The 287401-nt window shown below is 41.4% G+C and overlaps 19 protein-coding genes and 1 pseudogene across 34 annotated transcripts; 9 read left to right on the top strand and 11 right to left on the bottom strand.

Moving 5' to 3' along the window:
- Positions 1-6179: 6179 nt before the first annotated feature.
- On the bottom strand, positions 6180-40546 carry ano3 (anoctamin 3). 4 transcript variants are annotated; one of them, XM_070971722.1, is made up of 25 exons: positions 40437-40546; positions 27758-27964; positions 25101-25228; positions 24822-24977; positions 24635-24735; positions 24471-24515; positions 21315-21449; positions 20615-20721; positions 19370-19425; positions 19146-19267; positions 17310-17444; positions 17112-17208; positions 16386-16446; positions 14319-14401; positions 14028-14168; positions 13498-13662; positions 13233-13269; positions 13000-13111; positions 12639-12696; positions 12266-12363; positions 11811-11974; positions 11520-11672; positions 10473-10623; positions 10201-10387; positions 6180-9711 (listed from the first exon to the last, which is right to left on the bottom strand). In XM_070971722.1, exons 2-25 carry the CDS (start codon positions 27960-27962, stop codon positions 9529-9531), a joined length of 2880 nt encoding a protein of 959 aa, XP_070827823.1. In that variant the 5' UTR covers positions 27963-27964; positions 40437-40546; the 3' UTR covers positions 6180-9528. The 4 variants fall into 4 exon arrangements, with proteins under 4 accessions (XP_070827823.1, XP_070827822.1, XP_070827821.1 ...); XM_070971721.1 differs by lacking the exon at positions 40437-40546 and adding an exon at positions 36894-37429 and having other exon boundaries at positions 25101-25225; XM_070971720.1 differs by lacking the exon at positions 40437-40546 and adding an exon at positions 36894-37374.
- A 5146-nt stretch (positions 40547-45692) lies between these two features.
- svip (small VCP interacting protein) lies at positions 45693-49192 on the top strand. 2 transcript variants are annotated; one of them, XM_070971732.1, is made up of 5 exons: positions 45693-45873; positions 46177-46240; positions 46528-46578; positions 47456-47569; positions 47880-49192. In XM_070971732.1, the coding sequence occupies exons 1-5, from the start codon at positions 45710-45712 to the stop codon at positions 47892-47894; spliced, it is 408 nt and encodes a 135-aa protein (XP_070827833.1). In that variant the 5' UTR covers positions 45693-45709; the 3' UTR covers positions 47895-49192. The 2 variants fall into 2 exon arrangements, with proteins under 2 accessions (XP_070827833.1, XP_070827834.1); XM_070971733.1 differs by lacking the exon at positions 45693-45873 and having other exon boundaries at positions 45976-46240.
- On the bottom strand, positions 49148-67029 carry LOC139337226 (growth arrest-specific protein 2). Of its 2 annotated transcripts, none has more exons than XM_070971730.1 (8): positions 66806-67029; positions 62959-63120; positions 60419-60549; positions 56660-56801; positions 55303-55366; positions 54934-55156; positions 54736-54843; positions 49148-50911 (listed from the first exon to the last, which is right to left on the bottom strand). In XM_070971730.1, exons 2-8 carry the CDS (start codon positions 63101-63103, stop codon positions 50699-50701), a joined length of 1026 nt encoding a protein of 341 aa, XP_070827831.1. In that variant the 5' UTR covers positions 63104-63120; positions 66806-67029; the 3' UTR covers positions 49148-50698. The 2 variants fall into 2 exon arrangements, with proteins under 2 accessions (XP_070827831.1, XP_070827830.1); XM_070971729.1 differs by having other exon boundaries at positions 56660-56804; positions 66806-66942.
- Positions 67030-67681: 652 nt separating this feature from the next.
- Positions 67682-69574, top strand: fancf (FA complementation group F). Its single transcript, XM_070971731.1, has 2 exons — positions 67682-67720; positions 68002-69574. Exon 2 carries the CDS (start codon positions 68056-68058, stop codon positions 69076-69078), a length of 1023 nt encoding a protein of 340 aa, XP_070827832.1. The 5' UTR covers positions 67682-67720; positions 68002-68055; the 3' UTR covers positions 69079-69574.
- Positions 69575-76080: 6506 nt separating this feature from the next.
- slc17a6a (solute carrier family 17 member 6a) lies at positions 76081-87818 on the bottom strand. 2 transcript variants are annotated; one of them, XM_070971728.1, is made up of 13 exons: positions 87060-87818; positions 85340-85595; positions 84776-84894; positions 83611-83725; positions 82517-82604; positions 82209-82295; positions 81559-81701; positions 81326-81475; positions 79288-79420; positions 79095-79205; positions 78883-79010; positions 77513-77856; positions 76081-77317 (listed from the first exon to the last, which is right to left on the bottom strand). In XM_070971728.1, exons 1-12 carry the CDS (start codon positions 87143-87145, stop codon positions 77527-77529), a joined length of 1746 nt encoding a protein of 581 aa, XP_070827829.1. In that variant the 5' UTR covers positions 87146-87818; the 3' UTR covers positions 76081-77317; positions 77513-77526. The 2 variants fall into 2 exon arrangements, with proteins under 2 accessions (XP_070827829.1, XP_070827828.1); XM_070971727.1 differs by having other exon boundaries at positions 76081-77856; positions 87060-87809.
- Positions 87819-88195: 377 nt separating this feature from the next.
- On the bottom strand, positions 88196-89054 carry LOC139337342 (proteinase-activated receptor 4-like; annotated as a pseudogene).
- Positions 89055-89587: 533 nt separating this feature from the next.
- Positions 89588-109701, bottom strand: ano5a (anoctamin 5a). 3 transcript variants are annotated; one of them, XM_070971725.1, is made up of 20 exons: positions 109472-109701; positions 105901-105968; positions 100435-100542; positions 99041-99109; positions 97840-98124; positions 97589-97708; positions 97328-97443; positions 97098-97232; positions 96904-97009; positions 96708-96768; positions 96271-96422; positions 95370-95444; positions 94228-94456; positions 93887-94065; positions 93674-93771; positions 93417-93547; positions 92839-93044; positions 92541-92740; positions 91822-91927; positions 89588-91627 (listed from the first exon to the last, which is right to left on the bottom strand). In XM_070971725.1, exons 1-20 carry the CDS (start codon positions 109539-109541, stop codon positions 91397-91399), a joined length of 2745 nt encoding a protein of 914 aa, XP_070827826.1. In that variant the 5' UTR covers positions 109542-109701; the 3' UTR covers positions 89588-91396. The 3 variants fall into 3 exon arrangements, with proteins under 3 accessions (XP_070827826.1, XP_070827825.1, XP_070827827.1); XM_070971724.1 differs by lacking the exon at positions 95370-95444 and adding an exon at positions 95819-95899; XM_070971726.1 differs by lacking the exons at positions 95370-95444; positions 105901-105968; positions 109472-109701 and adding exons at positions 95819-95899; positions 101488-101693.
- Positions 109702-112265: 2564 nt separating this feature from the next.
- On the top strand, positions 112266-125904 carry LOC139337498 (anoctamin-9). Its single transcript, XM_070972100.1, has 25 exons — positions 112266-112478; positions 112669-112710; positions 113438-113512; positions 113631-113753; positions 113874-114010; positions 114137-114186; positions 114601-114659; positions 115358-115437; positions 116794-116928; positions 117012-117105; positions 117185-117245; positions 118439-118521; positions 118639-118743; positions 119492-119656; positions 119738-119774; positions 121350-121461; positions 121645-121702; positions 121812-121909; positions 122004-122200; positions 122294-122446; positions 122565-122712; positions 122803-122925; positions 123244-123337; positions 123598-123710; positions 124967-125904. The coding sequence occupies exons 2-25, from the start codon at positions 112690-112692 to the stop codon at positions 124980-124982; spliced, it is 2337 nt and encodes a 778-aa protein (XP_070828201.1). The 5' UTR covers positions 112266-112478; positions 112669-112689; the 3' UTR covers positions 124983-125904.
- A 472-nt stretch (positions 125905-126376) lies between these two features.
- On the top strand, positions 126377-132291 carry sigirr (single immunoglobulin and toll-interleukin 1 receptor (TIR) domain). Its single transcript, XM_070972587.1, has 10 exons — positions 126377-126585; positions 127637-127915; positions 128190-128397; positions 128492-128619; positions 129134-129274; positions 129368-129511; positions 129708-129810; positions 130004-130154; positions 130715-130892; positions 132021-132291. Exons 1-10 carry the CDS (start codon positions 126516-126518, stop codon positions 132191-132193), a joined length of 1575 nt encoding a protein of 524 aa, XP_070828688.1. The 5' UTR covers positions 126377-126515; the 3' UTR covers positions 132194-132291.
- Positions 132292-132994: 703 nt separating this feature from the next.
- Positions 132995-152829, bottom strand: pkp3a (plakophilin 3a). 2 transcript variants are annotated; one of them, XM_070972205.1, is made up of 14 exons: positions 152738-152829; positions 149522-149699; positions 143740-143831; positions 142411-143207; positions 141064-141187; positions 139774-139978; positions 138059-138233; positions 137447-137564; positions 137139-137303; positions 136860-137042; positions 136620-136773; positions 136169-136364; positions 135901-135988; positions 132995-134282 (listed from the first exon to the last, which is right to left on the bottom strand). In XM_070972205.1, the coding sequence occupies exons 1-14, from the start codon at positions 152744-152746 to the stop codon at positions 134241-134243; spliced, it is 2526 nt and encodes an 841-aa protein (XP_070828306.1). In that variant the 5' UTR covers positions 152747-152829; the 3' UTR covers positions 132995-134240. The 2 variants fall into 2 exon arrangements, with proteins under 2 accessions (XP_070828306.1, XP_070828305.1); XM_070972204.1 differs by lacking the exon at positions 152738-152829 and having other exon boundaries at positions 149522-149994.
- A 2507-nt stretch (positions 152830-155336) lies between these two features.
- On the bottom strand, positions 155337-166861 carry LOC139337741 (CD81 antigen-like). Its single transcript, XM_070972475.1, has 8 exons — positions 166531-166861; positions 164648-164762; positions 158936-159033; positions 158756-158830; positions 158483-158596; positions 158270-158368; positions 157140-157223; positions 155337-156985 (listed from the first exon to the last, which is right to left on the bottom strand). The coding sequence occupies exons 1-8, from the start codon at positions 166594-166596 to the stop codon at positions 156920-156922; spliced, it is 717 nt and encodes a 238-aa protein (XP_070828576.1). The 5' UTR covers positions 166597-166861; the 3' UTR covers positions 155337-156919.
- A 207-nt stretch (positions 166862-167068) lies between these two features.
- kcnc1b (potassium voltage-gated channel, Shaw-related subfamily, member 1b) lies at positions 167069-183698 on the top strand. 4 transcript variants are annotated; one of them, XM_070972478.1, is made up of 4 exons: positions 167069-169209; positions 172813-173728; positions 174363-174536; positions 182173-183698. In XM_070972478.1, the coding sequence occupies exons 1-4, from the start codon at positions 168646-168648 to the stop codon at positions 182229-182231; spliced, it is 1713 nt and encodes a 570-aa protein (XP_070828579.1). In that variant the 5' UTR covers positions 167069-168645; the 3' UTR covers positions 182232-183698. The 4 variants fall into 4 exon arrangements, with proteins under 4 accessions (XP_070828579.1, XP_070828578.1, XP_070828577.1 ...); XM_070972477.1 differs by lacking the exon at positions 182173-183698 and adding an exon at positions 178365-179963; XM_070972476.1 differs by lacking the exon at positions 182173-183698 and adding an exon at positions 175705-177867.
- On the bottom strand, positions 179972-189114 carry sergef (secretion regulating guanine nucleotide exchange factor). Its single transcript, XM_070972481.1, has 11 exons — positions 189038-189114; positions 188624-188762; positions 187695-187847; positions 186382-186476; positions 186169-186229; positions 185979-186092; positions 185795-185857; positions 185237-185395; positions 184969-185135; positions 183510-183546; positions 179972-181122 (listed from the first exon to the last, which is right to left on the bottom strand). Exons 1-11 carry the CDS (start codon positions 189077-189079, stop codon positions 180941-180943), a joined length of 1212 nt encoding a protein of 403 aa, XP_070828582.1. The 5' UTR covers positions 189080-189114; the 3' UTR covers positions 179972-180940.
- Positions 189115-189626: 512 nt separating this feature from the next.
- Positions 189627-195118, bottom strand: tph1a (tryptophan hydroxylase 1 (tryptophan 5-monooxygenase) a). Of its 4 annotated transcripts, none has more exons than XM_070972484.1 (11): positions 194926-195118; positions 192692-192802; positions 192314-192497; positions 192126-192226; positions 191961-192028; positions 191676-191872; positions 191429-191564; positions 191213-191339; positions 191010-191105; positions 190692-190825; positions 189627-190574 (listed from the first exon to the last, which is right to left on the bottom strand). In XM_070972484.1, exons 1-11 carry the CDS (start codon positions 195013-195015, stop codon positions 190400-190402), a joined length of 1419 nt encoding a protein of 472 aa, XP_070828585.1. In that variant the 5' UTR covers positions 195016-195118; the 3' UTR covers positions 189627-190399. The 4 variants fall into 4 exon arrangements, with proteins under 4 accessions (XP_070828585.1, XP_070828583.1, XP_070828584.1 ...); XM_070972482.1 differs by having other exon boundaries at positions 192668-192802; XM_070972483.1 differs by lacking the exon at positions 194926-195118 and adding an exon at positions 193688-193815 and having other exon boundaries at positions 192668-192802.
- Positions 195119-202591: 7473 nt separating this feature from the next.
- On the bottom strand, positions 202592-209631 carry saal1 (serum amyloid A-like 1). Its single transcript, XM_070972821.1, has 13 exons — positions 209464-209631; positions 208917-209116; positions 208461-208562; positions 207959-208042; positions 207770-207849; positions 207617-207676; positions 207420-207535; positions 207175-207337; positions 206487-206569; positions 206167-206352; positions 205814-205971; positions 205613-205705; positions 202592-202952 (listed from the first exon to the last, which is right to left on the bottom strand). Exons 1-13 carry the CDS (start codon positions 209465-209467, stop codon positions 202875-202877), a joined length of 1407 nt encoding a protein of 468 aa, XP_070828922.1. The 5' UTR covers positions 209468-209631; the 3' UTR covers positions 202592-202874.
- A 12310-nt stretch (positions 209632-221941) lies between these two features.
- LOC139337343 (protein saal1-like) lies at positions 221942-224448 on the bottom strand. Its single transcript, XM_070971888.1, is given in 9 exon segments — positions 221942-222065; positions 222067-222136; positions 222219-222334; positions 222416-222475; positions 222569-222648; positions 222758-222841; positions 223256-223357; positions 223712-223833; positions 224442-224448. Coding segments are annotated over 9 exon segments (765 nt in total).
- A 3258-nt stretch (positions 224449-227706) lies between these two features.
- LOC139337346 (mucin-2-like) lies at positions 227707-252139 on the top strand. Its single transcript, XM_070971889.1, has 45 exons — positions 227707-227773; positions 227939-228194; positions 228294-228408; positions 230952-231042; positions 231130-231257; positions 231368-231584; positions 231906-232031; positions 232147-232261; positions 232434-232584; positions 232693-232806; positions 232888-232957; positions 233059-233196; positions 235075-235239; positions 235408-235502; positions 235589-235715; positions 235844-236099; positions 236270-236322; positions 236412-236515; positions 236648-236799; positions 236916-237054; positions 237762-237872; positions 237981-238160; positions 238453-238692; positions 238786-238942; positions 241865-241993; positions 242227-242322; positions 242649-242829; positions 242977-243096; positions 243157-243276; positions 244498-244617; positions 245065-245127; positions 245395-245510; positions 245575-245901; positions 247066-247181; positions 247394-247512; positions 247960-248139; positions 248467-248525; positions 248797-248976; positions 249123-249243; positions 250045-250224; positions 250372-250491; positions 250759-250878; positions 251026-251265; positions 251533-251652; positions 251920-252139. Exons 1-45 carry the CDS (start codon positions 227707-227709, stop codon positions 252137-252139), a joined length of 6414 nt encoding a protein of 2137 aa, XP_070827990.1.
- A 596-nt stretch (positions 252140-252735) lies between these two features.
- On the top strand, positions 252736-257228 carry LOC139337454 (intestinal mucin-like protein). The gene is made up of 18 exons (XM_070972032.1): positions 252736-252825; positions 252994-253168; positions 253268-253515; positions 253679-253862; positions 253957-254164; positions 254268-254443; positions 254622-254691; positions 254886-254986; positions 255076-255107; positions 255202-255379; positions 255494-255598; positions 255696-255736; positions 255883-256005; positions 256129-256227; positions 256423-256551; positions 256642-256681; positions 256758-256881; positions 257018-257228. The coding sequence occupies exons 1-18, from the start codon at positions 252751-252753 to the stop codon at positions 257226-257228; spliced, it is 2319 nt and encodes a 772-aa protein (XP_070828133.1). The 5' UTR covers positions 252736-252750.
- Positions 257229-259550: 2322 nt separating this feature from the next.
- On the top strand, positions 259551-277186 carry LOC139337347 (mucin-2-like). The gene is made up of 31 exons (XM_070971890.1): positions 259551-259655; positions 259971-260211; positions 260312-260426; positions 261267-261357; positions 261447-261559; positions 261644-261857; positions 261953-262078; positions 262496-262613; positions 262700-262838; positions 262948-263043; positions 263166-263235; positions 263354-263491; positions 263593-263757; positions 263850-263944; positions 264061-264187; positions 264276-264519; positions 265210-265259; positions 265371-265465; positions 265565-265716; positions 265829-265967; positions 266045-266152; positions 266228-266407; positions 266490-266729; positions 266852-267008; positions 267612-267740; positions 267864-268014; positions 268697-268728; positions 269179-271634; positions 273243-274295; positions 274587-276956; positions 277031-277186. Exons 1-31 carry the CDS (start codon positions 259571-259573, stop codon positions 277184-277186), a joined length of 9645 nt encoding a protein of 3214 aa, XP_070827991.1. The 5' UTR covers positions 259551-259570.
- Positions 277131-286556, top strand: LOC139337453 (intestinal mucin-like protein). The gene is made up of 19 exons (XM_070972031.1): positions 277131-277278; positions 277871-278109; positions 278967-279138; positions 279222-279466; positions 279579-279762; positions 279934-280141; positions 280236-280414; positions 280522-280591; positions 281873-282003; positions 282091-282122; positions 282205-282373; positions 282983-283084; positions 283198-283238; positions 283453-283575; positions 284239-284340; positions 284453-284581; positions 284824-284863; positions 285375-285498; positions 285655-286556. Exons 1-19 carry the CDS (start codon positions 277257-277259, stop codon positions 285833-285835), a joined length of 2493 nt encoding a protein of 830 aa, XP_070828132.1. The 5' UTR covers positions 277131-277256; the 3' UTR covers positions 285836-286556.
- The last annotated feature ends 845 nt before the right edge of the window (positions 286557-287401 follow it).

Raw genomic sequence — 287401 nt, forward strand, 5'->3', positions numbered from 1 at the left:
TGTTGGCATGACTGCCATATTCCATCTCGTACAATTTTGCATTGAAATTGTGCAAAATTCACCAAATTCCTGAGCTCAACTTAAGAATCTTAAGCTCTTTCCAGAAGCTTGCTGAGCCGTTGCAACCCCATGACTGCCTTAAATCTTTGGGACTCCATATTTGACACAGTTTGCTCCTTCTGTTGCATTTATTTTTAAAGTCTGAGTCATGACCCAACAGTAGCTCACAAGAGATCTGGAGAAGTTGGGTCAGTTGCACCACAGTCGTGCAGTCATAACATTCAGTAAGACGTTGTGGAAATCTTTTGCAATTGCACTTAAGACCATGTTTGGGAAAACTTGTAAATGCACAGGTTTTGTGTTTCTCGTCGACTTTAACTTTGGCTCACCAGAGTGTAGCTTTGCATTTGTTTGGAAAACCGCTGTTGTACTGCTGAGCACACTGTTAAATGAAGGATACAACCAAAGACAGCTTGAGGCTTCCCAGCATGCAGGCTGTCTCGGTTTCCTCTTGAGCAAACACCTGAATAAATACAGCGTCACTCAACATAAACACTGATAGAGTAAACTGACCAGCGCTCCAAAGCAGAGCGGGGTACTGCAGGGCAAAGCTGCCTGAAAGCAGATGTAGCAACAGATGCAAGATCAAATATAATTTAGTGGAGCTGGGAGAGATGTTGATCCTTTTCTGTATGATGTGTGTGTGTGAGTGTGTGCGTACGGAGGGCTGAAGGCTGCAGTTTGGACAGATGCCTTTCAGATGATGATGATGGGTTTCCTCTCAGTGCAGCCTGCAGGCTGTGTGGGAGGCTGCAGCGGCAGGCAGCTGATTCACAGTCTCACAGTGAATCTTAATGACCTCATGCTCATCACAGCATAAAAAACATGATTTAGATTTGATCATTCTTTTCAGTTTTGAGTTTTCAGTCATTAATCAGCAGTGAGGAAAGGTTTCTTTTTTCAGCTCTTCAGTGACAAGGTCTGAGTGGAATTTAAGACCTCCACCTCCGACTGTTGTTCTACACAATCCTCTCATTCTTTTTTCAGTTGAATGATTAATATTTTTGTATTTTTTGGAGAACTGTTGCTGAAAAGAGCCACTTATGAGCACAATGCAAAAATATGGAGGCCTGCATGATGCTGACATGCCCATGTGCTCTTAAATTGTGCTGCAATTATAGAACATATTCAAGAGATGTGCCACTTTAGTCAATGTATCTGTTTAGCAGCCACACACAGAAAAATACCATAGAATTTATTTTAAAAAAGCAACAACGCAATGATTCCCTTTTTCAATGCTCATTCCAATATATGCTGTGTTATATTTGGTGAAGATGGGTAAAATTTTGAGATGTGATAAGTCAGTGAATTTGAAATGGGGGAATCTGCTAAGGCAGAAATAGACTGGTTCTATGGTTCAGAAGTAAAGAGCACCGATGTTCAGCAATCACTCAGGAGAAAATCCATTGAAGCGGAGGAGGTAATTTCTCCACCGTCAGAAACCTTTAATGCAGCGCGGCCTCAAGACATATCATTTTGGGCCATCGTTCACCTACTGTAGCATTATAATCACAGTCAGAGCAATTTGTCTCTCTCTTTCTGCATGTACAAAAAACAGCTGAATGACGACGCTTTCACAAGCTCACTCACTCGCTGCTGTTTAAAAGCAATAAGGTCACGAACCTTCTGGAAAGTGGGAGCACTAAAATTGGATCCACTGGAAATGAACCCTCTGAAGATTGCAAATAGAGTGTATTCAAGAGTCCAAAAGAGAGTGGATGTTTCAAGTCATCATGCCCCTGATAATGTTATTAAATGGAACAGTGTCGATGCTAATGAAACCTCTGCTCGCAACTTTGACACACAACACGTGGAAGCATCTACATCTACAGCATCTACACTATGTTTTCAGCCAGCCAATAATCCAGAGATGCAGCTCATACCAGGCTTAGACTCTGCTCCTTCACTCACTATAGATATATACAGGACTGTCTTTTTTTTTTTTTTATGAAAAACTGTGCTTATTCTAAGTTGAAGAGGATCACTTCTCATTGATGCATCAGGTACTCTGATGTCCCATCTGTTCATCAGACTGTTTTGTGCTACTATGCAGTCTGATGTTTATCTCATGCCTCAGCTGGTCTTTCAATTTCAAAGGAAGTTTCCAGAATTTCAGGACTGTTTGTAGTTTTCAGCAGATTTCTGCACCATTCGTATATTTAAACTGAGGATGTTATTCAGCAAGCAACCCGGCACTGTGGCTGTTAGCCTGACAACAGTGACCTGTCGGGACTTTGTGGTGTGTCAGCACCTGCACTAACAAACATTTGTGTCAACACAAAACCTGCTTGATGCTATTTACAGATAAACCCGCACCGCAGAGCACAAACATAGAAGAGCAAGATGCAATGTATCACAGTTTTTGAACACGTGAGGAGAAGATGGTGGATTGACTTGCAGGTGTTTACGCTGGAGCTGCCTACACATTAGTGGCGCTGATTGCATCCTTGTTATACTTGGGAGGAGACACTGTAAACTCAGAGGTCAAAAATTAAAATCATTATGGCTGACAAAGGCACAGATGTGCATAAATCATTCATATCTCACACAAGTGATTAATTTTTCCTGCAATATTAATTTCCAACATATGGCAGCTCAAGTATACTATTAAGTACACCATTACTCCTAAATAACAAAAGCGATGATTATTACAGTTTTATGAGCACACTGTGACTAGTCTGTGTCGAGTGACTCAAACTGACTCTGCTCAGTTAATCCTGGTGCTGCAGCAGGTTTGATGGCAGGTTTTTGCCTTGACCTTCTGTGCAGGTGTCAGTTCCATCATCCATCCAGTTCTGCAAAGTAATTTGAGGCTGCTGCTTCTCAGTGCAGGAGGCTTTACTCAGGTCAACTCATCTGTCACTGCTGTTACTCGTGCCTCCTATCTGAATCTCACCCCTCTTTCACCCAGCCAGGCGTCTTACCACCATGCCTGCTGCACTGTTAGCTTCACCAGCTGCTGTGCAAAACGCGTTACATAAAAATGAATTTTGATAGATTTACTTGTTGCTTGAAAATCTCAAAAATGTCTTTATTTGGTGTGCATTGATCTCAAAATAACCAGATTTACCCACATCAACAATTTATGATGTAAGTAACAAGTGTCAGATTTTAAACAAGGCTTTTCCAGGTGTGCTGTCAGCTCAAATGCTGAAAACTCATCTTAGAGGGACCTCAGCTCTGAATATGAGGAGCCAGTAAAGACTCAGATCCAATGAACTGATAAGAAATGCAGTGACAGCCTGTGAGCAGGGAGGCATTTTTTTGAAATGTATTAACTTAACAGGACTTGACAAGTCTGTGGCCATGCTAGTGTCTCTGTGAGCTTTTAAATGGGACGGTTAAATGGCATCATCAGCATGCTAACATTAAGTGACAATAATAAGCACTAAACTTCAAATCTCAGTCAAAACAATAACAAAACAAATAGTTTGATGATGTCATGAAGTATTGTTAAGCAACCACCATTGCAGATGAAAATCTATCTGATGTGGCTCTGGCAGAAATCTTGCTCATGGACGAGTTAATGTATTATTCAGGTTTTGTTTTACTTACTTATGGTTATGTTTACTCATGTTCTCCACCTTCCTTCCTTCTTGACAGGTGACCAAATCAAACATACCTTTACCTTGAATAAATGATTGAACATTGTTGGAAACATTTGGATTAATGTAAGTACACACAACTCAACAAAACATATAACATAGATCTGGTTGTTTTGAGACATTTTGATGCGTGGATTAGACAGAAAATTATTATAACTCACTTAAAATTTCATGACAATCCAACCACTTTTCATCGAAATGTTTCTCATCAAATGTCAACCTCAGGAGGAAAAGGGCATTGACAAAGTCAGCGGGGTTCAGCCTCCAGGGACCATGAATGTCCGAGCACAACCATATTTTAGTCTGGACTCACCAGCCGACCCCTGTGCCCAGTCCTGGAGCCACACAGCACAAAAAACTGAGCTCTTTAAACAAAATCAGTGGAAAGTATTTTCACTCAGCATATTTTCTCAGGCATGTTTGTCATAACAGATCACATGCAATGCAGGTTTTGGAGCAGTGAACGTCCCCCTCTGTGATGTTGGAAGCGGTTTCTTGCACTCAGCCAGCTGAGCTGTCTGATGATTTGTGGATGTCAGTGCTGTGACTCTTTTGTCCCCTGCTGGTCATCCTTGGCTCCCTGTCCTGTTCACATCTCAGTGCTGTTGGATTTATGGTACAGTCTCAGTGGGCCCTCTGATTACCTTCCTAACCTGCACTGTAAATACGTGCTGTATCAATCTGTCTCCTGCAGATAGAGACCAAGAGCTAATGTCTACGGACTGTGCGAGATGGAGAGTGGCTAACACTGATATATGAGGAATATTATTACTACTCTGGAAAACTGTTCTGCGAATAACACTGCTTCTGTTCACTGAGCTGGAGAATACATTTTGTGTTGATCCAAAGCATCTTTCTTTTCACAGGGAGCAGATACAGTATGCAGCTGCTTCCCTTTTTCCAAACAGTAAGTTTTTTGTGTTAAATTATTAAAGGTACCCTGTGGAAATTTTTGACCACTTGCAGCTGGAGCAACATTTTCAGGTGTTTATGTTTGTTCATCATCAGTTTGTTTACATGCCAGCAGAAGCAGTAATGAGGAGGACTGTTAGCATGCAGTGTAAACAATGCTGGCTCTGCTCTACAGATGTTTTAAGCGACATGGATTCAAGACATTTGTTAGATCTCAATGACACGTTTTGATGAGTGACACTGAAGAATAACAGAAACTCATTTTGTTCATATGGAAACTCCACATGGACTTAATCTGTTAATTTATCAGTCATACGAATAACAGAACACAAATTTAAGATGACTGCTTTTAGTAGCTGCACCAGAGCAGACTGTTGGATCCAATTAGGTGCAGCTGAGAAGGCAAACAGCCAATCACTGCTTTGGAGTAAAAGAGAGCAGAGGTGGAAATAAACAGTACGTTTACTCATTATTAGTATTTAAATTCAACCATTAAGATTGTAAAACACAGTCTACTGTTGAAGAGTGAACCAGTAAAGGCTCTTTGGCTTGTGACCCTTTACAAAAAAAGACATGTCAAAGAATAATTTCTCCTGCAAATTCCTCACGAAGAGGTGAAATGATCAAATGTGACCAAAAAAGAGAAGTAATATATGATATCAGTCACAGTGGCTCTTTTTTCTGCAGGTCAAGTACTTTTCTTTTGACACCTGGGTACATTTTGCTGTCGATACTTTAACTTCAAGAGACAGCATTGAGTGATTTTTCCACCACTGTTGGAAAATAAGTGACACCTTGATGTGACGCTGCAGGTTTTAGCTGATGCATTGTTTTTATTCTATTTTCTGCAACTTTAGGTTGTTAAATTCCATCTTTTTTTTGCTGACAGATATACTTCTTCAGCATCCCCAGCATGCTGACCTTTTATGATGTAAGGTGTCCTGGGGTGGCATGACAAGCGCCATTATATAAAACATCTTCTTCTTCTTTTTCTCCTTCTTCCCTTTTACGGCATGGCAGCACAACAAGATAGAAAAGCAGAAATCCATCTCTGAAACCACAGCTTTTTATGCCAGTATGTGACGTCTGTTGGTCAAAGAGGTGAAAGGAAATATCTTGGTGTGGGCATCCAACAGTGAGACATGATAATAATAATATAAGTATTAAACATCTGTCATCAGAGCGCAAAGCACACCAAACCTTTGCGTGTTTCTTCGGCTGTGTTTAGATTTCACTGTATAAAATGACGTCCAGTGTTAACTGACATGGCATGAATGGAAAAGCAGTTAGAAGCGAAGGCTGTGCAGCAGTGGCCGTCATGACGTCATAACATAGTGGGAAAATCATACAGTGCTCAAAAAGTGGGTTTATGAAAGAAACAATCTTTTTAACAATATGCTATATGACCGCTTTTTGGCAAGAAGATCTGTGGTTTGAGATAATAGCAGGGATAAAAAGAGAAAACAGTCTCTGTGCTCCGCTCCGCTCTGGCTTGTTCCATAAACAGATTCAGTAAAACTCGAATAGTCCTGATGACTCTAGATAGCTAGAGGCCGTTTCTCTATTTCATATCATGACAGTAAGAAAAACAAAGAGAGGAGATTTGATTTAAAAGATACAATCCATGATTTATTACAGAAAAGAGTGATATCCAAATTATTTTATGTTACATTATTTTTATACATTTCAACATGTTTTTACATGTAAACAGGAAGGAAGTAAACAATGTTATTGATACACTTCATGTCACGACTGATACCATCCTATTGTACAGTTGCATCTATGGTCTAATGTCACTGTGCTTCCATGTCAAGTACACTGCTTGCTTGAGCACAATCCTATTAGGAGGCATAGCAGAGAACAGAAGGCTTAATCCCCCTTTAGACTGCTATGTTTTCAGAGATGTGCAAGGTCATGCCATTATTACTTATTATGCTATACCCATATTGTGCTATTGCCAACAGTAGAAGGCATGAGAAACACCTTTCCACCACTGTGCAGCATTTGTATTAGTGAGAAGGTGAACCGATGCTCTTAGGGAGGAGAAAACAGCAGGGAAAAGATCCATCTGGACATGATTAGTAGCAGGGCAAGTCAAACGTATAAGGTCACGCAGTTTTTCATTTATTTCAAATACCCAATAAGTGAAACACTTCAGCTCTTTGATGGTAAACGTAATCCTTATTCCCAGCTGAGTGTTCAAACAGAGCAAATCTGAGGATTCACGTATTTAGTTTAATCAGATTCTCCATGAAATTCCATCCAGGCCACATTATACAAATCATTCTGGAGTCCAAGTTATTATTTAGAAAATACTCTTCCAGTATAAAATTCTGCCACATCAACAAACATAATGTTCCATCTGGACCGCCAAAAATGATCAACACAGGAAAAGTGATATGTTTCAGACGCTGCTGACAACTTTACAGAAGGTCGCTCTGCTCAGAGCAGGTGTTAGGTCATGCATACTCTACAGTACGACTGTACCAGTACGTTTACATCTGCATCTGTTCAAAATAAATGTAGCACTCAAGGATAACAACATGCATAGATTCTCAATGTTCACATAGCAGGGAAGATAATCTGAAGACCTGGACTAGTTTCCTAAGTATTGGAACATGATTTAAAAACAAATATGTCTCTCTTGTGAATTTTGATTACGACCTGAAAGCATCATTACCTCTTAACCAACATTCTGCATCATATGTCCCCATTATGAATGGCGTGGTTATGTTCCATGATTTCCGATCTGCTCTAATATAGTACTTACTGTGATTATGCAAAGAAATCAGACATGCTTTCAACTGTGAGTGTGCATTACAGTCATGCAAATGCACTGCAGTGCAAAAATATATATCTAAAAAAGCAGGATACCTTTGACCGCATCTTAGAAAATATGATAAAAAGTTGATCATCTGCAAACATTCAGAGGACACCTGAGAAATGTGGACGTTACTTTGTCAACTGGAGGAGGAAAACAGGTGAATTCATAGTCATAGCACGAAATAAAAAGTATAAAACCGTTACATACATCATAACATGTATATACACAGAACAGCGAAGTAAATGAATAAACAAAGTGAACTAATGTACACTTAAAATAACAAATCTGTTCATCAGTGTTGTGCAATGCATTCAGGGTAGCCATATTCTTTATCTTCAGCCGTTAGACTGGTGTAACCTTCATGTTTACTCTGCATAATGTGGCTCTAAATCTTATTTACCATCATATGATCAACATGAGCTGCACTGAAGCTCTCTGCACCGTGAAAGCTCTCATCACCAAGAAAATACAAAACCCCTCGTTAACTCCACTCCACGACTCTCCATCTCGACATGAATGAAACAGGAAATGCTTACAGTTCTGACTCAGCCACACAGATGGATGTGTCGCTCATGCTGCCTGTTTTCCTGAGTTCTCCAATCCATGACATCAGAACTCACCACAACACAAGGCAATGTCAAGACTCCATTTAACAAAATCTAATTTTTCAGTTTCAAATCAATACAGGTCAGAAAGAAACCGCATCTGGCCATGTGCTTAGCAAAGGGCTAGAATTGAAAATGTTGATGTACTTTGTAAGTGAGAATCAGTGGATGGATGTTCTTTGCAAACTGAACATCCAAGCCACAGGTATGTCTAAGTGATCCAACTTTCAACCACGCTTCAGGGCTTCCAGCAGCAAATGAAAAACAGGCTGCGAGCGCAGAACACAAGAGCGGATCTGCGGCTCCTGCATGCGAGTGTATACATTGTTCATGATGAGAGTCACATTACATCGTATACCGTCGGCGTGTTTCAGAGCCATTAGCTGAGACCCGAGTAGGTACTGTGGTGTGACTCACATCCAAAGCAAATCCTTACAGGAGAGTTCAGAGAGTTTACAGAAGATCAGACAACAGGGCGAGGAGAGAGAAGATTTCTTGCACTTGAAAAAAGCACGTGCAGCACAAACAGGCACACGTGATGTTGGTGACACAATTGTAGTGAGCACAACTGTAGGCACAATCAAATCGCACTAAGTTCACATTTCCTCGACTCGAGACAGTCAAGCTCAGCAGTAGCACAGACGGAGATTAACAGCTCACACTGAGTACAGACACACGTGAACCAGGCATCAAGACGGGGACTTTGTCTATCAAAAGGTACAAAACAGTATTACCATGCACTTTATATGACTTCATAGAGAATTCTTTGTCAAATGTACTGAATAGATGTTAACATCCTTCACGATGAGTGCTGTTGTTTTCATTTTTGTTCTTTTTTTCTTTGCATTTAACGAAATGGCCGCAAATATTAATCAGCATGCTTGAAGGGCAAATATACAGTCGCTTTGCAAGAACAGTGTCCATTGTATTTGGTAGCCACATCACCAGAATCACTTTTGCAACAAGAAACGCTAAGTGCCACAGTAGGTCTGTCACATGACCAGCAGAGCGACGGCTCCGCTGATGCTCACGGGAGAAAAACACGGGCATGCTGCGAGCTGCACCAAACTGCAGCGTCAAAGCGGGGGTGCTAGCTGCCACATAGAGAGAGAGACTGCAGGATGGGTGCCAAAAGTGAACAGTGGTGATCTGCAGCCCTTGATCTGCATAGTAGACATTACAATTGCACAGGTTATTCCAGTTAAGCCATGACACGCACAGACAAGGGCAACCTGCCGGATGAAGCCAGGTGAGGGATCATGGTGGGGCGAAAGAGGCTGGAGCTAGGAACCAAGGGCAGCGCTCACACTGGACGTGGAGCAGATGGCAAGGGAATGGCCCGGGTCGGAGCCTGGAGCCAGACAGGTTTTCGGGGAGGATCTGGTTACTAAAGAGGGTGTCTTTGGTGTACAGAATCAGCCAAGTGAAGCTGGGCTCTCAAAGCTAAAATAAGCAGGCAGGGGAGGTTTTGTGCCTGTGAGTTGAGGGCTGTGCGGCGTGTAGCGGAGACGTGGGGGTGAAGCTAAGGCCACTCGTGGTGATAACGCCGTCCGTTCTTCTTTCTCTCCTTCTGGAGGTGCTCCAGTTCTGCTTCGTACATCATCTCCTGCATCAGGTACTTTTCCCTCCTCATTCGATCGCAGAGATCCTTCGGCATGTCCGGAATGAGGTACGCTATGAAGGACTTGATCCCAAACACCAGGTGCTGAGGGAGGCATTAATCATTTACGAGTTACCTTCCACAGAACTCAAACACTTCAGTTGCCAGTATTTGTTGCATAATTCAACAAGCAGGCAAAGGTTAACGTTGTGTGCACCACAGTAAAGAAGTTTATGTGCCCGTTATCTTTTATAGACGCATGTCATGCCAGTTTTTCTGCATAAGGCAGCATTGTCAGGGGAAATTGTCAAGGAGAGAAAAAGAAGCATGTAATTTGGGATTTATTTTGTGGGTTTTGAGAGAAATTTTTTGAAACCTACTGTAGTAGCAAGATTCAATTAAAGCAGCAGAATCACCTAAATTGGCCTTGTGACGTTTTCACTTAACAATGACAGCGCATGAAGTAATGAACGAAATTATGAAACCACAAAAAGAATTCTGTCATTTAGCAGACTTGAGAAGGACATAAAGGGGATTTAGTTATAGCTGCTTGCTTTGCTTGCAAACACACACAAAAAAGAAACACTGACACACCTCAAAGACGATGATGAAGGCCAGCCTGGCAGCCAAGACGTGCCAAAACTGCAGGGTGAATTCGTACGGCACTGAGCTCCAGGGCGGTGCTCGGTAGTCTCTGTACCTGCAGTATTTGGTCTGGCTGCTGTTCGCCTCCTTCATTTCAAACACGGACAGGCTGCTGTTCATGTAGCCTCGTAAACACCTGAGGGCGAAGGGAGACACCATCAGACCATAACACGAGCCACTCTGCCGGATCCGTTTTAAAAGCTTACACATTTAACGCTTACTCATTCTCGTGGTGGTGTCCCTTGTCCACACACGGGCCATATTTGAAGGCGTAAACAAAGCGGGGGATGTAGTCTGAGGTGATGGCAATGACGAAGGCGTTGGTGATGACTGCCAGCACGCCGATACCTTCGAGAATCCCATGCCAGATGCCTGGAAGTCAAACCGGATGAGAAAAGAAAAACACTTGAGTATTCAGAAAGATGATTTATAAATCTTCAGTCCTTTGTCTACAAGACATAATTACTTAAGTTCTGTGTGGCTAACAGTGCTGGGCCTTTTACTGGTGAAACATATAAGTGCGTCAGGCAGAAGATAATGACGGACAACTGAGAAGGAAAATTCTACCCTTTGATTATGTCACGAAATCACTCATTTGTGACATTTATGCACATTCCAGGAATTATGTTGCGACAAAGTGTCTCCTTCATGTTCTCTTCCATTAATAATCTAGCAGAGTGAGTTTCAACAGTCTCAAGATGGTGCAAGGACGTATTGTTTATATATTCACATATACAGCTCTGCAGCCAAATAATTACAACAGCATGTTTTTTTGGCTGCTTTACAAAAAAAAGTCTACAGAGGCCACTTTACGGTCAGTGGAGCAAGATCATTTCTCTGCCTTTTCTGCGTCAGATTTGTTTCTGTATAATCGCTAAAAGTCAGCTTAAACTTAAAAAGAGGCTTTGCTCTTCGATTCTGTGTGACTAAAACATAATGTGTTCATTACAGCTGTCTAAATGTGTCTGGGTGAATTCCTCCTTTAATTACAGGGCAACATGCCACAAGAAGCATTTGGTCATATATTATAAGGCAGTTGGAGGGTGGTGTTTGTAGTCATATGCGGAGGTGGGCTGGTGGGAGGGGAGATGCAGCATATGGCGGTGCAGAAACAGAGGATATGGGAACATATCTATCTCCATAGGGTGGAAAACGTTTGTTCTCCACAACATTTCAGTGTCGGAAAAAGCAGCTCTGATCTACAAATAAAACAGACACTGCGTGAGAGACGCAGAGGAGGTGTGGGGGCAGTCACAGATCGCACTGACCTATGTCTGTGGCTCGGGCAGGCATGGGTCTCCTCCACTGAGTGACAAACTTGTAGGCGTCAAGGCGAATCTCAATGATGTTGTTGAGCAGCGCCAGGAGAGGAGCCAGCGGGAACGCTGCTACAAAGATGGTGGTGAAGCCAAACTGCAGAACTGCAGAGGAAAGAACCGTTTGGATGAACTTCAGAGGATGCCCGTCTCAACTCTGGCAGTGTCAATAGCTGTAATTTTTATTTTTTCTTCCTTCTGTCCTCAGACAAATATAACACTTCAAAGGGTATAATGATTTACCCATTTCAAGGTATTCGTCCACCAGTCCATGGGCATTCATTGGCTGCAGATTCCAGTCTTTGTCCCACTGTGGAAGCTGGGCTTTATTCTCTACATTCTGCCCTCCACCACCTCCACCACCTCCTTTCTTCATCTTCCTACGAGACCACCAGTTCTGCAGCAAACTGAAAATGTAGCAAGTAGCTAACTTGTCAACTCAAAGCAATTATTTCTGACAATGCGCTGAGCACTGCAGGAACCATTTTACTAAGCCCCACACAAGAGGATTTTATGTGTTTTTGCAGGAGAAAATCCTTTTCATATGCTAATGAACCAAAGGACAAAAAAAGGGACCATAATATAACACAAGGTTTGTAAAATGCCAATCACTTGAAATTACAGCTCAGAGGATTAAAATGACATTTCTAACGGTTCAAACAGAAAGAACCACCTGATTATTATAACACATTACTTACGGATAACCGAGCTCCATGAAGTTGTTCCAGATTTGTTTGAAGAACATGATGACTCCCATTTGCAGGCACAGATCAATCAAACAGCCGCTCGGGTGACACTGAGAATAATACATTTAAAACAAAAAAAAACTGTGACATTTATATTTCATGCCCGATAATTCAAAGCCATGAGCAGATCCTGGGACACACTTCATCCCATTCTGCCTTTTGATCATTAAAATTTTAAATCCCAGTAATTATGTAGGAGATTAATGGTTCTCATAGTCATACACAAATGGATCATTACAAAGATGAATTACATGAAAATTCTAAATATATCCTAAAACAGAAGGCAATGATCAGCCCACTTATGGTGATGCCTAATTGCACTCACCTCCTCCAGTCTCCATCGATTAAAGAGTTTATTGTATTTTCCAGGCCTGCCAGCAAACCTGAACAGATTGAGATTGGCAACATTAGCCACGAAATTCAATCAGAGGAAAACTAATAAACTCTGAGAAGGGACAAAAAAAGAGACTTAAAGGTGCTTATTATGTCAGACAGAGTTCACAGCTTGGCTACATTTCTAGTCAGGGCAAGTATTTTGCAAATGAGGAAACATGAGGTCCAAAATGGACTGAAAGGATGGGAGACTTGCCAGTCAAGACCTGGGATTTTAAAAGAAAACATCTCAAAGAATCTCTCATTAAGTTCACTGTAAACAGGAACTGTACAGTTCATGGCAGCCGGCCTACCTTCCGAGAAAGAAAGCGATGTAAAATGTGGAGCTGTTCAAATTGACAAACTGGAACAGGAACATCTTCAGAGCAAAGCTGTTCTCCCACTCAGACTCCGTCCGTGGGTGCTCTGAGTGGGGAGAAACAGGGGGTTGTGGGGTGGACGAGGGAGAAAATAAATGCTTGCCAGCCATCTGGGATGCAAGAGATAATGAAGGTATAAATGCATGCAGTATGAGGACTACGCTCACCTAAATTTGTCAGCAGATAGGCCACCTTTTCATACACCTGGAAAGATGATGGTACTCATAAGCATCAACAGGGAAAAGGTTGAGGAGGGTAATGATCATGAGAAAGAGAGGCAAAGGGGAATCTCGGCCAGAAAAACAACAACTAAAAGTCTTTCTGGCTGTGGACGTGACAGTTCCTGGAACATTGCGCTGAATAAATGTTTGATGAAACATTCGCTGGGCAGTACATGTAAACGGGCCAGATGATGCCCGTCATGACACCCACCACATTCAGAGACATGATGATCATAAAGTTGATGCAGACACCAGTGCCAGAGGTGGCAAACTGCCAGTTCTTCTTCACAAAATACCAGTTGAGGGAAGCGAACTTCTCCATCGCTATGAGACGGAAAACCACCACAGCAAACACGGCTGTCAGGACGAGGGAAATCTAAGCAGGGAGATGATGGAGAGAGGGAAGAATAGAGGAGGGGGTGATATGTTTGTTAAAAAAGTGTGATAAGCACAGATAAACTCTGCAGGTTAGATTCCAGAGGTTTTAACTATGCAGAATAGAAAGAACAGCCTGTTGATTAAGAAACAATGAAACGTTCAGATAAACAAAACATCCATCATTCAAATATAATCAGTATGTGGGAGAAATTAGGCCATCAGAAAATCCAAGTCCAATATTTCATTACATGTTTGGTCCAGCAGGGGGCGATGTTACACCATGAGGCGGGACACAAAATGACGTGATCCCACTCTAAGACTCAATCCCAAAAGAGCAGATTATTCAAAGATCAAAGGGTTTACCATGAAGAATATTCCGGACACAGACACCATGAGCCGGCTGAGTTTGTCTGAAAAGGGCTGGAAAGGCTCGGGCTTGCCAGAGATGGGGTTGACTCTCTCCATCCTGGAGTACTTGGCTTCAAACTGAGGCCTCAGCTCCTCCTGAATCACAACACACATTCCAGCATGAACTATTGAACTGTCTCTGCCTGATGAAGCAACAACCCTTCTTTTCATGTCACATTTAGCATGAACTTAATCTACGAGGTAATCAAACCATATCTGATCTATTTGGGGATGATGCTGAGGTACCTCTTCCTCCTCCCAATCAATGAGATCCCAGTCATAAGTCAGTTCTGCCCTCCTCCTTTTCCAGAACTCCAGGAATACAGTGGCTGCAGAGGGGATGAGGAATCAGTCGCATTATTGATCAACTTTGATATGCAGCACACAGTATGATTGATAAGCATGTGACTGCAGAGGCCCATTAACACCACATCATAGTCAGACATCCTGAGTGAAACACAGGCTGCAGTGGCATGCATGGCCCATTATGGAAACTGATTACAGCCATCAGTTCCCAGACTCCCGTGGTGAAGTGAAGGAAATGTGGCAACAGCAAACAGGCTTTCCTTGTGCAATGTTTCACCCCCAAATCATTTCATTGTCAGACGAGATCCATTCTATGTCGAAAGACTTCAGAAGTAAAGCTCTCTGTGGGCAGAATTTAGTCTGGAGGCATTGTTTCCTTTGTGTCGGACTCTATTGTGACTTGAGCTGCACACAACACCAGAAATTCGTGCTCGTAATCTTTTCTGTCAAGACTTTTCATATATGCTGATTCATTACAGATACATAACACCAGAAAAAAGGACATTGTAAAGGCTGTATGGCACGCACGCTTCAGAATCCACACTTACATGGTTCAATAAATGTGGAAAAATGTGCCACAACAGCATTACTGCAAATACAGTGACAGACGAGTGGAAAAGACCGTTGCAATAATTTGTGATCTATGATGGGCAGCACGCTGTAACTACTGATTCAGCCCTTTTGTCCGTTTTCATTAGACATAAACATTGTATACGTGTGTTTTTGGAGCAGGTGGACGAATGTCTCACGAAAACTGAGTATTTGATCAGCCCTGTGCAGCCTTAACACAGCTTTTCTTTGTGCATCATCAACTTATTGCACGTGTTTGGAGCTGAAACAACTATTAACTGATTCATCAATTAGTCAATCAACAGAAGAGAAATCAGCTATTTCAGTAATTGAGTCAAACAATTCTCAGTAAACTGAATATTTTAAGGTTTTAGTCTGTTGCTCAGACAAAACATAGTAATACCGTCATATTATTTTGGGCTTTGTGATGAATATCTTTTACTATTTTGAAAAAAAAAAATAACAGCAGTTACTCGACAATAATGGTTAGTTGCAGCCCCATGCACTATTTTTAACATGCATTTAAAGTAAAGCAAAATGATTGCAGTGATGAAGATAAATTTGGGACACAAAGGGATTGTGGCCTTAAAAAGCACCAGAATGTGAATCCTCAGTCAGAACAACTTTCGGTGCTGTTATAGATGCTGAAGTTTAATATAGCTTGACCCACTTTTGTTTAAAGAGAGAGAAAAGCAGCCTTCTCAGATGCCTACATTCGGTCCCTTGGGCCAACCAATTTTTCATCTCTATCTCGCACATGCACTCTCACACACAGCAGAGCTGGAGAGCATTCGCTCAGTGGCGCAGTACTGCTGCTTTGGTCCACATTGCCAAAAGCCGTCATGGAGGATTCGGAGGTACAGACCTCAGTCTGCGAGGCTGGCTGGACCTCCCTCGGCTCTCCAGCTCTCCTTGGCCTTCATTTAGCCAAAACTCAGAACACAATGTGCCAAGTGTTCCCTCCGGGCACAGGTGATTATTCACCACGCTGGCAGATATATGGATCTGAGCAGAGTGCTGCACAGTAACACTCACACTGTACATTACAAAACATATTATAGCTGTGGGAACCGTAGCTGCAATATACCAATATGACTGATACAGCCTCCTCTGGAGAAATGTTTAATTATCCGACTAATTACATCAGGACAGCAGTGGAAGCGCACACACTCAGTCAGAGAAACCTGAGCGTGACTTCTTCGCTGACAAATGTGTTCAGAGTGAAGATCTCCAGTATTTGGACGGCAGAGTGTTTGCCGTGTGGAATTCTCAGCTGAAAAGCTTCATGTGTTTGGAGGAGCCGAGTGCAGAGTGGAAGCGTGAGCACTGACACACTATTGTATAAATAGATTTGAATTCCAGAAGGGCTCGTATCAAGCGAGGAACATATAATACAACAAGTGTTCACAAATTCAGGGACAAACAGAAGCAGCCTACCCCAAATAGCCATGAAGATAGCAAAGAACACAGTGCCGCCATTATCAAACAGATGGGTCACCTAGAAAAACAAACACATGGAGAGCTGCTCTGAGACGTGCTTCCTGAAATAGTGACTTTACAATTCTGACTTCAATAGAGTTTGAATTTCAACAGCTTTTCTTTTGTCAAATACATGTCAGGACTTTCTCATGACAACAACGTACTTCGGAGTTTCTCATCCTTGAGTTTGCGGCCTCATGTGAGAGATTTCTTAAAGAATACCACTGCAACGTCTGTACTGTGAATATGAAGCTGCAGCCTGGAGCAAGACAGGTTAGCTTAGCATAAAGACTGGAAAGAAGGCTAACCAGTTCTCCTTCTTTCCAGTCTTTGTGTTAAATTAAGCTAAGCGGCTGCTGGTTGTAGCTTTAATTTTCAAATGTAGATTCAATGGACAGATGCGAGAGTGGGGTTGATCTTCTTAATTAAGTCTTGGCAAGAAAGTCATTAAGTATATTTCCAAAAATGTCAAACCAAATCTTTAAAATATTGATTTTTGTTTCAAATCTTCAATAAGAATGAAATAAAATAGGTTTCAAAAACATCACAATTCCTTCAGTAAATACTCCAGTTTGTGAGGTCATGAGAGTTTTTGGACCTTAAAATTTTGTTGCCAGAGGATATCGAGGGACTCTGACACACTGAAATGCTGTGACTACGGAAAAACATCAGAGCTGCACTGACCTTCGCGTAGACACAGCTGTCGCTCAGTGTCCATGGATCACAGGTGTCCTCGCACATCGGACACATGATGGTCGTATTGGCTTCACAAATCTCTTTACTGATGAGACAATGAATCAGGAAATGACAGCAACAATCAAGAATATACATGTTTTAAATGACACATTCTACATTAATGGTATGCAGGTTGTGTGGACTGACCTGACTTGGCTTGAATCCATCGTGAAGAGACCATAGAGGAAGACAAAAACACCAACCAGGGCAGCAGGGATCAACATGCCGGTGTACCAGCCCAACCACGCAAAGTAAAGCCCGATTTTCTCACCAAAATACCTCCTGGGTGAGAGACACAGAGACGGAGCGATAAAAACTCACCAATAAAGTGTGTTGACTGTTAAATTAAACATGGCCACGTGCAGTGAAGCTGTGGGTGTAGTTAGTGTACTGTGAGGACGTCCTGGTAGTGTAATGGACAGGGAGGCTGCTGGGCTGAAAGGTCACACAGTGTAATGCTGTGGTGGGAAATGAATCAGTAACTGCATCTGCTTCCCAAACCACAGCTGTCAAGGTGCCCTTGAGCAAGACGCTTATTTCACATCTGCTCCAGCAAAGCAGCTCAGTGGAAATTAGCTGTATCAGGCAACTCTCCAGCATGTATGCAGCGCTGCATTAACAATGAGGAAGGCTGACTGAGACAAAGAGTGTCAACAAACCCTCCCCGAGGTTGTTTATATGCACACTAGCATTAGGTTTCTGTCACCAAGATGTACTGTAGGAGTAGGTGATATGGATAAAATCTTCAATCACAGTACAGTAGATATAATTTTATTTATATATTATCATTAATTTGGAGTCATGTTTCCGTCCACCTGATGAATGTAAGTCACTCTCTTTTAGCTCTGTTTTTGATCCCTACCAACTCCTGAGGGAAATTTCAGGCTGATTAGCTGCTAAATGCTCTACTATGTTCACCAGCTAATTGCAAACGGTGTCTGTTTGTCATTTTGGTGCTAGCAGGTAGTGTGCAGTGGATTTTTTTGGATTTTTCACTGTAGTCAGGTGCCTAACAGCGCTATCAGAGAGATGAGAGTGAAGTGAGCAAAGCCAAGGGGAGCTGAAGATTCAGATGATAATTATAATAGATTATTATTGTACAATGTGTTATTGGAAAAATATCCATAATAGCCACTTTGAATCCAACATTGCCATAAAACAGATCTGCTTATTGATTTGTAAAATTTCCACAATACAACTGGGGATGCTGAAGGGATAGCTCCCTTTTAACAGCTTTCACTGACGATTGACAAATTTATGTCATCTCAAGCGACAATCAGCCAATCTTAGCACAGGAACTAGAAGCAGGAGGAAACAGCTAGCCTGGCTCTGTCCACACTTTAAAGAATCTGCCTACCAGCACCTCCAAAGCTCAATAAATAACATGTTATATCATGTTTGTTTAATCTGCACCAGCAATATAAATGGAAATTTGTGGTTTCAGATGGAGTTATGTAGAGTGTATTTTCCCCTGTTTCTAATCTTTATGCAAAGCTAAGCTTACCGCATCCCAGCTCGAGCTCTGTAATTAACACATGAGAGTGCTATTGATCTAACTCTAGTGCTATTCATCTAACTCTGGGCAAGAAAGTGAAGAAGTGCATCTCACAAAGAGTCAAACTTTTCCTTGTCACTCCTTCTACTCTTCCTCTACTGGTGATAAGACAGAAAAGACATTGCACTATCCAGTCATAAACCAGCCATTTAGTTTAAGCCATAAACTAAAGTGGGTCCTTTACTGATAAAGTAACTGCATCAGTTCAGAAATACCAGACTGTCCTGGGATGTGAGGGAGTCCGTCCAGACAGCAGACTGTTTAGAAACCTAGATATCCTTATAATCATGTACTTTATACAGGGAAATGAGCAACTGGGTCACTATTTATTCTATTTAGACAACACAGCCTGAATTCGACCAAAGACAGAACAAGGCTCAAGAACAGCTCATGATCCTGTGCCTCCTGCTTCAGAGCCGCATGCCTACCTGATGAGGTCCAGAGGCTGGTACTTGTACCAGATTCCCCAGCGGGCCCAGCGCTCATACAGAAGATGCCTGTGATTCTGGGCACCGTGAGTCTTAATTGGATGTCTGCTCTTATAACCACCCTGATGAGACAGAGCAAAGTCTGCATCACAGAAGGAATTTCACCATTTGACAATGTGTGAGCCTCTCCAGATTTTCAGCACAAATATAAAAAAATCTCTCACCTCATGAGGAGGAAAGGCAGCCTCATATGTGTTGTTGCCCAATAAGCGGTTGATACCTACAGCAGAATAAATGATGTCATGTCAAAGGACGCCAACACACCAGGCAGGAAAGCAAAAGGACACCACATTAAAAATTCAGCGCCGGTCATAACTGAGAGAGGGGTCCAGTGAGAGATTCATTTAAACCCACACTTCCAGAGTCATAACAATTTACTACATTATGTAACTGACAGGCTGCATTAGACAAGCACATGAGAGGCTTAAAACACTCAGGTTAGAATTTCAAATAGCTGTCAGCACTTCAAAATAACCTTTATCATTTTTGCTGGACCATAATTACATGGTGTAAAATATGGTCTCACTCACAATAAACAAAGTGAATTGTCTGCAGGTACTGGTACTGGAGTGTATGTTATTATTCACAGGACAGAAGCACGTTCCTTTGTATTGTCATCCCCTGACTGAAACCATAGATAGTGAGAGCAGGAGCAGGGAGGGGTGGATTTGGAAAGGATTTTCCACTCTTGTGGCGGAGCTGATCTTATTTGTTGGAAAGTAGAGTGGTCAACAGCATTAAAATATTAATGCAAAATCCGTTCCAGCCCTTCAAGGCCAAACTTTAATCAGCAAAACATGTCGGTAGCAGTCGGACAAGATAGTAGTGTGGGAGTGGACAGACAGTTCGGTAACAGCTGATATCGAAAAATAAATAAATAAAAATAAACCAACAGCCAGAAGGAGAGGAGGGATCAGCCACAAGTTGGAGGATACCGACAGCTCAGCGCACATTTTAATCACCCACAGCAAAACAACACAGGCATAATTCTCCCCACCACCGTGATATCGCCCTCTAAAGTCAAATTAAGAGCAAAATCGAGTATCTTTCACTGGTGCCCCTGATGGCAGGCCACAATAAACACAGAGAGGAATAAAGGCTAAATTATTGTGTTTTATTGAATTTATTGTTTGTATTTTGCTCCTTCGACACCAAAGCGCATTAATTATTTAGGGCTCATTCTGTAAAGTGTAACACTAAAGTTGCTGTTGAGTAAAGCTACAAAACAGCCGCAGAAACAAACAGAAAAACAAGTTATTTTTTTGAGTAGTTGTCTTAAATATGATGATACATGGACATCATTATATGCCAATGGACATGGGAGTCCCCTGCCACTAATGTGTCACTATTATAAACATTGTTTGGTGGCAGAGGAGCAAGAAGAGAAAGAAGCATGTGCAGTGCCTTACCCATCTTCGATTTTCCATCCTCATACTTGGTGCGCTGCAGAACATGATGGACTATTCTGCTTCTGGTGGAATTGGAAAAGAAGGTCTCTCTATTGTTGATAGTGAAGCTGGGACAGAAATAACAGGACACCCCTTCAGATCATGTAGCAGTATATCAGTATCACCCCTTTAATGAGAGCTGAGCATGAGAATAATAATTCATTCATTAAAACTCGAATCGTGATGTAAAGTTCGTGTTCATTATTTCCCCCCCCCCCAAAAAAAGCTGTCAATGCTGACAAGCGCAGGAAAAGTGGAAACGATTCACTGACAAATGAGATTAGCTGATGTCTTTGATCAAAGAGATGCTTTGAAAATGGAAAAAAAAAAAGAGGAATGGGGAGAAATCTGATCATTTCTTGGACATCTGCTGCTATATTTCGATATCTTATTTATCATCAACTCGTCTTCATCGTTCTGAGTTCTGGCTCAAAAACAGAAAGTATACAAGACTTCATTATGCACATTTCATCTGCTGGTTTGTAAGCTCCACAGTCACAGCTCAGAACATGAATGGATGAGAGGGAAACGAGGGATGCAGAGCAGGACAGACATCAGCTAACACTACTGATGCAGACACTGCCGTTACAGCGTGTAACACTCTGATCAAGTGTGTGAGTTTGAGTGCTGGCATTCATGACTGTGTATGTGTCCTCCTCACTGATGCATGCGTGCTCTGCTGAAGGGAGCGGTGTAGCAGTCGGTTTCCTCCAGGTCAGGCAAGGCCTCTTTGTCCAGCTTCATGGGATTTCTGGGAAGCCAGCTCTTTATCTGACGACATCTCAGATGAAACCTGCTGCACAGACACACAGAGGAACGGGATTAACGGCACAGATTAACATGAAGATTGTTTTCTTTGACATGGAACAGTGGCTCCTAACCTTTTCTCCCTCATACAATGAGCTCGCACCACCTCACACCCGCTAAAAACACTTTCTCACACACGCACATGTACACCCTGCTGACTTTTTTTTTTTTTTTTTTTCATTTTCATGCTGCTCATGACTCATGAAGCCTGGGAGTCACTGATCCAGAATAACAGCTTGCTAAATCCAATTTGAAGGATAATTCTGCTTTTTCATATTAGTCAAGATTTAAGGACCAGGTCAAGTCTGAGGACATGCATTGATTTCCTAAGTTTTATCTCCTTTTAATGCAAAAATAACTTAAAAAAATAGAAACAAGACTGAGTCCATAGCCATGCTAGCAGCTCTGTGAGGCTGTACACACAGATGCTTTGAGCTAAATGCATTAAGGCTCTTATTGAGGGGAATGTGCAATATCTTGGTGTAAGGCATAATGCAATATTTTGATATATGGTATCTGTGCAATATCCTAGTATAGGGAATAATGCAATATTTCAATATATGGTATCTGTGCAATATCTTGTTTTAGGGCATCATGCAGTATTCTTGTGCACAGTTTGTTCTGGTATTTTAAGATCTGGGTGTAAAACTGTGTGTTAACTGTAGTTTGATTGTAAATATGTGCCGCCACATCATCTGTGTCTCCAGTGACCAATGCAAATTCCTCCAAAGGGAGACAATAAAGGCTGATCTAATCTAATCTAATCTAATGCTTCTCCAGATTTGCTGGACGGGTCTCTGTCTAATTTGTCAGGCTCTGCTCTGATATGACTTGAATGAATATAAATGAGACTTGCAGAGGTAAACACACTGCTGCACACAGACGCAGCACGATCAGTGAGACAGTTTTTTTTCTTTTTTGTTGTTGCTCAAATCAATATTTCCCTAAATCCAACTCTCAGTATTGAATTAGATTTGAGCTAAATACGAATCCAAGCTATCCAAATGTGGGCGCAAGCTTGAGAGCAACACCTTGATGCTGTTGAACAGATCGTGCATTGATGCTGAAGAGGGCCAATCATGTTTCCTTCATCCCTGAATCTGTATGAATCTGAGGCTCTGCTCTGATACGGCTCGAATGAATATAAATGAGACTTCGAGAGGTAAACACACTGCTGCCACAGAGCATTTTATAAATGTTGTTGTGAAGGGGACAGTTACTGTACAGAAAGTAATGTCATCAAGCCAGCAAGATGTCAGCACCTGCACACGGCCCATTTGTTCAGTTTTTCAGGGAGGCGAGTTCATGACAGACCATTAGTAAACACATAAGCCCATGGATCTTTCTTTTCAGAGCAGCTTTAAGTGAAAGACTGCAGGAACTCTGAGGAAAACATAATGGTGGCCATTGTTCACAATGACTAAGATCACTCTCACACAAGATTTAAAAGCGCTTTGTTCTCACTTGGACAGGTGGGCGAGTGATACTTGTCTGTGTGATTTTTGTCTGCGCAGTGTGTGAACAGTATGTGTGCGTGTCGTCAGAGCATGACCGTTAAAACATACAGGGTAGTTAAATGGTGAAATATCATGAAACACTAAAACAGGCATATTTATTGCTGCACCAATCTTGGTTAACAGTGACAATAAGCTCTGTCCCAGATGGAGTCAAACGGTGGAAGCACTGAGTCACATCATGTTTGCAGTTTACTGGACAGAAACCAGCAGTCCTTCAAGACCAGTAATATCACACCTCACTAACTGTTGCCTATTCAAAGATTTAGAAAGGCTCATTCAAAGCTTACATATAAGCTTCTGCCATCATTGCTGCTGTTCCAGTTACTTCTCATCACTGGAGTGAAAAACAATGCTGTGAAATGTATGAACTGGTTTTAAATCCGACATGTTTCTCTATGTAACTCAGCTAATCTGCTTTATCAGGACTGAAGAGGTGTGATGTGATCAGATTTGACTGACAGTGGTGACATGTTGCTAAATCCTGATTGCTGCGTGGAAATATGTGACATCTCCTTTTTACAACTGAGCTTCACCCACTTCAAACTAGTGAGAGGAGCAAAAGCAAAACAAAAAATATGCAAATTTCTCACATGAAATATCCAAAACTGCTCAAAGTTTTGACAGAAAATACTGAGCTCACGCAGGGCCATGCCGATCACGTATAGTCAGTAATCTTAAATGAGAAAACAGGTCTTTAAAGTAGAAGAGGGTTTGCAGACTTTACAGAATTAAAATGTAGATGCAGTATGTTCACCAAAGCTTTTCAAAACAAAAAACGCTGCAGTGAACCTCTTTCAGTGATTTGTTGATCCTATCTGTGTTCCAGCGAGATGAAGAGGTGGAAATTCAGAGTCCAGTGCAGAGCCTGGACAACACTTGAATATCACATCAAAGCGCAAGAGTGTCTCTCTAAAAATAGTATGCAAATAAGCCTGTGCGGCTGCATTTATTTGACTGAAATAAATGGAACTGCACGAGTATTTTATAGAAATACCTGTCAAGTATCTTATAGAAAAGCACAGTCAGTGTGGGCGAGTTATAGTATCGTACTCATAACAATTTCCCTGACGTGCAGGAGACCGTGGTTTTTGAAAAGGTTAGAAAGTTTAATTAAGCACATTCATTTAAACAAACATAACAGCGCTTCTGGCAAAATCAGCTGCACTCAACCACTGATTGCACTTTGCAACCACTTGAATTCATCCCTGACTTTGTAAATACTGTATATTTACTCCCAGTCTGAGTAAAGGGTTGATCAAACCTGGACTAATTAATGCTCACTCAGTGGCTGGGTGGACTAAAACTTCCTGTGTTTCTGTTTTCTCCTGAGGTGAATGATAACCTCAATCGTAAAACACCATCCGCAGCTCACATTACCACTGAAGCCTTGCAGCTGTGCCACTCATGAATTTCATTAGATACACTGAGGCATCCAGCTTTCTGCCCCCGGAGAGCAACGGAGGAAAATAATCCTATACCTTAAATCTACTTACCTGCCCAAGGTTTTGCTCTTCCAGTCTGTAAAGTAACATTTTTTCCTTGAAGAAGAACAAAAAAAAAAAAGTTAGAGAGATAGGATGAAGCTGCCAGCCACTGATACAGCTGACCTCAACACTTTCAACAGTTAAAGGTACAATCTGTTTCCTCTAATTGTTACCTGAAAGGCATTCGGATGTTCATCTGCTCTGCGTATTTGCAAAGCGTATCCCAAGGAGCGTGAACCTTCACGAACATGATGTCGTTGTTCGTCAGGGAGGGCTTTCAAATTAAAACAGAAACACAGCAGCTTTAGAAATAAGTTGAGAAATCAAGCGGAGGTCTTAAACCAAATCCAAACGGTTTACCTCCTTCTCCAGCATTAGACCCTCGGCCCGTAAATTCTTCTCAAAGGTGCACCTCTTTTCCACCTGTGGACTGGACTTCTTGTAAACCAGGATGTAGTCAATGCGCTTCTTCCCATCTCGGAAAAACAGCCCAGAGGAAGCAGCTGGACTCTTTCCCTGCAGCGACAATGTTTAACCTCTGAGTTTTACTAAACACAGGACTGCTAATGCTTGAAACTTCTCAGTGGTTCAGTGACAAAATCACTGCATTCGTGGCAATAACTGTGGATTAGCGGGTACCTGAAGTGAATCTGCGCGGGCCTCTAATTTAGCACGGGTGACAGGCTTCTGCAGCAGGAACGACTCGTCTGCCCTTGTTTCACACGTAGTCTCTGACTCCTCCACGTAGTGATCCTTGCCATGCTCTGCTGCACACAGACGCAGCACGATCAGTGAGACAGTGATTCTTACCTGCGTTAACTCTTTTGTTGTTGCTCAAGTCAATATTCCCACAAATCCACCTGTCAATATTGAATTCCATTCGAGCTAAATACAAATCCAAGTTATTCAAATGTGGGCGCAAGCTTGAGAGCAACACCTTGATGCCGTCGAACAGATCGTGCACTGATGTTGAAAGAGGGCCAATCGTGTTTCCTTCATCCCTGAATCTGTATGCATCCCACTGATGTGCTCAAACAAAATTAAGCAAACCCACGCTGTGAGGCAAGAGAGACAATTCAGATTGTACCAAGGATTTTCTAACTGCTTTAGAGGCTCTGTGTTTTGAAACCTTATCAGATTCCCTTTTTTGACAAAGTCTGTCTGACGAACAACTCGTTTCTGACCCAGCATGTGGAAGCCTTTCCATTTTCAATAGTATGTGGTGCTTTTATGAGGGGCTTAACTAATGACTGATTGTCTAAATTTCATCATACTTGCAGCTCTAATTGCATGACATGGACACAAAGTTTACATCCTATAGCGACAGGAAGACAAGTACAGCACAGCACAGGTTAGGGTTACGGTTAGGTTATGTCTTCTCCAACACGTGTGACAGCTTGGCTCATGTCTCCAGACCAATGTGTTTATTACCACCAGATGAGCTCGGTGTTAACTGAGGACAAAAAAAAAGTTGCATTTGTTCATCTTGTTTTCTCTAAGCTCATAAATCACTGTGGCAAACAGTTTCATTACGGAGCTGAAGTTGTGTTTGGTGTTTTAGTGTGTGTTAGCATTATTGGGCCGTGACTTTTAATGTTTTAATGCAAAATCACTAGCTGTGACAGGTTTATTCTTCTTTTTCTTGGTTTTATTTTAATCAGCGCCTTCCCTCATCCAGGCTGGGATTGGAGACAAAACTGTCCTTCTGCCTTCTGTCTATTTTAAGATCACAACTGAGCAGTGTGATCATCTTTAGAATCACCACATCTCTTCAGAAAAGTGAAAAATGGTATTCATTTCATTCAATAACAAAGAGGACTAATATATCAATGACCAACGAGAAACAATCAAAAACATCAGACTGAAAGGCATTAAAACTGATTGATTGCTGCAATGTTTCTTCTTCAATGTTTCTTCCCCCCCCCCCCCCCCCCCCCCCCCCCCACACACACACACACACACACACACACACACTGAAAGCCAACACAGTCCATTTGGATTTGGAGATAAAAATGTCAAATGTGCTGAAAAATGACTCAGACCTTTGGGCAACATGGGGTGCTGTAAAGAATCCAAACGCAGTCTGAATTAACGCTGCTGGAACATGCTGTTTTTTCACACATCAAGGAGTCATGTGATGTGAAGCGTTTCAGTGAAGTGCTTCAGTACGTAACCGATCAGCTTTCAGTGTGTGGGAGCTGTCATTACTTACAATAACATCAAGTTTTCGGAGTAAAATTGATCAGTAAAATGAGCACAATAACAGTAAAATGGTGTGTCACTCCGGGTTTGTCCCCTTGCTGCGGTGCATCCAGCTATGACCTCTCCAACACGTCTGTCAGTGTTAACAGGTGGGAAGCTGCTGATGGGTCGTGTCCTTGTCTCGTGACCCCACACTGGCTGGCCTGTTCTCACTCTCTCCTTCTGTCTACATCCTCCTCAGGCCAAGAGAGAACAGACCTCTTCCTCAGACGTCTATTTTCAGCACAACATCCAAAAACACCTCCACCTCTCTCATCTGCTTGAAACTGCACCCCTCCTCCCAGTTTCGCACACTGCACTTCCTGCACCCAGTGAAATACCAAAGGGTCAGGCAAATGGTGTTTTCAAGGTCAGGCAAATGCCAACTTGTTGTTGCTGCTTCACTTTGTACTATGGCAAAAATAGAGCCCTCACTGTCAGTCTCCTCTGAATATTCTTGAAGATGTTATTAAGACCCCCCCCCCCCAAAAAAAACAGGCGTTTCCATCTTACCAGCTCATATGGAGATGTATTGTTTGTCCTTGCAACAGCATGTCGCTCAGACTCACTCACACCTCACTGCCACCAGCACCATCATGGTGGTGTTTTCTAAATCCCTTGCAACAATAACACAATCTACTCAATCAATAGCATGCACACGCCTGAAATGTCAACATTTTGAAAATGTGTGTAGTGTGTGTGTGTGTGTGTGTGTGTGTGTGTGTGTGTGTGTGTGTGTGTGTGTGTGATGTATCAACTCCTTTCCTCTTGAGCATAACATTCAATACAGTCGATGTGGAGTGTGGAGAGAATAATTTTACACACAATACAGATAATAAAAGCTGTCACCAGTAACACAACACATGCTGCCAGATCCACAAATGTAAGCTTCATTACAATTGAATAATTTGGCAGAAAAATACTAATTGATTGCTGCACAGAGACAGCAATCGATTAGTATGCTCTTTCATGACTGATGCATCTTATCCACTAAAGGGTTCAGCAAGATGTCTGTAAGTTTGACTTTGAAAGTGCCGTCCTGTCAGCAGACTGACCTGTCTGTGGGGGGAGGAGGCTGCAGGAGGTGCTGATGCTCTGACTCAGACCCTCGACTTCTGGTTTGGGCTCCGGGCTCAGTGGCACAGACAGGAAGTGGTTGAGGTTGATTGGATGAGTCTGACTCTGGGCCAGGCAGGGCAGGCTGCGGCGAGACGGCTTCAGGCTCTTCTCCTTCAGGATCTCGCTGATGCTGGTGTGCATGCCTGCGGAGGAGAGGGACAGTGGAGGTCTATTTGTCAGTCTCTTTAATAAAATACGTAAAATATCCATATATATTTATACATTTATGTCATGCTTGTATCATGTAGATGTGCTTACACTGATGAATAAAATGTGTTCTAGTCAGAGACACTTCAGAGATAATGAACCTCCGCTGGGAACGGATGCACGACTGCAGTCAACACTGAAGTCAACACGATAAAAATGTTTTACATAAGGTGGAGGTTGAAGTTGCCAATGCAGCATGAAGGTACCAGCCGAGGGAGGAGCGTCAGGTCATTACATCCGCAGGAGTATGACTGCTTCTCGTCAGCTGGTAGCCAAACAGCTGATTGACGAGCTCCAGTGATAGAAAGTGTGAAAGAGGCACTCCTACTTTATGAAAGTGCACTACTAAATCACTGGAGTGCCCCTCGGAGTCTAATGTAAGCTAATGTAGGTGCAACTTCAGCACTTCAATGCAACAGTCCATTCACTCATATTTATGTATTTATCTTTTATTGCTCTATTCTGGCATTTTTGTTGCTTGTTTATCATTTAAACAGTCACTTAAAAAATGCATAAATGTCAATTAACAAAAAGAAACAGACAAATAAAATCCAGGAAACTTTATCTAAAATACATTTATGTGAGTGGAAAAATGGAGGGAGAGAGAAATCACTTCACTCATCAACTGGTCCATTATTTTATGGGCTACAGTGGTTGTGATAATGTCTGCCCTTCATAGCAGAGTGCATTAAAACCCTGCGCACTCCCCCTCCATCAAATCACACACAGCAGCATGATGGTGCACCACAAAACGAAATTACCTCAATGCGCTTGTTAGTGCTTAAACCAGTTTCAGATAGAAACATGGAAGAACAGCATTCACTTGTGCTGTTACGTAGCTTTCTCATTAGCATGTCATTGTTTTATTAATGCCGGCAGAGGTCATTTTCAAGGTGATTTCAGCGATAAAAGAGCAATGTGGTGATTGTGGGGCTGACAGATTGTTGAATGGGTGGCTCAACAACAGTGTAATTCTAAATTGTAAAGAGAGGCTCAGAGGTTAATAACGATAATGAATGTCCAGCGATGAAAGCAGGACATCGTACCCGACCTTCACACCAGGCAGCAGCTCCAGCGCTGCAGCTCCTCACATATTAATTCATGAAATGAGGCGGTCTCTTTCAAATGGGAACATGACTTCTTTTCACCTCTAGTTAGGGATCATTTCAGTGACCTTCCTGAAATGTTCAGCAGCCTTGATAATTCACTCTCTGTAACCTGGGGGTCCATGCTGCGAGCTGCGCAATAACTCATTCTCCCGACATTGATCTCAATGGGATTTCCCAGTGCTGTTGGGTGAGAATGGAGCCAGTTAAATATGTGAGCTTGGGGACCCAAGGGAACCACTAATCACGCTGTTTATTTCCTGTGCAGCCCCACAGATATGAAATGAATGAAAGCTGCAAGCTCCTGCTAAAAGCTACGAAATGAATAATTGAGAAAGTGAAATGTGTAGAAACTGCGTTGAAAATATGCATTGAAACTGCTTGCAGCTGGATTTCACTCTACTCAGGGGATAGATTTTTGTAAAAAATGTTTGATATGAAACTCTTTTAAGTGCAAAAGCATGAAACCATGAGTAAACTTTAAATAGAACTATTTGTCCATGTCAGAAAGATCATTTGTCTTTAGGCTAACAACAATGCTTGACTTATAGTGCTTTAATAATTTCTATGGTATACAGGCATTCAGTTCTGCTTCGTTGTTTTTCATATTTCATCAATTCCATTAAATCCAATACATAAAATCAATACTGAGCTGCAGATTGCTGACCTATTAGTCTGTAAAGAGTGACGTTGCCCCAAATACATTTGCAATGACATTTCAGAAACCAAAGATTTTATGGACCAGTGAGCAAGAGGGTTTGTTTCTGTCAGCAACAACATGCTTTATGACTGGCTGGTAAAGCAGTGCAAGCTGTGAGCTTCCATTCAAGAGGCCAGAAGCCTAAAGTGCCATATTTTTAATATGACCTGTTAGAAGAACCTGCCTACTTTCACTCCATTATGCTGATCAATACATAGAGAATGGTTGCTGCTATGTATTGCCAATAAGGTACATTTACTGGACAGCAGGTGGTCTAGATAATCCCAGCACACATTGGCAAGGCTCAACATGTTGGAGACAATATATCAGAGCAGAGCAAGTTAATGGGCCTGTAGAGGCGAGGCCTGGTGGTCCCAAAGGACTGTCGAAGTTTAAAATAGACCCACAAATTGGACGGAGTTGGTGTTGTGTGAAATTGCTTCCATGGAAATTTCAGAGCACGTGGATATGGACAGAAACTAACTGTTCAAATCTCTCAGCCTCTGCGGATATATAGGATATAATAATGATTATCTGACAATCGTTGCCCAGTTCGGAGCTTTGGCTTCATTTTCACGTGCAGGCAGACTCGGTGAACTCGGTCCCACGGTCAGAGCAGTTGTTCTGAAGACAGTGCATTGTGTAAGTCTATATAAATATATAAAGGGTTCATCTAATGTGAAATCCTGAGTTTAATCTTGCTGTGCGCTGGCTGAAACTGGTTTATCAGGAAAAAGTTAATCCTGTGTGTGTGTATGTGTGTGTGTGTGTGTGTGTGTGTGTGTGTGTGTGTGTGTGTGTGTGTGTGTGTGTGTGCATGGACTGCATGTGCATGTGTGTGTGTCAGTTGATATGGGAGTCTGTGGGCTGTCAATGGGTTCCAGTCCTGCACAGGAAGGAGGAGGAGGAGGAGGAGGGACGCAGGAGAGACGGATAAAAAAGAAAACAGATAAAGGCCCAGGGAGTGGACACGGTGAGGTGCGATGGGAAAAAACACCTCCGAATTTCCTCTGCATCAGCGTGACACGGGGCCTTGACGACAAACCTGTGTGTGCTTTCACAAACACCCACTCAGGCTCATCTGAGGGGGAGCTGGACCAGCTTCAGGGAAGGGCGTGATCCAGGATTTGGATCTCTCCTGTGCAGCTTGTCCATGACAGTCTAGTGATGTGAGATTAAAAGGATTTGGTTTTGATTTTTTGTGTGTGTAGGTATGATATTGTATATACTTATATACACACACACACACACACACACACACACACACACACACACACACACACACACATATATACACATATATATAGTGAATATAGTGTGTACTGTATATCTACAAGCGAGCATATCCCTGGCACAGCACTCCGTGTGTTTCTGTGCTGCTGTCACCAATCTACTCTGAGCCAGCTGGAAGAACAAACATTTAATTTGAAAAACGTCAAGGATTTTATGATCAATTACAAGCTGTCAGATAGCAGAGGAAGCAAAACAATGAGATAAAACCGCCCAATACGTGGAAGAAGAAACATTACTTTTGCTTTTAGTCAGGTTCGTCCACAATCGCCGTGAGAGACACGAGCAGAAATGAAAGCATTGAGACATTATCTGCAAGGATGTCGCACAACAGAGAATTCAGGTCAGTGGGCTGTTTCCCATCATGCCTCTGTGTTTCCTCGTTCCATACCTTCAATTATTCATCCATGTTCAGCCCATAGCACTTTGGGCATCACAGTTTTCAACTGAGGAACATTCTGCATCAGGACCTTTTAAAGCACAACAGAGTGCATTTCAGGGATCTCTGCTATTTAAAATGGGCTAAGAAGAAAAAATAACATACACACAGAAAAATACTGCTGTGGTGTGTTTATAAAAATTATCACGTGGAGGCAGGACTGAGGCGAGGCCAGGAGCACCTCCTGCAGAAACGTTCGGCAGGCAATTTAAGTGTGTTTCATCCTCCGCCTGGCGTCCCATCAAAGAACACATAGACGGAGCCGAGTTCACAAGGAGTATTTAGAACCACATCATTAGCAGCCACTGAATATTCAGCTCATATCTTCCCTTACATGGTTGGTACTTGAGGCACACCAGTGATTCTTGCTGACCAAGGATGAATAACGATGACTGATCTATGCTTTGGGTTGCATCGTGTTTAAACTAGATACTGACATTTACAGATATTTCAATTCAATGCACGGTACAAATGTGAAAATGAAGTTCAAAATGTTGAAATTCAAATACATTTTTGTTCTCGCAGGTTCATCCTGCGTAGGCTGAAACAGACCGGGAGTTAAATATACATTCAGCATCATAAAAGCGTACTTTAAAAAATTACTTTACAGGAAGTTTACTAGTAAAGGTATTTTTATGCTGCAGTTTAAGTTACAGTTACATTTACTTTGCAGTTGATCACCATCAAACTATCAAACGAATAACTGCTGCACCACTAGCTCTGTGACTGCAGGTTTGCAGCTTCAGATTTCATGGAGAATATAAAGTATAATTGTATTTTCTACTGAGAACAGGGAGAAATCAAATACTTAAATTCTCCCATGCGATTTGTGATTTACCACAACAGTAATGTATCTATTCAATTGGATATTCATCAGCTTAATTATAATATCATATCATATATATCATGGTTAACTATTCAGATCTGATATTACTGACACAAGCTATTGACCTAAAGCCACAACAAGGAACTTTGATTTTGTGCTGATTTTGGCGGCCCCTGTGGACAAAAGTGGCAGTGTAGCAGAAGAGAGCCATCTCAGTTCTCTTCATCTGATGAATGACCGACCAAAGTTGACTCATGTACTCTCCCCTGCTCTATCACCGTCCCTTTAGGATGCTTTTTTTGGTTTGTTTTTTGTTTTTGTTTTTCAGTCAATTCTTTTCTTTTTCTCTTTGCTGCCACTGTATCAGTCATACTAGCAAATGTGTGATGAAAGCATGAAGCATCTGGTTACAGGCACAGACCATAACACCGTTTCATGACTTTAAAAAGTGTTCACCCCCTTGGATGTTTTCATATTTTATTTTTTTAGCAATACTGAATCATAGTGGGTGTCATAAGGATTCGGGATGCTGAAGAAAAACTTTAATATCAAAGTAAAAACAGTCTAAATCGGTTAATAATGTGCTCCATGGACAGTGTTGGCAGCTTTGGTCTGTCAATCACGTGCAGCAGAGCCAGGCAGCCCGATCGTGAGCACACCTCAGAGCAGATGGCAATTTTTACCCATGGTTTAAACGGTTCAGGACCTCATTATATAATCCTGGCACAACCTCTGGGTTGCATCATTTGAGCAGATTAAACATCTTCTTTCTCTCTCAATCTCTATTTTCCCCCGATCCTTTAACGTCACACTATCTTCTTATGCGCCCTGATTGCTTGTGATTTCTACTACGTCACAGGATTTTCTGCAAAGCCGTTGCTGCGTCCATCCGTACGCACCTCATCAGGGAAAGCATGAGAGCTGCAGTGTCTTCAGTGAACACATCTTCGTTCCATGGTGCCACCGAGTCACCAAAATCTGTATGATCTGCAGACGTGATTGAACTGTAGAATAAGTTTGAGCTGCAGCTGAACTTCTGCCTGTATTGTTCTTATAACCTAGCAACAAAACAAACGCTGACTATTTAAAGACTGTGAAAGTGTTACTGCCAGACCATACACACCCATACAGAACAAAACAGCCTCTTTGTTCTGCGATTCTGTAAACTCTTTGTCTACCTGGCATGCTACACAAAAGGCACGTTTGCCTCAAAGGCCTAAATAAAGCTGATGTTGGCCTAATATTCAACAGTAAAGTCACAGATGATGCTGTATATGCGCTCTCCCCAAATATGTCCTGAATTTAATGTCTGTATCTATAAAACCATCTGCCTGCTTGCATAAGAGGACAGGTGGCCTGCTTAGTACTGTGCAACCAAAGGTTTACACATGAACTGACACACACACACACACACACACACACACACACACACACACACACACACACACACACACACACACACACACACACGGTTAACACACTTTGGCTGTATATGCACACATACAAAGTTAAAAAGTGTAGTTTAACAGAGGACTGTCAGTCCTTCAGCAGCCACTGATCCCACCCACCGACAAACAGAGCACAAACACACACATGCACGCGTGCGCATATACAAAACATATATACCGATATACAAAATCAATTCTTTAGAAACTATAAGGGAAGTTGCTTGTTCGTTCTTGGCTGATGTTTGCTGATAATATGAGGCTGGAAAAACATTATTTTCATCAGAAAACAGTAAAAAAAAAGAAAGAAAAAAAAGGCCCACAGCACACGGTGATGTCATTAAAACATCAAACCCCCCAAAGTATTCAATTTACTCTCATGTTACATAAAGGAAAGCAGCATTTTTGCTTGAAAAATGACTTCATTGATTTTATTAATTGTTGCAGATTAACTTTTCTTTTTCAATTGACTGATCAACTGATCAGTTAATCCATTGGTTCTCAGTCTTTTCTGTCTGACCTGCCCCGCAGCCCCTGTGTTGTGTGTTTATCATTACAATCTTTTATTAATACAATTAAACTGTTAGTGTTAAGTGTACAAGTACCCCTGGCTGAGAAGCACTGTCATCGATTGATCGACTGATCGCTGCAGCTCCAGAATAACACACAGCCCGTACAGGCATGAACAAAGCTTTATGAAAGACTAACACTAAGCATTCGATTGTAGCACCAGGTTGCATTTAAATCCCGATATGCTTAAAGCACACACTGTCAGGCTGAGCGTTCAGTGTGTCATTAAGTTTCAGCGACTTTCATCGACATGTTGATGATGAATCTGAGTTTATGATTAATCTGCCAAAGAACATTTGAAACTCACTCAAATCCTGGGATATAACATCAGATGGCTGTGACTCATTTTTGTCTTGAAGTCCAAATGAGGCTGCTTTTTTTCTAGATTTACCAACTGAATTATACATTTGATCAGGAACAAAAAAAAATTACATCTATACGCACATCTAGTGCTTATTTTCATAATCAGCCCATTTTCAAACTCTGTTCTTTCTTCAAATAAAAAAATCGTTTGAATATTAAAAAACACTAATCTGCTGCTCGGCAGCTTTAAAGATAAACTTGAGAGAGATTTATCTCCTTTACGTCTTCTATACAGATTTTACTGATTACCTATCGAGCAATAACGGCTTGGCTCGAGCAACAAAGCTCTTTGCCCTCAGTGTCCATAAAACACAGAGCTTCGGCCTTTAAATGGTGAAAAAGCATTTTCAGCTCCAAGCCTTTTAATGCTCTCATAGGGTGCTGTTGATTGTCTTTGAGGAAGTCATTTCTGAATTTTGCCCGAGCAGGACTTTGTGAGCCAACATTCACCTCTTTTGCCTTCGATTTAATGGTGCACTTAGCAGGCACTGAAATATTGAGTGGACCCTCAAGCCCATACTCAGATTTTTACATAAATCTGATATCATGTTTTGCTATGTGTTTCCTGTTGGCTGGGCTGAAGCCAGGAAGGGGTTCACTCCATTATGTTTAATATTATAAGCTAGGATTTCCTCTGAAATAGCAGCACAGAAAAAATAAATGCTGTATGGAACACAGTGCAAACACAACATGTCTGTTTGGATGATCGTAAAAGCCCCAAACAAAGCTGTTCTGGATTCATGTGGTACAGTCCATATTGTGCATGTCGGTCATGGCAGAAGGAAAAAAAAGTTTCTTGTCTCCCTCTGTGAGTTTCTCAAAATAGAAATGGGCTACAGCAGATAAGTTTACAGGCCCTTCAGGAGGGCATCCCTCAGCCATGAGGTTTCTACTGCAGCTGCTCAGCTCAGCGTCCTCTCATCACAAGCCAGGGGAAAGACCCTTTCATCCCCCTCAGCCAGATACATGAACAAAAACAGGTCACGGCTCCCCATTTGGGAGCCCGTGTCGGCGAGAAAATGAGACGTTTTTCACCATTCTTCTAAATTTAGACAGCCAGCACATTAATAATTAACACTAAGTAGTAAAGAATCACTAATGTTGTCTGAAGAGCCCTACTTATCAGGGTTTAAAATCAATACTGGAGCAGCAGTGTAATCTATCTGTAATGGAAGACACAGATGGATGACTTCATGGGTATTTAGTTACTGATTTGAGGAAATTTGCTCCAATATGTGAGATCAATTATCTTTCTTCTACAGTTTGCTGCATAATCTCTGTTATTGCCGGTCCAAATGGACACCAACATGGACAAAATGAGTCTGATGTCTCAAATTGCTTTTCCAATTTCTTGCTGAGTGGAGATGTATTTTCCCTTTCACTGCATGACAGCAACTCTGAACAGCCTCAAATCATTTTTTTTTTTTTTTATCACTGTCAAAACCTCAAAGTCTGAGTGCAGCTGTTCCAGACAGTTGCGGGGCACACGCAGTCAATCTGCTTCACCTTTAGCACCACACATTTGTGTGGAACGCTTTGTATCTTTCCTCAAAGCACATGCATGATAAGCTTCTATTATTACACCAGCCTACTTGTACTGTTGTGAGTGTTTAGGCAGATCCCTGAAAGCTGATGCGCACGGACATGACTGTGAGTTCAAACGCTTCTAAAACAACCTTTCCAAGATCTGCAGTGCCTGAATCGTGAGGAAAGGTCATCCAGTCATGCAACCATCCACTGTATGGTAACCAAGGTGGCTTAAATAGCTTGTCATGTTTCTACATTTGAACAATTCCTGATCAGTTTAGTTAAAATTAAGGTGGCACTTAGAAATATTTGCTTTAATTGGAATGTGCGAAGCCTACTCCTCAACATTTACGACTTTCAATGCAACATGAACTAACATAACAAAGCGCACTGGATTCAGGAGCAGGCTTCATCCCAAGAGGAGGAGGCTGCAAGACCCCCAACTCTGCGTCACGCTTACGGCAAGTAGAGAGCCCGATGGATCAGAGTATCGTGCCGCACCACAAACTATTTAACTGGAGTAGAAAAGTCAGCACACATCGCACCCAGCTCAAATGCAAACCATCAGCGGACGCGAAAGCATCACATTAGCGACCAACCTTTCTGCTGCTTGAAGGACTGGATGGAGCCCGAGTGGTGCACCATTGCGACGTTCAGTGGCTTTCCGGCGTTAATTGAATTCCGTATTTGAAAAAGCAAAATTGCAGAATGCATGGGAAGCTATGGAGGGGTTGCGTAGGTGTTCTCGCAGCTCCCATCCTGCCAACAGATCTCACGGGCGATGCGCAAACCCCAGCAACACCTGTCTCAGCTCCGCATGCTCCCCCCCTCCGCTCCCCAACCACCACCGTCCACGGCTGTTGTCATGGTGACGGGCGGTAGGGGAGGTCCTGCGATGGACACGTCCTCCTCCGTCCTGATTTACCGACTCCGAAACAAGATGCGGGAAATTACCAGGGGCAGCAGATCTCAAATGGACCGACAAGGACGTGTATTGATCCGGCCATCAATCACCCTCTTTTGCCCGCGCTGAGAGCGGCTTGTACCCTGAGGCACCGCGTGGTTTGATGAGCTGAGACTGAAATGGAACAGCGCTGGTTCAAAAAATGGACCTCCAAACATTATGTAACAGCTCGCCCAGTAAGGACGCTGTTTTCATTCTTATTTCTGAGGTCGACGTAATTCAAGCACTATGTGCGCCGTTATTATGTTTGCATTAGGTCATTTTCCAGCCTTGAAGTAAAGACTGAAACTTTACTCATTAAAAATCGTAGTCTTGAGACAGACCACCGACCCTCACCACAGAGAGGACGTCACAAACACCAGAGCCATCAGATTGTCTAAATCCACCGGACGGCATGTGCTCTTCATCAAAACACACTCATCATGTCCAGCATGGTGACAGAAGCCACTGTTGGCCCACAGCCACAACCAGACTTAACTGTGAATTGACCCCCCCCCCAACAAAAAAACAAACAAACAAAAAAAAACCCCTTACAATCAAAACAAAGCATCAATAAAAGGAATGTGGACAGTTTGACTTTTTCTTGGCTGAACCGTTTGCTTTGGCAGGAGAGTGTGAGAAAAACTCACAACAATCAATACTATAGCTTTACTACAGAGCTGAGAGCTGCTGACACACCGCCGCTGGGAGATCCTCTCTGTTCTATCACACATGAAAACTGAGCAGGGTGTTAAAAATGGCTGCAGCGCAGTTTGATAACCTGCATATTATGATAACTTATAATGTGATCATACTGGCTTTATTGGGCAAATGGGACTCAGATGGTTGTATTTAGTTACTGAGGGTCATTACAAATGTGGGGCTGTTTTTTTTTTACTGAATTAAGAAATTTTCTGCTTCTACTGCTTTCTTTTTTAATATTTCATTGATGTAAACGATGCCTGGTGTGCATCTGTTATCACCTGCACATTTCACCGATGTTTATGGCAGCTTTAACATGTAAACACGACATGGAAAAATGGAATAGGAAGCATTTCATTATCAATCACACGCAATTCATGTGGCACCTCAGTGAGAGTATGTAGGCAAAACGCACAATATTGTCTCCTCATCACTTAGCCTCGGGTCTTCAGTTGCACCAAACAGAGATCTTATCATGGTTTATCTGCAAGGTCACTGGTCTTATCTCAATGTCAACCACACAGAGTTACTGATCAGCAGACCTCCAGTCAGGATCCGAGGCTCATGTTGTTCAGGTTGTTGACTGCTGTGATCTGGTCTTCACCGGGTCATGATAACACCCTTTGCTCTGTGGTCCTACTTTTGTGTGTCAATCTCTGTATGTGCTAGTATTCTGGAGAGTAGTCTGGCATCTGTCATAGATGCAAATACCATCTGCTTTCTTGCAGCTCAGCACGCCTCTCCTCCTCCCACTGTTCTGAGGTTTACTGAGGACTGGTGGCAGGGCTGTGCGTGCCGACCCCTATAACATGTCATTGAGCCATTGAGGAAAAATGCATGTCTTGCACTGGGCTGATAAATAAATAAATTACTTCTATGGTCAGTCCATTTAAAATTTTTATCTCCTCCATTCCTGCCTGTTAGTTTGGAGATGTAGGTCAGATGACTGAGCTGCAGCGTGAGCAAGGTTTTAGATAAACAAAATGCTGCCACCTTGTGGTTAAAATGTGACTGACTGAGCCGTCAACGTTGAGCTCCAACTAAGACAAACAAAGAGGTTTTTGCATTATTCACCTCAACATGTGTGTGCAAATATGCAGTCATGAACTACTTTTGGGAAGATTCACATATTGAATGATTCTCTCTGCAGCCTCCAACAAAAGGGTTAGCTTTGTAAAACCTTTGTGTCAAATGGCAAACAATCAAATCCTCAAGATCTGTGCTGCAAGGGGCTTTCCATTAGAGGATGCAAACTTAATTTTCAGTGTTTTTATGGCTGTAAACCAAAAAATGCAAAACAGAAAAATAGCTGCAGTCACGCAGGTGTAGGGAGACATATCTAATTACATTCAGAAACAATCAAAGCCACCTTCCCATAATTTTCAGCACATGTCCGGTTGCATAAAGAGGTTCTGTGTTTGCACACTATGGAAAGAATCAAAGAACTCTCCATTTGCACAAGAGGCTCCTGAATGAGAAAGATCTCTAACATCACGTGCAGCCAGATTACTGCCTTGCACTATGGATTAGCAGCTGGGGATCTGCTGATGAAGTTATTTTAAAAGCTCAGAGAAAACAGTTCAACTGAGGGTATAAACCTTTCCAGAACAACCCTGCAATGTATTACTTTCATGATCAATTAGTCTTTTTTTTTTTTTTTTTTTAAATAATCTAATCATTTATCTATAACACTGCAGAAAATAGGTCAAAAACACCCATTTCCCCAGTGTCAATGTCTTTAAATTTCTTGTTTTGCCCCCCAAAATGCCCAGAACCCAAAGATTCATTTCATTATGGTGATATAATACAGAGAAAAGTGGTGGATCTTCACATTTGAGAAGATAGAACAGGAGAATATTTAGTGTTTTTCTTGATAAATGACTTCAGTGATCAATTGATGGTCAAATTTTATGCAAATATGTTCTCTATCAATTGAGTATTGGCTAAATCTACAGCATTTGAGGGCCTCATTAACACAATGGCAGGCAGCATGGTCCATACTTAAGGAATTAGCTTCAACCTGTCAACCTTATTCTCTACACATTAGATGTGCAGCAATATGCCCAACATGCAAGGACTGATGTTATATAGAAGTAATGCAGGTAAAATAAAAAAACAAAAACAAAAACAAAATCAGATAAGGTATACGTATTTATCATTAACTGGTTTTTATTATCATGCATCGTAGTAGCATATTGGTTTTTCATTTGTCATTATAAAGCACTTATTAATGCATCATTGTGGGGTTTATTAAAGGTTAGGTTTATAGATCATAATTAATGCACAACAACTTGCTTACTTACTATCAATAAGCAGTAATTAGGAGGTTATTGAGGGAAAACTCGTAGTTAATGGTCTGGTTTTGTAGAATATGATCAAGCAGAACAAGATGCCACTAATATGCATGCTAATAAGCAACGAGTTAATGGTGAATATGTCTATTTCAGTATAGTGTATTTTAGTATCCAATGTGACCAAAAACTTGGTTCAGACTCACCAGAGTGTTGGTCTGTCTCTGTGGCTCCAGACTGGAAGGTGTTGGAAAGCGAGGAGCTCCAGGACACTGAGTGGCTGACGGCCGAATTGATGGGAACATGTCTGTCGGCTCCAGAGGAGCTGGAGGCCTGACTGTCCAGCAGGGGCAGGAACATACAGTTGTCCTGATGACATGATCCTGAAAACACACATCAATAAGAGACAAAGTGACGTGAGTGTAGAAGTGATATCATTTTATTAAAGTATCCTTGTAGTTGCTTTGATCCTGAAGGGCATCCTCAGACCACAGTACCAAAATTGCTTAATGGAAGGAAACTGTACTAGCTCATGTGATCAGATCGGTAAAATTTGTAGGTGATCACAGCTGTCCAGCTCTCCACTTATTCCTCTCGTGTTACTGCCTTCATACATTTTTTACACGTCTTTAAAATCCTTTTTACCCTCTGATACTTGATACTGATGGAAAACAATGAGGCCTCTGGCTTTTCCAAACCAGCTCATCTGAGCAGCTTAGATTTTTGATTAAAACCAGCAAACCGCTAATGTGTAATGTAATGTTAATGCCAAACGTGTACTAACAACACGCACGATCTCACTAGATTTAACTGTTGAGGGATGGATTTGAATGACTTCAGAGGTAAAATAATGAAAGTTGGCTTCCAGACTTCACTGACATGGTGTAAATGGTGGACCTACTGTAAACCTTCATGTATGTTACCTTTTTCAGCTACAAATGTAGGACAATTAATTAATGTGGATGAGCTTATATTTACACAGGAAACTGTCACACAACACAGAATTACATGGTAAATGCTGCTCTGACAATGTGGATGTATAGAAGGGTAAATAATCTGCACAGTAAGAGGAAACATGGTTTAATGCACATTATAAATTAAACCTTTTTACATACAGCCACAGAGCCCTTACATTGTTGTAATTGCTTTATTATATAACGTAGAGGCTACTATTCTGAATCCTAAACAGGTCACTGCCAAGATTAACCAAGTTAGCATACAGTAATGCATTTTAATTTGTGCACAATGGAAAAAAAAACATCTACAGTCAGAGATTTGCATTCAGTGTGTGCTGATGTGTGCTCCCTGCCTCATGTGTGCATTCGGCTTCACTAAGACCAACAGGAAGAGCCGCGGGGCTGCGCTCAGAGTCCAAACAACATGACTCACAGACATTCAGAGGTGCTTTACGTCTCAGAAATGATTCTCCGCAGGTTCAACAGCGACATTTCCCTTCAGCAGCTTTCCTCAGTGAAGCTCACAAGAAAACAACACATGGCTGCCAGACACGCTGGTGCACAAGGGACATTATTGAACTGCTAAATCTTGAATGTGCACAGTTCAGTTTGTGACAGCAGCGTGAATTACTACCAGAGGGCTGTGCACCCTTGAAAGAATGGAGGGGTTGTAAGACAACTGATCACTAAAGCAAGATGTTTGAGTGAATCAAAAGTAGAGTTAACCAGCTCAGTTCACTGCTTCACTGACAAACACCATTAACAGAGATAATTGCATATGAAGGTCAAAGGAATAATAGTGACTTGGAGAGTGCTGTGTCTAAGTTACCAAGGCTCTGGACAACTGGTCTGGAAAAAAAATCACTTCCCCTGAAATGTGCTTTGTCCATTACAGCTGTGCAGTCTAAGTGCAGCAATATAGTGTCCTAAAGATTTCGGAACTGCACAGACACTGGGGAGATCGATTGATGAGCAGGTGCTTTCTGCATGAACTTCCTGGCAAATTGATTATTTATTTAAACAAATACATTTCAAAGCTCCAGGTGACTAAATTCCTTTATGCAGTAGCCGTGAGTCTACGATGAGAGGATGAGGACAGTGTGATTCCATTAACTATGTTCAGGTATCGTTTATCCAACGTACACTGAGCGCCACAGCCACACTGTCTGGCAAATACGATTACCATGACTGTGACTAAATTACTCCTTTTCTAGAAATGTCACGACATTAACAATGATTCCAAAAAACAAACAAACAAAAAATAAATAAATAGAATGCAATCATTTGCAAACAGTGTTTATTGTGTAGTAACATCCTTCATACAATCATGTGTTCACAAAGTGGTGAACTTCGCTCCATCCTCGCTTGTGACTGACTGAGCGTTTCCAGGATGCCCCTTTCATCCCCAATCATGATGCTATCACCTGTTACCAATCAACCTGTTTACCTGTGGAATGATCCAAACAGGTGTTTTGGGGGCATTCCACTACTTTCTGTCTTTAGCTGCTCCTGTCCCAACGTGTTTGAAATGTGTTGCTGCATCAAATTCAGAATAAGCAGATATTTACAAAATCAATGAAGCTGATGAGGTCAAACATTAAATATATTTTCTTTGTACTGTTTTCAAGTGAGTAAATGTTAGAAAGGATTAGCAAAGTTTCACATTCTGTTGCATTTGTTTCACACAGCGTCACAACTTTCTTGGAGTCGAGGTTGTATAATAGAATGAACGTATGCGCAGAAACACTTTACAGTATGGAACTGTCAGCAGCTGATAAAGAAAATGCAATTTAGTTTGAGTGCAGCGAGGTGAACATCTTCTCCAGCAACTCGCCAATTGAATAAAAAGGGCATAAGTGTTTATCACCTTAATACATATCAGCTAAAGGCGGTGTATATCCAGTCTGCAGGGCCTTTATACTGCAGGATTTCCATTACATGATGGCTGCATCTTGCTTAAATTCATCAGCAATGATTACTAAAGGCCACATAAATGTCTCCATAAAATAATAACACGCTTTCCTCCTTAAATGTTGAGTTTTATGAGAGGAAAACAATGCAGAGTTTTGGCATTAAGAAGCTAACATAAGAGCCTCCAAACACAATTAGAAAAGACAAGCACAATCATTGTAAAACAGCATGCAAACTCTCAGAAAGCTGTGATGTCATGAGAGGATCTTGACTTGCAGGAGACTGGTGCAGATTCACCCCAAAACGCCACAAGGAGCTTTGACTGTCACTGACAGAAGAGTGAAATTTGTGGCAGCGACTTAGTACAACTGTTAGAGCGCATCTTCTGTGGTTAGAAAATATTGTCTTCCTAATGAAGCCTCTAACGTGTTTTCATTAGATGAGTAGTGAGAAAGAAGAAGACGAAGTTGTTTTAAAGATCGAGCTTCCTGCATGCAGCTCCTGTATCAGTCCAGGGGAAGACACCATCTTTGACATCTCTGCTTTCTGCACACATAACATCTAGTGAGCAGTGACCAAAAACATGGGGTGAGGGGGCACACACTTAAGGATCTACATGGGATTCATAAGCCTCATGATTTGTACTCTGGTAAACACTTCACCTCGCTTCCAGCAGAGCCACCACGTCACAGTTTGCCCCCATGTCCATCTCAGAGTCTCTGCACACCAATGAACATTATCCACATGGCTCAACACAGATGAAAACACTGTCCTATTAGCTATCAGGACATAACCGCAGTTTTTTTTTTTTTTTTTTTTTTGCCAATTTCATCTTTGCCTGAGGCAGTGATGATTTAGAACATCTAATAAAAGCCACAGCGGTCATGCATTAGAGAGCTCATTAAACTGAGTGATGCCGGACATGTTTGCTGGATTTCCCTAGAAAACAGAAACAGTCACGCTCTCCTTTTTGGCAAAAGATTGCACTGAGCTTTCCTGGGCGCTGTGCAAACATGTCAACAACAACATGAGCGCCACACACCAAAAAGACGCATGAAGTGACCTGTGTGATTTTGATTCTAGTGAATATGCAGGCATGGCAGCTTGATCCATTTCTCATTTACAGAAAACGACATGAAGGCAGCACCTTTGTGTGCTCTTTTTCAAAAGCTCTCATTGACTAATGTAGCTTCATTAACTTGCCTGATCATTAATTCATTCAATATGTCACTTCATAAATAAATAAATTCTAAAGGATCAGTTTTCATCCAGGCGATGAAGTTTTATACTGTATACTGAGTGCTTCTGCACTTGTCTCTTACAGGTTTTTACATTATTTTTGCAATGGTTTTGAGCATTACAATGGACAATTGTTAACTAAAAGTGTACTTTTACTCCAGTAATATGGAGTGAAACAACATGTTTGTTAAATATTCTACAACATGCTACAAGAACAGCCTTAAACATTATGAATATTCTTTTTAAATAAACTGACCCCATAAACATTTAATAACAAGCACATATCATTTATAGCTAGGGTGAAAAACAGCATAGTAAATCCGGATAACAGATCAAATTCAGTAGCTATTGAATCATTTTAGTTTCACAGCTGTAGCTGCAGTTTTACTGTCACTCCTTGGTCCACTAACACAGTGTGCCTCCTTCAAAGTGAGTCAAACCTACCTGATGAGCTGGAGAGAGCCTGTGACACCTTGACTTCCATCGCACGTACTTACGCCTTCAGCACAAATCCCCCCATCAATAAGTTTCTGAGTGACAACTTGTAGAACTACAAAAGCTGCGCAGTCTCATGAACCTGCCATTCATCCCCACGGTGCAGCACGTTGAGCTGTGAAGTGGCCCAGGCAGTGCAGCGGTGAAAGAGGGATGGGTGGAGTTTAAAGTGTTGTCTGGTGAAGCGGAGTACGACATTAAACTCTCAGGCTATTGATTGTAGGATATTGATTGGACGGAACTGCTGTAAGGAGCATCACTCATTTCGCATGGAGCTTCCTCATTACTGACTGACAACGACGTGGAACAAGAGAAGAGTCTGTCCACTCTTGTAAACGTAGGTTTGACTTGCATTTGCTGGATTGTATAGGCATAATCTGTTTGCATGTAGGTTAATTACACTGGTGACACTCAGCTTATAGAATCGGTTACTCTAGGAATTGTATTGATATTGTATTTTTAGTTTTCCTATCTCTTTTATCTTCAGTCTATCCCATTAAAGGTTAATGGATTCAGGGTATCTCTTCAACGATCTATGTTTTGATCCCCTGTCTGCATTTATTGTGCCGTTCGTGAGTGATTTGCAGCACATCGTTATGTAGTGACCTCCGTGGAAACTATTACGCCCTTCTTGTTCTTAACCACAGGGTGGCGCTGTTGGACCAGCTATCAGAAGACTAGCGTGAAGTATCCGCCCACCTCTGTCACACTGAGCTGCGTTCAAAATCGTGTTACACAGACTATTCTACAGTGAACACATTTTAACACAACGAGGTCAAGGCTACAACGGCTTATGGTCCATTGACTATGTAGAACAATAATAATGTTCGTAGTTTTTGGTTGTTGACATGACAGTTAGGTTACTTTTGTGCGATAGCATGCTAGCTGAAAATTCTAACTTAAGGTTATTGAACATAACTTACCTTGGCCTGTTAGTCAGCCAGTTGAACTACAACCAAAACAAACTCACAGGGAAAAAATTGCCCAAGACGCCCGACTTTCAAACGGATCTTTTCCAAATGCCGACGCGATTAAACAAGAGGTGTGAGGAGAAATAACTTAATAGGTGTTTAGGAGACGTAGTGGTAGCCTAACCGAGCTGCTAGCTAGAATGCTAACGTTACCGTAGCTAACAGAAGCAGATAGCTAACGGTAACGTTATGCCAAACGACCCATCAAGAGCCGTTTGGAGTAGAAGCTGCTGCTTCTGTAGCCTTAACTGCCAGCCCAGCCATTTGAAACTCACCATCGAGCATAGTGAGCTAGCTAGCTAGCTAGCTAGGCTAAATCGAGACACTGATAACTTAATTTTACGTTGCTTTTCTGTCTGGAATAACAACTGAAGTATGGGGATGTGCTTACCGTGCCTTGGTGGAGCAGCCGACGACGTTGTTGTCACTCCAGATCCAGTAAGTGAATTTCTTAAAACTTTTATTACCAGCTGTGTCACTAGATAACATTAAGTCAGAATGTTGTATTTTACAATACGTAATATCAATTGTCATTGAAGCTATCGCCATGTTTGATTCATCATGTGTCGAACACTATAAGGCCCTAATAGGTAATGCTCGGGAGGCGTTGTCTGTGTTTAGCCTCTGCAAACGCTGGCATGTTAAGTATGCTCCAGGCCCAGCACAGTCAGCTTGCTTGCTTTGAGTTGTAGCTTATAAGTTTTTCATGTGTTTTTTTCTTTCAGGAGACAAGAAGACGACAATTAGCAGAGGCCGCTGAGAAAAGACAAAAAGAGGTGGGTTATTTTAGATCCGGTTGCATCTGTTTATCAATGTGTGAAGAGCTAAAAACTCTCAGAGCAGTGCATTGATGCACTTGGTTATTAGGCACATCGAGCTAAAAGACAACAGCCCTGGAATAAATCCTGTCATCATGAAGGTGGCATTTGTTGTTTGTAATGAATTGTCTTGCGTGTCCTACATTTCCTCTAAACTCATCAGAAACACTTCTCATTGTCACACACTGCAGTTCAACAGCAAAACACTTCTCCTGAACTGTGTCCTCAAAAACAAAACATTATAACCTTTACAAAGATATGATTTACTGCAGGGTTGGTCAGACTGCTTTTGTTTTAGCCAGATGTACCTAATAATGTGGTAACTGAGTATAGTATAACTTTGTACCCTTTGTTGAATATAATACATCCCATGCAAGGCAGATGCCCTTGATATTGTAGTGAGTGATTTTTCTGTTGTACAGAAAAGACACTTGCAAACCCGTAAGAGCCATGCTAAAGTTGTATCAAGGTGAGTAGACACGGGCCAGAATGAAAACTCTTGGCCGGGTCAGTCTTTTGGATTGGCTCATCTACCACGCGTTTCTGCTCCAAGTCACTGTTTCCATCTTTGAACCTCTTGGCACCCTGATAATTCACACTTCTACTACCACAGATGAAAGCATTGAGCTCTATGCCTCACCTGAATCGCCTCATTTGGCAGTTGAATGCCCTTTTGCTATTGTGTTTTAACATGCTTTGTTTTTTAAAAGGTTGTGGTAAAATAATAATACTTCTTTGCTTGTATGTATTTTCTAACATGTAAACAAGATATGAACATTTTTTTAATAAAGCCGTGGCCTGTTAGTGCTTAATCGTATTCCACTGTCTTTCTCAGACAACATACAGGGGTGTTAAAAATCCAGAGGCAGTCGAAAGGAAAAGGAAAAAACAGGAAGAGATTGAGAAACAGGCGGTGACCACCTCTGTGTCGGGTGGCGGTGGGTTGAAGGTTAGTTCTGTATTTACCCTCAAGCTGTGGGATTTCTCGGGCAGCAGGAGCATCATTAGTGTCATTCCTGAGGTCCAGTCCAATCAGTATCATTGATCACTGCTAAACAGATAGAAGGGACAGGTCGATACATTCGGTGTTACCATAACACAGTAAAATCATGTTTTTTTAATGTATTACTCAGCTGTATTCTTAAACTGTAATATAGTAACCTTAAACCCAGTAAGTAAGATAAGTAAGTAAGGTAATGTCAAAGTATTAACCCAAATTTTTGAGATTGTTCTCAAGGTTCTCCCTCTTTGTTCTCTAGTGGCAGGTGGGCTGAAATTCTACATGGTAAAACCTGAAGTCTTAAACTCAGAAGTCTGAAACAACGTGAAGTATTGCTGCAAGATGACCTGAAAGAAGTTTGAACTGCTGTCCATTTTTAAAAATACATTTCTTTGCCTCTTTTATGATGTTATGAGACAAACGGCCACTGTTGTCACGCTTCATGCAAAACAGTCTGAAGTGATTACAGACAGGACAGCAGGACTTGCTCCCTCGTTGCCAAGTTACAGAAGCCGGTTTGGACCTTTGGACGAGTCAGGGATGACTCAGAAACGTGCAAGCAAACGCACATCCTGCTGTAACAGTTTGATTTAATTTGCTTTGACATTAGCTAACACAAAAGAATATGATTGTGAAGTCCAGCAGTGTCTCAACACTAAAGCTTTTTCACTGCACTGTTTTTGGTTTTCATGATCGAGGATCAATATTCACTGTAAATCCACATTAGCCACCTTACGTTTTGTATGACCTCTCCAAGAATCCATTATTCAGATGACACATTTCACAAATCAAACAGTTTATGTTTACAATGAAGTTTAAGTGTGCTTAATGTTGGATGACTATACATTAATTTCACCTTGTTAAGGGCTCTATTTGTTGGCAACACAAAGACTAGTGCAAACAGTACCATGACTTCGTTGATATGTCCTGAGCTAGTAAGGCCCGTTCTTGGGGTATTTTCACAACCAGCACATCAACATGGGAGTCCTTGTTAATGAATGAAGGCAATGTAAGTTGATGTTATTTTAAAGCACAGCCTACATACATGAAAAATGTGCAGCAGCTGCAGAATACTAACACTGAAATATTCTCCAACCTTTGAAAATGAAAAGGAGGCGCCCTCAGTGACCCTACAGCACTCTGCACTGGTCTCTGCTCCTTCAATAGAGCCCCTCTTGTTTTTTTTTTCTCTGCACATTTTGAGTTTATTGAATTATGCTGTATGCAAAACACTGATGTGATGCCTGCTTAATTTAAACGAGACATAGAATGTGTTTGTGTGAATTGCCATATGACAAACAGAAGCTTCCGTTAAACATTTATTTGCACAGTTTGTCAACATTTGGTGAACAGCAAATATGCTTGCTCACACACTACAATGAAGAAACAGAAGGAAAAGAAGAAGTGGAGTGTGTACAGTGCGTAGTGAAGTATTTACTTTGACTTGCTTATCTGAGTGCATTTCTTACAGCCTTCACTTGATCCTCAAATGCTTCCGGTGCTCTTGACGTTTTGTAGAACAGGAAATTCAGCCAATGCTATTTGCTACAATAAATCACATTTCTGCTACTCTTGTGTGGGTTTCATGAGTAAAGTTTCACAGTAAAATGATTCAAGTTCATAGAAGGTTTAGATTTAGTTAATGTGATCAGTGATACAGTATGAAACATGCTGCAGCTGAGACATTTACTCATCCCCCAAAATGTATGCGTAAGTTACAGACTTTTTAAGTTTACAGTTGATCCCACTGAACACTTGCTGATATTTTTCAGTCTCCATATATCATATTTAAATGAGGGTTTAATTCCAGTGAAGTTTAATGTCTTTATTGAAAATTTACATCTAAAAACAGAAAATGGACATATGTACTTTATTTGGGTTATTGGGATTCCAAACCAAACCCACATTCATTTTACAGGGAAAAAAGAACAATAATGTGAATTATATCTATTAAATGTTAAGACTATACACCTCGGAAAGATTATTATTCAAGTTTCAATGATTGCACTACCTCTAGGGGTCAGTAACACAACAAATTGAATATTATTATCAATCACAAATCAATGAGGTTCCAATTAACTACATGCTGCATCTTGTACAGGTGATTGTCCATGTTCTTACAATAGAAATTATACAAAACAGGAGTCATAATAATAATTATTAAAATGATTAATAGCATAAAAATGCATTGCATAGTTATTCAACATGTAAACAATCTAAGCATTGCTTTATTTTCTCAGTGTAAAAAAAAAAAAAAAAAAGATTATAAAGAAAAAGCCATAACATTTTATGACCCATTTTTGGTTTCTAGAAGAGAGTACAGAGGGCAATAATTAAAAGATTTGGTAAATAACATTTCTTTGGGCAGTAAGGTTTCCACTATTAATTCTAATGTCCCAGATTAGATTAAATTAAATTAGAGCCACCCTTGTATTGAATGTACTACAGAACATTTAGGTAATAATATCCGTCAAACAGCTTTCTATCACATGCCAGGTTGCCAAAGAATACTGTCTTCTTAGATGTCCTGAAACTTTCACCACTTACTTAATGTGATTCAGAAAAAGTTCTTACTTTAGCATGTACAACAAATACAGACAGGCACCATAGGCCTGATTGACTATATGAAAGGAGCAGGTGTGCTACAACCTGTAAAGTTTCTACTGACTATAAGTGATATATATATATTGCTTAAAACACAGTGAGGGATTGAAAATGTACAGCCTCACTTTAACCCAGTGAACTCATTAGGCTTTGTTGCAATGACTGACACATCTCTCAGAGCTTTTTCCTGGAATGTAAAACTTAATAAAACAAATTGTTGAGGCCCCACTGGTGTGACTCCAGGCTTCACCTGCTCACAAACATCCTTTTTAATGAATTCTCATAGACAGAGAAAACAAAACCAAAGCACTACTATGAAAAAAGTGTGTTTTCCAGGAATGCAGTGGTGTCTGTAGCCATAATATGTACCAGAACAGGCACATGTTACCTAGCCTCATCCATTAGGCAGTAAACAATGGCAAGAAGTCATCCTTTGTGTTAGATTTGTTAATGGCACTTTTCAGTCTCATGTCTTCACTTTTTGCTGCGGTAGTGGGCTGCCACCACTAGGTAGCTGTCAGGGGTGAGGTCCTTGATGTTGGGGGACTTGCTGCTGCTGATGGGGGACGTCTTGCCCTCCACCCGGGAGAACTGGAGCATGCGGCATGGGTCGTGTTTCAGCAGGTAGCTCTCAAAGGTCTCCCAGCCTCCGCCAACACGCACCATCACATGCTTGTTGTGCAGCATCTGTAGAGAGAAATGGGATTATAGAGCCACTTCTAATGTCAGTGTGTCAAAGCTGAGCCCCTCCTTCCATAGGACTAATGCCATTTCACTGATTGAGGCTTTGGTTCCCAGGCAGAAGAAACAGTTAAGCACGGCTTTAATGCATGAGGTTGTTGATTGATGTTCGGGGCCTCGGACTGGTTGATGTCCCTGGAGGGAAACTTCTCCATCTCTTACCAGCCTAATGCCGTGTTGAGCAGGCTACGGCCAAGTACAGAATGATTGATTCATCTCACTGATGTCTGGAATTACATAATAAACAAGAGTAAGAGTCCACAGCGTGCTGGCAGATCTGTGAGACTTTGGCACAACAGTGCTTTGAGCTAAATGCTAATGTCAGCATGCTAACATGGTCAGAATGACAATTTTAACAAGCTAATGCTTCCTAACCATCTTAGTTTAGCATGATATTATGCTAACATTTGCTAACTAGCATTAGACGCAGCTGATTGCCATTACTTTTGCAAGTAGGCTTGAGTCGTAAACTAACATATTGGAATGATAATGACACTAGATTAAAGGCAGGAATTCACCATTTCATTCAAAACCAAAAAGGCAAACTTCAAGGTGGTGCTAGGAGAAAGAGGGGAGCCCTAAAGGCATTAGGATTCTTCATCAGGGAACCATGAACACCTGCACAAAGTTTTGTGCCATTCCATCTTGTAGATGTTGAGATATTTCACTGGACAATTGAAAACTCTGATGGTGGCACTACAGGGAAAGTCAGAGGATCACCAAAGTCAGTAGGATTCATCTTCTGGGGACCATGAATGTCTGAACAAATTTTCACGGTTATCAGGTCGTGAGCATGGCTGCATAAATATGCAGCAGTGTTTTTCGTCGTTTCATCTGCAACATTTGCTTCCAAATGATGCCGCCTGCCTGGTCAGGGCACATTCTCAAGGTTGGGTACCATGGTGATATCGACCATTATAATAAAGAGAAGAAGAAATAAAAGCTTCTGATATACTGGATGCTCAGATGCTCACATTCCCCAGATGCTGAGGACATAAAACATGTCTGCTTCACTATGGAGCATTAACCCCCCTACCTCATTAACATGCCATTACACCTCTATTAAAACAAGCTTGTTCACTGAATGCCCCTCTAAGACAAAATATTAAAAAAAAAAAAAAAAAAAAAAAAAAAGACTATTAGGAGCCCACATGTGTCTTCAGAAACTCAAACAGTAGGACAATGTTCCAGACAAACACTGAACTAAATCGTTTGATAAAAAGGGTAAACTACCTCATGAGATTGTCACCTCAGTCTGGCTGGATATGAGGCTCCCTGCCCTGCAGCAGCATAGCATTCAACATTTATAAGCCTCTTAAAAGAATCAATCAAGAGGGCACTGGTGGGGCAGTGCTTCCAATCACCAGCGCCAGGCCTTCAGGCTTTGTGAGTGTGGATTTAATGGCTCTGTGTGATGCAGAGGGTTTTCAATCACGTTGCTTTGGGACAAGACCCTTGTTGGAGCCCATTCCCTCCTCAGCAGGCCAGAGAAGGACAGAGGCCCGGGGCTGGGCTCGGACAGCTCTTCTCACAAACACTGTGATGTTACTCTGCCCCCTTGTTTAGGCTACAACCACCTCATTTATTCCAGGAGCTGAGAAGGTCAGTCTCTCAGGCATGTACAGATAATTGTGGAGTAGACTCTTATATGTGCTGCACGCCACTGTTGTCGTCACTCTCTGGCTGCCTACAGACTTGGCCTTACTGTATTCATGCCTTTTCAGTGGAAACAGCTGCTGGGAGGTAAAACCATGTGAGGAATTTTAATTAAAGCATCTTGTCTGTGCTGGCTGAGAGACAGAGGAAAGGAGGTTTAACACTGACTCTGGCCTGTTCAAATGATGTATGTCACACACTGTAACTGCACGTGACATCACGTGGTAATACACAGGTAATTTAGTGAGATTTTACTACTGTTGAGCCGTCTGCTCTGTGCATACAACACCTAGTGCATGTCCATCCTCTTCTTTTGCTCTTCCCGAGGTTTGGATACATGCAGTATAAATGAACTTGGCACATAACGTGGTGCAGACTGTACGCTGTACACCAGACTGCGTTGGAACAACAGTGTGAGCTTCTCACCATTTGTCCTTGGTTGCTCAGCAACACAGTGAAGACTGAAGCATTCAGCCATTGAAAAGGCAACAAATGACATCTTGATCCATATTTAGATTTATGCTGTTGATGTTATTCTAGCAGAAAATTGAACCCCATTGTCCTCACTAACGTTTGAAGACAGCTTTGTTCATCCAAACCTTACAATGACTGAGATTTGATTTGGTTGAGACTGGACATTTGTAGTTGCAATATAAGGGGCCGACAGCAGAGGACACTCAAGAGTAAACTCTCTTTTGAACGTCTTCACATCCTAAGCGTATGGCTGCCATGAATCACATACTTAGAGGTGTGAAGCCTGGTTGTGGGTTGCCAAGTAACCAGAATCCCAAGGGGACCAATGCTACTTCCCTAATCAAGCTGTGTTAGCCTCCATTTATCTTTCTCTTACACTCTTCATCCCTCTACTCAGAGAAAGTCCAGAAACATTTCCTGAGCTGATGGAGTCAGTGTGACTATGAGATGTAATTAATGCAATAGCCAGGATTGGGTGATGCAGCTCAGTGAAATATTTTCCAAGTAATAACCTGGTCATGGCATCATATGGAAATGTGTGGATGTTATTTTCCTTTTGCAGCCTGGGAGCCACACAATTTTTGGCTGGAGATGGACTTTGTCGGAATATCATTACCAGTAAATGCGACCTCACGGCAAAGGTGGGCTCTCCAGACACGATGGGTTACTTTCATCCCAAAGCCAGCCCCAAATATCAACATACTGCCATATGCTGTGTGAGTGGAGAGGGGTTTGCGCTGCACTGCAAGACTTCATTGTTGTCAACCCCAAAGTGACTTGAAAATGAATAGAATGGATGAAATTGCATCAGCAGAAATACAAACTTTTGTGTCATTTTTGTGAGGTTTTCTTTGCTTTTGTGTTCTGCTGTAAATATTTCAACCAAAAAAAAAACATGTAGAATAAGAAAAGACATTTGAATGAGATATATTTTCACCTGCAGCTCAGTTTATAGACACTGGAGTTTGCTTGATTATTATCCAGGCTATACTTTTACTTCACTATATTTCAGAGGGTAATATTGTACTTTTACTCTAATTATCCAGCATGCAGTTACTAATTACTTTGCAGAGTAAAGTTTTTTTCTGGTAATGTAATGTATAGTTAGATGATAAGATAACAAATAGTATACATATATGTAGGCAGAATTACATTTATTGGAAAAAATTACTAAAGATTATAGGTTAAAGTACTCATTAGGCAGCATTGGGTTATTACCACTGAGACACTGATGTGTACACAAAAGTTTATGTTGCAGTTGGTCAAAGTGGAGCTAATTTGAACTTTTTCAGGCTTTGACAAATTCATTGGCTAGATGACGCTGATTATGTGATTAGTGTGTAAAATATTAATCTGTAAAGCCATTAATAACTTCAGCTGTCAAATAAATGTAGTGAAATAAAAAGTACAATATCAGCATCTGAAAGTAGTGAAGTACGAGTAGCATCCTCAGACAGGTACTTCAATATTGAACTCAGGGACAGTAGAGTAACACTTAGACAGAGAAACCAGGATTTCCATTTTGAATTGAACATTTTTCCATTGTAGTACTTAAAGTATTTTAATACTTTTCCCATCACTGTTCAAATTTTCTAAGAGCTGGTGCAGCATACATTTCAACCTTATTTTAATGGACTCACCCTGATAAAAAGCATCTTCTCGCCAACACGGTATCGACCCTGTGACTGTCTCTCTACACAGAATTTATTCGGACATCTGCAGGGGGGTTCATCAGCGATGTGCCTTACCTATAACACACACAAAGATAAATATATCACAAATGTTTCCACCCTGATGAAAAGTAGAAGCAAAAGTAAAGTAAACTACAGCTAACTTACAGCATCATCCAACAGCTTCCCTGTACTTTTCTTGCTGGAAGTGACTTTGGTGGGAGTCGGAGATGGAGATGGAGAAGGAGAAGGAGACAGGGTGGGAGATAGAGAGGGAGATGGAGGGCGAGGCTGAGCTTGAGATGCAGGTGATGGAGGTGGTAGCGGTGCTTTCTCTTCTTGTTCAATCTCTTTCTCCAGTTTTATAAGGCCAGGAGGCTCCACATTGTACCTAGACCAAAGACACAAAGATGAATGTCATTCCATTAGTGTAGAATTCAGAAAATATCTACAAAACAACCCAAAGAAGGAAATGGAAAAGATAGACATGAATGAACTGAAATAAACAAAGAGAATATATAAAAAGTGAGACCATACCGTGATGCTATCCGTCCCAGCTCTAAAAGACAAAGGCACACCTCTCGTGGCTGCTTATGAAGAACTACAGGAGGAGATGAGGCTTTAGCGCTGGGTAATTACAGTATGTAGACATTGTATGGTAAAAGACAATGAGTGATGATGAGTGGTAAGAAGCACACAAAAATTAGCTTCATGCATTCAGATGGTGCTCTCCTCTGCAGTCCTGTTTGTGTCAGATCAAATTCAAATGAGCACTGGATGAATATACGTACAGTGGAGGCTTGAGGTGTTTATTTCAACCTTGCTGAATATATGATCAGACAATGAGAGTGATGCAAGAGGCACACTACAGGTGACACGCACATGCATTATAGACAGAATATCCACCACATGATAGCAAACCTGGTGTTGTCACAACTACTGCTGAACTGATAAATCGTCCAGAGAAAGAAAGAAAGAAAGAAAGAAAGAAAGAAAGAAAGAAAGAAAGAAAGAAAGAAAGAAAGAAAGAAAGAAAGAAAACCGTGTAAGCTGTTTTTAAGTATTTTCACAACATTTTATATCACAATTACACGTCCGCTGCATGTGACAGTGCAGTGTTGATAGATTGCTGTGTGTAACGTGGCCTTCACAAATGATTAGCATAGCTGAAATTGCTTAGCGATGGCCCATCAGCCATTAGTCAGGAATTACAGGAATGCATGAATTATCTAGGTATTTCTGTCACTGTCAAGGTCAAATGCTGTACACCTGATTGTAAGGACAGTGTTTCAGTCCAGGCATACCGTAACTGTAAGCATATTTCAGCTACAAAACATGCAAAACTCCTTCCCATGAATAGAGAGACAGATGAAATGCTGAGAGAGAAGAGGGAAGAGAGCAAAATGTCCCTACTCTGGGCTGAGGGAAACATTTGCATAGCGTTGGCCTACTTTCTTACTAGCTCACACCCTTCTGTCTGTGATCCCTTTGTTTTATTCCAGACATTTTGTGCATGAGCACAGTCTTTGAGATGCACACTTATGGTCAGGTAGAGCTGCTCCCATCACAGCGCTCCCAGCAGACCGCTGCCCTTGTGAGCTTTATGTGGATGTCAGAGGAGCTGAAGCGGAGCACTGAGATGTGAGTCCGCTGAGCCTCACGGGGGAAACAGAGAGAAGCAGTTCAACCTGCGTGACACTCTACCTGCACAATCACGCCATTCACAGGTGATAGAAATCTGAGTCCAGTGCCCCGGTAGTGCCAGTGACAGCCAAAGCCCAACTGTGTTGTATCTCTGTGAGGAAACTGAAGCCTGTTTGTAGGCAGCCCTGCTTGTCCAACATTGTGATTTTCTAGCATTCTGGTGTTTACTGCAGAAAGAGTGTACACTCACCTAAATCCTCTGACTCAAACAGACATGTTTCTCCGACTCCAACCTTGCGACACCAGGCCAGGAAGTTGGCTGTGTTGTCCCGTGCAAAAAAGGAACCAGAGGGAGCGCTCTGCCGACATGGTATCCTCTGATAGGGAATACTCTGCTGGAGAGATGGACAGGTTAGCAGATGTCTTCATGTACGCTACACAAATGTGAACCTAAGATGAAGAATATCCCCTAACTTTCATTGATGGATAGTACCTGGACACTGAATTGAATATGACTTTTAGTTTGTGTGTGACACAAAGAAAACAAAGGGCTACCAATGTGACTTGCGCAGCCCAACCCCCAGAATTTCCATCAGAACGTAACGCCACACACTCTTTATCTACACTGATTTCTTCTCCATCTGCCAAGGCTCTGGTTTCAGCTCAGGATCAAGGACCTTTTCCGTTCAGATCAATATGGGAGATGGCGGGTTAGAAAACCAGGGCTGCTTTACCAGGCCTTCTATGATTCGGGATCAAATGACATGCTTATGGGTCTCAGCCCCCACACGGTCTGTTCGGGGAGATTTATGCGCCTTGCTGTGGTTTTATACAGGATATGTGTGTCTGTGCTATGAGAAAGGTGCAATGAGCTCATGCTGGAAATATGCAGGCTTTTGTGGGTATTTTTCTTTTCTTTCCAGGCTCTCCTTTTGACTTTTTCTGGGATCCTTTCTGTTGTTGAATTACTTTGCATTCCTGAAGAAATAATGTCGACCACATTGCCAGTGTCGATTCATTTAACAGTCAGATTGGCATGTTGTTATTTCTGGCTTACTGAATTACCTGCACCTTTACATTTAGAAGACATTATGTTTAAAGGGATGAGAGCTAATAACAAAGAAGTAGCTTTAGTAGTTTGCTTTAAAATCACATCATTTTCTTTCACTCGGGAAGATGAGAAACTTCATGAAGACCTGTAGTATATTCTCAACACCTCTACTATCACGGCTGCACATGCACACTTTTAAAGGAATAGTTCAACATTTTGAGATACACTTATTTGCTTTTTAGCTGAAAGATTATGCTACTATCACATCTGTCCACTAAACATGAAGCAACAGCCAGCAGCCAGTTAGCTCATCTTAGAATAAAGACTGGAAACAAGGGGAAACAGTTTGCCTGACTTTGCCCAACAGTTACAAAATCCGCCTACCAGCACCTTCTCTAAAGCTTCGGGGCTGTGGAGCAAACTTTTTCAACGCAGCTACTATAGGCACATTTTGTTATCTTTTGATAGAGCCAGGCTAGCTTTTCCCCCCACTTCCAGTTTTTGTCCTGTCATGCTAAGCTAACCAGGTGCTGGCTGTAGTTTCACATTTAAAGGGCCACTGTGTAGGACTTAGTGGCATCTAGCTGTGAAGCTGCAGATTGTAACCAACTGAATACCCATCACCTCACGCTCCTCTTACGAGCGTGAAGAACCTGCAGTGGCTGCTAACGATGCAAAAAATGCAAAAGTAACTCTCTAGAGCCAGTGTTTGGTTTGTCTGTTCTGGGCTACCATAGAAACATGGCAGTGCAACATGGCGGACTCCGTGGAAAAGGACCTGCTCGCTCTGTTGATATAAAGAGCTCATCCTAAGGTAACGAAAGACGACTATTCTTATTTTCAGGTGATTTTACACTAATGAAAACATGAACACTACATTCCCTTTGATCCTACGCACTGGAGTGTAACTTCATCAACCTTCTACCTGGAAAAGAATAAGCATATTTCCTAAAATGCTGAACTTCTGCTTCAAATTTACACAGTATAGCAATACATTTTAGGGGGGTGTATTGAACTTGTCACATGGTAGTGATATGACAAGAAATAAATATTGTCTTCCCTCATCTGCAGCTGACACTGATTGATGTAAACATGTGAGAAGACAGCATCTGCAAAGGGATTTATCGTTTCTCTCTGCTGGAAACATTTAGTCCAACTTCACACACCAACTAATAATAAGGCTTCAAAGCAGATGTGAATTCTCTTTAAAGTGGCAAACTGTAACTGTAAACAGCTACAGCTTGCAAAATGCCACGATAAGCTGATGAAAAGCAACAACTGTTTGACATGAACTATAAACTTAAACTGACATAAGATGAGGTACAGTGTATCAGGCATGGACGATGTGATTAACCTTTCATGACTTATTAAACTGAAAGCTATAATGTGAGCGGTGAGGAGCTATAATGAGGACAAACAGCAATAAATCATGATTGCTATAAAACACAATAATGCAACTTGGTTTGATTTCAAAGTCTGTGTTGTAAGTCAGGGTAAACCTCTATGAGTCTCGGGACTCCTCTGCTCTGTCTCTCTGTTCTCCTCCACCATCAATAGGCTCCTCTATTTCAGTGACTCCTCTGCCGTCCCACGGTCACTGACCTCAAGTATTTCCTCACATCTGTGCTGCTGCACTCACACTGAGATCAGGAGACCCATCGTCATCAGCGCTGTGATGCCTCAGTGCAAACATCAACAACTCTCACTAAAGAGACGACAAAAGAGTCTTTTGCTTCCTTTCCTCTGGACAGACACGAGCCCTAATCAGTGTTTCCCTCTGTTAGAAACACGTAATCCCACCAGGCGTCAGCTCAACGTGCCAGTAAATAGAGATATTAAAAATATGCATTCATGCCTGCAAGATACTGCTTTTATAGTCATATTCAACACTAAATACAGTTTTATTTCTATTTTCAAACTCTCATGAAGCCAGATTTTAAGTTTACAGACCAGTCAATGTAAACGAACTCTATCTGGACTTCTATAGACTGGTCTATAGAATGTTTTCTTATGCTGAAGACATCAAACCTTTTGCAGTGCAAGCTGAAGTTGATGCAAGTTGAAGTTGATCCAGTCTAAGGATTTGCATCCCAATCCGTTTGTTTTCTTGAGCACTGACCCTCTAAAATATACGACTGCAAAGATGGCTTGAGTTAAATAACAATGACCTGCAAGGTCACCCTTTAATCTTCTAAAATTCATTAAACCTTCATTCAAGGCTCACAAGAAATAAACATTTCTGCCAATTCTCACAGGGGATGTGGGGCCCCATCAGTTAATGTGTCCTTGCCAGCCTTATTTTTTCTTTTTTTGACCAGTTTTTTTCTTTTTCGCCCTGCTGAAGGCTGCAGGCCCCATCCCCCATCAGACCCTTTGTGCACTACTTTCTGGAGCTGTGGAGCTCCACGCAAAGTTGGGATTCATGGTCGCTGCTGAGCTGACCAAACCAACCAACAAGGGTGGAAATCAAATTTAATGCTATTTAGTGTCTCTCTATTACTCTTCAGAGATTATTATAGCGCATCAGCACTTCTTAGAAATGGGAAGCACTCTACAAGTATATCTTTTATTGATCTTATTGACAGAAATCTAATATTGGGCTGTTTCCTGTCTCAGTGAGAGTCAATAAATCATCAATACTGCTGTCTTCAAGCACTCTGGTCGCTATGAATTACACAGAAAAACCTGATGCCACTGCATTATTTATGTGGCAATACAGAAAACTGACATTAAACATGGATGTCTGGATTTCATATTCTTTTCTAATCAAGCAGGAGAATTGTTGAAATAATGGCTGCCAGTTACAATGATCTAATGTGCCTGAATGATTGTTCCCCTCTGAGAATCGATCAAATCATTCAAACAGAACACTTTCAGATGAGATTTGGCTCCCAGATTAGTGTTTTCACCTTAACCCTTACCATGCTAGACTACTGTAATCCTACGGTTTATCCGCACCTTACTGTTTCCAAAAGCAGGCAGGTCTCTGCTGTTTTGCCTGAACTTCTCCTGTAGTGTCTCAGCCAGCTGGCACAACAGGAAGCCATTGTCTAAGCGATCCATGAAGCTCTCGGCGGTGATTTCCAGACCTGACCAGGGGACACATAAAGAAAGCTGAGAATCCAGCAATAAATTCAGCATAAAAATGCTCATTTTAGAATATATATACAGCATAAGGAAATAAAATTTAATCCCCAGTCCGTTCCCAGTTGAAACTGAACTTGAAGCAATGTTATTGACTCTCAGAAACCACTTGGCTGATTGAGCTTGGCTTGCACTGCTGGGCTTAGGCAGCTCTGTAGAAGCCAAATGTTAAAATATTACAACATAACTTGGGGGAATCGGGGGGGATTTTCTGGTAGTACACTGCGGGGTGGCAAAATACAAGGTCACATGAAAAGGGGACATCTGATTGTGTGCGGTAATGCCTCATTATCCTGCACAGTTGCAGAGATAGATTGGTGATCAACATGTGGTGTCCAGTTGACTGACTTCCAGAGGACCATTCCTTCTAAGTTAGATCATTCTGAAATAGGAGGTGGTGGCAGGGGGGTGTCTGTGGAAAGAAACTGGAGGGATTTTTTTAAAATCCCCTTTCTGTTTCTTATAGGAGGAGGGGTCTCGGGGTTCGACGTTTAATGAGTTCCAAATGTTGTAATTGAGCCCAGAAAAGAGAGATTGAATCTTGAGAAATACTCAGCGAGCTCCCGTCTTATATGCTCAAACTCTGCCTCGCTGTATGAGGGAAATTTATTCCAGAGGGCTCTCGGAGAAGCATTTAAACTCAAATACTCAGTCCTATAAATTGCACAGTCCCTCCAGCTTCCCATCACAACAAAAACATGACTCATCGGTATAACCAAGCACCCGCCTCCCACTCAATCAGTGGACTCATCGTTACACCGCACCGCTCCTCCTACCTGAAGCTGTGAACCCCGCTAAGCATATCTGCACCTTCTTTCTTGTGCCCAACACAGAGAACATGGCTTAAACCAACCAACTGGTTCAGTGCTGTGTATTTACTGGAAACACATGGACACTTGTGCTTCTGAACTCTTTTCTTGTCCTTGATCGCTCTCCACAGCAGACCAGAGTTTTCTAGCTCAGATGGTTCCAGCACAAACATGCCGAGCGCCAGAGATAACAGGGAAGATACTGAAGTTGTTTTAAGTTGTTCACACACAGGCGGGAGTCAGTTTCGGGAACTTAATTGGCCTCCAGTTGATTTGAGAAATGGCTGTTGGACCGCATGCATTCTGCAGAATGTCCCATGGAGCAACACCTTCCCATTTGATTGACAATTAAGTGCAGCTAAGGAAGCACAAAAGCAAATTTAGAAGAAAAACCTCAAATAATGAGGCGATCAGTGGACTATGTCTCCTAAAACCATGCAGTCTTTAATAAATCTTGAATTGCTGATAAAGTACTGGCTAACAGACAGTTTGCTCACAGAAATTAAGCAAACAATTCTTATGTTGTAACCTACTCTGGTGGAGGAATTTTAAGAATTTGTGTGTTGTGTTTTGCTAGCAAGTACATTTTTGTGTCCACACTGGTCAGTCACTGGTGCCACAGTTAAACCTGCCAAATGACATCTTTTAGAGGAGCACATGGAAGCAGGTCTTGAATTTTGTCAACTGTTGTGAACTGTTTTTATTTATCGAATAAACACTGCTTTTCCCAGACTCAAATATACCATACTGAGTCTTTCATGTGCTAACCTGAAACGTTTTTTCATACACGCAATAACCTGAGTCGCTGAATTCAAACCTGATCCTCACAGTGCTTCATGCATTTGTTTTGCCACCACTGTTGAAGAAGTATATGGGGTGATTTATTCCCCTTTAGTCCCCTCTGCTGCCTTCTCTCCACCACTGGCTGTGCATTATTCATCAACTCTTAATGATACCCATTATTCAATTAAGGAAAATCTACAGGAGAGTGTGTGATTGTGGAAACTGGTTCACACATTTTAAGTTTGTAATGAGCTTCAGAATGATTCCAGTCCGGTGCTGTGGTGCAAGCATCAACAATACTCATTCAATTAATGCTTTCATAGCCAAGACAGGACAGTGTTTAAATGAATCAGCAACAGCACCTTTTATTTGTTAGCAAAGTCAGCAAATTCTCAGGGAAATAAATGATTTACCTCAAACTGAGGCACAACAGTGCAACAATATAAAATATATCTACTTTTTATGTAGTTACGTAGTTACGTTTTGAAATACATTCTTCTAATACAACAATTTTATGGCAATTACCAGCAGATAAATGTAAACATTTCAACAAGACATAGACCCACTTTGTCTGTGTAAATCAATGTTGTTTTGCTAATCGTATTGATCCTCGATAATTACACATATGCACTGAAATGCCTTATGCCTATGGACTTATGATCTAAAGCTTCCAGTGACAGAAATGATAGATTTATTGAGAAGCAAAGATATTTAGGAAGGCAGGACGTTGTCCGATGTGTCATGCCTTTATGTGCTGCTTACCGAGAATATTAGTGAGCCACAGGGCCAAGTCTTCCTTCATGGGCAGCAGGCTGGCTTCATGCCGACTGGCCAGCCACTGGTGGTACTGCTGCATGTCTGTGAGGCCGGGGCCACTGGGCTGTTTGGGACTCAGGGAGCTGCACATGGTTCCCTACTGATAGCCTGAGGAAGAGGAAGAGGATGAGACACACAAAAACAGCACAAACAGTGACACAATGTATAGCTTCAGTGTGAGTTTGCAAAGGGAACTTCAGACATAGCTATGTGTAATGTATATGGGAAATCAATAAGGAAATTAGAAAAAAATGGAAAAATTGCCATTATAATTTCCCAGGGTCCAGGGTGGTCTCTTTAAATATCTTATTTTGATGAAATACAGGGTCTAAAACCCAAAGATGTTCAGTTGACCACAATGTAAAACAGAGGAAATCAGTCAACCCTCTTACTTGATAAGCTGAAACCACAAAATGATGTTTATCTTAAATTGAAAAATGATTAAAATGATCAATTAATAAATCACTTCAGCTCTAATCTTTATACTACTGCCATTAAGTAGTTACAAACGTTATGATATTACGACGACAGAAGGAATCACCCATGAAAATAAAGACCGTCTGAGCATTTTTGTTTCAGATTCATGATCTAAATCATCACAACAATATTCCTCAGTAACAGCTGACATTCAGGCCCAGTATTCCCAACAGGACTAGAGGAGGATCAGATTAATACGAGAAAGTCTGGGTCCTTTTGTCCTCTTTGCCAAATCCTGGTTTGGTTTACAGTCCACCTGATGACATGAGACGTTCTCATGAACTCTGACAGCCCAGTTCCTGTCCCCTCTTCACTGGACAAGAGACACTTTTATCCCAGCCAGGCTCATACAGAGAGGACTTCTATTCAACAAACAGCAGACACAAACAAAGAGCTCCTTCAGATTACACTGCAATCCCTGATACAGTCTGTCATATAGACTAAATCAATCCAGTCCGGTCCACACTGCAGAGGGCCTTACATTACAGCCTGATGGAGAGACTGTATTCGACATCAATGTTCAGAGCAATATTTAACAGCTACTTACTGCCTGCAAAGTGAAGTCATTGAGCAAATGAGACATTTCTCACAGTCTTTTCCAATAACGTGCAACAGCATGCCAAAGCGGCCACTGTATGAGCTATAATGTGAAAATCTTTCACATTTCAGTCCAGTGTCACTCCATTAATGGATTTACTGCTGAGACAACTGAGTAATTGACAAAACAACTGGGCACCAGATGTAAGACCTGAGCAGAGTAACAACACACATTGACAGCTGCGCAGCTAATATTCACAGCTCGAAGGCACGGGTTCTGCCGTCACCTCTGCCATTACTCTGACATGGAAGGAGTGCAGACATGGAGAAGACAGCTTCAAGGCTTAGACATGGTGGCATCACAAGGATACTGAGGACTTCTTTCACTCAAGGCCTACTTTAGTCCAAAGGCTGCTGTCATCAAGGCACTGCTTTTCAAGAATTAAGATGAAAGAAATAGAATAAAATGGGAACTAAAAATGGGGCTCTTTTAAAAAGTTCTAATATATATATATAACTTGGTGATATGATTGATATAACTTTTTGTTCTATTGTATCCTTTCTATTTCGTTGTCATTAAACTCTTCTTCAGACTGTGGGTTGAAAACAATGCAGCGTGTTGTTGGGTATAAAAAGTTTTGCCTCCAGTTTGGACACGAGCAGGAACATCTTACATTCCCCTGTGGCAGGCAAATAGCAACAGGATAGTTGATGCAAATTATAAGAAGAGCTTATTCAAACAAGGAAGCGAAACTGCCATGAATGATTAGTCCACGGTCTGTGATGGCTGAAAATTTCCTCCAAATACCAGGGAGTGTAACACAATGTGAGGAATCTGACCTTTAAAACTGTGTAACATTTCAAGGTCCCCCTGGAGTCGGCTGTAACCAAATCACACTGTGGTGCAACGCTGGACATCAGGACCTTGATGTCCAACCAAGGTCGTCTTATCTTCCGGAGGACAAGAGCTCCTCGTTGCGAACACACACTAAACTCTGGAGGTCAGCACTCACACACAGGTGCTATATTCACATGTCCACTGCAGTGCAGGCTGACAGACAGAACGAGGGCACTGGGACAACTTCTCATGTCTCACAGTACAAGACCCATTCATACAAGCCCATTCACTGGTGGCATGTGTAAATAAAAACATATTATTTGACAGATCTGTCAATGGGCAGCAAAACCCTTTGGATTAGCTGAAAAATGCCTTGCACACAAAGAGTTCAAAAGCGGCATTCTCCTCTGGAGGATCGTGAATTAACATCATACTGGGTTTCCCCCTCTTTTCCCAGGATAGAGGCCTAAAGAAACAACCAGCTGTTGTTAAACATACCTGGTTCTTCTCACCACAGTGTAGCATGACCTCCTCAGCTGCAGGCCAAAAACACAGCCAACACCACCACTCTGCTTTATGAGCCGTCTGCTGAACTTGCTGCTTCATCTAGTGATGATATTTTCAGAATGTGACGCAGAATCTGATGGCAGACTCGGGATTAACATCAGGAGAGATCGACTTTACAGCCCACAGATATTCAAAAGTACGGAGACGTCCAACTATATCTTCTCAGTCTGAAAAGCTCATGACTTCAGTGAAGTCATCATAAACTGCCATGGTTGGCTGCAGATTGCTCCAGGAAAGGCACATTCTGAATCACATCAATTAGTAGAAAAACAAAAGTGGCTCTGTCCTCCTAACCCTCGCCGACCTTCATGCCTTTCTCCTCTACAACAGTAAACTGATCTGTAGGCTGATTTGTCCATTTAAACAAGGGGGATCAGCATGTTTCTGCGGGCAGAAAAGTACTTTGCATGTTGTGTGTGAGCGCTGTATTCCGGTATCACATTGTGTCATCAGCTGTGGTCAATAAAGTTCAAAGTCTCAAACAGAAAATATTAGCAAAAGCAGACTAATCTCCTGTATGATATAACATCCAATTACAGAAAACAAAGAGCCGGCGGCACAAAGCTTGTTTATATATCCACAATATCATGAGTCATATCACACACACACCGCTCTTGTGTTTGTTAATGCAACACATGGAGTGTCATAAATACTAAGCTGTGATACTGTCTTAATACTTCATAACATAATGAACTGCCTCTGGCTTTTATTTAAAGACCCCTTTGTTGTAGGCTTAACATTTCCACCATCAACAAACAGACAACATGGCAGGAATACTGACTAATATTCAGACTTTTTCCTGTACCATAGAGATCTTTTGGTGCTGTGTCTGAATTTAGTGCAATAAAGTGGTTTTGGACTGTGTTGCATTGGCCTCTTAAAACACTTGGCTGCACATCTCATTTAAAGCTGTAATAAGATTTTAAAGCTGTCTCCTCCTTTACAACTGTCACAAATAAAAACAGCCGCAACAGACATTTCACCACTCTGCAAATAGGATCAAGGGAGGACGCTTGATGAGTTGTGACTTAAATCCAGCTGAGCAACCTCTAATTAAAACCAATGGAATGACTGAGAGCTGAAGAAAGAATGTGAGATTCAGTGTAACTAAAGATGCTTTGTATTACATTTGAGAGAAATAAAAAATCAAGAAGTAATAACTCTTTAACTCAAAAAGCGAGCACCAAATTTAAAACAAGCAACAGAGGAGGACATTATTCTGCAAAGCCCTCTAGTGAGACGAGCAGAAATTATCCCCCCAGCCTAAAACAGAATATGCATAAAGACACTCAAAAGTCTGGCATTCGTCTGGCAACAGGAAAGCAGCGACAATGTCTTGCATGAGTGCAAAAAGAGCTCCTTATCTGTGCTCACCCTGAGGGTTCAGCTCGTTGGTGCGCACCTTCCTCTCACTCGTCCTGTGAGCTGCGGGGTCCCAGTTTTCATGCTTTTCACAGTGGTGCACCGACCCACAGGTTAGGCTCCAAAACACTGAACCAGTGCAGGCTGGGGAGGTCTTTGGTCTTTCTCACTGCGCATTTGCACAAGGAACTGACTGCACACACATGCACACATACACTCACATTTACACTCACAGCACGCTGCTGCTGCTGCTGCTGCTGATGGGAGGGAAGTTTGATCCTGCTGGCAGTGCCTCCCTCCTCTCTGCTTCTTCTTCTTCTTCTATTGCCTCAGTATTTCAGGACTGATTTCAGCAGGTTAGGACGAGAAATTCAGTCCTTCGATACACTATGTTTGAATGGACTTTTTTTTATTTTTATTTTTTTTTTTTTTGCGTACCCATGTAATCTGCTCCAATTGACAGAGCCTGTCTGTGCCAAACCCTCAGTTACGTTTGTTGTGAGTACTACATTTGAATGACACGGATTTGCACTTGTAAATATATGTTACTACATGACGATCACCGTGAAGCAGATAAATCAGAAATATGTAAATTGTGAACAGCTCTGTCGTCAGAAATGCATGAATGAAAATGTTTTCTTGAGTAAGACGGGCTTTGTTTTTAGATTTGACCATACAATATAGACAAATTATAACATTAATGTGTATATAAGCCAGAAAATTAACCAAAAAAGGGGGGGGGGGGAATGTGTGTAGACTTGTGTGAATTGTTAGTTTCTCAATTCAGATTTTTTTTTTTTTTTTACGGTAGTAAGTTTTTCGATGGCTTTTATTTTGAAGGAAAAACGTTGGCCAAACTTGAAGATTCAGGAGCGCATGCGCAGCGGCACAAACCGGCAGTCGGGTGACAGGAAAGACAAAACACAAGTGAGTACAAGAGCAACTATGTTAATTTCCACAAAATACTCCTTTGTAAATGCTTTGTATGCACTTTTCTGCGTAACACTAGATGTTACTTAAAAGCGACATTTGTTTAAAAGGACTTTGTCTTAAAACGTGCTACCGGAAGTCCAGATTAACGCTATAGTTTGTTGACTTGTTGCCGTTGCAATCTAGCTAGACCGGTAAGTAGCTCAACAGCGTTCCAGCAGCTTTTCGGCAGCAGAGACAGACAGTTTGGGCAAATGAATGTTGTCTGTCTTCTACAGTGACTGTCCACCAGTGGCGCCCACAGGCTGAACTGTGAACGCAGACAGCGCCACATGGAGGCGGTGCTGAGGAACTTGTCGAGCACGGTGGAGCTGCTGGCCGTGGCGGCGCACAGCGGTGAGGTACAGCAGTGGGATAAACAAACTCTGTCCAGAGCTTTTCACTGGGCCCGGTACTGCGAACACATCTTTTCCAGGTTCCACAGTAAATCTGCAATGAGGAGGACGATGGAGAAGCAGCTGCAAATCACAAATCAATGTTTGCGAGCTGTCTTTCTTGGATACTCAGAAGTCTCCTTCCTAGACCTCTCCCGGTGTCAGCACCTGCTGCTAGTTGGGCTGTTGAACAATCCTGAGCTGCCCTTCTCCATCATGAAGGCACTATTTGACACTATGAGTCCTGTAAACACCAAGCAGAGTGAGTATGAGGATGTAAGCGGCATCTGCAGCCACATCATTCAGTGCAAATCTGCCTGTAAAGCCCTGAGTCCTCTTACAGACCTGTCAGCTTTTGGTGCTGATGCTGAGGTTCAGGGGTCGATGCTGATGGAGAGGCTGGGTGCTCTGCTGAGCCAAGGCAGCGAAGCGGGGCACTTTTTAGACTCCGTCCTCCAGGGATGTGAAGGAGCAGGACAACATTTCTGTCTGGTCATCGCTGCTGCTCTGCTGACAACGAAGGACTCAGCTGCACAAACCGCTTCACAGGATTTCCTCTTGGACTGGCTGCAGAAGAAACCCAGTGAGCTGCAGCACATGTGCTCTGCGCTGCCTCCTACACTTCTTATAGACCTGGCCAAAGATCACCTGAAATTTAGAGATGCATACTGTGATGTGCTGAAAAAGTGGGCGGCTGACATGGAGTATAGCATAAGTGATGGTGAATGGGCACAGAGGAGCACAAACCGAACAGTGTCCTTCCAGAAACTGACGGAGCACTTTCAGGCCTTGTTTGAGGCCTGTCCCTCTCTGAGGGAGGATGTAGAAAATGAGCTAAATGCTCTGAAAATTTCTGATGGAGACTTTAATGTCAGAGGTCTGAGTGTGTGGGGAGACCTGCTGTCAGCATTTAATAAGTGACTGTCAGTCTGTCAGAGATGTCCAAAATAGAGCTGAATGTGAGGATACATTTTATTCTTTGAGTTTATATTGAGTCTATATTTATTGTATTTAGTCTATGAGTTCTGATACGGCTGCTTGGGTTTAGATAACATTGAAGAAATTTCATTTCTTTCATTAAATCAAAAAAAGTTGTTTTGTAGAAAAACATGTTCGTATTCGAGGATGATGTCAAGACGTTGTGTGATTTGGTATCTGTACTGAAACTCGGGTATTGCATTCGTATCAAAGAACAGCCTCAGGTTTTTCAGTGCAAAATACACATGAAAAGCACAAAACTCAAACGTTGTCCATTCATTCATTCATTCATTCATTCATTCATTCATTCATTCATTCATTCAGAGGTATCTCTTCCATTTAAACTCTTTATGCTGCATTTTTAGCCACTTTTCAACAGAAACACAACACAGTGGATAAATTTATAGGAAAGTAAAAGAATAAAAATCTAATTGATGACAGCTGTCTGAAAATGCTCATGTTTGTGCTTCAGGTCAGCCTTAAAACATGTTGCATATAAATGCTTTTGTTAAATTTTACCTATGCACCGTGTAATAATTGAAGTTATATATATATGTTTTTTAAATCTCAGTACAGTTGGTTATTTGTTAAAAATGCGCAGCCTGCAGGTTTTGGACAGATGGCTGCAGCACGTGACCTGACTGAATTAAATTGGAAGTAATTGTCAGCCATTGAATAGTTTACACTTTATAAATGAGTCTCTTGAGATTCAAAGCTTCATTTAACATCATAAATTCCACCTTACAACCAAATAATTCTGGACCTGCTGTTTTTTTTAAAGTCGTTCTGCAGCTGTGGATTTATGAGACCCTGAAACATAATCAGAATTTCATCCTTCCACATTGTGCAGACCTGCAGGGAGAGACTGGTTTGATAATAAATTGGTTTAAAGGACAAAGAGCTATAAGGAAATTTCAATAAGCAACGAAAGCAAAAGCATTGTGTGATCCAATTTACTCCTTTCTAACCGTACACACCTAAAATCATTTTCAGTTTCTCACACCATCTGTCAGTATTGCCTTTTCATCACAAGCTGCACTGGGGTCTGAATCTAAAAATTTCTATTGGCTTAATGCCAGTCACGTGACTCGACTGCCAATTCACACATCTCAGACGTCGGCCATGTGTCAGAGCACCTCTGCGGCGAGGGATCAGTTCGTCAGATCGGGCGTCTTCAATCAAACCCTCCACAATAGCCGGTTTGTGACATAACTCTGGCAGACAGCGGATTAGAGACCCGACCGCCATGAGGAGGGGAACACCAACACGACCACGGCTCGTTTAACACACCATGAAAGCAATCCACGTAGAGACAGACAGGGGTCACTGAGTAAAGGGCAGCATGTACACAACCAATTTATTTGCAACCAATGAAGAACATATGCATGTAACTGGATGGAAACCAGCAATTACTGAAGGGGTCTCCTCTGCTTCTGTGTCATAAATACATTACAAACAGGATTTTGATCATTAATGCAGATCAGATTTTAGAAGATAAGAGAAATAATTTAGGGACAAATAAAGAGACATTTTCGCAGTTTGTTCTGCAAACTAATGAGGAATTTCATCTTCTACATGTTACCAAGCAGCATGTTCTCATTTAGCCTTTTGGGGCTGAACACTGACAAGATTTTTTCATTTTTAGACTTTGCGTTTCTCGCCCTTCTTCACAGCCTTACACAAAACTGGCAGAGTGGGTAAGCAGCCTTGGTGATGATCAGATGTGTTACTGTGTGACTCTGCATGAGAAGCCTACAATTTAGTCCTATGCCTGTATCTATCTACTATGAAAGCATGCTTTACCCATTATTTATATAGGATAATACCCATGGATCTGACAGCTGATAAGAAGAAAGGAAAGCCCAGTTTCCTTTAACAGGGAGCTGCAGTGTTATAATACAAATAACCATTTTCACCTCCTACTTATAAAGCATTAAAACTGCCCTTCTGAACGTATTTTGACTGATAAATGTGAACAAATTGCCCTCTGCTCTTACCCTGAGAGGTAAAATTGCAGGGTTGTGTTATTGTATCACTTCAAACAGCAGGAGGTCCACACGGCCCCCTGATATCGACCACCAGCCCACTTCAAATGTGTGACATTTGCTCAGAGACGTCTCTGAAATCTGTTCACTAAAGCAGCAGCTAATTTCTTGAACAGCGAATTTAGTGTTTGTGGTTTTGTAGCAGCTCTGTCTTGCTTCAGGGAAGGAAATGTAATATTTGAGGTGAAATTAGAAATGAAATGTGCCGTTTTTCCTCCTCTCACATCATCTTTTTTATTCGTCCCAGTGTGTCATTGTTTGGTGTCAGCGTGGGGGAGCAAACTGCAGAGAGACGTGCTGAGGGCGACTGTTGTTCTGCGGCTTTTAAAGGGCCGTGAAGGATAGCATTCATTAAAACTCACATCCAGCCCCCATCTGGTGGCGTGAATAGCAGGTCCTCTGAGGGGTGGGGTGGAGGGGTTGGGGGGTAGAGCCCTCCCTCGGCACGTGCCTAAGCCGCTCCAGCCTGGCCCTTGTCTGGCCTTGGTGACGGATCACAGAGGCAGGAGGGCCCCTCTGCACACCTGTGTCCCGCTCAGAGAGATGCTGATGATCAGTGGCCACCACCATCAGGCATGCACGCAGGAAGGGGGATTAATGCCTTCATTTGGTTTTTCTCAGCGAAGCTGTGAGGGAAAGATGGATTCTTCATTACGATGAGAGAGGTGCAAGGTGTCTGCAGAATCATGTGAAATGTTGGTGCAGCTGAAAAAAATTCACATTGTCCTCTGCAGGACATCCAATAAAAACTGCACTGTCAGACGCTCCAGTGAGGTGCTGTGGTTGCAGAATCACTGCTGTATTTTGGCACATGAGGAGAGGGAAGGGGTTGATTTGCAGAAAGAAACGACAGTGACTGCTGTACATAAACAGAAAATGAACCAGCAGTTGTGATCAATGAATTCTTAAAGTCTTGTTTAAGCTTCTCACGTGTGAAAATTTGCTGCTTTTCCTGGTCTTAACAGATTAAACATCTTTGAGTTTTGACCCCTCAGACAAAACAGGGCACTTGATGACATCACTTTGGGTTCTGTGACAATCTGTTGTTGCATTGACCAAACAATTAATCAGTTCATTCAAAAACTAATCTGCAAATTAATCGATTATTTAAACCATTAAGTGCTGCCTTTAAAGAAAGATCACTGTAAGTCGTGTCTGTTTAATGGTTAGGGAATGCCCTTTTTTAATGTGAAAGAAAATGTGCAGAAGATCAAGATAATAACTACAAGCTGGAAAATATTTTCCTTTATCTGTAGATTCTGTCATCATTTTGTTCAGATTTCAAAGCAAAACCAGCAATGAGAATATCGTGTAAAATCTTATCAGCCTCTCATCCTTTGTCTGCGTGTGATACAAGCATGATATGAGCTTGTTGTAGAGAGGAGGGTATGAAGCCGTCATTGCAATGTGATATGGGGGAGGGGAACTGGAAGGACCTGTGATAGATTACCTCACATGCAACTGTAGGAAACCAGTTCTGTGGAGGCAAAACAATTGGACGTAGTAATCTCCTTCCTTCTCCTCTGATGGTGGACAATTCTCACTCCACATATGGCAGGTCTGAAAATGGAGCTCTTATATGGCATTGCTGTTTCCCTGCCTCATTACTGTGGCTGAAAAAAGCTTTAAATTGGTGCTAATAAATGTTTCAGTGGGCTTGGAAAGTGCGCATAGATGAAAATAATCATAGCACACAGTTCTAGCTTTTGGGAGCTAAACAAGATGGTGATGTTTTACAGTGGACGCCATTTGCATATCACAAGAGGGAGGGTTTTTTCTGTCTGAACTGAGCATCTTAAGCAGAAGCTCATTGTAAAAACAAGAGCTCTTAAAGCATCACCTAGGTGAGATTCAGAATTAATTTTGGAAATATTGCAATCGTTTTTAGAATATTAGTTCTGGTTTGTATATGTGTGGAAATGTGTGGAGAGCAGACATATAATAAATGTTATTACTGGTGAGAAAGACTGATTTGGGGTGCCAAGCTCTCCATTAATAAAGTAATTATCAAGGGAGGGGAAGGAGGCGTTTGTAAATTCAATTGCCTGGAGGTGGTGTAATGTCATGCAGGAGGGTGTCATAAAACAGTAATTACTCCAGTACTGCTTTGAAACTTTGGGTCATAATTACTTGATTATTTTACATATGAGGGCGCTGGATTTTAGATTGTTAGTGAAAGAACATTGAGGCAGGAGCAATGTGGAGAGATGGCTGCGTACAGTTTAGACTGCAGACTAGAGAAGAGAGAAGGGATCAGGAGGATAATTGCATGCAGACAGAGTCCCAGGGGAGGAGTGCAACCCCATCATCAAACACTCATTCTGGCTGGGCCTCATCCCATTACAGTCCCCCAGGAGCCGAACTGCACCTGCCCCACACTCTGACAACTACTCAGTCCCCCCTTCACTCACTCTCACAATTACACAAACAGCATCACCAGGACCACGTCTGAGATGCTGCAAAAGCACAGAAGGTGGAGGTTGGCAGCAGATGAACACTGGGAGAGTTTCCATCTATGAATGAAATGTCGACACCAGATTTTGTCCAATTACCGCGCGCCCCAACAGGCACGTCACTAGTTCAACAGCCATGACCACTCCGGCTGGTTAGGCATGAGAAAACATGTTACACATGGCTGGTGACACAATTGTGTTTTCTGTCAAATTAACATGTGCACCGAGAAGCAGGCGGCAGTGAGCGTTAATGGTTTCCTCCTCAGCTGGGCAGATAATCGGAGGAGAAACTGAGATTTATTGTAATTGCTGCCACTGCTGCTACTGGAAGTGTTTCAGACACGGAGCTGCTTCCTGTGATCGAGGCATCAGTCAACACAGACCGCTGTAGACTCAGCGCTGCCACTGCACATTAAATTGATTCATGCTGTCCATCATGCACATACGACCGTTGGTCAACACCTTAACCCCCACCCCAACTAACTCCACGCCTGTCTATCATTTCTACTTAGGTGAGTTGCAAAGTCCTCACTTGCAAGAGGCTGCAGAGATTTTTCCTGCACGATGTTGTACAGTCAAAGGAAGGTGGAAAACCCACCACATTTGATAGCTACACTGCCACCATGCATAATGAGGACCTTCAAGAAGATGGCCAAGCCTCTGATGATGAACTCACACATTAAAGAATATAGCTTTCATTTTCTGTATCTGCTCCATATGACTCACTCGAGCCTGCAGAGGCTGAAAGGCAGAATCTTGGTCTTTGATATGTCCTGAGTCCTACACACCATCAAGCCCCTCCTGCTGCAGAGAGAAGCTCAGACTGATGCATGTGGATGGACGGACTCCATGTTTCCCTGAATTATTCACCACCTCACTGAAGGGCTGCAGTTTGTCAGCCTCCAGAGCAGCGTGTTGGACACACTGCAGAGCAGCACAGGCAGTAATATCACCTTTCCTGTTCACTCCATGCACCTCTGATTCAGATCTAACTGCAGGTCAGAGGACCTCCATCAGCTCTCTCATCACCCCTTGAATGTGAGGTTCAACAGTCAGGCAACTATTGGTGAATTCTTCCCTTTGAAACAGAGTAATTTAGCACTTTCTGTTCATACTACTGAATGCATGTGTGCAAACCAACATACAGACTCCTCTGTGCACGTGGCATCTAGATATCAATATGTCAAAATAAAGTAAGTATACTGACATTTTTGCAACATATTTATATTATTTTGCCAGATGTTCACTTAGTTTTTGCCCTTCAACAGTCCCTTAGTTTATTAACATTCATCAAGCAGGATTAACAGGTAGAAATCACCATCTGCTTCAAATTTTCGACTTAATTCTTTCTTGTCGTGGTAATCAAAGTAATGCTTCATTAGCCCAGCTTTTATGAAATTGGTTAAACCTAAGCAAACTCATCTTAATCTGTCAAATCGCCATTGCGTGCTTTCAGTGGATGTCATCATCACAGAACAAAGCTGCATTCAGGTTCTACTTTGTAAAGTCAGTGTTTCAGCCGTGCCCCTTTGACAGTTCCTTGTTATAATGCAGGAATCCGATCTTTTTCTAAGGCTGCACTTATTATGAGTTACATCAAGTATTTGATTGAAATGAACGGTCTATGTAACCTTCAGTGCTTTCGTTCAGTGATTTTCGAGCAAAGTGAAATACTAATAACCAGGAAATACATGACTTTAAAGGTAGCAGGACCTCTTGCCACCAGCATTTGTTCTAAATTCAAACTTTCATTACAATCATTTCTGTTTTAAAACTCCAACACACTCCAGAGTTAAACAGTATTGATTTGTCACGTGATTAGACTTAATGCAGGAGCTGGGTCAATAGCTGAATGTGTTGCATGTAACATTATTGACCTCAGCTGTGCAGAGGAGGACACGCTGAGGGAAAACAGGGTGTGCCGCCAGTGTAATATTCCACTATTACAGGCCTTACAGTCTCATGGTGTGTTTCTCCTTACAGTCATGCTTCTGATCTTTCTTTTTCCCGCACAATTCAAAGCGTGAGCTGCTGCTGAAAGATTTAATAGGTTCATCACACTTTTATGCAGCCACACGACCCCTCGGTGCAGGTTTTACACTGCGTATTAAAGTCAGGACTCCTTGTGGAAGACAGACAATGATGGTGGTTTGTTGGGATGTAAACTCCAGTAAAAGCATTAACATTTCCTCTCCCTTTACCAATTACCAGCTCGCAGGTCCAATACTTTCCCCTGGACTCCAGAGACCTCAGCCATTGATTTACTAATGAGGAACGTGGAGAGAATAGGAGATGCATGACGCTGATTGGAGAAGGTGTTTAACTGGTTATGTAGCCTGCGTTTGGCCACTGAGGACAAGTAACCTTCAAATAAACAGCTGAACATACTACAGTATATCACCTCAACACAAGATCACTAAGAATGACAAGAACATGACTTTTGGTTGTTTTTGGATTTTTTTTATAAAATGATATGAGTATTTTTATAACACCTTTTGACATCAACATACCTCTTCATTAAACACAATATTAGAAGCCATAAAATCACATTTATCTGTTTTACATAAACCTCAGGCACAAAGCCATAATAGCATCTTTTGGTCATCTTAAACATTCTTATATATTCATATATTTTAAACATCCTTGCAGATTTCATACAGCAAATGAAGAAAAGTGTTCAAAGAGCAAAGTAAGTCAGGTGGAAGAGCCATCTATTAATTCATGTGGTCCACTCAAACGTGACGATATCAAAGTGTCAATAAAGTACTTTTGGTGACAATGAGAACAACCAAGAAACACCAAGAGATCACGAAAACCTGGTTGTTCATATACAGTACTGCATTCCTCGCTGAATCATGAGCACTAAAGCTGGATTCTCCAGACACTAGTAATTTGTTAAAACACACACCTTAATGTTGATCATCACATGACTCCAAAACAATTACAGTTAGATACAGCAAGCCAGCGTTACATTACAAAACAGAATGTGATGGGTGGCGGCTGGTACACAGAAGTTATTGCAGTGCACACCAAACATCAATAATCAATGTCTTCTGAGCAATCGCCTTCAAAACTTTTTTGATTGGTCTCACATCACGACTGGAACCTGGTTATGAAAGTTCATTTTATTAGCTATAATGGCAGAAGACACTTATCTAAGAACAAAGCAGCAGGCTGAATGAGGACTATCAATGGCTGTGAGGCGGCTGCATCTGAAACATTGATCTGAGCAAATTCATGCAAACAAACACACACTAAAACTCTACGGTTCAACTTCACTCACGCTATTTTTGTCATAGTGTATTATAGGCCTCGCTTGAGAAGAAGAAGACCTTTTTTGCAAGCAGACATCTCCCTGAAAAGGTACTGTCCATGAAAAATATGGCCTTTTATATTAATGTTAACACAGATCAACGACCCAAAATCCACAATAGTCTCACAGAAACAGTATACAGGTATATACAGTACATAAAACACATTTGAGAAACAGAATAGAATCTTGTTTTAGAATACTTATAGTTTCAGTGCAATCAGAGTGGTATTTCAGAGAAAGACCCTATATGATGGTCAACTGCAGTGTCATCTGGCTCATGTTGTTCAAGTAGATTGATGAGGTTTGGGTGCCTGTGAAGTACAACATAGGCCTGCAGTTTTCTTTGCAACCGCTCTCTGTGGAGTGAAGCCCTACAGTCGGTGGATGTGATGAGAAACATGTGAGAATCTAGTGAGGATTGTTCTGCATTGCAACTATTTCTTTACACTGGCTTTTTGAAACTAGTAACCGTTTTCACTTGAATACACAGAATGGATTTAAATATCTAAGATGATGCTTATTTGTGCAATCCGTGATGGAGAGTCCGTTTTTGCAAGCAGACTCACCACAGCTGTCTGGTTTAAGAGTAGCCACGCTCAGCATACATCTTTCCTGCTGGCTCCTGCACATACTCCTCCGTCTTATCCCAGTCCTGCACCCAACCTCCGTTGAGCTGTGCAGTGGCCCCGTAGCTTTTAGCCGGGCCGCCCATGGCGCCGTACCCCTGCGTGATGTCGCCGGTCTCTTCGGCCAGCTCATCCTCATCAATGAAGCCACACTTCTCATCGCTGGTTTCTTCGGGGTCGGCCCATGGCTGCTTCTCTCCAGATGCAAAGAGCCCGTAAAACACCACGCCCCCATAATGCACGAGGGAAGCGATGAGGAAGACATACTGCCACTCTTCTCTGGTCTGGAGATAGAAAAGAGTTGAAGCCAGGCTGAGTCACTTCTATAAGGCCCTGATGATGTCTTTATATCAACTGAGTCCTTATCCTGACGAGAGGGCTGCTAAACTCTGTGCCAACAGTTTTTGACTGTGCTCTTCCACACTGGTTGGAAAAACTTGTGCATCAGGATTTGGCGCAACATTTGAATCAACATCTGATGATAGTTGTGGGGTTGTTGAGTCATGTTGCCAGACCACAGTCACTGACATATGATCAAACTACACCCACTCCGTCCTGAGGAAGCAGACTAGCGGAGTTTTAAAGACACAGTGAAGTGAAAAATACACTTTCAAAGCTCTCATCATGTTTCTCTCTTGGTCATTTATCTCTTGCTACATGCTAAATGTGTGTCCAAAAAGCCATTTTTTGGAATATTTTCATAACAAAATGCCTCGTGAAAAAACATAAAAATACTTAGAACTTAGAGTTAAATAAATTCATCCAATCCGAAAGTGATTCAGGGCACCTGGCAAACCCGTCCATCACATCAAAACACACTTGACGTAATATCATAAGAGGTATGTTTGTTTGCATTTCCAAATGATGTGGTTGAGGTCAAAATTATTCATTAACCCTCATCTTCCCCCTGATCTAACAAGATGAGGGAATTACAGATGAAGGTGAGCAGTCCCACAGCTCCATCGCTCCACAGCTCTGTAACAAGCTGCATTCATGAAGCCACGTTTGAGTGATCCAATAAAATCTGCAAGATTTGATTTAATTCCCTCTCGTAACTAAACTCCACCCACATATTCTGAACATGAAAAGCTAAAGATGCTTTAGCTGCGCTTTCAGTGTGACTTAAAACTCACGACATGCACCTCCCAATGTTTTTCCTCCAATCTTTCCCTTTGACTGCTTAGTTAACATTTGTTTTAAATATTTCATGTTACAGAGACATGCTCGAGGTTTGAAACCACTTTTCAGGGGCTTTAAAAGTTCCTATCTGCATTGACATTCACATCAGTGTATAAATAGAAATGACTCACCTTGTTCTTAGTCATGGCTCCCACTATTAGAGGGCAGACCATCCCTGACAAGGTACCCACACCGTTGGATATGCCCATGAGGATGCTGGCATAGCGGGGGGCAATGTCTAGATGGTTGACATTGAAACCTACAGCAGCAAAGAGGGAATTTTATGAGTTTGCTCATTTGATTGGCCAGAATTTGATCTAGAATCCATTGTTTCAAGACTCACCTGATATTGCAAATCCGCTAAAACCCACCGCCAGGACTAAGAAAGAGATGGCCACACCCTTACTGTGAGAATAACCAACCACTAATAAGAGAGTGGCCTCCATACCGAACCCTAAAAACAAGAAGAGTTGATGATGGACCGATGAGGAAACTCCCAGGATATAATGACTGGGATCTGACCATCAAAGCCTTACCTCCACAGTTCATGATTTTCCGGACCATAGTGGTGGACATGATGTTGTGGGTCCGCAGGTAGTCTGCTAATTGGCCTCCCAAGGGCACGATGATGGTCATGACCAAGTGAGGGAGTGCTGACAGTATTCCAACCTGAGAAACCATCAAACACTTGTCTAAAGCAAATGTGACAGCGACAAAGAAACTGTCATAACAGAAGTGATTGTTTCTTCTCAGAGCCAATCTTTGCGTCCGGCTCAACCTCTGACTCCAGAATCACATCCGAGCAATAATTCACCTGTAGTAATCACAGCAGCAGCCCAAAGCTGCTTACACCTGCCAGACCAGCCTGATTCATGCTTCACACGCCAGAGAAGGTGAACATTATGAAATTTTTAAGAATAACTGGAATCTGTTGCTTTGTCTGTCACTCGTGGAGGGTAGAACAGTTTATGTAATCAGTGTTTAAATCTGTTTGTGAAACGTGTCAAAGAGGTGAGATTATTCCATTTATTTATTTTAATGATTCCACAAAATACTCAACTTGAATCAAAATCATTTCTTCCATCTGACAGACTGACAGACCGCCAGACCGACAGACCGACTGACCGAATGACCGACTGACCGACTGACTGACTGACTGACTGAATGACTGACTGACTGACTGACTGACTGACTGACTGACTGACTGACTGACTGACTGACTGACTGACACACATTCACACTAACAGTCTAACCACATTTTGCTCTCCATAACTAACGACAACAACAGTGGAATTGTGGTAAAAGAGATGTTATTGCATGCAAGTAAAACACTTAAACACTAATTACAAAGTGGGAAAGCACATGAAATGCATGCTGGGAGTTTTCCCTCATACTACTAATTACTGGACACTATTTGTTAGGATCAGCTCACCTGTCTGTCCCTAGTGTTTTTCTTTTCCCCTTTCCCTTCGTGATTTTTGTTTGTCTGAGGCTGCGTGTGGTCTCCTCCACTCTCTGCTGTCTCCTGCCTAATCACCTGTGCACCTGCTTCACATCAGGCTCATCAGACCAGCAGTATGCAAGCCGGGCTTCCTTCACCGCTGGTTGCCAGTTTGTCCTGATTCCTCCTGTGTCAAGCGTTTCCCCTTTGCCTGCAGCCTCAACTCCCATTTTTTTCCAAACCAGAAGTTTGAGTTTTTTGTCTATAAACTGTTTTATTCTCACTTTGTCTGTGCTCACAGTCCATGATGACTCCTCTCGGTGTGGATGGCCCCAAAGGTGGCCTTATCCTCAATCCTCAGTGTCTTGCTATGTCTCGTTACTCTTCCTACCATTTGAGTGTGTGTGTGTGTGTGTGTGTGTGTGTGTGTGTATTTCAGCGTGTGTGTTAGTACATACGAAGGGTGGGAGGGATAGGTTTTTAATGTTGTTCTGTTTTTATTTATATTGTTTTTAACCCTTGTAAAGCACTTTGTGTTGCATTTCATTATGTATGAAAAGTGCTATATAAATAAAGATTGATTGATTGATTGATTGATTGATTGATTGATTGATTGATTGATTGATTGATTGATTGATTGATTGATTGATTGATTGATTGATTGATTTGAGTCCAGTCAACTTTCTAAGTGAACACTTAACACTATTCACTTAAGGATGAATCTAATAATGGGTTTTAAACCTACAACAACTGATTTTTTGGGTCACTTGTTTGCAGCGGAGGTTGTGAGCATGACTTTGACATTTCATCACCTTTTAACTTGAGAAGTCAGACTCGCAAACAGTCCCTTATTTACACATCCAGCAGGTACTGATAAAAATGATCATTCATTTGGAGTCGTGTTTCTGGCTACCTGGTGAATGTAAGCCCAATGTTCACTCTCTTTTTTGCTCTGTTTTTGGTCTCCACCATCTTCTGAAGGAAATATCTGCATCTATAGCTGCTAAATGCTTCACTATGTTCAACAGCAAGTCACTGGTTTGTTAGTTTAGAGTTTAGTTTTAGAGTGTTTTCAGTGAAATTTCAGAAAATCTTTTAGGGCTGACACCAGGCACTTTAAGGGATTGACTTACCTTACTGATTTCAAAGCCAAACACCTCTTCAAAGTATGCAGGCTGGCTGATGAGAAGCAGATAAAAGGTCCAGCTCCTGCAGAAGTTGGCCACGATGATTGCATAGACGGGCATGGAGGAGAAGAATTTCCTCCAGGGGGTCTTGAATTTCTGTTAAAGCAAACAGAGAATCAGCTGGATATACAGCACTTGACCAGATGTTCAAAATCAAAGGACGCAGATTCAGAACTCACTTCCATTGCACCCATCAGCTGGGCACTTTCACCGATGCTCTCCTCGATGTAACGCCGCTCCTCATCAGTGATGGTCGGGTGCTCTGCTGGACTCTCATAAGACACTAAGATCCAGAACATGTACCAGAATATCCCAAAGCATCCTGAAAAATTTAAGAATCAAACACTTCAGTACAATCTCAGTGCAAAGTTTTCAGAACTACCAAGTACATCAGGCTGAAATCTGGGAATATGTGTAGTAAATAATGTAATAATGAATCTGGGACTTTACTGTTTCACTCAATGTAAATATGAAACAGGTTCAATGATGATAATACAGTATGATGCTGTCAATGAGGAATCAGATGATTTTCCAGCCTTAAAGATACTGAAGAGGAATTAAAAGAGGAAAAGCGTTTGGTAAAGCTAGACAATGTGAAACCAAACAGATGATTGATTGTAGGTTGAAGCCAGTTAATAATAGGGTTAACAGTAAAGGCTAAAATGTTTTAGACATAGCAATACCTGTCTACAGTTTGCTAATATTAGCCACCATAAGCTACTGGTCACAGACTTTTCATGAGTAAGAAAGAGATCGTATTGTTTCTTCTTTTAAAAGTTACATAGCTTCACTTAAAGGTGTTAAAATAAAATCAGCCAGTGAGACTCACCGTACACATAGAAGACAGAGGACCACCCTGTGTACTGGACCAGGATCCCAGCCAGAGGCATGGCTATCACTGCACCGGCGTAGGATCCTGAACAAGACAAAACGTTAGGACCGAGCAGAATCTGATCCTGACTGTTACCCAGAGAGCACTGTTGCCCCAGTGTTTAGTGACAAACGTGCTCAGCACATCTCTACATACATTTTAGCACTAATATTTTGTCATTCTAAACCTGCCTTTCTGTGCATGAAGTAATACGATGATAACATCTGTATATCACAGAAATGTGACTGTGTGTGTAGGTTGTATACCACAGAAGGAGATGGTTGCCAGACGACTTCTTTCCAGCGGTGGAGCCCATTTACTCCAGATGCCGTGGCAGGCTGGATAAGTCACTCCCTGCACAGTGAAAAGTGACATTGCAGTCACAGTATGAACACACAAGGATCAGTTTCCATTCACTTTAATGTTTCTCTGTTTCAGGCAAATAATCTTCCTGTAAACTGTTTGATTTACTAAATTCACCCATACATTTTGCATTCATTTTCCCGCTTTCAGTCAACAGAATTCACAGGTGAAGGTATTCTGCTTGATTGACGTAGTCTGATCTCATTTGTCAGACGTGGAAGACAAATTGTAGTTAATAACAAACAAACCGACATGCATTGTAGCTGACCTTTCAAATGGAGACTAATGGGTGAGGTGTGAGTCAGTGCAAATTCAAGCTGACTACCCACTTCATGAAAAAAAAAACTGAATTGCTCCCATTAAATCTTCATTACACACTAAGTGGCATACAATCAACTATTGATAGACACAAATTGCTGGGGCTTGCAGTGGGAGACACCCTGAAATGCTAATGTTTAATTTGCAGTAATAAGTCGATGGGCGCTGAACACAGGCGGCTCCCCCTCTCATTGGCCAGGAGCTGCTATTGAAACGACAGCATGCAGCAAAACAAAATAACAAAAGAGGATGACCTTCAGTCTGATAATAGCACCTCTCTCTGAAATCTTGTCCTTTCGGTTGAGCTGTGGGAGCCGCCTGCATCAAGTGGTTCCTCTCTTTTGTTCTGTGTTTCTGTGTGAACATGAAGCTGTTGTCGCCAGCTAAACCAACACACATAAGCCCTGCTATTCAGGATTTTATGCTGTTTGTGGATTAATCTGACAATTGCATGTATTATGAATGGAACTTCTACATAATGGCCTTCATTTTCAAGTGCAAATTCAAACACAAAGCCAGGGAGCCCAGTACGAACAGAGGATTTCTGTAAAACGTGGTCAAACACAGAATGTCAGGACAATTTCATTAGGGGTCGAGTTTCGCTCTCGGCTTGATAATGAGGCATCATTTTTGAGTCTTTTAAAGGTCAGGGTGTGATGTGCAAAGAGTGCATCAGTACCTCCACCAGCCCTTGTAATATCCTCACAAAGATGACACATCCATAGTGCACCCGGGCGGCAGAGGGAATGAACATGTTCAGGGTGGATGTCAGCACGATGGCAGCCCCAAAAACTCTGGATAAACAGCATGTTTGGATGTTATTTGTCAGAATATTATCAAAACAAGATCATTTTTATTCAACCAGATACAAAACAGCTGTATTGCTCTATTCCAAGCCCCTCAAAGAGATTAATAACATAAAGTAAGAAATAAAAAACGCTATAGGATGTACATTGTTGCTATGTAGTGGAGAATAAACACTGATAAGGGAGATAAATCAACCCTAATTGGATGGTGCGCACGCATGCACACACACACACACACACACACACACACACACACACACACACACACACACACACACACACACACACACACAGGCAGTGATTCAGTTTCCAGGGGAGAGAGGACAGGAGGTGTTTGCAGCAGAAGGCGCAGTGGGCTCAGCTGACTTGGCATGATGAAGCTCTTCAAAGATTTGCATCTTATTTAGGCTCCATTTCCCTCATGAAATATCTAACAATCTGATCATGTTGATGCACAAGAATTTATTCTTCTTGTTCTCTGTCTTTATCTCCTCCATTAGCATCACTGTTGTTTTTATATCATTTTCTAATCGGGATTTTGGAGTTTTGCGGTTATAATTTGTATTCTTCTACAGTTTTTACAAACTCATTGTTTGTTTTTTTGTTGCATAATTGTTTCGCTCCTTTTTGTCCCAATTGTCGCTGAATCAGTTGTTGGTGAAATAATGTGGTGTAGAGGCAGTACAGCCTTTGAAATCATACTGCAATCATTACTCAGAACCGCATTTCACACACAGGGCTTTGGCTGATGTGGTTGCCATGCCTCTGAACATAAAGGATTAGACATGGTGGTCCCACGGGAGCTCATTAACATGAGGAGGCACGCCTGGTGGGCATCAGCCAAATCCCCAGTTTATCTGCTGTAAGGTCAGACCCCTTTTCTTCAAGCCATGAGACCGACTCTGACTGACCAGCACAAATGTCCCACCTACATTAGGACAGGAACGCGTCCACTGCAGGACAACTGATATTTAGGCACATTTCTTCCCACCCCGCACTCATTATTTGTTATTTCGAGAAATGATGGAGCGCAGTTACCTGTTTGCAGCCAGTCTGGAGGAGATATACCCTCCTGGGATCTGAGTAACTATGTAGCCCCAGAAGAAGGATCCATGAATCATCCCCACGGTCTCAGGGTCCCAGTTGAATTTCGCTTTCTTTCAGACACGCAAAAATAAAGACACGCTGTAATTACTTTTCCACTTTCCTCCGGTAAAAAAGTGCAAATTTAATTCGTTAAAAGGGTAATGAAAATGCTTTGCATAATACTGTTAATGGAACATATTCTTTGAAAGATGTGATTTCATTTGATGCTTTAATGCCATTGCAGTACACCAGCATGCACCCAGTTTACACACGTGGGTATATAAAGTAATCGATCAGCTGATTGTGACGCAAAATAAGCAGATTTTCAAAATAAAAATAAAATAAACTGCACTAATTTGCTTCTACTTACTATAATATACAAGCCGAACACCTGGAATACAATTTAAAAGTACACCTACACCCAACTGAGGCTCTCCAAGGTGTGTTTAACCAAAACCTATGGCTGTCTCAAACGTGGGGGCTGGTGGGGAGTGACGGGGCGGGCTTTACAGGCACCTCTTTGATGATGATCTTGCCGTTTTGATGGATCGTGCTGTTGTTAACCATGCTGACGATGGCCACACCCAAGTTACACCGGATACCGAAGGAGATGCAGAAGCCGATCCCGCTCAGCATGGCGATGATGTATCTGCGCGGAAGCCCGAAGCATGTGCAGTCGCACAGGGGCGTCTTCCGCTCCTGCCCCTCCGTGGGTCTCCCATCCTCCGTCAGCTCGATCGTCTCACCTGTCTGCTGCCGCTTTTCCAGCCTCCTGCACGACAAGCCGATGACATGCTCGTTTTTATAAGGTTAAAAAGTCGTGTTGGATATATGAAATCAGACATTCAGGCAGCTTAAAAAGAAGCACCAGCGACGACTAACTGAGCGGAAAATGTCTGATTTCTTTATTATTATTATTTTTGCCAAAAAGAAAAAAAGAAAAAAGAAAAAAAATCCTATGTAGGCATAATGCATTTAATCAGGCTGTCTGCACTTTGTACTACAGGATAATAAGCTTTCTTCTTCACTTTGTGCTCTCTCAGCGCCAGGCCTCCACAGCATCCTTATTTTCTTCTTTTTAATGTGGCTCAGGCCCCTCAAAGCCTTCACTTAAAGTCAAACAGCGTTTTTATTCCTCCTTTCGATCCCTGCGGAAATTCTCCACCTTCCTGTTAAAGAAAGGCTCGTTGGTAAACGAAGAGAAAATGACCTTAATACCGCATTGCAGCAATATCAGCATCTATCGCCGTTTAGAGATAATTCTGCCTTTTTTTTTTTACTTGTTTTAATTAGCTCTCGTAAATTTGCCATTTTGCTTTGACTTGCGCTTGAAATTTGAGCCCAGAAACGTAAGGCTCGTTTAAAAACCAAACGTTGAAATGTGAAGGCCTCATCCGGTGCAATAACAGGCCCTCCGCAGCTCCACAGCTCAAATGAAACCAACAGATTTTCTTTTTCCTCTTCCACAGATTTGAGTCACCTTCCTGCGTTGCACCTTGGATTCAAGTTCAACAGCTGAAAGCCATTTTAGGAGCGAAAACACAAACGAATAAGACGTGTGCCTGCGCAAACGCTCGTCTGAAATATGTGGATTTTATAAGAGCTGCGTGTTTCCACAAGATTTACGCTGAACAAAAAAAAATCGTTTTTCTGCCTTAATATTCTACCAATAGTCATTTTATTCGCACTTTCAATGAAAATTAAAACATAATTCAATTGAATGCATCCTGCACATCCTGTGCCCCTTCTCTGATTTTAAACTCTTTGATTTACAGTAATTATCGGGTTTCTCTTGAACTACGTTTCATTTAGGTCCTTGACAGTGCGAAGAATATAGGAAGTCAATTGATATGAAGTCCATCGATCTTGAATTAATACAGATGGATACATAAGGTAATAGATATCCTCCGACCTTGTGTCACGACTCGCTCTGTTTCATTAATTATTAAAAAACACCCACAGCTGCTGGTGGAGGGGATCATCCTCCAGGGAAATATCTGATCCTTAAATATTCGGGCCACACGACTCTGCTTCCAGCATCCTGTCCCTGATTCTGCTCATAAAGAAGAGATTTCCCTGCTGAGTTCGTTGTAATTCGCTAATAAGCGCATTTGAAGGCAGCGCACGTTTTATGTGTGATGTTCACATCTGGATATATTGTATTTTTAATTTCTCATAAATAAGTAGAATCATTGTGCTTAAAAAACACGCAGAAATGGGAATTTCTTCGCCTTACCTGTACAGGTTCCCGAGGGCCTTTCCTGCGAATTGTTTTAGTCCCTCTTTAGAGGCAGGGAGGGCTTTCTCCTTTCCTGGCTCCATATCCAAATTATCTTCAAAAATTCTATAATACTACAGCAAATGAAAGTGCCGCATTAATGAGCATATTGTTAAGGTATTAATCCAAATAACGGGCCTCGGTCTTTTCAGCAGAAAACGTCTCGATGTCCCGAAAAGATCAGGGAGAAAATGGAGAAAGAGGGGAAACACGCTCAGTGTGAAAGGGCTGCTTTCACAGTCACAAAACAGCAGTCAAATAAATCCGCTTTTGCCTTGCGCAATGTTAATCCATGCAGTGCCATCTTAAGATCCAGTCAGCGATAAGAAAACAGCAAAACAGACAATAAAAAGTTGTTTTTTTTATAGTGTTCTTCGAGATATCAGCAGGAAAGATGTTGAGCCGATGCAGGTTCGCGGAGCTCCGGTCTAATCTGAGGTGAGGATCTCCGGTGAGGCAGCAGCCGGAGGAGGTTTCAGCACCGCGGACAGCGCGCAGCTCATCTACCTGTCAGCGGCTCCGTGCAGCGCCCCTCCTCCCTCCGCTCCGCTCCGCTCCTCTCATTCAATTACTCCCTCAAAATCTGTCACCGCGACAATCGCCAACATGCATAAACCCCCCTTCAGTTATATATAACAGAAGAGAAAAGAATTTCAGGATGAGCTCCGACCACTTATAAATCACTTGCTGCAGCAGGCACAAAGCAACAATCCCCCCACCCCCACCCCACCCTCCCTCCACATCCGGTTGTTTCTCTGTTTTAGTTTGACCTGCAGCGTTTACAGACAGTGTTCAAACTTCAGGGACAAATGTGCTTTTTCGCTTTTTCGTGTTTTCACGAAATTGAGTAAACTGAGGACTGTAATACTTCTCACTGAATAAAAGAAAGACATGCGCTTCACGCATGTGGATGCAGACTGTAAAGTACAGCATGCAGTCAGCCACGCAGAGGCAGTGTTGTGTAAGGAAGTTCAACCGAGAGATGGCATGAGATAAAGGAGACTGCAGCCCTTTGTTAGACACACTGTATTTAACTTATTTCAGTCAGAGTTTCATGATGACATTAAGAACAGTATCACCTGACTGCACCTGGATCATTGGGATCCAGGTGCAGTCACTGCGCACACAGGTGTGACAGTACACACCACCTGTCTTGTTCTCATCATCATCCGGGTCTTCTTACAGGCCACCTGTGCACCTGAACACTGGAAAAATGACAGCAAAAGTGCTTTGAAACTCCCTCCTGAACTGTCCTACGAAGCAGCTAAACGGGGGTTAACACAGGCGATGAGGCTGCAGAAGCACACCTCCAGGGCGAAGGTCAGGTCTGCATACCTCCATGAGGCGGGGTTGTCAGGGTAGACTGGCCGCATGACGCTACGTACGGCAGGTGAAACAAGGCACAGAGAACCAGCGCTGCGCTCAGCACCCACTACCTCCCTGACACTCAGCAGGCCGCAGCAGCAGATGGAGAGCAGCGGGGGAGGAAGCAGATGCTGAAGCAACCGACGGAATAGGGGAGCGTCTTTCCGGCTGCGCGCAGTAATATGTGCTCGGTACAGACGGTGCGGCTGCTCCCAGGGCAGGTCTGGGTGAGACTGATGGTGGCAACAGGTATGCTGAGGAGCCTCCGGCCCAGCAGCACCACAGACTGCAGCGGGTGCACGATGGCCAGGTACCGGTCCACGCTGATACAGCTGACAAAGAAGATGTTGAGATAAAAGCGGTTTTGGTAGAACATCCTGACAGCCGTGCAGATCGTCAGCACCATTTTCCAGAACACATGGCTCAGATGGTAGTTGATGAGGAAAGGCAAGGCCAGCAGCAGCCACGAGGTGTCAACCAGGGTCAGGCTGCTGAGGTCCAGCGCTGCAGGCGGTGGAGGAAAACCCAGAGGGAGAGCAGGTTGAGGGGAAGCCCGAGGATCAGAGCCGACAGGAGGAAGGACGGCATCACGTACAGACGGATCTCCTGTAAAACTTAATTGCAAAATGCGTCCTCTGGATGTTCAACTTGGAGTTTACAATGCTGATCTGCAAAGACAGGTCGTATCCTCGCTTTCTTCATCTAAAGCCTCATTTCATTAAACACTTGGGCTTCAATACAACATTAAAGATATGAATTGACCTTATAGAAAACTAAGTTTATAAATCATTATTTGTCATAATTAAGAAAACTCTGTGGCAAACCTATATTTTCCTTTCAGAAATTAACCTAATAGATAAAATGTTTAAAATCACACTGAACCTTTCCACCCTGCCTGAACCTGAGTGTCTTTGTCACAGTGGCTTCTCTGTGTGCCAAGTGAAGCAACCATGCCAACATATTTAGGTGTGAAACACACCCACCAGTGAGAGCAAACACTGAATAATAATCAGTGTTCTCTCAGGTCATCTGCTGTGTGAACAGCAATGTTCATGTCCTGCAGCAAAGACACTGATGGTCCACAGTATTCAGGTCTGATCCCAACACGTCCCACAGTGACTCAAGTTGAACTGGTACTTTATTTTGGAGATTTGTCTTCGTTTACAATACACACTTGGATACAGGACAAATACAAAAACATTACAGAAACAAATGAACAAATTAAAATGTAACTTTAAGCATACAGTAAACAGAGTCACTGTTTTTCCAAGCATGGTGACAGTATAAAATAAAATATTATAACTAAGGCATTAACAAAAGATGACATAAGAGTAAAGTGAGTTTGAAGGACAAGGAAATACACTAGAAAGACAAAGTATTAGATGTATTAAGGCATTGACAGGCATAAGTTTAGCTGAGTAAAGGGAAACTGGGACATCAAACATTGTTCCCGCTAAAGTGGTCACATCTACATGCATCTGCAACAAACACAGATTTAATTGCCTGAGTTTGTAGCACAGCCAGGCAGCTATTCTACCTAAAATCCAAATGCTTCAAATGCATGTAGGCAGCCTAATAAACATGAAATGTCCTTCATATAATTAAAAACAAAAAGCTCCATCTTTCTCCCGTTAAGCTCAATATAAACATCAAATTCAGATCAGGACACTCCTTCTTACCTACAGTACAGCTCTTGTTCAAAACACTGATTATGAATACATAGTGTCATGACAACAATGAGACTGACATGTTTACGTTTTGGTTGTTGTGTTTCATTAAGTGCTTTGTGCAAAATAAAAAAAAATGAATGTGTATCTTTCCTTCTCTACACAGACACAGCTGAGGAAACTAGAAGCACAAGAAGTAGGCGATGGCTGATGTGCTTTGTGTAATGGAGCAAACATCGTTCAGTAGGCAGGGGCAGGCTTTCGTTAGCTTGCCATGTTGGTAAACAGAGGCACATTAAAAAGGGTTTCTCTTCACTCTGTCTGAGCTTTTCACCTCTCATCTCCCAGGAACAGGAGTCACTGTCAACAGTCAACATGCACCAGCTGCTGCTGCTTAAAAACTGGCCATTGCAGGACACAATCTGCCCTTACTCACAGTAGTAACAGCAGCACAGATCTGTCTTCATAAAAAGCTATTTCACATGTCAGATTTTGGCCTGGAGAAACTGTTGGGCTATTACAGACTGAAGCAAAATGGGACCAGCCTATGAACTGGCCCACTTCCAGTGGAGCGAGGGAAATAATTTGGTAATGCTGTCACATAAGCAGTGCTCACATTTGTTTCAGTAACTGTAAATACAAAACAAAACAACAACAGCAAAAACAATTTTGTTGAACATAACTTACAGTATATGACACTGGAACCCTTCATACAGCCGTACATACGAACAAGCTCTCAGTTCCCAATAATATCAGTTGATATTATACTTGCAGATAGAACCAATAATAAGTTTGATATATTAAGGCATTTGATCTTTGGTTACTAGTGGCACTTCAATAAATAGTCTTGTATTAAAACAAGAGTAAGTTGCCTGTCTTCAACACAGCGTACTTCCTCACTCTTTCCTTACAGCAACATTTTGATTATCCTCAGCACAACAATACAACACAGAGAGTGAAAATCCATAAATATGAGACAGAGTTTAGATTCATACACCTGAAGATTCGGCATGCATGGAGACTTGGTCTTTCACCTGTGTGCACTTCCACTATCAGCAGGTTAGTAGAAGAGGGATGGCTGTGAATTGAGGAAACCTCTAGCACTTAAATAAAAGCTGTGTGTGTGTGTGTGTGTTTGTGTGTGCAGCACAAATAAGACAGGCACTACAGCAAAGTGATGATCGGTATCACAATAGACAAGCAGGGCCATACATCATCACGTCCTCCCGTCATGTCCAGCTGATTGACCAGCAGCTCTCTGGGCTAGAGGCACTCCGACAGCACCTCGTGTTTGGGTAAAGACGGGTAGATCATGGGCGTGCAGGTACACTCATCGGGGCTGTTGTGGCTGAGCTGGATCTTCAGCTTCTCCACTTCATAGTTATGGAGATACTCCTGCACCAGGTAGCGCTCTCTCTTTATCCGAGCCCTCACGTCAGAGGGAACGTCGGGAATCATCCAGGCGACGAAGAACTTGACCAGGAACACGACATGCTGTGGAGGAAGAAGGCACGACCGATTAGTTTTACCTCAAAACTAAGAGCTGCAGGACGAACTCTGCATGGGTTGGTATGACATCCAAAAAATGTGTGTGTGTGGGAGAACGGGGGGTTACTATTAATGTAACAATTGACTATTGCCCAAAAAGTGTTGGTGTTGCTGGTGAATACATTGTGGACTTGTTTTACCTCCATGATAATGATGAAAGCCAACTTGGCAGCCAGAATATGCCAGAACTGCATGGTGTGGGAGTACTGCTTCTCATGGCCAGGAGGGTAGCGGTAATCACGATACCTACAAAGAAGGAACATGTCAGGGATTAAAATTTCTGCAGATTTTTATACAGGCTCCTACTCAATATTGTTTAATGCCATTCTTAAGTCCACTGTGCAATGGAAACAGCCCTGGGGTGGACCATAGAGGGTGCAGGGTCATTGAACTACCCAACCCAAAGTAGTAAAATAATTCAAATTGGCCTCATTTAACTGGCTACATTAAAATGATGCTTACATTTGAATACATTTCATAATAAAAAAGTATGAAATAAAATGTCCATCCTGGGAGAAGGATCCTTGCTCTGCTGCTTTTTCTGAAATTTTGTCTGTTTTTCCCCCATTAAATGTTTTTTGGTGGGAGTTTCTCCTTCTCTGAGTCCAGGGTCTAAGGTCCGAGTGTATCGTTTGCCCCCTGAGGCACTGATTTGCTATATAATGGATTATATAAATATAATATTGACCCACTAATGTAATATATCAAAACATATAACATTCTGAATGGGGAGATTCTGCATAATCAATTTTTACATGACTTTTACTGTAAGTGAAGAATGCAAGTCATTCTCCCATCACATTAATTAACATAGAAATCAGTCTTTGTGTCTCATTCACAGTCTCACGATCACACTCACCTGCAGGTAGTGATGGAGCTGTTGAACCAGAAAGGGTTCTCTCCGTCCTCGGGCCTGTTGGCCAGTGGGATCTCAGAGATATTAAACACAGACAGGCTGTTGTTTATGTAGCCTTTCATATTCATCTCACCCTCTGGCTGGTAGGCGTACATGTACACAAGCCGAGGGATCATATCAGAGGTGAAGGCCACAATGAATGCCTGGAAAGCAGGGAAAGAAGTGATGGAAGGAAAACTAGAAGTAAAGCTGGGTACATAATGAGTGGGTTCAAAGCACACAAATGTAGTCCAGAACTCACATTTGTGACAACGGAGAGGACAGCCATCCCGTTGAGGATTTCCAGCCAGGCTCCGATGCTGTGGGCCTTTGCTGCCACAGGGCGTCTGTACTGAGTGGTGAGCTTCCAGGAGTCCACTCTAACCTCGATGATGTTGTTGATGAGGGCCAACAGGGGTGCCAGGGGGAAGGAGGCGACGAACAGCGTGATGAAACCAAACTGGATCACTGGGACACGGAGAGGAGAGAGGTCAGAGACAGACAGTAGGATGGAAACAGCACCATCTGTAGAATCTCAGGGGACACTGCATCTGTCTGTCTGTCTGTCTGTCTATCTGCCTGCCTGCCTGCCTGCCTGCCTGCCTGCCTGCCTGCCTGCCTGTCTGTCTAGTTTTGAAATCAGGATGTTAGGCTATTTTCTCCCAGCACCCCAAACACTTTAAATTCTGTGTTTGTGTAAATTCTGCAGTATTCTAAAAAGAAAACTAATACCAATATTTGTCTAGGCCAGGTCTTGGCTAAAACCAGACTTCACTAAAATGCAGCCTAGCTTGAGCCTTTCTCTGGGTGTAATGGATTGACTGTGAGCTCAATGTTTACCCATTTCCAGGTACTCGTAGAAGAGGCCCAGGTGTCCAAAGCCCTGCAGGTCATGGTCCTGCTCCCAGCGGCTGTACAGGCTCTCTGGGTGGCTCCGTGCCTTCCTACTGCCCCACCAATTCATCAGCCACCTAAGGCCACAAGGGGGCAACAGAGAGCTCTGAGGTAACAATCCAGTCCCTGTGTGAATTTAACCCCTCCATACATTTTCTGCTCACACATGAACTGTGGATGGATGGTTCAGTTAGAGTACTCACGGGACCAGAGCCTCCTGGATGTTGCCCCACACCTGTTTACCAGTCATCACTATCACCAGCTGTGTGGTCAGCTCAATCAAACAGCCACCAGGGTCACACTGAATGCAGACAGATTAAAAGAGAGGAGGAATGCAAGGGAAACAAACATGAACTCAGGCCCAAATTGAATTAACAGTGTTAATCTCATACAGAGGTAATTTAGTTTTAACTTACCTCTTCATTCCTCAGTTTGCTCCACTTGCCAAACATATAAGCGTAATCTCCAGGATAACCGACAAACTTGCCCTTAAAAAAAGCCACATAGAAGCAGGAGGAGTAGTAGTTGACAAACTGGAAGAGGAACATCTTCACTGTCAGTTTGTTCTCATACTCCAGGTGAGTCTTGGGAATTTCTGCCAAAAAGTAAAAGGTCATAAAAACAGATTCTAAAGCCATAAAACAAAAAAGAAGACACTTTCACACTTAAAGAATGTCAAGGATCAAATACATAAGGGACAAATAAAGACACATAAACTTGAATTATCTGGGATTGGTTCTCTCGCCCTGAGCCTCACCCATATCAGTGATCCAAACAGCCACTCTCTCATACATGAGGTTAAGGATCATGATGATGACAAAGTTGATGCAGGAGGCGGTGACAGAAGTGGCCAGCTGTGGCGTGATAAAGGGGCCAACCACCTGCAGGTGGGTGGTGGGACTGTCCTTCATGATGCTGGCGAAGGCTGCATATACCGCCAGGCGGTACGCGATCACCCCAATGATGCAGGCAATGATCAATGAGATCTTCAGGACAGAGACAACAGTGACAACATGAAAGACAACTACAGCAAGTCATGAACAAAAGTACAACACAACGCCCGTGATACAAGTGCAAACACCAAAACACATCCAGACGTATGAGTGAAGCAAGCTGAATTATTGCCAACAGAGATGTTAGAAGTAACCGTCATGCTTGAAGTGTGCACACATGCCTCATGAAAATACATCTACCATAATCTTCCCGTTAACTCTTTCATATGTTAAAGGTTTTTACAAACAAGAGTACACAATGGTAAGAAAATCTGGACCGTTTGTATAAAGCCGTAAAACACTGATCTTAAATGGGTTTCAATTCTAATTCTTAGGATTCAAAGTGACACGCCTACACACCGCTAAGTGTTCTGACTTGGACTCAGCCAGTTAAGTACTTAAACGTGCAGTGTGGAACTTCTGTCTCCCCCTTTTGGCAGTGACAGTAATTACACAAACACTGGACATGCTTACGATGCCATAGGCTAATGCTATACACCCAGTTACTGTTACCTAATCCCCGTCGCTCCCCCCTTCTGCTCTGGCAAATCAATCATTAGTAGCTGCCATAAAATGCAACACTTCCAGTATGCCAGTGCAGGAGTGTCACCACAGACACCAGCTTTAAAAAGCCTGGTATGCCGTGAAATAGAGAGATATTTACCTGGTGGTGATAGGATTGGCAAGGGCTTGATTGAATGGACGTTACGCATATGTGAAAGTCTTGCACTCCAGGTTTAAGAGAGCTGCATTTTTAAGAAGCTTTATACATACTGGCCCTCATCACATAATATTAGTGGTGATGATGAACAATATGACGGGAAAGACAAGAGACACAGGGTGGGGGAACAGGTAGAAGATGAAAGAAATTTAGATTGATCAACTACACCAAAGACACAATGCTCACCCAGAATAGGACGGTGGCTCCAGACAGACATGTGCGTGCACACTTGCTTGTTATGGGTAAGTATGGCTCCATTTCCTAAATCATAAGCAAGCAAAGCAGGGACAAGGGAGTCAGTGACCCGTTGTTAAATCCTGAAAAGACAGCTCTAAAAGGCCAGGTTCCTTTAATTACCACTGGCCTCAGATGCAAGGCAGAGAGAGGTCGCCCATCACAGCTATTTTTGTGTAGGCGGTTCAGTCCAAGTCCAATTCTTTCATCTAACGGTCTCTTGGAGAAACCATGCTTTTGCAAAAACCTCTTTCAAGAGACTGATCCACCAGAGAAATGCGTAACAGAAAGAAACTCGTGCCTCTCAGTCTTTCCAGAAGTGTCTGTTATCCACACAAACTACACCACACCAAAACCTCTTCCTCACCAATTTGGCATTCCACGTTAAGTGCTACCCTTACCCAGAGTACCACGGTGGCCCAGCACAGAAGCAATTTCCCCATTAGATTTGTGGCAGTTATGTCAAGAACCCACTCCATTTCCTAGAGATGGGTGGGATATGGTCAAGACAAATTACAGCACCCTGTTTCTGTTTGTTTCACAAGTCTGTGTCTGCCCCGAACTAGTGATACCCTGCAAACACAGGGGGTCTGTTTTACTTGGTAATGTTCTCCTTAATCAAAGAGTCTCCATTCAAACCACATTTCAGTCCACAAACTGGCCTAATGAATGACTGCAACCAACTCAGTGTGAAGAACCTGCATTCAATTAATACCACAGACACTGTAATCTGTCCAAATCCTACCACACAGTTTATCCATCTGGTAAAGGCCTGTGGAAGCAACACAGACCCAGAACTGTACATTACAACAGACTCATATAGCATGTTAGTATTTCATGAGCACACAAACACCTGAGTGATGCGGTTCATCTTGCGGTTGGTGCACTTGGTCTCATACTCCGGCCGAAGCTGCAGCTGTTGTTGCTCCTCCTCAAAGTCGACAAGATCCCACTCGTACTCGAGACGAGCCTGCCGCCTCTTCCATAACTCCAGAAACAGTGTCACTGCAGAGCATACAACCCCCAAATGTCATTTTTCAGTCTGCTTTGACCCTCATTCACCTCTATTATATTGGTGTGGTGGCAGAAGTGTTACATCTCAGCAGCCAAGTAGATGCAAAGTAAGTGTGAAAGCGTGGGAGTTCTTTTTGTCATTTGGGTGGGTAGGTCGTTCAAATAAAGAGAGTGTCTAACTGTGATTTTCATAACTAATAACAGTTCATCAGCTCCCACTAGGTGGTGCACTGGGTTAGAGAATAAAAAATGCAGAGCAAAGACATTTTTACTCACCCCAGATCCCCATAAATATGGCAAAAAACACCGTTCCCACATTGTCAAACAGGTGTGATTGCTGAAAGAAAAACATATGAAAAACAGAACGATAATGAAAAACTTAACATTTAGCTACAACCACCCTTTAAATGTCACACATTATGGATAGAACATGAATCATGATAAACAAAAACAAAAAGACTGGATGTCTCACCCATGAGGAGTTGCACGTTGTGTTGAGTTTCCAGTAGCCACACTTCTTGTCACACAGCGGACACATGACAATCTTGCCTCCGATTTCCTCACTGCAGATTTCTTTACTGGAGGGAAATGAGAGTTCTTCTCAAACACAGAAATAAAACACCTTTTAAAACAATGACATAAGCTAGTACTCTTGGTAAAAATCACCTCCACTCGTTGTCATCGTAAGTGAGAAATCCATAGATGAAACAAATTGTTCCAACTATTGCAGCAAACAGCAACATCTCAGTGTAGAAACCCAGCCAGGCAAAATAAATACCGATCTTCTCCCCATAATACTTCCTGTTGAAGGGAAAAACAACATTGTTTGATTAAATTCTACCACCACATTAATGCATATACACATCAGATATCATTACTTTGTTTTCAAGTCGTACTTTATAAGATTGAGGGGCTGCTCCTTGAAGAAACACAAGAATCTGGCCCAGTATTTGTAGAGGTTGTATCGCTCACTTTCGCAGTTCGGGTCCCTTGATCTAATCCAGTACCTAGACTGCATGCGCACAGAAGACACAGTTCACGACCACATTCATTGCATTATGTAAATTTAAACATTATACATCATTGCCATAGAACATCCAACATTGCCTTCAACAGGACGCTACTGTTGGAAAACAATGAGTGCAAACGAGGCTCACATCATGCAGCGGGAAGGCAGCAGTGTAGGTGCCGTTGTTGAGTAACCTCTTGATTCCCTTCTTGTCTTTGTCGGCACAAACATCCCTGATGTACGAGCAGCGGGACAGGATGTAGTAGACCTGGGAAATAGACGGACTCAGTGTTTGGCAGTTTTGATTGTTGTATGGATAAAAGCAGAATTTTGAAAGTTGCTTCTGTTTTCACAAAAGTCACAAACAAGACAAAACAGTCATGGTCATAGTATCCTTACTATCCTGTTGCGAGTAGAAGGGGGGAAGAAGGTGTCTTTGTTGTCGATCAGGAAGAAGTCAGACTTGCTCTTGTTGAAGGGAGCTGTGAAATAATCTGGCTCAGGGTGCATGATGTGCTCTGGCAGGCGAAAAGGAGTGGACAGCCAGTTCATGGGCATCTCGCTGTTGTCTGGGATGTCGTTGGCCTTGAATGGGACCTTGATCTTCAGCACATCTGCGTAGGTGGCCAACACTTCCCATGGAGCGTGGACCTTCACGAAGGAAGTCTTTCCATCCTCTGACTCCTGACGACAGTGAGACAGATGTCACAGTATAATGAATGTAGGGCTACTGATTCACAAACTGAAAAACACAATTCAGTAATAAAAGGAGTGCATCTTACAGGTTTTATGCAAAATTCATAGTTTGTTAACTATGTAGTAGAGCTGAGGGGACTCATTGACAAAATCAAATATGGAAATATATCCATGTGTGTAACGTGTGTCAGTGCGTCGCAGAGATGGCTGCAGTTGTGCAGAACAGAACTGTTTCTGTTAATAGTAGTCACTTCTTTCTAAATGTTCCTTCATCGCTCCCATGTTAAAAGAAGATTTTGCACTGCTGCTGTTCTGGTAACGTAACATTACCTCATGATTCATCTAACTTTGTTGTATTATTATAGACTGTTGTCACTCTCTGTAATTTGCTTTTGCCAGTGATTATCCTCACAGCATATAACTCCAGTGATGAATGAGTCCATGCCATAGTCATTTTAAGTTTTAAGTTAAGTACAAAGGTATTACTTGTTTTCAAGAAAATAAGATTGACTAAAGTATTAAAATGTTAATGAGACACGTCTTGATATTTAGTTTGGGTAAATACATTTTTCTATACAAATATGAAAGTATGTACTGCGTGCACACTTACCCCATGCCACAAAAGTTTAATAATGACAGTGTTGTGATTATTCATTTATGTTATTTTCTGATAGTCTTGCACTTATGTGCTGTGCATATGACTGCTCCTCCTCAACATATTAGACGAGTAAAAAAATTCTTTAGAGTAATAAAATAAATTAGCTTTTAGATTAATCAACTAATGGAAAAAATAATCGTTAGATTGATGGATAACAAAAAGACTGTTAGGTACAGTCCTAATATACAGTATGAAGATAAATGGCAGCGTTTCCTTTCCATGAATCCTAATCAATCACAGTCTTACCGATTTATCCTCTGTCTCCAACTCCAGGCCGACTTTCTCCAGATTGGCCTCATACACCTTCCTCCTCTCCTTTAGAAGAAAACAAAGCACAAATACATATATTTATTAGTTTGATGTAAATTGGATTCCTTTATTTAACATCGTACAACAATCTATTGTACCATAACATTAAGTACATGCAAACTGTGTGAAAACATTATTATACACAAAACTTGAAATAAAAGAGCCTGAATAAACATTACACATGAAAACAGTGCGTAGCATGTAGTTAAGATTGTGAAATATACAGACATGCACTAATATGATGCACAATGTTTATCACATTGTATCATATGCAACTGCAATAAGGATTGAATACTGCTAATAAGTATGTACATCAAGCTAAAATCTAAATAAATAAATGAAATAAATAGTTCAACAGCTTCAACAACTGACCAGATCTTATTAAGTCAATGTGAGATGAAATGCAAAACACAAATAAACATGTGAAACCAAAGTGAACAGTCAGTGCAGTAGGTATAAAAGTGGTGTGAAACAACTAAAAACAAGTGCTGTTCAAACCAGTGTGGGCAAGGAAGAGACAGTAGCTTAGTACTTTCAATATGAGCAATCACTGAGTGCAAACAGGCAGTGAAAGTTGTTCGTGGTAGTGCAGTAGTATGACATAACATTACCATATGACACTTGGAATTATGTTTTCAGAAATAGGCGGACAGAAAAAAAAAACAAAAAAACGCTTGTCCTTGTTAGAGCAGTAATTTACTGTCACATTTTACAACTCATGAGGATAACACACAGGAATTGGTCTCCTGTTTGTCCTTCTGTGAACAGTGGAAAAAATGAGCAAGTTCCTGACCATGCCAGAGGTCTGAGTGTTGATTCACTGCCGAGGCTGTGGGTAAACTGCCTCATAGCCACCAAGGAGTGGTAACACCCAGATGTGAAGGCTAACAGCTCAGTATCAAACTTTAACAGTCTTTCAGCACTACACAGCTGATAAAAGAGACAAGCCACAAAAAGACAACAGCATGGAAACACTAAAACTGTTCATTTACTGATGAAAATAAGGTCCTAAGTCTTTTTCTAGAAGTGACCTTCTCTGAAAATTCCTTAAGAGGATTACTGATACAAGCTGAAAATAACAGTTTATCTAACTTAATCAGTGTTGTGGTATTTAGGGTATGCTGCTGACACACACTGTGAACTCTGGGGATATCCTGTCCAAAAGAATTCTTGCTTTTTAATCAAGAAGAGGACATAACATCAGCTGTTCTTTAGTGTGATATTTTGGGATTTCAAGTATTTATTTGTTTGACCACAATGAATAATATTCGTTGTCTTTCCACTGAGTTAAATGTATTGTGTATACACAGTACCAAGAAGTTGTTTCTTACCTGTTTTCTCTCGCCATCTTTATCGTCAACGTAGGACAGGACAAAATCAATCCTGCGCACGCCATCACGGAAGAACACGGAGTCTTTACTGAGTTGTTGTTTGTCAATCTAAAATGAGATAGAACAGAGGTCACAGTGTTTAAACACACACACGCACAGGAACAGTATCAGCTCAACAAGTCTTTGGATGCATTCAGCGCAGCAGACCAGACAGTCAAACTACAGTTTGTGTCAGTGGCTAACAGCAAACCCAAAGAACAAGGCGTCCACACCACATCACACTCTACTGTTTGTCTGAAACAACAAAAATACTGATTAGCATATTTTCACTCCATACACAACCAGCATGCTAAATGGAGGGCATGTGCCATGACTAGGATTTTGCTTGTGTCCCCTTAATAGGATTTATTGACCAAGAAGAGGGTAAGCTTTTAAAAAAATCTTGGTTGTATCACAGAATCTAATCCTGAATCCTGTGAATGCTTCGATTTCAGGTCATATGCCAACTCAGTAAACACAACACAGTAAAGGATGTGTGGAGACAACTACAAATCCATACATACCATTCTCTACACAACAGGGACATCCAGCAGTCATATCAGGCTTCACACTCTCACATTAGTATGCTGTATTTGCCTCTGCGGTTATGTAAGTCCTGGTATACATAGTATCTGAAAACACCTGTACTGGTGGCTTAAGAAATTCCAAGCATGTGTATCAGCAAACACTAACTGTTCAATGGCTGCCTCTTCAGAAGCTACAGGGCTGAAGAGAAATGAACTACAGAGGAATGCTTTAAGCGAGGACAGTAAGCATGACTGCTTGCTGTCGGTGCTGCTTCAGCTGTTCAGAAAGCTAAAAATAACCACAGGCTATGAACCTCTGTCATCGCTAAAGACGCTACCTACAGAGGACTGCAGACGGTTCAAAGAAGTCATACATTTAGCATCACAAAAACTACAACATCGCACACTGTACTGCAGCTCTGACAGAGTTTTGCCTGTCGACTGGCACAACACTGTGGGGGTTGGGAGGAAAGGAAGAGCACTTTACCTCCATGGTCTACTCCCTTTATGGTTATGAAGCATCAGCGGAAAGGCCGTTTGCAAAATTGCCTTTCTCCAGGGAGCACAGTCCAGCCCTGAAAGCACTGCTTCTCTCACTCTCACTTCACTCTGATCCCCCGGCCAGAGGAGCTCCATCCAGACCATTCACGTCCCAGGACAAGCCCTCACTTGCTCAGAAATCCAGAAAAGGGAGAGGGAGAGAGACAGGAGGAGGGATAGATACAAGGAGAGAAATAGAGGAGACTCCTACAGCTGACATCAGCAAGGGGGATGCTGCTGCCAGCTAGCTAGCTGGCTAATGTAATAAGAGTGCAGCATCAGAAAAGGGGAGGTGACATCACAGTACTGACCATCAGGAGAGCAAAAGCAACAGTCCCTCACACAAGTCTAAAATTTCAGATCATCAGTAAAACCTCAGTTTAAAAGCCAACTGACAACGTGAAGAAATCTGGTCTGATGGGGCTGGTAATGGTGAACTAACTGGTGCATAATCCCCCTGGTCTGAGTCGACTATTTGAAACTTATGAACTATACAATCTGAAGACCTCACCAAACAGCGCACAAAGCGGAAACACTACACTATCAATGAAAAATGCTTGTAAGTTACCACAGACATGTTGCACAAATCTACAAATATACTATAAGTGAAACAGCTGTTTTTCGCTCTTCAGCTGGATCTACCACCCCAGTTGTTACTGGACGAACTAATAGAATAATTTGTGTCTACGTGTTCAACCATTTTCTTATTCCAAATTATGCATACATTCTAACCACTGGTCTCCATTGCCTTGCAGACTGGATTGGATGCTGATCATGGCAGGGTGGGTGCCTTCTTTAACTGGGACGTTGCTGCAGAAACTCTTTAATTTGGCGTAATTATAGATCAGCCGTATGGAATCAGGGCATCTGCTGGGACCTGCTTTGCTCAGTAAAGCTGGCAGAGGCCACAGACTTCTATACATCTGCCAACCAACCCCCTAACTACTGGTTGTTGAGACATATGTACATCTTTCATCTTAATTAGGGAGGGTAAATGTAGAACATGGTGTAAGATAAATAGGCTACTAGTTTCAGGGAGGGGTTTCTTTAAAATATTATTTTCAAAGCATTTCTTTTTGGGAATAAAAGAGTTTGGGACATAACTTCTATGAAGCTGGTCACCTCTTTGATTTTAAATATATAACCATGATGTAGAAACCATCCTGACTATTCTGTCTCGTTTCACTGTCTACACTTCAGTCTCTAATGCACTCTGATATTAGGACCATAAAATGTAATGGCAAGAGTGAAATCCTCTTGTTTGTTTGTTTTGTTGGCTATATTTCTTAACAATATAAAACTGAAGCATCTTTTTCAAAGAAAGCAAAGAACATAACTCTGTTTTGTTAGTTAAATTTAGTAAATGATTGCTTTTATATCTCTGGATTATAGCTTTATTTCATTGCAATAAATCTTTGCAATTGTCAAGAATGTTCTTGGCACACAGAAGATAATGTTTTTCTTCAGAGCTAAAAAAGGAAAATTGAACACTCCAATTTCCAAATTTTTGTATCTGGTTCAGTAAGCCTCGCTTAAAGTTCACATCGACAGCAGCGCAGAAAAGCTGCATGCAGCTGAAACTTCTCTGGGCCATACACTTAGCTTTTGTTTCCATTCTTCTTTACAGAGGCAATTTATAGATGAGCAGCTGCCTTCCCTCTAAAACTCCTTGATGTTATCTTCCACTCTGCTAAATCGTCGCCTTTAGCTGGGGGGAACCAGGTTACTAGAAAAGCTTACTGCATGGTGTTTTTTCCCCGAAAGATTAGGTTCTGTTAAAAAGGGCAATGATTCCACTTTTCATTAAAATGAGTTACATGCTCCTTAGGGAAGACCACATTTTAGAGGATTCAAAAGAAGAAGCCTATATGGTTAGCCACAGCACAGTTCAGTCCTGTCATAAGCTCAGGGCAGGGTCATGATTACAGTATAGACAGTATACACTTAAAAGTACACACACGCACATACACACATAGATATGTCCCCTTAAAAAAAGCAACACTCCATTTATATCTGGATTTAAATGGGTTCTGTATCTGGATAGGTTATGCAAATAATAAAAGATCCATTCTTGCCTTTGTGTTTACACCTGGTATTGTTAATGCATTCTCATCATCCTCAATGAGGTTGAAACTCTGTTCTCAAGAGCAAAACCTGCATGTTAGTAATCTAAAGTGGTGGGAAATCAGGGCCAGACTCTCTTAAAAAAAAGTTTTGTGAGCTATGTTGAGTTAAGGGAAACTTTATAAACTTTGTGAAATGCTGTCTGTGACAAATTCTCATTCGTCCCCTCTTATAAATTTAGCTAATGTACTATATTCAGTTATTCCTTCCTTTGTATAAAAAACATTGCGTCACTTAGCCCCAGTGTGCTGAAACACCACCATGTAGACTACTCAGTGTCGAGATAAATAAAAGTCTTGCTTCCAGCAGATGAGGTGCACAGACAAGGGCAGTGCACACCGTCGCACACACACTTATTTCTAATTGTACATCATTCATTTCCCATCCATATAGCTTTCAATTTCCTTGTCGCTTGCTGCCTCTCTAAATTTGAACAACGACCTATATCATGTGCTAGCTAAAAACAAATATCTGTATGTTGTGTAGCTTACGGATGCCAGCAGTGTATGAGTGCATTCACATCAACCTAAAATCTGAGCCCAATGTGAGCCAGACAACCTCCAGATGAAGTCAGTCAGATTTGATCACATTCCAAACGACACATTTACACCTTGCATTAACATGCGTTTTTCCTTATCCAGATAACGTGTCCAGATACAGATCACATTTTACAAGCAGGTGTTAATGGGGTGCCAGGCAGTTGAATGTGTGTGTGTGTGTGTGTGTGTGTGTGTGTGTGTGTGTGTGTGTGTGTGTGTGTGTGTGTGTGTGTGTGTGTGTGTGTGTGTGAGTGTATGCAGGTGTGCACTTCCTAATTATGCTGTAACACCACCAGGCTGTTGTGTTCTCTTCAGTGAAGCAGACGATTATCAAAGGTGAGAAAAAGCAAGTGAAAAGGCCTTTTCCATTTTTAATGAACTCTCATGATGCATCAACACATAGCTCATGCCAGCAAGTTTCCATAACTCTCTGCAGTAAAAAACATGCCTTCCAGAAGACACTATCCGCTCTCTACCAAGAAATGTGTATTGATTTCAGCTCTGATGTCCAAGCTTCATTCTCTGAATATCTAATCCCAGTGGACAAACTCAACCTTGAACAGACTTTCCTCAAGAAGCAAATAGAGGCTGGCAGCAGACAGACATACTGTATGCATGAGGTTGCATCACATCACAAGCCTGTTTTACCATGCCATACCCTGGAACGAAACTTCAGGAATAGCGCCCGCTTTCTCGACAGCTGTGGAGGAACCGAGTGGAGAGTGAGGGGAAGCCTGACAATACAACAAATTCAACAGCAAACAGCTAAAACTATAGCAGCAACCTTACAGGGCTGATCACATGGATTAAAAAGTGTCAGACACTCCACACTTGCACTAAGTTAACACATCATTACAGACATTACAGATAACACTCAGGTCTTCTGAAGGTTTGAGTTCGGTGATAATGTGAGATAACACAAACACGCAGACACTGACACAGCAGCATCCATCTGCGTCCTCGGCTGGTGTCTTACCCCAGTCAAAGCATTGATTTGCTCCAAGGTCAGAGCCTCAAACTGTGGGCTGTCGCTGTGATCAGAGGGGGCCAGGGAGGCCAGGCTGGTGTTGAGAGACTCACAGGTCTCTACACACACATCAGGCATTAAAGGAGACTTTAAGTACAGTGGGAGAGGAGGAGAATAGACAGGAGCATAAAGGTTAGCTCTGACTCTCTCATGTCATTTGCAGGTTGTAAACTACTATGACCAGATTGGAAAAATGGCTGAAATCTCAAACATGAGACCATTAGTTGTGGGCTCTATTCAAATCCAAAAGCTAAATCCTGTTCATTGGGCTGTTGATTAGTGGACTTACAAGAAGAAAACAATTGTTAAGTGGAGAGAGAGAGAAGGAGGGAAATCTAAATAAAGCATTTCACTTGTACACAATGAACATCCTGCTACCGTGTTTACAGAGTTTAGGATGCAGGTGTAAATATGACACTTTAAAAGAGAAATCTTTTATACGTCTGTCTTGGAAAGCAAAATACTAACATACATAGGACAGACCCAATTTTGCAAACTATTCTGATGCACTTGTAAAGTTATGAAATAACATGGGATGTTATGAAATTACTTAACTGAATTTGTATGACAAGAAACTATATCTACAATCAAGGCAAAATAAGTTGCTTTTTAAGTAAGTCTGTATGAAGGTGCTGAGTGAATGTGAGCATGTGCTGAGTTTGGTGTTTACCGCAAACTGTCCCTGCTGGAGGGATCCTGCGCTGGATGAGGCATGTTGGTGGTAGCCATTTATATCATCTGCAAGACAAAAGCAACACTAGATTAACAATAGAATTACTAGTGCTACGTATGGAAGCATTCTCTAACCACTGAAGGAGAATAACAAGTAGCATAGTGAATCTCAGACAGGCAGGCTGGTGGCTGTAAAGTTAAGTTTCAGGCACATGAACAACTGCCTGAGAGGAGCGCTGACTTACAACCAATGTTGTGGTCTATATTTGTGCAGCATTTTGTGGCAGTGCTCCCACAGGCCAGACAGCATGACTGAACAGGATCACTGTATACAGACAACCATGTTGCTGTGCTGCGATTCTACTGCTACATGAGCGACATCAGGAACTGAAACTGACATAACTGGCAACCCCCCTGAATGTGTTTGAAAGCGAAAGCTGCCTGTGTGATGAAATATGGCTTTAACCATGATAAAACTCTGCTTTCACATGCCCTTCATTGCCTGTGAGATGCAATTAAAGCCTTCCAGAGAACATTATCAGAAAAAAAAGATTTACATGAGCAAATGGCAGGTCAGATGGAAAAGCAAAAACAAACATCATGTACTGCTGGCACCACCATTGACAAAAAAAAAAGCAAAAGAAGGTTTCAGCCTCAGTGTCTGTGTTTTAAAATAGAAATGTCCTAATTGATGGTCTCTGAGGTTATATTTAGTCTGAACTCGACACAGAAAAAGTGCCTACACAGACCTGAAACAAGCATTCGAACCTTGTAATATGTAAACCGTCTCTGTCTCTACATTATTACGCACAAAATCAACAAACTACAGGTTAGTGGTTCAAAACTAAAATGAATGACATTTATCATAAAAGCTCCCCTCCTGAACTGAACAGAGTACAGCCTGCGATGCAGACCTTTGCTTTTTTTTATTTTGTGGACTGAATCACTGTTTATCTAGAACATGAAAATCAAACTTACTGTTATCATGTGCACAAACAGCATGCACATTGTGACCAGTATCTTTTGCCTCATGGCAGGATGTGGAAGTTCAGAGGGAACTGTTATCTACCAGCAGTGACCCCATGAAGAAGACTGCTTGACAATCAGTACTATACAGCACAATTTATCACAGATTTAGGCTTGAAGCTAAAACACAAAGCCACCCTTTTATGCAAGAGTTTCACTGTGTTTTAACAACACCATTAAAGGCAACCTCCACCTTCCTTAAAAAAAAAAAACAGCTATGATACTGACTTTGATTTGAATTGCTTCCAAATTATATTTCTTTCACAACATGTGAGAATTCCTCCCAAACAGCTGAGCATATTTTTGCACAGTTGGATGCAGTATTCAGTATTACCCACTCAGCTATGCCAAGAGACTTTTCCCACCTAGCTAAGAAGCCTCCACAGTTAGGGCTTTGTTCAAGAGAGAACAGCTGATCACAGTGGAAATGCCACAAGGCTGCTTCTGTCTCGCGTTTTTATTACTGCAGCGAGCAAACAGACTCAAGAGAGCAAACCTTTTGTGTATTATTTACACAAAGTTATTTTACAACTCTATACTGATAATAAAAGGCAAATCTGGCTGAATCCTAAAACAACAACAAATACGGCAGTTTACTGATATAACAGTGATATGACCTCCAAGCTGTTTCTACTAAGTTTCTGTAAAGCTGTACTCTGCACACATAGTATTTCAGTGTTACCACTGCCACCTTGCAGGGGTGGTAACATAAATTCGGCAGCCTCAAACTCCTTAATTTTGCATATAAACAAAGTGGCTGGTTTTATCTTCATGTTACCCTTCCCCTACTTTAACAGACCAGCTCACAAGACAATGCTAGATAAATGAAATCCATATTTACAGTAAGGGCGAGCACTGATGCAACAATCCATGTTAGTCTAACTCTGCATGGTCAAACCACAACCACGGGTACTTCGGGAATCTACCTACATTATGTTGAACGTGGTTTGGATCTGCATTTAAATATAGTGCACAATGATTTGTAAGTAAACTGTGAGACCTTCAGCTTCCCACATGTTTTGAGTTGTGTGACTGCATTCGCATTTACCTTAAAATTACATTTAAAGACTCACAAATTATATGTTTTTTTTTCATTCATTTAAACTCTGAATGTATAATTTGGAAATACTTGCAGTCTGGGGATATATAACATTAACAGTGAGAGTTTCTGAGTGTATATTTACAACCTGAAAATTCACTTTTGCTGACCCTCTGTCACACAATAGGAATAAAATATAGATGTTCAGTTCTGATTGTTCTTGGAGGTTACATCCAGTGCCCGTACTTCTACATTAAAATAATCAAGACTTACTGTGATTTTGTGTTGTGGAGCTGTGAATGTGAGGTGGGGGAAACACCGCTTCCGCTGTTATCTCAACACATCATAAACACACAACACCAAGGTAACAGTAACTATAGTTCATGAACCTGTAGTGATCATTCACATTTCAGTTGCAGAGAGACTGCTATAATATGCTTCTCTCTATGTTGCAGATGAAACATAACACTTTACATTGATTCAAACAGGTAATGATTGCTGAGGAGGAGCACACTCCATTCCAACACCATAAATGGCTTAAAACACAGTCCCAAGAATTTATAATTCAAATTTAGCCAAAAGCAGAGAGGGATTTGAGGTCTGTGCTGGTGGATAACGTGGCTGTCTGCAAGTGACAGGGTGTTTCCAGTAAGCGGGCCAGCTGTCAGAGGCTGACTGGTTTTGAGTCACTGCTGTTTTCATTGAAAGAAAGCCAGACCATGAGCTGGTTATGGTGTTAAAGGGGAAATGTGCAGTCTGCATTTTAAAATAGTTGAGCAAATGTTACTTACATTTAGGGCTGCAACTAATTATTATTTTTATCGACCATTAACCTGACAATTATTTCTGTGATTCACGGAAGGTTAGTAGGTTGGTCTATAAATAAATAAATGTCAATCAGTGTTTCTCAAAGCCTAAGAAGATGTCCTAAAATGCTCTGTTTTTTCCACAACCCAAAGATATTAATTTACCATCATAGAGGAGTGAAGAAACCACAACATATTCACACTTAAGCGGCTGTAATCTGAGAATTCTTACTTTTATTTCTTGAAAAAATATTCAAACTGGTTAATCAATCATAGTATAGTAACAGTTGGCTATTAATTTAATAGTTGACAACTAAACACTTTTAATTAAGTTGTGGAAGGAACATATAACAGCACATTTCATTTTATGCAGCATGTGCTGTTTACCCCTGCTGTCAATTTAGAAATGTTAGAGAGTGTCAGTTGGAGTAAGCACCAACACAATATTCTTTCATAATAACGTTTGGGGGGGTTGTAGTTTAAGTGTAATGTTTGTTTAGTGCCTCTCGAAAACTTCAGGTCGTACAGACTGGGGAATACCAACCTCAGTTCAGAATTCATTGATTTCCCAGTGGGACGGTATCTGCACACTAATGAAGGTCAACACAGTAACTTCATAGCAACATTTTAAACATGAAGCTACGGAGCTCGAGGGCAGACCGGCCGGCTGGCTCCGGCTGTTAGCTAATGTTACTCACCGCTTAAAGAGTCGGTTGGGCTCATCTCAATTAAACTGTCCTCTCCCGCTTTCCCCGTTATTCGGTGCATGTCGAGTCTCCCGTATACCCCCCGTGTTTATCGGTCCTCATGCGCACCAGGGTACCCCCAGCCCGACGCCTTCTGTCCCGCCTGAGCTCCGAGCCTTTCCCCTTCGCTGCCGTCCTCTCCAGCGATTCCTCAGCTAGCGGACCAGGCTACTTGGCAGACTGCCCCCTTCACCCACTGAAGGACTGCTGCATCACCTCCGCACAGAGGGAGGTTTGTGAGGGGAGTGGCTCCACGCCACAAGCCAATAGTCTGAGCCTGGCTGGGGATAAACGGATATTGTACCAAGATGCCTTCATTTTATGCACGTTAGGACTTAACGGACACTAACGGACGGCTCATATATTTAACAGGTGTTAGCAAACGGAAGCTAACGTTAGCTAACAAACATGTTAGAGGCGAACTTTCCTTCATGAAGGTCATTAACGTTAAAACAAAACAACTAGTATTGCACTTTTACACTTCAGTTTTCTGCTTACCAAAAAAGGAAAGAAAGGAAATGCAGTCAGTTTAGATTCTAGTTAGATGTCGGTTTTCCAGATGAGAGCACGTGGAGAGTGTTTGCGATTTAACACCTGCCAGCCAATCAGAAACCTTTTTTTTTTTTTTTTTTTTTAAATGACGTGTTGTCAATAAAATTGAATAATTGAATAAAACAAAAACATTCTGAGGCAAGGGCATCTTTTTTGGCACTTTATGAGAGGGAAGAGAAACCAAGTGTACTCACGGATTTCAGGTAATTTGTTAATATGCAAACAAGGACAAGCTATAAAGGATTTGGGTGTTTTGGGTTTCCATGCCCTGTCACTATGTTCCCTTAAATGATTTGCTTATATAAGTCCAGGTTGTTTGTTCAGAGTGAGAGCTTCCAGGCACTTCACAGCCAACCACACAAGCCTCTTAACTCGTGCCTTTCCACAACTGTTTCATATCAAGGATCCCGCAAGAAACCCCAGTCTCCCACCTGAGATTAGCTGCAGAGAAACAGCTGTTCCCATTATAATTAGAGAGTGAACCATCAATCATCTTTTTAGGTTATAATTGTCAGTAACATAGAGGCATAGACATTCAATTCTTTGCTGAAGGGCCTGGCCTGTAGGATCTACTGGACCCTGCAGCTTTCACTCGGATGTTTAGTTTTGTTTAGTTTTGGTTAAAGCAGTGTAATGTTTGGTTTCACTTCCCAGTCCTTCACACTTCTCTATTTGCTCCCTCTGTGACAGGGAGTTCAGCAAGGGGTCCATCAGCAGCCTCCCTACTCCTCCCTGCCACCTCTCTACCACTCCGGTCAAATTTAGTAGCAGTGGGCCCCTCAGTCACCCTTCAAGTGGTCTACACGCTCCTGTACTGGTGTAATTATGTTATCCTCCTCTGTGGGGTGTGGCTGAGTACAGAAATACAGCCGCTTATTTTCGCCACCACTTCTCCTCCAGCCTCTCCTCACTTGACATGTGGGTCTTCTTGGGTGTGCACTGCCATCATAGGTTTGCAAGGCTAATGGTCAAAATCATCTTTAATAACAAGGCACGGAGGGCCACCCGTTTGACATGTTAGTTTAGTCATGTTTAGTTCACAAAGAGAGGGGATGGGAGACAGAAATAGGTCCACGGGGCTGTGCAGTGGGAATCGCATGTAAGAGATATATTTAAATAAAAAAGCTCACAAACATCAAAGAGACCTACCTATTTATAGAGATGTCTACTACTGCAAGTGTCATTATAATTCAAAGCAAATATAGATTCAAAAAAGTAAAATGTAAAAATATGGAAATATACATACACAGCACCTGCATCTAAAGTTTTACAAAAGTAAAACTACTATCAGTAAAATATACCTGAAGTAGGTCTATTAAAAGTAAAAGTACTCGTTATGCGGAACGAACCTTTTTGCAGGATAATATTTATATTTCATTATTATTACCATTTGTTTTTTAAGCAGCATTTTCAATGAAGATGTTAAGGTAAAGAGTAAAACTGAATGATTTTCAATCATATTTCACCGGTTGGGCAAATAGACTATTCGAATGTAAAATAGGAATATAACACTATAATGGCCTATATAAAGAAAAGTCACTATAGCTTAAATAAAGCTGTGGAGTAAATAGGTACAATACTTCCCTGTGAAATGTGGTGTACAAGATGCGAGTCCTCACAATTGTACTTAAGTCCAGTTATTTCTCAGCACTGAAAACTTTTCCTGTTAGTAATTTAAATGTCAATCCGCCCAGTGAATCTGAAGATTGCAGTGGGTACAAGACTTTTTGTTTTCATACGTCGTGAAGTGTGGAAAGTTTGGCAGCATTCATGCATGCATTCATTAATTACACCTCATAATTTAGCTTGTGGTAGATTATCTGCAGCCGAACTAACGGTGATGTATACAAGCAGATGATTAACGCTCGACCTGATATTTATGATGAATTTAGGTTTTAGGTTTGACTTTATTTATTTCACTTTTATTTATTTCCATGCTGGTTCGGGCACTTAAGATTTAACAGCCTGTTCTCCTGTGAATGTTAATGGGCCTGCTCAGCCTTTCCACGAGGGGCCCCGGAGATGTTTTCATTGTAATTTCATGACTCAAAGTGAAGAAGTGTTATATTTAAACAAATGTCACAGTCAGTGCTGACCGATGAGTGTTGGATGATTCAGCTGGTGCTTCACACGCTGTTAAAAAGTCACCGTGTTTGCTTCCATCTAGCGGTGGATGTAGGCTACGTTATTCTGCATCAGAGAGGAGGAGGAGGAGGAGGAGGCGACGGCAGAGATATGCCATACCATTGCACCTGACCAGCCACATCGAGGTAGTATCTATTTGTCTGAAACACGCTGCACACCCAGCTTGTTTGTGTGATTGATGATCACATCTTTGCACCGGCTGAACAGAGAGAGGGAAAAAAGGTGGAGGCTCCAAATATAAATGCTCTGACATCAGCAACAGGTAGAGTCGCTTTTGTTGCATTCCTTAGCTGGTAGTACAACAATACGCTTGTTCCTGGGGGAAGTACGGAAGTTGCCTACTGCCTGTTCATGTCATTTTTATAGTCGTGCTGGTTGGTGAGCGAGGTTGAGGCTTTGGGATCATTGAATGTTGACTGAGGGTTTTTTTTTTTTTTTTTAAATCCGGGAAGTCGCATCTGCCTTAACTCATCATGCCCGTCCACAGGAGGCAGGTAGGAGACTTTATTCATACATCCAAAATACAGAGTCTGTATGGATACATAATGGAGCTGATCTGAGGTCAGCTCCTACTTTAAGCGTCTGTTATGTTGCCATAGGCCTGCTGCTGTCTGTAACATGCCTGCCAATCCTGCACGAAATAGCTGCATCAGAAGCTTATTCCAGTGCTGTAGAGACCCACCCTTACACAGATCTAAACTACACAATCATGATTTCGTCCCAATTAGGATTGAATGGGATGTGTGCACTTCCATTGGTATCTTCATGTTCAGATTATACGTCTGGGTCTGCCACTCCTTCACTGTTATGGCCTCTGTGTAACCTTTGTGTAGGCTGCCTGTAAGTGAATAGCATGGATTGGCATGACAGCGAGAGCGCATCTGCATGCCATGCTGTTCAGTCAGTTTAGATTAACCCTCCTCGCTCTCAGTCCTCCACGGTGAGTCAGGATCGCCACGGGTTTCTCTCAGCACTGTGGCATTCGCTGACACACCCCCACGTCATAGTTAAACAGGATTCTTTTGTAGATGATGACCTATGCTGATTTTCACAAGCTTTATTATTGCATATCAATGGACTGATGAAACCAAATTATCCCTTACAGTGAAATCATTATACATCAGTCACGCTTTTGTCAGTTTGAAAACTATCATTACTATCTTGTGATGTGTGAATTTGCCATAATTGTGCTCCTTGAGTGACAATATTTTTGTTCTATAGCCCAGTATTGAACTACTGGAATTAATGGGAGTGGTGAGAGAGAACGGCAATGAACAGACATCACTTCCACCTGTGGTAAGAATTTAACGCGTCCACTTAAACAACATGCTCACTCGTCCTGTCCATCACAGATTCAGATTGATCCGTGCAATGTCTGAAAGTCTGACTTTGGCGTATCCTTTTTGTCACTCAGCACACTCCATTATCGTATGACTACGTCCTGGTCGCCAAAACAGTTGAGAACCAGGAGAAAGAGGCTTTCAAGAAGCAAAATGAATACATTGAAGAACTGAAAAAAAAGAACATGAAAGTCACAGTAAGTGTTCAGTTAAACAGATATTCACCTGTACTCCTTATTTTCTTTAACAGCCCAGAGTTAAAGTGTTGCAAAGGTCATGATTCATTCATTTACCTCATCTTCATTTGCTTCTCATAGACAATTATAGATGATGATCTCGTCTTCTATGGGATTCAGGCGCCTAAAGAATTTTTTGAGAAGTACAGGTATCTGCTCAAAGTGTCTGATGCTTGTAACTGGAGCTCGGATCAGAACGTCGTACCACTCAGCACCAGGTAAAGCTATTTGATGTATCTCTGATTATTTACATCCTCCATATGATGTTGTTCTCGTGCAAATGATCTCTAAAGCATCTGAAAGAAGTTCTGAAGTCTCTCGCTGCAACTCTGTCCTTGTTTCAGGATAAGGATTGTCCACTTCATCTTGAATCACACCCCTCTTCGATCAGGAGGTGAGAAAGTCTTGCTGTACTTTAGGGCTGAACAATTAATTGAAGTATCACAATATGGCCAAGTGCAATATCCAAAAGACAGGAGCTGCAATTTCATGATAAATGTAAAATGTGTCGCAACATGCCATGATAAATGAAGGATTGTGGTACTACAGAGATGCCCGAGCCTACAAATCAGATTCCCCAGACATAAGGTTTCATGCTTGTTTGGCACAGACCTCAGCAGAAATCACACCATCATCGTTTTTATATTTTTTTCTGTGAAAATGAAACACAAAGCATGTTGCCATGTCTGTCAAAAGAATCGCAAAATGATTTTTTTTTTTTTTCATTTTCCTACTATATTTACAATCCTGATCCTCCTCAGCTCATATGCCGCCTAATCTTTCATCTCTCACCTGTTATTCTTCCCAGAGAGTTTGCGGGATCTTATGACGATGAAGGTTTTTGAGGCAAGGTTCTGCTTGCATGAGGTAAACATACATACATTCTGGCATCCTTGTGCTTTCTGCTGTATCTATGATTCATGATGATCTATTACAGCTTGCAGCGTTGTCACGATATCTTGCCTGATAAATGTGTTATTACCAGGACTTTAAAAAGTCGACTTTAAAAGGCCGTGTGACCACAGGATCCACACATCCTTCTGCTTAAGTAGTGACACAATTTTCCACTGAGAAATCTCTAAAGTTCTTTGCTTTTCTTAAGAGCTTCTGAAATTATGAAATGAAAACCTGGCAGAAGCTGGCCAAAACAGTAGATTGCTGCCAAAAAAGTATTTGTTCACAGAGACACTATAGGAGTCACATTAATGCAGTGAGTCATTCAGTGCTGGCAGTGAGTGGGCATGTGTGATGCATATGTACACATATAATCATGTACATGTGTGTTCTTCTGTTTACACAATAACACAGTGGGAGGAGAAGTTGATTCCATGAAGTTAAATATGCAGGGAATTAAAACATAAATACATTTCTTATTGTAAATATGATGCAGCATTAGTTTCGGATGTTCTTTTAATTGTAGATTAAAGATAGTAAAATCAGTAGATCGTAATTTTACATTGTAAGATTCTGTTTTCAGTTTGACTGAATGCCGTGTTAACCAATATGTACGAAGCGCTTCTTCACGCTGATGATTTCCTTTGATTTTTCTGTCCTTCTGCTTTCAGAAAAAGAAACAGAGAGAGCTGAAGGAGAGCTGGGCACGATGGACAGCCTGTCTCCAAGGGCAACCCATAACTGCTGTCAGGTTTGGACTGCAACACAACAGCCTATTCATCACTCTGCTCTTTACAGTTGCAGTTATTGTAGCATTATTGTTTTCCATGTCATCCTACCGTGAAGTAGGTTCCAGTAACACGAAAGCTGCAATCATGTCACTCCCCACGCATGATGCGGGGATTGTTTGAGAGGATGTACAGCACTTAACGCTGGTGCAGGTTAGAGATGTCGCTGTCTTTAGATTCACAATGCAAACATGCATCATGTGTTGAATTGTAAGTAAAAATATGTGTAAGCTTCATGTTAATTCAAGTTAGCTGTGTCTGTGAGCTATGATTTCAGCACTGACATTACGCCTATCAGCAGTCCACAGTGCCAAGATACACTACAGACCATCACTCAACGTTTTTAAATACCATCAGATTAAAACACACCCACCTGAAAAAAAAAGATCTGAAAATTTCTGCTCTAAATTTTATATGTTTATATATGGACAGTGTTTTTATTTCTGCTGATAAAAGTACATTTTCTGCAGAATTTCCACAGTAGACATTGACAGTATAATTCATCGAATGATTGTTTAGGGCCACATACAACTCTTAAATGTATGCCTCAAACAGCATGACATGTTCATCTTGTGTACAACGTATTATATACAGAAAGCGCACACAGTAATGTTGTGTAAAGTCTGTATGAAATTGGTTGCAAACGTCTCTGTAATTTCAATCCCGATTCCAAAAAAGTTGTGACACTGTGTAAAACATGAATAAAACAAACTGTGATGATTTGCTAATTCTTTTTTAACAAATACTCAGTTGAAAACAGCACAAAGATGATATATTTAATGGTTTACCTCATCAGCTTTGTTGATTTTTGTAAATATCTGCTTATTCTGAATTTGATGGGAGCAGCACATTTCAAACAAGTTGGGACAGGAGCAGCTAAAGACTGGGAAAGTTGTGGAATGCTCCAAAAATACCTGTTTGGAACATTCCACAGGTAAACAGGTTGATTGGTAACAGGTGATAGGATCATGATTGGGTATGAAAGGGGCATCCTGGAAACGCTCAGTCATTCACAAGCAAGGATGAAGTGAGGTTCACAACTTTGTGAACACATGAATGAATAAAGGAGATTACTACTGAAACCTTTGTCAGTAAACACAGTTAATTTGCAAATGACTGAAATTCTGTTTTTATTTCCGTTTCACACAGTGTTTCAACTTTTTTGGAATTGCAGTTGTCCATTGCCTCTGAATTACAAATGTGCAATGTATGTATGTCTATAATTTTCCCATGATGATATTTGCATATCACCACCTCATAAGCTTTGTAATTTTTTTCCTTTTGTGTGTGTTGTCGGTGTCTGTGTGTTGTCATATCAGGAACTACTTTGGGGAAAAGGTGGCCTTGTACTACCTGTGGTTGGGTTGGTACACATATCTGCTCATCCCGCCTGCTCTCATTGGGGTCATAGTCTTCCTTTATGGCCTTGCCTTCTTCAACAGTTCACCCCTCATGTAAGTTTCTCCACAACTGCACAGTATCTGTGTCACAACAGCACATATACACTGTATCAAATGAAGTGCTTATTGTGTTGTAGAAAGGAGGTTTGTGAGGCTGACACAGTCATGTGTCCACTTTGTGACAAGAGATGCAAAGTGTGGCAACTCTCCGACACCTGCACCTATGCCAAGGTACATCATTGCATCTACAGTCGACAGCTCAGTGTTTGCTTGCCTGTTTGTGCTCACCACTGGTCCTGTCTGCCTACAGGTGAGCCTGCTGTTCGATAACAATGGCACAGTGCTCTTTGCGATGTTCATGGCAGTGTGGGGTGAGTTCTGTGTGTCTGTGTGACATAATTGTTCTTGTGTTGATAGAAATAATCATGTATTTTTAATATTCAGATCACATTTTAAGATAGATTGGTGTGATTTGTCACACCTGCATCATACAGATGCAGTTTTTCTTCATAGCCGCTAAAGCCCATTTAGTAAGAAATAGTTGAAAATTATGATGCAGAACTCGTCTCCAATACTGTTGGGTTTTTATTTTGCGTCCAAATGTTTTTGGCTTTACAGCGCAACTTGTACAATCAAGTCTTTTATCTGCCTCAGATTTATTTTATCCAACTGCCTGGATATTTTTCATGATCACTTAGACATGCACTGCCAAGGAGATACCACATCACTGAGAGAACCTACTCGTCCTGGCTACTTAATCAGCCCAGGCCATCTGGCCATGGGGGTGGTCAAGCAGTCATCTATAAGAACACATAAATGCTATGTCACTGTCTTATTCAACGTGTCTGCTTTTAATACCTCTGTGTGTTTATGGAGTTTTAAATGCTCACAGTCCATTGTCTAACCTCTCCTCATCAAATACATACGTGTTGTAGAAAATAAGGGTTCAGGCAAGATGACAAAAAAGCGATTACATGGGAATATCTAAAGTATGAAAGGAGGGAGGGCTGTGATAAAGAAAGAAAAAACTTGTGATAAACAAAAAGAAATCCTGCATAATTTTGCAAAAAAGGGCTATTGCTCAGATTATTCAATTTACCAGCAAAATCACAGTTTACACTAAGACCACAGGAGTAGGGATCAGTTCCTGAGTCTCCCTGCCAAATTTCTTTTTTCTAATTTCTATTTTTTACTGAAGCTTTCATGCACTAAACCTAACCCAAACTACTGTACATCCAAAGTTGTCTTACTTCCCAGAACTTAAACACAACCCTCATCTTTATAACTGTTTGTCTTAGCTGTTTCAGCACAGTACTTTTTGTGACTGGCCCTGTGTCAGCATGCTATAACTAAAAGCAAAAGTGTGTATATGGCAAAATTAAAATGTTTTCACAGGATGTGAAACCTTAATCAGAGGCATCTAAGTAGCTTCATACATTCAGTGAAATTTAATGCAAAACTGCAACCAAACATCACAAAAGTGGCAATCATTAGTAACACCAGAGAGGTCACTGTCATATTGTTAAAGACTTTATGAACTCATCTAAATCCCTGGTCCTTACAGCAACACTGTTTTTGGAGTTCTGGAAGAGACACCGGGCTTCCTATGTGTGCGAATGGAAAGTGTCCGATTGGTGTGAGGAGGAGGTATGATCAGTTTTAAACATTATTTTCTTTGGTAGCATTTCAGAAATACCAGTTCAGCGGTCATTGGAATTCACGGCTGTGCGTGGTTTTTTTTTTTTGTATTATGTTTAACTGTAGGAGGAACTGATCCTGGAAATTGTGAACAACGCCAACTGTGAACCAAAACAATATAAGCACTCCTATCTGCGCAGCACTCTGGTCTTAATCTGTGTCACAGCTATGGTGGGTGTCATTTTTACACTCTTCCCATACAGTATATAAAGGGCTTGTACATCTTCAGAGTTCGGGTTAAAGGGGCAATGTGTAAGATATGGTTTTACTTTGAAACATTCAAAAAATAAGATAACCTCAACAGAACATGAAGAATGGTTCTGATGTTATGTCAAAGACATCTATATATTGTGTTGCAAAGATATTTACTGAAGTTAGCATGCTAACCAGTGAGCTGCAGTCCTGTCCTGTAATACCGCTTTGTATCTAAAGAGGTGACAGTTCAAAAGTGTAGCCCACTGTAGTTTCAGCTGGGAGCTAGAAAGGAAATATTCTTACACCTGCTTTCCTTATTAAATGGAAAAATACAACCGCACACTTTCTGAATTCAAGGTTTTGTCTTTTACTGAGCGAAGACAAGCTCAGTTCAACAGAAACAAAATAAAACTCACCAAAACCATCTTGTTTTTCCACCCTTACTTCTGGCTCTAGACACTGAGGCTAACTGAGTTAAGTAGCTAACAGCAGCTAGCCAAACATAGCTACAGCAAAGAGCAAGTGACAGCAGTCAGTGGTCACTCTGGTTTTATGCTGCCCCCCAGTTGTTTGGATAACCTTTGACAGGTGACCATATCTTACACATTAAACCTTTAAAATAAGAATCAGGTTGAAGTTGGGTAAGGTTCAAGTGTAGCCAAGAGCTGCAACAGATGTAGTTAATGGAAGCTGTCACAAAATGAGTGTTTTCGTCTTTCCACAGATATTGGTGATCATTGGCTTGACACATGCCTTGGTGGTGTTCAGGGTGATTGCAGCAGTGCTCTTGGCTGAGGGATCATGGGAGTTTCTGAGCAACCACTCGAGCAGCGGGGCAATGATGCTGGGGGCCGTCCTCCATTACCTCATCATCACGGTCATGACAAGGGTATGCAGGTCTCTAAATGAGCAGCTCTGTTACCTGTTAGTAATATCTTCTGTGACTCTGACCATGTCTTTGTCTTTGCAGATCAACAGGATTGTAGCCATGAAGCTCTGTGCAATAGGTACGTTTACTGTAGCCGCTGTGATTACTTCTTATTTTTATATGGCGCCAAATTTTAAAGACATGCTGTTACACTAATATCCCACTCGTTTCCAGACAGAATTCAAATTTAGCTTTAGAAAGATTGTCCTTTCATGATCCTATTTTAAAACATAATTCATTTCGGGATTAGAAAATGTTAAATAAGCAATTATTTCAGGGGTTGATACCAATTTTATAGTTGTCAGTATGGTGGCAGTGAGAACAGACAAACAAATGCAGGGGAGCTGAAGCAGGAAGGCAGGTAATCAGACGGAAAGCAGGTCAGACGCACATATGACAGACAGATAAGAGAGAAACTTAAAGCTGTCCCTCTACACTGTGGACCAAATCCAGAATCCACTACTGGAGTCCTACTTTCTGGGTTCAGGGTAGACATTGGAACTGGGCCACCATATACACTGATTGGGGAAATGAGGGCAAGTTGTAAATGTGTGTGATAGATCAGGTGATATTCAGAGGAAGGGAACTCACTGAGGCGAACTAGAGAGAGCATGAAGTGTGACAAGATGTACAACCCTGGTTCCAAAAAAGTTGAGATGAAACATAGCTAAAGACAAGTGGAAAGAGGAGTGGACAGAGAAAGAGAGGTAGAAGAGGCAGATGGTGCAGGAATCCTCATATAAAAAAATATGGTCATCATTAGATTAGAGCAAGTCTGTTGGCCTGGTCATGTAGAGCATGTAGAACAAGAAAGTGAGAAAAAATGAATTTTTATTTTGATGTGAAATCCTCAAATGAAACAATCTGAGATGGGAACATCACACTGTGTAGAGAAGAGACAAGGGGTCACAAGTGAATACCAAAAAGAATGATTTATAGAGTTCACAACAGAAATGTCAACTTGTCATGACAGGAGAAGGACAGATGTAATTAGGGCTGAACAATTAATCAATATATTATCAAAACCACAATATTGCCAAGTCCAATATCCAACTTCAAATCATATTCTCCTGACGGAAGGGAACAGAAGGGTACAGACCTCAACAAAATTCACATCATCACCATTTTTGTATTTTTTTTCAGTGAAAATCAAATGCTAAAATTACCATTCCAACTAAAATTGTGACTCACAGCACATCACAGTACCTGTCAAAATAGTCTCAGTATTATTTTTTGGCATATTGTTCTGCCCTAGGTGTAATTAATGACATTTCTGAAATTAACAATCGCTTCACCCATTTGAAGCGAACCATGTTAGTGAGGCAGCATGCCTGATATCAGGGGCCTGGAAGTGGCACAGCTGATTAGAATGCAGCCAATAAAATAATTAACTGGCTGCATTACATGTGTGCTTTTCCTGCTATGACATGCTGATTGTTCTTTCGTCCTTTGTGTCCGGCAGGGAGCCAATCAAGTTTGAACGCTCAAAATTATGTCTTAATAGTGTGTGCACCAACATAACATTGTTTCGATGAATAGAATGTAAATAGAGGTAATAAAATGATGTCAAATTTATATTTTGTAGTAGTACTCTCATTGTGCCATCCATTGTCCAAATAGTGAACTGCATGAACACAAAGTCTGTCTTTACCAGAGAAAACAAGATCATTTGCTGCCACAGAGAAGAGTTTCACAGTCAAGATGTTCACCTTCCAGTTCTTCACCTATTTCTCCTCCCTCTTCTACGTCGCCTTTTTTCTTGGCAGGTAAGAACTAGTGGATTCTGATGCTTATTAACATCATTTCAACCTTATCATCCAGTGCTAGACTCACTTTCCAAACCCACACTGCTCACTGGCATAACAAAAGACTCAACATTCATGTCCAAGTGAAGGGAACTCATTGTTCTTAATGATTAAGGTGTGTCTTGTCTTTGTAACACACGACAGGATAAATGGCCATCCTGGTGGTTATGTCCGAATTGCAGGGAAATGGAGGCTAGAGGAGGTGAGGACTGTAGATATGACTAAACATCCATTTTTAAATAAAAATATATGTTTTACATTGAAATATTGCATCTAATTACATTTCAAACATTTCACTCTCCCCTGTGCAGTGTCATCCTAGTGGGTGTCTCACAGACCTGTTCATCCAAATGGCGATCATAATGGTACTCAAGCAAACCATCAGCAACGTGTTCGAGTTCACTGGCCCGTAAGTAGAAATCAGATCTGTGATTATATACATGTGCACTGTGTAATCCACTTAGTTAGGCGTAAACTGGGTATCTGTCTCCCATTTGCATCAGCTGGTTCTGCAGGTGGTTGAAGAAAAGGAGGACCCAGAAGCTACAGAGGAAATGTGCCTACTGCTATCTGAAAGATGAATCAGAGCCCAAACATGGAGCTGAATTGTGTGACAACTGCAAGCTTCGAAACTGGCTCAGCAACTACCGGCTCAATGATGTTGACTCCTTCAGCCTGTTCAATGAGTTTTTGGAGATGGGTATGTCCTCTGGTGACAGCTTTGACATCAAAAAGGAAAGACAAGTACAGAACTGCCTTTGGCAAATCAGATTTTTCTTTGCTCTCTCCTTAGTGATCCAGTTCAGCTTCACCACCATATTTGTGGCAGCATTTCCTCTTGCTCCTCTGCTAGCCCTTATTAATAACGTCATTGAGATACGCTTGGATGCTATTAAAATGGTCACTCTGGAACGCAGACTGGTTCCCAAGAAAACCAACGATATTGGTGAGGGGACATTTGAACTAAGATTTAATTCGATAACTCATATTTTGCCAGTAAAAGGTTGTTTTCCTGTTAATACTGTGAGTAAAATTCTCCTCACATCAGCGTTTCCTTTCCTCAGGTGTGTGGATAGACATCTTGGAGGCCATCGGTGTCTTAGCTGTCATTGCGAACGGGCTGGTCATCGGTATATCTTCAGACTTCATCCCTCGATTGGTGTACCGTTACCGCTATGGCCCATGTGCCAACAACACAGCAACAGATATTGAGTGAGAATGTGCATTCTTCTAGAAAAAGTTTCATGTTGTGTCGTGCTGTGTGCAACATTCACTTTGAAATAAATTCTTCTATTTTTCAAGCTGCATGGCTGGCTACATCAACAACACTCTCTCTGTTGCACAAGTGGGTGACCAGAGCATCCTGAATGAGTTTTCAGCCAGTCAGATGGTCACTGCTAGTGGCTTGAATGTCTCTCACTGCAGGTTTGCTCTCTTTTATTGTTATTTGTCTTCAACATCTGTTCTTTAACTGCCACGACTCTGATGTTTAGGTTAGGAGAAGCCAAAGTCGAAACATATCATTTGAGTAACAACAGAGTGGAAAGTTCTCATACTGCTCACCACTAGTCTTCATAACTATTCAGCATTTGCAGTACGCTCGCGTCCTGTTATTATCCTGTTACTATTGCACTGTTTCTGTTTCCTGTACACACTGTGCAACCTCAGCGAATAGAAGTGTGATATACATAAATTCTACATTCTTACATCTAGTTTACATCAGCTTTCTGTTTCTATTCACAGCTACAAAGACTACAGGAGCAATGAGGACTACAGTTTTACGCCACAGTTTTGGCTAATTTTAGCTGTGCGCTTTGCATTTGTCATCCTGTTTGAGGTGAGCCTTGTGACCAAACAAGAAGCCACTAACCACCTGTTCTTACACTGATTTATGTGGGCTTTTTTTGTAATGTAGCGACACAACACAACACCAAAATCCCACGCTGCCTTTCCAGCTCACTGTTTTTCTAGTTTGAAACTCAGGACGTCAGATCGGTGACCTGTTCTATAACAAAATCAGGGAGTGTTCAGTGAAACCGTATTATTCGCAGACAGAAGAGGAGATTACATTCCTAACATTGCTCTCTCTGCCTGCAGCACGTTGTCGTCATATGCAAGTTCATTGCAGCCTGGTTTGTACCGAGCGCTCCCATGCAGGTCAAGAATGACAGACTCTTCGATAAACTCAACAGACTAAAAGAGGAGCTCAGGTGAGTCTCAAATATTATGCGGTTAGACTGGTGTGGCAGCTGGTCTCCAAAAAAAGCACAATCTTGCTCATCCATTTTCACACTGTTATGCAATAACATGCACAGTTTTTTATTGATTGATTGAGTTATTTTAAGTATTGTAAAACAAAAATGGACTGGTTCCCAAAGCATTTCTGCTATGTCCTAACATGAATTCTCCCATCTGATATGCTGGATCAGTATTGGCACTGATCTTATCGGGAGGATCAGGTATTGGCCATGATGTGACTGATCCACAGTAAATATGATTTCTTTGTCAGTGCCAGTCTGTGTTAGTCCTTTGTGCCAGTCTGATCATTTCATGTCTCTGGCACTGCAACCTCTGTTTTATCCCAATGAGTTCCATGCTGTGAGGTTTGCAGATTTCATATAAAAAAATGAGGAATTGAAATGGCCATCAAGAGAGAAAACGTTGGATCAGTGCATCTCTAAACCAAATAATAATGCCGTGTTTCTTTTCATGCACATTTCTGTTTCGCAAATGAAAAATTCAGGTTAAACTTTGCCCTCACTGCTGGTTTTAACACACAAAAGACACAAAGTGCTCCTGCTATATTTCTTGTAATCTCAACAGCAAGATAGACATCTTCTATTTTTAATTGACTGACATGTTTTGCTGATTGGCATCATAGCTGCTACCCTGTCAAGAAGTCTGTTTATCTATCTGCTTCATGTGTTGTCTAGCTAAGCTAATGCTAGCATTCATAGCATCAGGGCACTCATTTCTTTAATGAATGAATGGCAGACATTTTTCACAACAGACAGTCTGACTTGTCTGAGCAGGAAAAGCTCAGATAGAACATTTAACAGAATGACGGCTAATTAATAACAAATACTGCAAAGCAATGGCACAAATTTGTGCTGATTAGTCACACCTGTGCTGGACAAGCTGAAATGTCAGCTATGAAAAACATATTTAATTTTAGCTTCACGGCACATTTTTCCCTTTGTCATGTGAGCTCCCTGCAATGACTCTGCCCTCTGAAGAGGCTAAGATGTATACATTTAAGAAATGAATATTCTACCCAAATTCAATGTTACTTAAATATGAAACTTTGAACTGTATCATTTCCTAAATGATAATATGAATATGACATTTGTTGCTTTAATTATATGTTTATTATATGATTGTACCAGACACGACATTTTAAAGCCTGTTTTTAAGATGTGTTTTGTAGATACTGCAACTAACCACATCTTGTTTTTATTTCTTACAGTTCATTTGAAGCCTGACAGCATTCAGACACTTTAATATTACACATTTTCCCCTAAGGACGTAAACCCAGTATTGCCTTGTGCATTAAAGTTTCCAGCCTATCGCAGTGTTGAGTCAAACAAAGCCATTAATCATCTCTCTGAAGAGTTGAGACTCTGTTGTTTGCAGTCAAATGTCAAGTGCTGGCTACTCGGATCCTCGTCTATGAAATGGACTTTGAAGACAGACTAATTTTTCTTGGACAAAACAAGTGTACGGTAACTGATTTTACTGACCACGTCTTTCATGAGATTATTCTTATTCTATTTTAAGAATGCACTGATAGCTTACTGTTGGATCTCTATATTTGTGAGATGTATGTGAATGTTTTTATTGAAATCTTAAACATAATTTATATTGCTACTGCGCATACAGTACTGATTGTGTGTTACAATGCTGCCTTATACTGTAAAAAAGCACCGCGATGAATGTCCTTACTGCATAGGAAATCTGATGGTGTCTTTTGTAAATCAGACACAAGAATGTTTTGCATTATAATATTTTATATTATTGAATAAAAGAGGACACTTTTTGCCTCATGCAATGTCTTTTCAATTTACATTTAGCTGATTAAAATGTGTGCATAGTTGACATTTTGAATTTACAAACTAATGATGCTGGTGTCATTTTAATGTCAGCGTTGTCTTCAGGGCTGCAGCGATTGCTGAGGACTCCCAAGTCAGCTCCTACTTCCCCATTGTTTTGGGGAATTTTGGGGATTTAATGACCTGAGGAGGCTCTTACATTATCTAATTACATAGAAGTCACACATGGTGGTATATATTAACCTCAATATTTACATTTTTTTTTAATATTATTTAAAACATATTCACCAGAAATGTATTCCTGGCAGTATGGACAAGCTTTGATACAGTACTTTTGACTATCATGTGGGTAGATAAAATAAAATAAAATAAAAAATGATGATGATAGAAGCTCTTTATTATTTACTTATTAATGACATTTATACCTGCAATAGAAAAAAAACGAGTCATGAAGATGTATTAAGAGACTACCAACTTTTATAACTGTAAATTAATCCAAATAACAACAAAAAACACCAGCCACCGTAGCAACCCAAATTATTATTGTTATTATTATCCATTATAAAACCAGTTAGTTAGAGCTTACTTACAATAAAAGGGTGCCCTATTGGAAAGAGATAACTTGAACACTAAAAAAAATACTGTAGGAATAACACAGAGATGTATTTTAGTCAGTTTTCCACACCAACTCTTCACTTCCTACAATTTCACCGTAATGAAGGTGAAAGCCGGTGCAAACGTCACGTGACGGCATGGAGCCAATAGGCAGCAGAGTTTCGGGTCTCCACAGGTGCAGTTCATCAACCAGAAGGCGTCGTCTGCACGGTCACCTCCACGGCTCCGCTGAACGTAACTAAACTGTAATAAAGTAGGACGTTGTGCTACAGGTGGTGATGTAGGGCCACACACCTTTTCCACCCGGTTCATTTCTCACCTGAGGAAGGAGGGAGAGGAAGACTGCGGCTCATGGCTGTGATTTTAGTCGCTTTCATATTGGTGTGCGCTTTTGACTGGGACAAGACTTTTCTCGCCGCCGGTAAGGATTAATAAAATGAAACTTTATCTACTTTTTTCGAAACTACAGTTTTAATACACTGAATTCGCTCGAAGCTGTAGGATCCACTTGCTATTTTTGGAATACTCGTCCATTATAAACTATTAGTCACAGTCAGGCCTACGAGATGCTGGGTGGGTAAACACCAGGTCAATGCTCATGTGGTCAGTGTGTCCAGGGTCACAGTATCTGTCACTCAGTCACATGCTGTTGCCTGGCAACAAGAGGACCAGACCCGGACTTTGGACCCGGACGTGTGTTTCTTTGTTTGAGAGATCCTCAAGAGCAATGTAAAATAAAACACTGCGCGGTCAGAGAGGAACCAGAGAGGGCAGCCGGTCTGGTTATTTGAGGTTTTGGTCATAGCGAGTGTGAGCGCGCATGCGCAGAACGTCTTGAAGAACAGGTTCAGTAGCAATAAGGTTGTTCTCATTAGATAGAGTGTCTGACATGGAGTTTAAAATGCGCCCTGGCAGAGGAGCAGTGAAATGTGGTCTACGTTTAGGCAGTGGTTTTTTTTTTTCCCTCAGTCAGCAAAACGCCACTTTGTTCAGAGTCTGCCAGTGAGAAAGAGTAAACAAGCTCACCTTCATGCACCATTAGACACTCATTCTTTGCCAGAAAGTACACCAAGGCTGAACACCGTCTTCTGGTTTGTCACAGACTGTATGCAAACTGCATCCACAGATCATATGCAAAGTGCCTCCCCAAAAGGGAGGAAAGCCACTTCCACTGCTAGGCATTTGCTTCCTGCGTGTATTTGATCACAGAACATAAAGTAAAGATGCACCAATCCGATATACCAGGCACTGACCTTTCTATGACTTGGCTATGTTATGACTGACGCTTCAAATACAGTTCCTGTTTTCTCAGTTATGTCATTAAAATTCAGGTCATGGCAGGTTGTGACTCGGCTTTATGTGATGTGTTGTAGGAGTACTCTTGAAGGGTCAGTTTTGGGACAGAAAAAGTTAGATTGTTGAATCCCTACTGTAATGAGCACTGTGTAAACTCCCCCTGTCTCTATTTGTAGCTCAGACCTGTGTGAATGAGAGCAGGTTTCAGGAGCAGGTGCTCTATGTGGGGCACCAGGGGCCTCCCTATAGGCTGAACTGCCCTGTGGAGCTTGTTCAGCCCCAGAGCTCCCCTCAATTCCAGCTGACCTGGCAGAAGGACTGTCAGCCGCTCCCCGCACAGGAAGGGAAGCCCTACCTGGAGTTTGCCAGCCTCAGCTTGGAAGACCAAGGGAATTACACCTGTATGCAACAGGGCAACAGCACAGCCTCATTCACTGTGCGTCTCATAGTTAAAGGTGCGTATTATTTCCGTGTGTAAGTGTAATGAAGTCACCTTAAACCTGATACTGTAATTGTGTGGCTCTTACAGAAAACTATTATTAGTCCCCACAGTAAACTTAGAGTTTGTAAGGGGGGTGAAGGGGCCAGTTGAACGGATACACCTGCAAGGAGGCATTTTGTTTCAGCGTGCCTTCCAGCAGCCGGCTGTATCTGGCAGAGCACATGAAGGCCTCTATTGTCTGGAGCTCCTGCAGTGAACACAGATAACAGTGGTATGTCTTTACACAGAATCCCAGTGCTCCAAAGCCCCACAGTTTAAACCCGATGGGGGTCTGTCCACAATCTGGAAGAGTGTGGGGTCTACTGTGGAGCTGAACTGCACTGCTCTCCTCCTCTGGGACCCAAAAGAGGAGCAATGTGACACCACACTGCAGTGGAGTAAAGATGGCCAGCCCCTCACCAATCACACACTTTACACACAGAATATTTCCTCATGGTGATTTGAAGCTCATAACACAGCAGTTTTTCATTAATGAAGTTTAAGTATCTGAGAGTGAAAGTAAGATTAAGTTTTCTGTCCTACTTTTCAGGTCTCCTGTTGCTGGCCAGCTGATGGTAAACAGTCTGCTGGTGATCACCCTCAGGGAGGTGGACGATTTTGGGCTCTACAGCTGCACAGTGAGAAACATGTCCTCTGACTTCAGCCTACACAATCCAGGTAAGACAACTAAAGATACCAGCCTATACAGTATATGCTGTGTCCTCTTACAGGCTGACCTGCATCTTGTCTTAGATTTCAAAAATGAAAAAGACACCATCACAACAGTGAAAGGCAAGACTCCATAAATAAAAAGCAGCACAGTTATATCCTTTATCAACATTAAAAAGCATATGAGAGTACATTATAGACTCGATCAGTGTGTATCTAATCTATTCTGAGGAAATCGGCCAGCTCCACACATCTAGATCCATGGATTTTACGACTTCAGAATGGGGACAAACCTTTTTTATTACATACAGCATTTAACACTCACAGATAACATCCAGTCAGTATTATTTCAGATTATTTCTGATTCACGACAGGAACTGATTCTGATTAATGTCACTGAGCCCGAATTAACTGTACATGGAAAATGTGTGCAATTTTCTGTTCTCTTAATTTATTCTTAATTGCAAGGACTCAGTTGACCCATATTCTGCAGTTTGCTTATTCTGAGATATCTTTTGCTCAGACGGCCCCAGCCACACAGCTGCTGTTATTGCAGCCATCGTCCTCCTCCTCTTCTTGGCTGTAGCTGCTGTTGTGTACTCCAGGTGTCACCTGAACATCAAGCTCTGGTACAGGAACTCCTACGGCGACTACGAGCTGAATGGTGAGACCTCTGTTGAAGTGATAGAAGAATGCTGTAGTCATGACATCTCATGTAGCATTAACACCTCTGGTATGTTTGTCTCCATGTTTTCAGATGGAAAATTATATGATGCCTATATCTCGTATGTGAGCAATGATCACGACAGGAAGTTTGTCAACTTTATTCTCAAACCTCACCTGGAGAATAAAAATGCGTACAAGGTGCATCTCAATGACAACGAAATCCTACCTGGCTCAGGTTAGCTTTCTGGAATTAAAGGAAATGTGGAATATGTAAAATCTTTTTTATGCAGTTTCTGGAGGTTTTAATTTTCAAAATTAAGGATTTTTATACTCGCTGTCACAGTCATTACCTGTTATTCTGGGTCCTGTTTCACCCCATTTGAAACATGAGATCATTTTCTCTCATGTTAACTCATGTTATGTCTCTCCAGAACCTTCTGCAGAGCTGCTCATGAACATGAGTCGCTCTCGCCGTCTCATCGTGTTGCTCTCTCATGCTTACCTTGAGCAGGACTGGTGCTCCAATAACTTCAGGTCAGACTCACACAGACAAATTTAACGTAGAAACAAATACAGAAACAAAACATTCAAACCACACTTTATCTATTGTATAAAACAGTTTACGGTGGAATCATGATGATACACCACTTGAGGTCAGTGTTGCTGCTGTAAACCGCCATGTCAGCAGTCTGTCCAGTCATGATGCACTGTGGCTGTGTGTTTTCAGACAGGGCCTTCAGCACTTGTTGGAGTTATGTCAGTGTCCCATCCTCATCATGCTGGAGGGTCAGTACAAACGCATGAGGCCTGAGATCAAGCAGCAGCTGAGTGAGCATCAGCACTGCCTCACCATACTCACCTGGAGGCACAACTCTGTGGTAAGATCCACAATATAAATAAATGGAGCAAAAGCTCAAACCTACAGCAAAATCTCTAAATCTCTTTAAATTTAGTATTTTTTCTAAAATATTTAATATTCATGACCAAATAATCAAGTGATGTTCATGAAAAATGATCTGTAGATAGGATTTTTTATTTGTAAGCATTTAGCACTCAAAAACTCAACTGATGAACTTCCTTATGGCTGTGTGGGTGTGGTTTGATCAGATTTGAGTTACTCGAAAGTGTGATTATGATCACACATATTATTTCTTGCCAAATCCTGATGCACGAAAGTATGAGATATTTATGGTGGCTGACAAGGGCAAACGCGCCCCAAACGCCAAAACGCTGCAAACACAGGAATGATGCAAAGCCAAAAACACAAACCTGTGTTTGCAGCGTTTTGCCGTTTGCGGTGCGTTTGCCCATGTCAGCCACCGTAGATATTACCTCTCCAGTTGAACCCCGCATGTATAACCACATCATCGTTTTCCAACACTGTGAGTGTGATACATGTGAGGAAGGTTTATTAGTCAGTTTCTGCCATCACCCACAGACTCCTTCCTCAGTCTTCTGGAAGGAGCTGGCTTTAGCAATGCCTCGCAGACTCGTCTTCCACAGTGAGTCTGCTGGCGACCCTCAGACTATGCTGCAAGATGACAAGGACCCCATGCTGACCCTCAATCCTGACTACCTGGACTGCCGCTCAGACACTGACCCTGCTGGAGATCTGGGTAGGAACAACAATCAGTGGACTAAAAAAAGTCCCAATAAGTACTATTGTTAGGTTCACATTTTGTAAAAAGTTAAATATGCAAAAAAAAGGACATTTTGCATAAATGACAAATGCCATTCACTTTGTTACACATGCAAATGAAAGAAATGTGTTCTAAAGCTGCACTATCTTGCACAAATGGCAGCAAGGTGACGGTTTAAAAATCTCAGTCAAAAGTCAATTCGTAGACAACATACTGTGTTGTGTTGCTCAAGTTAACCCACAGTCATGTACTGACTGATCTAGAGATGTGAATGCTTCAGCTGTTTGGCCTTTCTTGTACTTCTTGTCACATGAGAACTACAATATAAAAAGTTATAACCTGCATGCAAGTGTGTCTCAACCTGATAGAGACTCTTTTCTCTTTGTCAACACGCTGTGTGCACTTGAAACCCATTATACGTGACCTAGTTTGAATCAACAAACATGGACTCAAGTACAGTTAATCTTTAACCTCAGAACAGGCAACTCATATGACATAATGAGGTTATTTTATATAGCAGCTTGTCTGTGATCCATCAATACATATCCAGCTGGTATGCGAGGCAAATGCTTTGATATTAATTGAATAGCTCAGCATTCAGTTGGATGAATGGATCGATATCACTCATGTTCACTCACTTAATGATGAAGCTACAGTCAGTTAGCTTAACTTAGCACGAAGGCTGGAAGTAAATCCACAACCTGCTGTTTTTACTGTGTGGTGGTGAGCTTTAGAGCTGCAGGTTTTTTCCCCTGTTTACAGTCTTCATGCTAAGCAAAGATAACCCGCTGCTGGTTGTGGTTTCATAACAAGCAGACAGACATGAGAGTGGTATCACTTTTCTAACTCTCAGCAAAATAGCAAATATATATTTCACAAAATGTCAAACTAGTGAAAATGGAGTCCAGCTTTACATCATCCTGTCACTGCATAGTCTCTTCCTCTAGGGGCAGACTTGTGTAGGACAAAAAGCAGAATTTTATGTGAAATTCAGGGGAGATTATTCATCATATTAACATTGTGACGCAGCTCCAACAGAACAACACTACAGCAGTGGAAAATGCCACATATTTGCATCGTTCAGCCTTTCTCTTTGTGTTGCAGGGCTTCGTGTCCCTGTGTACAAGGCTCTGGCCTGTAAAGCTCCCGTCCTCCCCGCTGCTCCCATCATGGCGCCTGAGCCCAAACCCTCAGACATCGACGTGTCGGACTTGGGATTACGCAACTACGGAGCCCGCTCAGACTTCTACTGCCTGGTCACTGAAGAGGACATGTGATCCACACTCCCCTCACTTCTGCTGCCTTTGTGGAGATGCTCATTAGCATTGTTTTATATGAACCATGTCAATATGGTACATTTTTGTTTCTTTACTGTACAGCGTGTTGTTAAAATCAAAGTGTTACCTTTTTCAGTTTCCACTTACCAAAGATTTAATTTTTTTATTTTTTACTGTGGTGTGAAATATTTTCTAAGAAATTATCTGAAATATTTGTGTCAATCAGGGGATTAAATAATTTACTATGGAACTTTTTGATTTATTTTCATTTCACAGACAAGATCTCTCATCAGGTCCCCAGCAGAGGGCAGAATAGTGTCAGAAGATATGAAGGAATTCTTGTTTTTAAGCAGTTTGTCTTAATTTGACAGCTGACAGGTTGAGGAAGACAGACAAAGTACAGGTGAGGAGTCAGATTTGAACCTAAAACACTGGTATGTGTTCACACTCCAGTCACCTGAGGCAGAAGGCCGTTCACGACCGAAGAACTCAAAGTTTTAACATTTCTTAACAGGTGAGGGCTTTTAATGTGTTGTAACCCGACTATGATGACAATGTGGCAGTCACACTAACAATAATAAAATGCCTGATATCTCTCTCTGAAGGTGCAGACCATCTCGGTCGTCATGGATTAATGATAACCTGCAGTGAAATAATGGCCTAAATAAGGGCGCAGCAGGGAAGGTCTGGTGTTGTTCCTGTCTGAGCAGGAGCAAATATGTAAACAGGGCGTGGCTGACATTTCACCATGTCGGTGTCAGTCTGTTACAGCCACAACAGACACGGGAGAAAGGACATTTCACTTCCAAATCTCTTTATTAGCTGAAAAATATCCACAAAACATCTTTCTGCATACAACACAAGAGCAAATATTTAAACAGAAAGGTCACCATTTCTACCAAAGAGCTGTTACAGTTACAAAGATTCAAGCTGAGTTTTTGAAATAAATTTGTTGAATGAATATTTACAAGTTACATGAGTAGAATGAAACTAGTATACTTGCCAATAAAAATGCTTCAGTGGGGTCTGAATCTGAAAACTGGTCATTCATGAAGACATAAAAAAGGCTGCAAAGACTAAATAAACATTGTATTTGCTCTGAAAACAAAGTTAAGTGTCACACTCACACCATTTTTAATACAGACTAACAGCAGTTACAATGGCATAATAAAGGAAAATCAACAGACATGATGGTGTTGCTATGAGTTGTGTTTGACAAAGCGATTATAAATGTCACACATCAGCATTTCATATGACAAGACTGAGATTTTGCAAACTTAAAAAGCACATAACTAAATATATAAGGCACAATCATTATCCCCAGATTTTCTAATCAAATTGACAAACATCCAAATTTCAGTGATCAGTGTTTCTATAAATCTCCTGTGGCTCACCTTCTTCTATAACTATCTGACTCATTTATAAAGATATTTATTATTTATTTTATTCTATATTTCCAAAAACTACAAATGCAAAATAGCTACAGTATAAAAAACATTTGATTTCGGCATAAAAGAGGAGGCAGTATTTACAAAAATGCCACATCAGCACCGCATTTTGTTTGCATTCTGTAACTGAGGTGCAAGAGCGAGACGATAAGGCATAAGTGTCCACAACATTGTCCATCAGCAGTTGTGAACTGGTGTCACACGGCAGAAACGCAAAAAGCTGCAGTTTGATCTGAATACAGGCTGCTCTGGAAGAAAAGAAATCCCTGATTCCACGCTAAAACACACAGCGTTCAAACAAAGCAGTAAATGGTTTTGGTGCACATTTGTATCAGAGTCCATCAATATTCCACCATACTGGATCCACATTTCACGTCCATCGAGTTTTAAAAACGTACTTGAAGCCCTTCTCCGTCGATTGATCCTCCATCACTTGTCTGTTCTTGTTCTCCTCACAAAGTACAAAATTTTACCTACGTCATGTTTGAATAGTATAAAGAGTCTATTTTACACCCGAACACCTGCAAAGATTTCTTCCACAGGGAGGCCGACGCAGTGCGGGACTGCTCACTGTTGTAGAGGTGAACTTGTGCTTTGTTTTAGATCACCATATCTACAAAATCCTGTCTTGTAAACCCTTTCTGTAATACAAAGAAACAAACAAGATAGTGTTACGACATTTATGGATGTGGCACACAGACAAAGGTGTAATTTATTTCATGAATTATTCGAATATGTCAGTGACTCTGCATTGAAATCTGACCTGGACTGACTACTCAGCTCACAATACAACAAAGTCCATGTCAGACTTACGCAATTCAATACAGCTTAATTTCTGCATTTGTACAACCCTTCAGTAACATGTGCCGTGGCGGTGCACGTGTCCCAGTATTACATTTTAAACTGTACGCGACATTAACGCATTTTTTGCTCTGCTGGGGCTTGTTCATTAGGAAATAATCTGAACACCACACCCTTGGGAGGGGAAAGTCATGATCTGCTAAAGGCAGTAAACCTACCTGGTCCCGCCCAAGACTAGGAGGTGGAGGACTGGGTGTGTGTGTGTGTGTGTGTGTGTGTGTGTGTGTGTGTGTGTGTGTGTGTGTGTGTGTGTGCGTGGATGCTAAAAGAGCAGCAATGTGAACAGTCAGAGATATATGGGTTTTGAACATGTTCCATCCAACTGACAAAGGAATTGCAGTAAGAGAGGAATGTCATCTGTGCCACTGTCATTCTCACTCACTCACTCACTCACTCACTCACTCACTCACTCACTCACTCACTCACTCACTCACTCACTCAATCAAACTTGTTTTTGCCTGTGTTGGAGGTCAGGAGACTTTTTAAATTTTTAAAGTTTTTTAAAGTGTTTTGTACTGTTAATAAAAAAACCAAAAATTCAGATGGACATGTTTTACCTTGGAGTTTTACTCTTCTATTATCGTATGATCATTGTTAAAGTCTTAATAGATATTACCCGACAATGTTGTTCCCACATTTAAACTTTGACCGCTGCACTTAGTAAATGCTCTCATCTTAAATTTTGGTGTCAACCAATCCAACCTGAGCAACTAGATTTTTTTATTTTTTTTTTTACTTGAACTATCTGATCAGAATCACACACACACACACACACCTCACTAACCTTAACCCTAAGGCGTCACCCTAAAATTTAATGATTTAAATTACAGCGATTTGCACTTTGTCCCCATAAGGAAGGCGAGTCCCCACATTGTAACTGTGTAAACATATTTAAGTCCCTACAACATGAGTAATACACGTGCACACGCACACGCGCACACGCACACGCGCACACGCACACACACATGCGCACACACACGCCCATGCACATGTCTGCCACTCTCACTCTTTTTCACGTTCAGGCACACACACATCATAAAGGGTAATGAGGGTGGGGCTCCCTGAAGCTGTGCATCTTTTACATCTTTTTATTTACACGTTACATAATTATCACTGTAACGTGTGACGACAGAGAATCTAAGAGAAAAGACGACAGATAAAAAGGACTGAAGCTTCAGTCACATCGAGGGCAGCTGCTGTTGGAGTCAAGTCCCTTCAGAAGATATCAGCGCAGCACTGGCATACGTTAATATTAGTTGGTAATGCGTGACAATTACAATTAACTTTAAACATGCACAAATTCCTAAATCCTTTTAAGGCATTTGAATGGATGTAATTTGGGCACTCTATCATAAATCATGCAGAGCTCCTCCTCAGTCATCTCTACTGTCTTCTTACCTGTTTGTATGAGTTGTGTAGTTTCTTGTACTGGAACATGTTGATGAGAACTGTGGCTGCTGCTTTGGCAGCCTTTATCCTCCCAGAGCTAGAAAAAAAGATTCATCCAAGGTCAACACTCAGTACAAATAACCTCTTGTGCCAAGATGTGTTGCATCATTTGCGTACCATTCAACATGAAATGCAAACGTCTGTATCAGGGTTCACGTAGGAACACATTTAACTAGTACAGTGCGTTGAACTAATTGCCACCTTACAAAGCACTCACCAGCCGTCATGTGAGGTCTTGATGCCGATGAGTTTTGGCAGGCCATCAAAGTAGGTGATGTCTCTGGCAGCTAGAGAGCTGCTGGTCACCAAGTTATTGAGAACTCCGCAGATGTTGACCACCACCTCAGTCGAGGGCTCCTTCTGGTGTCCGTCGGCAGGCAGCTTGGTCACCAGGTTGTTCACCACCTTTGTGGCTGGAGAGACCATTTAAGCATTGTTAGGATCAGATGTACACAACCTATTTTCACAGTAAGATAATCCCTATTGGCTCTGAGATTCCATACCAACAGTATGAACAGTTTGGTTGTTTCTTGAGAGATTTTATACATGTTTTTGTTTTGTTTTTCGACTGACAGTCAGGGTGTTGTTCACTTATGTTTTGTTGTCAGGCCACTCTCACATTATCCCAATGAAACAGATTCAGGACAAAACAAAAAAGGAAGACTGACCCATGTCATTCTTATCCCTGGCATGGCGGGACAGATTTCGGAGGAAGCCTGTGAGGGAACGCAGCTCCGCGTCCTTGTTGGTACGCAGGAGGTCCAGCACCACCGGCAGCATGCGCTCCTGCTCCAGAGCCACCCGGCTTAGCACTGAAGCCCACTGCAGGACAAAAACAGAGGCAATTCAAATACAGGACAGAATTTGATTGTTGCATTTGAACGCCTTTGCAGGAACACGCTGCTTACCCTCTTATCTCCAGCAGTGATGTTCTGCAGTGCTCCTGCAGCTGCCTCGCGGGTAGTAGAGTTGATCTCACACTGCTGCAGCACACGGTTGTACACCCCGACTATCTGCGGGTGCCACAGCCACTCCATGCCCTTTGGCACCCGAGCAACCTCGGTGAAAGTGGAGAGGTCCTGGTTCTTGCTCTGTCAGGGGAAGGAAGACACAAGAAGGCAGTGTTGAGATGGACAGTCTGGTCCATGCACAGAAAATGCTGATGGGTAAATCTCACATGCGCTTACATTTTTGGCTTTCTTGCTCTGAGGTGTAAAGCAGCCAATGGCATCACCCTTTCCTGTGTCCTGAGCTCTGCTTGGTCCTTCCAAGCGCATCTGAGCCGATGGAGGTATCTCACTGTAGAGTTGGTAGGAGAGGTTCCTCAAGACACACATTGCATTTTCAACCCCCTACGAATAGACACACACACACACACACACACACACACACACACACACACACACACACACACACACACACACAGACAAATTAATACACATGACTTCAAACAAAAACAGCGGCTTAAATTCAGCTGCATCTCTTCTTGTCTCACCTTGTCTTCTGCCTTGCTCTCTTCAAGGGAGCTCTTGATATAGGCCACCAGAGAGTCTACCAGTCCCTGTGTATCTCTCATCTGCTGACGGGTCTTGTCGTTCACAGAGCTCAGATTCCTGAACACACACAGAGCGAGAGAGAGGTCAGAGAGCTATTTCAGGTACTATTCAGTTAGGATTCACGCATGTTGTTACATTGACCAGCAAATGGAGAGGGCTGTGGGAGTGTGTTTCCACTCCTGGCACTGTGCTGCAGCAATACACCATTAAAGCATTAATTTCGCAACAACATGATAAATATCGTGCAGGGAGAATTGCAAATATTTCCCACATGACTTTTAATTTGGAGATAAAACCCCTCTAGGGTGCATATAAAGAGAGTAGAATCAAAGCAGCTGGATGCTGGAGTGACATGGCCTTTTGCAAACAGCACTGAAAAATGATGGGTGTGGTAAAAAGTTCCATTCGCTGACAGCTGACACATGCCAGAACAAGTTCCCACAATGCAGATGTGGCCATGAGAGAAAAGGTAGACACAGGCGAACCGGAAAGAAATTAATTTGAACACTGGAGTATGTTGCAGAGGGAAGACACAGATAAGTGAGGCGCACCTCAGGCATCCTGTGGTGTTGTAGAAGATCTCTGACTCTGAGGCGGATTGCTCCACGTGATCAGAGTCTCCCAGGCCTGACAGAGGGATGAGGATCCTCTCGGTCAGATCAGGAAGTGTCTCCCTGGCCAGTTTCTGCTTCAGGTTGTCTTTGGATGAAAGGTTCCACAATATACCTGCACATACACACACCAGGAAAAGTTTAGTGCCTCATTTTGCAGATAGCTGTAGCTTCTATAATCATTTTACAGTAACCTCAGTCTAAAGAAGTAGTTCAACATTTTGGAAAGTAGGCTAATTTGCGTTGTTGTGGAGAGTTTGACTATACGATTAATACCACTCTTGTGTCTGTCCGTTCCATGTGAAGCTACAACCAGCAGTCTGTTTGCGTAGTTTAGCATAAAGATTGGAAATAAGGGGAACCAGCAAGCCTGGCTCTTTTTAAAGGAAACAAAAACTACCTTCCACACCTCTGTTAGCTCACTACTTAACATGCTACATCTTGTCAGTCTCTGCCAAAAAACTATTTACCAAACAAAGGCAGATTTGTTATCCGTTGGGCAGAGCCAGGCGAACTGCTTTCCCCATGTCCAGTCTTTGTGCTAACCTAAGCTAATCGGTAAACTAAGCTGTAGCTTCATGCTTACATACAGCATACAGACATAAGAGTGGCATCGATCCTCTCACTTAACTCTTTGCAAGACGGCAAATAAGTGTATTTCCCAAAATGCTGAACTATTCCCTTGAGGATTACATTGTCTTGCATTAGCTGAACAAACTGTAAAACACTTAGACACATGTATCCTTTCAAAACCTATGAGAGAAACTCAAATGGCAGTGAACTCACACATCAGTTCACACCATGCGGGTAAGATAAGATCTCTATGTCACACTTTGGCAAACTGGGCAGAAAAAAGTGCAGAGGTACTCTGTTATCTAGTTTCTCACTGAATATGTGGCACCAACATGGGTCTTTTTAGCAATCCAACACATAAAAATCAAGGTGTAGCGCCTCTAAAGAAAGAGTGACAGACCCATCACTCATCAAGGGGAGTGGCAGATATACTGTCAGGTCTAGACTCATACATACTCACTTATCCTGTTTCTTCACACACTCTCTAGAAAAGGCAAAGCTCCACCTTCTACTCTTGATTTACATCCTACATGTCTTACAAATACACACTATGGAGTTGTAGGTGCAACCTTCATTTTCTGAATATTCAGTCAGCATTAATCTTACGAGAAGTTATCACTGCCAGTTCTGCTGACAGCAGCTGGTAGTGAATGATGACAGCAGATGAACTTGTGAGAATGTGTGACTGCTGACGGCAACTGGAAACAAAACTATTTAGACTTGAAGGGCGACAACAGAGAAACAACACCACTCGACTGAAGGAAAGAATACTGTTTCTCACGTCTCCTCTTTAAATGAACCCAGCTCAAACTGTGATTTAGCTACAGTAAACTCATAATCTGTGGATTCTTGTAAAAGTGTCTTGTTACAGCTTGCCGCCATCCTCCTGCTTGTTTGGTGTGGAATGAAATCACTTTCAAAGGCTACTGCTCGGTGAAACTTCAAGGACTCCATACTGCCAAGATCATGTTGCATTAAAATAATGGGATTAACCAATATGCATTCATTTTTACTGTCTGAGATCAACTCTGCTTGTTATGTCATGTCTTCTATTTTAACAAGTGAGAATGGGATTTTCCTACCTGTGATGTTTTTGCGGAGCTCGTCGTCAGGCTCCTTCAGTGCCTCAACCAGCTGTGGGATGCCGCCCTCCTCAATCAGGACCACCTTGTTGTCCATATTCTCATAGATGAGGTTGCGCGTGGCACCAGTGGCAAAACGCTGCACCTCCTGGTTCTCAGAGTTGAACAGCTTCACCAGCTCCCCAATGCCCTTCAAGCGACGCACCTAGAGACGGAGAGGCAGGAATAAAGTTCTGCTTAGGATTTGTGCTTTTCTTGTTTAGTAATGTTTCCAAACTCTACTTTCTCCAATGATTAGGTGAGTCAAGAAACTAAATAGAAATGGTCCTCTCATGGATTAAAGGCCTGATATGTAGAATTTTTACAGCATCTTTAAAATTTTTCTAACTTCCAGGGTGGCCTTGTTGTCAGCAACAGTATTTTTCTACTAGGAAACTAGGAACTGCCAAATTCTGACATACAAGCTTATTTGTTTTCTTGGCAAGAGATTTCATATCACTCTCACATCTGTAAGGCAAATATTTCTGAGGTGCTGAGACTATTTTGTTATCTTTGGAATGGACCCAGGCTGGCTGTGTCTTCCTGTTTCCAGTCTTTTAGCTAAGCTAGGCTAACCAGCTGCTGGCTTGTAAATTCATATTTAGCATATGTAGATGAGAGTCGTATGAAAGAAAGTGATGACATGTTAATTTCCCAAAATGTTGAGCAATTTTAAACTCCTAAGACCCGAACTCTTGCATGGCATGCATCTTTAATTTCTCTTTGCTATTTGGGCTGATTGGGACCTGATGAGTGTAAAAACAAAGTATTGTCAATATATCATTATTATTATTATTATATATAATTAGCAGTATAATGTCCTCGTATGTGGATGCCAAGTGATAGGAGGTTAAAAATCTAATGTAATCACTTGAATCTCTGTCAAGAAAACTCATTAATCAACAACTGAAAACACAGGGCCAAACTAAGCCATTGAGCTGCCACAATAGTGTATCATATAAGATAAGAGGTTTTTATCCTACTACAGTATATATCTGCCACATTTACAGAGCAGAGTCCAGATATGTTTATACCAGTGACAGAAATTGAGCAACATGTGGAACAACTGGAGCACAGCAGAACAGAAGCAACAACTGTAGCTACTTTATCTCATCAGAAATGGAGACCCATCCAAGAATGGATGCCTCTGCTTGAACGAAAACAATTCTCATGACTGAGTTTCTCAATAAGGGATTTCAGAGAGAAAGACCCAGAGGAATTCTAACCACAAGTTTAATGTGTTTGAAGTACCTCGTTCTTAGCATCGCTGTCATTGTAACACTCATGCTGAATGTAGGCAGCCCCCAGGACCTGCAGCTCAGGGTCGGGCTCTCTCAGGTTTTGCACTGCTGTGGGCATGTCCAAGGAGGTGATCCTACAGAAGGAGCAAATGAACAAATTCAACCAAAGAATCCTAAACATTTAATTGCCCTGCTGTTTTGTATGGCCGTGCAAAATCTGTCTTTTGGATGTCTGAATGGACAGGGTAGCCACAGTAATTATTCATAGATGATTTGTTTCTTGTCTGCAAAAGTCAGCTTGTTGAACTTCTTCCAAATCACACAGTGGTCTGCAAATCCACTCAGCTAACCACACGTTGTGGGATGTGTGAAATGCGAGGCCTGAAACTGAGCTGCCACACCCAAAACCAGTCCTGCCGCTATGGAGCCACCTCCCAATCCACAGCTCTTAGGAAATAGACTATTCACATCACACACTCCCTCACTAAAACCTCTGACATATGACTGTTGTGACACCATCATATTGGTGTATCACATTCGCTAGAATGTCACTGACGTTCAGGAAAAATACAACAAATTGAGTCACCAAGCTGTCTACAGCCGCTATCTTTGTCACTGAGTATTAGAACCTAATTAAAGGATGAGGCTGGAATTATTCTCTATTTTTTCTTATTGTCAACAAATCCCATAAAAAGAATAAAACAAATAACATGCAATCCCATCCCTCAATACTGTCTGACTCTGCTACCCTGCCTGTGGTTCTCAGCCCCAAACCCTGTCGATCCTACTGATGACATGAAGCTTAAAAAAAGAGTACAGTTAACAGACGATTTGTTGGGGACTATTTTCAGAAGCGGATTAATACACATTTGCAGTCACAGTAGGACGGTGTGTGTGGGAGTGACTCAAAGTAAATTACAGCGACCATGAGCATCATAATGAAGGGACACAAAAGTGTGGTTTTTGGACAATGGAGGCACAGAGGCTCTCTGTGGTGCAGAGGATTGAGCTACTGCACATCAGGCTTCGCTTACACAGACAACACTGATTAGGAGGTTCAGCTTATCGTTGGTTTTGGTCTTTTCTTAGGATTCGTTGACAGCAGGAAAGTTGAAGAATATCTCTAGACTTATTGCTCACTCTCCTTAAATCAGTCAACGTGTACTCAGGTTGGTTCTTGGGTTTGAGGACGAGGATGAAATCTAACCAATGTTAACGTGGGCATTTTTGCAGATACAAATTTGCATATAAAGCCTACATTACTCTCAGTAAGAGTACAGAGAACAGGCAATATACCCAGTGTTTCAAATGAAACATAATTGTTGTGAATGTGGATGACTGTGTGTGAGCGTCTCACCCGCTGAGGTTGCCCATGCTGGCTCCCATGTCCATCTGCCCAAAGATGTCCATGCCCTTGCCAACACTCTGCATGCTCTTGATTGACACGGCACGGGACAGGGTGCCCGGGCGCTGCATCATTAGGTTCCCCTGGGAAGCAGAGGACAGTCCTTGTGTGATGAACCCTGAATCCACTCTGTCCCCGCCATAGCTGCTCCCAGCTGAGGACATCTGATGCTGCAGGGTCCCAGACATGGAACCCATGCTCATACGGTTTCGGTTTGTAATCCTGCTGATGGTGCGGTGGGCTGGGCCTTTGAAGGAATGTTGCTGGGCGATCTCCACTTCTCCTCCTGTCATCCCTCCACCACGGGAAATAGTGCCGCTAAGAGATCGGCGCATGGGAGCTGAAAAGGTCATGCTGCCTCCTCCTTGCCTTATCTGGCTGGTGTAGCCGTTGACTGCGCTCTGAGCATACTGGCGGCTGAAGGTGGCGTCCCGGTCAGAGACCATGCTGGCAGCATCACTTCCATCGATCATCCAGGGATTCACCTGTACTGGCTGCTGTCGCATTGCATGCATGGAGAGGGCCTCTGAGTCCATCCGGCCCTGCTGTCTCATGGTCCCTGGGTAGCCGCCCATACGTACTTCCTCTCGATAAAAACTGCTGCCGCCACCACCACCACCAACACTAATTCCGCCGCCACCACCACCAACACCAATTCCTCCACCCCCGACACTGATCCTGTGGAACTGGGCCATCTCTGGGCCAGCGGACTGGCAGCTGAATCCCGACCTCTGGGATACTCGTGGACCCTGATGATGAAGAGAGGAGTAACCGTTATACTCAAAACCAGAGATACTCTGGTCTTGAACTCTATGTGTGGGAGAATTTGTTACACTGCATTTGGACAAAAATTGTTTCTAAATTTGATCACAGGCATGTGACCACCATTCAGGACACAAAGGTCACACACTCTTTGTATTTTTTGTCATATTAATTTCCACTTGTCATACAAAAATACAATTCATTTAGGACACTCTAACACAAAATGTACACACATTAGAAAACACATTGCAGCTCTCGATTAAGCTCAAACATCTGTAGCACAAAGCCTGTTGAATCACTAAAACGGAGGAATCTAGAGGGTGGACTTGAAAATCCTGAGCTGATCTCATCACAGCCTACTGTGAAATACCACACCTGCTGCGTCCTGAGTGACCCACTGTGCCACCAGCAGAGGGTCAGTGATGGGGTTTGTTTTCTTGCACACATTACATGATCAGCTGAATGCTTTCAGAATGTGTGTGAATACATGCTGAAACAGTGAAATGACGTAGCACTCACCATTGTTCTGGAGCCGGAGTACATGTAGGATGATTTAGAGCTGTAGCTTGGGTTATAGGTGTTATACTTCATTGTTGAAGAACCACCGTAGTCTGGAAGGGAGTAGAGGAACAGAAGAACACATGAATACCAAACTGAACTAAACTGAACTGGATGTGGTTTTATTGGCCTGTCACAACACTAACATGTCTACCCTTAAAGGTTAGATTCATATAAAACAATAATGAAACAGATTTTGCATACTGGAACCATTCCTCATCTTTATACTGGCCATTAAAAGATCTCTTCCTGATGTCCTTTCAATGTAAGTGATGGAGGACAAAACTCACACTCCTCATTCCATGCAAAAATACTCTAAAGTTTATCTGGAGCAAATACCAGGGTTCAGCACTCTGAGCTAATCTAATTTAGTGTTTATCTTCATAGTTACAGTCCTTTCAGTGCAGAATAATCGCCTTGTGTTTCCACAGATAGTGTCTCCTTGTAAAACTGCAGTGGCCGGACAGTAAGGCAAAGAGGGAATTTTGTACTAAAAAGACAAAGATACACATTTAATTTGATTAATTCAGGCTGCTGAAGCATCATATTAACGTCAGATAAACTTTGGAATACACTGTTGCACAGAACAAAGAGCCCATCACTTACACTGGAAGCACATTAGGAAGGTATGATGACAGCAAACCAAAAGTGCTTCAGTGTACATATTTGTGAACTTATCTTTTAACTCTTCTCAAAGCTGCCTGACCCACATGATAAACTTCAATGTGCAAAACTAAATGTGGAAAAAAAGGATAGAATACAAATATTCTTGCTCTAATTCAAATGTTGAGATATTTCACACTTCAGTCATTTCTCACTTTTCAACATACTGTTGGGCTAAAAAGTTACATGATCAGTCAGCACTTCAAGAGGATATTATAATTTAAGAACACATGACAAAGTCTGTGCTTATTTTAAAGGCAGTGACATCAAATATAGTGCTTGAAATGTGTTGCTCACACATCTGCGTGTGTGAACTTTTGTTCATATGCACCAGAAGTGGTAATGAATATTTTCACTTTTTGCAAGCACAGAGTTCCCAAATGTCTTCATTCTGAAAGTAGAAACAGCTTGATTCAGCTGCTGGCTGTGTTCCTGAACGGAGAACTGAGAGGTGAAGAGCGCACGGAAAATGTGACAAATGCCATTTCTTTGGATCTATAAGTTGGCAATACCTCAGCCAAAAGAAGAACTTTAAGTCTTAAACAGTCTCAATGGTGTTTGTTGTGTCGACTGATCATTGAGCTCTGCCACATACATAAATAACACAGCATCAAGTCAACCCCAACCAATCACAGACACAATGAAAAATTAATCCTGTTTACATTCACAAAGCTCATGTTTCCAACTTAAAACCTACATTTCTTTGAGTTGCTCTTATTACTCACATAAGTTGATCTGAATATAACTGAGACTGACTACAGGTGTGCAAAACCTACTCTAAACATGGAACATTTCACGTACAGCGAAGGTAGATTTAATCACGGTATGATGGCCATAACAGGGCGCCACGCTTCTTTCATTTCCAACAATGAAACGACATACAGGTCAAATAGCAGGTGTCCTGTTGCACTGAAGACTGAAGATTCGATTGCACACAGGCCCTCTTTGCACCTGGCCTTAACGAGAATGCTGGGTGATCCAATCACAAGTTGAGGGATATAAGTACAGGTGTGAATACACCCACTGAGATCCGATCGTTTAGACCACACTCAGAGGTGGTCTTGGCCGCATATGGCCACACTGAAACACCCTGTCTGATTTCCATGTGGTTCACTGCAATGCAAATTAAGTGCTTGGGCTCTCTTACCTGCCAAAATAAGCAGCAGATGTTTGTGAAAAACCATCTGTTTCAGCTGATTTCACCATTCTATTTGTAACCACAATATCCACAGACTCCCTTAAAAGATTGTGCAATTTTGAGAAATGTTGAGGGGAAATACAATGAATGAAACAGCAAATGCAAATTCTTAATCATTTGCGCCTTCTAAATTCAGCATTAAATGCAATGCATTCAGTTGTTTCTGTCCTTGTAAAAAACATCATCAGTTTGTTGCAGCATTGCCCCACCAGCACGTCAGCTACTCTGCATCTGAAGTGCATCTTCCTGCCAACACTTACAAGCTGTTTGAACACATAGTTTGACTGATTTCTGCTAAATTTCTGAAAGAAAACAACATTTTATTGAGGTTTTAACAAATTTTACAAACACAGTAAACAGTAACCAATATAGGCCACTTCTTTGTCACCCATGGAAGTCCCCAGACTTCCTAAAAAAAAAAATCATACAATTTTGTGAGTTGTTGTGGAAATTTTATACATTTTGAAACAATGTCCATGACAAATTCTTCTTCTAAGCTCTGCAAACGTTTTACATTAAATTATTGCTTTCATTGTGTAAAAAACATTGTCTGTTTGTCAAAAAGGCATTTGGTCCTTGCAAACAGAAATGATGTACATGTTCATTTGGATATACAGCAGCAAAGTTAGATTTGATCACAAGTGATCACTGTGGATATGCATTGTAACACCAGGGGTGCTTTTCATTCGGTAAATTGATCTCCTTGTCTCCTCCACTCGCTTCCTCTCCTCGTGTCTTAGCTCCACCCAGCGAGGACATGAAAGAGGGACGCGAGGAAGAGACGTGAGGATGGAGGAGACGGAACTCCGAAATGAAAAATCCTCGCTCCACAGCGTCAGTCCGAAGCGACGTCAGTTACTGATGACGTTTACCTGCTCCTGCCATGATTCAAACGTGTGACACATTCGACACGCCCCTTAAATAATAAAAGACTTCCGCGTAGGCTACACCGGTGTATCCTCACTCTGATCTCCTTCAGAAGCCTCCTCTCACCTCGCTCCTCGTCTCCTACAGGTGCATTTAAGCAATTGGAAGATCCTTCATCATGGCGGAGGGGAAACAACTTCCGGGTCGACAAAGGACAGAGGAGACGAGGAGGCACAATTCAACGTAATGAGAAGCACCCCAGGTGTAACTGATGTGCTCTGAGCTGTCCACCTGTCACCTGATTACCAAAAATGCACGCGAACGCCAAGTGTAAACAGGACCACAATCCGTAACAGCAGAAGTTGACCAATCAGCAGCTCCGACGTCTCTGGTTCCCCTTTGCTGGGAGAACCGAGCGTGTGTGAATGCTTTGCTCTCAAACCGGGGGAGTCAAAACACTTAATGATGTCAGACTGCAACTAAAAGTGCCAAGTAAAATAATTTGAGGAATCATTACTCAGAAAACAAAGAAAATTATGTGTGTGATTGTAGCCAGGCTTATGTGTGAGTGTAGTGCACATGTGCATCTCTATGTTGAGGTTTTACACTCCCATGTGAGCAGAGGGGAGGGGTGAACTGTCTTCACTCTTAATTTTTACAGTGCACGCACACACACCAAACCAGTTTGTATAGAGGAGAATGTCAGAGTACGTCCCTTGGCCCAGCCCCAGCCAAACCCTGGCAACGCCCAACAAAACACACCTTTGCAACACACAGAAAACACACCTTGAGAACTCCCTCAGCGAGGAAACTGAACTTTTTTTTTTAATCTGTTGACTGTCGAAAAATTGACTAGGGTCATAAAGCCTTCAAACACGCTCACTTTCTGCTGAGACTTGTCCATCCCTGCACACCAATCAGTCATTGCCATAAATGCACTGCAGCTGTTGTAGCATTTAGATACAGAGGAGGAGGAGGAGTTCCTCACAGAATCCTCCAGGTGTTTTCCCCCTGTGTGAACACTCGTGCATTCATCTTTTTTTAAATTAATTTTATTGGCACTTGTGCATTCATAACAAGCTCCCCGAAAGCCAAAAACCACTGAAATGGCAGCATTCCCTGTTGCGCTGTAAGGAATTCTCTTTCTCGTACAGGTTTCAGAAGTGGGTGGATATGACGTGGCAACGTTTTACAACTGTACAGCATGTTTTCCTCCCAGCAAAGCCCAGGGCAAAGGACAGGCAAAGATAGGACAGTAAAGCATCTCACTCAGGATGAGTTTTCCATTCAGTGTGGCCATGTCTGAAAGCCAAAAACCACTGAAACGGCATAATCATTTGCAAAGTGCTTGCCACTGCAACTGTCAGTTTCTACCTCGAACCATTTAGCAGTTGAGTTGTGTGTCCCTCTCAATTCTAGCCATTAAAAATGACACATGCAGTATGTTTTTCTGTTGAGGCGGGTGATGTTGTCGCCTCAGGGAAATACTGAAACTAGACGAGTGAGAAAGAGACTCTTCTTTTAGAGGCCATATAAACAAGGACCTGGCATCGAGCTGCTGCCTGTAGTTTGGGGGAACACGGTGAATTATGGGACGTGAAGGAATGTCTTTGTGAATCAAGCAGCAGCAAGCAGGTGCAGAGGTTTTAGTCACCCAATTTCAGGAACAACACAAGACTGCGTCCATGTGTAGCTCCTCACTTGACTCTATATCAGCTCCTTAACCTCAACAAAGCATTAAAACGTGTCATAACAATCTAGTAAACTAATTACCAGCTCTCCTGGAAACCTTATATATTGCCGCTGTGGGAGTCTCACCACTGCTTACATAACAATTCCACCTTGACTGTCTGTGCGCCAAAGCAGATCAGACAGACACCTTTTGACAACGCCACTTTTTTGACCAATACAACAGCTGGTTCTCACGATCACTGTCATCTCCCAGGTATCTCATGAACCCTCACCTCTTTAAGCTGAGTAAGACCTGAAACCCAATCCCACAGAGGGCGGCTTTCACCTTAGTCTGCTATCAGGGAGGTTCATGAAAGCGGCGCTTGTTTGGGCCTGTTACACATTAACCCTTTCCCATGTGCAGGTACATGACACACAGGACTGTAAGGTTGCCGCTGCATGAGGCATCAACTCAGGTTCGTCTGCTACACACCTGCAGAGCAGATAAATGGACAAACTCCCTGATGGGCTGATGAGTCTGCAGGAATGCAGCAGGGACAAGTGTGCACAAAAGCACTTGAAGCACTTGAAAGTAAAAGCTCCTCCACTGACCTGAGTCACTTGGAGGAACTACGAAGTGGGTTCCAGTAAAACAAAAAAAAATCAGCAGATCACCTGGAAACTAATCGGCCATTCTTTTGAAATTGTATTCATGATTTAAGCACTTTCTTTTACATAAATTCATGAATATTTTCTGGTGTTCTTTGTCTTTTTTTAAGCGTAAACTGAATTCCTTTGACTGTTAAACTGACAAATCTGATGAAACAAGATGCTGGAAGACGTCAATGGGGGCTCTGGAAACTACTTTCTGACAATCTATGGACCAAACGATGAATCCATCACTGCAGAAAATATTCAGCGAACTCCCAAAAAGGAAAACCTTTAAGGGGTTTTACTTTTTGAAACTATAAAGAGGAACCTGACAGTTTTGCTATATGAGTTGTTCAGTATTTGATTCTTATTACATCCCCACTGAAGCCACATCAGACCAAATCTTAGGCTCAGTGAAAGGAAATACTGGTGAGGTAACAGCTTCTGTAGCACAGATAAGGGACCAGCGTACAGGTTATAAACTCAGCAACATACAATGACAACCACACCTAAACCTGTACATTTAGCTGTGCGGGGACTTTATGTGGTTTCACCTTAAACTGTCTCTCCTCCCTGAGCCGAAATCATTCGTCCACTCATGTTGCGCCCTTCACGGAATTACTGTCACGAAGCAGAACGTGAACTCGGCGTAGATCCTTATTAAAGTGAGTTAAGAGACTTGTTAATGTTTACCTGACATGGCGTAATGCGAGGCTGATCCATTCTGACGAGGAAGTGTGGACTTCTCAGCCAGTCTCATCTGGACCTGCTGCTGGACGCGCCGGGCTTTGGCCACCTCGTCCGTCACGGAGCCCCCGTTTCCGACATGGATTTCAGACGGGAGCCCGTAGGTGGTGACTGAGGTGTTAGGCTGTAAAGCGGACAGAAAAACGTTCTCTGAAGCCATGATACTCATGGTGACAAGTAAAGGAACGAGACGCAAGTCTGAGCGTCCGGACGAGCCACTGGTGCGGACAGAGCGTTTGCGCAGCTCAAAGTGTGTGCGGAGCGCGCAGGGAGGTGCGCGGAGCGAGCGGAGCCGCGCGGCAGGAGGTGGAGCCTCAGTGAGCCGATACCAGAGTACCTGAGTCACAGGTGCTCTTCTTCTTCTCTTTCCTCGGTGTGTGACAGCAGTTTGCACCCTGAGCGTTGCACCACTGCCAGCTTCTGGACAGTCTTTCTCAGTGTCCGTGTTTGAAAGTCTTGTCCGTCCAGTAGCTTTCAAATTTGCCAATTTCTGCCCTCCAAACCGTCTCCACACTGTCTCCACACTCACGTTTTACGCATGCCTCTACTTGCCCTGTCTTCTGTAAATGACTCACAGGTGAGCTGGTTTTCTTTTCGATAAGAATCTCACTGCGCTGTTGCTTGAGTCAGACTCTTTCCAGAGTTTTTGTAAAGCATGGTACAGAAAGTTTGGGAACATAGCAGAAACCGCGTTTTCTTAAATTCCTGTTTTGTTTTGTTTTTCTCTCCTTTCATGAGCTTAATTTCATTTTAAAACACCACCTGAAGTCCCTGGACGAATGTACCTACGTACATTTACTCCAATACTGTACAAAGTACAGTTTTTAGAAATGTACTTTCATTACATACTTTATACTTCTTCTCCAGTTCAGGGGAAATATTGAGCTTTTTATTCCACTGTTTTCATTGGACAACTTTACTTTCCAACTATTTAGCAGGTTAAGATTTTACATGCAATGCACACAATAAGCTTATAAAACATGATGCACTGTTAAACTACTCACAGTATAAAGTAGTTAAAGCCACTGAAATGCTTCTTACACCTAAACGCACCTGTAACTGTAATAAAATAAAATAAAATAAATATTTTCAAAAATAGGGTTTATGTTCTGTACTTTTTTGATACTTTAAGTACATTCTGCTGATAATACTGAGATACCTAAGTAATGCTTTCACTGCAGAAGTATAACTTCTGTTCGATGATTTTCGTACTGCAGTGTTGCTACTGTTACTCAAGCTCTCAGTACTTCTTACAGTGCAGCTTGAATACAGGTGAGATGAGGTGGAGGCACACTGATTTGTTTTCTTTTCTGCTATGTATGCAATGTTTTCATACTTAGCCTCTCCCTCTGTGTATTTGTTTTTCTTGACAACAAAAAAATATTTTAATATATCTCCTTGGGCCTTGCAGGCTTTTAAAAAACATTAAAATAGACTTCAATGTAACATTAAGCTGGACTTTTGATTTCATGTTATTTACACTACAGTTATGTATTATGAACATTAAAATACAAACAAAGAGTTCTCCTATAACTGGTGTAACAGTGAAAGTGACAGCGTGGTCAAACCAGGTGAAACAGCTGTCAGTCCTTCAGTGCTGCCGTTAATGTCAGTGAGGTCAAGCTCAAAGTAATAATGAGATTAAATGTGACAGGACACACTTTATGTCTAAAGTTAGCATAATTCATTAAGACTAAGATGCCACAAATTGAGTGCTGAAAAACTGTTGTTACAGCGGTTTAACGTAACGAAGTGCTGTACTTGAGTATTTCAATGTTTTGCTACTTTATACTTAGATTTATTAGACTCTAGTTACCTTGCAGATTCAGATTATGAATACAAAATGTAGATCAACAGATAAATTGTGGCGTATTATTGTAGGTTATCTTAGATAAGTAATTGAAATTAGCTCCACCTTTACCTGCTGCAATGTTAACGTGATGCATACATTAATGTATCACTGATTCTAATTCAGTGACATGATATATATGATTCTGATGTCATCAGATGTCATGTGTGCAGGACGTCTAGAGGCAAACTTCCCCGCTTATTACAGAGAGTTTTGTGCCATGAAGGATGCACCGAGTCTGAGAAATCCACTCAACGAATAAAACCACATAAGGTGTTCAACTTATTTTGTCCCCTCTTCACCCCACAAAGAGAGAAGACCAAATAAAAGCAACACTTCACAATATAATGCAATCCTGTGCAACAACTAAGTTGATTACAACTGATCTGTGACACTCTGAGCACTAAAAGCTTCACATAGTTTACGCTGTAATTTGTTCATTTTTTTGTTCAACAAAACAAAGAGAGAACAAATTTTATCTACATGTAGTAACATGAGGTTTTTGTACAGTGATACTGTTGATCAGTGGATATTTCTGCTCTTCTTGAATCTGTAATAACGAGCTTAATACATGTATATCACATAGACTTAATGAGTCTGTGTGCAGCAGTAAAGGCCTTTGATCTCCCGCTGAGCTTTGTCTGTGATGTTTTCATAAACTGATATGATTTAAAGATCTATCTTGCAACTGACGGGAAGCTTGAATGGAGGACTGTTACAAGGTGTGTCATAGTCTCACTCAATTATTAAGATGGAGTCACACCTAAGTTTTATCTGGTTTGTTTTATTTCAGCTTAGCAACTATGAGTCACTGCTGCCAATACGAAAGCGATATGAAGCCGCACGGAGTACATGTTCCATGATGCATGTCTGTGGTATCTTACCTGTCTGGGTACAGGTAACAAGGTAAGAAAAAACACTGTTGCAGCAGAATAAACATCACCGCTCTAAATGCTTTGTTTCCTGGATTACTGCCTGCCTCCCTTTGTTTAGACGCATTTGAGGACAAAAAGATTTCCTTTCTCCAAAGCAGATCAAAGCCAATAGGTTTAAACTGAACTGGATGCAGTAGGTCTACAGACGCTGGACAATTTGCCTTCTCCTTCCTCTGCTCCTCTTTACCTGAGAAATCATCTTTCACTTGTGCAAATCTTCACATTCGCTCCAAATCTGTTCACACTGACTTCTCCTTTGTTGGTGTATTTGTGAGTAGAAACAGCCAATCACAGCCTCACACGCAGTGATTCTCACATGGTGGTTTTACTTTATAGTCCAAACAGCGGTGAAATAGATGGAAATGTATTTTTACTCACCATTACCATTGAAGCTGTGTTGAATGTAGTTGCTCTGCTCTCTGCTGTGGTGCACCTGCTCGTCTATGCAGGTGATCGAATCTGGTGGAATATTAAATCGAATAACAAGTTATATTCACAGACGCCGCCCTGTAGATGACAGCTCTCTTTTATCCATTATAGATAAGTGCCGAGCATACACAAAACAAAAAGATGAGTCAAAGAGGAGTGTGACTCCATAGGGCGTGAACAGACGAGAGCTGCAGACGGTCTGACTGTGATGCACTGAACAGGAACAGGAGCAAACACAAAATACAGTTCACTGTTTAGTTACACTGGAGCTTTTCAACCCAAGAGGAGAGTCTTGATGGGATGTGAGGTTGAGGTTTTTTTGGGGTATAAATTTGCACAGAAACATTTCATTTACAGTGTGTGATAAGACACCATCTGATTTTTTTTTAAGGATGTTGCAACATTTCATAGATGACTCACTTAATCATTGCAGCGGCTCATCTGTACAGCTGTATTACTGAATTCCCAGCCCAGTTCAGAGGAACTGAGTGACAGGAATCAGCCCAAAGCTTACTGACTTAGGGAAATGTGTGTGTGTGTGTGTGTGTGTGTGTGTGTGTGTGTGTGTGTGTGTGTGTGTGTGTGTGTGTGTGTGTGTGTGTGTGTGTGTGTGTGTGTGTGTGTGTGTATGCACGTCAGAGAGAGTGATTGCATGAGAGCGAGAGTGACAACTTCGCTCTGCCTATTGTCTCATGCGTCAGCTGTCTGACTGCGGTAATCTCTGAAACTACGCTACGTGCCCAAAAGCCAAACATCAAAAAAATCATAAAAATAAATGTACAATAAAAAAATAGAGCTGCAGCGATTAGTCGATCGAAGGAAATTTAATCACCATTTGCTTTATTTTTATAATCGAGTAATTAACATTTTCTCGTTCTAGCTTCTTAAATATAAGGATTTGCTGCTTTTCCTTGTCATGTATGACAGTAAATGAAGAGTCTTTGGATTGTGGATGGTTGGTTTGGCAAAAAAGAAATAATTTAAAGATGTAAATTTGGGCTTTGACATATTATAGACTAACCGATTAATTGTGAAAAATAATTGGTAAATTAATCGATAATGAAATAATGGTTAGTTGCAGCCCTAAATAAGACATAATACTAAAAAATGTTCACACGTTCACTCACTCGGCACATGCAGAAGGAGATACAAACACTAAAATGTCATCAGAAATTATAGCAGCAGACATGTGACATGTGACACCTCATACTCACCCTCAGACTGAAAGAGATGTTTTGCAGGTGAACCAGCGCTCTCAGATGATGCTGTTGGCTTAAACTCTGAACGTGAACATGTTAGTCACACTCCTGTCCAAAGCCTCCCGCCACAGCAGATCAGCACTGACGCTCCACTATGTGCACCAGCTCATCGCTAGCTCGGTCTGTAATCCTGAGCAGGTAGCGCCCAGTAGGCTTTTAGAGCTCTTTGTCCAAATCAGCTTCCTGGCAGCAGTGAGAGTGAAAGCATATATCTGTCGCAACATCATTCACAGACAGCTAAATGTACAGTACGCTATCCTACACAGTGACGTTACTTGCGTTTGTAGTTAATTAGACCGCAGACAGGTCTATCTGCTTGTTAGCCCTCCAGTTACATTTGTTGGAAATTTGGCCCGGGGCCTCCACGACCCCATACAGCACATTTGTGTTAAGATCTCGCTGCTGCATTTTTAACTAGTTGGAAATGCGATAAGTGATGCCAAAATTTAAAGAGTTGGAGTATTCAGGTGGAGATAAAGGGGTTTCACCAGGTGAGAGGTCTCAGACAACTTGATTTATCTGTTTGCCAAACTTCAATACTGAATCAAATATGACCCCAAAATTTACAGCCCATATGCGATTGATGAGTGATTATTACACAGCCTTGGGCATTAATGCTGCTGTAACAGCTCCCACTCTTCTGGGAAGACTTAAGAGCAGATTGTGAACCTGGCTGCAGGGAATCGTTCACATTTGTTCATCTGTGAGTCAGGCACTGATGCTCGGTGATAAGACCAGACTCTCAGTCTGTGTTCCAGTTCATTCCAGAGGTGCTGGACAGGGCTGAGGTCAGCTCTTTCACATCAGTCTGAGAAAACCATGTCTGTATGGACCTGGCTTTGTGCACGGGGACATTGTCATATTGAAACAGGGAGTTTGCTTTTTTTACTGCTGCATTAAGAGCAAAGCCAAAACCAAGAAAACAGAAAAAAATCAGATAGGTATTGACAGATATTGATAGATATGTATATAAAAATAATATCATATAGAGATTAATTCAGGGGTCCTTTGTAGATATGAAACACCACATACAGTATACTCTACTGAAAACCTTAATTCAGTTACCAGTTATTAGGTACATCAGCCTAAACTAACACAGTGTACGACACCACTCCTGCAGCAAAGCCTGCCTTCATAATGGTTATAATGTTCACTTTTGCTGAAACATTTAAGAGAGGTGTTGATACAACTTTATGGTCATTTTGGAAGCTGCACTTTGTGCTTTTATTGTGTTGTACTGAGAGGTGTAATGTTAAGTCAGGCAAAGAATAAAGAAGGGAAACAGAAGTCACTGAGAAAACAGGAGAAGGTCTCCTTTCATGTATTGTGTTGCATTTACTTTGTGTGTTTTGTCCAGAAACCACAGCCACTGTGTTGTTGTTTGACTCAACAAAGTTCCTCAAAATATCTACCCACCAATTATGCGTCATGAAGATGTAAGGGAACGTGTGTGAGCTCAGGGCCATCCTCAGTGTGATTTCAACTTTGTCACTCGTGACATCATACATGCTGTGTCCTCTGATGAGAATATAAACCTGTTGCCAGGACAAACAGTGTGTGTCCTGGGTGTGTCTGCTGCCACGGTGCCAGAAATACAAGTCGGTTCAGTTTTTAATGTATTCAACTGTGCTGCACTGGGACAGATTGTGCTGAGTGAACAAAAGGGGTGTTTATGTCACACTGCCCCCCTGTGGTGAAACACGGCAACTACTGTAGGCTTGTGAGAAGGTGTGAAGTAGGTGAACTGTCAGGGGGGAAGAGATTGTTGTACAGATTCAGTATGTTAGTGTAAAATAGAGATCAAGTATGTGTCTAACAGTCAAACACAAGACATTTTAATTGAGGATTTTCATTATTATGCTTGATTACTTGGACTTGGATTGATGCATAAGGTGGTGAAATTTTTGTATTTTTAACTCAAATGTGAAGTGCAGTGGTTCTTCACCCAGGAGCTACAACCTTCAAGTGGTCACAAGATGATTGCTCAGGTAGAAAATGAGAAAAAACCCGATCTCACTGATCTCATGTGGATACACACATTTATTCTCCTGGCTTTTCTCTATCAGTTTCACCTCTTCAGACCTCTAAAAAGTACTGAAATAAAATCATCTGAGAGGTGAAAAATGCCTGTCTGATCGCACTACTCACATGTTTGGAGGATCGAGAAATTGCATCACCTTAAGGAGTCACAAGCAAAAAAAAAAAGGTTGGGAAACACTGACGTAGTGTATGCTCCACCCAAAAAAGGGAGATGACACAATTTATTAGCATTATTAAAACAGGTGGAGTAAGGAGACATGTTTGATTTGGTCATTAGGGTGGATGTTTCACAGGTTAATGAAGGAAAGACAGCATGAAGATGGTTCATTAGGCACAAAGATGAGACACACAGTCGACTAAAAAAACACAGATTAACTCATCATCCTGATAATCATTAAAGGCTAACCCTGCTAAACCCTGCTGCTTAAATTATATTATAACACTGTAACACTGCAGCAACATGCGTCACAAACAATCAATCAGGGAATACATGGACTCTCCTACGTGTTATTAACACATGACAAGTATATATACAATTTATACATCCATAAAAACAGCACTAAGTTCAATGACTTTTCACAACATGTAGAAAATATTCATGTATAAATGTTGTATGATAAATAAAGAACATCTGACTGAGAGAAGCTTAATTATTGTGTAAGGAAGTGTTGATGGATTAGCAATATTTAAAAAAAAAAGAAGATGTTTTCTAATCTAGACTAAAAAGAGAGAGATCCAACTTGTTACGTCATAATCATAAGGAAGGGGAGCTGATGCATAGAAACACATAATAAAATACTCCATGACAGGCTGATGTGGACTGATGGGACTCCTAGTACACCCCAGGGCTGTTACGGATCCCACAACAGAGCACCATGGTGAAGATCATCTCGAAGATCTAAATGGGAAGAAGGACAGAGCGGTTTAATTCAATAAGTCTTCTATTCAAGCACCTGCGGCCTTATCACAGCTGATAAGAGCAGGAGCTTCTGCGGCCATGTTGCGAGGCTGCCGTGTGAAATACACATCCATATTTTCAATCTGACGCTCACCATGATGACAGCAACCACCAGAGCAGCCAGACCAATCAGGTAGAGCTTCTCAGAGAACAGCTCGATCAGTTTATCGTGACAGCTCTGGGAGGAGAGAGAGGCAGAACAAAGACGGGAATATTTCACTCCTCACACTCACCACACAGTGTAATGGATGGCATGTAACGGAGAGCCGGGTCTGCTGTCAAAACAAGGTGCTGAATATCAGCTGCCTCTGGCTGCACAACTCTGAATAATTAATTATCTATTATCTATTATTAGAGGCATAAATACAACTGTGATTCCAAAAAAGTTGGGACTCTGTAAAATATAAATAAAAACAGAATGCAATCATTTACAAATGAGTCAACAATGTACTGTAACCCTAACCCCCCCCACACACACATATATATATATATGTATATATATATGTGTGTGTGTGTGTATGTATGTATGTATGTATATGTATATGTATATGTGTGTGTGTGTGTATATATATATATATATATATATATAGAGAGAGAGAGAGAGAGAGAGAGAGAGTATACAGTATATATATATATATATATATATATATATATATATATATATATATATATTACTTATTTTTATGTCTTCCTTTAGTGCTACTTCTGCATACTCTGTTCTATTTTATTGCCTATTTTATTATTTTTATTCTATTCTAATTTAAACATGTGAATATCTGTCTGTACATTTTCTCTCTGTGTAGCATGGAGGGGGCTGCAACTGCATTTTACTGTGCAATCCTGTGTTGTATAATGGTAATTAAGCTGAACCTTGAACCTTGAACTGGGTCAATCTAACCATATTTTTAATTTGAGACAATAACCCAACACTTATATAAAAAACAACACTAACCATGGGTAAAAACAGCCCATTGGTGCTGCTAAAGTTAACCCAGTGATGCGTCACATGTGCTGTAGGATACAGGTGTATGTCATATTGCCGTCTCTCATTCAGCTGTATTTGTTTAGTCTTTGGTTATAAGCTGGATTTAATCAATGCAGAGATAATTTCATAAAACCTGAAATTTGTGTTTGTCCCTCTGTCTAAAGATGCTGATATATTCTATATCTGGTATCGTACAGGTATTGTGTTCGTTGTGAATTTCAGTAAGAAACAGTTTATACCTGAGATTTCTGAAAATCCTCTGGAGACTTTCTGGGACACAAAGTACCCATGACTTGTTTGAAGAGAGCGGTGTCGTCTCCTTTACCACAGCAGTCAAGCTGGAGGAGAGAGAAGGAGCAGAAACAGGAGGTCACTTAACAAAATATGCAATCAGACTTCTGTCACTTCTTTACACATAACAGAACAACTGGTTGAGTTCCATCCTGACGTACCGTATTGTGGAAAACATCCAGCACCTTGATGGCAGCGTCTTTACTGGGAGACCCTGAGACATCCACGGCCTTAATGTACGCAGAGTCGTAGAAGTTGATCAGTTCTTTGGAGATCTGTGGACAGCCGCGAGTTGTTTTAGAGACAAACAGAGCAGTTACACCAGAGCACAGATGGAAAATCAATGCACAAACATGCAGCCTTACTGTGAGATGCTTGTGTGTGTGTGTGTGTGTGTGTGTGTGTGTGTGTGTGTGTTTGTATGCGTTGCTTACTGTGTCCCTGTTCATGAAACCCCAGATTGCTGCAGCCACTTCACAAGCAAAGAGGATGATCAAAAAGAAGAAGAACTAAAGAAAGAAAATGAAGAAAATCATTTTAAACTTAAAGAGTCAAATGAATTTAAACAGAAAAAGAGCTCCTGCTGGATAAAAGTCGAACAGAAAGACACTCACTGTCCCCAGCAGGCACTGAGATTCCTGAATGGCACCGTAACATCCGAGGAAGCCCACAAGCATCATCACAGCCCCAACAGCTATCAGTATGTACACACCTGCAAACACAGAGACAGCAGGAGACTGACCATCACACGAGAAATGTAGTCCATCATGGCGGCATTGGGTCCTTAGCACCACTAGGGGGCAGCAGTGTCAGAGCACTGTGTGCCTGCTGCCCAGTCATTGATCCACACATTGTTTGGTAATGGACTTCCTGGATGTTTCTCTTGGCTTCCCTGTAGGATGACATGACATTATTGACATCCTGGAGATAAACAGCCCCCAGATCCTGAGAGAGAGGCAGGAGCTGAGTCTGTTCAGCTGTCAGGCCAGGAAATGCCTTCCAGACACCCCCCAACCCCCCTCTGCTCTGACCCCTGACCCCTGACCCCGAGCATTATCCTTCCCCAGGAAACAGAGGGAACCATGTGAATACAAAGACACCCATCCACTTACACACACACACACACACACACACACACACACACACACACACACACACACACACACACACACACACACACACACACACACACACACACACACATACATCTTTGTACGATTAAACTGATATGAAGAGGAGTCTACTCCTCTACTCGAACAGCGTTTGAAAAATCTAATCAAAAATCAACTATTGGCCATTAGCCACAACGTTTTCCACGACTTTCAATGGCAAAAAGAAGTATTCAACAGGTTTCAGTGTGGGTAGTCCTGTTGTTGGAAAAAGTCAATGAATAGCAATAAAGCTCCGGTTACAGCAGAGGTCAGCCAACATGCAGCTCAAAGGAAAATGTTCTGCACAGAGTAAAGGCTACAAAAAATCTACTGTACGAGCTGCATGGTGAGTTTGATTAAATACAAAGAAGCATGATATGAAGGCATTCATTAATGTAATAGATTATAAAAGACATCATACATTGATGTCAATGTGTTGCAGGCTCCTCTAAATGCACGAGTCACTGCTGTAAAACAGTTAAAAAGTTGTTAAAGCTGTGAGAAAATAGACTCATAGCTTTGATTATTTTGTTGTAAGCTGTGGTGGAAGAATTATTAGAAAAAATGGCAGCATTGGTGGGTTCCCTGAAAAGTCCCTTTGCAGATAGTGTTTGCTTCATTGTCATGGGAATGGTCTTTTTCTGCTGCACACTTTGAGAACATCTCGCATTTCTGTATTTTGTGGTTCATGTGATATGACTGAAAACTCCAGAACAGCTACTCAGTGGACCTTGAGGTGTTTTTTGTCGGCTGCCGTCTCTCCGGTCAAGCCTGAACAGCCCTTCTGTTTTATGTGTAGCCTGTAATGGGGTTCTGCTTGTTGTCATCAGCGCTGGTTAAAGGTTGGGTGGCTTCATGCCAACAGGAATTAATTAGCATCAATAACCTTGATACTAACATCTTATACTGTAGCTGACCTTAAATAAGTTGCCAGAAGATTATGTTTCACAGAAGCTGTAGCTTGGTTTTAGAATAATCTAGTAACTTCAATCCATCCTCAACAACATTTAGCTCAGCAACAGAATAACTATAGAACTAGAATAACTCCCAACTTTAATGCTAAAACTCCTTAAAAACAAAATACTTTTTGTCAGTGGTTGAAGGTAATGAAATACATTCATTCAAGTATAATTTTGAGGTGCTTGTACTTCCCTTGATTATTTCCATTTCATGTTACTTAATAAGTAAGTAAGTAAAGGTACCACATTTAAAGGTACCATAATATGGTACCTTTAAATGTGGTACCTTTTACTGCACTACATGTACCTAACAGGTTTGGTTACTAGTTACTTTTCAGATTAGGTTTTTACATCATAAAACACGATAAGTTTATGAAGTACAATCCAAAATGTAATGCTAGAGATTAGACCAGTGGTTCCCAACAGTTTTGGCTGGTGCCCTGTTACAAAAAAGCTTCTTGGGGCGCCTTGTCACGTTTCAGACATGTCTGACTTTGTTCGTTGTTCCACCAAACAGAGATTTCCCAGCTGGTTTGAGACCCAACGAGGTCAAACGATCCAATATTTCACACATAAAGCAAAGATTAGAGAAAAGTCCAAACTATGAATGCAAATTTATGTGGCAGCACTTTCTTTCCCACCCCAGTAACTATCTCATGACCCCTCAGATTTATCTTGTGACACTCTGCAGGGGGCCGGACTGTTAGGCTGGCAACCACTGAAATAAACTACCTGACAGTGTATAAAGTAGTGTATTTTCCTCAAATAAAGCATGTGAAAACATCCTCCACCACTGTTTTTAGCAAAGCGATCTGGGAGCAGTCTGCTTCTGGATTTTTTATTCTTACACACCTGCGGATAAAACACAAGCAGCCTCTAATGTGGCCTGACAGAGTGGTCTAAAAGGGGACAGACAGACCCAGTAAGAGACTCTGACTATGTTACGTCTGCAGGCCTCACACTGTACCTTGCATATCACGCACAAGCCTTCCACACACTCCCATCTACACTCTCTCTTTTTCTCTCTGCCTCAACTCCACCCCCCCCCCCCCCCCTTTCTCTTTCAGGACTTGATGTTTGCAATGCGGCAAAGCAGGCATTATTTCCACTGCCTTCCATTACTATGACAACACCCTTTGAGGTTTGAAGGCCATTGAGACTTTAAGGGAGACAGGCAATTTTATACCACCGGGGAAGTTCATTTATTTCTTGTCTCCCTGTGTAATCTCCAGAGGGGGGAAAAGGGGAGGTGAAGACCGGCTAAAAGCCCCACTTGGACTTCTCTTCTTCTTTTCTCATCCAGTATCTTAAAAAGAGAGCTGGGAAGCCATGTTGACGGTGTCGGAGCATGACACAGATGAACTGAAATGAACCTAGTGAGGATTAATGATTAAAAAGGCTCCATATAGACATTCCCTCCTGTCATGTTGTTAACAGGAAGAGTTGGAGCAAAAGGAGCAGAGCATGCCTGCATAGTATCTTCAACAGCTAACCTCCAGCAGTGAATATTAGAAATCCGAAGTTAAAGCTTGCAGCACACAGTGCATTAGCGTCGAGATGATTCACAATGTAGAGATAATTGAGGAGTGTGAACTATAAATAGATGAAGTATCACTTGGTCTGTAAGCAGGACAGCATTTTAAAACTTAGATGAGAAGATTGGTAGTGCTCTCATCTCTGTAAGCTAAATATGAAACTGGAGCCATAGCCGCTCAGCTGCACTGAGAGCAGTAGCACTGACAGCTGAACTGTTAGTCCAAAAGCAACAGTAGAAAGCAGCCCTCTCATTTACTTATTGACTGAGAGAGAATCAGATTTTAGAAGACTTTAAAACCCAAAAGATCTTTGTTTATTGTCATTTTCATGTGGGAGATGTTAGAAATTTCCTGTTTAGACAAAGTGGTTAAAGTAGCAACAGAGCAGGTTTCAGTAGCTTCGAGGCTTCCAGTGAGTACTTTCTCTTTGTGATATGCACATGCAGTTTTATTTCAGCTTTGAAATGATGCAGAAAAGCTTTTCAGGCCGAGGCTCTGCATTATACATACAGTGTAAAGCAACTGAAAAACGAAATCTGTCACACTTATTGTATCTCCTACAGTTTGAGAGGCTGTAGCACTAACCAGACCAGACTACTGACAACTGCCACCAGTCATGATTCCAGGCACTGGTTGAGAGGTAGGAGAATGTGTATTTTCAGCCTTACATAAATACCACTTTGGTGTGCCAGCACGCCAAAAACATCCACTCCAAACTCTAATTTGAGGGGTAATGTGCAGATGTACAAGGTTATTTGAATTATGCAAGGGCGTATGTTCAAGGGAGGAGAAAAAAAAGAAACATTCCCTTGATCTCGCCTGGGTGGGCCCCTTTTGCCGCCCTGCCTTTAAAATCATGAGTGTGCCTTCCTTCTATAAAAAGCACGGGTTTTTATTCGCTCTATATACTTACTGAGGAGTAAGTATGGGAGAACAGCAGGAGCCCAAATGTAAATTAGTGGGCTCACTTGAGTTCACCGCCACAACAAACCCAGACGATGGACCTTTGAAATGTTTAAATCATATCATGTATTGTAGGCTTTAGTGCCAATCTGTGGATTGCTGAGGGCAATGATGGAGATTTATGACTTTTGTTCATGCAGTGAGCACAACCTGAGGCACATACTCCTGATTCTGTGTTTTGGCTGGACTCACATTACAAAGATATACTGAAAGCAGGCTACGCTGCATTAAAACACAACTCCTGGAATGATCACATACTTGAAAGTGCGAAGCGACAGAAGGTGCACGATGGCTTCATTTGTGCACCATGCTCACGGACCGTTAGTTTTCTCAGAGCCCAACATATGTCTCAACATCTGTCTGAAGCATCTGGCCTTTCTCCTGGAAGAACCTTTTTGAAGTCATAAACATGTATATCTACCTGAGCTAGAGAACATCATCTACAGTATGTGGCAATCAGTGTCAGAATGACATCGGAGGATAAACAGCGAGGTGTAGTCGTGCTGCGGATTGACGCAGGTCCTGTTTCCTGGTCTTTTCTTAGAGGTCACAGCACTCCTGCTATTTCTGGACATACACACGGCCCCAGCTGAGTGTGAACGACAGGTATTTCTGTGAATTAGTTAACTTTCATCACTCTGTTAGCAGTGAGCTTCCTGTCATGTGGAGAAGAAGGAATGTGGAGTAAACACAGGGTGAAAGCTGACGAGGGAGTTGGAGGGGCACATGGTGATGATCAAGCAATTTGTAGAAGGTGAAGAAATTAATGAGAACAAATTAATTTACAACCCCAATTCTAGAAAAGTGTGTAACACTGTGCAAAGCATAAATAAAACAGAATGGGATCATTAGCTAATCATTTTTGATATATATTCGATTGAAAACAGTACAAAGATAATACATTTAATGTTTCACATCATTACCTCATCAGCTTTGCTGATTTTTGTAAATATCTGCTTATTCTGAATTTGATAGCAGCAGCATGTTTCAAACAAGTTGAGACAGGAGCCGCTAAAGACTGGGAAAGATGTGGAATGCTCCAAAAACACCTGTTTGGATCATTCCACAGGTAAACAGGTTGATTGGTGACAGGTGAGAGTATCATGATTGGGTATGAAAGGGGCATCCTGGAAAGGCTCAGTCACTCACAAGCTTGTATGAAGAATATTACTACATGAGCTCAGGAACATTTGGAAATGATTGCATTCTGTTTGCATTTACACTTTACATAACATCTCTGGAATCAGGGTTGTAGTAACTGTAATACATACTTATTTTGTGAAGACTATAATTTATCTCTGCTGAGACCCTGACAGAGCGTAGTTGACATTTATGGTATGTTTTTGAGCCCATAGTTTGTGGTATTGTTTATTTTACTATATTACAAGATGTTCTTTTGTCAATCCTGCTTATGCCAAAAATGAGCCCAGTCAGTGGACATTCAGCATTGAAATGTGAAACAGCTTTCCCAGCTAGTCTAAGTCCATTTTAAAATAATGTTTATCTAAACATTAACATAAGATGATGATGATGATGATGATGATGATGATGATGGGGAATATGTCCCTGGGTTGGACTTTTGTTAAAATATGTGGTGACCAACTCCAAAATGCAGATTCACATTAGCTCTGCATAGGGAACAAAATCATTCTTTGTGCTATTTGAGTACTGGAGTGATTGTGAATCAACAGCTGATGCTGATGTTTGTGGATACTCACTGATATAGAAGGTGCCTGGTGCCTGGTGGCCTTCAAACTGAAGTATGAGGAGGTTGCTGGTCTGACTGTCATGGCGGAGCCAAAGGGCCACTCCTAAGATCACACCTCCGGCCAGCTGTCCCAGACAGAAAAAGGTCTTAATTATTTTCTTTACTTGGGTCAAACCTCAGGGAGGACCAGAGACATTTATAACGTCTTATATTGAAGAGAGCATGAATATTAAAACAAACCTGTAGCTATCAATATTTAACTTTTCAAAAAAGATCCATCACGATGTTTTTTTATGAGGACATGAAAGGGCGTCATGACATCAGGCGGACTCTTCTAAGATCAAATCAGTGTCCACACCTTTCTGCTAGTTTCTCTGTGTGTGTGTGTCCAGCTCTGTGAACTGTCCGGTGTCCTTTAAGAGAAGTGATGAAAGGACATCCTGACACCTTGGTGACCTGTGGCACAGACCGTGTCCTCACAGTGCACTGTTTAAAGCCAACTCAAGAACTTTGTTGCTCAGCTTTATGTCCCTCACTCTTTCCTCTACTCCGCGTCTGATAAATCAGAAAGATCCTGATAAAAGTGTTATCACAGAAAGGCCAATGGAGCACGACTCCACAAGGATCAGATCCAGTTCAGCTTATTGTTCACATGCTGACGCTCTTTTTCGTTATGCCAATGTTTATTTCAAGGTATCTATACATGTAGTGCCACGACTGCTCTCCATTGTTCTCCAAGAAACAGGAAACTGAATCCTCAACATGAAAAATAGCAAAACGAGGAAGAGAGGACTCAGAGTTTTCACAATGACAGGCACAGCAGCAAAACCAACAGAGGAAACACTCCATCAAGTGCGGCGTGTCCAGGATATGGTGATTTAATACTTTTCTAAAAAAAGACGATGGCTCTGTACAGACAACCAAATGGAAATTCACAAACAAGTCACCAATTCTGACTGCGCAAGGCCACAAGTGGACACATAAAGTGGACGACACATCTGCAGGAAGTCCGATGTGATGTAATGAAGTGTAAAAGTCGGACTGCTGTATTCTGCATAAACTACTGTGGCAAGTCTCTTTACTGGAATCACTTTTTGAGAAAATAAGATGGACTCAGGCAGAGATCAGACTGAATGCTGAATGTACAAATGAATGAATAATAAAACTGAACTGTGGGTTGAGATGTTTCTTGAGCTTTTGGGAGGCAAAAGCTTCAGTCTGGTGACCAGGTACCAACAAAGGAAATGTCAGAGGGAAAACAGCTCTCCCCTCCCCCAGAAACTCTGTTAACCCTTTTCAATGTCCTTCTTCATGTGTGTTTAATCTGGGGAGAACCAAGAAATTACAACAAATCACCAAATACTGGAGAACATTTTGCTCAGTTTTCCATCCAAAACAACATCAGGAATCAGACCTTCCTGTCTGAAGTAGTTGATTAGTATAAATATGAGTTAATTAATTAAAATGATTGGTCTAATGTGAGACATGCTGGAGGATAAAAAAACAGATATCAACAAATATCCCTGTGAGAAGACTGAAGCCCACCCAGTCAGATGTGCTCCTCTCTCCCTCTCTTTCAGCCACCTTGCACTGGTGTTCGGTCATGCAGAAAATAGGAGCATTTCAGCTCCTGCCCGGCCAAGACTTGGAGTGCTGTGTCTCTTCGTTTGATGCTGCTCTGCTCTCAAATACAGAGCAGCATAATTAATACAACAGGGCGGGAAACCCTGTGCGATTTTCCTTTTTATCATCTTTAAGCCCTGCGCTACACAGATGCGTAAATGTGCAGCTGTTTGGCAGCTTAAACACCAAGAAGAGAGAAAGTTGGAAGAATTAGAGAGCAAAACTTGAAGACCAAAGGCGAAAAAATAAAGTAAAATAAGTTCAACTCACCCAGAAAATAAAATTAAAGAAAAATAACATATATTTAATGCATTTCGTGCAGCCCGCCACAGCCATGTTGCCAGTTTGTTCGTCCTTTTGCTCAAATCAAACAGTTTGTGAGGCCAGTCTACTGTCCCGGATCACACAGTCTCTGCCAGAGCACTCAGTTTATTCAGGCCAGTCGGGGTGTAAGCGCCTCTGTGCTGCAAACTCCTCCTTTATAATCAAGAGTGAAAACCGAGACGGAGAACTGCCCACCAAGTGAAGCGGACAGGAGGAGAAGGAGGCTGAGAGGGAACAACAAGCTCCCCATCCGCAAGAGCGAACAGGGAGCCTCTGCAAGTTTATTAATGTGTCATGGTCAGATGAAATGTGGGACAAACTGTGGATCACCCCCGTGTTTCGCCTGCGTGCGTAAAAGGCGCAGGAAGAACGAACAAGTTTCAATCTTTTAATAATAGAACATGTTTAACACACAGAGATATGACATCATAGATCTGCATGCGCAACACTTTATTTATTTATTTTTATTTATTTTTTTGCTCATATTCAAGTGAAAGTATTTTATGAGGAAAAGATACAAAATAAGATACAAAAAATGAGCATGTTCAGAAATACATTTCCCTGGATCCGGATCCGAAATCTAAGAACTTACTCTTTATATTATGGTCTAATTTTCCATATTTTTTAATCTGCTGAAAAGTTTTTTCAGATCGAAGTAACAAACAAATATCGCCCACTCTGTAGTGAGCAACAGCACCCCCTGCTGTCGGATCAAACACAGGTGAAGGCTAATTATTCCATCAAGTGCAGCACGAAGAGTTGCGCAAAAGAAAAAAAAAACAAAAAAACAATTCTCCAAACTCTTTGTTTCAAAATATCTCCACTGTCAGTGCACGATCACACACACGTGCGCGCACGCACTCAAACACACACATACACACACTATGTGCTATATTATTACATCCTCACACCCGTATATCACGACGCTGTGAGAAGATATATGATCAGACTCTTTGTGATGTTATGGGCGGATCTGCGCGTTCATGGCTCCAGGGTCACACCTTCTCCAACCAGCTGTGCGTGAAGACAATGAGTCCCCGCTGACCGACCGTAACCCCCCGAGCGACGACGTTAAGTGAGAGGGAGAAGAAGACAAATTGGGCAACCATGACAATTTCAACAGCCTTAATTGGAGAATCTGACAGCGTGCTATAGCAAAGGCAGAGTCCTCCACTGGGCATGCTCCATCTGATGTGAGAAAAGAGCTGGGCACGGTGTGAATAACAGGCAGTTTGGGCGTATTTTGGAGAAGGTTTGTCGCCCTCTCATCTCTTTTTTTAAAACCACGCAGCGCAAAAAAACCCCCCAGTATTTTCCCTTTTAGCAAACAGACTGCGGATGTCTTCTCCTCAGCAATGCTCGAGTGAAAGGGAAAGTCTGTGCGCAGGAAGAGCAGCTCTCTGCTGAGACAAAGACCTGCCGTACAGTGAGTGGTTAGACGCAGAGAAGGAGCAGGCTGAGCGTCGGTGTGAAGGAGGTGAGTCTGCAGGCAGCAACAGAGGAGGGACTGAAGCAGCGCCGAGCCTCCATCAGGAGCCGCCGGACAGGCGCTGTCCGCTCAGCACCACCGCAGTCACCTTGCTGTGAAAGTCATAAACCTGCTCAGGACTGATCTGATCAATCACCGCAACTTGGCCAGTCCAATGAGCTGGCTTCCTTCTGCTGGCGGGGGGCAAAATTGCCAGCGTTTGTCCTTTAATCTCGACATCTTGGATTTAGCGACGATGTGACGTCCATTCTAAATGTGATGCCATTGGCTGCAATCGTTTTGGATTTCGATTCCATACCCTCCAGTGAGTCTGGCAGCTGTGCGCGTTTATGACCCCCCCCAGTTGCATGGCAGGTTCTTGTAGAAAATATGCTGCTTTAGAGGGAGTGTAGCCTGATGCGTGTCACGCTTTTCTTTCATAGCTGCTGCGAAACGACAGGTTGTTTCTGAGCGCTGCTTCCCTTACATAATTGTTTCCTCCAGTCTGCTCACTGCTGTGCATGGTTGCACGGTGCGCCTAGACTTACCTTTGCGATGAAGGGAACTTATTGGAGAAATGCCTAGGGGACGCAATGGGCCTGAGCGACGACAAGGATCGCATTGTGATAAACGTGGGAGGGATCAGACATCAGACATACCGCAGCACCCTGCGCACTCTACCTGGCACCCGCCTGTCCTGGTTGGCCGAGCCTGATGCACCCAACCACTTCGACTACGATGCCAAGATCGAGGAATTTTTCTTCGACCGCCACCCTGGCGTCTTTGCACATATCCTTAATTACTACAGGACAGGTAAACTGCACTGCCCGGCTGATGTCTGCGGGCCCCTCTACGAGGAAGAGCTGGCCTTCTGGGGCATTGATGAGACAGACGTGGAGCCATGCTGCTGGATGACCTATCGCCAGCACCGGGAGGCAGAGGAGGCCCTTGATAGTTTCGGCGGGGGGGGCCTGTTAGACCTGGCGGCTGATGATCCGGAGCCGGAGCCGGAGCATGCTGAGGATGATGTGGATGAAATGACAAGGAGGCTGGCGCAGGGAGACTGTCCTGATGCCAGGAGTGGAAGCCTGTGGAGTCGGTGGCAGAAGTATGTTTGGGCTCTGTTTGAGGACCCTTACTCCTCTAAATATGCAAGGGTGAGTTGCTTTTAAGATGTTTTGCCATGGCTTTGTTCTTCCTGTTGAACATGAGTTTTGAAACCTCATTAGGAGTTACTGGTTGCTGGTTTGAGACCGACAGAGCTGCATGGATAGGAATGTGTTTGCTTTTGTCTCTTGATTTTGAAACAAAAAGTGACGGGTCTGGGAGGTTTAGAAAGGCTTTTGAAATTGTCCTCCCAGGGGTCTCCACATTAGTGATGTGACTGTACAGAGAGAGGAGGGAGGAAAAATCAACCAAAGACCTCATCTGTCAAAATCATTCACATGCAAATCATCTGTCCCACCCTCCTCTACCTCGCAGGAGAAGATAAAGACTCAGTGTGACTCTCACAGGTCTTTGGGTTGATATTTCCAGGGCACACAGATCCCTGGCCAGGCAGCCTCTTTGGTTAAATAGGTCAGCAACACTTTAGGAAACCAGACCTTTGGCAGCACCAGAAGTTTAGTGGCAGACCTCCAAGCAAAAACGAGGTTGCTCTTAGAAGTGACATTTTTGGTCTTGGTCATGGGCACTTTTCCATCTGGGCTCAATGCCTATCGACGGTGACAATGAAATGACTTTACACCTTCTGATGTTTTTTGCTTTTTGAGCACTGCCTCCTACCAAGGCCACTGTGCTGCACGCTGGTTTAACAGCTGTAGCAGACTGATTGGTGTAATTAGTTATCAGGCCCCATCCAGCAAGTGTAAACTGTATTGACATGTTCTCACTCTTACAGCAAGCATTACTGAAAGTGCTTTATCCAACGCACGCACTCTCTTCTTTAAGATTTCACTTCCAAAGCTGAAAATTCCTCAGATGTGTCCTACATTTGTCAGTGAGCAAGACAAAGCAGATTGACAGAGGTCCACTAAGACTGGCAAGAAGATTAATTAGAACTGAGCCTCAGAGTTAATTACAGCCTCTATTCACAGTGGATACATCAGTGGAAAACCCTTGTCACTGCATATCACCGTAGGCCAGTGCTTTGACGGCAACAGTGAGAATTAGCCAATAAGGAGCAAAGAATCTTTGTCCATCACACCCTCCAGGCCCCACTGTTACTAACTGCCACAAAGACACGTAATTTACTGTAAAAGATGCTCTGATAAGATGCAGCGTTTGTTTGACAGTTTGAAGGGTGGAATGTTCAGCGCTCCAGTGTGTCAGGAGGCGTCAGCGGTCGACATGAAAGTGGATTATAAGAATGAGGCTTCATCACACTTACGTGTGCGGGCAGTGATGGTGGTGTTTACTTTTCAGCTCTGTTGCTAATTGATGTACATAGACTGGACAAAATAACAAGAGCACCCATCAGTTAGGGCTGCAGCTGAGGATTATTTCCATCATCGACATATCTGACAATTATTGTCTCGGATTAATTGAACGATACATTTGGGCGTGAAAAACGCCCCTCCTGCCTTTTCTACAGCCCAAATTGACACATTCAAACAGCTTGTCCTGTCTGACTAATAGTTTCAAACACAAAGAGACTCAGTTTACAGTCATAGAAAAACCAACTAAATCAGCAATCATTCTCATTTTGGAAACTGGAGCCACGTCATTGGGGGACATTTTCACTTTAAAAAAAAAAAAAGCCAATTATTCAATTTTGTGTTCAACAAATTCGACTAATTGTTACTGTTAGTTAACCTAAAATATAAAATATCTGTTCAAACTGCATGGTTGACAGAGCCTGATCAACTGAGCCATGACTATAACTTCTGTTCAAGGTAATTTAGAGAAACATATTCAGGAATACGCACCATGTAAATTTAGATAAAGGTAGACAAAACACTCCCAAACTAATGTGCAATTAATGAAATGAGCACAAACCAGCTGATCCAGCCTTGGCTGTTGATTCCAATCTGTTATCATTATTATTTGTTGAGTTAGTAGTTTTCATTGTGGGTGAATTGTATTGTATTATATTCTAGGGTGTACTTGTTATTTTGTGCAGTACATACTGTAGAGGGGGTGGACAAAACAACATTATGCAATCCAATACAACACCTCATGCACTGTACTAATGTCTCAAAGATACACACAAAATCACTCTCAGACCAACAAAAGAAGAACAGTAGCTTGACAGAGATCCATGTTTAAGTTATTCTGCAATTAATTGAATTAAAAGTCAAATATGCCTTTTGCCCACACATTATTTGTGCGTCTAAAGGATGGACATTTTGTGTTTTTCACAAACCCATTTCATATGTATGTGCATCAATTGCAATCACTCCCCATCTTCATCAAAACTGGCGTCTTCTTTGTTCTGTGCGAGTCGTGCCACTGAACAAAGCAGAGAGCGCCGCTGACAGAAGTCAGTGTGCTGTACAGGGGTCTGGACTATCGTACTAACATGGATGGGAAGCAGACAGTCATAAGCAGCAGTGATTTCCTCAGCAAAATGCGATGAATTGCCAGTGATGAGATGATATGATGAGGGCCTGTCTTCCATCTCGCGCTGCGTGCCTGCCTTAGTGACACACTGCGAATGGACTTCACTCAGTGGAATATATGTGCGACTTCCTCGTGCCCAGACATGCCCCACTCCAACTACTCCCTGATGCCATTCACTAGACTCCTATGCTTAACAATGCTGTGCATTAGTTTGAGAGGCACGACCGAGCCGCACTTACTCTCATAAAGACATCTTCATGCATGAACAAACAGCTATTGATCCAAATTTGCTGATTCATAAGATGATTAAGTAGCTATCCACTCTTCCTGTCTGGCTGTTTGTCTACTGACTCTGATCTATTGACTTCAGAGTCCCATTGAAAATATAGCTGCTTCTCCCCATTCAACCTACAGTACAGTGCAGGAGCTGTAACCCACTGTAAACCAGTGCAGTACAATGGGAGGAGGATAACATGAGGACAGGGTTGCAATCAATACCCAGGAGAGAATACTGTATCTGTTACACCAATGTAGTATGCATCAGAAATATCAGAGCCTAAATGTGATGAAATGTGATCATCTAATCAATACACAATGAAGGATAAGTACGCTTTTGCCATTAGGGTAAATATGGGTTTCTCATAAAAGTGTGCCCTCAGCGAGCAAGTTCAGCAAACCTCTCAGCACACTGCGATTCCCAGGAGTTCATCATCATCATCATCATCATCTGGACAGTGTGACCTTGTGTAGGGAAAGACCTACTGTAGTGCTGAAGGGAAGAGCCCCAGCTAAATTTAGTCATGAGGATTGACACTAATGTCCTGTCTGCGGCTGCCGCTTGCCTCGCTCTTTGTGATTCTGCTTGTAGCATACCCTTGAAAATGCCGTGACCTTGAGATACAGCAGAGGCGAGAGAAGCAAGAACGGCGAGCTCGCATTGATTGTCCCTTTTACAATGACACCTCTGAATCAAGACACATAGAGAGCGGAGAGAGAGAGGGCGGAGTGAGAGAGTGTCTCATTGCCACTGTAACTGTCAAGCCAGATGCCACTGTCTCAGATAATAGATTGAATTGCATTGTGTTGTGCTCAGAAGTGCTGCTGGGGCATCCGGCTTGATTACATTGCATTAATTACTGTGCCCATTCTCCTCTCTCCCCTCTATTTCATTTTCTGCGCCCTATATGTTTCCCGCTCAGTGGGTGGCTCTGGCCTCGCTGTTCTTTATCCTGGTATCCATCACGACCTTCTGTCTGGAGACCCACGAGGCCTTCAACCCCATCATCAATCGCACTGAGCTGGAGGTGGTGGACAACATCACAGTGGAGCACACCTACCAGGAGACTGAGACTGCGCTCTACCTCACCTACATCGAAGGCGTGTGTGTGGTGTGGTTCACTTTTGAATTTCTAATGCGAATAACTTTCTGCCCGAACAAATTTGACTTCATTCGGAACGCCCTAAACATCATAGACTTTGTGGCCATCCTGCCCTTCTACCTGGAGGTGGGCCTCAGCGGGCTCTCTTCTAAGGCAGCTAAGGACGTGCTGGGTTTCCTGAGAGTTGTGCGCTTTGTGCGGATCCTGCGTATCTTCAAGCTGACCCGTCACTTCGTGGGACTGAGGGTGCTGGGCCACACGTTGAGGGCCAGCACCAATGAGTTCCTGCTCCTCATCATCTTCCTCGCCCTCGGTGTCCTCATCTTTGCTACAATGATCTACTACGCTGAACGGATTGGAGCTAACCCCAACGACCCTCGAGCCAGTGAGCACACGCACTTCAAGAACATCCCGATCGGATTCTGGTGGGCTGTGGTGACCATGACCACCCTCGGGTACGGAGACATGTACCCTCAGACGACCTCCGGCATGCTGGTTGGAGCCCTGTGCGCCCTGGCAGGTGTGCTGACCATCGCCATGCCCGTCCCTGTGATTGTCAACAACTTTGGAATGTATTACTCCCTGGCCATGGCAAAACAGAAACTACCAAAGAAAAAAAACAGGCATATCCCTCGGGCTCCCCAACCAGGTTCTCCAAACTTCTGCAAGTCAAGCATCAGCTCCCAACCTCAGAGCCCCATCGCCCATGACGACGTTTTCGAGATAAAGTTTCAAGGTAAGAAAGAACGATGAGAAATATTCCAGCAAATTGTTGTCTCATCACTTCTCTGTCCTCCTCAAACAGCCACACCACTATTCAGCTGTTTCATTGTTTGTCTGTTCCCACACTTCAATCAGCTGAGGGTTCAGGCATGAGATTAAACAAACGAGTTTCCCACCGACAACAATCAATAAAATATGTGATGAAAGCGTATTTTACTCTGGACAGGAGAATAGAGAGAGCGTGAGTAATCCTGCTATTGACTTTGCACTTCTTAATTCAGTGATTCACTCCCCCTCTCTCTTAAGACTGAGAGTCTGTAATCAGCATGTATTTGTAATGTTAAGAACATGTAGTAGCAGAATAGTAGAGTCACTTGATTTCCTCTCAAATTCCTCTGGTGGCATTAATGCAAAGATATGTTTGATAGTTTGTGCTCCAAAACAAATAGAACAACAGAGTGCGAAGCAAACATCAGACAGCAGCCATACGGTGGTTAAGTTAATCCCTCTGTGCATTCAGGTCGTACGGCGTGAAAACTGAAGATATATTAAAAAATGTAGCTGATAGATTCTGAAAAACAGGCTGGTATATGAAACCAGATTTGTTTTTTCGTTTGTTTTTGTTTTCTTTATTGTTTTCTTACAAGATTCCAAGCTGAACGGTGAGGCAGCTAATGCAGCTCTGGCCAACGAAGACTGCCCTCATATAGACCAGGCCATATCTCCGGAGGAAATCTTCAGCCCCACCGAGAGAGAGCGGCCCTGCTTCCTGGTCACCACTGCTGAACGCCCCAACCACACAGGGGGCAGAGTGAGGAGGGGTACGTACAGTAACAGCCAATCACAGGCCCCCGTAAGACACTGACACCCTGTAGACCGTAGACAGGACACGTTCTTTTTGCCTCTTTGCTGAGTGTTACACCTCAGTTCCTCACAGGCACACACACACACACAAACACACACACACACACACACACACACACACACACACACACACACTCACACACTCACACACTCACACACTCACACACTCACACACACACACACACACACACACACACACACACACACACACACACACACAACTACAAACCTCTTATTACAACCTTCACACACTTTCACAGCAGCTGCTTTTCCTCAATCAGCCCTTGGGGAACTGTATATATTCCAAATCACAACAACAACAACATCTGTTCAGGCCAAGCACAATCACCACAAATGTCCAGAATTGTCTACATCTACATAATATATTTTTTGATACCATGCATAATGTAATACCCCTATTTCTTTACAAGTAAGAAAGCTATTTTCGAGATTTATATGATCTAGAATGTGTTGTCCTACATGGCTAAGAAAGTATTTATGTGCTATGTGTATACCATGTATGTATATGTGTTTTAATGATAAATACCATGCAGGATCCTGACCTACGAGTACATTCCTCTTGACCATAACGGTGCATGAAGTGTCTTGCTGATGGGTGCTATCAGTATGGTGAAGGAGCACAACACAAATAGAAGAAAGCTAATGCCAATTTATTGTTAATATTATTAAGAGCCAAATTCTAATTTACTGATTTTTACACTTTAAAATAAAGCTTTTATTTTATTTTAGTATTAATCTCCTGTAAGAAGGTCACGTTAGTCTCCAGCTGTGTGCAGCCAGCACATCAACAATAAATGGCGTACAGAATGAAATTCTGCCTGTAGCTGACAAACATTCCCCACCTGAGGTGCCTACCTTTTCAAAATCTTTTACAGTGTTATACTCCAAACCATTCCAGTACCACCCGGTGCATGCTGTTGTACTCCTGATGCACTCAATGCATGGAGAATAATAATCTGTCTCAAGTCTGTGTTGACCTGTTTCTTTGGAGACAAAAACAAGAAAGCAACAGGTGTAGTATTACCAGTGAGGAAACACCAAAACATTTTGTCATGGATTCAGTGCTGCAGTGTACTCAGAACGTTCTCTGTTTTTCAACTGAAGGTTATGAAAAGCCTTGGAGCCTTAACAGCATGTCTGGCATGAGCGGGGATGCCTCTGGAGTGTCCTCAGTGTCCGCCCTGCCCTGCAGCCCACCCTGTCTAATGCAGCACTCACATTCTCCCATCCCATCCATTATGTAGCATGGTTGAGTAGCAGACACAATGCCATTGGAAGGCCAGTCCACACTCCTTCTTATCTTTCCTGTCAGATTTTGCTTTTACACTTGCCTTCACTCCTGCTTTCTTTCATTTTTCTTTCTTTATTTTTCTGGAAAACTGTATCTTAACTGTGCTTATACTCAAGCTTCCCAAGTGTTCTCCTTGGGTGTGTCATCATATCGTAGACTAGAAAACATTGGCACATGCCACTCTGCATGGGTCACCTCAGTTGCAGACAAAGCACTGTTGTATTTCTACCACAGGCTAACCCCACTCTTTCCCTCTGTTTACATCATTGCCTGTTGCTCTGTTGCTTTTGATCTCACATACTCTTCTGCCAGTAACTTTTATCTCATCTGCTTTTTACAACTTTGTGAAAGAAACTTTCATAAGATGTACCCCCCTGCTAATAATATGCTGAACATTAACTATACATGGCTTTCAAACATATCCAAAAGGTATCATTGCCAGCTGTTAAGGAAACTCCTCTCAAGTGCTTTGTACGTTGCAAAGTAGAGACGTTATCATTCTGAAAGTGCAATCCAGACAAGAATCAATGTTATCTGAGTGGCCATCATAAAAAAAAGAAAAGAAAAAGGAAAATGATGCTCATTATGTCCAATGCAATATGGAGATGATGACAATTCCTATGATACTAGTGATGAATACATCTAATGTCAACAGAACTAAAACTGTTTGTTCATTTGCATGAACTGCATGAGAAATTATGTTCAACAAGAAGCTAACTGTATCGCAGTACCTGTAAGAAAAAAAAAAAAAGCAACTCTTTCTTTCAAAAGCTTCTAAAGCTTTGTCATTTTTTATGCATTTTGAGACAGCTTTACAAGAGACTCAGTCATAGCAGAGATTTTTATGTAGCTGCCATTCTTTGCCTTTCCCCAAATTCATATATTTATTTTCTTGTATTTATTTGACTGGGGCCTCCAACTAAAATAGTGTGATTAAACTTGAACAATCTGTCATAAAGCCAACAAATGCTGTTATGAGCATAAATTGTTTTTATACAAATATATTTAGTGGTGGTTACGCATTTTTAAACTGCATCGGTAGACTGCAGCAACTTCTAACTTGCCTAAATTAAGGCAAGACTCATGAATTCTAAAACAATGGTGCCTTCATACCTGGTGAGGCAAAGTAAAAGTGAGTAATAAATTGACATGATATTACACAAGTGCTCCCAGTGTAGCATCAATACACTTTATACCATGCTCATAACAGTGTAATGAAAGCTTTATTTTATAAGGTGCACCTTTTGCACCACCCTCGCACCCGCAATCACAGTAAAAATGCCCTCTTGGTTATTGATATTACACCATCAAACACATACTAGGATTAAACCTTTTGAGGGACATATAGCTCCATGAGGGAACAGAAAACAGCTGAAAATACTTTATAATTCCCATCTCAAGAAAATTTTTGTATGATAAAGCACAAAATATCATTAAAGGGGACAAGAGCCAAAATAGTAATGATCAGCCAGAGATGTCACAATGGCTCCTGCAGTCTGTACGTCTATTGATTTAAAATATCAATACTGTCACTGTTACATGCATTGATCCTGTCCCAATTATTATGCACAAGTCTTTCAGGGCACTTTAACAAATATTATGTTGACCAACCAGAAATGATAATTTCTAGAAGAAGATACAAGTATAGCAACTCATCTAAGTTTTGTTTTTATTCTAAATGAGCAGAGTTTTACATTTGGAGTCATGTCTCTTGTGGTAATTAATGGACGTTATATATTTAAAAAAGAAAAGAAAAAAAAACCTTGTGAAGATTTGATGTGAAGAGATGCAGGTGAATTATATGCTCATGCAATTCCAGTGGAGAAAAAAAAAAAGTACAATGCGACACAGTCTGGGATGTGGGTCTACTTGGGGAAAGGTAAATGCATGTATTTTACATTTATGCAACAGAAAAGTATTCAAATAAAATATGTAAATATAAGTCCTTGCATGAAATAAATTTTATACACAACGAGCGTTTAGACTCCGTTTTTATTCAACAGCACATGCATACATACATCCTTCCTTTCCCACTAGCTTATAGCTAGTGCTTTCAACTGCTGTTTGACCCTCTGTGTACCTGTGTCCGGGTCAAAGAGAGCAGAAAAAACAAGGTGACTGTGAGAGCATGACGCAAAGTATACAAACGCATGACAATGACCGAACTACTGTACATCAACCTGTAGAGCGCAGCATGATCGAGGCATGTTTATTAACCGACTCAGAGTCCAACCTCTGCACACAGACAGTACACCGTTGTCTGATGCCTTGGCTAAGCATGGGAAATACATGGTAAACCTGGTGGTTTACCATGCGGAACTAACGGAGCACATTTTCTTTACTCTCCAAGCTAGTGTCATTCCTCTCCTCTCCCTGCACCTCCAGAGGTATCCATCATCGCCATCATTTCCACCATTATACATAATTTGTGTAATAATTTATTTTTGTTATTGTTTTTTTTATATGTTTATAGAGACCCAGCGACAGCACCGGAGCAGACAACCAGCAGAGTCAGTTTGTGTTATGAACCATGGTGTACCAACCACTATGTGTATGACCCATAACGGCCCATCACCCACCTGATAGTCCTGTAGCATTGTTGTGTGTATTAGTATTTTTAAATGGGTGTGACAGTGGCAACCTGTACATCACAAACTCAGCATAGATGTAGCACTGAGGAAGTTTTGTTGTCAAGCCTTATGTAGGTCAGTATCTGTGACTGGTTACTGTGTTGTAATTTGTGTGCCTATTTTTGGTGTGTGCCAGTGCTGTAAATACGCTTTTATGTGTGCTGAAGTTGTGTGTACCAATGTTTTTGAGTGATCATCAAATATTTGTGTGCTTCTTCTGTTGAAAGAAAAAAAAATGTTGCTCCGATTTCAATCACCCCCTCCAGCAAAAAACTGTCACTTGTCATGTCAGCCAGACTAAACACAATAATTAACTTTGCACTGTCATGGTCACATCTTTGTAGACTTTTTGCACTGTTTTGCACCAGTGAACTTTTGACATTCCTTTTATATGTTTTCAGGCATTAAAGAGATAACATCCACCAAAAAAAATGTAACCAAAAAAAAAAAAAAAAAAGGTCATAATTAAACAAAGAAAAAAAACCCAAACACCACTCTTACCTTGTATTAATGAGGCATTAAAATGGTTAAATGTGCTGTTAGGAATTGGCAAATAATTAATTAATTGATTGAATGCTGTCATGTCCTCATATATAGCTACATAACGCCTTATAAACTGTATAAAACACATGAACTCATATCAATCTTTTTAATTGACAATCATGTAGAATTAGATTATTATTCTTTTTCTGCCCACATGCAAATTGGTATATTAGTATGTAATACTAACCAATGCCAAAACATTATTCACATTGTACCGGACAAGTGCCTCTGTTATGCAAATTCTCCTTAACATTCATCATGCTGGTACAGCTTAACCAACATGATGAATTAATGCACATTTTATTTTAGATTAGCCATCCGTCACCAGCCATTGAAAACAAGCATCAGTTCAGAACTCAAAAAGCACACAGATACGATAAAGACCCCCGTCTGGATCAGTTTCTAAAGGCAAGCAATGAGCATACGATTGAAAACATAAAGTAGAGCCATTGAGTACAGAGTACAGCTTCAATGTTTGTGTGGAGAAGTTAGTGAAAAGGGACCAACTTTTTACCAAACAACTGCAAACGCACTGCCAACAACCTTCTGAGATCTGTGTGCGGTCAGGTACAGCAGATCTGAATCTGCTGATAGATCTGAGCACAAATGGGGGGAGGGGACAGTGTGCTGGTCATTGTCCAATAAGGAATAAAAAAAAAACAGCTGTTATCATTCAATGGAATTAATAACACAACTAAGAGGCAACTAATGTGTGCCGTGAGACTTCAGAGTGTGTGTTTTGAACACTGTATTTTGTGGTTAGTTATCTCAATATAAGGTGTTCGGTGATCGTTTTGATTGGTTTGTTGTCTAGGGTTTTTTTTTTTGTGTCTTTTTTGACCAATACAGTTCAGGCTTGTACAATAAATAGTGATAAATAAAAAAAAACACAGAAATTATCATTTTTCAACGTGTTGATTTATTTTTTCAAACTAAACAAGGTAAAAGCACATTAATTTAACTTATGCATAATTCGAGTGACACCAATGCTTCTGTACATCTAATTTGCATAAACCATAAGAAGAAAATAAATTATTTTAAGTATAAAATTAAATAAATTGCAAAGATATGATCCATGAAACATTCTGAATCCTGCCTTTGCCCTTGATCACAGCACTGGCTTCAGACCTGCAGCTGGTCCCCGCTGCTGCACTGCGGGCACTTACAGCTTATAAATATGTAAGTTGGGTCAAAGGCAGCGGACAAATTTCCCCCAAGAGGGATTAAGGAAGGATACAGTATGAAAGTGGTGCAAATGAGACAAACAGAACATCAAAAAATAAGACGGACACTGACAAGATTATAAATAAGTGATGGACAGTTGCCAAAGAAAAAAAAATACTGTGCTGTGAACGTGGTAAATCACAGAGATTTTCAGTGTGAAGTGCAGAGATTGACTGCCTTCTGACACTCAAGATCACAGCCATAAAACCGCTGACATGGGAAGATAGAGCTACATCACCAGCCCAGCCTATCCCTCACATGATCCATAACGGCTTCATTCAGGAAGACAAACATGGCAGGTGGACCAGGAGCCATCGGCATGGCCATGTCCTGCAAAGCCATCGGCCCCAGTCATGTCCATCAAAGTGATGGGCTGGGCAGAGAAATGATGGCCTCTGTCCACATGTAACATAACTCAGCCTTTGTCCAACCACGCAGCAGCATATATGATGACTGCAATTTGAAGTCTGACCTTTTCAAGCTCAGGTAGCTGTAGGTAGGTGAAAGTTACTGTATATTCTAAAAGGCACTTAAAATAATCATACAGTCTGTGGGCTTTGCAAAGCACCAGTCAGCCACTATCAATCAGGAAGTCATTTTTTCTAGTCTGCGACTGCTTCATGCTGCATAAATGTTCCCACTCTGGTGCTACTTAAGTGGTGCAGTTTTGTCTTGAGTCAGTCGTCGCAGCGCACACTGCCATAGAGTGTCCGGCTCCGCAGCCAATGAGAAGAGGTCTGAGAGCAGGAACCAGCTGTGGCTGAAAGACGTCGGTTTGTGAACCGTCTCCACACATTCCGTGTTCGTTCCAGCCCCAGGAGAGCAGACGCCCCCCTGAAAAGGAGAGGGGTCATGGGTCAGTGGAGCTGACAGGAGAGAGACGGGGCTGCAGCACTGCACCATGTAGGATAAAATTAGCAGCCTGGAGAAAAAAAAAAAACCACACACACAGAAAGCACACACACACACAATCACACACGCGCAGCCTCTCTGTTCCCAGCGCTGACACTCAGCCTGTGATGAAGCCTCCCTGCTCCTCACAGCTGGTGAGGTGTTGGTGGGTGTGGTCAGGTCTGCATCACCGAGGAGACACGTGCCATGGCAACACAGTTACCTAATAGGCTCCATTGCCATGGCAACAGAAGCGAGCGTGCTTTCTCAAGGGTAACACATCTTCAAGCTTTCCCCATCCTGCAGCTGTGTGTCTTTCATGCTGTCTCTTCATCGATTTCATCGTTGGGGTTTCTTTGTCTTTCTGCCTTTCTAGCTCGTCTCAGCGGCATCAAAGATTTGGATTCACCAAGTCGCACATATGCGAGATACCATGTTAGTGTGACTTTCTGCCAGATATGGTTTATGCATGACAAACACACATGTAGCTCTGTCTTTCAGATACTGCATGTACTCACAACTGGACCGCAGTCGCCTCCATCTTTGATGTAGGTTATCCAGTAAATATCCCGGTTCTCATTTATCAGTGAGTGTGATGTGTTGAAACGTTTTGCTCTTTGGGGAAAAAGCCTGATTTTGGTGTTGTGCTTAATTCATGGACTCGCTGACTAGAGTACAGCACATCAGTGTTTCCATGGTAACAAAGTGCCTGCACAATATTCTGCACGACAAAGGGATCAACATCAAGACGCTCCAACAGTGCGATTTCCATGTAAACAAATCCTGGCGTTCGGTTTTACATTCGATGGTTTAGAATCTCACACCTTATTAGCAACACCACAGCGAGACAATCTGCAGGAGATGCCTTTTTTTTGTAGCATGCCTTACATCATACTACAGGTCTGAGATACAACAGAATCTGATCTAAGGTGTTTGTCCTTTTCCATTCCTTTTCAGTTCAAAATGTTCACATTAACAAAAATCTTTCCTCAGATTGGATGAGCTGTGCCCACAGCGTCTTTGGCCTATCTCCCACCTCTGACCACCGATGATGAATTACATACATGAGGAGCACTTCCTCAGGTGCAAACGGGCAAAGGCTGAGCAGGCAACAGATATCATGAGCAGCATGCAGTGCTCTCCGTTCCTTTCCGCCTGACCTACTTCAGCACCAGAAATAGCAGCACTCAGGTCTCTGCTTCCAATCCTGTTTTGCTATTTCATTGCTCCTGCCACCGCATTCGAGACAGGAGGAGGAAAAGAGGAGAGTGTGGCACAGGAGCGAGGTGCATGAGGTTCACATGAGCTCTCCCTTTACTGCTTCTGCTCTTTCATCACGTCACTGAACTTCTGAAAGCACAGAACAGTGCTTTGTGAGAACTGTCAATATGATGGACAGCCTGCGTTAACAATTTCCTTAATATAATGGCATATCCAGTTAACTGTTCAAATTGGTCAGAACATTAAAAGTGGATGTCCATTTGCCATTTAGCAGTGGCATCCAGTGTTTCCTCTCTAATGGAGCCCCGTGGTCGTGTTTCAATGTTCATCTGCGGTATTTATATTCATGTTGATGTAAAAAACTGGGCCACTGTTCAAAATTTAATGTGAAAGAGTTTACTTCCAAAATATTTTATAGTGCACGTCTGTGACTATGGGAAAGACTTTTGGAAAGCCTGGAAGGAATAAAAGCACATTTGATCTCTTTGTAAATGTGAGGAGGAATCACAAACCATAGATTTGGATGTCTATGTTTTGTTAATGTGGATAAAGGGCAGCTGCTCTCCAAACACTCTGGAACTTGAAGAACATGTCTGTAAATGTGTGTGTGGTTAATTCAGCACCTTTTACAGGCCTGTTCTGGTAATCGCTTCTGTCACTGATACCCATCTATCCGTACTGTAATTACTTCCTGATGCAAAGGCTACAAAGCAATGAGCTGACCTCAGAAATCCTCTTACCAGAAGGATTAATATTTCATTTTGATGTTTAACTGTAACTTATTAGACAGTTCCCTTACTAACTCTCTGGTACAGAGAGGAGGATGACTTGAAATAGTTTAGCCTCACCTATGTCTATTCCCTATTCCTTAATGTAGTTAAAGTCAGAGTCATGTCAGGTCTCTTGTTTCAGCCACTTGAACTCACTGAAACCCAGAAGTTCAAACTATTTCTGCTTAATTTCACTCTTCCAAAATGTAAACTTTCAGTGTAATTGTGTATTACATTGTCAGATGATTTTATGCTTATCTATTTTCTCCCAATAGGGCAGTTTTTGAAAATAACATAGAATAAGAAAACGTAATGAAGCCATTGAGAGAGCACACTCACCTACAATGGCGAGGTTGTGTTCAGATCCACATGCGATCTGTAGAGAAAAAGATTCGAAAAGTGTTTAAAATGCATGTTGAGAGCAGCCAATTATAAGACTGTACTATCCAAGAATTGTTATGCCAACGTGGATGCTGAGATGCTTTGTAACCAAACCTGCTCTGAAACTGAAATAAAATGCCATGTGTCAAGATGTAGTCATCTAACCTTTATTCAAAACTGCATACACAAGTGCACCCAGCACAAATAACATTAGCGACGATTTCTGCTGCATGCATTAGACACGCCCTTGCTTCACAGGGCCTCATCAGAAAGCAGAGCAGAAAACTGCGACAGCTCATTCATAAAAGCTAAAACACACTGCTGGGCTGTCCGGAGGAGTTAATGCAACTGTCTCCAGACGGCTGTGAGTGCCTGCCTTTGCGGAAAAAAGGCCATTAAAATGTAAAAGGTTTTGCTCAGCAGTCTTTCCCCTTCCTAACTGCTACAGGAATTGAGGGGACACAATTAAGTTCTGATCCTGAAAATGACAAAACATGAAATAGAGCTCTACAGAAGCCAGTTTAGATTGTTACAGCTTTATTGCAATAAAAGTCACTGAATTGTATAGATATCCTCGCTAATATAATTTGAACTGCTTTCATGAAGCAATGTTTTTGATAAAGCCTGCACCTGTGACAATGAATCGAAACACACCCATTGATTCCTGCACTGCTGGCAGGTTATAATTTGTTATCCCGGTAACGTTCATAGCCCTCATATAAGTGTGACAGTTTACTAAATGCTGACTCTGTGGGTGTGTATGTACAGTGTTAGGAGGACTAACATGGTAGGGAGGGCTGAGAGATTCATCGCCCACTCAGCTAATCCATCTTGCCTTTAGCTTTACACACGCAAGGTGACTGCACCTTGACATGCGCTAGTGCTGCTGCAATGATCTGTGCGCAGTGGAGGAACGATCCAGAGCTCGCCCTTGCACGTCCCTGACATCCACTTTATTGGAAACGATCTCCAGTCATACAGCTGCCATTAAGGCTACAGGTTAACTGCTGCGATCTTGTATTGCTCACACGTAACTGCCCTTATGGGAGCAGAGAGCTCTGCCTTCAATGAATGTAAGCGGTCCTCTGGGAGAGAGAGAGAGAGAGTGTGTGTGTGTGCGCTCTATACACACTAGATATACTGATGCAAATCATTAACAATCTAGTCTTAGATGGCCTGGCCTTCATTCACTGGCTCTGTTTTCCATCTCATACAAAATACCACCCGTATTTATTTGTGGTTATCTGCTGCCCCCTGCTGACCACACACAAACAATTTCTGGTCAATCATGAAGACGATGGCCACAACAATAAGAATTAATACAGTTTATTTACCACTCACACTTCATGTAAAACACATCTAGATATGTTTGACATGTGGCTTCTAGGTTTTTCCATCAAACACTGAGGAGTCTCACCTGTGTTGCTCCATGGAGTACTTTAACCTCTGCAGAGAAGCAAGCTTCCTGGTTTCCACCCTCTGCTGAGGGACCTGCTGACTGCCGCTCTGGGGTCTGACTGTTTGATGCTTGTCGGCCCAGCTGTCCATAATTTCCTCTGCCCCATGTGAACACTCTCCCGGTCTCTGAAATGGATGATGACTCTGTTTAGATATGGCAACTGACCTGCTAAATCCTTTTTAAACTGGTGGCCATCACAGACATAAAATGTGTTATTATGTCTCACCTGTTTGAGCAACAACATGTGTCCAGCCGCTCCACACATGGAGAACTTTCTCTCCACCCAGCAGTGAGCGCTTCACATGAGTAGGAGAGGCCAGGAAGGGCTCTGTGGTGGTCAGCTGACCATGCTTGTTGCTTCCCCACACGAACAAATCGCCGTCTCCTGCACACATGACAGGAGCAACATTACTCTTCATCCAGCAGAGGCAGCAGCAGAAAGAGCGGAGCAGTAATTGAGCGGTGCTGGTCAAGTAATTACAGGAGTGAAGGGAGGCCAGACATAATGTATGAACAGTGAAGTGGAAAACAACTCACTGGTACAACCTCTAAGTGTAAATGCTCTACGACGAAGAGCAGAAAATGCAAACATACCTTCTTTTAAGTGATAACCTCTCTTGTGTTTTTCAGGTGCTTTTTCAGCCATTCAGTTAAATTATGCACATAGTAAAACATCAGAAAATATCTTGCTGGAATGTCTACACCCAAAATCATAATGCAAATCAATTTGGGGCCTTTTAATACAGCAGCAAGTTAATGAGCATCATACATGCTGGTGTCATACCTGTAAGGCACACGCAGTGCACTGCGCCTGCAGTTACCATGTGTGAGGCCTTCTGATCGAGCCCTGCAACATAGGAACAAGTATCTTATTACATTTATCAATCATCAGAGGCACTGGAAATCAAGTAAGGCCAAAAAACTCTGTTTTCTGTAACTACTGCTACTCAGCACTAAGTACTACTCACCTGGTACCAGAGAGGGCACCGTGGAGTTGAGGTGTGATGGGACAGGGCCTGGACTGAGTGCTCTCTTAGCATGGCTGAAAAGACCACTCCCCCACTGATATACACAGCCTGAGTCTGAAGGCAGAAGAGAAAATTAGGATTCATGGATTGAATGCTAAGTAAAAAAAATATATTTTTACTGAAAACTTACCAGTAACAGCTAGTGAATGTCTGAGCCCTGCTGCTACACTCACCACTGGCTCCTTCAGATTCTGAGAACAAACAGCACAATGACATCTGAGGTGAAGTGGGGGTGGGACAGTTTTGATCACTAAGGATTGATTAAGTAAAAGCATGGCAAACATTAGAGTGGCTATATTGTATTCTTTGATGTATGTAAAATACACACTGTTCATGTGCTCACCTCCACAGCCTGCAGATCTGCAGAGTGTGTAACTGTCTGACCAACACCAAGCTGTCCAAATGCGTTGGAGCCACATGCCAGTACTCGACCACAATCTGGCAGCATGACAAAAAAAAAGAAAAGAAATATCTCTATAAATACAATGCACTGAAATTTTCAACATTTGGATGGACGGACGTTAGTCCAAGGCTCCAGCTATCATTCCCATCTTTAACATTATCGTGCTATGAGTTCTGGATAACTCCCTCAGGCAAAGTCTGCAAGATTACAGACTTGAACAAGGTGTGGCCTAAGAGGGAAACTACATGACAGCCCTTCAGCTATTTCTGGTCTCAGGGCAACCCTGATCACCTGGAATGTGACTGCATTCAGTTTATGCATGATGAAAGGCAGACATGGTCATGGTCAGAGTTGGTTGCACAAGGGTTAGAAAACAATATGCAGTGACAATATAGCTCTCTATTCTTATTACCTTGGTGGTGGAACTGGATGATCTGAGAGTCCACACTTTCTGCTTTTTCATGCACTTCTGCTTTACCCTCTTAGCAAAAAAATACCACAAACTCCTGTGAACAATGAGTCTCAATCATAAAATATTTCAAAACGAGAACAGACTCAAAGACTCTGATCAGAGGGCTTTAATGTCCTTCTTTTAATATATAAATTCAAGGTTGTCCCAAACAATTTACTCTATGTCAGTAGATGGTGCGTTTAGCCATTTTCAACAAATGAAATGCAGATTTTTGTAAATTTAGTAAGAAATTTCAATATTAACACCAGCAGTGATGTGTTCAATTCCAGCACAGTCATATAATTTAGTTTACAGCTCAAAAAACACATTTAAGCACCCCTTTGAGCGCCAAGCTGGATATATCAGCACTTTCCAAAAAATGAGTCTCCCTGTCATAATTACAAACTGGATTTTGGCATGAATGATGTTTCAACTTGGAAACTGGTCATTTCAGTTACTTCCATTTGACATAAATTCGACCACAGTCTGTGACTCTGAGGACTGATCCTACTGGCCATCTACTCTAATGCAGTTGTACTCTTGTATATATACAGTAAAACAGCTACAGTCATTTTACCCACTGGCCATGCTCTTTTGCACAATACCCCATTGCTAACTGAAGTTTTAAGTTGTTTATGACCTGTCTAATTTTTGGCTGCTAAGACATCCAGATTTTCACAGAAGGATAAATAAAATATCATTCTCTCTTATGGAACATCTTGAGGAAATGCTTAATTGTCGCTCATCAAACTATCATATCCTTCTGAGCAGAGCGCAAATCCTGGTGTGAAATGAAGCTCACCAGTGAGAAGAAGAGTAAAATCCCAACCACAGGCTACTTTTGTGGCTCTCTGTTTCAGGCTGGGACAGAGTTGAAGAGTTGAGATGTCTGCATTGTGGCCAAGTCCCAGCTGGCCTCTGTGATTCTGTCCGCACACAAATACCTCTCCATTCTCTGTCAAGCACAAAGTACACCACAAACATTTGGGAACCATGCAAGTCATTGTTAGTATGCTAAAAGTAACAGAAATACATGTTTCAAACATGGTCGAGTTAGCTTTTCATATTGGACACATTTAAGTCTGACAGTTACTTGAAGCAAGAGAGATGAGCAAAAAAGGCACAGGTAAAAAGAGAGAGATGCACACAGACTCCATACCATGTATTTGTGTTTAAATAGACAACAAACTGAATTGTTTTCTTGTTTTTTTCTTGGCAGCCTTGCACCTACAGACAATGTGCACATACAATCCTACTAGAGTAATATGAGCAAAAAAGTCTTCAATCAGGATAAAAATTTGTGAAGGACAGAATCAGTTTTCTATTTTCTTCGCAGCATATTTGGAATTTTATGTGAATTTTGTGTGTTAACGAAAACTACACAGATGTGTTTGTTATAATGGATGCTTTTCTTCCGGCTGTATATGTTTTTCCAGAAGTGTATGTGTGTCTCGCTGTATATTTTTAATATACACATGGGGATCAGACATACAGCGTTGTCTGATCCTGAGTGAGGCGAGTTAATGTGTGGCGTGACACGGAAATAAAAATAAACCAACTCTTTAACTGAGTAAACGCAACAAAATTGACATTTACGTATTTGTCCACGAGGGGGCAGCACGTGACCGCGTTTGTTCAGACTTGCTGAACATTGCTGAACACATGCGCTCAGTCGGACAGAGGCTTGAATTTATGAGGAAAAGTGCAGTTTAGTTGCGAACAGTAGCTTACCGGTGATGACCACGGAGTGACCCCCGCCGCCGCTGAGAGCCCGTACTCCCCTGCTTTGAAGAGCAGCGATGTCAGAGAGCCGGGGATCAGACTGGTCCTCCGCGTCTCCCTGTCCCAGCTGCCCGTAGCTGTTGGCTCCCTGACAGGTATTAATCATCAATACTGTGACTGACATAACTATACATGTAACTAGTAATGCTGAGGTAACCTTTAACCAAATGTTAAAGGTTGTTTGTTTTCGCTGCACTTTATACGTTGGAGGTGGTTCGCTGTTAAGCTAACGTTAGCAAAAGTGCTATGTTAACGTTCCCTACTCTGCTGTCACTCTGCTGTTGGTGAGTATTTGAGATAATTAAACTACATGGCCAGACATACGCAACACACACACTTAAATGGTGAATATAATAAACTTACCCAAGAGTATATACAAAACTCCGGCCGCGAGCTCGTTCCCATGGAGTAAGCCTGCCTAGTTACCAATGAGTACAGCAGGATTTGCGACACTGTCGTGCAGCACACTGCCAACGGAAGTTTGGCTGTTAAGGCATCTGCCAAAGTCATGAACGGGTTTTCATCACATTTTGGGTACAGAATGGCCAATTTCATCTTCATGTTTTTTTTAGTGCCGCTCTAACAAATAATAAATCTAAATGACAGGGAAATTACCCTCACAAACATACACTTAGTAGCCAGTTTAGTATACTCATCATGCTATAGGTGGGACATACTCTATTGTTCATTTACAGTGTTCAAGAAACCACCTCCAAAAATGTCACTGACAGTCTGGTTTCTATCTTGCAGAGAGACATGTTCATGTCAGTTCATCCATAATCCATTTCATAATTGATTTTTTAATTGAGGGGATGATGTGATTTTTGTCACCACTTTCAGGGTCTTTTTTGTCATCGTCGTCATGATCGTCGTCAGCATCTTCCTCCACATTCAGTATCCATAACCAAGCCACCACCAAGAAGACGTGCAAAGGTAATCAGGTAACAAACCATTTGACACAATGAACATTTTATTAATTTTTTTCAGTAGTTTCAGACATAGCCTACTCATAATGTCTAGATTTCTTTACAGTAGAAAAATAATGTTTTGATTTAAGGAGCACTACAGTTGTATTCACTTCAAGAGGAGGTATTCAAAATCATCACTGTAAAATAAAATAGTTCAGGGTACATGGGCCAAATCTGTCATTATCAGTTTCGAAAACATTCTCATAACACCAGTTTTCACTTTCATAATTTCCCTCAACAGCACACACAAAGGAACATAATACATACACCATAAGAATACAAACAAGGTACATTTTATACATATCACTGAAGTGAGGAAGATTAAATATGAAGAAGAAGACTGAAATGAAATACAAAAAAATTTCACATGATAATATACAACAGCAGAGTTAACAACAGGATGAAAAAACCACATCTGTGTTTGTAACAGCTGGGGATGTTTTAAAAGGGTACTAAAGTACCATGAAAGCGCATTGATTGTTTGCAATACAGAAGCAAAACAGTATCATGCTAAGCAGTTCTTTGGGTTTGTGCAATTTACTGATATCAGTGACTAAACATACCTAATGCACCAATGTTAATAGTTTAACCCATATATGATGCTGCAGGGACAACAGAGCATTTTGCCGAAAGCAGTGCACATTCATTGGACTGACGAAGGGCGATACACAAGCAGTATCTCTACAACGGTGCTTGGGGGTGACACAGCAAGCATTGATGGACCGTAGGTGGATAACTTCAACTGCAATGTGGGCAGTCAGACACCCAGCTGCTTGTTCAGCCGGCTGAGGGCGTCACCAACGATGTCGAGCTCGTGTCGAAGCTCCTCCACCACGCTGTTGATGCTGGGAGTGTCTTTTAGCACATCCACACTCTGGGTGTAAGGGTTGTATCGTACTGTGAAGGGACGCTTGATGGTCTTGGCAAACTCCCTGAAATGAACATAAGCAGATATTTACTTTATATATTAAACAACAGTGCAGTTTCATCTAGCTATGCAAGATCTGTCGTTAAGAATATGTTATGTTAGACTGCTGTAACCAACTCACCTCATCTTCACTTTGGCTTCCTCAAAGCTGTCTGACACGAAGTAAACATCCTGAAATGTTGTGATGATGCATTCCTGTTTGGATGTTACTTTGGGGTCAAAAGGCATTATCCTTGCATTGCCAGAGAGCGCATGCTGTAAGAGAGAAAAATAGTTGCAACCATTGCCTGTAAACATTTGGAAAATCAGTCTGTGCAGCCAATGTTTGACTATAGCCAAACTTATAATGTCTTTTCCATTTGCTTAGTATAATTATTTTAATGGGTTAGGCTGGTTAGAAGGAGGGTGTATAGGTAATGCTGAGTCAAAATGTTTTCACCTTAAGCTCACTGATGGACGACAGCAGTCCTGCCCCATATGCTCGCAGCTGCCCTTCTTGTTTGCATAGGCCAAACTCCACCGTAAAGAAATAGCACTGTAACAGAAACAGAAGCAATTATGACAATTATTCTAGATTTTGAATTTGAGAATATCTTTGTTGAGTTTGATTTCATGAAATATGCTTGTATCAGTGTCACTCACTGTGGCCAGTTTCTGAACTGAGTCATCTGAGGCTCCAAGTGAAGCAAGACCAATCTCCTGAGAAAACTGGGCGAAGCTGGGCTCTGCCAGCAGCGGGACGTGGCCCAGCAGCTCATGGCATGTGTCCCTTGATAATAGATAACAGAATATTAGGACCAGAAGGTGTGTATGAACATTAACATCCCTTTTCTAAGTGTAGTTCTGTATATTACTCACGGCTCTGGGGTGTATAAGGGGTCGGAGCTGTGCCGCACATACTGGGTACAATGGAAAACACGGAAGGCCAAACCAGCAAGGAAGTCACGAGGGGACAGGTAACCAGCCACAGGCCTGATGGTAAATCCAGTGCGTTCTGAGAAGACAAGACGTGTGAAACCCAGATCTTTACTAAGCTGATTTTTTTTTTTTTTTTTTTTTTTTTTTAAATTTTGTATTTGAAGCAAAAGAAGCACTAAAATCCTACCCCTGAGGAAACGTGAGACATCTTCCAGCTGAGGGATGTTGTCCTCCCGAAATTCACAGTATTTGGACAGCAGTGGCAGGTTCTTCAAGTACTCCCGGCAGGCATGGGTCGGGTACAACTTGTTGAGCTCCCTGTACACAACTCCCCAAGTCTTCACTTCCTCCTCTGTGAACTCAACACGAGGGATTGGATCCCCACTGCAGCAAGAGAGAATAATTCTCTAAGTATCCCATAAAAACCTCACAGATTTCCAAAATAACCATTAAAACATGCAACAAAACTCACTGTTTGTAGGCCATGGCAAGGTCAGCAAAGTACTTTCGTCTTTTCCTGTAGACATTGTCCTTGAAACCCTGATGAAGAGGACCATAGAAGGATATGAGAATAATGCAAACATATGGAGTTTGAAATGCTTAAATCAACCAGTACAGGGATTTTTGGCCGACATACCGGATGATCCGCATCCAGCTCAGAGCCATACATCAGGACACGATTAGCACACTTGTCCAAGTCTGAAATCTTCTTCGGGAACCAAGGTACATTATACATGTCTGAGAAAAGAAAAAAAAAGGTTGTTTACTGTTCATACTGTCTCCTATGAAACATTTCTAATACAGTATCTGCTGGATTTCCTTTACCTTCCTCGTGTAGACAGGAGTTATCTGGAGGCTCCATGTCCACCACGTTCACATGCTTTCGAAGCAGCTGGATGATTTCGTTCAGTTGTTCGTGGTTGCTGTCGCAGTCCACAAAAATTTCAAACTCAGAGTTGCGTCGTTTGGATTTTCTGGACTCTATGTGGACAAGGTTGACATGGTTTTCCTGCAAGAAATATTAGGAATCGTGTTATAGTTGCTTACATTTGCTCTATGATCAGCATGATAAATGAATTGATTTATGATGTAAAAATGTTGTTCTATAATGTAGACAGTGTGTTCCAATTAAATACATTCATAGATAAGGAACTATGAGTACAATAACTTTGTCCATACTTGAAAGAGTCTGAGTGCCTTTACCAGTCCTCCAACTTCATTCTTGAGGGAAAAGATAATTGTTGCTCTCCCTTTCTCTGATGTATTCTTCTTTTCAGTGTTTTCTTCAATTTTTGTGAAGGTTGATTTGTTTATCTAAAAACAGTAATGAAATAGTTAGATTTCATCACCATTCAACAACCAAAAGGTCTGATGATCAGCTGAGAAAATTTCAACCTTTTTGTAATGCACATATGATTTTTTATTTATTTATTTTTTCCACTGGTACGTGTATGGAAAGTACACCATTGTTGAATTATAACTGATTCCAAACAGCTAAATAAACTCATTTTACAGACTTCACATCAAAATTAACAGCACCTCTCAGTTTTGTGCTTCATAGTTTCAGTGTCCCTTCAACATGCACTGTTAAAAAAATTGCATAATAATGAATGCCTTATTTGGTTTATAACAATTATCATTGAATATGAAATCCTATGAAAACCTTCTCTAATGAGCATGCAAGACTCACAACAAGCGCTAAATATTGAGACTCACAGGAAAATTGCTTTTCCTGCATAAATATTTCTGTCACCCTGAGAGAAACACGGGTTGTGTCTTTACACCCATACGGATAAAACAAGTAATAGATGCACTGGATGCATGCAGTCACAGGGCTGAGATTACGCAGGACCTGTCTTGTCCATTTCAGCACCTTGGACAGCGCTCTCACGTTGACGCATGGCTGTTCGCGCTGCACACGCCAGGGGAAAATGCATGTAATCCTGCATCAGATTTTCGAAGTAGGACTCTAACATGCCACCAGTACAGAACAACTAATCTGTTTTGATTGACTGCAACGCTTTCTCTCCACATTAGTTGTAGCATACATCAGATTTAGATGCCGTGTTTTGGCTCCTGCCATGCGCAACGACATATAGGCAATAATTTCGCAACACAATCGAATGGATAAAAAGTGATTTGTGGAAAGGAGCGGGGCGGTCACAAGAATCACTTAAATTCAGATGATTAACTGCCTACCATATTTCTCCCTTCGAGCATTGTGTAGACAGCGCGGCAGGCCAGTTTTCGGTGGACCCTTGTCGGTAGTATCCCTGACAGCATTAGTGTGTGGAGACTGGATCAACGCGCCGGGTTCAACTCTTTGCGCCTCGGTTTAACGAAGATGAACTTGTCTCTGTCTCAAAGAATCGCCTTACTGCAATCTCATCTAGACAGCGGGGAAGCCTATTATTAGCTCCCTGCATGTTGAGATCTTAACCAGACATTAGGCAGCGTTTAATCACTGCAGCGCGCAGGCTGACTTTACGCACGCATGTTCCTCATCGAATACGTTTTCCCTTTCTTAATGACAGCTTTATGGAAGTATAACATACAGCTTTATACTTATTTTCACACATTATAAAGCCCACGTGATTATTCTGGATTTAAATTTACAAACAGGCCTGATTACGGCTGACCAAATGTCTTATTTTTCGCCGGTATTAGACAGAATGTTGTTTCACATTAGTCACCTTTGGGTACATGTTAGTGGCATCACTGTTTGTCAGGAATTAAGGTACATTAAGAACTCTGCATTGAGCTGTTCAAAAGTCACAATTTAGAGAACATTCTGACTTGTTCATAACACGATTATTTGGTGTATTTTGGTTGTTTGTCCGCTTTTGTGTTTAGAATTTTGCAACCTTGAAGAGCAAAGGCGCGCATATGACGCAGGTATATTGCTCAAAGATATTGAGTAGATTCTTGCTGAAATAGAATTGTGCATTCAAAACAGCTTTAGAAAATGAATTTTTCCATGTGACCTGTCTGTCCTTTCGCACGCAGCGCAACCCAACGCGTCACGGGCACTGCAGGTAGAAGGGTTCGTGTTTTATCTGTCTTTTATCAATGAAACGTGTGCAGATTGAGCAATGACTGTTTTATGGCATGAAATTCACAGATATCCCAATTTAAACCTCTTAACCCCTTGACGTAAATTACACTATAACAAAACGGCTTAAATTAATCTGCGCTGACGCCAAAGTGAAGGCTTATTCATTAAGATGACCCCGACCGATCTCCCAACCACTGTCAAAAAAGTTCTCTTAAACTATCACACACGAGAAAACCTCTCCACCTTCTTAGTTTCATCGCCTCGCCGACGCTCGTATTACAGAGCAAAACTCTTTAAAACAGGACAAAACGTCAGTGCTGCAGACAGACAGCTGTTTCTAAGTGTCCCTTTTCGTTTTTATTTTACTTTAAGATGATCTTACCTCATTGTTCAGCAGTTTTTCTTCAAAGCCGATGTTCATGGAGTCAAAAGATCTTCCTCTACGTGGTCCCTCGTTTTTGTTTGAGTACATGTTCAAGTGCTGCTCGTTTTTTTCCTTAAATTTTTTTTTCTTCCTTTTTATGTATTTCTCCCAGGTGGGTTATCTGAATAACCTCCGCTTTGTGGGCTGTCTGCCCCGAGATGAAGCGCGCTTTGCCTTTTAACCACAGAGAGAAATAGGAGGGGGCACTAATCTCACCCACAGCGGCAAATGGAAAAAGAGCAGCACCGCCCACGTCACAAGGGAAAATGGTATCTTTTATTTCACCTAAAAGCCTGAAATAGCTTCAATGAGATCAATCACAAAGTCTGATTTCACAGAGACAATAAAAAAAGCCCCATTAAACTGATATCAATTTGATATTTAGAAGTGCAGCAGTTATAAGAAAGATATTAAATGGGAATTATTGTAATATTTTGTTATTTAGACTCATCAGAAAGCATTTAGCAGTTAACACCAAATGCAGAAAATGTGGCATCATATTAAGACTGAACACATTTAGTTTGGATGCAGGCCTGATAATTTACTTAGGCCTCCTCTTGTTGGCACAAGCAGTTTTCGTCTTGTTTGTTGACACCTTGAGACTAAGAGGAGGTCAAGGTTTAAGAGGATTCAAGCATAGCCCACCTGCCTGCATTATACAGTGATCCGAACATGCCCCCTTTCAAAATCCACCCCTCTGCACTTTAAGCCCCTCTGCGTTCTCGTGCACATAACATAAATAATCTGCATGTTTTCCTGTCTTTAACACCATGAGCCTTTTAATAAGATCAATGCAATCAGTGGAAAAGGCTTCAGGCACCTATGTGAGCCAAACCAAGATGAAGGAGCACTGGAGGTACGAGACCTCATTACTTTAGACAGATAACACCACTGTTCTCTAAGCTTTAGTCGCCTCCCATGAAGGACAGGTGAGATGTCTTTGTCTGGCAGCAAGTACTCATAGCTCCGCACAGCTCTAATGCCGTGCTACATGTGGCTGATGCACATGCTGTTCGTCTCAGGTGGTCCTGGCCTGTGTCACTCGTGACATGGACAGATGCTTTACACAACAAGGAGGCAGTGAAGGGAACTTCCTCTTCTCAGAAACTGAATCCAGATCTGCTCTCTCTTTGCCACTTATTATGTAGCCACCCAGTCTGTTCTGGTGGTTATTGTGGTCTGTTCAAACATGTCTGGCACCGTTCATATTAACAGACAATCAGTCTTCTCCTGTACAACAGTAACTACATGTTCCAGTGTGCATTGCTCATAATGTCTGCAGCAACAGGCCCCCCCTGTTGAATGTTGAATGAGTGAATATGTTTACCTGGCTGTTGCTTGAGCTACTTATCATCTCCACCTATAGAAGGCAAGCAGTTCTGCATCGGTGTGTAAACACAATATACACAAAACACAACACATGAACAATGGATGTTTTGTACAGTTGAAAGGTCAGCTGAAACATTATATATCTCAATTTACCTCCTAGAGTTAGCAGCAGCATTAGTTACATTTAATAATAATAACCACTGTAAACAAATGATGTATCATCACATAGCAATCTTAAAAAATATTCAGTAGTCAGACTGTTTCTGTTGGCATTAGAGTAATAATTAAGGTTGAAACAATTAACTGATAGAAATCAAATTAACTGGCAACAGTTTTGATTGTCAATAATCATTTAAAGTCAAGCAAGAATTACAACCATTCTCTGGTTTTAGCTTCTCAAATGTGAGGACTTTCCACTTTTTGTGAGCTTTATAATTGTAAATTAAATATCATTGGGTTTTGAACTGTTGATCAGACAAATGAAGCAGTTTCAAGATGTCAAGACAAGTTGAGATGTTCATTTTTACTCTTTGTTTTCCACATTTTAAGTGATTAACCTGTTGATTTAACAAATAAAAAGTTGGGAGATTGATGGATTAAGCAAGAATGAAAAGAACTCTTAATTGCAGCCCCAGTAATAATAAAACTGTATTTCTATAGCACAAATTATAAGAGCTGTTCAACAAGTAAAAATAAGCATAAAATCAATGAAACAATACAAAACAGAAACTGAAGAGAGGCAACAACCTAGTATATAAATAGTATTAGTACGCTACATAAAAAAGGCTTAAAATGCTACAACAAACATAATGATTGATGTGAACTTTTTGGTAATTAAAGCCATTTTATATTAACAGATTTGAGTTATATTACTGAGGAAAAATCTACAGCAGCAGTATAATCATCACAAGCACAAGTTGAAACTTCTGGACTCTGGCTAAAATAAATCTGCTTTGAACGTAAAATGTAAATTGGTTATTCTTTACTGTCCTCCATCTGCATGGAGTAAAAAAGACTGACAGGGAAAGAAATGAGATCCCTTTTCAGACAAACCTTCCCTTCTGTAGCCAGCCATCCATTCACACCAGAATAGTTAAGTGAACGTCACAAGCAGCCAATTAGGCTGCTGCTTCCTAGAGCAACATAAAGAGCAGTGGCAAGCATTGTGGACCTTATAGACATGTTATTAACGAATACAAGGAAAAAGATTTAATTTGCTATTCCTACAACAGTCATTGTGGTTTGCTTATTTATCAAGAGGAGAGAAAAGGCAGCATGTGGTGATTCAGTGATGAACTGTCCTGTTCATTCAGCACTGAGGTGGCCTTCAGGATCAAGCACGTCCAAATCTACTTATAAATACATTTTCACAGGCCACACTTTTATGCTGCAGATGCTCTGGTCATGTCTTTGATCTCCTTGTGTCTTGACAGCTCCTGCATCAGATCTGCTTTATTCAATGTCCGAGTCATTTAATGTCAGATTTCAAGCTGGATCCAGCTTACAAATCACACATTTTCCTATGTTCTCTCGACAAATACTAATATCCTTTTATTGAAAGTATGTTCAAACATTTTGCACTGGATCTAATCGGTAATGTGACCTGGCACGTGCCATGTCTGCTCTGCCATTCAGAGGGTAATTGACCGAGGGGCTTTGAGATGCTTTGGGCCAACGAGTGCAGCATGAATAAGATGGCTCATTGTGGTGTTCACTCCTGATGACCCTCTTACCTTATGTTGATAGTGGTCTCTGTCATTGATGATCATTTTCCATCTGGAAGACATGAGCTGTTCTCACCAGCAGTCCACCTAAACTGTAAGAGAAATCTTCCTCCGTGTTATATTCATCAAATTGTGCAAAATGTATTTATGGGAATTTTGTGCTTTAAATGCTTCAAATGATCACTCTCTGGAGATTTGTGAAGGGTAGATGCTGTGTTACAGACATGTCTGAGTGCCTGAGAGCTGCACTATGGCCAGTCTGTCCCAGTTCTGTTCACTTCAATCAGAGGGATTTACTCACAGTGTCTGAGCATCAAGCTGCACGACATCTCTCTGCTAATCTCACCCATGGCACTAAGAAACTGTCCAACATGAGCATTAGACGGTATTAGAAATTAAAACTGTACTGCATCTCACTCGGCATTTGCGAGATAAATAATGCTAAAATACCACAATAATAGCTGCTATTTGTATTGCATTCTCTACAGGGAGGTCAGAGGTCACATTGTTTGTGATAGTAAGTGCTTTGTTAAAAAATGACTGTATCAAACGTGCAGGGCTAAAGTAAAGAGTTACAGTCATGCTTGCCACTGTAATCGTGTACTTGTTCAAATATCTTAACTTTTATTTAACACATTAACCATTACACACCCTGACCAAAGTATTTGTTGTCTATTTTACTCTAAATTGGGCCATAATTTATGAAAAGAACATCATGCTGTATTGAAGAAGACTTGAAACCAGTGAACAGGATCAAAGTCTCCATAGGAAACTGTGTACTGAGGTATTATATAAAGTGAGAAGCAGGGTTGTTTTCTCGTAAACTTACATACAATCTGACTTGCTTTTGCAACCAGTGGAGTTGCCCCCTACTGACCATGAGGAAGAATGCAGGTTTAAGGCACTTTGGCATCATTTTTCTGGGAAACTATGTCCACTTCCATTTATACAGTCTATAGTACAGCGAACACACCAAGGTGGTCGAGAATATACAGATACAGATGAGAATAAAGAATTAAGAAACTAAAAACTACCAGATGAAAAGCTTTTTATTTGGAATACCTTCTCTAGTTAGATTAAAAACATAAAATTGATTTTGCAAATATGCCTTTTCACATCCGAAACATTTCAATCAGCTAAAGCTGAAGTAATATAACATGAAACTATAAACATACAAACTTTGACTTGATTTAGCATCGAACCTATGCAGGTGTCCTGGTTAGCATGCTCACACATGAATGCAGAAATTTAAATGTGATACTTATTTTGACGCCATCTTTCCAGCTACATTGGTTTGTGACTGTTCTGGTAATAAAAGCTTATTGGTGATAGTTAGAAAACTAATAACAGAGAAACATCAGCATTGTAGGATCTCTTTTTTAACATTTTTCATTTCTATTCGAGTGGCACGTTCAGTCTCCCTTTCCACTGCTGTTATTTGAATTTCCACAGAATACAAGGTCTTCTAAACGCACTTCATCAATAGAATTCCAGTCTTTCACCTGATCCTGAGCCTTGTTTGAACAACTAACTAATCAGAATAGTGAATGGTCTGCTTACGTACACTTCCTGTGGCAAGACCACGTCCCTTTAATTAGCTCCAATTCTTTCATTGTTAAACAAACAACAGCATATGCCACTTGGTGACAGGCGTCAGCGGGAGCAAGGACGGGACAGCGCTGCACCCAAACACCTGCCACATTCAAAATAGAAATGTGATAGATTAAAAAAAAAAAAAGGATAGAGATTAAAAAAAAAAAAAGCCACTGAAAGTATTCTGCATTTAATCTGAGAAGATTGCTGAATGTTTTGGTCATAAATTACTGGTTAATATTTAAGAGTGTGTTTAGATATTATGGAACAGGCTTATTAATCAAGTACATTTTGGTCATTACACCACGATCTCTCCTTACAGGCAATTAGAAACACAATTAAAAAATAATATTATTACACAACAGCACAATTTTTATTCACTATAATTGCATATAATAGCATGCCTCAGAAGGTGATTCTTGGTGATATACAACCTCTCCACCTGTGCATGAATGAGATTGTGTTGGAGATGACGCGGCATACTGGCTGTTGAGTTTATCATTACAATATCCTCACAGATAAGGTGGTTGAAGCCAGCAGTTAAGGCAAACACACAAATCAGCGTCACCGCATCACTTTTTGCAAGCAGGAAACGTCAGTGTCTTTGATATTTAGGGTTCACGGAGGGGAAAGTTTCATTGTGATTCTGTTGACAAGAGATAGAAAGCCAGGGAACTCAGGAAATGAGCTGAAGGGGGCTTTGATTGCACCCAATAGCATCATGTGGCTTTATTAACATGCCTTGAACAGGTGGTTGTGAATAGGCCGGGCCTTGGAATCAAAGGAGAGGGAACGTGACGCTGCACATGCATTCTTCATCCCTTCATTATCCCCCCTGCTCACCCAGCAACATGTACTACAGCACACACTCAAGAGAGCTCAGACGAAATCATACATTTTCTTCTCCTGGCATATCCACACAAGATACCCTTTAATCCCAGTTAAGCCCTGTTTCTGCAGAAGAGCTGTGCATTACCCCCTAAATATCTTGATTTGATCCCTTGATGAAAACAGGTATCAGCTTCATGAGTCTATCTTCTGAAAATCAGTTATATTCTTTCCAGGTTACGTATGGACGGATGTGAATTTTTCACACAGATGCGTGACAAAAATAGAAAACATTTCACTGTAAGGCAAAATGTCAGGTCATTTAAAAAGAACAGCGAGTTGTGTGGGAAGAGGTAAACAGAAAAAGAAACAACTGACATCCAGCATCAGTGTCAGACGGGCCTGACATGCCTCAGCGTCACTGATGTGTGTGAAGCACCGGCCACGCGAGGAGCGGCCTGCTGCGCGGTGTGCATGGAGTCAGATCATATCAAGCTGCTGTGAAGACTGACAGACTGACAATGAAGTTTGGCAGGGCAGCAGGAAACATCTGGGCTTCACCTTGATCTCTGTGACGTGACACGCCTGGGAGTGACGCCTGAAGACGGAGCACCCAGCAAACTGCAAGTCACTGGCCACAAGCAATCTTGAAAGGCCAAACTTGATTGCATGTACATCATTCGAGACATTTACAACACAAAGAGGACATGACTTGCAGATCAAGGCACCGGCCAACTATGTGCATCATAGTAAAGCTCATGGACAGCAGAATTAAAAAGACAGGTTTTTTCCCCCATGGGGTGATCTCTGTCTTGCCTATGCTCTAACCATCTCGGGATTTCCATTAGAAAGAGTGTTCTACATATCAATCCAAGCTTTAATTAAAAAGCTGCTATATTCACAGAGCCTTCGTAAGCTTGCTGGAAATGCGCAGGTTGTCCTGCTCTTCTCCATGAGTGGGCGAAATGGTGCATTTGGAAACCAAATGAGCACATTGTTGCCAGGCTCAAGCCTTTCATCTAATTTTATTGTTGTTACCGAGTGACTGTCACCCTCTGGTAAACACTTGATGCTGTCATCAGCGTTAGTACCATTACTCATATGCTTGGAAAGGTCACCCAGTTCACACTCAATGCAGCTTCATCTAATGTCAATATTCTTTTTTTTTATCATATAAAAAACAGGAACAAATATTAATACATATTTAGATGGACACATTTAATGCTTCAAGCATTAATGTACAAACAGCTTTGCTGATTTCTGGTTATAAATGGCTCTGTGGTGTGCTGCAGTGAAGACTGATGTGTTTACAGAGAGGTTTTCTGTCTGACACGTGCCGACATGTGGAAACTGATGAGGACAAAACTTGTAATTATCAAAAATATAATGACATAGTATATATTTACAATAGCAAAATGTAAAATACTACAGTAAAATCCTCATTTTCTACACGATATCTACAGACTTTCCCTCATATTTTTAAATAAAAGTAAAAATTGAATATGATCTCTTGATGTCAACTTGCAGCTTTCATGCAAAATGCTCTGAAAAAGAACATAACAGGCTGATTGTGACGAGATTTAAAAAAAAAAAAAATTGAAGGAAATTTTACACAATACTTAGATATTATCACACTGCAGTGAAAAAAGGACGAGGTCCTGGCTCACTGCTTTGCTTCAGCTCCTGTTGTGTTTATTAGGGGTCAGATCTCAAACACCAAATATGTCAAAATATGCATTTTTAGTTATCATGGTTGCTCAGATTACAGCCTCCAGAAGTATTTCATTCAAAAACAGCTCCCAATGTGAAAGACAGGAGATCAAATCCTACACTCAGTAGATTAAAAGGTAGTTCGGAAGATGGGAATTCCACCTGGGAATTGTCAATGTAAAAATCAACGGAGTTTTGTCTGTTTAAAATTCAGCCCAAAATTTCCCATGGCATTTTTTCTTTTCTTCATTCATTGTGGACTGAATCTGTCACATCTGCCTGTCCCTATTTTCATTCATTTAAATAAGAAACAAACAAAAAAAACAATGAAAACTATATAACAATTAGAAATAAATGTCATACATGCTTTTTGTCAGTAGTGATTTTTTCTATGACAAGACAATGATAATTCAATAAAAGCCTCTAAGCATAAATTCTGAGAAGAAAGATCTTTTTAATAAAAGTCTGTCATTTATTTAATACAAAAACAGCATTCACTGAACAATAATAATAATAAAAAAAAACATTAAACAGAAACACAACTGAATTTTACACGTGGCTCATAAAAGCCACTCGTGCTGGTGAGACATCCTAGTTAAGTCTTTCCTGTGGAAATTTAAATAGAATGACTTGAAGCAGGATCTTTGGAGGGGAAATAGAGGCCACTATAAAAAGCAGCGGTGAGTGTCTGGATGAGTGCTGAACACTGATCTGCTGGGCGCCTCAGTCAGGAAACTGTCTCCTCACCATGTCTGCCAATTGGGGATCAGTCTCTGACAACATGGACTGCAGGTGCTGAAACTGCAAGAGGAAGGAGGGTGGGGTGGAAACACAATGTTTATTTTCCACAGGAGCTGGTGGTGCACAGCAGCAGTCCATCACACGTCTTAACCTGACACAAGCTCTAAAATAAATCCTAAAGACTTTAGCGAAACAATGGCATCACTGTTTGCACACACCTCGTGTGACTACTCATGAACAAATATGTAGACAAGAACCCCAGAGGAAATTCAAGGTGTAACGACCTTGTATCAATAAATCCGTTTGTCAATGTGTCTATAACATTTTGAGAAACTTGACATTTTAAAGCCGCTTATTATGTCTCAAAAACCAAAAGGTATTCAATTTTACAAATATCTGAAACTCAGACAAGCTCCAAAATATAAGAAGCTGTGACCAACATTTGATATTAATCCCGAACAAAGGCCTTATATTAATTGTAGCCATGTTGTTTGCTGTCACTTTCTTCAACTAATCATTCAACAGTATAACATTTTGAGAAACTTGACATTTTAAAGCCGCTTATTATGTCTCAAAAACCAAAAGGTATTCAATTTTACAAATATCTGAAACTCAGACAAGCTCCAAAATATAAGAAGCTGTGACCAACATTTGATATTAATCCCGAACAAAGGCCTTATATTAATTGTAGCCATGTTGTTTGCTGTCACTTTCTTCAACTAATCATTCAACAGTAATAAGATTAAAAGTAAAACGTAAAACGCAGAATGTAAATCCCGTTATTGTTTGTGCAACTTGTCCGTCAGTCATTTACTCAACACTTTGCACTCAGAAAGATTCTTTCTTTTGTAGGTTTAACTGGTTGTCCTCAACACACACTTTTAATACGAGGGTCTATATGGAATCTAGGCCTTTTATGACAACCTCAGGGTCTGTGAATCATCTGTGTGCGGGGCTTATTAAAGATATACCATGTAGGATTTTCTGAAAAACCATGATTAGACTCATACCAAAGTCATCACTCTCAATCATCACCCTGCCCTCTGCCTGTATTTTATTATTTATTCCTATTTTGTTGTGGCTGGGGCTTTTCTGGGTGGCTTCCTTTGGACAGTGGATGTGTAGGCCCCAGGCTGACACTGTAATTTGTGTTGTCAAGTTGTGTCTGAAGCTCAGGACGCTCTGCTAAACTCTCCGGTCTGGACATAAAAACAATAAGCTAATGTTGCTGTTGGTTTGTTGACTGCCGTCTGTAACTGGAGAGATTACGAGGCATTTGTAATTGTGTTATCATCATTGCCCATAATTACCTTCTTCTACTATGCCTATTAGCGAGCCTGTAATCCAACTATCAGCAAAGCTGTTTGTTCATATACGCAAGCACATTACTTGATAAAATATTTGCAAGATGCCTCATTGATCATTTTCCCAGAGGCAGTTATGTTCACTGCTATTGAGCTGCTATGTGATGCTGCAGGTGGTACACTGGGCTGTGTCTTTTCTGGCAACTATGGTCAGAGTCTGGCATCTTTACATCTAAACCCTGCAAACTCTTCTGGTGGAGCAGAGGGGCCAAATATTGTGTTCACCAGCAGTAACTGACAATTCCTGCATTGTATACCAGTAAGTGTAAGAGATTACAGTATGTACAAGGAAAAGGAGTGAAGCTCCTCACTGCTCATGCTTATATTAAAAATAGGATCGTATTCATTCTAGTTGCTCCATGCTTGAATATAATACATGGGCTCTATTTTTGTCCCTGCCGCTGGCGAGGCGCAGGGTGCACACCCTGCGCAGTGGTATTTTTGTGCAACGCAGGCAGGCGTGCAGCGCACTTGGTATTTTGGCAAACTGAGGCGTACAGAGGTGCGCCAGGATGGGATTGCGGCGCAGTAGGGGGAGGTGTCGGCATAATTGGATTTGGATTTTCGTTCCATTTTGGTCCACGCTGGCAGCGCAAAAGTGTGCCGATAGCTTGCCACCCCAGACCTGGTCAATTCTGTGCGCCAGCAGCGCACCCCCAGGCAAGTGGATTTTCGTAAACCCGCGGAGTCGTGCACTCATGTCACCAATACCTCACAGGCAGGTTTCCGCAGTGTCTGGCATTTCACTGCGATCAATAATTAGCAACCACGATTCAATGCAACTATCTGAGTCAGCACATACAGTCAGACCTAAATTTATATATTTTGATGTGTCTCATCTGACCACATTGCAAGCGCGTTCGGCACACGTAATGGTCACTCAACCTGACCGAATGTACAAAGGCGAAACAGAGATGCGAGGAGGAGGAGGAGGAGGAGGATTTACCATCTAAGGACCTCATATTTAGACATGAGTGATGTTAGTCTCCTCCTGGGAGAAGTTTGAACGTTGGACACTTTCCTGCGCAGGCTCAGTCATCCTCGAAACTCACCATGCGCCTCGCCAGCAGCGTTTTTAAAGGTTAGGCGAGGAGCTGGTGTAATCGGCTGCGTCAAACTCACTCCATGCCTTCTCCCCTCCCTCCTTCCGAGTTGCGCCGCTAGGTGGGACTGAGATGAGAAAGGGGTGTAGTTGCGGCAGCAGCGCAGTGCATGAAAATACCAAAGTCTGCGCCGCCATGCCCCATTGGTGAAATGGACCTGACTCTGTGCTGCGCCTCCGCCGCGCCAGCAGCAGAATCGAAAATAGAGCCCCGTATCAGATTATACTTAAACCATTTTGGGGAGGGCACTTACTGAAGTCTTAAAGTTAGAGACTAAACTGCCAGCAGCTGTGAGACAAGTCTTCTCTGTAAGGTAACCTCTCTTCATCAGATCTGCCACAGTGTCCTGTGAAGAACGAAAAACAGCATGAACAGACACTCCTGTTGTATTTAAGAATTTTGGGAAACAATGTGATCCAATAAGAAAGTTCGTAAGGTCTTTCTTTGGGATTACCTTGGGAATCTGAATGCAGATGTCAGCCAGAAACTCAGCTGTGATCTCTGCTAGAGTCTGCAGCTGTTCATCTTCTGTGTCTTCTTTGCTGGTACCATCATCTTTTCCCTCACTCTGGTACTGAAGCACCCGCAAAATGGTTCCAATCAGGGGAAGACCTAGTGGCAAAAGACAAAGGTATTTACACACATAAATACCACACATACCAAAAATCATCCAGCTAACACTAAATCAACATTCAGTGCACTGCGTCCATTACAAAGGCAGATCTCAGGGCTGATGTCGTTCAGTGACTGCAGCTGAACCAGTGGTAAAATGTGCAAACCAAAGAACAATGAAGCTTAACAACTTACTTGTGTCATTTCTGCTGCACCACTGGTCCTGGCATCTGTAAAGAGCCTGCAGCACGGCAAACGCCTGAACCAAAATGCTCTTCTGCTCTTGCAGAACAACTGGAAGGTCATTTGGCTGGCAGAGGTCTTCACACACCACATCACAGACGAAGTCCCACACTGCTTTGCCAGGTCCGTCAGGGGCAGCTACAATTCACAATTAAACATTGTCACTTTAGTCTTGTGTTAGATTTTACTGAGTCAACAACTATAGTAAACACCTTTGACTTCTGTAATGATGTGCCAACAGCTGAACTCAATGCTGTGTTGATTGCTCTTACCAAAAGTCTGAATGCCCTCATCAATGGTGGTGAGGAGTTGGAGAGCGTGAAAGTAAACCTCTAAGCCATTTGGACTCTCTGATCTGTGAAGGCAGTTTAAAACTGTTGAACACTGTGGGTCAACTAAATCATTGGCACTGTGCATTTAATTTGAACTCTGCTGTATTCTTACATCAAGTAAATAACTGCTAAAATGAATAAAAAAGAAAGAAAAGACTGAGTGAGGATATTTCGTAAAGACTAAAGTAAATGTTTATTAAATTTTGAGTTAACTATACAAACCTCAATCTCTTCATGTGTAGGTGGAGCAAAGAGCGTGTACTTTTATCCACCAGTAAATAAAACACTGCCAGAGAGAATTTGCAATATAATAATTCTAATAATCACTTAACAAACTTCATCAATACTTAGACAGGTGGTGCCTTGAATTATAAAATGTCAATATCGAGTTAAGGCAGCAAGTATACACAATTTATTAAGTACCTGTAAAATTCATCAGATAATGTTTTTTATGTCTTCAAATTAACAGCATTTTATAATCTATACTCTGTGGAAACTGATTAAACTGATAAGGTTTCAACCTCAAACTCAAGATGCTTTCTATTCCTATTAAATGTAAATATAATCATGCAAAACATTACATTATTAACTCAAAACATTATCCAGAATCTCAGTTTCAGATTCCCACCTAAGCTGCTTGGCTGCCTCAAGAAGACACGAGGCCACATCCAGACGGCTTTCGCCATCATCCTCCTCCTCACTTGGCTGAGCTGTGATCCAACTCTTCATCAGCTCTTCGTCAAGGTCAAACAGTTTGTCGACCAGCTCTCCAACCTTCTCAAGCAGGTCAGCTGCAAAATACACAGGGTATTACTTCTATGAAGCATTTTTGAATGTCAAACAGTAGTAACAATGTGAGTAAAAGCACAGTACTGTTGGTAGAGCTGCACATGATGAAGCAGAGGTTGGAGCGCACAGACGTCTGCTGTCGTATTCGCTGAAGCCACAGGGAACAGACATCTTTTTGAGAGATGCAGGTCAGCAGCAATCTGCAAACATTATCAGGAGAGATGAATACTTCTCTCTCAGTCCATCTGTCTCACATGTCCACAGAAAATGCAAATGTTCACCTGCTTGTTTCCAGCAGGGTTGGAGGATCTGCGTCTCCAAGAAGAAGCAACAGCACAGCACTGTGGACACACAGTGAGTTGCATTCATTACACTGACTCACATAGAGACTCAATGCAAGGACAATTAGAAGACAGATGATGACTTTTACCCACCTCAAGTCTTCATTTTGGCTGAGAGTTAGGCAAGTGTCAGGAAAACAAGCAATGTTCCCAAGGATTCCCACACAAATTTCCTAAAAACAAACAAACAAAAAACCCAGAAACATAGAACCAAAAAATAAATACATTACACAGGATTATATTTGGACACGGAATGCATAAACGGTAAAGGTTTTCACTCACTGTGAGACGTGGACAACGAGATTTGGCTATCACTCCAAGAAGGATGTCTGTAGCTTTAAATTCCTGCAGAAAACCAGCCACGTCCTACGCACACACGGTCATAACTGCTCATTAGTAAATGTGTAAACCTTTACACAATTCATGTCATGATCATTATGGAGGATGTTGTTTGTAGTGCCGTTTACCTGTATTGCGTTAAGATGACAGCTGTTTCTATTATTTTGTCCACACCATTTATGTCAACAAGGCAGATCAGCAGAACCGCAAACTACACCCTCCACAAAGATCATACAGTTGAATCAACACGTCTCTAAAACAGTGTCAACAAAGATTTATGACCTTCGTGAAAATGAGAATTTATTATTTATTTATTTATTATTTTCCTGATGTAAATTTTGTAAAAAGGTTGACCACTACCTGAACTTTAAACATAGAAATTAATAGGGGGCTGTGATTACTGGATTTAGGAGTCAGTAAGCTAATAACACAGATAAAGAACTACCTTATCCATCGCCATATCCCAAACTCTACACAGATCTTCCTCATCATCATCAGGGAGCTGCACCTGACCTTCAGAGTCCACTTCCAAATGCTCTGTGACCATCTGCAAGAAATGACCATTTAACAGACAGTAAGACATTTTTTATGTTGGACAATGTCCGGCAGAGAGCAACAGGATAGAGGGATAAAGTGCAATAGAGTAAAGATGATCCCATCAATTGAATATCAACTGAAACTAAGATTTTTCATTCCCTCTAACTTGATTTGTGGTCTCTAAATTGGCTGACTGCAAACACAAAACACAAATTATGATCCCCCCCACACCTGTGTTTGAAACCTGTGTTGGCAACTATATCAGCTTTTTCCAAACAAGTTCAGATACACTTAGTTGCTATAGTCCACTGAACCCATGAACTACACCTTAAAATTTTGACATTTGCATTAACAGCCTGCCTACATGGATGAGACGAGTCAAGGTGCTGAAAAGCCAGTGCTTGCTGTAAACGGTGTCTCCAATGGCGTCCAAATCTCCGTCCTCCTCTCCATCGGCTGTGTCTGGAGGTGGTGACGGGTTACGATCCATCACAGGAGACTGTGTTCCAGTTGGAGACGAGGATCTCTCCGTCTCTACGTCCTCAGCGCTGTCAGCTCTACAGTCTGGAGAAAATGTTGAGTGATATGACGATACCATGAGGTGATTTGTCATGATATAAAGATTTTGTGATATTGTCTCTATTAAGGTAGCTTTTCGTAAAATGACAAGTTTTACTGATGACATTAAAGTTGCTATCCCGACAAAGAGGTTCGGCTATTACCTAAGAGGTAGACAATACAACCTCTATTAGCTAATGGCATGAATGGAATAACTATATGCTGAATACAAACTTTGCCTAAGTGAATTTAACGGACAACTATTAAGCTAAGAGATGCACATTTTAATATTAACGACGGGTTGCTAACTAGCCGTCATACTCATAAACAGTACTTCTTTCATGTCAACTCACCCATAGTGACCACTCTCCACAAACTGACTAGCTAGCTGGTAAATATCAAAAGCAATATCATGTTTTTAACTCGTCACAGTTTACGTTAATCTCCAGACGACATTTCAAGCTGCCTCCATTTAGTACAAAGAATGCGACTGCGCATGCGCAAACGGCGTCACACTGCACAGTCTTCTTCTGGTGGTCAACAACGTTAAATTGCAATGAATGTCGCCCCATGCAGTGTGGAAGAGAATTGACCGGCTATTTAGGCAAATTGATTTTTATTGGAATTAAACTGATTTATCAGGAAAATAATCCCCATAAATGTAGTCCCTAGGTAGGACTGAGTGTTTTGAGCTGCTCCAACAATGTAATTTACATTTAAAAGGGAGTTTTGCAGTATATGGTGCAGAAGGGTGGTGGCAGACATGCTATCATGGGTTAGCTAGCGTTAACCGATGGATCTGTTAACGTTGTCTGTGGTGAGTTAATATTTCCAGCGTTTCTGTTTCAAAAACATAGTGGCACAACAGACCTAAAAGTAATTTGGTGCATAGTAAATGACCATGCTTGGAATTTTGTTAACAGGACTGTTGTTTGTTTTCTAGTTAGCCAGCCACCAGTGGCAGTTAGCTTATTCATAGTTCTGCCTAGTGCCTACCTGGCATATGCTAATAATGGTAGCCAAGCTACAAAGATAATTAGTTAGCTAACTACTAGCTTAGAGTTTTGCAGAGGTTTAATATGATTTTCACTTCTTAATCAAAGTAAATATTATTTGCACAGGGAAGTTTGCTGGTTAAAATTACTATTAATTATTATATTTTATAATTAATAATAAATGCACCAGTAACAACTTCTCAGATATAACTGCTTCTAACTGTTCTGTTGTTTGTTTTCTTGATAATTGTTTTCTTTTTGTATATATTTGGTTTTAATTTTACTCTCAACATAAACATCACTGAAAATAGGCGCATGACCACAGTGATTCCTCTAGATTTAAATAAAGGTTGAAAGTATAGCAATCTCGATAATAGATTAACTGTCAAGGTGTTTTTTAAAGCAAAATTCTCATAAATGCACCATTAACAGCTTGTCATCTATTATGATAAACTGAAGACCCCACCATCTGCTCTGGGAAATTTCAGGCATTTTTCACGGTTATGTGACATGTAATATGACTATTAGTTATTGTTGATTAACTGAAAATAATCAGTACATTAATGGATGAAAATAATTGTCAGTTGCAGCCGTATTAATGATTTTGGTGTTATCATAAGGCAGTCTTAGTTTTTTCTACCAGACTCTCCAACAAAGCACACCAAAGCAGACATTGTTTGGTTTCTGTGTGTTGTAACAGCATGTAACACATGTAGTTATCGTTGTATACTTTCCTGCAAACAGAAAAGCTTGCTGTAGTTGAGTTATGGCACAATAATACAATAATATTTAGCCAGGTTCTAAAATTGGGGTAGTTTCAAAACATAAAACATGTTTTATTAAATTTCTTAAATTCTATACAGAATTTCTTAACTTGCTGTTTTATAGGAATAACAATAAAAGAGAAAATATTATCTTTATTCTCTTTTTTGGAGAGCTTGCAGAGAACAACCTTGGCTGAATGAAATACAAAACCTAAGTTTAAAACCTAAGTCTCATTAAGCTCAGGAACCTTCTTCCGCCTATCGACTCTTTTCTGATCACACTTTCCTGTTTTTTTTCTGTGTTAAAGCTTGTATTCTGATGCACTGCCTTGTTTGATGGGTTATATCAGTCCATGTTATGAGAAATGACAGCAAGGATATTAAACAGTATTATGTCAATATAGATTGCAAAATCTTGAATCGTCCCACCTCTAATCAAAACTATCTGGTGGTAATTTGCTGAGTGTACTGTCCTCCCTGAATCAACAGTGTGTGCTGTCTGGCAGAAATAACAATACACCTTCCTCATCATGCAGCTGTCCCCTTGTGGGAGTGCTCCTAAGAGCTGTTTGCACTTGAAGGGACCTCCATTGAATGGTTATTTGCAACCAATCAAACTAACTTTGTTTCCAAGGTACAACAATAGCTAAAATAAATGCATAAACAGATTTACAATTAGAATTTAATAAGGATGAACATGTGTGATGGGATGTTAAATGTCAACCCATTACCTGGAGTAATTAGTAACCATTGACCACTAACAGTTAGGTATTACTTTGGTGTTTAATGATCTGTTTCCTGAACTTAGAGTAATATTGTGGCTTTTAAGATTTTTCAGGCTCTAAAAGAGTTTTCACCCATCAAAGAGGGTTTAAACACATGCGTACTGCAGCCATCAGACAAACCTATTTAAGAGTTGAAAGGTTTGCAGCTTGATATGATGCCAAGTTTCATGTGTACTAACTTTACACTGCAGGCAGAGGATGACTGCAATCAAGGATGTCAGTTCAACTGCACGTCCTGTGCAACTGGTACAAGCCCAGTTTAGATAATGCAGTACACTCTTATCGAATTGAAACAAATATTAACTCAAAGTTGTATAATTCTTTTTTATTATGGGTTTCATTATTAGTTCAGAGTGACCTGATTCATTCATTCATTCATTATTATGGCATTTATTTTTTAAAAATGAGATTTTACACACACATACACACTCACATACACTTCTCTCCTTATGGTTTTAAAATGTGGTTTGTCATTGATTTCCACTGCTGATTTATTCATATTCACATACTGATTTCCTTTTTCCAGTGTTGTAATGTCAGAGGGTATGTTCATATCCAGAGTTTACCTTTCTAAAATGCAGTCGATGGAGAAAAGAATAATTGAACTTCTCGGATATCTCGCTGTTTCCTCTAGTACATGACTGCTTTATGATGAGTTAATGTAATTTTAAGTTAAGATTATTATTAATGCTTTGTAAGCAAAATTGTGTATATGTTTAGGTCTTACAGGTTGTAGTGTCTGTATTCTTGAAGCTTAACAAAGGTGCTCTATTAAATCCTTCTCATGAAGCATTTTTGAGGCAATTATTTTTAATATTTTGAAAGCTACCTTATTGAAGCCTGTATTTGCTAGTTTTTCCTTCCATTTGCTGGCACACTTCTACATTTCTTTGCAAATAGAGTGTAACTGTCAGCTGATATGTGTACTGGGACATCAGCATGCTCATGTGCACCCATGAAATACAAACAAAACTGACAAACTAACATTGCTAACATTGATAATGTAACCAGGGTAGTTAACCACTGTCCCTTTAAATCAAGTTGACAGGTTGTCACGCTCTTCCTCGGTGCACAAAAAAAGTGCTAAGAGTGGCGATCTTCCCACACAGACGATCTTTGATTTTTTCCGTCTTTGACAATGGTCTCAGTCCCGACGACACTGGAGTTGCAATACCGAAATAAGATCAAATTCGAGCTTGGTAACCCACAAGTTGAAGTTATCTTTTAGCGACAGGAGTTGACGGAGGAGCTGCGACCTTGCCACGGATGTTTCACGGACTATTAACTAGGGATCGACCAATTATCGGCCTGGCCGATAATATCGGCCGATATTCGGCATTTTTTTGATGATGGGCATCGGCTGTTTTTTCCACCGATAACCGATAAAATTAATCAATGTATTTTAAAACGCACTCCTTTGGCTCTGATGTAGCCGTGTCTCCGCCCGAAGTCACCAATCTTGGCTGTGTAACAATGTCTCACCCACAGCCCTCACTGATTGGCTACATGGCACAAGTGAGTCAGTGACAGCCAATCGACACTGAAGCCTCTGCAGCGCCACAGACAAGGAGAAGCAGACAACTGCTCCGATTATCCAGCAGAGATATATGGAGTTAGATCAGTCTCATAATTAATAAATGCATGCAGAAGGATTCACAAATGTATATTGGGATTTATATATAAATGTCTCAACACACAAATATTTTTCAATGCACACACAAATATTTCTCATTCTATATAAATATAAAAATAATCCACATATAAATTAATAAAGTTCACAAATGTATTTTTGATGCACACACAAATATAACTTGTTTTAAATATATATCACGGAAATCCACAAATATCTTTATCTAAAAACATTTGCAATTTTCATCTAAATCATATATGTATATTGTGACATTTATTCACGAACTGTCGAATCTGCATTTGCGAACCGCTCTCCATTTGTGAACTTCGCTGCATTTGTGTGTGAATGTTTTTGAGACTCCCCTGCCGTCTCTCGATCCACAAATGCATTTTTTTTTTTTAACAGGGAAGTATCTGTAGCCAATCAGATGTCGCCCTCTTTTCGGCCAATCATAAGAACGTGCCCCACATGGGGGTGGGATTTACTTTTCAGCCAATCATATGAACGCGTCCGCACAGCACTATAAATGCCTGCCACAGCCAAGGACAGGCCGTCGTTGACCCTGAACATGGCGTCCGGCAGTGGTATTGCGGAAAGTGTGAATGAAACATTACACAGGTTTCCTTAGTGTTCCTAAGTTGTGAGGTTTCCTCATAGTTAGAAAATTGTATGAAATATATAGTTACGTGGTTTAAGTGTGTATATAGTTTCATGAGCTAGCGAGCTATTTAACCCTTTGTGAGATGCCAACCCTGTTTTGTTCAATGTTCACCTCTAACCTCTCTATATCGTTTTTTTGTGTGTATAGTTTTACTGGTGCAAGGAAATAAAAATAACAACAGTCTGTCTTATTTCCGCCTAAATTCATGTATTCTTATCATGTTTGTCTCATAAAGCACTTAACGAGTGTATATGTTTTCAATACCATTTGCATAAAACCAACATATGATTTATGAATCATGGTAAAAATGATAAACAACATTCATTTTAGCTATCTTATCATTTATAGATAGGGGCTATTGGGAAACTCTTCACAATGATTTGCCATTTTTAAAAGGTGAGTCCCCAGAAAAATAATTTGGGTAATACTGGTCTAATGTTACTTGGATCATATAATGGCTGATGTTAGGCAGTTTATGATCCTCGGTTGTCTGTAAGCATTGTATAGCTTACTTGTTAGCTAGCCATGATGTCACATCTATAATGTCCCAAGTACTCATAACTAAAACATACTTTATCATGCATGCCAAGGCCAGGCCAACAGCTGGACAAATGTCCGGGCTGCTGCCTGACAGACCCTGTCAAACAGCCATTATATTTACTATAACTTCAATTTAATTGCAAGATGTTAACTTAACCTTTTTAGCATGCGGGAGCGCTAGCATAGCCCGCTAGCATACGCTGCTAGCTGATGCTATGATAGCTCGCTAGCTCATGAAACTAGATACACACTTAAACCACGTAACTATATATTTCATACAATTTTCTAACTATGAGGAAACCTCACAACTTAGGAACACTAAGGAAACCTGTGTAATGTTTCATTCACACTTTCCGCATTACCACTGCCGAACATCGTGTTCAGGGTCAACGACGGCCTGTCCTTGGCTGTGGCAGGCATTTATAGTGCTGTGCGGACGCGTTCATATGATTGGCTGAAAAGTAAATCCCACCCCCATGTGGGGCACGTTCTTATGATTGGCCGAAAAGAGGGCGACATCTGATTGGCTACAGATACTTCCCTGTTAAAAAAAAAAAATGCATTTGTGGATCGAGAGACGGCAGGGGAGTCTCAAAAACATTCACACACAAATGCAGCGAAGTTCACAAATGGAGAGCGGTTCGCAAATGCAGATTCGACAGTTCGTGAATAAATGTCACAATATACATATATGATTTAGATGAAAATTGCAAATGTTTTTAGATAAAGATATTTGTGGATTTCCGTGATATATATTTAAAACAAGTTATATTTGTGTGTGCATCAAAAATACATTTGTGAACTTTATTAATTTATATGTGGATTATTTTTACATTTATATAGAATGAGAAATATTTGTGTGTGCATTGAAAAATATTTGTGTGTTGAGAGACATTTATATATAAATCCCAATATACATTTGTGAATCCTTCTGCGTGCATTTATTAATTATGAGACTGATCTAACTCCATAGAGATAAGGCAACAGAGTCAGTTGAAGTTGCAATAAAAATGCTCTATGATGAAGTTTTAAAAACAGCACAACCTTATGATTAAGTTTAGTGATAACATGCATGCCCAGAGCCGAAATTTCACCGACTTACTTGTCTAATCACATCAAGCATACGACTTTGCAAGATAAATAGTGTCACACACCAAAAAAAAAAAAAAAGACGTAACTAAATGAACATGACCTGAAGCTCCTTACTTAGCAATAATAAAAAAAAGACATAACAACATACCGGTAGGTAGACTATAGCAAGAATAAGGGAGGAAAACCTGCTGAATTCTGCTGTTTGGCTCTGGAAATGAAACTGTTCACAACTTCAACAAGGCGTATTTCATGATGACCCACCGCTATGTTATACCTGCCCCAACCGCTTTATAGCTATGGCCAGACGCACAATAATAATATAGGCCCTTTTGGTTACCGTTACCTCGTGGGAATAATATATCTCCTAACGTGTTTCAGCCCGTGGGGCAGCTCCTGGTTTATCAATAAACAACACCGGAGGTGATTATAGCCAATAAGTTTAACAGTACTGCACGCTAACATAGATTTGTTTGTTTACAGTCGCCTCTCCCTCAGTGCTCGTGCTCTCACTATGGTGCAGCAACGTAACTACTGGTGTTAAATGATCGTCTTTTTGCCTGTCACTCGTAAAGTCCAGGGATATGAGTCAGGCAGAGAGCACACATCAAGGGGATTATTCTCAGTGTGTTTTATTTTCAATCAATAAATTTACCGTCGCGTCTACAACTCATGTGTGTAATGAAGCCTTTATTGTTTGCATTTACAGTTGCCAAGTTCCTTATTCTTATTTATGTAATACGACATACAGTATAAGCACAAGAGTTTACATCTAGCAATCATCTACAATCTAACCCTAACCCACCAAAATTTTCATTTTTACTGCAGATGAATATTGGATCGGTTTCACTTGATTATTAATAATCGTATCGGCCCTGAAAAATCCATATCAGTCGATCTCTACTATTAACATTTGATATCCCGGTGAGTTAGTGGCTCAGTACTGGTTGATTCAGCATGCTAACTACATTAGCAAAGAGTGTACGCAGATAAAAAAAAAAATTGCTGACAGACCCTGTACTTCTGTCAAAACCAGTCAGGATATAATCTTGAAGGGATATTATCTTGAAGGGGATAAGGTTGTTCATGAGAATGTCATGATTGTGTTGTGTGTAATTTTGGCTAATCACCATTTAGCTAGTGGGCCGCTAGCAGCCGCACGTGGTGTTTGGGCGTGGGTTTCCATGCCATGAGTTTTGCTAGTAACAGTGTTAAAAAAAGTACTTATGTTTGTAATTGCTGTTGATCATAAAGTTAATACGTGTATCTAAAATGCACTACAAGATGTGGTCTAAGTTAAGGTGTGTCTTATTTTGATGTTGTGTTGAGTTCATGCACTTTGAGGTATATTGTACACTGGATTACTGTGACTAGTTGTATGAGTTAAAGGAAAAGAAAAAAAGACATTGTAGAGCTGGGACTTTATTGGAGCCAGTATTAATGGACATCATAATGGACTCGTGATCAGTAATTGTCCTGCACATTTGTGTAGACTGTTTTTTTGTAGAGCTCCACCTGGATCTAGAGTTGTCGCTGTCTCATCCCCATCTTCACTCCGTTGCCATCTCACCTTCATCCTGGGATGAAGTCCATCTTCCCTCAACCTACTCCATAACCATCACTTTGGACGATCCTGTTGGACATATGTTGTGAAAGAGGGAGTAGGACTTATGAGTGCACTTATTTTATTTTATTTTATTTTTCTTTTTATTTATTTTTGCTTCTTTGTTTTTTGTTCTCATCCATTGAACATTGAACCTGAACTTTTTTCTTTTTTCCTGAGATCTCAGCGTGGTTTATCTGGCCTGTTTTCAGTTATTGGTATATGATATTGAAACTGTTGCTACCAGTTCATCGCATATCCCATATATTATTGACAGGTAGCTGGTAACTTTTTTTTTTTTTTTTTGCATTATTGTGAAAATCTTGTTAACAATACATTCCTGTTTTTTCATAACGAGTTCATTGTTGTGTGTTACTTGGGGTGGATGTTCTGTTATTTAACCAGGCAGACAAATAGATTTCAGCCAATCTCCTCATCGAATCTAGGTTAGAAGTTGAATCCCTGTTTCTGCTAACTAGTTAAATCCCTTGAAGTAATGGTTGCAGGGGGTTACAATAGCACTACTAGCAGTCAAACAAACTTCACAGTTCCTCTGAGAAATGTGGCAAATGAATCAGCCTGTTTCTGTGCCGCATTATGGAATCTGACAGCTCACAGATTTTGGCATAACACCAGCTTCAGTGTTTCTGTTATGGCTGTGCTTTTTGGTCTGTTTGTGTTTGTGTCTGTGTTTTTTGCTTGTTTCCTCTCTCACTTCTCCTCAGCAGTTAGAGCGAGGCGGGAGCTGGGTCGAGTGCTCTCCGGCTGCGCTGCTGAGACGCACCTGAGCCGCATCAGCGCCCATCAGCGTGCGGCTTCTTAAGCCGGCCCCGCTCTCTCCTCATCGCCAGATGATTTTCGTCCAGCCCTTTGTGTCTCAACGCGCATGGTCTTAGTAGTTAGAATCTCGAGTTTTCTAAATCGCTGTCTTCTCCAGTGTTGTCCCTGTTTGCAGGTGATTTTTGATTTAACTTACTCTAGCTGAGTTTTTCTCCCTTACAAGGTGATTTTTTGTTGTAACTTTGTTTTGTGCCTTATTCCCCTAGTGGAGATTTCTGTTCAGTCACCTTTTGTCTTAGTTTAGGAGTTTTTTCCCCTTGTGGAGATTTTAGTTGTATCATTTGTTACTTTTTTATTCGGACAATAAAAACCGGAGTTTTTTGTCTCTGCATTCTGGGTCCTGGCCTTCTGTGTGATTCGAGTCCGTAACAGTTTCCTCAGGATCATCCTGAAATCAAGTAATCAAAATCTATGTAATTATGAGAGACCTGCAAACATGTTTAGAGCTTGAGCCAATATTGAAACTCACAGTCCTGTTCACACAGAAATATTAAAGGGGTGAAAAAGCCTTTGACAGGGTTGAATGGGACTACTTGCTTACTGTGTTAGGCAAATTTGGGCTGGGAAATGTTTTTATTTCATGGATACGTCTCCTTTACACTGCCCCACAAGCTTGTATCTCTACCAATGGCATTCAGTCTAGTTTTTCCATGGCATTCAGTCTAGTTTTTCCGGGTCCCATGGCACCCGACAAGGATGTCCTTTATCGCCCCTGTTATTTGCTTTAGCGATAGAACCTTTGTCAATTTATGAGGCTCTCTTCCATTTTTGCCGGCATATCACAATTGGAAATGGAATTTAAGTGATCACTCTATGCTGATGATTTATTGTTGTATGTGTCAGATCCGACCCATTCCATACCACCAATCTTATCCTTCCTTCAGAGATTTGGCTCATTTTCAGGTTATAAAGTAAACATTTCCAAGAGCGAATGCTATCCCATCAATGCTCCAGCTTTACAACTTAATCAGTCCGATATCCCCTATAAGTTGAGCCCTGCTGGTTTTAGGTATCTGTGGATTAATGTAACTAGAACATTAACCTCTCTTTCTTCTGCCAATTTCTCCCCTTTAAGGTCTAAAATTAAATCTGACCTTCAGAGATGGAGAAGTTTACCCTTGTCACTAATTGGGAGAATTAATACAGTTAAAATGAATATTTTGCCTAAGTAACTGTTTTTATTTCAATGTCTCCCTCTATTCTTGCCAAACCGTTTTTTCAAAACCATTGATCAAGATATTTCCTCCTTTTTATGGTGTGGAAAGGCACCTAGAATCCGCAAATCAGTACTTCAAAGGTGCAAATTCAGTGGCTGATTGTCTCTCCCGAATCTTCAACTGTATTATTGGGCAACACGTATCCACAAAATTTCTTTATGGTTTAAATTATCAGATCCCTTATGGTGTAGACTAGAGACATGGTCATGCATTTCGTCATATTTGTTAGCTCTACTTACCTCTTCTATTCCAATCAACAACTCTGGCTTTACACATAATGTAGCGGTAAGTTCCATTCTCAAAATCTGGTACCAATTCAGGCGGCATTTTAAATTTATTTCTGCTTATTTTCTTAACTTATTTTCTGCTTCTACTTCTACCTCAGCTCCTTTATTGAAAAATCATTTATTTCAACCTGCCTTAACAGATTCCACCTTTTCCATATGGCACGACAAAGGCTTGAAAAATTCCAAAGACCTGTATAAGGATGGTATTTTCAGTAGCTTTGCAGATTTATCAAGCAAATTCCAGCTCCCACCTTCTCATCTGTTTCACTATTTTCAAATCAGACATTGTGTTAAATCTTTGTTTCCGACTTTTCCCTCCTCACCTCCAAGTCAATGATGGGATGAATTTCTCAGTTTTGACCCCCTTCAAAAATCATTCATCTCAAAGGTCTGCAACAAATTCCTATCTTATGACGGTTCAACAGCCACAAAAGTCAAGGCTGACTGGGAGGGTGAATTAGGGTTGAACCTGGAGGACTACTGGTGGGATGCTGCTCTTAATAAAATCCATACAAGTTCAACTTGTACTCGCCTAACACACATACAATTTAAGGTATTTTTTAGGGTTCATTTTTCCAAGGCCCGTTTGTCGCAAGTTTATCCTAGTATCACTGACAGTTGTGACAAATGTCATACTTCATCCTGCAACCTAACTCATATGTTCTATTCCTGTCCAGTATTATCTAACTTTTGGCAGAGCTACTTTGATACTATGTCAAAAATACTTTCAATGTCTATTCATGTCTCTCCCTATATTGCCATATTTGGGTATCCAAAAGATTACAATCGATACACTTCCAAGCAATTGGATGTTCTAGCTTTTATTTCCTTACTAGCAAGACGCCATCTTCTTCTCCATTGGAAGTCTACTAAAGCTCCTTCAAGTATTCAGTGGCTCAAGGATGTTATGTCCTTTCTAAAGCTAGAGAAGATTAAATATTCAGTGAGAGGTAATTCTAAAAAGTTTTACACTAAGTGGCAATCCTTTTTAACATTCATCAACTCTCTCCAATCTCTGTCTCCTAATTGACTGATGCCCCCCCTTTTCTCTTTCTCCCTTTTTTCTTTTCTACTCTTTTTTTTCCCTTTTATTCATCATCATTATTATTCATTCATCTATTTTCTATGCCGCTTATCCCTTTCGGGGTCGTGGGGGGGCCGGAGCCTATCTCGGCTGTCGGCAGGCAGGGGGCGGGGTACACCCTGGACCGGTCGCCAGCTGATCGCAGGGCACATACACACACCTAGGGGCAATTTTAGTCACCAATCAACCTAATGAGCATGTTTTTGGTCTGTGGGAGGAAGCCGGAGTACCCGGAGAGAACCCACACATGCACGGGAAGAACATGCAATCTTCACACAGGAAGGCCTGACCCGGGAATCGAACCTGCGACCTTCTTGCTGTGAGGCACACGCACTACCTGCTGCGCCACCGTGCAGCCCATCATCATTATTATTATTATTATTTATATGATTATTATTTTTTTAAAACATGGCTTGTTTCTCATTTACCCATTAAGAAGCACAAATTATTGATAATATTACTGTTGCTTCTTGTTTAACGATGGTTCTCAGTGTTTATGTGACACTGCTTTTTCTCATGTGCTTTTTCTTAATAAAAATATTAAACCAAAGAAATATTAAAGGGGTAGTTTTAGCTATCCGAGGAAAACAATGTGTAACAAGTTTTTATCAGCTCAGTGATATAGCGAATAAATTAATGTGATTTGGAAGAAAAGTGACTGCTCTGAAAAGAATGAGATCCTAAGGGGAAACACTGGTTCCTTCTAAGAGTTTGGCATATATTTAACATTGTAGGTTGTTTAGGTTTGTTTATGATCCACCTGCCTATCAGGTGTAAAGCAGATGGCAAATGTGGCGACGAAGGCTCCGTTGAAATCATTGTTTTAGCATGCACAGTCAAGTTTGAGAAAAGTTTTCCTTTAATTTCATTCTTATTGTGACATGGTGCTCCCAGAGTCTCAAAGAAAAGACTGACTGATATTTCGTGAAGACTAAAGTAAATGTTTATTAAATTTTGAGTTAGCTATACAAACCTCAATCTCTTCATGTGTAGGTGGAGCAAAGAGCGTGTACTTTTATCCACCAGTAAATAAAACACTGCCAGAGAGAATTTGCACTATAATAATTCTAATAATCACTTAACAAACTTCATCAATACTTAGACAGGTGGTGCCTTGAATTATAAAATGTCAATATCGAGTTAAGGCAGCAAGTATACACAATTTATTAAGTACCTGTAAAATCCATCAGATAATGTTTTTTATGTCTTCAAATTAACAGCATTTTATAATCTATACTCTGTGGAAACTGATTAAACTGATAAGGTTTCAACCTCAAACTCAAGATGCTTTCTATTCCTATTAAATGTAAATATAATCATGCAAAACATTACATTATTAACTCAAAACATTATCCAGAATCTCAGTTTCAGATTCCCACCTAAGCTGCTTGGCTGCCTCAAGAAGACACGAGGCCACATTCAGACAGCTTTCGCCATCATCCTCCTCCTCACTTGGCTGAGCTCTTCATCAGCTCTTCGTCAAGGTCAAACAGTTTGTCGACCAGCTCTCCAACCTTCTCAAGCAGGTCAGCTGCAAAATACACAGGGTATTACTTCTATGAAGCATTTTTGAATGTCAAACAGTAGTAACAATGTGAGTAAAAGCACAGTACTGTTGGTAGAGCTGCACATGATGAAGCAGAGGTTGGAGCGCACAGACGTCTGCTGTCGTATTCGCTGAAGCCACAGGGAACAGACATCTTTTTGAGAGATGCAGGTCAGCAGCAATCTGCAAACATTATCAGGAGAGATGAATACTTCTCTCTCAGTCCATCTGTCTCACATGTCCACAGAAAATGCAAATGTTCACCTGCTTGTTTCCAGCAGGGTTGGAGGATCTGCGTCTCCAAGAAGAAGCAACAGCACAGCACTGTGGACACACAGTGAGTTGCATTCATTACACTGACTCACATAGAGACTCAATGCAAGGACAATTAGAAGACAGATGATGACTTTTACCCACCTCAAGTCTTCATTTTGGCTGAGAGTTAGGCAAGTGTCAGGAAAACAAGCAATGTTCCCAAGGATTCCCACACAAATTTCCTAAAAACAAACAAACAAAAAACCCAGAAACATAGAACCAAAAAATAAATACATTACACAGGATTATATTTGGACACGGAATGCATAAACGGTAAAGGTTTTCACTCACTGTGAGACGTGGACAACGAGATTTGGCTATCACTCCAAGAAGGATGTCTGTAGCTTTAAATTCCTGCAGAAAACCAGCCACGTCCTACGCACACACGGTCATAACTGCTCATTAGTAAATGTGTAAACCTTTACACAATTCATGTCATGATCATTATGGAGGATGTTGTTTGTAGTGCCGTTTACCTGTATTGCGTTAAGATGACAGCTGTTTCTATTATTTTGTCCACACCATTTATGTCAACAAGGCAGATCAGCAGGACCGCAAACTACACCCTCCACAAAGATCATACAGTTGAATCAACACGTCTCTAAAACAGTGTCAACAAAGATTTATGACCTTCGTGAAAATGAGAATTTATTATTTATTTATTATTTTCCTGATGTAAATTTTGTAAAAAGGTTGACCACTACCTGAACTTTAAACATAGAAATTAATAGGGGGCTGTGATTACTGGATTTAGGAGTCAGTAAGCTAATAACACAGATAAAGAACTACCTTATCCATCGCCATATCCCAAACTCTACACAGATCTTCCTCATCATCATCAGGGAGCTGCACCTGACCTTCAGAGTCCACTTCCAAATGCTCTGTGACCATCTGCAAGAAATGACCATTTAACAGACAGTAAGACATTTTTTATGTTGGACAATGTCCGGCAGAGAGCAACAGGATAGAGGGATAAAGTGCAATAGAGTAAAGATGATCCCATCAATTGAATATCAACTGAAACTAAGATTTTTCATTCCCTCTAACTTGATTTGTGGTCTCTAAATTGGCTGACTGCAAACACAAAACACAAATTATGATCCCCCCCACACCTGTGTTTGAAACCTGTGTTGGCAACTGCATCAGCTTTTTCCAAACAAGTTCAGATATACTTAGTTGCTATAGTCCACTGAACCCATGAACTACACCTTAAAATTTTGACATTTGCATTAACAGCCTGTCTACATGGATGAGACAAGTCAAGGTGCTGAAAAGCCAGTGCTTGCTGTAAACGGTGTCTCCAATGGCATCCAAATCTCCATCCTTCTCTCCATCGGCTGTGTCTGGAAGTGGTGAAAACTGACTAGCTGGTAAATCTCAAAAGCAATATCATGTTTTTAACTCGTCACAGTTTACGTTAATCTCCAGACGACATTTCAAGCTGCCTCCATTTAGTACAAAGAATGCGACTGCGCATGCGCAAACGGCGTCACACTGCACAGTCTTCTTCTGGTGGTCAACAACGTTAAATTGCAATGAATGTCGCCCCATGCAGTGTGGAAGAGAATTGACCGGCTATTTAGGCAAATTGATTTTTATTGGAATTAAACTGATTTATCAGGAAAATAATCCCCATAAATGTAGTCCCTAGGTAGGACTGAGTGTTTTGAGCTGCTCCAACAATGTAATTTACATTTAAAAGGGAGTTTTGCAGTATATGGTGCAGAAGGGTGGTGGCAGACATGCTATCATGGGTTAGCTAGCGTTAACCGATGGATCTGTTAACGTTGTCTGTGGTGAGTTAATATTTCCAGCGTTTCTGTTTCAAAAACATAGTGGCACAACAGACCTAAAAGTAATTTGGTGCATAGTAAATGACCATGCTTGGAATTTTGTTAACAGGACTGTTGTTTGTTTTCTAGTTAGCCAGCCACCAGTGGCAGTTAGCTTATTCATAGTTCTGCCTAGTGCCTACCTGGCATATGCTAATAATGGTAGCCAAGCTACAAAGATAATTAGTTAGCTAACTACTAGCTTAGAGTTTTGCAGAGGTTTAATATGATTTTCACTTCTTAATCAAAGTAAATATTATTTGCACAGGGAAGTTTGCTGGTTAAAATTACTATTAATTATTATATTTTATAATTAATAATAAATGCACCAGTAACAACTTCTCAGATATAACTGCTTCTAACTGTTCTGTTGTTTGTTTTCTTGATAATTGTTTTCTTTTTGTATATATTTGGTTTTAATTTTCCTCTCAACATAAACATCACTGAAAATAGGTGCATGACCACAGTGATTCCTCTAGATTTAAATAAAGGTTGAAAGAACAGTAGTCTCGATAATAGATTAATTGTCAAGGCATTTTTTAAAGCAAAATTCTCATAAATGCACCATTAACAGCTTGTCATCTATTATGATAAACTGAAGACCCCACCATCTGCTCTGGGAAATTTCAGGCATTTTTCACAGTTATGTGACATGTAATATGATATATTAGTTATTGTTGATTAACTGAAAATAATCAGTACATTAATGGATGAAAATAATTGTCAGTTGCAGCCGTATTAATGGTTTTGGTGTTATCATAAGGCAGTCTTAGTTTTTTTCTACCAGACTTTCCGACAAAGCACACCAAAGCAGACATTGTTTGGTTTCTGTGTGTTGTAACAGCATGTAACACATGTAGTTATCTTTGTATACTTTCCTGCAAACAGAAAAGCTTGCTGTAGTTGAGTTATGGCACAATAATACAATAATATTTAGCCAGGTTCTAAAATTGGGGTAGTTTCAAAACATAAAACATCCATCCATCCATCCATCATCTATACCGCCTATCCCTTTCGGGGTTGCGGGGGGCTGGAGCCTATCCCAGCTACAATGGGCGAGAGGCGGGGTACACCCTGAACCGGTCGCCAGCCAATTGCAGGGCCACATGTAAGGACAAACAAACATTCACACTCACACTCACACCTACGGACAATTTAGAGTCATCAATTAACCTAATGAGCATGTTTTTGGTCTGTGGGAGGAAGCCGGAGTACCCGGAGAGAACCCACGCATGCACGGGAAGAACATGCAAACTTCACACAGAAAGGCCCCGCCTGACCCGGGGATCGAACCGGCAACCTTCTTGCTGTGAGGCACGCGCACTACCTGCTGCGCCACCGTGCAGCCAGCAACATAAAACATGTTTTATTAAATTTATTAAATTACATTTATTAAATTGTATTATATACAGAATTTCTTAACTTGCTGATTGATAGGAATAACAATAAAAGAGAAACTATTTTCTTTATTCTCTTTTTTGGAGAGCTTGCAGAGAACAACCTTGGTTGAATGAAATACAAAACCTAAGTTTAAAACCTAAGTCTGATTAAGCTCAGAAACCTTCTTCCGCCTATCGACTCTTTTCTGATCACACTTTCCTTTTTTTCTTCTGTGTTAAAGCTTGTATTCTGATGCACTGCCTTGTTTGACTTGTCTTTAATCGTCCCACCTCTAATCAAAACTATCTGGTGGTAATTTGCTGAGTGTACTGTCCTCCCTGAATCAACAGTGTGTGCTGTCTGGCAGAAATAACAATACACCTTCCTCATCATGCAGCTGTCCCCTTGTGGGAGTGCCCCTAAGAGCTGTTTGCACTTGAAGGGACCTCCATTGAATGGTTATTTGCAACCAATCAAACTAACTTTGTTTCCAAGGTACAACAATAGCTAAAATAAATGCATAAACAGATTTACAATTAGAATTTAATAAGGATGAACATGTGTGATGGGATGTTAAATGTCAACCCATTACCTGGAGTAATTAGTAACCATCGACCACTAACAGTTAGGTATTACTTTGGTGTTTAATGATCTGTTTCCTGAACTTAGAGTAATATTGTGGCTTTTAAGATTTTTCAGGCTCTAAAAGAGTTTTCACCCATCAAAGAGGGTTTAAACACATGCGTACTGCAGCCATCAGACAAACCTATTTAAGAGTTGAAAGGTTTGCAGCTTGATATGATGCCAAGTTTCATGTGTACTAACTTTACACTGCAGGCAGAGGATGACTGCAATCAAGGATGTCAGTTCAGTTGCACATCCTGTGCAACTGGTACAAGCCCAGTTTAGATAATGCAGTACACATTAACTCAAAGTTGTATAATTCTTTTTTAATATGGGTTTCATTATTAGTTCAGAGTGACCTGATTCATTCATTCATTATTATGGCATTTATTTTTTAAAAATGAGATTTTACACACACATGCACACTCACATACACTTCTCTCCTTATGGTTTTAAAATGTGGTTTGTCATTGATTTCCACTGCTGTTTTATTCATATTCACATACTGATTTCCTTTTTCCAGTGTTGTAATGTCAAAGGGTATGTTCATATCCAGAGTTTACCTTTCTAAAATACAGTCGATGGAGAAGAGAATAATTCTGAGAAATGTGGCAAATGAATCAGCCGGTTTCTGTGCCGCATTATGGAATCTGACAGCTCACAGATTTTGGCATAACACCAGCTTCAATGTTTCCTCAGGATCATCCTGAAATCAAGTAATCAAAGAGAGACCTGCAAACATGTTTAGAGTTTGAGCCAATATTGAAACTAAGTCCTGTTCACACAGAAATATTAAAGGGGTAGTTTTAGCCATCCGAGGAAAACAATGTGTAACAAGTTTTTATCAGCTCAGTGATATAGCGAATAAATTAATGTGATTTGGAAGAAAAGTGACTGCTCTGAAAAGAATGAGATCCTAAGGGGAAACACTGGTTCCTTCTAAGAGTTTGGCGTATATTTAACATTGTAGGTTGTTTAGGTTTGTTTGTGATCCACCTGCCTATCAGGTGTAAAGCAGATGGCAAATGTGGCGACAAAGGCTCTGTTGAAATCATTGTTTTAGCATGCACATTCAAGTTTGAGGAAAGTTTTCCTTTAATTTCATTCTTATTGTGACATGGTGCTCCCAGAGTCTCGATCCATTCATTTGTTAGAATATGTGCTGCAGTGTTTAATGAAAACCAAGTTAGCTCATTTCACTTTGTGCAAACAAACAAAGTACAAACATATTTGTTCAGTATTGGACTTGTCAAAGGCGTCAGATGTCCATTCAGCACATGTTTGCTGTGTCTTGGCAATAAAACTTCAGTTTCCTCTGAAAGAGGGTGGGAACAAAAAAATGGGCCATCTAAATATAATGGGCTGTCAAGTGCAGTCTTACTATTACCTGCTGTGGTGGCAGCCATGAGGTGGAGATGTGTGTGGTTGTGCGTCCTTGCTGCCAGTGTCGTTGATGTCCAAGCCAGACTGGGTAAGACTCAGATAGTTTACTGTGGAACACTTTTTATGACTGTGAATGAATTCTGCTTTGTCTTCTTCGGCTTTGGCTTCTAATAAATAATGTATAGTACTGTCTCCAATATCAGCAATGCAGAGCATGAAGTCACTGTTTTCTGCACTTTAAAATCTTTCCCAGTTCAAAGCCATGTCAGTAGCATCTGCAGCACGTGGGGCAGAGAGCACTTCAAGACGTTTGATGGTGATGTGTATCAGTTCCCCGGCATGTGTGAGTACAACTTTGCCTCCGACTGCCACAACTCCTACCAGGAGTTCTCAGTACACATGAAAAGGAAAGAGGATGAAGAAAGCCCCACAGTCAGTTATGTGGCGGTCACCATCAATGACATTTCATTCCACCTCACCAAGAGCCTGGTCACCGTGAATGGCCTCCCGTGAGTTAAAAACTGTTTGGCCTTTGAAAGCAACTGCATTTCTCTGTCTCATGATATTTGTGCATCATAATAAAGGCAAAAAAAAATCCTTTTCCCCAGTGTCAAATTGCCGTACTACAGTGCAGGGGTACAAGTGGAAAAAAATGTGGTTTACATCAAGCTCCAGTCTAAAGTCGGCATCGTTGTCATGTGGAATGGTGATGATGCACTCATGGTAAAAACTCCTATTTTCTTTACTTAATTTAGATTTTATTCGCCTTTTATACCCCTTGTCTGCTTTAAACAGATTGTTGTATGGTACACCAGCCAGAAATATAACTACACAGCTCTCCTTAAAGGCAGAGGCAGAGGCAGACATCACCTGAAGGAGGACATTGTAATATCTTGACAATTTAGTTAAGACTCCTTTATGATGATTCTTTTTTGAATCCGAGCTTGGAACCCATTTCTCTTTTATTAATGTGGAACAGACCAACCACCCCAGACATGCCATCATGTTTCTTTATCTTTCTCGGGCATGGTATTGTTACAATTTAGGTCATTACGTGGTACCCAAAAGTAGAACTCAGACTTGAAGGCCATGTAAAAGTTCAACCAAGACTAATTTATTATGAGATTAGTTGGGGGAGGAAATCCAGGGTGATGGAATGGGTCTGACTGGATGTTTATTGTGAATCAGAGGCACACAGCAGAGCACTTGAGTGAAGGACCGGGGCTTATATTAATTGGTTTTACTCCTATCTCACAGACCGTTGTTTCTATGTAAGTTTGGATACATGTTCCTCCAGAACCCATGAAATGAAGTGTGGGGTGCCCCAAGGGTCAATTTGAGGTCCAGTACTTTTTAATCTTTACATGCTTCCCCTTGGGGATGTCATCAGCAGCCACGGTATCAGCTTCCACAGCTACGCTGATGATACACAGCTTTACATTGCCGTGTCTCCTGATGACAGGGGGCCTATTGATACCCTTTTAAACTGTATTTTAGACATTAAGTCATGGATGGCAGAAAACTTCCTACAGCTGAACCAGCATAAAACAGAGGTTTTAGTTATTGGTCCTGAAGGCAAAAGAGAGACACTTTTACCAAAACTACAAGGTTTTACACTCTCACAATCTGTTAAGAACTTGGGCGTCATTTTTGACTCTGGACATAGTTTTATTCCTCACATTAAAAATGTTACAAAGATAGTTTTTTACCATCTTAAAAATATAGCCAGAGTCCGCCTGTTTCTCTCTCAGGCTAACACCGAGGTGCTGATGCATGCTTTTATCTCCCGCCGTCTAGATTATTGTAATGCCCTGCTCTCTGGTCTTCCCAAAAAGACTATCCATAACTTACAATTACTCCAGAACTCAGCCACACGTGTGCTGACGAGGACCAGAGGGCAGGAGCACATTACAACGGTTTTAGAATCGCTGCATTGGCTCCCCGTGTGCTTCAGGATCGACTTTAAGGTGCTTTTATTAGTTTTTAACTGTCTTAACAGTCTTGGGCCATCTTATTTATCTGACCTGTTCTTATCATATCAGCCCTCGCGGATCCTGAGGTCCTCTGGCACAGGCCTTTTGATTGTTCCAAGGGTTCGGACTAAAGCCCACGGGGAGGCAGCATTCAGCCATTATGGTCCGAAGCTTTGGAAAAGCCTGCCAGAGTGCATCAGGACCGCAGAGACCGTTGATGTTTTTAAAAGGAGGCTCAAAGGTCACCTTTTTAGTTTGGCTTTTAATTGATTTCTTATATTCTTTTAATTCAGACATGTTTTACCCTAGCACATTGTCTTTTAGTTTTTAGCTCCTTTTATTTTATTAAATTTTAGGTTTTAGGTCTTTTATTCTATTGTCTTTTAGGTTTTAGGTGTTTCCTCATGGGGGGCCTCCACGCTGGGAGGGGTATCTGGTCGTGGTAACTGGGGCGTCATCCTAGGGACCCCTCGGACCCAGAGGACTGGGGGGCTCTGCCTTGCGTGTGGAGTCCACCCCGGTCTATCTGAGTCGGGGGTCTCTGTTGCGGCGGCGCTCCCTGTGGCCATGGGCTGTGATCCTTCGCAGCATGGATGAGCTCCCCATAGGTGGTTTTCGTTTTCCTCTCAGGATTCCTCAGTGTGTGTGTGTGTGTGTGTGTGTGTGTGTGTGTGTGTGTGTGTGTGTGTGTGTGTGTGTGTGTGTGCATGATGTAGGTCTGCGGGCGTGATTAGGGGGGTGGTATTTGCTATGATATTGCTATTTTATGTTTTTATCTTTTGTCAAGCACCTTGTGTTGCATTTTTATGTATGAAAGGTGCTATACAAATAAAGTTTGATTGATTGATTGATTGATTGATTGATTGATTGATTGATTGATTGATTGATTGATTGATTGATTATATACTGCAGGCTACAGGAGTAATTGATGAGTTGATTGGCAGTAGGTGAGTGGTGGAGGAAACTAGGTTCCTACGCCCTGATTGAAATACATCCATACACACAACCAGAGACAAACAGCAGAAACGCTAAGGATGAGGGAGGAATCCTGCTCGACCATAACAGGCATCTAGATAAATTCCTAAGGTTTCTGGGATCTAAGTTATACTTGACAAACACGAGAAATACAGTGGTGGTACTTAAAGTGCATTAGCTATAGTATCAAATCACTATGCATTCCATTCATATCATTTTATGAAGCAATTAGGAATTCAAGTTTTATTTGCATTTCAGTGTTTTCATACTGCGATATGTGTTATTAAAATGTTGTTATAACCGCTTGCTGTGCTGTAGGTGGAACTGGATCATGACTATGTTAATCGTACCTGTGGACTTTGTGGAGACTTCAGTGGTGCTCCCATCTACAATGAGTTCATTCATAATGGTATATTTGTTTATCCACTTTATGTATTAATGCATTTCAACAATCATCCACTTTATCTTTGATATTTGACACTTCAATCATATGTAGGTCGCAAAATCAGCCCCATTGAGTTTGGCAACAAACAGAAGGTCCATCATCCAAATGATGATTGTGAGGACCCTGATGAAGAGGAAGCTGAATCACTGGACACTGTGCTGGATTCGTGCAAGGAGTTTGTGAGTTCATTATACACGTGGTGTTAGCAGCAGTGATATTTAGTAACATACGTTCACATTCTGTAACAGAGTAATTTTGTTTGTATGATCCGTCTCTTTTTCCCTTGTAGCAAACCACCTGTAACCAGATGCTGCTTTCAGAGTCCTGGAGCTCCTGTACCACTCTGATTAACCCTGAACCTTACGTCCAGGCCTGCATGCAGGACATGTGTGGCTGTTCCAACAGTACGAGTGACTTCTGTGTCTGCAGCACGGTGGCTGAGTTCTCTCGACAGTGTTCCCATGCAGGAGGGCAGCCTCCCAACTGGAGGACACCTCAGTTCTGTGGTAAAGTTTTGTGTTTTGTTATCATCTTTTTATTTTATACAGCACAGGGTGGATAAAAGACTGAAATCAGCCCCATGAAAATTAACTTGTTTTAATTGTTCTGAACATTATTAACTTTTCGGTGTTCAGTATTCGGTGTTATTTAAAATGTACAAAAAACAGTCAAGACCTCATAAGTGCAACTACAATAAATACACAAAATCTACTTTTGGTACACTTAAGGAAAAAGTCAAATGAGTTACTTCCATTTTTGACATACTGTTGAGTAATTCACATAAATTCACACCAACTTTTGAAATTAATTGTACCATATCTTCGCAGCAAAACAGTGTCCATTCAGCATGATCTATGAAGAGAGTGGGTCCCCTTGCATGGACACATGCACACATCAAGACACAAGTTCACTGTGTGAGGAACATAAAATGGACGGCTGCTTCTGTCCTCCTGGTCAGTGCTGCTCCCATGTGTATACCATCATTTAGTCTCCTCTTTGACTTTTTATTACCCTTAAAGATTTGTTCAATATTCTAATGAATATTCATGTCACATGTGTTTGTATCAGGAACTGTATTTGATGATATTTCCATGAGAGGGTGCATCGCTCAATCTGAATGTCAGTGCAAACACAACAAAATCTATAACTCGAGTGAGGTTTACCGTCAGGACAGAGAAGAATGGTATGCCAAAAATTTCATAATATCAACAGAGCATTTCATCTGGTCTCCTTTATCATGTTTTGTATGTGTGTGTGTGTGTGTGTGTGTGTGTGTGTGTGTGTGTGTGTGTGTGTGTGTGTGTGTGTGTTGTCAACGATTATTATTAACTATATAATTATTTTGGTTGTTTTAGTACATGTCTTGAGGGTAAATGGGTTTGTCAGAGCCTTCAAACACCTGCTACATGTGCACTTGAAGAGGGTTCACATGTAACTACCTTTGATGGAAAAACCTACACCTTCCATGGAGAGTGCCACTACACCCTCGCCAAAGTGGAAAGCACGGTGAGCAAGTCACATTTATACAGTGAAATGGCAGGAAATATATCATCAGCCGATGTTTAAAAATCGTTTGCTTTTTATTTAATTGTGCTCACACTACATTTATTTCAGGATGATGACAGTCCGAAATTTACCATCCTGGTTCAGTTGGTGCCATGTTCAAATCAGAAGTTTGACACTTGTCTGAAGAGTCTTAAAATCATGCTGAACAATGACAGAAACAACGTGAGTTAAGAAGACTCTAGTCATTGATTGGTTCACTCTGGTGCATGCAATGCTCTAATGATCACTTCTGTTTTTATTCAGGTATTAATGTTCACCTCTGAAGGCACAGTAAAGCAGAATATGCAGACCATCACTTTGCCATATCACTCAGGTGGGTCAGGCAAGGAACTCTGAATGAAACATATCATTGCGATCTTTCATTCATGCCATCAGCAAATGATCTGACTGTTTTTGTATTTCTCTTCGTTCAAGGTGACATCAACATATTCCGCCCTTCATCCTTTCACATCTTGCTCCAGACCACTTTTGGGTTGCAAATTCACGTCCAGCATGTGCCTGTCATGCAAGTCTATGTCAGTCTGCAACCGAGTTACAGAGCAAAGACGCGAGGTAGGTTTTACATTTATTTTAACATAAAGCACTGGCATCATCCAAACATATATGTCAAAGTACAGTGCATTTACAATTAAATTATTGGCTGCTGTAGGCATTAGATACTACAGTCTGATGAGGATGACAGCAGTAATGTTGGCTCAATATTGTATTATGAAACAATATTTGCCATGCAGGTCAGTCACAAATGAAACCCACAAACACATTTACGTGGAAAAAAAAAAAAAAAAAAAGATCCAATCATCCACAAAATCATTTGTTTGTGACAGTACTGCTTTATACGTTTAACAATGACACACTCACAGTACTTGCTGGCAAAGTCATGCTGAACAGATGAACACAAAGGTGCATGATAATATTTCATTTTACTCTCTGTGTATTAGTTCTTTTTAATTACAGTAATTACTCCCCCAAAAGACAACTTCAGTATCCATCACTGTTACCCCACCTTATTCCTCCATCCTTGATGTCTTCCAAATAAATACACATAATAAAAAAAATAGTGCTGTCAGTCGATCAAAATATTTAATTGTGATTAATCTCATGAATGTCATAGTTAACTCACAATTAATTGCAAATTAATCACACATTTTTATCTATTCTAAATGTCCCTTGAATTATCATTTTAATACTGTTATCAACATGGAAAAGTGGACAGGCTTGCTTCGTGCAAATGTTTTTTAATCGAAAACAACAATGTGTGGTGTTATATTTCACACTAACATTCTCACTTTGAGCAGTCATTCACATTTGAGTAAATCAAATCTCACACAATTAAACACTGTCAATAAACAGATGACAAAAAAATAAATACTTGGTTACAAGAAAGCCCCTTCAACATCCCTTTCTAAGGGATCAAAACAGGGTGATTCAAAATAAAGTTACAAAGCGCACATCATTGTAAACTAGGACTCAGGCTATAGTGCAGTTAAACCATGGCTTAAACTTTCCTTTCTTAAGTTTCCTCTGAACATGAGTTTATTCACCAGAGGCTTATCAACCCAGCATCTTGTTTCTCTCCAGAAAGAATGAACATTACTTGGCTATGGCTGTAGCAAGCTTGTTCTTAGTTGCGGTATCCATATGCCTCTGTTGAAAGCCATCCATTGTCGCCTGGTTTTGACAAGGAGGCGGCGGAGAATTTGCATTCGCTGTGTGTTTGGCCATCAAGTGGTATTTCAGACTACGGTGATAATTCAGTTCACACCGACAATACACACAGATAATTTGGTCTTGTCAGTTGACCCATCTGGCAACTTTTTGAAACTAAACTTTCCATTCAGAATCTTGTTCGCATCCATTTCGGCGTTTCACGCTTGACATCCACATAAATCAGTAGCCTACTCTTATACAGCAAGTGAGGTATTGTTTCGTTTCTGTTTTTACAACCGGATCCTGTAGTTTTTCTTACAGTACAAGCAGTGGCCACAGCTTATAAAAAACTACAAGTTCACTAGGTCACGAAGAGGGTTACTTTCGCAATAAAAAAAATGATGCTGATAAAAGTGATTTGCATTAATGCATTAATAACGCAATATTTTTGACAGCACAAAAAAAATAACTTTATACAAGTAAATGAAATAGTGGGTTGGGTGGATTTGGCTTCAAATATACTCCCCTTGTATCTCCTACCCTCTTCTTCCCCCTCTACATGAATAAATTGGTGGAATCTTTGGTTATAACACCTGTTTTGTCATCTCATTTCATCTTTATTAAAATAAATTAACCAACTTCCTAATGAGTTAATGATTTTGTAAATGTGTTTTACAGTAATTCACATCTTCCATTTTCCTCTTTGCGGTTGCAGCTCATTTCTGTTATCTGTGTATACATGCTGAATTCTAACTTAATAATAAAATAAAATGGTTTCTTCAGGTTTATGTGGGAACTACAACATGGTCCTGTCTGATGACATGAAGACTCCTCAGGGGATTGTGGAGGGAACAGCAGCATCTTTTTGTAATTCGTGGAAAGCTAACATCATGTGCCCAGACAGAGAGGAGAGACTTGATGACCCCTGTTCCCTCAGTGTGGAAAATGGTAAAAAGCTCTGATTGATCATTCTGCTTTTTTTGTTTGTGGATTTCTTAGATCGATTTTCAGCTTTAAGCACTTTTTTGTTTTCTACAAGTATGTTACATTGAATTAGACAGCTCAGCAGAACTGTAGACATTAAACATAAAATGGTTATTGTTTCTCCACCCTCAGAGTGGTACGCCAAACACTGGTGTGCCTTGCTACAAAGTCCAAACAGCACCTTTGCACAGTGCCATTTAGTTGTGGATCCTGAAATGTACTACAAGGTACAGCAAAACCTTGCTGTTCATCTTTGAGTGAATTACATTTGATGGAACTGTAATTCTCTAAAAGTGTTTGCTGTCTTCTGCAGCGATGTATTTATGCTAGCTGTAACTGTGACAAGAGTGAGGCCTGCCTGTGTGCTGTCTTCTCCTCCTACGCTCGAGCTTGTGCATCAAAGGGGGTGCTCTTGACAGACTGGAGAGATGATGTTTGCAGTAAGGATTTCTTTCATTATGTTGTGGTGAAGCTGAGTAATGATTTGCAGACTTTGATGATCATCTTCCCTTTCATTAGTTAGTCATAAAAATATTAAGTAACCATTGTAAAATTGTGCACAAAACAGATAAATACACAAAGAGCTGTCCAGCATCTCAAACCTTCTCCTACAAGCATCAGAGATGCCAGCCGACCTGCAGATCACTGAGCTCAAAGCAGCAGAGCTGCACTTCTCTCTTCTTGCCTGTGGATGGCTGCTCCTGCTCTGACGGTCTGTACTTAAATGAAAATGACATCTGCGTCCCCATGGCAAAATGTTCCTGCTACCATAAGGAAGGCTACATTAAACCAGGAAAGTCTGTCAACATCAAGGACGAGCACTGGTGAGTCTTTTGTTTCCAATTTGTTAACACAGGGCTTCAAATCAATGATATTAGATGAAGGATTTAGCATGATTATAATGCCTGCAGTTTTTAAGATTTACAGAGACTATAGATTTGCTGATTTTAAGTACCTTTGTGCTGCGTATCATATCTTTGGTGTTGTTTTCTAGTGTGTGCACCAATGGAATGCTTCATTGCCATTCTTGGAGAGCCCGCTCGTCAAGTGAGCCTTTTTTTTGTTTGTTTCTTTGCCACAACACAAGCCTTTGGTTAATAAACTGTATAGTCAATCAGTTTTTACTTCTGTTGCAGCATGTCCTCACCCAAAAGTGTTCTTCAACTGCTCCACTGCGGGCACGGGAGAGCTTGGACTGCAGTGTGTTCGAACTTGTTTGAATATGGACAGCGTTGATTGTGTGAGATATTTCTGCCATTGTGTCTCAAATAACTGTTCCATTGAGGATACAACATATTGTGCATAGTTACACCAGCTTCTACAATAGTTTCTAGAGATTTTTGAACAGTATCAGTAATATTTTACTTCTCAGGACTCCACAGACTGTGAATCTGGCTGTCAGTGTCCATTTGGCCTGCTTGATGATGGCAGAGGTTCCTGTGTGAAAGAGCATCAATGTCCATGTCAGCATGATGGGCAACTTTATCCCCCTGGAGCAAAAATCCCTAACCAATGCAACAACTGGTGTGGCCTTGTTTTTAATCAAACATATCATATAGCATGGTTAACCAATACAACCATATGTGCCTGTATGTTTTACTTAATTGCAACATTCAAAACTCTTCTTTTTTTACATCTAGTACCTGCAACAGTGGAAGGTGGGAGTGCACTGACAAAAATTGTGCAGGAACTTGCGTCATTTATGGGAGTGGTCATTACAGTACATTCGATCAGCAAACATATGGGTTTCAAGGACATTGTGCCTATGTTGCTGTCAAGGTAAACAACGCATGTCATAATCAGCCAAATGACAGGCTGTGTCTGAAATCACTCTTTTGCTCACTCATCCACTACTCCCTGTATAGTGATGCTCAATAGTTCACTCACTGGTGAGCAGTAAAATGAGATATTGGACACTTGCTTATCATCATCATCATTTTGCATCACTGCTTGAGTTGTGCAGCTGGAAGTTTTGCATCTGTAAAATGCAGTGCATTGCATTGTGGGTTTGTCAGCAGGAAGCGTATATTTGTACTATATACTTAATTTACCCATTCAGAATTTGGACACTCAGATAAGATGTCAGACAGTAAATGTACTGAGCACTACACAATAAAAAGGGAGTGATTTCGGACAGAGTCGACAGTTATGCTTAACTTAGCGTGTCCTCTCAGGCTTCATCTCAGAAATTCATAGTCATAACATTTAGTTATTGCTAATTGACATCAGACTTGAAAGACGGTCAATATTTAATGGTTGCGTCCATTCAATTTAAGAAGAGTGCTTCTCATACTAAGAAATATGAATGAAAAATGCAGACAATACTATACAGTACAATACAAGACTATACAATTTTATGTTTTGTCTTTAACAATGTTAAAGTATTGTGAACAAGTAAAAGCCGAGCTGATGTTTGATTTGATCGAAGGTCTTTGCCTGCTTTGAAGCAAACTTGCAAAATGTGTAACAAATCTCTCTTTTTTAAGAACAAATGTGGCAATAAAACAGTTGAGAACAACTTCGGAGTTATCACAGAAAATGTACCGTGTGGATCTACAGGCACAACATGCTCCAAAACTGTCAGAATCCAACTTGGGGTAAGACCTCATCCCAACAGATGATGTGTATTCTGTGCTATATTGAACATCATTAAAGTATGTCATGATATAATGACAAAAACAACACAAATCTCCTTATCATTACAGCGAATAGAAATCAAACTGTCGAAGGGTAAATATGAAAAGCTGGACCTGGGAAATGGCACTCAGATTCAATACAAAATATGGAAGGCTGGCTCGTATCTGGTGATAGAATCAGCCATTGGTCTGGCAGTGATGTGGGATCGTAAAACAACTGTTCGCATCCTCCTAGAACCACAGCACAGCGTGAGTCACAGTCATTGTTTTAGTGATGACAACTGAAATCTCTCACAGAAAGAATTTAGAGTGAGATTTTGGTATGGTGTGCAAAAAATGGTGTTAATGTACACTACATTGACATTAGTGAAAAAGTCCTTGAGGCACAACATATGAAGTAAATACAGAAGGACATTCTTTTGTTATAAGTCTATGAATGCCTGGAAATTGCTTTTCCTTGTCATGCCAAAGAGTGGTGATAAAGAATATTGTCCTCATGTAAAATAAATCATCATAAATCTCTTTTTGTCTGGCTGTACAGGGAGAGGTATGCGGCCTTTGTGGAAATTTTGATGGAGATGGACAGAATGACTTCACAACCCAGGGTCAGCTGACAGTGAGCAATTCGTTAGAATTTGCAAACAGCTGGAAAGTGTCAAGCAGCTGCGCAGATGTGGAAATGAATGTTGACCCTTGTGTAGTAACACCAAATAGACATCACTGGGCAAAAATTATGTGCAGCATTATAACTGGAGATACATTCAAATACTGCCGCAATACGGTAAAGACAGTTTTCTAATTTATTGTTAACTTCCCATAGTTGACTATGAACACATTTTAGAAAAATCAATCTTATATTTTTATAACTGAACAGGTAGATCACCGTCCATTTTATGATAACTGTGTGAAAGACTCATGTGCCTGCGACTCTGGAGGAGACTGTGAGTGTTTCTGCACAGCAGTTGCAGCTTATGCTCAAGCCTGTAATGAGGCTGGGGTCTGTGTTGCATGGAGAACTCCAGAAATCTGTCGTAAGTAAACAACAATTTTACCCTCATATTAATGTGTGTCATCTACAGTATATGTGAATTTTTCTTTATAAACAGGAAATATAATGTTCTGCTTTGTTTATTTTTTATTTTGTACAAGGGAAGCCAAATGCAGTTAAAGTTGATATTTAAGACAGAGGGCTCTATTTTCGATTCTGCTGCCAGTGCGGCGCAGGCGCGGCGCAAAGTCGTGGCATGGAGTGGGTTTGACACAGCCGAGTTCAGACTTCACCAATCACACCAGCTCCTCGCCTCACCTTTAAAAACGCTGCTGGCGAGGCGCATGGCAATTTTCGAGGATGACTGAGTCCGCGCAGGAAACTGTCTGACGTCCAAACTTCTCCCATGAGAAAACTGACGTTCTGGTCCGGGAGGTCCAGGCTCGCAGTGGCCGTATCTACGGCCTCGTGAAATTTATTTCAATACTCTCTGTTTAGTGTGGAAAGTTGTTGATGGTCAGATGATTTTGAACTGATGTAACCACAAATACTCACTTAATGACAAAGTTGGGCGGCGAGGCGCTCCCTCCTCTCCCGTGCACTCTGCTGCTCTCCCAGTTAACATGGCACATGCAGTTCGGCCTCTTTCCATCTTAAGTCCCTTAATGTGTCCTCCGTGAGTTCATAGTGACATCCACGTCGTACAGCCATGTTGTGTAAAACGCAACATGCCATGAAGAATGCACCGACACTTTGAGGGCTGTGTGTTAATGAACCTCCTGTTCGGTCCAGACATCTAAAACACATTTTGAGAACCCCAAATGTGTGGTCGATGACTGACCGAGCACTGCTAAAAACACCGTTAAAACCACACTGCCGTCTTGTTGACGGTGTGATATATGGCGTCATCAACCACGTTTTCAGTGGATAGCCGTTATCACCTAGCAGCCACCCATCCAGAGGGGTGCCCCCCTGAAAGACTGTTGGGATGCCAGAATTTGCCACGATCAACGAGTCATGTGCTGACCCGGGGAAAATGGCATACACGTTTGTCACCAGGCAATTTGAGTCACACATCACCAGACATCCCTGTTTCACCTGTGTACATTCGGTCAGGTTGAGTGACCATTACGCGTGCCGAACGCGCTTGCGATGTGGTCAGATGAGATACTGATCAAAATATATAAATTCACTGTGGAAACCTGCCTGTGAGGTATTGGTGACGTGAGCACACGACTCCGCCAGAAAATCCACTTGCTCAGTGGTGTGCCGCTGGCGCGCAGAATTGAGCAGGTCTGGGGTGGCGAGCTTTCAGCACACATTTACGCCGCCGGTGTGGACCGAAATGGACCGAAAATCCAAATCCGCCAGCTGATTATGCCGACACCTCCCCCTACTGCGCCACAACGCCCATCCTGGCGCACCTCTGTGTGCCTCGGTTTACCAAAATACCTGTGCGCCTGCCTGCACTGCATGAAAATACCACTACGCAGGGTGCGCACCCTGTGCCACGCCAGAGGTGGAGTCAAATAAAGCCCAGAGACTCTATTGGTGCTAGTGCATCAAAAAAGTACATTATAATATAATGCCTTTGTTTCAATACTTAATCTATAATGTTGTACATTACAAATTGTTATTGAATTTATGTTTCAACTGGCTTGTAGGTTGTCATTCAAAACTAAGCATTATAATTAGTGCTGTCAAAAATATTGCATTATTAATGCGTTAATGCAAATCAATTTTAACGGTGTCTTTTTTTTTTATCGCGCTATTAACGCTCTTTGTGACCTAGTGAACTTGTAGTTTTTTATAAGCTGTGGCCACTTCTAGTAGCATTAGGAAAACTACGGGATCCGATTGTAAACTGGAAACAAAACAATAGGCAAGCCCCATGCACATCTTTGGTGTCTAGCCTGCTCACTAGCTGTATAAGAGTAGGCTACCGATTTGTGTGGATGACAAGCGCAAAACACCAAATTGGATGCAAATAAGATTCTGAATGGAAATTTAGTTTCAAAAAGTTGCCAAATGGGTCAACTGACAAAACCAAAGTTATCTGTGTGTATTGTCGGTGTGAACTGAGTTCTCACCGGAGCACACTCAGTCTGAAATACCACTTGATGGCCAAACACACGATGAATGCGAATTCTCCGCCGCCTCCTTGTCAAAACCAGGCGACAATGGATGGCTTCCGACAGAGGCATATGGATACCGCAACTAAGAACAAGCTTGCTGCAGCCATAGCCAACTAATGTTCATTCTTTCTGGAGAGAAACAAGATGCTGGGTTGATAAGCCTCTGGTGAATAAACAGAAGAGCATTATAGAGATTATATTGAGTCCTAGTTCACAATGATGTGCACTTTGTAACTTTATCTTGTATCACCCTGTTTTGATCCCTGAGAAAGGGAAGAGAAGGGGCTTTTTTGTAACCAAGTATTTATTTTTTTTGTCATCTGTTTATTGACAGTGTTAAATTGTGTGAGATTTGATTCATTCAAATGTGAATGACTGCTCAAAGTGAGAATGTTAGTGTGAAATATAACACTACACGTTGTTGTTTTCAAGAAAAAACATTTGCACGAAGCAAGCCTGTCCACTTTTCCATGTTGATAAGAGTATGAAAATGATAATTAATGGGACATTTAGAATATATAAAAATGTGCAATTAATTTGCAATTAATCGTGAGTTAACTATGACATTCATGAAATTTATCGCGACTAAAAATTTTAATTGATTGACAGCACCAATTATAATATAATGCCAATATAGAAATAGTTTTGTATCATTTGAATCAAGTGGTAACTTCCAATATTTAGATGAAACTAAATGTAATACTCGGGCCTAAAAGAAATACAATGTGACAATGTATCAGGTTATACTTTATTCAGGGATTAATGTAGTAATTTGAATCTCCTTTCTTGAAAGACATAGCATACACACATCATGTATCTTTTCCTCCTAGCTATCTTTTGTGATTACTACAACAGCCGTAATGAGTGCATGTGGCACTACAACCCTTGTCACACACCTTGCTACAGGACCTGTTTGAATCCAGAACCAATTTGTAGCAACCCTATCCCCAATCTGGAAGGTAAGAGGTTAACTCATACTGTCTTACCTTATTGTACTTCTGAGTAATGTGCTGGTTACAATCTGAAATGTTGAGCTAATGGAATTTGGCTTACGACACTTTTTGTGAAAAAAGAGGATGAGAGATTCAAAGCTGAGTAGGTGAGCTTCATTGTCAGAGCACAAAATACAACGTAAATAACAGTGCTTTAACCATCAAGTAATGTATGACTTTGATGCTGTGCATTTTCACAGGCTGTTACCCTGTGTGCCCAGAAGATAAGCCCATATTTGATGAGATAACCCAGATGTGTGTGGAGAAATGTCCAGGTCCTCCTACTACAACTGCAGGTCCGACCACAAGCACAAAATCTACAACCCCATCAACAAAATCTCCTACTACAACTACAGGCCCAATCACAACCACAAAGTATAAAACCCCATCAACGGAATTTCCAACGACAACTGCAGGTCGAAACACAACTACAAAATCTACAACCCCATCAATTGAATCTCCTACTACAACTGAGTGGTCAACCACAATCACAACCACTGAGAGGCCAACCACAACAACAAAATCTACAACCCCATCAACGGAATTTCCAACTACAACTGCAGGTACACCCACAACCACAAAATCTACAACCCTGCCAACTGAATCTCCTACTACAACTGAGGGTCCAACCACAACGACAAAATCTACAACCCCATCAACGGAATCTCCCACTACAACTGCAGGTCCAACCACGATCACAAAATCTACAACCCTGACAACCGAATCTCCTACTACAACTGCAGGTCCAACCACAACAACAAAATCTATAACCCCATCAACGGAATTTCCAACTACAACTGCAGGTCCAACCACAACCACAAAATCTACAACCCCACCAACTGAATCTCCTATTACAACTGAGCGGTCAACCACAATCACAACCACTGAGAGGCCAACCACAACTACAAAATCTACAACCCCATCAACAGAACTTCCCACTACAACTGCAGGTCCAACCACAACCACAAAATCTACAACCCCACCAACCGGATCGCCTACTACAACTGCAGGTCCAACCACAACTACAAAATCTACAACCCCATCAACAGAATTTCCAACTACAACTGCAGGTCCAACCACAACCACAAAATCTACAACCCCACCAATTGAATCTCCTACTACAACTGCAGGTCCAACCACAACAACAAAATCTATAACCCCATCAACAGAATTTCCAACTACAACTGCAGGTCCAACCACAACCACAAAATCTACAACCCCACCAACCGGATCTCCTACTACAACTGCAGGTCCAACCACGACCACAAAATCTACAACCCTGCCAACCGAATCTCCTACTACAACTGAGGGGCCAACCACAACAACAAAATCTACAACCCCATCAACGGAATCTCCCACTACAACTGCAGGTCCAACCACAACAACAAAATCTACAACCCCATCAACAGAATTTCCAACTACAACTGCAGGTCCAACCACAACCACAAAATCTACAACCCCACCAACTGAATCTCCTACTACAACTGCAGGTCCAACCACAACAACAAAATCTATAACCCCATCAACGGAATTTCCAACTACAACTGCAGGTCCAACCACAACCACAAAATCTACAACCCCACCAACTGAATCTCCTATTACAACTGAGCGGTCAACCACAATCACAACCACTGAGAGGCCAACCACAACTACAAAATCTACAACCCCATCAACAGAACTTCCCACTACAACTGCAGGTCCAACCACAACCACAAAATCTACAACCCCACCAACCGGATCGCCTACTACAACTGCAGGTCCAACCACAACTACAAAATCTACAACCCCATCAACAGAATTTCCAACTACAACTGCAGGTCCAACCACAACCACAAAATCTACAACCCCACCAACTGAATCTCCTACTACAACTGCAGGTCCAACCACAACAACAAAATCTATAACCCCATCAACGGAATTTCCAACTACAACTGCAGGTCCAACCACAACCACAAAATCTACAACCCCACCAACTGAATCTCCTATTACAACTGAGCGGTCAACCACAATCACAACCACTGAGAGGCCAACCACAACCACAAAATCTACAACCCCACCAACCGGATCTCCTACTACAACTGAGGGGCCAAGCACAACAACAAAATCTACAACCCCATCAACGGAATTTCCAACTACAACTGCAGGTCCAACCACAACCACAAAATCTACAACCCCACCAACTGAATCTCTTACTACAACTGCAGGTCCAACCACAACAACAAAATCTATAACCCCATCAACAGAATTTCCAACTACAACTGCAGGTCCAACCACAATCACAAAATCTACAACCCCACCAACTGAATCTCCTATTACAACTGAGCGGTCAACCACAATCACAACCACTGAGAGGCCAACCACAACTACAAAATCTACAACCCCATCAACAGAACTTCCCACTACAACTGCAGGTCCAACCACAACCACAAAATCTACAACCCCACCAATTGAATCTCCTACTACAACTGCAGGTCCAACCACAACAACAAAATCTATAACCCCATCAACAGAATTTCCAACTACAACTGCAGGTCCAACCACAACCACAAAATCTACAACCCCACCAACCGGATCTCCTACTACAACTGCAGGTCCAACCACGACCACAAAATCTACAACCCTGCCAACCGAATCTCCTACTACAACTGAGGGGCCAACCACAACAACAAAATCTACAACCCCATCAACGGAATCTCCCACTACAACTGCAGGTCCAACCACAACAACAAAATCTATAACCCCATCAACGGAATTTCCAACTACAACTGCAGGTCCAACCACAACCACAAAATCTACAACCCCACCAACTGAATCTCCTATTACAACTGAGCGGTCAACCACAATCACAACCACTGAGAGGCCAACCACAACCACAAAATCTACAACCCCACCAACCGGATCTCCTACTACAACTGCAGGTCCAACCACGACCACAAAATCTACAACCCTGCCAACCGAATCTCCTACTACAACTGAGGGGCCAACCACAACAACAAAATCTACAACCCCATCAATGGAATCTCCCACTACAACTGCAGGTCCAACCACGACCACAAAATCTACAACCCTGACAACCGAATCTCCTTCTACTACAACTGCAGGTCCAAGCACAACAACAAAATCTACAACTCCACTAACTGAATCTCCTACTACAACTGCAGGTCCAACCACAACAACAAAATCTATAACCCCATCAACAGAATTTCCAACTACAACTGCAGGTCCAACCACAACCACAAAATCTACAACCCCACCAACTGAATCTCCTATTACAACTGAGCGGTCAACCACAATCACAACCACTGAGAGGCCAACCACAACTACAAAATCTACAACCCCATCAACAGAACTTCCCACTACAACTGCAGGTCCAACCACAACCACAAAATCTACAACCCCACCAACCGGATCGCCTACTACAACTGCAGGTCCAACCACAACAACAAAATCTACAACCCCATCAACAGAATTTCCAACTACAACTGCAGGTCCAACCACAACCACAAAATCTATAACCCCACCAACTGAATCTCCTACTACAACTGCAGGTCCAACCACAACCACAAAATCTACAACCCCACCAACTGAATCTCCTATTACAACTGAGCGGTCAACCACAATCACAACCACTGAGAGGCCAACCACAACTACAAAATCTACAACCCCATCAACAGAACTTCCCACTACAACTGCAGGTCCAACCACAACCACAAAATCTACAACCCCACCAACCGGATCGCCTACTACAACTGCAGGTCCAACCACAACTACAAAATCTACAACCCCATCAACAGAATTTCCAACTACAACTGCAGGTCCAACCACAACCACAAAATCGACAACCCCACCAACTGAATCTCCTACTACAACTGCAGGTCCAACCACAACAACAAAATCTATAACCCCATCAACGGAATTTCCAACTACAACTGCAGGTCCAACCACAACCACAAAATCTACAACCCCACCAACTGAATCTCCTATTACAACTGAGCGGTCAACCACAATCACAACCACTGAGAGGCCAACCACAACCACAAAATCTACAACCCCACCAACCGGATCTCCTACTACAACTGAGGGGCCAAGCACAACAACAAAATCTACAACCCCATCAACGGAATTTCCAACTACAACTGCAGGTCCAACCACAACCACAAAATCTACAACCCCACCAACTGAATCTCTTACTACAACTGCAGGTCCAACCACAACAACAAAATCTATAACCCCATCAACAGAATTTCCAACTACAACTGCAGGTCCAACCACAATCACAAAATCTACAACCCCACCAACCGGATCGCCTACTTCAACTGCAGGTCCAACCACAACTACAAAATCTACAACCCCATCAACAGAATTTCCAACTACAACTGCAGGTCCAACCACGACCACAAAATCTACAACCCTGCCAACTGAATCTCCTACTACAACTGAGGGGCCAACCACAACAACAAAATCTACAACCCCACCAACTGAATCTCCTATTACAACTGAGCAGTCAACCACAATCACAACCACTGAGAGGCCAACCACAACCACAAAATCTACAACCCCACCAACCGGATCTCCTACTACAACTGCAGGTCCAACCACGACCACAAAATCTACAACCCTGCCAACCGAATCTCCTACTACAACTGAGGGGCCAACCACAACAACAAAATCTACAACCCCATCAATGGAATCTCCCACTACAACTGCAGGTCCAACCACGACCACAAAATCTACAACCCTGACAACCGAATCTCCTTCTACTACAACTGCAGGTCCAAGCACAACAACAAAATCTACAACTCCACCAACTGAATCTCCTACTACAACTGCAGGTCCAACCACAACAACAAAATCTATAACCCCATCAACAGAATTTCCAACTACAACTGCAGGTCCAACCACAACCACAAAATCTACAACCCCACCAACTGAATCTCCTATTACAACTGAGCGGTCAACCACAATCACAACCACTGAGAGGCCAACCACAACTACAAAATCTACAACCCCATCAACAGAACTTCCCACTACAACTGCAGGTCCAACCACAACCACAAAATCTACAACCCCACCAACCGGATCGCCTACTACAACTGCAGGTCCAACCACAACAACAAAATCTACAACCCCATCAACAGAATTTCCAACTACAACTGCAGGTCCAACCACAACCACAAAATCTACAACCCCACCAACTGAATCTCCTACTACAACTGCAGGTCCAACCACAACAACAAAATCTATAACCCCATCAACGGAATTTCCAACTACAACTGCAGGTCCAACCACAACCACAAAATCTACAACCCCACCAACTGAATCTCCTATTACAACTGAGCGGTCAACCACAATCACAACCACTGAGAGGCCAACCACAACTACAAAATCTACAACCCCATCAACAGAACTTCCCACTACAACTGCAGGTCCAACCACAACCACAAAATCTACAACCCCACCAACCGGATCGCCTACTACAACTGCAGGTCCAACCACAACTACAAAATCTACAACCCCATCAACAGAATTTCCAACTACAACTGCAGGTCCAACCACAACCACAAAATCGACAACCCCACCAACTGAATCTCCTACTACAACTGCAGGTCCAACCACAACAACAAAATCTATAACCCCATCAACGGAATTTCCAACTACAACTGCAGGTCCAACCACAACCACAAAATCTACAACCCCACCAACTGAATCTCCTATTACAACTGAGCGGTCAACCACAATCACAACCACTGAGAGGCCAACCACAACCACAAAATCTACAACCCCACCAACCGGATCTCCTACTACAACTGAGGGGCCAAGCACAACAACAAAATCTACAACCCCATCAACGGAATTTCCAACTACAACTGCAGGTCCAACCACAACCACAAAATCTACAACCCCACCAACTGAATCTCTTACTACAACTGCAGGTCCAACCACAACAACAAAATCTATAACCCCATCAACAGAATTTCCAACTACAACTGCAGGTCCAACCACAATCACAAAATCTACAACCCCACCAACCGGATCGCCTACTACAACTGCAGGTCCAACCACAACCACAAAATCTACAACCCCATCAACAGAATTTCCAACTACAACTGCAGGTCCAACCACGACCACAAAATCTACAACCCTGCCAACTGAATCTCCTACTACAACTGAGGGGCCAACCACAACAACAAAATCTACAACCCCACCAACTGAATCTCCTATTACAACTGAGCAGTCAACCACAATCACAACCACTGAGAGGCCAACCACAACCACAAAATCTACAACCCCACCAACCGGATCTCCTACTACAACTGCAGGTCCAACCACGACCACAAAATCTACAACCCTGCCAACCGAATCTCCTACTACAACTGAGGGGCCAACCACAACAACAAAATCTACAACCCCATCAATGGAATCTCCCACTACAACTGCAGGTCCAACCACGACCACAAAATCTACAACCCTGACAACCGAATCTCCTTCTACTACAACTGCAGGTCCAAGCACAACAACAAAATCTACAACTCCACCAACTGAATCTCCTACTACAACTGCAGGTCCAACCACAACAACAAAATCTATAACCCCATCAACAGAATTTCCAACTACAACTGCAGGTCCAACCACAACCACAAAATCTACAACCCCACCAACTGAATCTCCTATTACAACTGAGCGGTCAACCACAATCACAACCACTGAGAGGCCAACCACAACTACAAAATCTACAACCCCATCAACAGAACTTCCCACTACAACTGCAGGTCCAACCACAACCACAAAATCTACAACCCCACCAACCGGATCGCCTACTACAACTGCAGGTCCAACCACAACAACAAAATCTACAACCCCATCAACAGAATTTCCAACTACAACTGCAGGTCCAACCACAACCACAAAATCTACAACCCCACCAACTGAATCTCCTACTACAACTGCAGGTCCAACCACAACAACAAAATCTATAACCCCATCAACGGAATTTCCAACTACAACTGCAGGTCCAACCACAACCACAAAATCTACAACCCCACCAACTGAATCTCCTATTACAACTGAGCGGTCAACCACAATCACAACCACTGAGAGGCCAACCACAACTACAAAATCTACAACCCCATCAACAGAACTTCCCACTACAACTGCAGGTCCAACCACAACCACAAAATCTACAACCCCACCAACCGGATCGCCTACTACAACTGCAGGTCCAACCACAACTACAAAATCTACAACCCCATCAACAGAATTTCCAACTACAACTGCAGGTCCAACCACAACCACAAAATCTACAACCCCACCAACTGAATCTCCTACTACAACTGCAGGTCCAACCACAACAACAAAATCTATAACCCCATCAACGGAATTTCCAACTACAACTGCAGGTCCAACCACAACCACAAAATCTACAACCCCACCAACTGAATCTCCTATTACAACTGAGCGGTCAACCACAATCACAACCACTGAGAGGCCAACCACAACCACAAAATCTACAACCCCACCAACCGGATCTCCTACTACAACTGAGGGGCCAAGCACAACAACAAAATCTACAACCCCATCAACGGAATTTCCAACTACAACTGCAGGTCCAACCACAACCACAAAATCTACAACCCCACCAACTGAATCTCTTACTACAACTGCAGGTCCAACCACAACCACAAAATCTATAACCCCATCAACAGAATTTCCAACTACAACTGCAGGTCCAACCACAATCACAAAATCTACAACCCCACCAACTGAATCTCCTATTACAACTGAGCGGTCAACCACAATCACAACCACTGAGAGGCCAACCACAACCACAAAATCTACAACCCCATCAACAGAACTTCCCACTACAACTGCAGGTCCAACCACAACCACAAAATCTACAACCCCACCAACTGAATCTCCTATTACAACTGAGCGGTCAACCACAATCACAACCACTGAGAGGCCAACCACAACTACAAAATCTACAACCCCATCAACAGAACTTCCCACTACAACTGCAGGTCCAACCACAACCACAAAATCTACAACCCCACCAACCGGATCGCCTACTACAACTGCAGGTCCAACCACAACTACAAAATCTACAACCCCATCAACAGAATTTCCAACTACAACTGCAGGTCCAACCACAACCACAAAATCTATAACCCCATCAACAGAATTTCCAACTACAACTGCAGGTCCAACCACAACCACAAAATCTACAACCCCACCAACTGAATCTCCTATTACAACTGAGCGGTCAACCACAATCACAACCACTGAGAGGCCAACCACAACCACAAAATCTACAACCCCATCAACAGAACTTCCCACTACAACTGCAGGTCCAACCACAACCACAAAATCTACAACCCCACCAACCGGATCGCCTACTACAACTGCAGGTCCAACCACAACTACAAAATCTATAACCCCATCAACGGAATTTCCAACTACAACTGCAGGTCCAACCACAACCACAAAATCTACAACCCCACCAACTGAATCTCCTACTACAACTGCAGGTCCAACCACAACAACAAAATCTATAACCACATCAACAGAATTTCCAACTACAACTGCAGGTCCAACCACAACCACAAAATCTACAACCCCACCAACTGAATCTCCTATTACAACTGAGCGGTCAACCACAATCACAACCACTGAGAGGCCAACCACAACCACAAAATCTACAACCCCATCAACAGAACTTCCCACTACAACTGCAGGTCCAACCACAACCACAAAATCTACAACCCCACCAACCGCATCGCCTACTACAACTGCAGGTCCAACCACAACTACAAAATCTATAACCCCATCAACGGAATTTCCAACTACAACTGCAGGTCCAAGCACAACAACAAAATCTACAACCCCACCAACTGAATCTCCTATTACAACTGAGCGGTCAACCACAATCACAACCACTGAGAGGCCAACCACAACCACAAAATCTACAACCCCATCAACAGAACTTCCCACTACAACTGCAGGTCCAACCACAACCACAAAATCTACAACCCCACCAACCGGATCTCCTACTACAACTGCAGGTCCAACCACGACCACAAAATCTACAACCCTGCCAACCGAATCTCCTACTACAACTGCAGGTCCAACCACAACAACAAAATCTTCAACCCCATCAACGGAATCTCCCACTACAACTGCAGGTCCAACCACAACAACAAAATCTATAACCCCATCAACGGAATTTCCAACTACAACTGCAGGTCCAACCACAACCACAAAATCTACAACCCCACCAACTGAATCTCCTATTACAACTGAGCGGTCAACCACAATCACAACCACTGAGAGGCCAACCACAACCACAAAATCTACAACCCCACCAACCGGATCTCCTACTACAACTGCAGGTCCAACCACGACCACAAAATCTACAACCCTGCCAACCGAATCTCCTACTACAACTGAGGGGCCAACCACAACAACAAAATCTACAACCCCATCAACGGAATCTCCCACTACAACTGCAGGTCCAACCACAACAACAAAATCTACAACCCCATCAACGGAATCTCCCACTACAAGTGCAGGTCCAAACACAACAACAAAATCTATAACCCCATCAACGGAATTTCCAACTACAACTGCAGGTCCAACCACAACCACAAAATCTACAACCCCACCAACTGAATCTCCTATTACAACTGAGCGGTCAACCACAATCACAACCACTGAGAGGCCAACCACAACCACAAAATCTACAACCCCACCAACCGGATCTCCTACTACAACTGCAGGTCCAACCACGACCACAAAATCTACAACCCTGCCAACCGAATCTCCTACTACAACTGAGGGGCCAACCACAACAACAAAACCTACAACCCCATCAATGGAATCTCCCACTACAACTGCAGGTCCAACCACGACCACAAAATCTACAACCCTGACAACCGAATCTCCTACTACAACTGCAGGTCCAAGCACAACAACAAAATCTACAACTCCACCAACCAAATCTCCCACTACAACTGCAGGTCCAACCACAACAACAAAATCTACAACCCCATCAACGGAATTTCCAACTACAACTGCAGGTCCAACCACAACAACAAAATCTACAACCCCACCAACTGAATCTCCTATTACAACTGAGTGGTCCACCACAATCACAACCACAACCACTGAGAGGCCAACCACAACCACAAAATCTACAACCCCATCAACAGAATTTCCAAGTACAACTGCAGGTCCAACCACAACCACAAAAACTACAACCCCACCAACTGAATCTCCTATTACAACTGAGGAGCCAACCACAAGCACAAAATCTACAACCCCATCAACGGAATCTCCCACTACAACTGCAGGTCCAATCACAACGACAAAATCTACAACCCTGCCAACTCAAACACCAAGCACAACTGAAAGTCCAATTACTGTTTCCACAACTTTAACAACATTTGAATCACCTGTAACTGGTCCCCCGGTGCATCCATCAACTGACTCTGTTGTCAGCAACTTTACAACAATAACCACTACAGAATGCTTCTGTATAAGTAATGGCAAGAAATATCGGCCAGGTAAGAAAAGAAATATGGCTATTCTGTCTTTGATAGTGACAAGCTACATGAGGTGTCAGTTTTGTTCAGGTTTCACACTGTTTGATTTACTCTTCGTCTTTTTTCTTACCTTCAGGGGAGGTAATACTTGACAAGAAACACATTGGATCAGGTGTATGTCTCACAATGAAATGTTCTGATATTTGTGAGCTTCACAATACGACAGAAAGTTGTCCTATATGCCCTGACTGGAATGTAATGGTAAGAGTCTTAATGAATCAAAAACATTAACAAATTGTATGTTATCTCTTCCAGATGTTTAATAACCTTGTACATTTGCACATGAAAATGAAACAAGCTTTCTTGCATTTGTTGCAAAATACTTCAAAATAAGATTCATCTTTCTCATTTTTTTTCTCTTTATGCCAGCAAAATGAGACCTTCCGCTTGTGCAACTGCACCATGGCCAAATGTATTGAGAATAATACAGTTGAAATTATACCATATGAATGTCCACCCATTAAAAACATCACTTGTACAAATGGAAAGAAGCCAGTTATTGTATCTGATGAGTTCCACTGCTGCAACTATTCCACTTGTGCCTGTAAGCTATTCTGTGGTTGAAAGGATGTGACATATTTATTGACCCACATGTTTCTGTGAAGTAAATTTTGGATTTTTCACTGTTTTTGGTTCTTTTCAGGTGTATGTGAAAGCTGGGGAGATCATCATTACATCACATTTGATGGATTGTTCTACAGTTATCAGGGAAACTGTACTTATGTCTTGATGGAAGAGATTTCATCAGTACATGACTTGAAGATTTATATTGACAATGTATTTTGCGATCCTACTGAGGATGTTTCTTGTCCACGATCGATAACTATATCGTACAGATCACTAGTTATCACACTCAAGAATCATAATGTTATTGGACAAGCGCATTTGGAGGTATTTATGGTCATATGAAAGCTTTATTGCACATTCTTAAAGACTCACTAGACTAAGTTGATTTTTACTGTCATTGTGAATGAAATAGCAATGATGGATCTTTTTTTGTCATAGTAAAGGACATTTTTTCTTGTCATATAGTGTTTTTATTTTTTTCCTGCAGGCACTCAAAGATGGAGTCCATTTGAATCTACCTTATTCACAAGGCGGTGTTAAGGTCTTAAATTCTGGCATTAACTTGATTTTTGAGATCCCTCGTCTAGAAATGGTCATTACATTTGGAATAACTGGCTTTAGTGTCGCCCTTCCATTTAAACTCTTTGGCGGAAACACACAAGGCCTTTGTGGTAAGGACATCTCTCTCTCTCCAGTGGCCATATCGGTAAATTGTTTATTTGAGGTTTGACTGTAATATTAATTGTTTTCTGACTCTACCATCAGGAACATGCAATAACAACCAGAGTGATGACTGCATATTGCCTAATAAAAAACTGGTGGAAAGCTGTGCCATAATGGCTGATTATTGGCTTGCAAAAAACATTGAACAACCCCACTGCCAGATACCTCCTGTACTGCCCACCACAACGACTGAATCTCCAGCCTTAGCTCGATACAAGCTAGACTCCATGTGTGATCTGCTTAAGAGCAGGTAGACATTATCTAGTCCACTGTAGTAGTTCACATTCATCCCCATAACTTTGACATGCTGCAGTTAAAACACAATGACTTTTTTGTTTGGTTTTACTTGACAGTGTCTTTGCAGAGTGCCATCCCTTTGTCTCTCCTGACAAATTCTACCAAGGTTGTGTTTTCGATAGCTACCATGTTTCCAAACAAGCAGTGGAGTGCACAAGTTTGCAGAGTTATGCTGCTGCTTGTGCTCAGGCAGGAGTTTGTCTTCACTGGAGGAACCACACCAAACTGTGTGGTAAGCAACCCCTCATTATTTTACTGTAAATGCTGGGATCAATGGAATCCGGAGGGGGGACTCATTTATTTGACTTTGTTGCATCTAGCACACATGTGCAGGTTAATGAAGATTTTATTACAGTACGTACAGTAGATAGGCAGTATGTATTTTTAAACGAACTATTCTTCACTAACAGCAAGCAACTGCCCATCAAACAAGGTTTACAAGCCATGTGGTCCTGCAGAACAGCCAACTTGTGAAAACAAGTAAGTGTCAACAAAAATTAAGCATATTCATTTTCCAGTTCACTGCGCACATTAACATTTCCTTGATTATAATGGATTGTGGCAACATTTACTGTTAACAACATAGTGGTAGCATGCTGAGGAGAATGCAGTGTATTAAACTAACTGTGAGAACTTAGAGAAATAACACAAACTAACTGACTAACTCAATATAGTCTGACTGAACCATTCACAAACTTCACTACTGAGGGCTGCTTTTGTCCTGATGGAATGAAACTCTTCAACAAAGACTCTGCCATCTGTGTTAATAAGTGTGGTAAGTGCAGTGTATCTCTTCAAGTCATCATTGATCTGAATATGTCGTATCAATCATGAAGTCCTAGACGACTGCTCATTTTCCAACAGGATGTCTTGATCCTGAGGGCAGTCCTCGTGAGGTGAGTTAAGTCTCCTATTCATATTCAGTTAAAATCATAACCTGTGTTTGCTTGCAAGAGACAATTAAGTCACTACTGCGGTTTATTCTTTCAGTTTAATGAGCGTTTTGAGTACACATGCCAAAACTGCATCTGTGAAGAGTCTACCAAGACTGTGACATGCAAACCTAAGGAGTGTCCGGTATTACGTCCAATAAACTGCACTGGTCCAGGGTTTGTGCCTGTCAAAGAAACTAGTTCATCGGACGTCTGCTGCTCTGCCTTAGTTTGCAGTAAGACACGTAGCATCAATGCACATTTGTCTTCCGGAGTTTTCAGAATGCTATACATTAATTAAGATTCTTGAGGATGCCTCTTAACTCCTTACTGTCACTGTTTTATCAAAGAATGTGACAGCAGCACTTGCCCAGTCAACAGCATGAACTGTTCAGTCGGATTTATGCCAGTTGTCAATGTTCCTGAGGGAAGATGCTGTCCAGAGCATATATGTGGTGAGCTCATTAATTCTCAGTCTGAGTATATATAAAACCTCAAATCATGACTGCAGAGACACTTTTATGTAATTTCCATTGTCTTACTCTTTGGTAGAACCTAAAAGAGTTTGTGTCCACAACGACATTGAATACAAGGTAAATAAGAAATGGAAACATGAAGATCATATGTCACATCATTTGTTAATATGTCACTATTATCATTTAGTGGTTACTACTGCAACTTTTACAGTTCTGTATGGCTAAAAACACAAGTATGAATGCATTTCTTGTTTATTTTCTAGCCTGGTTCTTCAGTTCCTGCGAATGATTGTCAGGATTGTACCTGTACAAATGAGGTCAAGCCCGATTCTGGTTTATTCAAGATGTCTTGTGAGTTTCGTCAGTGTAACAAAACCTGTGGCATGGTAAGAGAATTTCACTCGAACACACAGTACATACAATGTAACTCGTTTTCCTCACAATATGTTTCGTGGGAGGGTGAACTTATAAAACTGCACTTGGCAACTTAACTCCCCCGTTCCTCTCAGGGCTATGAATATGTGAAAACTGATTCAGATGAATGCTGCGGGAAGTGTGTGCAGGCACACTGTGTCCTCAATGTTACTGGTACCAAGCAGATCTTGATGGTAAGTTGGATCAACTCTGTTGGCTGTGACTCCACGTTCATGTTTAACAGCCTTAAGTTCCTCAGTATTTTGATATCTCTGTGTGTGTGTGTGTGTGTGTGTGTGTGTGTGTGTGTGTGTGTGTGTGTGTGTGTGTGTGTGTGTGTGTGTGTGTGTTCGCGCGCGTGTCTACACATCCGTCTCACTGCTTTCCAGCATGGAAACACCTGGTCACCACCTGAGAACAAGTGTGAGCATTACACTTGTGTTAAGAGTGGCGAGACTTTTACAGTGATCAATTCACATGTCGTCTGCCCACCATTCAAGCAGAGCAACTGCCAGCCTGTAAGAAGCACTTTCAACGAATCAGAGTCAACTGTGTCTGTGAGAAGTTAAAACATAAAAGTTTGTTGATGTTGTGTTTTTCCTCCTTAGGACACAATTCAGACTGCAGCAAATGGCTGTTGTAAAATTTGTGAGTATGACATTTCGTGTTCTCTTAGGTAGAAGGTACTTAAACGCAAAGCTAACTGTGTTTATCTTTTGAAAAGGTGTGGAGAAGGAGAAGGCCTGCACGTTAAAATCCATGAAAACCCAGGTTATGCACAGGGGCTGTAAATCTTACCAGGAGGTAGATATGCCATACTGTGAAGGATCCTGCAGCACTTTCGCCAAGTGAGGATGATGTTATTAGTATTTCTCATTCTTCTGGAAAGTCAAAATATATTGAAATTTGGAAATTTAAAAATGTATCAGGATAGTCTGTGCAGATTTTGAGTGCAGTAATCAACCCTGCCCCCGCTTCCTTCAGGTACTCTAAAGCAGCAGCTGCTATGGAGCATTCTTGCTCCTGCTGTAAGGAGTCACGCTCCAGCAATCACACTATTGACTTGCACTGCTTGAATGGAGACGTGGTTCCATACACATACATCCATGTGGAGGAGTGTAGCTGTGGCCACACAGACTGCACCAGAGCTGCTGGACAACCTGCTCGCAGGAGGCGAAGCTTCACACTAGTGTAATAAAAAATATTAATGGATGTAAAAGTTTCTCCTCATATTGTCTTAACAATCATTACATCTCTCTCAAAGTACTTCACATTGTAGAGAGTATTTATCAGTTCAAATTAAAAGCTGCAACTCTGTTTATGTCTCATCTCTTTCATTGTCTTGTTTGTGCTAATCCACCTTTAATTGTTGACATACTGTTTTAATTTGTAATAATAAATAATCAATTAAAAGTACTTATGAATCATATTTATTTAAAAATAGATTTATTATTAGAATAAATTCAAACTTTGAAGGCAGAAGTGTAGAAATATGGGAAGATGGGAAAAAAAAACACAGCTAGCAATACCAAAAATAAGTAAAGTCACATCAACATTGTCTGCTGTTGCAGTCCTGCCTTTTACACCTATTTCAGCTAGTAGGGGTTTTGTTTACCCATGCAATATGACTGACATAAGGCCTGCATATTCATCTCGGGCTTCCTCTGCTTGGCCTGGCAGAAATTAGGTCAAAATAATGATGTTTAAACAGAGCACTCAATAATGTATGGCAGTCACACAATTGTAATAATTTTGTAATAATTAAAGTGGAATATATATAAAGTATAATATAATATAAAGTTATTTTACTACTCAAATGTAATTAAGTGTTTCATGCGCTCAAATAGACACTCACGTAGGAGCTCCTCCAAGAGCAAACATGGCCTTGGACCTCTCCCATACGTGGACAGCTGCATGATGACGAAAGTTTGTTTCTCTCTAACAACATGCATTGTGTTGACTGAGGGAGGGTGTGTTGATTCACAGTTTGCCAAATTCCCCTGTTCCAGATTTGATTAGAGGCAGGACTGTTGCACGATTTTCCTTAAAAACAAACAAAAAAAAAAGCACTGGATAGACTTGTACAAAAGTAATACCCCCTCAATCATCATTTATGACTCATTAGAAGTGTGTGGGGTGTATTTATCTGCAGAGGCTTTGTCCTCTGCCTGTGTTTTCTTACTTTCTTCTTATTTTTCTGTGGTCAAGACGAGGGTTTGTAGACCTTTGACCACCAAAATTGAATCACCCGATCCTACTGTCCAATGAACGTTTGTGCCCAATTTGAAGAATGTCCCTCCTGAGATATGGCTATCATGACAGTGGGACAGGTGGGCAACTTGAAAACTTAATGTCTCCGGCTATTCTTTTTCTCATTGAGTTTTCACAGAGCAGTTTAGCAGCACAGTTAGTTAATATTATTTTATATTATTTTGATTATTAATCTTGATTTCAAATTACATTCATAACGTTTAATAGCTTTGCATGTTTGTCACATTGAGCTAATAAGGCACCTTGTTTCAAACAGGGATACAACTAGACCAAGAATTTGTTTGAGCACGCTAATAACAGCAAAAATAAGCATCCGCTTGCCTTACACTATATCTTCATTTATATCTCTCTCTATATATAGGAATAAAGGAAGCATTTCTATGAGTAAATGTTAAGGCTCAGTGTGTATGGAAAAAGCTACATGCCACACTGTCAGTAAACGTTTCACAGCAAATATTTAGTCAATGTGGTCCAGTGATTTAAAAATTTCACTTCAGTGGGAGGCTCATCCCATAACTCTGGTTCAGTGAACAAAGTACACATTTCTTGTTTAAATATGTCCTCATCTTCCTTCTGTGAAGACCAGGCCCTGAATAAATGTGCTACAGAATTAAAGCATACTGATACATGATACGTCAACATCCACTGTGTGGTAGTTCATTTTACAATATTTCTCTTGCTTATAAGATATACACTGTTCAAATAAATTAAACACTTAAACACATCGGATCATGCTGAATGAATTATTCAAGTTGGTCAGGCATCGTCCTGCACCAGGAGGAACCCAGGGCCCACTGCACCAGTGTAAGGTCTGACAATCGCTCTGAGGATTTCATCCCTGTACCTAACAGCTGTCAGGGTGCCACTGACATGGAGGTCTGTGCGACCCTCCCCAGGCTGTCACTGACCCACCGCCAAACTGGTCATGTTGAATGATGTTACAGGCAGCATAACGTTCACTACAGTGTCTCCAGACCCCTTAATTTCGTAGTAGTGTATGTTGCCAAAGATTAATGTAAATAGAGCTGTGGTGAGAGCATTTGATTGGATGCCACAGAGAGATAGAGGTGTTACACGGACGTGTTGGTATAAGCAGCTTCTTCATGTGGTGTGTGTTCTGGCTGTGATCTTAATGGAGATGAAAACCACAGTGGTTGACACCCAAAAGGCATTTATTTTTTTACCCCTCCTGAATTGCAAACACCAATTTAACTATATAACATGATGCTGACAGTGTGAGAGCAGTTGGCTTGACGATCCCTCTCAATGATCATGAGAACAAACAGGATGCCACTTAAATGGGTGATACCGTGGCTCACCCTCTGCCTGGGACTATCTGCGGAGGCCGCCGGTGAGCACACTCAATGGGGTACAAAGGGAGCTGCATGTATTACATCCAAGCTTGTGTTGCACTGTTAATCAAGTATAGAAGGACCCTATCCTGGGAGGAAAAAATGCTAAAAACAACCTTAAGTGTTCTTTTTATGTGCATACTTGTTATTATTGATATAAACACTTTGCTTTTGTCTGACATTATTGATGGTTTGCACTTAATGTTTAAATGTCTTTTTTGAGTCATGTTCAGACATTTTTTTCCTAAGGTGAAAGATATTAAGTCAAAAATACATTGTATGATATGAACAAATTTTTTTTCTCCACAAACTAGACCAGTTCTGCAGTACGTGGGGAAACTATCATTTTAGGACCTTGGATGGAGATTTCTATCAGCTTCCCTCCACTTGCAACTACGTCCTTGCATCCCAGAATAAGAAAAGTTATGACACTTTCAATATTCAGTTCCAACGGCAGGAGATAAGTGGGGTCACCACCATTAAGAAGGTCACTATAGAAGTGGATAGGGTTGTTGTGGAATTAGCCAACGCTTCTATTAAAGTGGCTGATAAACCGTGAGTCTGTTTGGATAATGCGACTTTTCACCAGCTCATCTAATGGTTACAGTGCTGTCTTGTTATCTTACTGGGATGATCTTTTTGTTGCTGCCTCCAGTGTCACTGTACCATTCAGACAGCCTGGCATTTCAATTGAAGAAGCTCTCTCCTATATTAAAATCAAGGCAAAGCTGGGTTTGAGTGTCATCTGGAACGGCAAAGACTCTCTCTGGGTATGTGTATTCATTGTGCCATCATACCTGATGCACCTACATTTAAATAATATCTTATATTGATTTGCTTTATTATTTTGATAACTCAACTCAACTCAACTCAAACTTTATTTATAGAGCACATTTAAAACAACCGGGGTTTACCAAAGTGCTGTACAGATTAAAAGGATAACTTATAAAATGACCCAAACAATGCAGCAATTACAATAAATAAAACAATAGTAAAAAAAAAAAACCTGACAGACAAGTGCAGACACTAGGCTTTTATGATACACTATATCTAGTTCTAGATTAGAGAATTGACTCAGGTGACTTTAAGATTAAGATTAATTGAAAGGGAAGCGATTGTGAGGGTTCAGTGTCTTGATCAGCACTTCTCGATTTTTTCCATCGATGACAAAAGTGAACTTACATTGTATCTATGAGAAAGTCTTTAAAGTATGACCAAATGCCACCAAAGTTAGTACTACCAGGGAAGCTGCAAAAAATGCATTTTGCATGCATTAAAAATGTTAAAGAGCACAATTCACAACCACTGGCTCAATCTCATGTCCTTAGGAAAGTTATTCCTGCAACTAGGAGCAGAAAGACGAGGAGAATGCGTTTAAGCATGACAGTTCATTCTTTGAAACAGTTCACATACTCTTGACTGACTCACACGCTGTGTATCTGGAGCTGACGTTTGATAAATTACCATGTGGATGTTCACACTTTTCATTCTTGTCTGATATGGTTGGGCGAAAAAAAGGCAAACGACTGCAGAGAAATGGTGCCGGTAGCTCAGGGAGTTCTTTGTCTTTTCTTCACTTTGGCCGAGTCTAATTTTCACCTGCTTCTAAGGTTGAACTGGATGCAAAATTCAAGAAACAGACCTGTGGCCTGTGTGGTGACTTCAACGGAGTCCGGATTGCAAAAGAGTACAGAACAAGAGGTAAATACTAGAAAGTAAAGCTTAAGACAAACTGCACAAAATCAGTCTTCACGTGTGTGAAACCAAAACTCTTTTCCGTTTCACTACAGAGGAGTTTGTAACTTCTGAAGAATGTGGGAATTCTCTGGTCTCTAATGTTGATGGTCAGACTGAAATCTGTAAAAGAAAGACCTCTACTGCCATGCAGACCTGTACTAATCAGGTATGTGAAAATTCTTTTGCTTCAGATAATTTTCTATATTACATTTAGGTACAATTTATATACATCATATACTTTGACCCACAGACAGACCTCTGTAAGAACCTGCTGTTAGGATCTGCATTCCTCAGCTGTAAGGGCCTGATTGATACTGACTCCTTCATCAAAGCCTGCGTGAAAGACCTGTGCTACTGCAGCAGCAACAACACTTCATGCTTGTGCTCAACAATATCAGAGTATTCCCGTCAGTGTGCTCATGCCGGTGGGAAACCACAGAAATGGAAGACAACGCAGCTGTGTGGTAAGAGTCAAAGCGTTTATGTATTCAAGCTTTGGTGTTTTCATTGTGTGTCTATCATTAGATTTTTTTTATTTATTTTTTTTCATGTTGAATAGCAAGCACGTGCCCTTTCAACATGGAGTATAAGGAATGCGGCAGTCCCTGTACTGACACCTGCAGCAACCCCCAGAGAAGCCAAGTGTGTGATGATCACTGCATGGACGGATGCTTCTGTCCATCTGGTGAGTTTCCAAATTTTAAAGCCTCCACAGCCCATACATAAATCTGGTATATGGCCATATATGTAAGTAACATATATGATATCAGTGTCCATATATGTCTTTCACCAATAGGTGAATATATATTTCTACATATTTAGAATATATATTTTAAAATATTACAAAAATGACCCTTTTTATATATGGAACATATATGTGGCACATATATGTATGGCATATTCAGCACATTGAAAAATATGCTAAAATGACAAAAATATTGTTTATGCTCTGTTAATTCAGCACAAATTAAGCATTTCAAAAGTCATTTAACTGTTCTCCCTGCAGGACTCTGCACACTTGTGACATATGGCTCATAGGATTTGCATTGTGAAGAGCAGTTTACTGTTGCCCTTCTCATCATATCAATATGTTTCTCCCAAGGGACTGTATTTGATGACATTAACCAAAGTGGGTGTGTTGCTGTGGACCAGTGTTCCTGCTTACACAATGGCAAGCCATACAAACCGGGGGAATCCTACTCGGGGCAATGTAAAAAAGGGTAATCACTTCACTACAATGTTTACATTTACAGCATGAGTATTTAAGGTGGTCCATCCAGTTGAAGTGACTGTGCTCTTTTGACAGTACCTGTATCAAGGGTGAGTGGCAGTATAAGGACTTGGGCTGTCCTGGTACCTGCTCTGTACTGGGTGGCTCCCACATCTCCACCTATGATGATAAAACATACACCTTCAAAGGAGACTGCACTTATGTTCTCACCAAGGTTAGGCACTTCACTGAATTCATCCTTTAAATGATTCCCAAACAAATATCCAATACTTTAATAAGCAAACAATTTCCAATTTAGCGTACTTTCATGCTCTTGATTTCAGGAAACCAATGGGACTTTCAGTGTCCTTGGTGACCTGGGTGAATGTGAAAAAGAAGCTTGCCTCACTGCAGTCACTCTGCTCCTGCCTAAACAAATGGTAATTCCACTATGTAAAGAAAGAGAAGACTTATTTATAGGATTTTTTCCATTTCATATCTTTTGAGTTGAGACTTACCCTGAAGTTTTTAAGTCACATTGTCATTTTTCCCCCCACTACAGATCATTGTAGTTGAAGCCAGTGGAAAGGTTTTATATAACAAAGAGATCTCTGAGCTGCCTCTTTTCATGGGTGAGTGGTTGGGGGCGGGGAGTGTGTTTCTTTTCCTATGAAATCACAAGGTATAACTGAGTTTGTACAAAGTAAAAACGTCTCTTTATTGAGTGTGAAAATGTTTTTCTGCCTGCAGACAAAATAACAGTCTTCAACCCATCAACCTTCTTCACTGTCATCCACACCACCTTTGGGCTTCATCTTGAGATTCAGCACACACCCACTATGCAGGTCTACATCAAAACCAGTGTTTCCATTAAAGGAAAACTCAGAGGTGTGTTTTTTCTCCTTGAGCTCTTGCTTATAGTGTAAAATATAGTCTGATGAATAGTGCAGTGAGTTAGGCATTAAGTCAAAGTCATTATCTTCATCCAGGCCTTTGTGGAGATTTTAATGACATGGAAGTTGATGACTTCAAAACCACAAATGGATTGATTGAGGGAACGGCTGCGACATTTATCAACACCTGGAAGACCAAAGCAACCTGCCTCAATGTGAAAAACACATTTAATAACCCCTGCAGTTCCAGCATGAACAGGGGTAGGTCCTGGACCTAATGCTCGGTATTTTAATATCATTCTTCACAGCACCCCACCAGTAAATATGTTTTTGTGGGTTTTTTTTTTTTTTAGAGGATTACGCCACTCACTGGTGTTCCCTGCTGTCAGACCCAAAAGGGAGTTTTGCCAAGTGCCATTCTGAAATAAGTCCAGAATACTATAAAACTGTAAGCTGTCATTTCTTCATGTATTCTATTTTCTATATATTCATGTATTTGTGTTATTTTACTCGTTTAACAACTGCACAGTGATTCAGTGAGCCTGTTGCTGCTTCTCTCTGCAGCTTTGTATTTCTGACGCCTGCTCCTGTGAAGACAGTGAAAAGTGCATGTGTGCTGCCATATCCTCCTATGTCCACGCATGTGCCGCTGCAGGTGTTTTCCTGACAGGATGGAGGGACAAAATATGCCGTAAGTTAAACCCAAACCATGTCGAATAAATGAAGTCCAAATTTATTTCTTGTGTTCAAACAGTAAGAGACCCTGTTTCCTTTCAAAGGGAAATATGCTAGCTGCCCTTCTACTTTTGTGTATGACTACCAAATGACAAACTGCAATCGCACCTGTCGCTCTCTGAGCCAGTCAGACCTGACATGTGAGGCTAAATTCACTCCACTTGACGGCTGCGGCTGTGCTGAAGGAACTTACCTAAATGAGAAGGAGAAGTGTGTGCCAGCCTCACAATGCCCTTGTTATATGGGAGAGACGGTGGTACACCCTGGGGAAATCCGTGGACAAAACTGGTGAGGATTTCAGTATTTCCAATAAGATTAAAGCAGAGTTGTCTTCTTGTAGGATTATTTTTGGGCATGTTATGGTTTTATTGATAAGCTGACAGTGGAGAGGTCACAAGAAACAAGAGGAGAGAGAGATGTAAGGTGTTTTGACAAGGAATATGTTAAACTTGGTCTTACTGAAAGTGAAGATTAAAATAAAAAACCTCATTATGTTGTATCCAGTGAAGAGGCCTTGCTTAAAATCTGGCTTGTTACTTGTTTGTTGACTTAAGAAAATTTATCATTATATTTTTCCAAGTTATTATTGCTCTTTTCTTATTATTAGGTCTATTTAAACATCATGCCATGAAATGATATGCCTAAATTTGTTCTAGTTGCTGATACAATGTTTTAATGTTGTTTTTTAAGCCAAAATTACACTTCTTGTTGGAGTGCTTCTTATTTAATTGGGTTTTAAGATCCATTTGCACTTTGTTTGTTTTTATTTTCATGTTGTTCCATAAAATGTGAGCAGAAATAAGGTCTTAGATTTGACTTCTTGTGTGTGTGAATTTACTCTTAAGGAGAATTGCAGATCCTAAAAATGGATAGACCATTTGGGAACTGCTGTCCTGTGTTGTTTTTGAGCCAAAACTATCAAGAATTAACATTTGTTCGTTTCTTTGTCCTCCTTGCCTGTCTTTCTATGCATTTCAGCTCCTGCCACAATGGAAGACTAAGCTGTACAGGAACCCCCAAAAATGAATGTGGGTACAAAGCACTCAGCTTGTCAGAGTATTCCTTCTATAGCAAAGCACAATATGAGCAACACCAAACATACAGTTGTACCCTGTGTAACACTCTATCATTGTCATCAGCATGCACCAGTCCAATGGTTTTCCTCAAATGTGCAAAGCCAGATGCCAAAGGATCAGAGTGTCAAAAAAGCTGCCAGACGCTGGACTCAGACTGTGTAAGACTGAGACACTGGTTTATGACTGTTGTTGACTGTTGTCTACATGTATATTAGAGCCAGATGACATGTTCAATACATTACTTTTACACTCTATAGGTCAGTAAAAAGTGCATCTCAGGCTGTGTGTGTCCTGCTGGCCTGGTGGCAGATAATAAAGGTGGCTGTGTTAAGGAGGAGCTCTGTCCCTGCATGTATAATGGAGAATCCTATAATTCTGGAGAGACTGTCACTGTAGACTGCAACACCTGGTGAGCCTTTTAATCTCTTCCACTCTAAACTTGTGCTGTGTCAGTTCATGGCTGTGTGCTCCTTCAATTGAAAATACATAACTTGACATAACTTCATCTGTTTAAATCACAGCACTTGCAAAGGAAGACAATGGAAATGTACACGTCATAAGTGTTACAGGGGCTGCACCATATATGGAGAAGGGCATTATGTTACTTTTGATGAAAAGAAATTCTCCTTCAATGGCGAGTGTGGCTACGTTTTCACTCAGGTAGAGCACAAACTTATATTAAGCCTTTGTGATCTGTCAGAAACCAGTGTCGTGATGCTGACAACGATATCTTGCAGGATTACTGTGGTGACGATACGAATGGCACCTTCAGGGTTCTGACTGAAAGTGTCCCGTGTGGAACAACTGAAAGCATCTGCTCTACTGCAATCAAACTCTACTTAGGGGTATGTAACACTACTATATGTGTTTAAAATGCTGCCTCAGCAGGACTACAAATGAGCATGTTTTGTTTCTTTCAGAACAAGGAAATTGTTCTTTCAGAGGAAAATGTCAGAGTTACCAAACGAAGCAAAGGGGCGGACATACCCTATCACGTCCACACTATGGGTATATATCGTGTCATTGAGGCAAAAAATGGTCTTGTACTGATTTGGAATAAGAAGACAACACTCATGATCAAACTCAGCTCCACATTCAAGGTGGGTGAGCAGATACACAGGTGTTTAGCTAAATATTACTCAGGTTGCCATTTTACAAATTAACTAGATCTTCTTATTCCAGGGAAAAGTCTGTGGTCTGTGCGGGAATTACGATGGAAATATCAGGAACGATTTCACCACCAGAAACAAAGGAGTTGTGGTTGAACCCCTTGAGTTTGGAAACAGCTGGAAATTGTCATCCAGTTGCCCTGATACAAAAGCACTAAAACCTCCCTGCAGTCTGTACTCACACAGGCAGGCATGGGCTCTAAAACAGTGCGGTCTTATCAGCGGTGACGTATTTGCCTCTTGCCATTCAAAGGTAAGAAAACTGCTGAGCAATGTCACGTGTCACGTGAAGTCATTCTAATGACTTTCTGTATAATTAACTAATTGAATATGATTTAAACTCCTCTTACATTTACAATGGTTTCTTTCAAAAAGGTGGATCACCGCAGCTATTATGATGCCTGTGTGGCAGACACTTGTGCCTGCAATATAGGAGGAGATTGTGAGTGTTTCTGCTCGGCTGTAGCAGCCTATGCCCTAGCCTGTAATGAGGCCGGAGCTTGTGTGAAATGGAGAACTCCAAAAATCTGCCGTGAGTGTTTTATTTGTGCTTCTGTGAAGAGATAATCATAAAATGTATGGGCAGCATCACCTTTGCCCTGAGTCCAAAAAATGTTGGGACACTTTATGAAACATCAATAAAAACAGAATGCAATCATTTGCAAATGAATTGTTTTCTGAAGTGTTCTGGAGCCCATGTAGTAACATCCTTTATACAATCATGTGTTCACAAAGTGGTGAACCTCGCTCCATCCTTTATTTGTGAACGACTGAGCCTTTCGAGGATGCCCCAATCATGATACTATCACCTCTTACCAACGAACCTATTTACCTGTGTTTGTTTCCACTGTCCCAACTTGTTTGAAATGTGCTGCTGCCATCAAATTCATTATAAACACATATTTACAAAAATCAATGAAGTTGAGGAGGTAAAACATTAAATATATTGCTTTTGTACTGTTTTCAATTGAGTGTATGTCAAAAAGGATGAGCAAATGATCACATTCTGTTTTATTTATGTTTACAAAACAGGAATCAGGGTTTTATAAAATATCATTTTATTATGAAGATGTTATTCATGACTAAGTAATCTTTTCTGGAATCTTGTTAATATTCATCTTTTTTGTTTCATCAGCTCTGTTCTGTGATTATTACAACCGTGAAGGAGGGTGTGAATGGCACTATCAGTCTTGTGGAAAAAAATGCATGAAGACATGCAGGAATCCCTCGGGAACGTGCTACAATCAAATTCCAGCTTTAGAAGGTACAAATGACATGGAAGCGATGTAGAGAGAGTTGATTGGCCATGCATGCTTTTTTTCTAGCAAAGCCAATGTGTTTACTGTCATGTTAATGACATTGGACTCTCAACATTTAACTTTTTAAGGCTGCTATCCCCGTTGCCCACCTGAACGATCTTATTTGGAGGAAGTTACCATGAAGTGTGTGTCAGAGGAGGAATGTGGCTGTTATGACAACAAAGGGAATCATTATAAAGAAGGGGAGCGCCTGCCTCCACAGGACAACTGTTTCAACTGGTGGGACACATTCCATATTATTAATACTTAAGAAATAACAAGAAATAACTTAAGAAATGAGTTGGTGCCAAAGTTAATCAATAACCCTTGTATTGTTTTTACAAAAGCTAACATAATTAGATAATGTATAGTCACATCATACTATCCTGTTGTGTCACTGTATTATAAACTAGATAGACAGATGACTATTTTTACATCCTTGATTTTATTTGTCATCACAAGCCATACTTTAGCCTTCTGCAGCTAGTTACTACTGTACTGCCATAACTAAAATTGAAATGGAATTAAGTCTGGAGTTTTACATGTTGTAACCTTTATTTCTTTAATTATTTTTAATAATTTTCTGAAATTATTTGAATCTTTTACATGGCAATCTGGGAAATAAATAGTTGCTTAACTTTCATATTGCAAAATTGCAACATAAATGCACCCCATACTTGGTGTTTTGTTTTATTTGATCTATTGTTTTTCATGGAACTGTGTGAACTGTTTTAATGTCACTAAAAGGCCTGTTGATTTACACTGCAGTAGCAATGTGTGGAATAACTTATTATAGGACCACTTTGATGTTGTCTGATAATTATGGTTGTTGCATAAAATTTAACCAGCATTCTGCACCATTATGGTGCCCTACATGTTTCTACATTGTGTTTAAAGTCCTCTTCTCTTATTTACCTTTCAGTACTTGTTCTTCAACAAAGGTGGAGTGCAGCAGTGAGTATGGTTGTGACTATCACTGTGATTGATTGTTGTCACTGAAACAGCTATCATAATGTATAGATTCATTTGAAAAGACTATAGTTTGTATTTACTGAAACAATAAAGATGCATTTAATTCTCACAGATTTGTTTCTTTTGCAGATTGCACTTGTTTGTATAGAAACCATACATACAAGTATGGAGATAAAATCTATGACACACATGATGGAGATGGAACCTGTATCACGGCTGTTTGTGGAGAAAGAGGAAATATTTCCAGAACCATGCAGGCTTGCAATGGAACAACAACCACCCAGACACCAACAACAACAACACTCTTTGTTTTTGACACAAACGGTAAGAATAAGAGTCTTCAAAAATGCACAGCATAGTTGTGGAAGATTTTTTATAGGCAGATTTTAAAGTCAGCTTGATGATTAATCTTTTATTTTTTAAAAACCACAGGAACAACCACAATGACAACTACAGAAAAACCCACAACAACCACAACCACAGAAAAACCCACAACCACCACCACGACCACAGAAAAGTCCACCAGAACAATCACAACCACAGAAACAACCACAACTACAGAGAAACCCACAACAACCACCACAGAAACAACCACAACCACAGAAATACCCACAACAACCACAACCACAGCATCACCCACAACGACAACAACCACAGAGAAACCACCAACAACAACCACAGAAACAACCACAACTACAGAGAAACCCACAACAACCACCACAGAAACAACCACAACCACAGAAATACCCACAACAACCACAACCACAGCATCACCCACAACGACAACAACCACAGAGAAACCACCAACAACAACCACAGAAACAACCACAACAACCACAACCACAACCACAGAAACAACCACCACCACAGAAAAACCCAACACAACACTTGCTGAGTGCTTTGTTTGTAAGTGGTCAAATTGGATAAACAATAACTACCCTGACCGTAATCCAGATGGTGGAGATTATGAATCCATTGAAAACATCACTGATCCAAATCTGAGTGTTTGTAGAAAACCTCTGGAGATAGAATGTAGAGCAACAAAACTCAAAGTATCTTTTGATAAAGCAGGACAAAAAGTAAAATGCGATCCAGCAGTTGGACTGATGTGTCGTAACAAAGACCAAGAATTTCCCAAAATTTGTTTGGATTATGAAATCCGAGTCAAATGTTGCATTAACAATTGTCAGACTTCCACCACAGTTACACCTTCAACAACCACAACCACAGAAGCAACTACAACCACAGAAACGCCCACAACAACCACAACCACAGAAACACCCACAACAATCACAGAAACAACCACAACCACAACCACAGAAGCAACCACAATCACAGAAACACCCACCACAACAACAACAACCGCCACCACAGAAACAACCACAACAACCATGACCACAGAAACGCCCACAACAGCCACAACCACAGAGAAACCCAGAACAACAACCACAGGAACAACCACAACCACGGAAAAACCCACCACAACAACCACAACCACAGAAACAACCACAACCACAGAGGAACCCACAGCAACAACCACAGAAACAACTACAACCAGAGAAACACCCACAACAACCACAACCACAGAAACACCCACAACAATGACAACCACAGAAGAACCCACAACAACCACAACCACAGAAACACCCACAACAATCACAGAAACAACCACAACCACAACCACAGAAGCAACCACAACCACAGAAACACCCACCACAACAACAACAACCACCACCACAGAAACAACCACAACAATCATGACCACAGAGAATCCCACAACAACCACAGAAACACCCACAACAACCGCAACCGCAACCACAACCACGGAAACGCCCACAACAGCCACAACCACAGAAACAACCACAACCACAGAGAAACCCAGAACAACAACCACAGAAACAACCACAACCACAGAAAAACCCACCACAACAACCACAACCACAGAAACAACCACAACCAGAGAAACACCCACAACAACCACAACCACAGAAACACCCACAACAATGACAACCACAGAAGAATCCACAACAACCACAACCACAGAAACACCCACAAGAACCACAACCACAGTAACAACCACAACCACAGAAACACCCACCACAACAACCAGAGAAACAACCACAACCATGGAAATACCAACAACAACCACCACCACAGAAAAACCCAACACAACACTTGCTGAGTGTTTTGTTTGTAAGTGGTCAAATTGGATAAACAATAACTACCCTGACCGTAATCCAGATGGTGGAGATTATGAATCCATTGAAAACATCACTGATCCAAATCTGAGTGTTTGTAGAAAACCCCTGGAAATAGAATGTAGAGCAACAAAACTCAAAGTATCTTTTGATAAAGCAGGACAAAAAGTAAAATGCGATCCAGCAGTTGGACTGATGTGTCATAACAAAGACCAAGAATTTCCCAAAATTTGTTTGGATTATGAAATCCGAGTCAAATGTTGCATTAACAATTGTCAGACTTCCACCACAGTTACACCTTCAACAACCACAACCACAGAAACAACTACAACCACAGAAGAACCCACAACAGCCACAACCACAGAAACACCCACAACAGCCACAGAAACACCCACAACTACAACCACAGAAACAACCACAACAACAGAAACACCCACAACCACAACCACAGAAACAACCACAACAACCATGACCACAGAGAAACCCACAACAACCACAGGAACACCCACACCCACCACAACCACAGCCACAGAGAAACCCAGAACAACAACCACAGGAACAACCACAACCAGAGAAACACCCACAACAACCACAACCACCAAAACACCCACCACAATAACCACAACCACAGAAACACCCACAACAACCACAGAAAAACCCACAACAACCACAACCACAGAAACACCCACAACAACATCCACAGAAACAACCATCACCACAGAAACACCCACAACCACAACCACAGAAGAACCCACAACAACCATGACCACAGAGAAACCCACAACAACCATCACCACAGAAACACCCACAACAACCACAACCACAGAAAAATCCATCACAACAGCCACAGAAAAACCCACAACAACAACAACCACCACCACCACAGAAAAACCCACAACAACCACAACCACAGAACAATCCACAACAACCATGACCACAGAAAAGTCCACCACAACAACAATTGAAGTTGTTACAAATGCAGTGGTTACGACAACACAATTAACAGCACCTCTGGTTGGGACTACGACACCCACAACCACAGAAACACCCACAACAACCACAGAAGAACCCACAACAACTACAACCACAGAAACACCCACAACAACCACAGAAAAACCCACAACAACCATGACCATAGAAACACCCACAACAACATCCACAGAAACAACCACCACCACAGAAACACCCACAACAACCATGACCACAGAAGAACCCACAACAACCATGACCACAGAGAAACCCACAACAACCACCATCACAGAAACACCCACAACAACCACAACCACAGAAAAACCCACCACAACCACCACAGAAAAACCCACAACAACCACCACCACAATAACAACCACAGAAAAACCCACCACAACAACCACAACCACAGAAACAACCACAACAACCACCACCACAGAAACAACCACAGAAACACCTACAACAACCACAACCACAGAAACACCCATAACAACCACAGAAACACCCACAACAACCACAACCACAGAGAAACCCACAACAGCAACCACAGAAACAACCACAACCACAGAGACAACCACAACCACAGAAACAACCACAACCACAGAAACACCCACCAGAACAACCACAACCACAGAAACAACCACAACCACAGAGAAACCCACAACAGCAACCACAGAAACACCCACCACAACAACCACAGTCACAGAAACAACCACAACAACCATGACCACAGAGAAACCCACAACAACCACAGAAACGCCCACAACAACCACAGAGACAACCACAACCACAGAAACAACTACAACCACAGAAACACCCACCAGAACAACCACAACCACAGAAACAACCACAACCACAGAGAAACCCACAACAGCAACCACAGAAACACCCACCACAACAACCACAGTCACAGAAACAACCACAACAACCATGACTACAGAGAAACCCACAACAACCACAGAAACACCCACAACAACAACAACAACAACAACCACAGAAACACCCACAACAACCATAACTATAGAAACAACCACAACCACAGAAACAACCACAACCATAGAGAAACCCACAACAACAACCACTGGAACAACCACAACCACAGAAATAACCACAACAACCACAACCACAGAAACACCCACAACAACATCCACAGAAACAACCATGACCAGAGAAACACCCACAACAACCATGACCAGAGAAACACCCACAACAACCATGACCACAGAGAAACCCACAACAACCACAATCACAGAAACACCCACAACAACCACAACCACAGAAAAACCCACCACAACCACCACCACAATAAATACCACAGAAAAACCCACCACCACAACCACAGAGAAACCTACAACAACAACCACAGAAACAACCACGACAACCACCACCACAGAAACAACCACAGAAACACCCACAACAACCACAACCACAGAAACACCCATAACAACCACAGAAACACCCACAACAACCACAACCACAGAGAAACCCACAACAGCAACCACAGAAACAACCACAACCACAGAAACACCCACCACAACAACCACAGTCACAGAAACAACCACAACAACCATGACCACAGAGAAACCCACAACAACCACAGAAACACCCACAACAACCACAACCACAGAAACGCCCACCACAACAACCAGAGAAACAACCACAACCACAGAAATACCCACCACAATCACCACCACAGAAAAACCCAACACAACACTTGCTGAGTGCTTTGTTTGTAAGTGGTCAAATTGGATAAACAATAATTACCCTGACCGTAATCCAGATGGTGGAGATTATGAATCCATTGAAAACATCACTGATCCAAATCTGAGTGTTTGTAGAAAACCCCTGGAAATACAATGTAGAGCAACAAAACTCAAAGTATCTTTTGATAAAGCAGGACAAAAAGTAAAATGCGATCCAGCAGTTGGACTGATGTGTCGTAACAAAGACCAAGAATTTCCCAAAATTTGTTTGGATTATGAAATCCGAGTCAAATGTTGCATTAACAATTGTCAGACTTCCACCACAGTTACACCTTCAATAACCACAACCACAGAAACAACTACAACCACAGAAACACCCACAACAACCACAGAAACACCCACAACAACTACAACCACAGAAGAACCCACAACAACCACGATCACAGAGAAATCCACAACAACCACAACCACAGAAACAACCACAACAACCATAACCACAACCACAGAAGAACCCACAACAGCCGCAGAAACAATCACAACAACAACAACCAGAGAAACACCCACAACAACCACAACCACAGAAAAACCCACAACAAGAGCCACAACCACAGAACAACCCACAACAACCACGACCACAGAAAAACCCACCACAACAACCACAGAAACACCCACAACAACCGCAGAAAAACCCACTACAACCACAACCACAGAAACACCCACAACAACATCTACAGAAACAACCACCACCACAGAAACACCCACAACAACCACAACCACAGAAGAACCCACAACAACCATGACCACAGAGAAACCCACAACAACCATCACCACAGAAACACCCACAACAACCACAACCACAGAAGAACCCACAACAACCATGACCACAGAGAAACCCACAACAACCATCACCACAGAAACACCCACAACAACCACAACCACAGAAGAACCCACAACAACCATGACCACAGAGAAACCCACAACAACCATCACCACAGAAACACCCACAACAACCACAACCACAGAACAATCCACAACAACCATGACCACAGAAAAGTCCACCACAACAACAATTGAAGTTGTTACAAATGCAGTGGCTACGACAACACAATTAACAGCACCTCTGGTTGGGACTACAACAACCACAACCACAGAAACAACTACAACCACAGAAGAACCCACAACAACTACAACCACAGAAACACCCACAACAACCACAGAAAAACCCACAACAACCATGACCATAGAAACATCCACAACAACATCCACAGAAACAACCACCACCACAGAAACACCCACAACAACCATGACCACAGAAGAACCCACAACAACCATGACCACAGAGGAACCCACAACAACCACCATCACAGAAACACCCACAACAACCACAACCACAGAAAAACCCACCAGAACCACCACAGAAAAACCCACAACAACCACCACCACAATAACAACCACAGAAAAACCCACCACAACAACCACAACCACAGAGAAACCTACAACAACAACAACAACCACAGAAACAACCACCACCATAGAAACAACCACAGAAACACCCACAACAACCACAACCACAAAAACACCCATAACAACCACAAAAACACCCATAACAACCACAGAAACACCCACAACAACCACAACCACAGAGAAACCCACAACAGCAACCACAGAAACAACCACAACAACCACAGAGACAACCACAACCACAGAAACACCCACCAGAACAACCACAACCACAGAAACAACCACAACCACAGAGAAACCCACAACAGCAACCACAGAAACACCCACCACAACAACCACAGTCACAGAAACAACCACAACAACCATGACCACAGAGAAACCCACAACAACCACAGAAACGCCCACAACAACCACAGAGACAACCACAACCACAGAAACAACCACAACCACAGAAACACCCACCAGAACAACCACAACCACAGAAACAACCACAACCACAGAGAAACCCACAACAGCAACCACAGAAACACCCACCACAACAACCACAGTCACAGAAACAACCACAACAACCATGACTACAGAGAAACCCACAACAACCACAGAAACACCCACAACAACAACAACAACAACAACCACCACCACAGAAACACCCACAACAACAACAACAACAACCACCACAGAAACACCCACAACAACCATAACTATAGAAACAACCACAACCACAGAAACGCCCACAACAACCTCAGAAACAATCACAACAACCACAACCACAGAAACAACCACAACCATAGAGAAACCCAGAACAACAACCACTGGAACAACCACAACCACAGAAACACCCACAACAACATCCACAGAAACAACCACCACCACAGAAATACCCACAACAACTATGACCAGAGAAACACCCACAACAACCATGACCACAGAGAAACCCACCACAACCACCACAGAAATACCCACAACAACCACCACCACAATAAATACCACAGAAAAACCCACCACCACAACCACAGAGAAACCTACAACAACAACCACAGAAACAACCACGACAACCACCACCACAGAAACAACCACAGAAACACCCACAACAACCACAACCACAGAAACACCCATAACAACCACAGAAACACCCACAACAACCACAACCACAGAGAAACCCACAACAGCAACCACAGAAACAACCACAACCACAGAAACACCCACCACAACGACCACAGTCACAGAAACAACTACAACAACCATGACCACAGAGAAACCCACAACAACCACAGAAACACCCACAACAACCACAACCACAGAAACGCCCACCACAACAACCAGAGAAACAACCACAACCACAGAAATACCCACCACAATCACCACCACAGAAAAACCCAACACAACACTTGCTGAGTGCTTTGTTTGTAAGTGGTCAAATTGGATAAACAATAATTACCCTGACCGTAATCCAGATGGTGGAGATTATGAATCCATTGAAAACATCACTGATCCAAATCTGAGTGTTTGTAGAAAACCCCTGGAAATACAATGTAGAGCAACAAAACTCAAAGTATCTTTTGATAAAGCAGGACAAAAAATAAAATGCGATCCAGCAGTTGGACTGATGTGTCGTAACAAAGACCAAGAATTTCCCAAAATTTGTTTGGATTATGAAATCCGAGTCAAATGTTGCATTAACAATTGTCAGACTTCCACCACAGTTACACCTTCAACAACCACAGAAACAACTACAACCACAGAAACACCCACAACAGCCACAGAAACACCCACAACAACTACAACCACAGAAGAACCCACAACAACCATGACCACAGAGAAATCCACAACAACCACAACCACAGAAACAACCACAACCACAGAAGAACCCACAACAGCCGCAGAAACAATCACAACAACAACAACCAGAGAAACACCCACAACAACCACAACCACAGAAAAACCCACAACAAGAGCCACAACCACAGAACAACCCACAACAACCACGACCACAGAAAAACCCACCACAACAACCACAGAAACACCCACAACAACCGCAGAAAAACCCACTACAACAGCCACAGAAAAGTCTACTACCACAACAGCAACCCCAGAACAGACCACTTCTGAAACTCCACGTGTGACACCTTCTACTCAGTCTTCAACACCAGGCAGAACAACTTTATGTCTCTGCAAGTACATGGATCAAATATTCTCTCCTGGTAAGTGATGGGCTATTGTCATCAGCTGTTGTTCTTATTACCATTTTAACTTTTTGGTCATAGACCTGACCAGCAACTTGGTACACCTGATCAGAACAGACCACTGTATAACAAGTTTACCTTCCGGGGTCAAATCCTGTTTGCATTGAGATCTATTAACAGAGTCTAAATTCTGTGTTGGCCTGTTAATGTGATGTATATGCTGTAAATACATTAATTAGCTTTATTTTACTCACAATAGAATAAACACAGACAATAAAATAAAATGATGCCTGCATAGTAACATGATGATGATGACCACAATTGGCAAGTTTGGCCACAACTTGCATCCCTACTGATGCCTTTGGCCAAAAAAACATATTTAAACGTATTTATACAGGAACTATATGTGATATTGTAGAGAAAGATTTTAATCAAGGATCCATACCATATACTTTACATTTAAGTGTCCATTTGGATTACCATTAATGTGGTTAGAATCGTATTCAGAAAGGTTACATTACAAAGGGACACCTGTAACCTCAGCTTTTGTCTTGTTTTTTCACATCATTAATCATTTTTATCTAACTGCCTTGGTTTTATTCTCATATAGGCAGCTTCATGTACAACAAGACTGATGGATCAGGCTGGTGTTTCACTGCATATTGTAATTTGACATGCAGTGTTGAGAAGCTTGCAAGGCCATGTCACTTTACTACTCCACCAGCTCCTACCACAACCACAACAAGCTATGCCACTACAACACCAACTGGCTCAACAACAGCCAGTATAATTACAGTTACAACAGAGAGGCCTTTCACAGACTGCACATATCTGAATCCACCCAGAAAGGTATTTGAATTTAATTATATAAAGCTGTAGTTTAAAGGTTTAGATGATCTCAAAGATCCAGTGTGTAGAATTTAGGGGATCTACTGACATAAATTGAAAATAATATTTATATGTTTGTTTCTTTTATGTACCTGACAATGGGAATCATTGTGTTTTTCATTACATTAGAATGAGCTCTTTATGTCTACAGAAAGAGTGGGTCATCTTCCAGCGAGTCATCACCATGTTTCTAGTGTAACCCAGAGCAGACAAACCAAATACTGACTCCAAAGAGGGCATTTCACATTTTTAGCAGCTCCCATAAGGGAGGGTGAGCAAGGGGGTATTCAGTTGGCTGCAGTCTGCTACCTCACCACTAGATGCCACAAATCCTACTCACTGAACCTTTAAGATACAAATGCTGTCATTCTGTACTGACCCCAAAATCAGTTAGGACTGCTTAAGTTTTATCTTAACTGACTTCATTTCCAGGGTCTCTATTCTGAGAAACCCTGAAACCTTTAATTGAAGGGAACGCACTTGTAATGCCTATCCTGTTACTCTGAAAAATATCAACACCAACATGCAATAACACTTGATAAATTCAACATGCAATTACTGATTAAGTTGAAATGCCTCTAATACCGCCATATTATTATAGCTAGTAGCTGCAGAATATTTGAACAAAGGTCAATGGTTGTTTAATTTAATTTCATCAGATCCTTCCAGCAGTATGTAAAATGAAAAAAAATTCCTTGTTTCCTGAATTACATTCATTATACATGTATATGTTGTGTATGTGTGCACCTTGCAGGCTCAAACATGATATTTATTTTACTGGTAGCAGATTTCTAAAAGTACTATTTTGGCCTTTACAGGATGGTGAGAGCTGGCATTCAGACAACTGCACCACACAAAAATGTGACAATGGTAAAGTGATAACAGAACATGTGCCATGTAAACCAGTGACTGAGCCTGAGTGTGAAAATGGCCTTCCACCAGTTAAGGTTTATGATGAAGCAGGCTGTTGTTTCCACTATGAGTGCAGATGTAAGTTCAGGCTAACTACAATTTACACAGTTTTTCTTTGATGTGACCAGTGTGCCAGTGTAACCTCTGTCTAATATTTGCAGGTGTTTGTGCCGGCTGGGGAGATCCTCATTATGTGACATTTGATGGCCAGTATTACAGCTTCCAGAAAAACTGCACATACATCCTGGTCAAAGAGATCATTCCTAAACACAATTTTACAGTTCATATCGACAACGAAAACTGTGATGCCTCTGGGACTGTGACCTGTGTAAAAGCCTTGATTGTGTATTACAAGAACTATGAGATTATTCTTGCAATGGATCAAACCTCAACAACCAAGAACGTGGTAAATCTTGTCACAACAGACTGTCTTAACCTACACTCAAATATATTTACATGACATGCAATGGTAATGATGATTAAAAATGTTTCCCTTGAACAATGTTGGAATTGTTTAGGTGTACGTCAATGGCAAGCAGGTATTCCCAGCCCACTCTAATGATGACTTCATCATAACACGATCAGGAATTAAGCTGGTTTTGAAAATCCCGGCAATTCAAGCAGTTGTGACGTTCAAAGGCCTTTTTTTCAGAGTTGACTTACCATTTTCCCTTTTCCACAACAACACGGAGGGACAGTGCGGTAAGTTGTTCTTGGAATAAACACGTTGAATAGCAACTAAGGCTGCATGTTATGTTCATAGATTAAACTATATGAATGGTGGTAGATTCTATATGAAAATGCCAGTGGATGTGCCAAATGTGGCAACACGTGGGTTGTAATATCTGTCATGTTGATCTTTACTTTCACAAGGTAACTGTGACAACAACAGGAAAAACGACTGTAGATTACCAAATGGCCTGATTCACCCTCAATGCTCTGAGATGGCATATAAGTGGCATGTACGAGATAAGAATAAGCCATATTGTGAGAGGCCACCTCCTTCTTCTCCACCTCCAATAGAACCAACACCTACACCACAACCCTGCAAACCTGATATATGTGAAATTTTGATAAGCAAGTAAGAATTTACGTAATAAGCATGAACGCAATATGTCAATTCTTGCTGGAGTATCACTCAGTTTAACAGCCTACTTTCCTTCCTGTGCATTAAGGGTGTTTAAGGCATGCCACAAAGCAGTGCCACCACAAAACTATTATGAGGCCTGTAAATTTGATGTTTGCCACATTCGAAATTCCACCATCGGTTGTTCCAGTATAGAGACATACGCCACACTGTGTACTGAAGCGTCTGTCTGCGTAGACTGGAGGAATGCTTCCAACGGACAGTGTGGTAGGAGAATTTTGTTTTAGTAGAAAGCAAACAATTTTATTATCAGATGTCCAGATTACCTTTTTTGTCATCATTTTAATGTTTCAATCTTCTTTTCCTTGTTGTAGAATATAAATGTCCAGAATATAAAGTCTACAAGCCTTGTGGGCCAACTTTTGTTCCAACTTGCAATGCAAGGTAATTGATCACTTCTATTTAGCAATATCATAACTTAATTCATGTCAGCAGCTTGTGATTTAACAAGGCTAAGAGTCTATAACCATGTTAGCAGCTCTGAGCGGCTGTACTTAGGCTGTACAGACTTGGGCTGTACCTGTATGACAAAGGTAACATGCTGATGTTAAACAGTGATGTTTACCATGATCATTGTTTTTGGTTAGCATATTAGCATGGTCATGTAAAATAATTAGCACTATACATGAAGTACAACTAAGGTTAATCAAAATATAATTGGTTTTGGACTTGATGGCACAAGATGAACAGTCATTACAATTAATCCTGTAAGGGGGACACATTTCTGTATCAAATGGTACTGCAGTCCATCTTATGATTGTTGAAGCATTTCACAAACATCAACCTCATGGTTGCACTAAAGCAGTGTTTCTCAATTCCAGTCCTCGGGGACCCCTGCCCTGCATGTTTTAGATGTTTCACTCCTCCACCACACCTGATTCAAATGATCAGCTTGCCATCAAGCTCTGCAGTGGTCTGATAACGAGCCACTCATTTGAATCAGGTGTGTTGGAGCAGGAAACATCTAAAACATGCAGGACAGTGGGGCCTGGGGACCGGAATTGAGAGACACTGCTCTAGAGGGAAAGTCATGGATCACCGGTGTCATACCGCAGGATTCAGACCCCGTTTACACTTAGGGAAAACGCATATGTTTTCATGAGGTTTGGCCTCTCGTTTACACGCAAACTGAGTTTTTTTCACGGAAAACAATCATTTTTAAAAATTCCGGCCAAAGTGGAGATTTCTGAAAACGCCGATTATTTGTTGCCGTGTAAACTGGGTTAAATGGCGTTTTAGGCTCCGAAACGTCACAACATGAGACCGAAAATACTTATTGTCATGTGAGCGACCTATGTTTACACTCGCGCCCATAGGTTTGGCATAGTTATGATACGCTCGACAGCAGATTTATCCAGGTTCATGTAAACGACAACATTTTTGAAAACGATCTTGTGTGCATGATGTTATTTTTGAAAACGGAGGGGCTAAAATATCCATTTTCCAAAATACCCTGCTACGTGTAAACGTACAGTCATTCTCTGGGGACCATGACTGTACAAAATTTCATGGCAATGCATCAAATAGTTAATAGTTAATAGTAGACTGACAGACCAACACTGCTATCTTCTCAAATGGACACTTAAAATTAACACTATATACTGATATGAACAAGTTCTGAAGTTATTATATGTGTTTTTAACCATCAATTGTCCTCATACTTAGATACAATGAGAGATATGCACAAAAATGCCCAGGAGAAAAAGACAACCAGAAGATGCAATTGACGGAGGGATGTTTCTGTCCTGAGGGGATGACTTCATTCAGTATGAACTCTGACGTCTGTGTCTCCTCCTGTAAGAGCATTTTCTGTTGTGAAGAAAAATCCAATGCTTTGTGAATGAATGAATGTACGGGTAAACTGATTGTTTTTATTGTTTAAGGTTGTACTGGACCTGATGGCCAACCTGCACAGGTAAATGCTACAAGACGCTAATTCTCACTTTTCACAGAGTTTTCTTGGCTGTTGCATTAGCTGTGCTTCATCCCTAAAACAGTTCGGTAAGACCTGGCAGAGTGGCTGTCAACAGTGTGTTTGCGATAAGGACAGTGACACTGTTCGGTGTGAGCCTCTCACATGTCCCACCCAAGAACCACTAACCTGTACTGGGGAAGGTGAGGTGTTGGTGAATCGCACAGTGGACTGCTGTGACAGACTGGCATGTGGTGAGTGATTCAAATTACCACACCTGCATCTCCTGACATAATGTCCAAACACAGACAGATTTGATCTTTTCACAATTTTACACACATTTATAGACCAGTGTACTCATCATGGGGAGTACTGCTCAGCATGTGTATAATATCTTCTTGATTCTTCTGTATTACAACATTCTAAAATAACATTCAGTTGCCAGTTTATTAGGTACAACTTAGGTACACATACTGTCCTTCAACTGGACAGATTTGGAAATATTGAGTGTATGAGTGTAATCATTACTGATTATTATACTATACTGTATGGTATACTGTAAACAGTGACATGCAACTCTGTTTAAATACTGCAACAAAGCAGGCTTTTCTAATCGTGTACAGCCTATATACATTAACATGAAAAATAGAATATGACATGTTAACCTATATTAACTAACAAGAATGTTTGCATTGAAGTTTAAAATTTTTTCACAATTAAGGGACCCTTTTTTTTTACGTGGCTATGTAGCAAGTAATCACCTATTTGAATGTAATCATTTTAGTTACTGTATTTAACATTTTTTTGTAATCTTATGTGTTATACTCACCAACCCTGATCATGTCTCACCTTTCAACCAACAGAATGCGATCGGCGCCGCTGTCCGTCACCGATGCAGAGGTGCCCGCTGGGATTTGAGCTGAAGGTCAATATGTCAAAAGACAGTTGCTGCCCCTCTTACCACTGTGGTAAGCTGGTTTCAGTTACATTTACTGTCATAATTATTGTGTGAAAGACACAAACAACCCTAAGCTTAAGCCTTTAATGGGATCATATTTGTTAACATTCTTTCATTTAGTACCCAAAGGCGTCTGTGTCTTCAATGATACTGAGTACAAGGTAAGGAGTAATGTCCTGTTTATATTTTGAATGTACCCTATTAAGACTATCTGATTGTAGAAGTGTTACTAAAAAACTGCAATCTTTAAACTAAGTAGTCTATAGATTAGATATAATCTTAAGAATAATATTAGAATAATACCATTCTTCTGTATTTTCACTCCATTATCACACCTGTATGACATTTGCTTTTCTGGCATTTTATTGTTTCCAGCCCGGCAAGGAGTTTGTCAAAACCCCATGTGAATCATGCCACTGCAATGACACCCAGGATCCCAGGACCAAGCTGAATGTTTTTCAGTGTCGCATTAAATTGTGTGACAGACAATGTCCAGCGGTACTTTTTCAATATTGCAGTTTTTAATCATAGTAAAGTTATATACTCTCTCTCATATGCTCATATGCAAGAAGTGTACCTCTGACCTGTGATGCATAGACTAGTTATTTATGTGCACTTGATGATTGGTCAGAAGTGTGGTCTTAAATACAGGTGTTAACTCATGATACCACTGCACAAAAAGTTAAATAAAGATACAAAACAGATTTTTTTTTTTTTTTTTTTTTTTTTTTGCTCAAGGTTGAGACATCTGTCTCTGAGATTTCTGCTGCCATCCAAATACAATGAGGATTAATGAATTTTGTAGCTTTTCTACTGAGGACTTAACCATTGTTGACAGTCTATTCTGTCGATTACCCAAAGTAACATGGACATTGAAATCGATGTTGCTGTTGAATGCTTTAAGGAAAAATGTAAGTGTTTTTAGCACCAAAAACAAAACTGCATTCACCTCAGCTCACCAGAAATCTCAGAGATCTCAAACCTTCACACATTATAATGGCAACGTACCACTTGGGGTGTGTAAATTAAAACTTGAGTTTTCATTTGGATTAAACTGTCCTAAGGGATGAAAGTATTATGTCAATATTACTAATTGCTAATCATGTGTAAACTTAACTTGATTGAAGTTGCAGACCACATTGATTTGTACATGTCTTGCAGGGCTATGGGCTTGAACACCAGCCTGGACAATGTTGTCCAATATGTAAAAAGACAAGCTGTATTGTTGAGGTCACAGGCCACACTTCTCCAATAATTATTGAAGTAAGTATAGCATACTGGAAAATCCTTCAGAATCAGTGTCTGTAATGTTGAATTGTGGTATCAGTCAGAATAATATACGATCACTCATTGAGCTCTTCTACACTTCTGACAGCCTTCTGCATCTTGGTCCCCACCAAATGACACATGTATTAAGTATGATTGCCAAAAGGTGAAGAATGAGTTGATACTCTCGAAAAAAGTAATAACGTGTCCTGAGTTTGATCCAGAGAAATGCGTTCCTGTGAGTATAATGTAGTTCTGAAAGGAGCTTGAATTCTTATTTCTGCCAGGTAAATATCTTTGTTAATAATTCTGAACTGATGCTGGCTTATCTTACAAACTGTACCTCAAAGAGTTTCACATCTGTCACATACAGTGAGTTAACAGTTAAAATATAAGGGATATAAATACAAATGTGGACATTTTTGTACTGTCACTGTTGTTTATCTGCATATGTTACAATCCTCATTGTCTATATTACAGGGAACTGAACAAAGTGACGCGAACGGTTGCTGCAAAAAATGTGAGTATGAATTAATAATTTTAATTCACATTGCACAATATTAAATCATACTTTTTAAGAATGCAGTCACACATAGATATAGACCTTTACAAACCTCATCCACAACTTTTAAAAGTAAGTTTCATATCCCCACAACTCAAAAATGTACTTTTCTTATATTTATGTCCCCTAAAATGTCTGATCTTTTCTGTATGAGTTGTATCAGGGCAACATTTGTCACTGTAGAGGAGAATTCCTCAGTAGAGGAGGCCAATCACTGTCTGATATGCAAGTAACTGCCAATGAGCAAGTTCCCAGGCATGCTTGGTTGGTTATCAACATCAGCCAACCCAGGATGGCCATGGTGAAATTATTGTTCATGATCCATTTTCCGTCAACCAACCAATTTATTAACCAATTCATTGTTTCATTCTGTATTTTAGATTCTTTATTTTGCATTTTGCATTATGCAATGAAATAACGCGTGTCATTTTTGCAGCAAGATGAAAAGATGCTCATTTGTTATTCACAGGTACTCTTCGTGGCGGCTGTGAAATGAGGAGGAAAACCACCTATCTGAGGGCGAATAATTGCAAGTCAGTGAAGCCAGTGGAAATCACATTCTGCAAGGGATCCTGTGGATCGTCCTCATCAAAGTAAGAATCTGAGTGATACACAGAACAAACTACTTACTAAATGAGGTTAAAACCACATGTTCAGTTTTCATTTGAAGAGAAATGTTTCAAATGTTTGTTTTTACATTGAACAGCAGGTGACTGATACTGATCCTGTCTGAAATTTTCTGTTTACAGGTACTCTGTGGAGAGCAACAGTCTGATGCATTCATGCTCATGCTGTCAAGAAATGGCCACCAGTAAGAGGGAGGTGAAGATGAAGTGCTCTGATGGCAGCATGATAACGCACTCCTACATTTCAGTTGACAAGTGTGGCTGCAAAGCCGCTGAGTGTCCTGAGAACACCACAGACGAATGAAAAACTCAGAAAACTACGTTTCATTGAAGAGAAAATCTTTGACTAGCATACTCTTTTAAGCTTTAACAATTCCTCTCAAAAATCTATATCTATAGAAAATCAAAACTCAATGTGTGAAGACCACCAAATACTCAACTCTGTGCATTCAGCAGCCACAAATAAGGACAAATAAGTTCAACCGTTTAAACAACAGGGATGTTGTGGCCTGAAATTTCCAACACCACTGGAAATAAGCTCTTACTGTGAGAGTACTTGTCATCGCTTCCTCATCTATTCTCCGGGAGGCAGGTCTGCATAAAGCCCCATGATGACAGCACATACTTGGGTCTCTTTATAACTTCTGAACAGGTTGTTCCTTTATACTTAAAACTTTATGGTGTTTTCTTAGAGGGTGTTTCTCTTGCTTTTACTTACTTGAGAGATAAAAGACACAAGAATGGCTTCAGATATACAGCGTTTTGCAGCAGTACTTTAACAGTCTTTGCAGGGAAAACGGATTATATTTGTGGTAAATGTGGAAGATTTAAAACATGGATTTGAATTTGAAAAGATTGTTGAGCACAATTTCTAACACCATCAACATGAGTTATCTCACAGCACATTGGATGTCTAAATAAAAGAGGGTAAAGAAGATCTCAACCACCTTTGTCCAACATCTGATGTGTCTGACTTCTGCAAATCTGAACATGTTCAGTATCATTAAAGCTCACATGTTTATTGATGATCATGTGTTCTTGTCTGTTTTTTTTTTTCTTGGCTATTTTTCTGCGTTTGCATGATGCATTGTGGGTAGTGAAGAGAATCTCTTCAATTCAATAATAAAAAAAATGCTTCTTTTGCCTATGGCAGTCCACCATTATTAGAATTTAAAACAGCAATGTGTACATTGGGTCTGTTTTACGTCTAAAATTTGAAGAAGAAAAAACACTGTTCCCCAACATACAGTAAACAAAACTCTGCATTTACTGCATTGTGTGTAAATTTCTCTACTCCTCTCTACTCAAATTCCCATGGCAGCATTAGTTGTTGTCAACACAGTGCTTTGTCTTGGTTGAATTAACAAGATGCTGGATTACCCTGTAAGGAAGCCCTGTTGGACAATTGTTTATTTAGGAATATGCACCTAAATAAAGATAAAAGTAGGTTTTGATACAGAAGAAGATCAGATAAGAAATAATACATTAAGTGGTACCAACTACCCAACATTTGCAGTTAATTATATCACTGAAAACCATTTGACAATCTGGACTTTTGGGCCCGGGGTCTGAGGCATTCGAGCATTGGCCCACTTTGACTTGTTGGTCATCCAGTTTGTAGATGTAAACTGGATTGCAAATATGGGTAGAAATTCCTAATATTATGTTTCAGTTGTTATGAAAAACAGAAGAAAATCTTTGGCAACATTGGCAGAGAGTGATAGAGCAGAAGCCAGTTTGAAAAGGAGGAGGGACTTTGTGTCTGTGAGTGAATGAGAGGATTTGCTGCTGGAAAATTCAGTAAACCTGATATTTAGCTTTGTAAAAGCTCTGTAAAACAGAATAAAGGAAATTTGGAAAATCTGGGAGC

The sequence above is a fragment of the Chaetodon trifascialis genome, chromosome 10, assembly GCF_039877785.1.
Source record: "Chaetodon trifascialis isolate fChaTrf1 chromosome 10, fChaTrf1.hap1, whole genome shotgun sequence".
Classification (NCBI taxonomy): domain Eukaryota; kingdom Metazoa; phylum Chordata; class Actinopteri; order Chaetodontiformes; family Chaetodontidae; genus Chaetodon; species Chaetodon trifascialis.

Coding starts and splice junctions, on each gene's coding strand:
- ano3 (XM_070971720.1), bottom strand. CDS start 37,008: ATGCATTCTGCAATTTTGCTTTTTCAAATACGGAATTCAATTAACGCC. Junction 13,663..14,027: donor TGTCCGGAATATTCTTCATG/GTAAACCCTTTG, acceptor CTCCCTGCTTAG/ATTTCCCTCGTCCTGACAGC. Junction 11,673..11,810: donor GGACGAATACCTTGAAATGG/GTAAATCATTAT, acceptor TTTCCTCTGCAG/TTCTGCAGTTTGGCTTCACC.
- svip (XM_070971732.1), top strand. CDS start 45,710: ATGCTAGCTGAAAATTCTAACTTAAGGTTATTGAACATAACTTACCTT. Junction 45,874..46,176: donor CCGACGCGATTAAACAAGAG/GTGTGAGGAGAA, acceptor TAACAACTGAAG/TATGGGGATGTGCTTACCGT. Junction 46,579..47,455: donor CTGAGAAAAGACAAAAAGAG/GTGGGTTATTTT, acceptor TGTCTTTCTCAG/ACAACATACAGGGGTGTTAA.
- LOC139337226 (XM_070971729.1), bottom strand. CDS start 63,103: ATGTGCAGCTCCCTGAGTCCCAAACAGCCCAGTGGCCCCGGCCTCACA. Junction 55,367..56,659: donor GTTTGAGTCAGAGGATTTAG/GTGAGTGTACAC, acceptor CTCCTCCTGTAG/TTCTTCATAAGCAGCCACGA. Junction 55,157..55,302: donor CTGGGACGGATAGCATCACG/GTATGGTCTCAC, acceptor TCTTTGGTCTAG/GTACAATGTGGAGCCTCCTG.
- fancf (XM_070971731.1), top strand. CDS start 68,056: ATGGAGGCGGTGCTGAGGAACTTGTCGAGCACGGTGGAGCTGCTGGCC.
- slc17a6a (XM_070971728.1), bottom strand. CDS start 87,145: ATGGAGCCAGGAAAGGAGAAAGCCCTCCCTGCCTCTAAAGAGGGACTA. Junction 85,596..87,059: donor GCCCTCGGGAACCTGTACAG/GTAAGGCGAAGA, acceptor CTTGTCGTGCAG/GAGGCTGGAAAAGCGGCAGC. Junction 83,726..84,775: donor TCCAGACTGGCTGCAAACAG/GTAACTGCGCTC, acceptor CTGTTTATCCAG/AGTTTTTGGGGCTGCCATCG.
- ano5a (XM_070971724.1), bottom strand. CDS start 109,541: ATGCACCGAATAACGGGGAAAGCGGGAGAGGACAGTTTAATTGAGATG. Junction 97,233..97,327: donor CAGCCCCTCAATCTTATAAA/GTACGACTTGAA, acceptor TCCCTTCAACAG/GAAGTATTATGGGGAGAAGA. Junction 92,741..92,838: donor TCCTCTCCGTTGTCACAAAT/GTGAGTTCTGGA, acceptor CCTGCTTTCCAG/GCATTCATTGTGGCCTTCAC.
- LOC139337498 (XM_070972100.1), top strand. CDS start 112,690: ATGCCCGTCCACAGGAGGCAG. Junction 117,246..118,438: donor GATGTTCATGGCAGTGTGGG/GTGAGTTCTGTG, acceptor TGGTCCTTACAG/CAACACTGTTTTTGGAGTTC. Junction 122,926..123,243: donor TTGAATGTCTCTCACTGCAG/GTTTGCTCTCTT, acceptor TTCTATTCACAG/CTACAAAGACTACAGGAGCA.
- sigirr (XM_070972587.1), top strand. CDS start 126,516: ATGGCTGTGATTTTAGTCGCTTTCATATTGGTGTGCGCTTTTGACTGG. Junction 129,512..129,707: donor CGAAATCCTACCTGGCTCAG/GTTAGCTTTCTG, acceptor ATGTCTCTCCAG/AACCTTCTGCAGAGCTGCTC. Junction 130,155..130,714: donor CCTGGAGGCACAACTCTGTG/GTAAGATCCACA, acceptor CATCACCCACAG/ACTCCTTCCTCAGTCTTCTG.
- pkp3a (XM_070972204.1), bottom strand. CDS start 149,744: ATGAGTATCATGGCTTCAGAGAACGTTTTTCTGTCCGCTTTACAGCCT. Junction 141,188..142,410: donor AGCATGGGCAACCTCAGCGG/GTGAGACGCTCA, acceptor CTCCTTCTGTAG/GATCACCTCCTTGGACATGC. Junction 137,043..137,138: donor AGAGCAAGAAAGCCAAAAAT/GTAAGCGCATGT, acceptor TTCCCCTGACAG/AGCAAGAACCAGGACCTCTC.
- LOC139337741 (XM_070972475.1), bottom strand. CDS start 166,596: ATGGCTGTGGCGGGCTGCACGAAATGCATTAAATATATGTTATTTTTC. Junction 158,831..158,935: donor CTCAGTGCCTGCTGGGGACA/GTGAGTGTCTTT, acceptor TTCTTTCTTTAG/TTCTTCTTCTTTTTGATCAT. Junction 156,986..157,139: donor TGGTGGTTGCTGTCATCATG/GTGAGCGTCAGA, acceptor CTTCCCATTTAG/ATCTTCGAGATGATCTTCAC.
- kcnc1b (XM_070972476.1), top strand. CDS start 168,646: ATGGGCCTGAGCGACGACAAGGATCGCATTGTGATAAACGTGGGAGGG. Junction 169,210..172,812: donor ACTCCTCTAAATATGCAAGG/GTGAGTTGCTTT, acceptor TTTCCCGCTCAG/TGGGTGGCTCTGGCCTCGCT. Junction 174,537..175,704: donor AGGGGGCAGAGTGAGGAGGG/GTACGTACAGTA, acceptor TTTCAACTGAAG/GTTATGAAAAGCCTTGGAGC.
- sergef (XM_070972481.1), bottom strand. CDS start 189,079: ATGGGAACGAGCTCGCGGCCGGAGTTTTGTATATACTCTTGG. Junction 186,230..186,381: donor CAGATCTGCAGGCTGTGGAG/GTGAGCACATGA, acceptor GTTTGTTCTCAG/AATCTGAAGGAGCCAGTGGT. Junction 185,858..185,978: donor GGTGCCCTCTCTGGTACCAG/GTGAGTAGTACT, acceptor CCTATGTTGCAG/GGCTCGATCAGAAGGCCTCA.
- tph1a (XM_070972482.1), bottom strand. CDS start 195,015: ATGTACTCAAACAAAAACGAGGGACCACGTAGAGGAAGATCTTTTGAC. Junction 192,803..194,925: donor AAAAACTGCTGAACAATGAG/GTAAGATCATCT, acceptor TACTGTTTTTAG/ATAAACAAATCAACCTTCAC. Junction 192,227..192,313: donor CTCCTGTCTACACGAGGAAG/GTAAAGGAAATC, acceptor TTCTTTTCTCAG/ACATGTATAATGTACCTTGG.
- saal1 (XM_070972821.1), bottom strand. Junction 207,536..207,616: donor ACCCTGCTGGAAACAAGCAG/GTGAACATTTGC, acceptor TAATGTTTGCAG/ATTGCTGCTGACCTGCATCT. Junction 202,953..205,612: donor TCTCTAACTTTAAGACTTCA/GTAAGTGCCCTC, acceptor TTCCTCTTGCAG/TTTCAGCACCTGCAGTCCAT.
- LOC139337346 (XM_070971889.1), top strand. CDS start 227,707: ATGAGGTGGAGATGTGTGTGGTTGTGCGTCCTTGCTGCCAGTGTCGTT. Junction 227,774..227,938: donor TGATGTCCAAGCCAGACTGG/GTAAGACTCAGA, acceptor AATCTTTCCCAG/TTCAAAGCCATGTCAGTAGC. Junction 228,409..230,951: donor ATGGTGATGATGCACTCATG/GTAAAAACTCCT, acceptor GCTGTGCTGTAG/GTGGAACTGGATCATGACTA.
- LOC139337454 (XM_070972032.1), top strand. CDS start 252,751: ATGAAATGTTCTGATATTTGTGAGCTTCACAATACGACAGAAAGTTGT. Junction 253,516..253,678: donor TTGGACAAGCGCATTTGGAG/GTATTTATGGTC, acceptor TTTTTCCTGCAG/GCACTCAAAGATGGAGTCCA. Junction 255,380..255,493: donor CTGCTCTGCCTTAGTTTGCA/GTAAGACACGTA, acceptor GTTTTATCAAAG/AATGTGACAGCAGCACTTGC.
- LOC139337347 (XM_070971890.1), top strand. CDS start 259,571: ATGATCATGAGAACAAACAGGATGCCACTTAAATGGGTGATACCGTGG. Junction 263,492..263,592: donor CATTAAAGGAAAACTCAGAG/GTGTGTTTTTTC, acceptor ATCTTCATCCAG/GCCTTTGTGGAGATTTTAAT. Junction 264,520..265,209: donor GAAATCCGTGGACAAAACTG/GTGAGGATTTCA, acceptor TATGCATTTCAG/CTCCTGCCACAATGGAAGAC.
- LOC139337453 (XM_070972031.1), top strand. CDS start 277,257: ATGGATCAAATATTCTCTCCTG. Junction 282,004..282,090: donor TGACGTCTGTGTCTCCTCCT/GTAAGAGCATTT, acceptor TTATTGTTTAAG/GTTGTACTGGACCTGATGGC. Junction 283,239..283,452: donor TCAATGATACTGAGTACAAG/GTAAGGAGTAAT, acceptor TATTGTTTCCAG/CCCGGCAAGGAGTTTGTCAA.